At 40.8% G+C, this 211,003-nt stretch overlaps 3 protein-coding genes, 2 non-coding genes and 2 pseudogenes across 25 annotated transcripts, besides 8 other annotated features; 4 read left to right on the plus strand and 3 right to left on the minus strand.

The window, feature by feature from the left end:
- Window positions 1-14,417: 14,417 nt before the first annotated feature.
- On the plus strand, window positions 14,418-14,520 carry LOC124904828 (small nucleolar RNA U13). Its single transcript, XR_007067424.1, has one exon. It is a non-coding gene; the product is annotated as a small nucleolar RNA U13 (small nucleolar RNA).
- Window positions 17,630-17,939: an enhancer, noted in NCBI's record as "active region_2085". NCBI's record gives its function as "activates an Ori minimal core promoter by ATAC-STARR-seq in GM12878 lymphoblastoid cells {active_cell/tissue: GM12878}" and the evidence as "EXISTENCE:reporter gene assay evidence [ECO:0000049][PMID:35858748]".
- Window positions 17,630-18,594: a biological region, named in NCBI's record as "NANOG-H3K27ac-H3K4me1 hESC enhancer GRCh37_chr1:171454474-171455222".
- Window positions 17,846-18,594: an enhancer, noted in NCBI's record as "NANOG-H3K27ac-H3K4me1 hESC enhancer chr1:171454474-171455222 (GRCh37/hg19 assembly coordinates)". NCBI's record gives its function as "activates a minimal SCP1, AML or CMV promoter by ChIP-STARR-seq in naive H9 embryonic stem cells {active_cell/tissue: H9 hESC(naive)}" and the evidence as "EXISTENCE:reporter gene assay evidence [ECO:0000049][PMID:30033119]".
- Window positions 18,041-126,022, plus strand: PRRC2C (proline rich coiled-coil 2C). 18 transcript variants are annotated; one of them, XM_005245020.3, is made up of 36 exons: window positions 18,041-18,246; window positions 44,543-44,711; window positions 45,506-45,683; window positions 47,047-47,156; window positions 48,245-48,370; window positions 50,102-50,325; window positions 54,688-54,770; window positions 55,732-55,865; window positions 55,946-56,033; window positions 57,332-57,476; window positions 60,302-60,355; window positions 64,854-65,472; window positions 67,939-68,108; window positions 68,540-68,789; window positions 69,774-69,984; window positions 72,482-74,740; window positions 77,990-78,198; window positions 82,597-82,751; window positions 89,751-90,654; window positions 93,529-93,614; window positions 98,744-98,932; window positions 99,103-99,354; window positions 100,758-100,850; window positions 103,831-103,932; window positions 107,438-107,639; window positions 109,945-110,148; window positions 111,865-111,977; window positions 112,339-112,475; window positions 116,467-116,698; window positions 116,930-117,052; window positions 119,514-119,732; window positions 120,159-120,262; window positions 120,890-121,016; window positions 121,880-122,116; window positions 123,663-123,715; window positions 124,098-126,022. In XM_005245020.3, exons 2-36 carry the CDS (start codon window positions 44,600-44,602, stop codon window positions 124,168-124,170), a joined length of 8,577 nt encoding a protein of 2,858 aa, XP_005245077.1. In that variant the 5' UTR covers window positions 18,041-18,246; window positions 44,543-44,599; the 3' UTR covers window positions 124,171-126,022. The 18 variants fall into 18 exon arrangements, with proteins under 18 accessions (XP_005245077.1, XP_016856250.1, XP_005245072.1 ...); XM_017000761.2 differs by having other exon boundaries at window positions 116,930-117,037; XM_005245015.3 differs by lacking the exon at window positions 123,663-123,715.
- RN7SL425P (RNA, 7SL, cytoplasmic 425, pseudogene) lies at window positions 24,922-25,215 on the plus strand (annotated as a pseudogene).
- Window positions 39,349-39,884: an enhancer, noted in NCBI's record as "NANOG hESC enhancer chr1:171475977-171476512 (GRCh37/hg19 assembly coordinates)". NCBI's record gives its function as "activates a minimal SCP1, AML or CMV promoter by ChIP-STARR-seq in naive H9 embryonic stem cells {active_cell/tissue: H9 hESC(naive)}" and the evidence as "EXISTENCE:reporter gene assay evidence [ECO:0000049][PMID:30033119]".
- LOC124904697 (U6 spliceosomal RNA) lies at window positions 52,327-52,430 on the minus strand. Its single transcript, XR_007067239.1, has one exon. It is a non-coding gene; the product is annotated as a U6 spliceosomal RNA (small nuclear RNA).
- Window positions 52,681-52,851: a silencer, noted in NCBI's record as "fragment chr1:171489309-171489479 (GRCh37/hg19 assembly coordinates)". NCBI's record gives its function as "represses an EF-1alpha promoter that drives an FKBP-Casp9 reporter gene in an ReSE screen in K562 erythroleukemia cells {active_cell/tissue: K562}" and the evidence as "EXISTENCE:reporter gene assay evidence [ECO:0000049][PMID:32094911]".
- A 7,360-nt stretch (window positions 126,023-133,382) lies between the features above and the next one.
- MYOCOS (myocilin opposite strand) lies at window positions 133,383-159,399 on the plus strand. 4 transcript variants are annotated; one of them, XM_047442427.1, is made up of 4 exons: window positions 133,383-133,715; window positions 147,309-147,516; window positions 156,352-156,489; window positions 158,965-159,399. In XM_047442427.1, exons 3-4 carry the CDS (start codon window positions 156,395-156,397, stop codon window positions 159,110-159,112), a joined length of 243 nt encoding a protein of 80 aa, XP_047298383.1. In that variant the 5' UTR covers window positions 133,383-133,715; window positions 147,309-147,516; window positions 156,352-156,394; the 3' UTR covers window positions 159,113-159,399. The 4 variants fall into 4 exon arrangements, with proteins under 4 accessions (XP_047298383.1, XP_047298419.1, NP_001355093.1 ...); XM_047442463.1 differs by lacking the exon at window positions 133,383-133,715 and having other exon boundaries at window positions 147,308-147,516; NM_001368164.1 differs by lacking the exons at window positions 133,383-133,715; window positions 147,309-147,516 and adding an exon at window positions 152,274-152,548.
- Window positions 153,746-153,946: a silencer, noted in NCBI's record as "peak453 fragment used in MPRA reporter construct". NCBI's record gives its function as "represses an SCP1 promoter by STARR-seq MPRAs in K562 erythroleukemia cells {active_cell/tissue: K562}" and the evidence as "EXISTENCE:reporter gene assay evidence [ECO:0000049][PMID:32103011]".
- Window positions 167,928-185,199, minus strand: MYOC (myocilin). Its single transcript, NM_000261.2, has 3 exons — window positions 184,519-185,199; window positions 171,108-171,233; window positions 167,928-169,220 (listed from the first exon to the last, which is right to left on the minus strand). Exons 1-3 carry the CDS (start codon window positions 185,120-185,122, stop codon window positions 168,436-168,438), a joined length of 1,515 nt encoding a protein of 504 aa, NP_000252.1. The 5' UTR covers window positions 185,123-185,199; the 3' UTR covers window positions 167,928-168,435.
- Window positions 177,367-177,873: an enhancer, noted in NCBI's record as "H3K27ac-H3K4me1 hESC enhancer chr1:171613996-171614502 (GRCh37/hg19 assembly coordinates)". NCBI's record gives its function as "activates a minimal SCP1, AML or CMV promoter by ChIP-STARR-seq in naive H9 embryonic stem cells {active_cell/tissue: H9 hESC(naive)}" and the evidence as "EXISTENCE:reporter gene assay evidence [ECO:0000049][PMID:30033119]".
- Window positions 177,874-178,380: an enhancer, noted in NCBI's record as "H3K27ac-H3K4me1 hESC enhancer chr1:171614503-171615009 (GRCh37/hg19 assembly coordinates)". NCBI's record gives its function as "activates a minimal SCP1, AML or CMV promoter by ChIP-STARR-seq in naive H9 embryonic stem cells {active_cell/tissue: H9 hESC(naive)}" and the evidence as "EXISTENCE:reporter gene assay evidence [ECO:0000049][PMID:30033119]".
- Window positions 202,785-203,599, minus strand: PFN1P1 (profilin 1 pseudogene 1; annotated as a pseudogene).

Here is a 211,003-nt window from a genome sequence, read left to right on the forward strand (position 1 = left end):
TCTCATGCCTCAGCCTCCCAAGGAGCTGGGATTACAGGCGTGCATCACCATATGCAGCTGATTTTTATAATTTTTTTTGTAGATACAGTGTTTCACCATGTTGGCCAGGCTGGTCTTGAACTCCTGGCCTCAAGTGATCTTGAGATCTGCCTGTCTCAGCCTCCCAAAGTTCTGGGATTATAGGTGTGAGCCACCATGCCCAGCCCTTTTTTTTTTTTTTTTTTTTTTTTGAGACATGCTCTCACTGGGTTGCCCAGGCTGGAGAGCAGTCATGTGATCATGGCTCACTGCAGCCTCAACCTCCTAGGCTCAGGTGATCCTTCCACCTCAGCCACAGATAGCTGGGGCTATAGGCACACACCACCACACCTGGATAACTTTTTGTATTTTTTGTAGAGACAAGGTTTGTCATGTTGCCTGGGCTGGTCTTGAACTCCTGGGATCAGGCAATCTGCCTGCCTTGGCCTTCCAAAGTGCTAGAATTACAGGTATGAGCCACCACACCTGGCCTTTTGCATCATTTTTAACTATAAATATTTCTACAAGTATCTCTAAGAGATGAGAATTTTTTAAACAACGTAATCACAATAACTTTTTCATATCCCATAATATTAAGAAGAAATCCTTAACTAGGCTAAGATCTAGTCCAGGAGAAATTTAATTTTATCAGAGCATTCATAAATGGATCAAGTTTTCGAGTGATAGCTTTTCAATGAGACTAAGAATTTTAAAAAGAGGAAAACTTTCAAAATTAAAATTGCAATCTCATTTTTTCTCATATTGCTCTGCAAATATAAATCTGGGCACTCAAACTCCAGAAGAGGATAAAAATAGCCCTATGAATCAAAACCATTAATCATATCCTGTTATTTTTAGTTATCTGTTTCTTCCTGATGTTTTAACTCAACATCAGTTTAATATATTTAATCATATTTTTTAAAAAGAAAAATATTTTAGATCCATCATGAAAAATTTTAACCAAAAGATAAATTGAAAGCTAAAGCAGGATGGTTGTCTAAGCCTGTGTCCATAACTTTGCACGAGACACTTAGTCATTTGGAAAGTCCTGTGTTAATAGCCTGTTCTATGACTCAATTATCTCCCACATAGAGACAGTACAAAACACCCTTAAGAAAACTCACACCTAGGCTGGGCACAGTGGCTCACACCTGTAATCCCAGCCCTTTGGGAGGCTGAGGTGGGTGGATCACCTAAGACCAGGAGTTCGAGACCAGCCTGGGCAACATGGTGAAACCATGTCTCTACTAAAAATACAAAAAATTAGCCAGGCCATGGTGGCGGGCACCTGTAATCCCAGCTACTCAGGAGCCTGAGGGAGAATTGCTTGAAGCCGGGGGGCAGAGGCATCAGTGAGCCGAGATTGCGCCATTGCATTCCAGCCTGGGCAACAAGAGCGAAACCCCATCTCAAAAAAGAAAAATAATAATAATAAGGCAAAAAAAACCTCACACCTAAAAAAAATGTAAAAATCACACAACATAAATGACCACTGGGTCACAGATGAAATTACCCTCCATACTAAAAGCAGACCCTAATAATGGCAATTTTGAGATAGCCTATAAAACGTGTGGCTCGGGGCCAGGGTGCAGTGGCTCACGCCTGTAATCCCAGCACTTTGGGAGGTCGAGGTGGGTGGATCACCTGAGGTTGGGAGATCGAGACCAGCCTGACCAACATGGTGAAACCCCGTCTCTACTAAATATACAAAATTAGCCAGGCGTGGTGGCATATGCCTGTAATCCCAGCTACTCAGGAGGCTGAGGCAGGAGAATCTCTTGAACTGGGAGGCAGAGGTTGCAGTGAGCTGAGATCGCAACACTGCACTCGAGCCTGAGTGACAGAGCTAGACTCCGTCTCAAAAAAAAAAAAAAAAAAAAAACATGTGGCTCTGAGTAAACTCTAAGTACCAGTGTTTTATTTTCACTAAAATGTTTAGAAAGATTCTTTCATACATAAAAGATGCTCAACAGTATTTGTTGATTCAATTTAATATTGAAACTAAAATTTTCCAACATAGCAAGTATTGAATTTCAGAGTAGGTAAAACATAGTGGATATGCATTATCCTGCATCCTGGAACTCAGTAGGGAAAAAAGGGGCTTTTTTCTTTTCTTTTCTTTTCTTTCTTTCTTATTTATTTATTTATTTATATATTTATTTGAGACTGTGTCTTGCTTTGTTGCCCAGGCTGGAATGCAGTGGTGTGGTCATAGCTCACTGAAGCCTTGACCTCCGGGCTCAAGCTGTCCTCCCACCTCAGCCTCCTGTGCAGCCAGGACCACAGGCACACACCAACACATCTAGCTAGTTTTTAATTTCTTTTTTTTCTTTTTTTGAGACAGAGTCTCGCTCTGTCACCCAGGCTGGAGTGCAGTGGCGCGATCTCGGCTCACTGCAAGCTCCGCCTCCCGGGTTCACGCCATTCTCCTGCCTCAGCCTCCCAAGTAGCTGGGACTACAGGCACCCGCCACCATACCCGGCTAATATTTTGTACTTTTAGTAAAGATGGGGTTTCACCGTGTTAGCCAGTATGGTCTCGATCTCCTGACCTTGTGATCCGCCTGCTTCAGCCTCTCAAAGTGCTAGGATTACAGGCATGAGCCACTGCACTCGGCCTAATTTTTAATTTTTTTGTACAGACAAAGTCTCCTTATGTTGTCCAGACTGAAAAGCTTTTTCTTATACACTTTTTAATCTACATTCAGTACATTACCTGCTGTCCCAAATATGTACATTTATATATTTAAATTCAGTGTTCATGCTGAATTTGTGCTGGCAGGATGGAGACATACAGCATCCCTACATTACCCCCATTCATAACTTCCAGGACTGTTCACAGGATGAGCGATGATGGGGACATTTTCTGGATATTGATAGAAAGGCACTTATCAATACTTCCTGTTTACGTATCAGTGAAGTGCTGATTTTTTTTTTTTTGGAAGAACACCCTAGTTGGTAAGGATGTCGTACCTCTCCAGAAAATTCTACTGTTGCCCTAGACCTAAATACATAGAAAAAAAAAGAAAAAAGAAAATTCTATTGCACCCTTTTCTAGCCTGAAATTTATCAGGGCTATGTAGAATTTACTTATCACATGTGTTCTAATTACATACCAGCATATATATAAACACAAAATATCAGCCCACATATTTTTCTACCAGCACACTTTCACTCCCAACAGTCACATGAATAAAGTAACAACACATGACCCTCTCCCAAAGTTTTAGGCTATGTTTTGCAGGAAGGATAATATGGGCAAATAAATTCATGTTAACCAGAGCAAAAAACAAACCAACAAACAAAAAAAACTAATGTACCTTGATGCAGTTTTCCTTATAAGTTATGTTTATTCTTCTCCCATTCATCTTTGTGAATAGGAACAATGTCTTCATTATGTTTGCTCCCTCAGAAGAGTGCATCGGAATCACATGAAGAGTTTTTGTTAAAAAAACACCAGTTCCCAGGATTACCCTTTATCAGGAACTTCAGAGAGTAGGGCTCAAGAATCTGTTACCTTAACAGTTCCTCAGATGCTTTTTCTGTTGACCAATACCAACAGCATATGAGAATTACTGCCCAGGGTACCCAGAGCAGCTCACTACATATAGTAGTTGTATATAAATGTTCAATGAATGAGTAAATAAACAAATGAATCAAAACTGGAAATGCACTGGGCTGGGTGGCTCACACCTGTAATCCCAGCACTTTGGGAGGCCGAGACGGGCGGATCACTTGAGGTCATGAGTTTGAGACCAGCCTGGCCAACATGGTGAAACCCTGTCCCTACTAAAAATACAAAAATTAGCCGGGCATGGTGGTGGGTGCCTGCAGTCTCAGCTACTAGGGAGGCTGAGGCATGAGAATCACGTAAATCCTTGAGGTGGAGGTTGCAGTGAGACAAGATCATGCCACTGCACTCCAGCCTGGGGGACAGAGCGAGACTCTGTCTCAAAAACAAAAATAAATTAATTAATTAATTAAAATGTATTTTAAAAACTGTGGAAATGAGCAACTCTGTGAGCTCTGACCACACCCGAGGCCTATTGGTCTATGAGTCTTCTAAGTGTCTTGCATCTTACATCATTTGGCCAGATAGATGCTGGCTCAACTCTGATCTGTGTTGCCTCATTGCATTTCACTCCTGAGCAGCCAGCAGGACCCCACCTCAAAAAACAAGCTGCCTGGCATGTGGCTCATGCCTGTAATCCCAGCACTTTGGGAGGCCGAGGTGGGCAGATCACCTGAGGTTGGGAGTTTAAGACCAGTCTGACCAACATGGAGAAACCCCATCTCTACTAAAAATACAAAATTAGCCAGGTGTGGTGGTGCATGCCTGTAATCCCAGCTACTCAGGAGACTGAGGCAGGAGAATCACTTGAACCCGGGAGGCAGAAGTTGCTGTGAGCCGAGATTGTGCCGTTGCACTCCAGCCTGAGCAACAAGAGCGAAACTCTCAAAAACAAACAAACAAGCAAACAAACTAAAAAACAAAACAAAACAAAACAAAAAGAAAGCTTTGCCTTATTTATCTCCTGGCTTGTAAATTAAGGAGACTGAAATCCTAAATCCTAGTCCACAGAAATACCTACTGGCATTCAATATATTGCTAAAATAATTAATTGGGAAACCATTAGGCTGAGAAGGCTGCAGTGCCTTGGGTTCCTACATAAGCAAACCAAAAGCCCACTCAGTGTAAACAGTAAAACAAAACATAAGCTTAACCAGTCAGAAACCATAAACTGGCTGGGTGTGGTGGCTCGCTCATGCCTGTAATCTCAGTACCTTGGGAGGCCAAGGTGGGCGCATTTCCTTGAGGTCAGGAGTTTGAGACCAGCCTGGGCAACACGGTGAAACCCCATCTCACCAGGCAACGTGAGCGTGCGCCTATAGTCCCAGCTATTCAGGAGGCTAAGGTGGGAGAATCTCTTGAGCTTGGGAGGTTGAGCAGAGCACTGAGCTGTGATTGTGCCACTGCCCTTCAGCCGTGGCAACAGAGTGAGACCCTGTTTCAAAAAGAAAAGAAAAGAAACCACAAGCTAACCTTTAACTAGAGACATTAACAATCATAAACTGCCAACTCTAACCTCTAACTAGGGACTTTTCTCTTTAACCAAATATTTTATTTGTCTTGCTTGTGCGAGCACCTTATAAAAATTTCCCCCTCATGTTCCCTCAGTGGAGTCCTGAACCACTTGTGATCCAGTGCTGCTTAATTCGTGAATCACTGAATGTTTAAATAAACTCATTAAAATTTTAAGGTGCTGAGGGCCAGGCGCCCTAGCTTGTGCCTGTAATCCCAGCTACTTGAGAGGCTGAGGCAGGAGGATCATTTGAGCCCAGGCGTTGGGGCTGTAGTGAGCTACGATTGTACCACTACACTCCAGACTGGGTGACAGAGCAAGATCCTGTGTCTGAAGAAATAAATAAATAAAAATTTTATCTTGCTATGTACTGTTTACTTTGTATATGCCAGGCATAGTAGAGGATACAAAATAATTATAAAGTTTGATACCTGCATGTATTAGTCCGTTTTCACACTGTTAATAAAGACATATCTGAGACTGGGTAATTTATAAAGAAAAAGAGGTTTAATGGACTCACAGTTCCACATGACTGGAGAGGCCTCACAATCATGGCAGAAGGCAAGGAGGAGCAATGCCATGTCTTACATGGCAGCAGACAAGAGAGAGTGTGCAGGGGAACTGCGCTTTATAAAACCATCAGATTTCCTGAACTTATGCACTCACGAGAACAGCACGGGAAAAACCCACTCCCATGAATCAATTACCCCCCACCAGATCTCTCTCACAACACATGGGGATTATGGGAATTACAATTCAAGATGAGATTTGGGTGGGGACGCAGCCAAACTATATCAGTGCCCTTGGATACTTTTTACATTTAATGTTGGAAAGAGGAAAAAATGTGTCATATCCTATGCTAAGAACTTTGTTGACATCATTTAATTCATTCCTTGGAGCAATTATGTAAGAGGTGTGGTGCGGGATGTATTATTATCTCTATCTCACAGGTTAAAAAAAAGAAAAAAAAAATCCTACAAAGGCTCAAGAGGTAAAATACCAGCTAAAGGTTATATATTGGCACAGTTTGAATTTGAACTTCCCTGACTCAGAACCCAAGCTATTGTCACTAGCCTATTATACATGCAAGTGCAATGGAAGTTACTATCCATTCAATATCTACCCAAGAAATATAAAATATGCCTTTACTGTGCACTAGGCCCTGATGTAAATACAGATCACACATGGCAGACATTTAATAGTCACAGCAATGAGTATTATGAAGGAAAACTGTAGGATGTTACACAGTAGCCTGTAACCAGTAACTTATCTTGGTCTGTTAAAGAAAGAATTGTTCTAACACTCGTTAAAGACGGTAAAGCTGACTTTATTGGAGGAGGGCCATGGCAATGGGTATAGAAACAACTGTAATGAGGTCTTGCAGTGGGGGAAGGAGATTAGACTCAACTCTGACTCCAACAAAAACAAGGGAAATTTGTAACCAAGTAGCGAGATGGGAGTCAAGTCAGTGGTTGGAAAATTACTTAGAGGGAACATCAAGGATAAGGAGATTTCTGGCTAAATCAACTTCATAGTATTATTGTTAAGGTTAGCCTAGAGTGGTAAGATATGGGGGTAATGAGATAACAAGGGTGGGGAATTTTTCACTAAATCGACTTAGTGGGATTTTTGTTCAAACTGGATTCTATGAGGACAGAGAGGGAAGCCCAGAGAGGTTTATTCAAGCAGAGGACTCAGAGGAGGCTGATTAGAGTTTTGGTGAAAGGAGAGAGTCTTTGGCAGGTCTAAGGATTCAGCAAGTAGCTGAATCCTAAGTCCAGCAACTCTACTTTCTAGTTTCATGATTTGGGGGAAGGAACAGTTTATTATCTGCAAAATAAGGGATATAATGCAAATCGTAAGTTTTGTGAGACTTACCAGATAAAATGTTAAAAGCACAGAATCTAACAAAAAGTAAGCGCTCAATAAACATTACTTAGCAATTACTTTAAACATACATATTAAATAAATATTACATTTAAATATTCGTATCTTTTTATGATCAGGCCTGGAGAAAATTTAAGATGATGCAAATGCAGGGATAAAAGCAGATGAAAATGAGCAGTAGAAACAGAGGAAGGAGCACAGTCAAAGGCCCTGAGGCATGAGAAGCAAGGCATCACAGAACTCGGTTTTAAGGTCCAGTCCTGCCTGGCTGAAAAAAAGAGAACCCTGCCAGGGGAAGCTGGAAAGATGGGTAAGGGACACACCAAAATGTCAAAATTTATCAACTTACATACTTTAATTTTTTATTTATTATTATTTTTTAAATTGAGCTGAGGCTTTTGCTATGTTGTCAAGGCTGGTCTCAAACATCTGGGCTCAAATGATCCTCCCACCTTGGCCTCCTGAGTAGCTGGAACTACAAGTGTGCACTGCCACACCTGGCTGACCTGTATGCTCTAAACATACACAGCATACTGGATGTCATACATACCTCAACAAATCAATTCAGTGTAATAAAATTATAAGAAAAAATAAGTCACTTTGATAAAGACAAAGGTAAAGAGAGGAAAACAAAATAGCAGTGACCTTAATAGTTTACTTAAATGACATATGGTGGTGACTTAGATTACAATGGTGGCAACTGGAATGGGGAAAAAAAATAAGGACTTGGCGATTGATTAGATATAGTGATTTTCAGGATAAAGGAGAAAATGACATCTGGTGGATTTTCCTGATTTCTGGCTTCAGCAAACTGGATAGATGATGGTATTGCAGGCTGGCTTCTTTGGGGTAACAGTCAAATTAGCATGCAGAACACTAACTAGCATGCTTTGGGGAACACCAGGGGAAAGGAGGAGAGAGAAGCAGAATCAGACAGACTGAGAAGTTGATCTATGATAAGTCCCAATGAAGGCTTTTGCCAACAGTACATGAAGTTCTGAAACTGAAGTATCCGTTCATAATGGTCCTCAGATGAGATAAAAGGCCCAGATCTTTGTACCCTCACACCAATCAGTCATTTAGATGGTGGATGCCTCTGAAAAGAGTTGTGACCTTGGGCAAGGCAGTTCTCATTAGCTGAGGCAATCTCAAAAGAAGGTTTAGTCTCAAAGAGGGCTATTCTCACCCAGCACTCCCAAGAACTCTAAAATCAGTCATTCCTTCCCCAGGAGGGACTGGGCAGCACATCTCAGTGTCCACCACAGGTGGTGGTTCTCTCACTGAGACACAGAACCCTTACCTCAAATGGATAACAACTTTACATATTACAAAAACACAAGGGAGGCGTGGTGGCTCACGCCTGTAATCCCAGCACTTTGGGAGGCCGTGGCGGGAAGATCACTTGAGGCCAGGAGTTCAAAACAAGCCTGGCCAATATGGCAAAACCCCATCTCTACTAAAAATACAAAAATTAGCTGGGTATGGTGGTGCATTCCTGTAATCCTAGCTACTTGGGAGGCTGAGGCAGGAGAATCAATTGAGCCCAGGAAGTTGCAGTGAACCAAGATTGTGCTACTGCACTCCAGCGTGGACAACAGAGCCAGACCTTGTCTCAAAATAAAATAAAATAAAAAACTCAAACAAACAAACAAACAAAAAAACACAACCATCAGTCAAGTGCTATACTAGCTTGTTAATAAAATTTTAAATTTGCAGCTAGACATATGCCTGTAATCCCAGCACTCTGGGAGGTCAAGGCAGGAGGATCCCTTGAGCTCAGGAGTTTGAGACCAGCCTAAGCAGCATAGTGAGACCCTCATCTCTACAAAAAAAAAAAAAAAAAGAAAAGAAAAGAAGGAAAGGAAAGAAAAAGAAAGAAAGAAAGAAAGAAAAGGAAAGAAAAAGAAAGAAAGAAAGAAAGAAAGAAAGAAAGAAAGAAAGAATGAAAGAAAGAAAGAAAGAAAGATTGATTAGCTGGGCAAGGTGGTACACACCTGTAGTCCCAGCTACTTGGGAGGCTGAGGCAGGAGAATCACATGAGCCTTGGCAGTTGAAGCTGCAGTGAGCTGTGATCAGCCTCTGCACTCTAGCCTGGGTGGCAAAATAAATACATTCTGCATTTAATGGTCACAAATGGGTTTTAGAATGCTTGCCTTCTGAAATCACACCATTGCAAGAGTAACTCCCTAGTTTCTTAAGAGAATAATGATGGAGTTTCTGTGGAAGTAAAAACAATCTGAGGAAACAATCCAGCCCTGCCTACTTCTCTCAACCCCTACTGCAGGATTCAAGCCTCCTCTCACTACTCCTTGGATTATCATTACAGCCCCTGAAACAGCTGCTCTTGTGCCAGGCAAACCATTCTTCACATTTCAGCTAAAGAAAAGCTTCAGACATTAACCATTTACAGCTCCAGCAGCTAGCACAATCACTGGTACATAGTTTATACTCAATTAATACTTGTTGAAAGAAAAAGTCACTAAGGAATAAAATATATTAAGCTGTCTTTCCTATGTGATATCATAAAACTTACACATTTTATCTAGATTACGTAATATCCCAGTTTAAATCTAATCATTGGCTCCTATTGCCCTCAGTCATACAAAGTCAGTTTACATGACTTTTTGCAATCTGGTCTCTGATCATCTCTGAAGTTTTGCTTTTTTGCCCCTTTTTTCACCTTTCTCCCCCCTCCACCTCTTCCCTTTTACTTTATGAACAACAGAGCTATCAAGATGCTTTTTAAAATCCTCAAACATGCCATGCTCCATTTGGCTTTTGGGATCTTTCCATACGCTGGTCTCTCTGCCTGAAACATTCTTCACCCTTCACTATATGCAAGTTAACTGCCTCCCTTTCCCCAAAACTTGCCCCATCACTTCCTGTCATATCTGCACACACACACATACAGACACACACCCTCACTCATAACATATATTCACATGAGTATCTAATTCCTATAAACTGTTGGGGCTTAATTCTGGGCAGAAATGTAGTTATAAGCATTAATCAGGCTGCGCTATGACCCACTTCCTTGTAAGTGAAAGTCGCATAACAGTAGATACTGACCATTTGCGTCTTGATTTTCCCTATAGATAGGATTTCTAACATTAAAATCATTAGGCTTTTAAGAACCGCTTAAAGTCGGGCACGGCTGCTCATGCCTGTAATCCCAGCACTTTGGGAGGCTAAGGTGGGCAGATCACCTAAGTTCAGGAGTTCAAGACTAGCCTGGCCAACATGGTGAAACCCTGTCTCTGCTAAAAATACGAAAATTAGCCAGGTGTGGTGGTGGGCATCTGTAATCCCAGCTACTTGGGAGGCAGAGGCACAAGAATCACTTGAACCCAGGAGGCAGAGGTTGCAGTGAGCTGGGATCTCACCATTACACTCCAGCCTGGGTGACAAGAGCGAGACTCTGTCTCAAAAAACAAACAAAAAAAAACTGCTTAAACAGATCCTGAATTCCAGACAGAACAGCTGACACCAACTAGTTTAAAGATCTCCACAGAGCAGCCTAGTCAGCATGAGAATATGGTTTCTTCATCTCCTGCCCCATGACTTTACTCTGCACTCTTCAACCAATCAACTATCTCTACACTTCTGCCCACTCTGAAACCCTTAAAAACCCAAGCCCTAAACTCCTCATGGCCCAATGATTAAATCTTTCTCTGCTGCAACCCTGCATATTGACTTGCAATAGATCTATTATGGCTACATTCCCTGACCCCCACCATCCCTGCAAATGTGGGTTAGGTGCCTTCCTTTGGACTCACAAGGCACTTTTAATTCTCTCATCAGAGAATTTATCACCTGTGATGGTTATTTTTCTGTGTCAACTTGGCTGGGCTACTATGTCAATATTTGGTCAAACATTATCCTGAATGTTTCTATAAAAGAGGTGTTTTTTGTTTGTTTGTTTATTTGTTTTTTGAGACAGAGTCTCGCTTTGTTGCCCAGGGTAGAGTGTGGTGGCCCAATCTCGGCTCACTGCAACCACCACCTCCCAGGTTCGATCAATTCTCCTGCGTCAGCCTCCCAAGTAGGTGGGATTACAGGCATGCGCCATCACACCTGGCTAAGTTTTGTATTTTTAGTAGAGCTGAGGTTTCACCATGTTGGCCAGTGTGGTCTCAAACTCCTAACCTCAAGTGATCCACCTGCCTTGGCCTTCCAAAGTGCTGGGATTACAGGCATGAGCTGCTTCATCCGGCCTATAAAAGTGTTTTTGTTTTGTGGGAGGGGGTGGGGGGGTGATTATATTAACTGTAAATGGATGTATTTTGACCTTCATAATGTGAGTGGGCCTCATACAATCAAGTGAAGGCCTAATGGAAAAAAGACTGATCTCCCCCAAAGGAATTCTTAAGTGTGGCAGCCTTTTGACTTAAACTACAACTTTGTCTCTTCCCTGGGTCTCCAGCCTGTTGGTCTACGTATCCTATTGGTTCTGTTTCTCTGAAGGACCCTGACTAATATGTCACTTTTAATCATAATTACTTATAATTTCACCCCACTCTCATCCCACTTGAATAGAATCTCCTGAGAACAGGAATTTAAACTGTTTTATTCATTTTTATGTCTTCCTTAGCCTGATATATCATGACTTTTTTTTTTTTTTTTTTTTTTTTTTTTGACAGAGTTTTGCTCTGTTTTCCAGGCTGGAAAGCAGTGGCAAGATCATAGCTCACTGCAGCCTCAAACGCCTGGGGTCAAGAGATCCTCCAGCCTCAGCCTCTCAAGTAGCTGAGATTATAGGCACACACCTGGCTAATACATAGGTAATATGGAATATTGTTCTTTTGTTTTTTATGGAATATTGAAATGAAGAGTTTCATTTCACTGCAATTCCCCAAGGCTGCTAAATACTTTGAGATGCTTTCTCTCAATTCTCTTTCAATCACTATTCCCCTTTCTCTCTTCTATCAAGACCATGCCCTATGAAGTTAACAATGGTCCAACCTCTAGAGAATTGCACTAATTCCCATTTGAAGCAATTATTCACTAAGACTCTCAGCAGCTCATAGAAATATTTCTGAAACAATCATTTAATTAACCCCAGCAGAAAAAAGAATAGAGAAGAGCCTGTAGTCCCAGCTACTCTGGAGGCTGAGGCAGGAGAATGGCGTGAACCCAGGAGGTGGAGCTTGCAGTGAGCCGAGATTGCGCCACTGCACTCCAGTCTGGGTGACAGAGCGAGGGTCCATCTCAAAAAAAAAAAAAAATAGAGAAGAGAAAGAGAAACAAACCAAAAAACCAAACTAGGTACAAGCTACTGGTGGCATTGTAACATATGAAATTCTCTCTTCCACCACAAGCCTAAAAATTATTCAAAATACCTAGTCCCAATGGTAACCAAAAAAAGTACTATCAATCTTACTTCTCTTAATTACTATGAAGCAATAAAATATTTGACATCAGATAGTTTTATTTATACATATACCCAATTGGTTGGGCAGCAGATACATAAAAAGTCTCGTATACTTTAAGAAATGCTACAAGCGACAGCCAGAGTTACAATTTTAATTTATTGGGCACTGTATTCATATTCATTAGTAATATCTCACGGATCTGCTTTTTGGCCTAAAAATTTAAGAAATTACAATTTTCTGTATCTTCAGTTACCACCTGGCTATTTTCCTTTTTTAAGCTTTTCCTGTTCTGCCTTTGTTGTGGCCCCTTTCCCTTTGTGATCTTCCCCTTCAGATCAGTGCCTTTTATCGCTACTCATTTGCTGACTCAGGTGAATTTACAGCCTAAGGCAAAAATGGGAGCCAGCAAAGTTTGTTTTCTCAGTCTCTCCCCTCTTTCCCTCCCTTCTTCCTGCAGCTCTGTGAGGGACTAAATCTTCCAGATATTCTGTGCTTATTAACAACACAGCACCCTCTTGACTTGGAATCCATAGCTGTAAGAACTTAGTTTCTCCTGTCAGCTAAGAAAACTCTGGGAAAATTTTTGGTGGACAGTAAATGCCAGGTAATCCAAACTTCATTAATTTATGACATAACAAATAAATACAACTTTTAGCCAAACTGTCCCCTTTATTCAATTATAAAAAGTGTTTGCTAAGTCAATAAACAGACTGGTAATTAAAATATTTATCGGCTGGGCGCAGTGGCTCACGCCTGTAATCCTAGCACTTTGGGAGGCCGAGGCGGGTGGATCACCTGAGTTTAGGAGTTCGAGACCAGCCTGGCCAACATGATGAAACACCCTCTGTACTAAAAATGCAAAAATTAGCTGGGTGTGGTGGCGGGCGCTTGTAATCCCAGCTACTCGGGAGGCTGAAGTAGGAGAATTGCTTGAACCCAGGAGACGGAAGTTGCAGTGAGCCAAGATTGTGCCACTGCACTCCAGCCTGGGTGACAAGAACAAGACTCCATCTCAAAAAATAATAATAAAATAAAATAAAATAAAGTATTTATCCTACTTGGCCAGGCGCGGTGGCTCACGCCTGTAATCCTAGCACTTTGGGATGCTGAGGCAGGTGGATTGCCTGAGCTCAGGAGTTCGAAACCAGCCTGGGGAACACGGTAAAGCCCCATCTCTAAAAAAAAAAAAAAAAAATTACGCGGGTGTGGCAGCAGGCGCCTGTAGTCCCAGCTACTCCAGAGGCTAAGGCAGGAGAATGGCTTGAACCTGAGAGGCGGAGGTTGCAGTGAGCCAGGATCACACCACTACACTCCACACTCCAGTCTGGGTGAGAGAGTGAGACTCCGTCTCCAAAAGAATAAATAAATAAATAAATAATTTATCGTACTTTATATATAATGTAAAATTTTACATATAACATATAATATAAACATTATAATGTACTCAACAGATAGCCTCTCACAAGTTGGCCAAAGGTTTTTTTTTTGCGGGGGCGGGGAAGGAGTCTTGCTCTGTCACCCAGGCTGGAGTGCAGTGGCAGGATCTCAGCTCACTGCAACCTCGGCCTCCTGGGTTCCAGCAATTCTCCTGCCTCAGCCTCCTGAGTAGCTGGGACTACAGGCGCCCACCACCACACTCGGCTAATTTTTCGTATTTTTAGTAGAGACGGGGTTTCACTGTGTTAGCCAGGATTGTCTCGATCTCCTGACCTCAGGTGATCTGCCCGCCTCGGCCTCCCAAAGTGCTGGGATTACAGGTGTGAGCCTCCATGCTTGGCCCATTTTTTTCTTAGTTTTTGTTTTTTCTGGACCCCCCGCAAAGGTGATTTGTTGAAGAACTATCAACATTTTTCTTATCTTTATTAGCAAATGTACAACATCTGTTGATGTTTATAAACCGGGATTACATTTTCATGCAGTATTTGGGTATTCTGGTTTTCTTTACACCAGGCTTATCATGTTTCATAGTTTTTAACTAAATATGATTTGCTGGATCATTCATAAAAAGAAAACAAAATTGTCAAATGCACCTAAACACTTAAGAAACACAACTGCTGATCCTTTTGTAGTTCATAAGTGTGATGATTCAGTGTTCACATGAATCTATGAGATGCGCCAACCTCAAACCTTGTTATGACGTGGTCCATTACCCATCTGATGTGAAAATTTAAAATTTTTAAACAAAGAAGAGAGAAAAAAGGAACATTACTGCTAATAAAGTATGATACTTTCACTGATCATTTTGTTTTTAACTACTCTACCGTAAAATTTCAGTGCCTACAGGATTATGGAATCAATCACAATGAGAAGGGTAGAAACTCATTAAATCATTAGCAAATAAGGCTGGACAATCACAAAGAAAATACGTCATATTGTTTGGAGAGTGAATTTGTTTTCAGTAAGAAACTAGTTTGCCTGATTCCACACCACCCAATTGGAAATTTGATAATGTTATTCTAAAATTATTGTTTAAATAGAAGTGTTGTAAATTAAATGAAAAGTTTTCATTCAATCTGTCATGAAGACATTTTTGTTATAACAAATTTGTCTACAATGGTGGAGTGTCAGGAGAAGTGCAATCCAAGTCAAGGAGACTTCAGTCACATTTTCCCCAATAAATTGGAAACAAAGGCAGTAAGACTGCTCTCTAAAAGTTAGACTTTAAGATCACATACATAGCTAGGAGCAGAAATAAGCAAAGTCACCTTTAAAACACAAACTGGTTTGATTTAACTGTAACTTGATTTTTATTGAAATAATATTGCAAAGAGGTTTGGGTAGCCATGGAAACAGAGAAAGTAACGTACAGGGGGCACTTTAGGGTCAGTGGCCATCCAAGTGCTGCTAAGGAGACAAGGAGCACAAATCAGCAGCTCAGCAGGATGTCACCACTATATTGGAGATCAATGCGGGCAACTGCAGCCATTGGAAATTGAGAACTTCTATTTTCGGGACAAAATTCTCCTGTTGTGAAGATAGATGACTCAAGAAAAGTCTATACATATAACTCCACTTGTTCAGAATATGTGCTCATCAAGCAACCTTCTGATAATGCCTTGGTTTCCTGAGTAGGTTTGGCTACACAGAAAATGCACTCAGCGGGGCCAGGCACAGTGGCTCACACCTGTAATCCCAGCACGTTGGGAGGCTGAGGCAGGCGAATCACATGCGGTCAGGAGTTTGAGACCAGCCTGGCCAACATGGCGAAACCCCATCTCAACCAAAAATACAAAAATTAGCTGGGCGTGGTGGCGCCTTTGTGTAATCCCAACTACTCGGGAGGCTGAGGCAGGAGAACCGCTCGAACCTGGGAGGTGAAGGTTGCAGTAAGCTGAGATTACGCCACCTGGACAACAGAGTGAGACTCCATGGGGAAAAAAAAAAAGAAAGAAGGAAGGAAGGAAGGAAGAAAAGGCAGGCAGGCAAGGAAGGAAGGAAGGGAGGGAGGGAGGGGAGGGGAAGGGAGGGAGGGAGGGAGGGGAGGGGAGAAGGAGGGAGGGAGGGGAGGGGAGGGGAGGGAAATGAGAAAATGTACTCAAGAAAAGATAGCACCTTGGGTCCATGCTGGCATACCGGAGGCTTTCTGTTTCTGGCAAAAATTAAAAGAAAAAAAGAAAAAAAAAGTATTGGCTTTGCAGTTGTTGAGTGTTCAGGTGTATAAATTAAAGCTCTTAGAAATTAATAATTTAATACATGTCTTTTTTTTTTTTTTTTTTTTTTTGAGACAGAGTCTCGCTCTCTCGCTCTGTTGCCCAGGCTGGAGTGCAGTGGCAGGATCTGTGCTCACTGCAAGCTCCGCCTCCTGGGTTCACGCCATTCTCCTGCTTCAGCCTCCTGAGTAGCTGGGACTACAGGCGCCCGCCACCACGCCCGGCTAATTTTTTTTTGTATTTTTTAGTAGAGACTGGGTTTCACCGTGTTAGCCAGGATGGTCTCGATCTCCTGACCTTGTGATCCGCCCGCCTCGGCCTCCCAAAGTGCTGGGATTACAGGCGTGAGCCACCGCGCCCGGCCATACGTGTCAGTCTTATGACCTTGGTTAATGTAATTTCATCTGATTGCTGAAGTTGTTCTCCATTGCTCAAGACAGATGATTTGGCTGGGCGTGGTGGCTCATGCCGGTAATTCCGGCACTTTGGGAGGCCAATGCGGGAGGCTTGCTTGAGCTCAGGAGTTCGAAACCAGCCCAGTCAACATAGCAAGACCTCGTCTCTACTGGCAAAAAAAAAAAAAAAAAAAAAAAAAAGCCAGGTTTTGTGGCAAGCACCTGTAGTCCCACCTACCTGGGAGGCTGAGACAGGTGGATTGCTTGAGCCTGGGAGGTTGAGGCTTCAGTGACCTGTGATTATGCCACTACACTCCAGCCTGGGCAGCAAAGTGAGACCCTGCCTCCAAAAAAACAAAGAAAGATGTTTCTGTGACCAGGACACTATAGACCAGATCCTAGAAGGTTGTAGAAATTCACTAAAGTAATGCTTCCTTGTCCTCTTGTGGATGATCAGTAGGCTTTCCCCTGGCAATGACCCTATATCAATAAAAAAACTTTTTCTTTTCTTCTTTTCTATTTTTTCGAGAAAGAGTCTCGCTGCAGCCTCAACCTCCTGTGCTCAAGTGATCCTTTTGCCTCCAGCCTCCCAGGTAGCTAGGACTATAAGCATGTGCCACTATGCCTAGCTAGCTTTTTTTCTTTTTAATTTTTTTGCAGAGGTAGGGTCTCACTATGTTGCCCAGATTGGTCTTGAACTCCTGGTCTCAAGCAATCCTTTTGCCTTGACCTACCAAAGTATTAGTATTACAGGCATGAGCCACCAAGCAAGTCCAGACTTTTCTACTTCAAATTAATATTAGTGGGGAGGGAGGTGTTCATAATTTACCTCTCTTTATTATTTCATTTATTCTAACATTGCTACAGTGACAATTCCATGGACATACACCAGCTACTGGCGGGGAAGATCGTTCAGACCAGAAGTGGTAAGAAATCCTTGAATTTTAAATATGTCATAGGTAGTTCACAAAGAGGACAAAAGATACCATTTACTAAACATTCGCCATCTGTTCTGACATAATATTATCATCATTGTAGTCTCCCACTTCCAGATACACTCATCTGCCTATGTTACACTTGCCTAGTAAAAGCCAGCATGGGTGAATCTTACTATTCAACGGAGCTGAACACTGTGATGGAGAGATCATATAAATAAACTGAATGGCTTATCTCACATCCATAATTAGAAACTTAAAAAGTGCTCTCAGCAGCCCATGCTACTCTGTTCCTCACACTAGTTTTACTTTCACTCTCTGTGATAACTTTTCAATACACCAAGACTTCTCAGCTTGCCCCAAATTCACTGAGACATACTGGCGAACTGCTGGTTCAACCATTTACACATCCACCCACCAGACATAAGAGTGCTCATTTCACTGAGGCTTATTATCAACTTGTAAACGTGGTCAATTCAAGACTTCTTAGAAAGGTCTCAGGTCCAAGCTTTGTCCTGAAAAGATAATTCTGATTGCAGAAACTCCCTCCGTCCAGCAGGAAGCGCCAGCACCCTCTGTCGGGGTTGGGCCGCCACGGAGGCTTCACGTGATCCGGCCGTCTCTGCGCAGGAGTGTGGTCTTGCGGAGATTTGACCTACGTACTTAGCGTCATGACGTAGTACGTAGGGGCTGGCTAGCCGCCATCTTGCTTCTTTTTCTCGCTCGCTCGCTCCCCCTCGGAAAGCTGCGAAAGTGCTTTGGCGGTTTGTCCATCCGCAGCTTCGGCTTTTCCAGTCTGGTGGCCCTTCCGGCCACCCCTTTAACCCCAGCTTTCCCTCCCCCTTCTTTCGATCAGAGATCGGCGGAGACCCTCGAAGTGCGCAAACTTGACACTCACCCTGACCGGTAAGGAAAGCGAGGGTGTGGGGGCCGCGATCAAAGAGGGCCCCATCGGGAACGGCCAGAGTGCGGCCTGGGGCGTGGGAGCGCACCCAGACCCTGGCGCCCGGAGGCTAGGGGGCCGCGTGGAGAGGGCCTTGGGTCCGGGCATTTCCCTTCTGTTTGGTTACCATCATCTCTGTGTCTGGGGAAGTCGGCCTCCAGCTTGGGGAGCGGGAAACCGGAGTCAGACCCGCCCCATGTGGTCTGCAGCGGGAGTTCTGGACCGGTCTGTCTTGCTCCCACCTAGACCCCAGTCCTGGCCCTGCGAGGGGATTACGCATGTTGCCGGGTAAGCGAAGGGGGTTTCCGTCTTCCTGGACTGGCGGACGTGAAGTCTTTTTTTTTTTTTTTTTTTTTTAGTGTCGGGTATGCGTTTCCCCAAACAACTGAAGGACTCAGCCGGGGCTTTCACTGTCTACCTCTTCCTGTGTAGTGAGGGTGGGACTTGCAATGAGCAATGTATGGGAGGGTCTGGTTTAAAGACCTGGTTAGATGAGAGGCTCTTCGGGGAATCAAGACCAACCCTACTTCCGCTAGGGAAGTGCTGCCCAACTCCGGAGGAGGATTTGGGTAGTCTTTTCACACTCTAGGCCGCTCCATCCTCTAACTTGCGTGGTGAATCTCGGTAGCTCCCTGTCTTTGAGATAGCGTTGATATTGGTGGTGTCAGGGTAAAGGCCCCGTTTTAGGACTGAAGAAAAGGGCATGGGGCCACTATAGAGACATTGATAGAGTCTTCCTTCCTTTGCATGAGAGGAGTACCTTTAATTTAAAGGGATGTATGTGTGTTTTGACATTATTTGGGATCTTTTGAGGGTCTGACATGCCTGATGTTTGCTGGCTTATAAAGCTACCTGGATTTCCGCATTGGCTGGTTTTCAGCCTGGGTTCATAGATTCATACCTCGTTAGAGTACTTAGAATTGTACAGTAGGCGGCTCTGCTGTAAGATTTTCATTTGGAATGCACCAGAAGAATCGGAGGATTTTTTGATTGTTGAGTACTTAATAGCTTACTCCTGCAAATAAAAATAATAGGGTGATACTAAGCACCTACCAAGCCTAACCCCACCATTTTTCAAAACTAGATTTCACCTCCCATATTGGTAATTAAGATGCTGCTTTGACTGGAGCCATTTTTAGGTGTGTGTCACAGATGCACTGCAGCATCTTTTCTGGCTCACCCCAAATGCATTGATCCCCTAAAAAATTAGGAATAAATTGAACTTGAATTTTGTCTTTAGCATGTAGTCAAATAGTAATTCTCTCCTTTTCTGTAAGTGGATTTTCAGAATATAGCCTTTTTAAGTGATTGTGTTTGCTCTGCTTAGCTTATGTGTGGCTGTTCTCCATTAGGTGACCTTTTGCTATACACTGAGCACAGTAATAAGTCCTTTTCATACATTTTTTTTTTAATCTCCACAACAGACCTTTGAGAAAAGTGCTATTAAGATCATCCCCATTTTACAGATGAGGAAATGAAATCTGAGAGAGTAGTCTGACCAAGGTCACATAGCAGTTATTGGTGGTATTGTGTAGGTTCAATTCCATACTGTCTGAACCCAAAGGGGATGCTCTAAACCTTCAACCTGCTTTTTAAATTATAAACTACAGTAACTAAATAAGATAAAGCATTATTAACTAGTAGTTTTTCTTTAGCTTGACTAGTATATGAATATTGTTGCATGCTAAGGTTAAAGTTTTGAAAGTTGTAAAAATGGAATATATCCACTTTGGACTTGGGGTAGAGGCTAATTTTTTTGTGTCCTTTTCTATTTGAGTGCTTAGAGATAACTTAAAACTAACTCTACCATGTCGTAGATATAATTTTTAAATTTAGGCGTCTGATCTATATTATTGGTAGAATATTCCCTCATCTGTAAAATGGTGATGATAATAGGACTTCCCTCAGAGGCTTTTATAGGAGTAAAAAAAGATAATGGATAATGTATGTAAAGGGCTTATTACTATGCTTAGTGCATAGTAAAAGGTCAACTAATAGTGGAGGGAGAATGGTAGGATATTGGTAGAAGAAAATACTCTCTTCCAAGCAATAAATAATCTGTAAATTCTCAGGGTGATGTATATATTTCTTTAGGTACATAAGAAAATTTCACCTCCCCTTATCCCTGATATGTCTACTTATATGCAGGATTTTGCTTCTTAGCGATTTCTTTATGCTCTACAGTAAATATCCCTGGGATGAGTATCTTGTTCATAGCTGAAAATGCAGAAGTTCTGGCTCATTCCAGCCCCCTCTCTTCTTCTTACCCCCACCCCACCCTCTTTAGTGATAAAATGTCTTTGAAGATTATATTATATCCCTGTCTGCCTCCAAGTGCCACCCCTAAACACTACTTCAGTTTGTTAGTTAGGTAACTTGTGTTTTGGATGCTATTTATGTCATATTTGTAAATGACAAGAATTGATCATTGGTAAAATGTTACATAAGTTAGTACAGAATTGTATTCTTACAGTGAAGGACATACAAAAATTGTGTCTGAGTTATGACACACTTTCATTTCGGTAAATCGTGATTTTGTCACCTTATGAATAGGACAACACAATGAAAGCTTATCTCAGTCTATGTTAATTGTTGCTTACAAGTCTGAGAGTTACTGTGTTAGTTTTATGAGTAATAACATTTTAAATTCCTCGCTAATCTCATCGATGCATGAGCCAGAACACCTTTGTGGATAAAAGCGTTCTATAGAGAGGGTAACTTTAGTAAATTTTCTATTTAAGAGACAGACCTAACTCTGTTGCCCTGGCTGGCCTCCAACTCCTGGGCTCAAGAGAATCTCCTGCCTCAGCCTCCCAGGTAGCTGGGACTAGAAGTGCCTACCATTGCTCCCAGCATTGCCAGTTACATTTCTAGTCCTTATTTTCCTCCAGATTATCAGAAAGCATGTTTTGGGGCCTGTGACTACATGTATTTGCTGGCAAATCCAGTCAAACAAGGACTGTTACTTAGTTTCAACCGGAAATTTTTATCTGATTGGCAGACATGATTAACTAGACTCTTAGACTGTTAACTAAGAGTCTGAACACAAGATTGTAATGAAATTATTATGTGAATTATAGTCAGTGTGATATACTCATCCCTGTGTGGTGCTGCTATGTGCTCAACATTAAGGGAAGATGGAATATCATTTGAGGAGCACGTCTAGTATTAAAAAAACTATTGGGTATTATGTATGTAGCATACTACATAGCAATATGTACTACATACTATCTGGTAATTTTTCTGTTTTCTGTGTTCTAATACTAGTTTGTTTTCCTCTACTAGACTGTTTCCATGTCCTCATCACCTTGTATGGTGGTTGGCGTATACCTAGAGTTTATATGTTATTGAATGAATGAGGGTGAGAAACACAAAAGAATAGACCCACAAGATTAACTGATAAGTATATTATTGGAGCAAAAGAAAATGCTGTCAGGTTTTTTTTCCTTTACCTCTAAGAATAGTATCACAGGTAACCTTCGAAGAGTTTGTGTTAAATAATATGCATTGTGAGATTTATTTACATCTGATTTTTAAAATTTTTAGCTTATTCAACAAAGATTGAAGATTCTTTTAATTTTGTAAGGCCCAGTGAATCAGAGCAATATGGCATTTGGTCCACTCCCAAGGTGTTCACAGCCTTAAGGATTAATGTTAAAAGTTATCTTGTAGTCTTTGGATTCATGCCAGAAGATAAAAAGGTGTATAAGAAGGTAAGGGAAATTTGGTACAGAAAATTACAGATAGTACAGATTGAGTTCCTAGTTGATTATAAGTGAAGCTGTGATGTCTAAGAAAAATCAAGAATAATTGTGATTATTAATATTTCTTGAGCACTTACTATGCCATGTTACTAAACTAAGACTATTTTTTGAATGATCTATTTAAATCCATATTGCAGAAAGCCTAAAAGGAAGAGATTTAAGTAATTTGCTCAAAGTTACTTAGCTTTTAAGTGGTAGAAATGGCATTTGAATTATTGATCCAGAGCCTGAGTGCCTAACTCAACTACATGGGTTTCCTAGTGGCCAGTATTTTCCAAACTTAAATCATTCACAATTTCTGCTTCGTCCCAAACCATCTGCCTGTTACTTAATATTTTTCTTCAATTCAACTTGCTGTCTTTTAATTAAATGAATTTAAACGAATTTTTTTTTTCTTTTTTTAGATGGAGTCTCACTCCGTTGCCCAGGCTGGAGTGCAGTGGCGCTATCTTGGCTCACTGCAACCTCTCCCTCCCGGGTTCAAGTGATTCTCCTACCTCAGCTTCCTGAGTAGCTGGGATTACAGGTGCCTGCCATCACGCCTGGCTAATTTTTGTATTTTTAGTAGAGATGGGGTTTCACCATGTTGTCAGACTGGTCTCGAACTCCTGACCTCGTGATCCGCCCACCTTGGCCTCCCAAAGTGCTGGGATTACAGGCGTGAGCCACTGCATCCTGCCGTTTAAAAGGAAATTTTTATGATTATTTGGCATTAGCTTCCCCCCAACATGTTTTAAAATAAACATGATTTTACATAATTTTCTGTGGATCACTTAAAATCATCCAGTATACTACCAGTCTTTGTATTCCACCCTTTGGGACATTACTGCTATAAGAAATGAATACTGGATAGGATCAGGCCACAGGTACAGTTAATGAAGGTCGAAAGCCTAGAATGGAATAGATTGATAAAATAGGAAATGGCAGCATTACAGGAATAGAGATATGAATTAGTCTTAACTACATACTTGAGACAACCACTTTCATGATAAACCGCAAAGGAGTAGGTTTATTTAGATAGAGAAATGTAATAGGATGTCTAGGACAGTCTATGGCAAGGGAAGAACAAGACAAAATAAGAAGGAAGTCACTATAGAAATCAGGGCAGAAGAGGATAATCTAAAAACAGGATTATTAGAGCTAAATGTAGCAGAGTTCAGAAAAATATGTGACAAGTAGTCTTTGGATTTGGCTGTGATATCCTTGGTGACCTTAAAATAATCTAGGTCAAGTTACAAAAGTGGAAGGTTAAAGGGGGAAGAGGGAAAATCTCTTGATTTTTAGATATATTGAATACTCAAAGTGGACTCTAGACTAATTGTTTTAAAACCTAGGTTTAGTCCTTTTTGTCACTTTGTGCCAGCTGTTAATTTTGGGGCAAGTTAACCTGGCTTAAGTTTTAAATATATTGATTTGTGATACAAGGATAATATCCATTTCCCCTATCTCAGAGGACTATTGCAAAGAGTACATTTATGTATTTCTATATATCTTCTGAATTTAATATTCTTTGATATTACACAATATCAAGACATGAGTCTTGACCATATTTAAAGCAGAAAAGAGAACCACGAAAAGGGAAAATTAAAGATAAAGGGGAAGATACGTTCCCTATAAGGTTGGAAGATCCCTTCTGAATAAATCTTGAGTCTGAAGGATAAGAGATGGATACATGTATGTGGTTGGAGAATGGGTATCTAGATAAGTTAATAATTCATTTTTTCTTCCCTGTTTGCCAGTGAACAATCTGAAGGTACAGGGCTGCTATATATGGTTATGCAGCTTGTATACTGCCCAAAGATGCTGGACTGAAGGAAGCAACAAGTCAGCCTGTGTTCTGCTTACAGAGTCCTGTGCCCCAGCTTAGGCCTCGCAGAGGGAACTGTGCCTCCACTTCTCTCTCCAAGGCATCAGCTCCTTGCCAAAAGTGTCTGTATTTCCCCAGAAGGATGTATTTTTCCTAGTTACATAAAGGCCCTATGGAGAGCAATGGATGCTCTGAAAGACTCCTTAAGGAGACATATTAAGGATACATTTAGAACAACATCAAAAACAATTGGGAAATTGGAGAAATGGTCACTAAGGAACAAAAAGCTTTGAACTTTTTGCTGAGATGGGTTAGGTGGTTGGGCAAGTACAGAATTCTCATTTATCCAGTGTACTTTAAAGATCTGTATTGTAGCTTATTAAATATTTTTATTAATCAAGAAACTATATTAAATATCATAGTTTATCATATTTCAAAGAAGAGTGATAAGAGTAAAACAATACTTAACACAATTTAATCTTACCCAAAAACTTTGTAATTTTGGGGTTTAAATTAAAATTTAGATTTTTGGTCATGTGGCTGGTAGTTTTATATATAAGTAACTTTTTAATGTTAGGTTTTATAATTAAAGCTATATAAATTTTATAGCTCTTAATTGAAGAAGCACAATAGGGAAGGTACACAGTTACTTCTGAAGGTTAGGAAAATGGAACAGTGGCATTTTATTTTGAAAACAGAGGACATTGAAAACAAAGGAGGCTTTAGACAGGTGAATTTTAAGTTTATATTTGGAAATTTGATTTGTGGTGTACAGTTCTTTAAGTTTTAGTACGTATGGATTTTTGTAGCCCCCACAACTAGGATACAGAATGTAGAAAGATAAAACATCTCCCAACTGTAGAACTAGAGTCTTCTGGCATTTTGGAGACAGGGAAATTCTCTTGAAGAAATAACTATTAAAGAGGGATGGAAAAAGCCAAGAATGGCCTACCCATGCTGAATGATTTGTTTTCTGATTAGAAAGAAAAAATATTTTGATTATACTGTTATATTTATGACAAACTTGAACATAGAAAGAATGAAAGTAGGAGAAAGAAAAAGAAGGAGTTGGGTGTTGTGGCATGTGCCTGTGGTCTTAGCTACTTGGAAGGCTGAGGTGGAAGGATCTCTTGAGCCCAGGAGTTGTGGAGGGTAGCGCACTGTGTTCTACATATGGACTGAGTGTCTGCACTAAATTCAGCATCAATAGGGTGTCCTGGGAGTGGGGGACTAACAGGTTGCCTGAGGAGGGGTGAACTGGTCCAGGTTGGCAACAGAGCAGGTTAAAACTCCCATGCTGATCAGTAGTGGGATAGCCATTGCACTCCGGCCTGGACAACATTAAGGTGACCCTGTTTCTTATTAAAAGCAAGAGGGTAGGGGAATTTTTTTAATTTTATTTATTTATTTATTTATTTATTTATTTAGAGACAGAGTCTCTCTCTGTCGCCCAGGCTGGAGGCAGTGGTGCGATCTTGGCTCACTGCAACCTCTGCCTCCCAGGTTCAAGCAATTCTTCTGCCTCAGCAGCCCGAGTAGCTGGGATTACAGGTGTGTACCAGCACACCTGGCTAATCTTTGTATTTTTAGTAGAGATGGGGTTTCACCGTGTTGGCCAGGCTGGTCCTGAACTGACCTCAAATGATCCACCTGCCTCGCCCTCCCAAAGTGCTGGGATTACAAGGCGTGAGCCACTGCGCCTGGCCGGGGAATTTAAATAAAATAAAATAAAATAATAAAAGAAGAGAAGGAAGGAAATAGGTTTACATGTCTTAAGACTGGATATTTCAGTGGTAGAAGAAGAGGGCCAATGATACGGAGGGATGTTAACCAATTCTCTACACTTAATAAATTTAAAATTAATATTCTGACTTTTAAAGGCAACCCTTTGGTCCTCCAAAAGATTAACCATAATTCATAATGCTAGATGAGCATCTTGGAGCAAGTACTTCTCTTTCACTCTCATAACATTCAACATACTTTGGCCTTGCAAAAAACAAAGTTCAATTAACTGGATGGGGTGGCATGTACTTGTAGTCCTAGCTCCTCAGAAGGGTGAGGTAGGAGGATCACTTGAGCTCAAGTTCAGGGTTGCAAAGTGATGGCACTGCTGCACTCCAGCATGGGTGACAGAGTAAAACTGTTGAAAAGGAAAATAATAAATAAAGGTTGACTAAGAAATTATCTATGCTTTGGGCCTGAAGCGATGGCTCACCCTGTAATCCCAGCACTTTGGGAGGCCAAGGTGGGTGGATTACTTGAGGTCAGGAATTTGACACCAGCCTGGCCAACATGGTGAAACCCCATCTCTACTAAAAATACAAAAATTAGTCAGTTGTGGTGGCAGGCGCCTGTAACCCCAGCTACTCAGGAGGCTGAGGCTGGAGAATTGCTTGAGCCTGGGAGGCGGAGATCCTACCACTGCACTCTAGCCTGGGCAACAGAGCAAGACTCTGTCTCAAAAAAAAAGAGAAGAAATTATCTATGCTTGGGTTTTTCTTTTTAATATATTAGTTTTGCAAATATTGATTACCACTTAATAAGTTTTTGTTACAGGCTTTACACTATTCTAAGAGCTTTATACACACTTTGTTAATTAAATCTTATAATAGTATTGGAGTAGATATTATAGCCCACCCAGGTGAGGAAGTAAAAAATTTGAGATTAAGTAATTTGCCTGTGGTCACCTAGCTACTAAATATTAGAGCTAGAATTTAAACAAAAACAGTTTTAAGAGAAACAGTTGTGTAATTTTAACAATTTTAAAATACATAAGTTGTTAAAAAGAATGCCCTGGCAATCACCTCATTAAGTAATCGGTAGACAGAACAGCTGTACTTTTTAAGGACAGCAGTTTTTAGTACAGAAAATTTGATAGCTACATTTCTGTTCTGATTGTTAAGGCTTTATCCTACTCCGGAAACTTAATTCACATGTTTCAGTTTCCAGGAACAGCCTGAGCCCTTCCACTATCCTGATTAGAACTCCAGCAGATTTATTTATATTACACTTTGTTTTTTAAAAAATGACCATTTTGGATGTTTTTGCCGAACTGCTATTTGTAGTAAAAGAATTCAACATATGGTGGTATTCTTAGCTTTACTATTATAGTGGCAAATGTACTCTTAAAATATTTGACCTTAGAATTACTAGTTCATTTTAACTACTAGAAATGGAAGAGACCTTGTAAGTGGCCAATTCAACTTCTTACTCAAAGCAAGAATTATCTTTATAATATTTCTGACAGGCTTACCTTGCTTTTGCTTGGATCCATCTGATGATTAGTAGGTTACTACAGTCACCCCTTAACATTCACAAAGCATATGTCCTAAGATCTTACAAATTTCCGTATTTAGCATTCAAACCTCTTCACTTTCGCCTTCCGTGATCTACACTAGGATTTGGCCTCCTCTTCACTGCTCTTCCCCACCCTGCCCCCCTCCCTCAAGAAAGAAACAGATTTCTCTTTGTAAGAGTTATTGTATCCCCTAAAAGAAAACAAAGCTCTGGGCCTGGGGTCTCAGCATTAGGAGTGGTGAGGGATATCCAAGCTTATTTTCTAGATGCATACCTCATGGCATGTTAGTTACATTTTGTGCTTTAGCAAAATTACACGTCATTTCACAGCTCTTTGGGTTATTTGGCAAATTGTTAAAGTAATGCTATAAGTTTTAGTTTAATGTAACTTACTCACTTATGGATAAACTGAACAGTTTTTCCTTTGCATTCAGTCGTTTGTTAATGTTTGTCTTCATGAAGCCTGGAGTTGAGCATAATACTCTAAACATACTGTGACAAACATAAAATTCAGTGGAACTGTTATGACTCCAAATCTGTGCATTAGATTTCTATTAAAATTTTATAAAGCAGTATTGTCACACTACTAGCTGTCACAGCTAGAACCTTTTTCACATGACAGTCTGGGTCTGTATTCTGCATTTATGAAATCCAGTTTCTGAACTGTTAATATGACTGTATAACTAATTGTTTAATTCTGCCTAGCATTCTAAGACCTTTAAAAATCTTGGTCATGGAATACATTGGTACTCCTTCAGATGTATATATTATTTCATATGCCATGTTTACTTTCCAAGTCTTTATTCAAGTTATTGACATGGAAAAGGACAGGGTCCAACATATCCAGGCCAAATTATTTCATATTGACCACATTCTTTTAAATATAAAATGATTTTCTACTTCAAACATTGTGTGATTCTCATTTGTATTAAGTTTATTTAAGGAGAAGTATGTAAATGACTAGTACTTTCAGTAGTCTTAAAAAATCAAGTGGATTGAGGGAAGGAAGTGACTAAATTTTTTTAAGGTTTATATTTTGTGGATGCTGATTCACTTGGAACTAGGAGTGTGGTGAATATTTGGGCTTTTTTATTTTAAATGGGCAATTTAGTTAAAATTTGAGTGATAAAATTCTGGTTTTTGAAGTTAATGCATCAGTCTCCCCTCATCATAGTTCAGGCTGCCATAACAAAATAGTATAGACTGGATGGCTTAAAAAACAGAAATTTATTTCTGACAGTTTTGGAGGCTGGAAGTCTGAGATCAGGGTGCCAGCATAGTAGTTCTGGTGAGGGCTCTTCCTAGCTTGCACACAGCCACCTTCTGACTGTATTCTCTAATGGAGAAGAGAGCAAGCTCTGGTATCTCTTTTTATAAGGACACTAATCCCCTCATGGCCCGTACAACCTCATCTAAATCTAATTACCTCACCAAGGCCCCATCTCCAAATATCAGCCCAGGGGATTTAGGGATTCAACATATGAATGTCAGGGGGGCACCCATCAGTCCATCAGCACCCCTGCCCCCTTTACGATTTTTAGAGCTTTGATTTTTGTGCCTTTTTTTTTTTTTTTTTTTTTTTTGCAGGGTCTCCCCCTGTTGCCCTGGCTGGAGTACAGTGGTGCTATCTTGGCTCACTACAGCCTCTGCCTCCCGGGTGCAAGCGATTCTCTTGCCTCAGCCTCCCTAGTAGCTGAGACTACAGGTGCACGCCACCACACCCAGCTAATTTTTGTATTTTTAGTAGAGATGGTATTTTGCCATGTTGGCCAGGCTGGTCTGGAAGTCCTGACCTCAAGTGATCCACCTGCCTTGGCCTCCCAGAGTGCTAGGATTACAGATGTGAGCCACTGCGCCTGGCCTGATTCTTGTTTTTTACAAGTTACAAAAATAATACAAAGAATTACCATATTCCTTCATTCAGATTCCCCACTTGTTAATATTTTACCATATTTACTTTATTATTTTCTGTATAGTATGCACATAGGCACACACATGCACTCTGTGCTTGGTTTTTAATGGCTGCTGTCTAAACCCTGTCATCACCAGAAACTTTAAATTTATTTCACAAGCTCTTATTCCTTACTTGTATTACAAAATGACATTTCTAGCAGCAAATCGATACATTTGGGGCGTGTGTGTGTGTGTGTGTGTGTGTGTGTGTGTGTGTGTTTTGTTTTGACAAGGTCTCACTCTGTTACCCAGGCTAGAGTGCAGTGGTGCAATCATTGGCTCACTGTAGCCTCAACCTCCCAGGCTCAAGCGATCCTCCTGCTTCAATCTCCTGGTTGGGACCACACGCATGTGCCACCACACCTGGCTATTTTTTTGGTAGAGACAAGGTCTCTCCATGTTGCTCAGGCTGGTCTCAAACTCCATTGCTCAAGCTATCCTCCCACCTCTGCCTCCCAGAGTGCTGGGATTACAAGCATGAGCCACCATGCCCCACCAATACATTTGTTAATAGAGATGTTGCTATGTTTTGTTGCTATTGTGTTTTATCTTTGATATCTTATTCTATATTGTAATGCAGTATGTTTGATAATGAAAACATGAATCATTTAGGGTCTCTTAAGTGACATTTATTGTTTTATATTTCAGTTTGTTAATTTCTCAAAATGAAAGTTCAATCCTGATTTTTTAAATAATGAGATTATGTTGGGCACTGGCTTTGAAGTCAGCCTGGATTTAATCTTGACTCTACCACTTTCCAGCTCTGTGTGTTTTGAGCAAATTACTTTACTTCTCTAAGATTGCTTCTTCATTGGTAATTTTCAGTGATTTAGGCTTTAAGCCCTTCTTAGTCCTAATCTGGTTTTTATTTTTATTTTTATTTATTTATTTTGAGACAGGGTCTTACTCTGTCTATTGCCGAGGCTGTAATACAGTGGCACAGTCATGGCTCACTGTAGCCTCAACCTCCTAGGCTCAAGCGATCCTTCTGTCTCAGTCTCCTGAGCATCTGGGAGACAGGCATGTGCCACCAGGCCTGGCTAAATTTTATTTTTTGTAGAGATGAGGTCTCACCATGTTACCCAGATTGGTCTTGAACTCCTGGGCTCAAGTGGTCCTCCCACCTTCGCCTTTCAAAGTGCTGGTATTACAGGTGTAAGCCACTGCGCGTGGCCCTAATCGGGTATTTTTACGTTATACTATATCTTTGGAGCTCAGATTTTGGTGGGGCAGTGGGGGGATACAAGGTCTCCTTTTGTCCCCCAGGCTGGAGTGCAGTGGCACAATCATGGCTCACTGTAGCCTCAACCTCCTAGGCTCCAGTGAGCCTCCCATCTTGGCCTGCCAAGTAGCTGGGACTACAGGCATGAGCCACCATACCCAGCTAATTTTTTTTTTTTTTTTTTTTTTTTAAGAAAAGACAAAGTCTTGCTGTGTTGCCCAGGCTGGTCTTGAACTCCTGAGCTCAAGCCATCCTTCCGCCTCGGCTTCCGAAATTCCTGGAATTACAGGCATGAGCCACTATGCCCTGCCAATAATTACTATTTTATTGCTAGAGCTTTTAGTCAACCTTAACTGAAATCACCAGTCCTTTCTGCTCTCCTCCTCATTCTCTTCTGACTTCCTCTCTTAGTCCATTCATGCTGCTGTAACAAAATGCCTGAGACTGGGTAACTTATAAATAACAGAAATTAATTTCTGTTGGTACTGAAGGCTGGAAAGTCCAAGATCAAGTTATCGACAGGCAGGATCTCCGCCTCCAAGATGGCACCTTGTTCATGTCCTCAGATGACAGAAGTGCATAGCTAGTTCCCTCCAGCCCTTTCATAAGGCACACATCACATCTGTGAGGGCAGAGCCCACATGGCCCAATCACCTCCTAAAGACCCCACCTCTTAAAAGTGTTGCATTGGGGGTTAAGTTTCAGCATGAAATTTGGAAGAAACATAGGCATTCAAACCATTTTCTTTCACTGTCTGGATTAGACTTCAGTAAAACATTACTCCAGAAATTCTGGCAGTATCTTCATCCACCTTGCTTTTCTTTACTAGTTTACTGATTACTGGTGCAACTCTAATCTCTGATTCAGTCCATCTGCTTTTGTGCTTCCTACCACTCCCAACTCCCTGGATGTCCTACTGGACATTGAAGAGAATCGTAACTGCACAAACTTGGAAATTCTGTATACCCTTGCTCTCCAGCTTCTACTGGGCTTTCTTTTTTTTGTTTTTGGAGGGGAGACTGGGTCTTGCTTTGTTGCCCAGCAGTTGCGATCATCGCTCACTGCAGCCTGGAACTCCTGGGTTCAAATGGCCCTTCCACCTCAGCCTCCTGAGTAGCTGGGACGGGGACTATAAACATACTCTACCATACCTGGCCAATTGTTCATTTTGTTTAGAGACCAAGATCTCTCACTAAGTTGCACAGGCTGATCTGGAGCTCCTGGGCTCAAGCATTCCTCCCTCCTTGGCTTCCCAAAGTGCTGGGATTATAGGCTTGAGCCATGACACTCAGCCCTACTAAGCTTTCAGTGCTTCTTCCCAATGTCTTGGCTGTCTTTCACATTCTCCCATTTGCTTTTCAAACCTTTTCCAGCCTCCTCAAATTTCTAAATTCTGCCTCCACTCAGTGGATGAGGAAAGCACGTCTCTTGTTCATCTGTTCCTAGCAGTGCCTGGTATATGGTAGACACTGGGTAAATATTTGTACGAGTGAATAGGGGAACTAATCATTTTGAGTTTGAAGTTCCAACAGGAAATGTAAGTGATGTTTTGTAGATCATTAAAACTGTGTATCTAAAGATTGTAGCTTGAAGGAAAGTTTTGGAATTGTCCTTACTGATAATATTTGAAGCAGTGAACAGCAGATGAGATGGCCAAAGGAGAAAGCACTTATTAATAGAAAAGGGAGAGATGGGCCGGGCACGGTGGCTCACGCCTGTAATCTCAGCACTTTGGGATTACTACTCAGGAGGCCGAGGCAGGTGGATCACTTGAGGTCGGGAGTTCGAGACCAGCCTGGCCAACATGGTGAAACCCTGTCTCTACTAAAAATACAAAAATTAGCCGGGCATGGTGGCAGACACCTGTAATCCCAGCTACTCTGGAGGCTGAGGCAGGAGAATCGCTTGAACCTGGGAGGCAGAAATTTCAGTGAGCCAAGATCGTGCCACTGCACTCCAGCCTGGGCGACAAAGTGGGACTCAAAAAAAGACGAAACAGAAAAGGGAGCAATGGCAAGAAGAGACAGAAAAAAAGTAACGAGGCTGAAAGCTGTCATAGTCATGGAAACCAAAGAAAATGGTTTACACAGATGCTATTTAACTTTTATATTTATATGTGATACTTGACTATTATCAATTAGTTAATACACATTATTTCCTGATTTACAAATGTTCTGTAAAACACTTGTAGAGTATACTTCTCTGGAAATTGTTGTCGTTCATTTTTAATGTTAACTATTTAAATCTGGGGGACACTGTATTTTCCAGGGGAACTGAACTCTCATCATGAGAATAATGAGGAAAGAACGGTAAACAGAGCTTGGATATTTAGAAACCCATTGTGGCCAGAAAGAAAGTTATGTCATTCAGTTGAATTTAGCAAATTGCAATTTGCCGAAGTATGGGGGTTATTTTTCCAAATATACTAAATTTTCAGTATTGCTTAAAATAAGGTTTTCAGTATTAAAACTAGAATCTTATAGTTTTGAGTACCAAAGGAATTTGAGAGACCATAGCTAATCTCTTTAACAAATGTGGAAACCACTTAGACTTTTTTCTTCCAGATTTTCTCTTCTTTTTAATTGTAATTTTTTTCATTTTTAGAGACAATCTTGCTGTGTCACCCAGGCTTGAGTGGACTGGTGCAATCATAGCTCACTGCAGCCCTGAACTTCTGCTGAGGCTGTCCTCCTGCCTCAGCCTCTTAAGTAGCTTGAACTACCGGTACACGCCACCATGCCTGGCTACTTTTTAGTTGTTTTGTTAGAGACAGTCTCACTATGTTGCCCAGGTTGTCTCCAGAGAGTTTCAATCTAGGATAGCTATCCTTTCATGAAAAACGTCCTTTTGTTATCACTGTTCAGTGTCATTCTTTGATTTTAAAAGGTTAATGTATATATTAAACTGCTGCCTTCCAAATTTCTTTTAGACCTTTTGGAAACAATCTGCTTTAAAATCCCTGGCTTCCTTTTTTTCCTCCTAAACTTCTTCTTTCATTTCTTTTTTTCCTCCCCCCAAAAACAAAACTGTTACAAGGTAATATTTGCTGTACAAAATATGGAAAATGCAGATGCACATGTCTTGTTTTGTTTTGTTTTTTGAGACAGGGTCTTACTCTCTTGGCCTAGGGTAGAGTGCAGTGGCGCCATCATGGCTCACTGCAGCCTCGACTTCCTGTGCTCCAGCAGTCCTCCCACCTCAGCCTCCTGAGTAGCTGGGACTGCAGGCGTGTGCCACCATACCCAGCTAGTTTATTTATTTTTGTAGAGACAGGGTCTCACTACCGGTTCAGTCTGGTCTTGAACTCCTGGGCTCAAGTGATCCTCCTGACTTGGCCTCCCAAGGTGCTGGGGTTACTACTCATGAGCTACTGTGTGAACAGGGTTCACTACAGCTTTGACCTCCTGGACTCAAAGCAGTCCTCCGTGCCTCAGCCTCCTGAGTAGCTGGGACTGCAGGTGCCCGCCACAATGCCCTGTTAATTTTTGTATTTTTTGTAGAAACAGAGTTTTGTCATGTTGCCCAGGCTGGTCTCAAACTCCTGAGCTCAAGTGATCTGCATGCTTTGGCCTCCCAAAGTGCTGGCATTACAGATGTGAGCCACCACTCCCAGCTGAGGTGTACCTGTTTTGATACATCTAATTACAATGAAAAATGCTAGTTTCTTACCAGCATTGCTCAGTCAGTCATAGAACCTTGAACTTAAAATAATGATTTTCTCTTCCTTAAACAGAGAAAGAAAGGTGTGTTATTCAGAAGGTTTTGTTTTTACAGGCTGATCCTCTGCCCTTAATGATTGAGATTTTTAGATACATGGCTAGTAGGACAGTAATATAAAAAGTACTAACATTGTAAAAGTAATAAAAAAGCTTTTCAAAATTAAAATTGATATAGGTAGAGGGTATACTTATTTTGATATCCTCTATAACTGTGTGGATGGGTTTTGAAATCAGAGCTGGCAAGCTGAAGGCAAATGCTACTGAGCATGCTGTTTCAAGGGTTTTGGGATTACTAATTATGTAAATTGTACCATTTTGTTACTTAAATGTGGTTATGCTGAGTGCATCTGTGCCTACTCAGCAATTGAGATTTTTTTACTAGCTTTTTCCTCCAGTGGCTTTTCTTGCCATTAAAACCTTTTTTGTTTTTTTATTGCAAATGAGAGATGGGGGTCTTGCTGGTATTGCCCAGGCTGGGCTTGGACTCAAATAATCATCCCACCCCTGCCTTCTCAGTAGCTGGGACTCCAGGTATACACCACCACACCCAGCTTTTTTTGTGGCATTTAGAATAAACTCAAGGATAACACTTCTAATCCAAGGCTCTGCAAAATGTGACTTTTGCCTACTCTGATTTCATCTCCTGCCTGTCTCCCTGAGACATGACTTTTACACTTGAACGTTCTTAGATTGAAATTGGTTTGCTTTTCAGTGGTTCTCAACTGTGGGTACAGTTTAGAGACACTTGGGGAACTTTTCAAAAAATACTATTGCCAGGCCTGGCCCAAGAAATTCTGATTTAATTGCCTGGCATGGGGCCTTGACATACAATTTTTTTTTAAAACTTTGGATAACTGTGCAGCCTAAGTTGAAAACCACTGATTGGTTTTCCTTAACTCCTGTCCCCTTTTCAGAGAGGTCTTCTGGACCTTTGCTATCCTATCCAAAGTCCCCTTTACCTCTTTGCTGCCCCTTTTTACCCAGTTGAGTTTTTCATTTCTACATTTTTATTTACTTGTTTATTGTTTTGTTAAAAGTTCCATGAAGGCAGGGGCATCATCTGTATTTTCATAACATATCCTAATATCTGAAACACCAAAAAAGGCTTGTTTCTGTGTAACCTGTAGAGAATTGTTTTGCTAAATTATATTTTAGAGAACATACCAACTACTCTAGTAGGCCTTAAAAGGACGTTGATTGTTGTTATTGAGATGGAGTTTTGCTCCGTACACAGGCTGGAGTGCAAAGGCTCGATCTTGGCTCACTGCAACCTCCACTTCCTGGGTTCAAGCGATTCTTCTGCCTCAGCCTCCTGACTACCTGGGATTACAGGCATGCACCACACACCCGGCTAGTTTTTATACTTTTAGTAGAGATGAGGTTTCACCATGTTGGCAGAACTGGTCTCAAACTCCTGACCTCAAATGATTCGCCTGCCTTGGCCTCCCAAAGTGCTGGGATTACAGCATGAGCCACCGCGCCAAGCCGACTTTGGTTTTGTTATCTAAGGTTTTAATGTCCAATGGCAAAGGCATATAAGAGAGAAGTAAATACTTTATCCCTTGGAAACAGTGTTACAGGTGTGGGTTAGGTTCCCATGCAGGTGCACAAAAACTAGAGGCATTACCATAAACACCTTTGGTGGTAGAAGGAGGCTTATTGATAATGATAGAGTGCTCAGTGAATGTTCATATAAATGTGTTTGTAGGCCGGGTGTGGTGGCTCACACCTGTAATCTCAGCACTTTAGGAGGATGAGGCAGGTGGATCATCTGAGGTCAGGAGTTCGAGACTAGCCTAGCCAACATGACAAAACCCCATCTTTACTAAAAGTACAAAAATTAGCTGGGCGTGGTGGCACGTGCCTGTAGTCCCAGCTACTTGGGAGGCTGAGGCAGGAGAATCACTTGAACCCGGGAGGCGGAGGTTGCTGTGAGCCAGGATCGCGCCACTGCACTCCAGCTTGAGCAACAGAGTGAGACTCCATCTCAAAAAAAAAAAAAGAAACTGCCAAATTGTTTTTCAAAGTGATGGTGCTATTTTCATTTCCGGTTCTTTAATATTCTTGCCAAAACCTGATATAATCATTCTATAATTTTAGCAATTGTATTGGATGTGTGGAGGTATTTTATTTCGGTTTAAATTTGCATTTCCCAAATACAAATGATGCTGAGTGTATTAGTTTGTTCTCACATGGCTAAAGACATACCCAAGACTGGGCAATTTATAAAGTAAAGAGGTTTAATTGACTCACAGTTCCACATGGCTGGGGAGGCCTCACAATCATGGCAGAAGGCAAAGAGGAGCAAAGCTGCGTCTTACATGGCAGCAGACAAAGAGAGAGAACTTGTACAGGGAAACTTCCCTTTATAAAACCATCAGATCTCTTTAGAATTATTCACTATCACAAGAACAGCACAGGAAAAACCCGTCCCCATGATTCAGTTACCTTCCACCGAGTCCCTCCCATGACATGTGGGAATTGAGGGAGGTACAATTCAAGATGAAATTTGGTTGGGGACAGAGCCAAACCATATCACTGAGTATCTTCATATGCTTACTTACCATTTGTATATGTCTGGTGAAGTGTCTCTTCAAATCTCCTGCCGATTTTTAAAAACTGGGTTGGTTGTTATGAGAGTTTTGTATGTATTCTTGATAAAAGTTCTTTCTCAGATCTATGATTTGACAATTTTTTTTCCAGACTCTAGTTTGTCCTTTAGTTCTCAACATTATCTTTCAAAAAGCAAAAGTCCAGTTTATAAATTTCATTTTTTATAGATTGTGCTTTTGGTGTTATATCTAAGAAGTCCTTATCTAAACCCAGTGTCACAAAGATTTTCTATGTTTTCTCTGGAAGTTTTACAGTTTCAGGTTTTACATTTTGTCTATGGTTCATTTTTGAGTTGAGTTTCATATATGGTGTAAGGTATGAATCAGTGTTAAGTTTTTAATATTATGTACACATAATTGCTCCAGTATCATTTTTGGGAAGACTGTCCTTTATCCACTGAATTTCTTTGCATTTGTCAAAAATCAAATGCTTATGTGTATTTATATTTCTAGACTCTATTCTGCTCCACTGAACTATTTGTCTTATTTTTACACCAGTACCACACTGTCTTCATTGCTGTGCCTTAAGTCTTGAAAGCAAGTAGTATTCACCTTCCAATTTCATTCTTTTCAAAGCTGGCGGGGTGGAGGGTAGGGGGTGGGTGGTGCTGTTCTAGAGCCAGTCCATTTCTTTATAAATTTTAGAATCAGCTTGACAACTTTTGTCCTCCAATAAATTTCTTCTGAGGTTTTGTTGGGGATTGCTTTGAATCTGTAGATAAACTTGAAAATAATTGACATCTTAATATTGGGTCTTGTGATCCATGAACATGGCATAAGTTCTTATGCCATGTTTGTGTAGCTTTTTAAATAACGTTTTGTAGTGTTCAATGTGTAGGTCTTACGTATCTTTTGTCAGATGTATCCCTAAGTATTTCAATTTTTTTTTTTTTTTTTTGAGGCAGAGTTTCACTCTTGTTGCCCAGGCTGGAGTGCAATGGCACGATCTCTGCTCATGGCAAACTCCGCCTCCTGGGTTCAAGTGATTCTCCTGCCTCAGCCTCCCGAGTAGCTGGGATTACAGGCATGTGCCACCACACCCGGCTAATTTTTGTATTTTTAGTAGAGACAGAGTTTCTCCATGTTGGTCAGGCTAGTTTCGAACTCCCAACCTTAGGTGATCCACCTGCCTCGGCCTCCCAAAGTGCTGGGATTACAGGCATGAGCCACCGTGTCCGGCTGTATTTCATTTTTTATTGCTATTACAAATGGCACTATATGTAATTTCTGTTTCTGATTGTTTAGTGCTGTATAGAAATACAATTGAATTTTGTGTATTGATCTTATATGCTCTTGTAAACTCCCATCTAGTAGGTTTTTTAAGATATCAGATTTTCTACATATGTGATCATATAATGCTAACTATTACAGACAATTTTACTTTATCCCTTCCAATTTGAATTTTTTTTTGTTGTTTCTTTCTTATTTTGCTGGGTGGAACTTTTAGTATAGTGTTGAACAGAAAGAAGTGTTAAGAGAGAGTGGATATCCTTACCTCATTTCTCTTCATTGAAGGGAACAGAAGGGCAAGCATACAAACTTTTGACTGTTCCCTTCTATTCCTATTTATTGAGGTTTTTGTTTTGTTTCTGTTTTTCAAATCAGGAATGGGTTGATTTTTGTCAGATAGTTTTTCTGCATCCACATCATGCACTGCATAACGATGTTTCAGTCAACAGTGGGCCGCATATATGACAGTGGCCTCATAAGATTATAATACCATATTTTTACTGTACGCTTTCTATGTTTAGACATGTTTCGATATACAAATATTTCAGCTTTTGTTACCGTTGTGTACAGTATTCAGTACAGTAACATGCTGTGCAGGTTTGAAGCCTAGGAGCAATAGACTATACCATATAGCCTTGGTGTTCAGTAGGCTATGCCATCTACATTTGTAAGTACACACTATGATGACACAGTGGTGAAAAGTAGAGCCAGGGTTTCACCATTTTGGCTAGACTGGTCTCGAACTCCTGACTTTAAGTGATCTGTCCACCTTAGCCTCCCAAAGTGCTGGGAATACAGGCATGAGCCACCGTGCCCAGCCAATTTTGCCTTTATTTTTGGAAGATGTTTTGCTGCATGTAGAATTCTGTTTTTATTTTTTCTTTCAGTACTTTAAGCATGTAGCTCTACTGCTTGCAGCATTTCCCATGAGGATTCTGCTGTTATTCTGTTTCTCTGTATGTAAAGCAACATTTTCTCTTGTTACTTTTAAGATTTTCTCTTTATCATTGGTTTTAAATACTTTGATTATGATGGGCTTTGGTGTGGGTTCTTCACGTTTCTTAGACTTGGGCTTTGTTGAGTCTTTTGGATCTGGGTTTGCAGTTTTCATCAAATTTGTACCATTTTGGCCATTGTTTTTTCACTTTCTCAAGCCCCTCTATGTGTAACACCAATTACACATAGATTAGGCTGTTTGAAGTTGTCTTAAGGTTCACTTAAGGTCTTTTTTTTTTTTTTAAGCTTTTTCCACTTTATCTTTCCCATTGGATAGCTTCTATTGATGGCTTCAGATTCACTATTTTTTTTCTTTGTGTGTGTGTGTGTGTGTGTGTGTGTGTGTTTTAATTGGAAAGGGGAGTTTTCTTTTTCATAAAGGGTTGCAGCCTGCAGTATTGTTTCCTTTGGCAGTGTGTCTAAAATGCTAGTAATACCAATTGGTGTATTTTTTTCTCTATGTTTTGATGTTTTCATGTCTTTTGTGTCTCTATTTGTATTCAATCTTTAGCTTGTTGAACATATAGAATACAGTTATAAAGTAGCTTTTTCTTAGACAAGGTGACATAAGAAAAATAACTTCTAACATTTTTGTCCACTAATTCTAACATCAATAGTCAAGACTAGGTTGGTTTCACTTGCTTGATTCCCCTCCCCACCCCCCTTGATTCTGGGATTCAGTTAAGTTACTGGGAAACTGTTTGATCTTTTCAAGTGTAGCTTTAAGGTCTGTTAGACAAGCCAGATGTGGTGACACATGCCTGTAATCCCACCTACTGGGAAGAACCGAGGTGGGAGGATCACTTGAGACCAGCTTGGGCAACATAGTGAGACTCCATCTCATTTATTTAACATAAAAAGAAGAAAAGATTTGTTAGACAAGATCAGAGCAGTATTTACATTAGGGTAATTTTCACCCACTGCTGGAGGCAAGGCTTTGCTCAGTACTCTACCTGGGTTGGGTGCAGTGGCTCACGTCTGTAATCGCAGCACTTTGGGAGGCCGAGGACGGTGGATCACCTGAGATCAGGAGTTCAAGACCACCCTGACCAACATGGTGAAACCCCTTCTTTACTAAAAATACAAAAATTAGCCGGGCATGGTGGCAGACGCCCGTAGTCCCAACTACTTGGGAGGCAGAAGCAGGAGGATCACTTGAACCCAAGAGGCAGAGGTTTCAGTGAGCTGAGATTGCATTACTGTACTTAAGTAGCCTGGGCAACAGAGTTAGACTCTGTCTCAAAAAAAAAATCTCTACCTAATGCCTGGTGAAGCATGTCATGTCATCTTTTTAGTCTTGGTTGTGAAACAGGTACTATTCCCAGCCCTTTATGAACTTCAGGCACTGTTCCCCTCTGATCCTCTCAGGTCTTTCTTTGCTGGCTTGTTAACAATATTAATTCTTCCAATCTGTGAATGTGGGCTATCTTTCTATTTATTTCGATTTCTTGTATCAATATTTTATAGTTTTCAGTGTATGGGTATTTTGCTCCCTTGGTTAGATTACTCCTAAGAACTTTATTCTTTTTGATGCTCTAGTAAATGGGATTGTTTTCTTGATTTCCTTTTCATCTAGGTTGTTATTTGTGAAAAGAAATGCAACTGATTTTTTGTATGTTGATTTTGTATCCTGTTGCTTTACTGAGTTCATTTATTAGTTTCAACAGTTTTTGTGAAATTTTAGAGTTTTCTACTTAAAAGATCATGTCATCTGCAAACAGGGATAGTTTTACTTCCCTTCTGATTTGTGATACCTTTTATTCCTTTTTTTGGTCTGATTGTTGTTGCTAGTCCTTCCAGCACTGTGTTGAATAGAAATGGTAAAAGTGGACATTCTAGCTGTGTACTAGATTTCAGGAAAAAGCCTTCAGGTTTTTCCCATTGATTTTGATGTTAGCTGTGGGATTTTTGTAAATGACCTTTATTATGTTGAGGAATTTTCCTCTGTACCTGTTTTGTTGAGAGTTTTTATCATGAAAGGATGTTAAACTTTGTCACGTGGTTTTCTGCATTTATTGAGATGATCATTTGGTTTTTACTTTTCATTCTGTTAAACTGTGGTATATCACATTGATTTGCATATATTAAACCAATCTTGCATTCTAGGGATAAATCAAACTTGGTTTAATGTGTTATTGAGAAGGATTGGTATTGTCTTGATTTTAAGTAGGGAAGTTAAGGTTCATTTTATGATTCTTTTAAGCTTGAGTGTTCTGCGATGGCTAGAGTTAAATCGGATGTTCTATAACCCTGTGGTTAAATTGTGTATTACTACTTTGTGTTCCTTCATAAGAATATGGAGAAGCTGAACTTGACATTTTATTTTGATTTTTGTTTAGTTGTAACGTTGGACATTTTAATACGCTTGCTTACTAACATTTCTCTAGTGAATTGTCTGTTCAAAGCTTTACTCTTTGGGCTGCTTTGATTTGTTGAGTTCTTATAACATATTTACATTTTGTCAAGTGTTGATTATTTTCTTCACTGACCATCAATTTAATTTTTTTTTTCTTTTTCTTTTTCCTTTTTTTTGAGACAGAGTCTTGCTCTGTCGCCCAGGCTGGAGTGCAGTGGCATGATCTCTGCTCACCGCAAGCTCCGCCTTCCAGGTTGAAGCCATTCTCCTGCCTCAGCCTCCCGAGTAGCTGGGACTACAGGCACCTGCCACCATGCCTGGCTAATTTTTTGTATTTTTAGTAGAGACGGGTTTCACCGTGTTAGCCAGGATGGTCTCGATCTCCTGACCTCACGATCCACCTGCCTCAGCCCCCCAAAGTGCTGGGATTACAGGCCAAAGCCACCGTGCCCGGCCCAATTTGATTTTTTAACCATTATTTTTCTCTTATGCTGGACAGAATGTTTAGTAGGCTTGCTTCTTAAAGTTTTGCCATGAAATAGATGCCTCTGTTCTAGTTAAAAGTGAAACTTCATTCAAAACAAAGAAATGTAAACAGGCAGTGTGGGGATATATTCCTCAGGAGTACTGAGCTGAAGGTAATCAGTTAGTAGTTGAAGCCAAAGGAGCTAATGAGATTTCCTAGACAAGAGTTTAGATAAGAAGGGAAGTGGGGATAGGATGAAGAGCACTAGAGGAAAGATTGACCTTAAATGGAATGAGAAGAAAGATAAACTTTCTGTATTGCAGTGATTCTCAAACTACTTTCAGTTAGAATCACCTGAAGAATTTTTTTTTTTAAAAAAGAGTTGATGCCCAGTTTCCCCCCTGCCCCCAGATTTGTATACAGCAAGAGTTGAGAATCACTGCTTAGAATATATCTGCTTATAATAAGTCGGTAGGTCTTAACATTTTTGTAAGTCTTAGTCAATCTGGAAGACTTGCTATAGAGTGCTGGGCCCCTTCCTCAGAGTTTGATTCAGTAGGTCTGGGTTGGGACCTGAGAATTTTCATTTTTATCCTATTTCTAGAGAAACATGGTTTCTCTAGAATCACATGTCTCAGAAACATTGTTTCTTTTTTTTTTTTTTTTTTTTTTTTTGAGACGGAGTCTTGGTCTGTCACCCAGGCTGTAGTACAGTGGCATGATCTCGGCTCACTGCAACCTCCACCTTCCGGGTTCAAGTGATTCTCCTGCCTCAGCCTCCCGAGTAGCTGGGATTACAGGTGCCTGCCACCATGCCTGGCTAATTTTTGTATTTTTAGTAGAGACGGGGTTTCACCATGTTGGCCAGGCTGGTCTTGAACTCCTGACCTCAGGTGATCGCCTGCCTCAGTCTCCCAAAGTGCTGGGATTACAGGTGTGAGCCATCGTGCCCGGCCAGAAACATGGTTCTGCGAACCGCAGTAGCAGTAGGTGTAGGAAGGAAAGTTTGGATGTTAGATACAGGTTGGTTTGGAGATTTGCTCCTAGGAAGTTTAAGGAGTTCTTTTCTCATGATGTTGCTTTCTCTCTAATATACAGAAAGGGTCTTCACCAAGAGTGCTGCTTGAGTAATAATGGTGTTCAGAAAAGTCCAAGATTTCAGGATTCTTAGTTAAATAACTTAAGCAAGTTGACTGTTTTTCTTGATACATCAGTTCCTTTTTTTTTCACCTGATGAAAAAGCTCTTTGAATTTTAATTTTGTCAGGTAGTGAATATTTACTGTCCTCTTTTGTCACTGTAGATGAATATTCTTTCTATATCTTTGTACATGTTACTGGTAAATTTGCCAATAGGATAGATTTTGGTAGTACATTCTCTTTTCACAACATCATCATCATTAGCGGTCTTGGGGTAAAATTAATTGTATACATTCTTCTACATATAGTAGCAAATTGTATTAGTGTAGTCCTATTGGTTGTAGGTCAGTCTTTTTTCAGGTTGTCGGTTGTCTCAAGGAAAGATGGTTTATTGTAAACGTATACGTGAAAAGCGAAATGGTTATCTACACTGTTATGTGGGAGGAGGCAGCATAGTGTAATGGATTGAACCCGACACCCTAGTTTCAAATTCAATCTGATTTAGTCTTTATGTGTAAAAATCAAGACAGTAACTACATTGTAAAGTTGTTTGACTGAAATGAGATAATAGAGGTGAGAATGCCTGATAAATTTTATGGAACTATACAAACGTTGGGTGGCATTTTACATGCATATAAAATGACATCTCTGCTGATTCTGTAATTGACAAATATAAAACTAACGGATGAAACGAAATTTATAAAAGTAAAGTGGATATAGGCTTTACTTTGATGCTTTTTGCTTGGTATACCTATTCTATACTATCTTTGGCTCCTGTGTTTCAGTTCTCAATGTTTTCAGCTATTGATCGTTTCTATGGTAGAATTAGCCATCTTCTACCCTACTGCTACAATAACCCCTCAAAAACAAAAACAAAAACAACCGTTAGGTTGATATGTATCTACAACTTAATTAAATTGAAGGGAAATAGCATGAGACATAATTTTTCTTTTTTGCCTATCTATTAATAGACTAAGTTAGGGTGCATCACCAAGATGAGGGTACATTAGCTCTAAAGATGAGGATTCTCTTTGTATTTGAATGCTTATGAAAATGTTATTTATTTCTAACAACTTCTCATATGTAAGGGAACTTTATATATGCTTTGAAAAAAATGGATACTATTTTTTGAATATTTAGTCCTCAGTGATGAAATAGGTTATTTTTATATACCTTGTGTTTGTGAGATGTTTTACCTTTTACGAAATGAAGAGAACATAGAACGTTGTTTCTGTTCTAAACTGTTAAAGTTAATAGAGCTTTGTTGGGCACATACTGCCTGATGATGATACAGGGATGTAATATGTAGGGGAATGAAGATGTTGTCCTGTCATTTGGATTCCATGTGCATAGGTTGATGTGTCAGTCATTTCAAGCATATTAAATTGGATAATATATCTTTTTAAAATAGACAGTCTCAGTGGGTTCACTGTGTTTTAACTATTCACGACAGCATGGAATTATAACCCTTATTCTCTATGATAGAGTTAAGCAGTTATAACCATATATAACTGATATGTTTCACAAGTGCATGATAGCTTATTGTGATCAATTTTGTTGTGTATTGGTTATTGGAATTTGACAGTTAAAAAGTTCTATGAAATTATCATTGATATGGGAAGTTTTTTCAGAATTTCTGTGAACATTTGAATTTACTGAGTTTTTCATCCTTATTTTTCTTTCTTATGTACATCTTAAGGACTGGGGTTTTAAGGGGTGTGGCAGGAGGTTTTGGACTCGATGAGTTTCCACCGAAATGTCGGAGAAGTCAGGCCAGAGCACAAAAGCAAAGGATGGGAAAAAGTATGCAACACTCAGTTTATTTAATACTTACAAGGGGAAATCATTAGAAACACAGAAAACCACAGGTGAGTAAAATCAAGTGACACTTATGTTTTTCATGGTTTGTTTTGTTACTATAAGTGATACACCTGCTGCTATGAGAAGCTAGGATGTACCCAAGTTAATACAATGCTATTTACATTTGCGTTTTTATGCATGCACACATTTTTCAGAGGATATGTGATAAACATCTTATAATTGAAAATTTATACTTTCATAGAGCCCTTTAAAAATATTTTTGTTTTTCTCTGTTGTCAGCAGAAAAAAGGTAGAACTGTGTGGCTCTAAAGGGGAAACTCAGTCAATGAGATTGATAGGCACAGACCTATATATTAGTGGGAATTTAGTATCTTTTTAATTATAGACTAGAGAAAGTCTTATGTTTCGTGTGTGGGGGTGTGTGTGTGTGTGTGTTAGATACTGTGACCTAGTGAATATAGTGAAAACTGAAAATCATGCATGGCATATTAACAGTATTCTTTATGAACATACAGTCAATACATTTATTCTCTAACATTCTAAGTTTTGAGTTTGAAATAGATTCTCTGAAAAAATATCAGTATTATCAATGTTTTCTGTAGTGTGTTGAATTGCATTGTTAAATTTTTTAAGGAATCTGTTAAATGCTGTTAAATGGCTTGATTTCTACACTGAAATGTGTTGCAGGTGTGTAGCTTAGTTTTAAAATTATTATTTTAAAATACATGAATGAAAATCATTCAGGGATTGCATTAATTCCTATTGTTTTTCTATATTGTTTGAGGAATAAAATGGGTAATAAAATAGATGTTCTAAGAAAGTTGATGTTATTGATCTTTAGTTGCAGCTCGACATGGATTACAGAGTCTTGGAAAAGTCGGTATTTCACGGCGTATGCCTCCACCTGCTAACCTCCCAAGTCTTAAAGCAGAAAACAAAGGCAATGATCCTAATGTAAACATTGTACCTAAAGATGGCACAGGGTGGGCATCAAAACAAGAGCAACATGAAGAAGAAAAGTGAGTCAAAGTCTGTTAAAGAATGAAGCCCTTCCCCTTTCTTTGTAGGGAACTTATGTTTGAGTACCTGCTATTTGCTAAGTGTTATGCTGTCTGTATTACATATTACATATTTTATACTCTTTAAAGTCTTTTGACTATAGTAACTTTTGGTTAATTTTCCCTATTAAAAGTATTTCAATTTGTCAGGGTAGAACAGATGACAGAATTGGGAATCACAACCTTGCTTATGTCATAGCCTTTATTAGGCTCCCCGCTTTCATACTACCACCAACTCAGGTATTCCCTTTCCAATATGATTAAGAGTTGACTCCGATACCTAAATTCCATGATACTAAGGATGTCTGTCTGCCAATTTACTGTGTATCTCCAGCATTGAAACTGCCTGATGTTTCATAGGTGCTCAAGTAATAATTTGTATATACTGTAGCAAGAAAGTTAGGATAGAATTAATAGTGTCCATCTTAGTCATCCTTCTTTCAACAACTATTTAGACTTCTGTATGTCAAGGATTTTGCCAGACTCTTAGCTAATTGAATGACCAAGCCTAAATAGTGGTAATTTAAAAAAAATAAGACAAGCCATTGGATACTTGATGTTTTCTTGCCTATCTCTTATCAAAATTCTATACTCCTGCCTGGGGAGATTTATATAGTAAATTTGACTACTTCTGTAGTAATGTATCAAATACGTAAATGCTTGTTAGCTGTAGTAAAATTATTTTATAGTAATGAGTCAGTTATAGGTATGAGTGTCCCAGAAACACATTGCATTTTGTGAGCCTCTTAACTACTTTCTTATTTTTAAGCATTACCTCATTACAAGAATTGAATAAAACTGTACACCCTTTCAAAACACCTTTTACTCATGTGAATGCATTAGGCAGGTTGCTGTTACCTCTTTGAATAACAGTAGTAAGTACAGTGGTGATCCTGTTGACTGCCAGGTGGGGAGTTTGCTTAGCTTTAGCCCTCAACTAATTTCACCAGTCCAGACTGTATGTATGTTTATACTGCTATTTTTAATTATAAGTGTTCACTTCTTCAAAACAGATATTTGGTAACTGTGTTTAATTAAAAGTGTGTGTGTATGTGTGTGTGTGTGTGTGTGTGTGTGTGTTTTAAACAAAATGGAAAACAAGCAAAACTCATCTCATTGGGTTATTCAAAGGTAGAGATGAAAGACGATAAAAATAGCCATAATTCATTTAAAGGAATGTTGCAGAGAGAAAACATTTATTGGAGATTTACCAATGAATAAACATATAGCCAAAATAATTTGTACACAGGTTTACCTTAAATATAATATTGATTTTATTTAAACATACAGTATCTGAAATAATGGATTCATATTTTTTTTTAAGAACACCAGAAGTGCCACCAGCACAGCCAAAACCTGGGGTTGCAGCTCCCCCAGAAGTAGCACCTGCTCCCAAATCATGGGCCAGTAACAAGCAAGGTGGGCAAGGAGATGGTAAGTGGACATTAGTTGGGGAAGCTGCCTAGGCTTGATAGTTACTGAACAGCCATGCAGGAGATAAGGGGTGAACTGTGTTTTGGTAGAGCCATAAAGCATTGTTAAAGGATATACTCAAGGCTCTTAAAAAGGTTTTTTAAAAAATCTCTTGGGCTAGCTAAGTTCCAATGTCAAGAGCCATGTATGAGTCAATGATATTGGTTAAGGAAAGGAGTCTTTAAGATACCCTGTGCCCCACATCATTTTATCTTTACCTCTGCATATCCAAGCAAAGCTTGTACCTTCAAAGTATCCAGCCATCGCATAGATTGTTAGAAACCATACTCATTTTTCATCTATGTCCCCAACATCTCCTGTTTCAGACATGCTGCCACGATTCCTGAGAGGAGAAGAGCTAGAAAGTAGCCATAAAGCACCACTGCTGTAATATTCCCCTTTCCCCCAAGGAATGATGGAATCCCCAGCAGAATTTAGTTTTCCCACTTTCGAAACAGGAACTGTCTATAAAACATTCTATGGAAGAACCAATCTGGGCCCTCAAGCTAACAAAACTAGCTGTTTTAATTTATAGAAGTACAAAAAATAGGTAGATAGGAAGTTGGGTGAATAGTGAGGTGTAATAATCTTAGCTGTAAATTAAATCAAAGTAAAGTAAATGAAGCAATAAATTAAATAAAGGCATTTTAGCCTCATCTTGATCTTGGGGTCTTTATTCATCAAACACTATTTCAGTAATATGATTTGAACGAATTCTGAGAATTCTTAGCAGAGGAATTTGATGTGTATTGAAAATGTAAGGAGTCATAATGAAAGAGAAACAAGCTCTTCACTTGCATGGTCATCTTAAATGAGTCCTCTGGAATGGTACTGGTAGATTACTGTCTTAGACTTTCATCTCCTCATGGCTGATCATTAGCTTTTCAAAGGAGTCTAGGTGAATTTTAAAGTGATATGGCTATGAACAGTCATCACTGAAATGTGGAATAATTTAAGAGAAAGAGGCAGAGAGCTCTATCCTGGGAGGGTGGTTTGTATTATCTTCAGTATAAAAGTTACCTTTAATGTTTTTTTAAAAAAATCTATAGGAATCCAAGTGAATAGTCAGTTTCAGCAAGAATTTCCCAGCCTGCAGGCAGCTGGGGATCAGGAAAAAAAAGAAAAGGAAACAAATGATGACAACTATGGACCTGGACCCAGTTTACGTCCACCAAGTAAGAGTACTTTCTCTTTAATACAAAATGAGATCATATTTGTGTATTATCTTGCAATACAACCTCCTGCTTGCTGTTGCATATATTATTTGCCTACTTCGAAAAGGCAGACTTTGTACTATAGTCACTTGCTACTCAGGTATGATTTTTGCACCGACAGTATCACTGTAACTTGAGAACATGTTAGAAATGTGTCATCTTGGGCCTCGCATCCAACTTACTAAATCAAAATCTACATTTTAACAAGATGTCCAGGTGACTTTCATGTATACCAATATTTGGATTTTTTTATACTAGTTTTTGAGCAGGCTTCCCTAATGTGTAACTATTTACTTACTACTGTATTAATATTCGGTGATTCCTCACTTTCTGAGCTCAAACTGAGGAAACAAATAATTTTGGATAATGAGGGATAGTTTATGTACATTACAAAGCAAAAACTAAAAATAAAAGTGTAAAATGTTCGAGGGATTTTTAAATGTCTTCTTAATTGTGATAGCTTCATACTGTCATTACCAAGTATCTTAAAGGACCTTGTTTACATGGGGAGGTTCGTCTATGACAGAAGTGTTTACAAATTCCATATTTCTAAAAACCTGATGTATTTCACATTTTTTAGCTCTTGTCAGATGTAAATAAATCTAAATCTTATTTTTCAAGCGTCATAATGTGGTTGGTGCATTTGTATTAGAAATAGATGTGCTGACTCCTCTATTTTGTTCAGTTGAATTTTCACCAGTTGTCTATTGCTGCATAACAAATTTAGCAATGTAAAACAACAAACTGAACTATACTTATGATATCCCACTGTATCTGAAGGTCAGGAATCCAGGGTCAGCTTAGTTTGAGGTTCTGGCCAAGGGACTCTCTCTCAAAGCCGCGATGAAGCTGTCTGAAGCTGACTTGACTGGGGCTGTACTTCCAAACTGACTGGTGTAGCTCTTGGCTCTTTAGTTTCATGGTCTCTTAGTGGGGCTGCTTATGACATGGCTTCTGCAGAATAAATGATGAGAGACAGACACCCTCCACCCAAGACAGAAGCCCACAGTCTTTAATAACTTAATCTGGAGAGGGACATGCTATCACTTCTGCCATATTCTACAGGTTACACAGACCAACCCTGCTATATTGTGAGAAGGGACTACACTTAGTGTAAATACCAGAAGATAAAGATCATTTGGGCTATCCAGGAGACTGGTTACCATGCAGTGTTTCTTAGCAAAACCACCTAGCTGTTTTATTTGGTTAAGTGTAATTACACCAGATAATTTCACGCAATCTGTTCACTTGGGGGCATCTGTAACTAACAATAATATACTGGAAACAGACAAATGAGAATATCACTGTCAACCCTTCCAGATTGTAGAAGTCCCATCTTCCTTCCCTCAGGAAACCTCAGGTGTGTCACTCTGAAACATGGCCATCTGATATATGGAGAACAGTGATTTTAATTTCTATACCAAATATTGATAAAGCTTCATAGAGAAGTTCTAATATTTTCTTCTCCCACCCCAGTATTTGCTTGTGGTGACACCCTCTGAGGTACATCCTCTCCACTTTGGAAGCCACTACTACGCAAACAACTTGAAAGCATTAGTAGGACCTGGATTAGACTTTTCCTGCTCTTTCACTCTGCTTACTTGCTTTCATTTTCCTGAAATACATTTTGGTTTCACTTTGTTCCATTTTCAGATTTTTATCTTTTTCCTTTTTTCTCTGCCTTCATACTAGATGTTGCTTGTTGGAGAGATGGTGGTAAGGCTGCTGGCTCACCTTCGTCATCTGATCAAGATGAAAAGCTCCCTGGCCAGGATGAAAGCACAGCTGGAACATCAGAGCAAAATGATATCCTCAAAGTGGTGGAAAAGAGGATAGCTTGTGGTCCTCCACAGGCTAAACTGAATGGACAGCAGGCTGCTCTCGCTTCCCAGTATAGAGCTATGATGCCTCCTTATGTGAGTATTGTTAAATGAACAAGCATTCAAACAAGTGGTTTTTGATCTGGGGTCCAAGGAGCGAATTGTTATAGGGAAAAGTTTAGGTCTTTGTTTTCATTAACATCTAACTAAAAATTAGCATTCTCTTTTATTGTATGGTATATTGTGAGAAGGGACTACACATGGTGTAAACACCAGAAGATAGAGATCATTTGGGCTATCCGGGAAACGTTACCACGCAGTGTTTCTTAGCAGAAACACCTAGCTGTTTTATTTGGTTAAGTGTAGTTGTACCAGATAGGAAACAAATCAGCAGTATCTTTATTATTAACAGGGATTGCAGATATTTTCATATCACATTACATTCAACATTACTTCAAAATAATTATTAGACCCATAGATAATGATCTAATAAAGAAGCACGTACGTTACCATACCACAGATTTATTTTGTAAATACAGAGAACAATTACACTAACATTCTGTTTAATATAATTGTTCTTCTTTGCAATATTTTTGTATTTTACATTATGCATTTAAAATGTTTTCCTGAGAGGAGGTCCATAGGTCCATAGGATTCATCAGACTGCCAAAGGGGTGGTTCATGGAAAAAATGATAAAGAACACTTGCCGTAGTTTCAAAGTTTTTATTTGTGTACTTTTAATATTTTTTTCAATTTTTTTTCAATTTTTTTTCAATTTTTTTTTTTTTTTTTTTTGGAGACAGAGTCTTGCTCTTTCGCCCAGGCTGGAGTGCAGTGGCATGATCTCAGCTCACTGCACCCTCTGCCCCCTGGGTTCAAGCAATTCTTGTGCCTCCGCCTCCCGAGTAGCTGAAATTACAGGCATATGCCACCACACCTGGCTTTTTTTTTTTTTTTTTTTTTGGTAGAGATGGGGTTTTGCCATGTTGGCAAGGCTGGTTTTGAACTCCTGGCATCAAGTAGTCTGCCCACCTTGGCCCCTCAGAGTGTTGGGATTACAGACATGAGCCACCTCACTTGGCCTTTAAACTTTTTTTAATGGAAAATTTTAAACATGTACAAAAATAAAGATAACAGTGCAATGAATCTGCCTCTTTTCCTACCACTTTTTTTTTTTTTTTGAAACAGAGTCTCGCTCTGTCACCCAGGCTGGAGTGCAGTGGCATGATGTCGGCTCACTGCAACCTCTGCCTCCTAGGTTCAAGCAGTTAACCTAGCCTTAGCCTCCTGAGTAGCTGGGATTATAGCTGCCCGCCACCATACCTGGCTAATTTTTATATTTTTAGTAGAGACAGGATTTTGCCATGTTGGCAAGGTTGGTCTTGAACTCCTAACGTCAAGTGATCCACCCGCCTCAGCCTCCCAAAGTGCTGGGATTATAGGCATGAGTCACCATGCCCGCTCTTTTCCTACCACTTTGGATTACTAAAGCAAATCCAAGATATTTCATCAGTAAATATTTTAAGTTCTATTTTAAAGGATAAAGACTTGGGGAGAAGGTTTGCAATGCTGTTATACATAAAAAGAAAACTAATTCCTTGATATTCTCAAATATTATGTTAGTATTCCAGTAGTTGTCTCATAATTAGGATCCAGGCAACATCCATTCGTTGAGATTGGTTCATATTTCTTTTAAGAATCTTGTTACCTATAGATATTTCTATCTCCTGTTTCCTTTGGAGCTTATCTGTTATAATTTGTTAACCTGTGAAGTTCCTCAGATTTTGGATTTTGTTGATACTATCTTTAATTTCATTTATTATATACTCTGGCACCCACCCCTGCCCTCCCACCACATTTTCTAAATTATTAGTTAGATTTGGTGTCCTCATTCTTTGTTTACTTTCAGCCCAATGTGAAGTTGTAAAACAAGTCACATGTGCCTGGATACATCCATTTAGTTTTCCAGAAGACTCATTACTCTCATAGGAAACAAAAATCTAGGTCATATTTATTTAGTTTGTTGTTTAACTCCTAATATTTGAATCCTAAATATCCATCATACTTTCCATTCCTTCATATTGTTGATTTTATTTAAAAATATGGAATGCTTCATGAATTTGTATGTTATTTTTATGCGGGGGCTGTGCTAATCTTCTCTGTATTGTTCCAATTTTGCTGCCAAAGTGAGCATATACATTACTATTTTTTAATCATTCTAGACTAACAGAGGGAGATGAATGATTAAATACAATTACTTGTTAAATGTTTTTTGCTCTGATGCCTAGGCTGGAGTGCAGTGGCACCATCTCGGCTCACTGCAGCCTCCACCTCCCAGGTTCAAGCGATTCTCCCGCCTCAACCTTCCAAGTAGCTGGGATTACAGGGGCACGCCATCACGCCCAGCTAATTCTTGTATTTTTAGTAGAGACAGGGTTTCACCATGTTGGCTGGGCTAGTCTCGATCTCCTGACTTGAGGTGATCCTTCCTCCTCGGCCTCCCAAAGTGCTGGGATTACAGGCGTGAGCCACCGTGCCTGGCCATTAAACGTTTTCCTAAAAGAAGTTTGGGAGTATGCTGACCTGGCCTTGAAAAATGATTTATACCCAATTACTTTTTTTCTAATCATTTTCAAATTGTGCTACCAAAGACCCCTGAACTTTCATGTGAGAGGGTAGGATAGGAAAGAGGGGAAACCACGTGGGCATCATTCCCACTTTCATCAGTGATTATATTTGAATAAAGTGTTCCACTAATTAACAAAAACATTTAAATATCACTACTGTATACTGAGAATTTAAAATTTGTTTCTAAAATGAATTTTCTGGCAAATTCCTAGATTTTAAGCATTTTTTAAGACCACATGAAATTATGTCTGGAATGACCAGATGAAGGATTTAATGCAACTTTAGCTATGAACATATGCCTCCAGTAGTGTCTTTATTAACTTCAGTATAGAAGTGTGATGCAACTGAAAATTCTCCAGAGTATCCCTCAAAGTTTCCCCAGCTGAGTTTCAGCTGTTGCTTGACTTAATTAACATTGCTTCAACCTGACTTAAGAGAAATTTCTTCTCCTTTTTTTTTTTTTTTTTTTTTTAATAAAGACGGAGTTTCGCTCTGTTGCCAGGCTGGAGTGCAGTGGTGCGATCTCAGCTCACTGCAACCTCCACCTCCTGGGTTCAAGTGATTGTTGTGTCTCAGCATCCTGAGTTACTGGGATTACAGGCACGCCCACCACACCTAGCTAATTTTTTTGTATGTTTAGTAGAGACAGGGTTTCACCATGTTAGCCAGGATGGTCTCCATCTCCTGACCTCGTGATCTACCCGCTTCGGCCTCCCAAAGTGCTGGGATTGCAGGCATGAGCCACTGCACCTGGCTGAGAAATTTCTTCTTTAGACAGCATAATCATATAAACATAGCCTTACTTCAAATGTAAGAATTTTCTTATCTAACACACAGTTACTACTTACTTTTTAGAAAAACTAGTCTTCTATTTCAGGATATAAATTATGTTTTTACAGTAATATAATTTCCTATTATTTACATAATTTGACTTGGATATAAGCATATAGTCAATGACCAAGACATTCTTTGACCCTTCTTCCCTTCAAAATCATAGGATGAATCCCTTGGTGTTATTTGTTCCCAGAATCTATCTTATGTCTTCTCTTAAGTTTAGTTTCCCAGAGCCAAGTTCCTACAGAGAACAGTATCTGGACCTGTTTGGGACAGTTTATAATGATCATCTGTGCAGTAACTTGATTGAGAATTCACCTATGCCATATACATAGAAAATTTCTGGGTAGCTCTCTGTCCCCCTTTTCCAACTCACTTCCTTGGATTGTGGACTGTCTTTTAATTTTATCTGAGCTGAGTTCTTCCCCACGCCTGCCACCCCTACATTTTTCTTTTTGAGGTGCTGGGGCTGGGGACTGATGTTATCCTCCTTATCCACAAATCTGCCTCTGATTATTCTACTCCTGCTTATGGAGGAAGGCCAACAGCATTTGCTTTTCAAATATTTTCACTTTGCCGTTTGCTAGGGTGCATGTGTGTACATATCCTGTTGATACAATTACTTTAATGTAATTTATATCTTGTTGACACAGTTACTTTAATGTAATTTTACATTACATATCTCATTGATACAGTTACTTTAATGTGTACATATCTTGTTGATAGTTACTTTAATGTAATTTTATTAATATAATACAGAAGTTTTTCATATGTGCTCTAGTTATTCTATTTATAAAGAGTTGCTAGTGGCAATGGCCTTGGAAATGGGTTGCTATTGAGGATGAACAGATAACAGTCATTAATAGTTTTATTCACTTAAATCATTGTTTTATAAATTGTAACTTCAGGCCTAGGCTCAGATTTATATATATATATAATTTTTTAAAATAACTAGGTTGCTAAATTTATCACAATTTTTTGTTTCCTTCATTCAGATGTTCCAACAGTATCCGAGGATGACATATCCTCCTCTACATGGTCCCATGAGATTCCCACCTTCTTTATCTGAAACAAACAAGTAAGGCTATTAAATGATTAAAGTCTGTAAGGAATATATGCTTGTTAAGATTTCCTGAAGGTTGAGTGGATTGTGTGATTCTGAGTTGTGTAATTGATCGTTTTCCTATCCTCACAGTACAGTTGTCATTAGTAAATAATTGGCTAACTCTTATAAGACAGAACAGAAATAATTCATTCTTTTAAGCATTTAAATTAATTTACATAGGATTTTGAAAACTGAAAACCAGGCCGGGGACGGTGGCTCACCCCTGTAATCCCAGCACTTTGGAAGGCCGAGGTGGGCGATTCGCCTGAGGTCAGGAGTTCAAGGCCAGCCTGGCCAGCATGGTGAAACCCTGTTTCTATTAAAAAAGTACAAAACAATTAGTCGGACGTGGTGGCGTGCACCTGTAATCCCAGCTACTCGGGAGGCTGAGGCAGGAGAATTGCTTGAACCCAGGAGGCGGAAGTTGCAATGAGCCGAGATTGTGCCATTACACTCCAGCCTGAGCGACAGAGCAAGACTCCGTCTCAAAACAAAAAGAAAACTGAAAAACATGGCCCTAAAATTGATGACACTTGTTTTTCTCTTCTTCCTTTCATATTATGGACTCCCCATTTTCTTTCTTTTTTTTTTTTTGCTTATTATATGAGACTTGAACATCCTCTTGAATTATTTTCCTCAAAATATATATTTTGAAGTTAGTTTTATTCATATCGTTATCCTTTTAACATATTTGTTTTATCTTAAATATTTGAGAATTCTTAAAAACTTTGTCAGCTGTTACTTAAGAGTTACGTATTATCCTATCATTATGTATTAATATTAATTTTTTCATACACATGTCCATGCAGAACATATTAGGTATCTTGGTGTAGAAAACACTAATGTTGAAATGAACTAAATTCCAATCTTTTAGTATTCTCCCAGTTTAGTATCATAAACTTTTGTATCTTTTCCATGACCTGCCTTTCATTAGAGGCCTTCGAGGAAGAGGCCCACCTCCTTCATGGGCCTCTGAGCCTGAACGCCCATCCATTCTTAGTGCATCAGAACTGAAGGAGCTTGATAAATTTGATAACCTAGATGCTGAAGCTGATGAAGGTTGGGCAGGTAAGAGGCAAAATTAATTAAGTCCTTTAAATTGTTAGATGCTTTCAAGCAGCCAGTCTGAGTTTTCCTTAATTTAATAGGTGCTCAGATGGAAGTAGATTATACAGAGCAACTGAATTTCAGTGATGATGATGAACAAGGAAGTAACAGTCCTAAAGAGAATAACAGGTAAGTTGTGATATCTTTTACTAATAACAGTATGAATTTGTTGATACAATATTAGCTACTTATGCAAAGAAGCTTTGTTAATAGACAATTGTTTGTTATTTGTAGAATTTATATATTCTCAGAAGTTTTACTGAATAGAGGGTGCTTAATGAGCTAGATTAATACAGTATACAGCTAATCAAGGAATTAAAATTTGATGCGTCTCAAGAAAGTTTATTTAAAAACATTTAGGGCTGGGTGCGGTGGCTCACATCTGTAATCCCAGCACTTTGGGAGGCCGAGGCAGGCAGATCACTTGAGGTCAGGAGTTCGAGACCAGCTTGGCCAACATGGTGAAACCCCATCTCTACTAAAAATACAAAAATTATCCAGGCGTGGTGGTGCATGCCTGTAATCCCAGCTACTCAGGAGGCTAAGGCAGGAGAATCACTTGAATCCGGGAGGCGGAGGTTGCAGTGAGCCAAGATCATGCCACTGCACTCCAGTCTGGGTGACAGAGCAAGACTGTATCTCAAAAAAAAAAAAGATATTTAGATGCTTGGCACCTAGTTTGGAGATCTTTTGAGAACTGGTATTAGGAACAATTTTTTAAACTGTTACTTGCTTGACCTGATCTGTATTTACAAAATTGGAGAATAATTCCCTGGGTTACTACAGCTTTTTCAGGTCCTCGATTTCTTAAAACTTAGTAAACTGCATTAGGGCCTTGGAAAATGGGGAGCTTTTTATTTCTTTTTCCTTCATTCTGGAATATTGGAGCACCAGTCAGGAATATATGGGTTATATATCATAAAAGTTGGGCTTTTAAAATATATGGAAGTTTGGAAGCACATTTGGTATAATTTTTCAGTTATGGCATTGTGACAAACATCGTTTTATGATCGTTTAAGAGATACCTGTGGTTTGTCGTGGCTTTGAAAAAATACTGTAGTTTGATTTATCTTTTTATTAAATCAGAATAAATTAGAATGCAGTTAAATAATAATTCCAATATTACCCAGTTACATTTGGATTGTATTTCTTATGTAGAGGAGATAGGAAATGATGTGATTATATTCTTTTGCCAGGATATATGCCTGACATGTGTGTTTAGATTTGACAACTACTGTATTGCACTTTCATAGTATATATTTATTGAAAGAACAAATTAGCACTAATGGGTCACACACCCATCTCATTCCTTAATACATTTCCCCCCCCAGAAACCATACAGAAATAATTTTTTTAATTGCAAAAATAATGTGTGTACTTATGATACAGTTGGTCCACTTTATTTCTTCTGCATTTTGATTTTTCAGTGAGGATCAAGGTTCAAAAGCCTCTGAAAACAACGAAAACAAAAAAGAAACAGATGAAGTTTCCAACACTAAATCATCTTCCCAAATACCTGCCCAACCATCAGTAGCAAAAGTTCCCTATGGGAAAGGACCTTCATTTAATCAGGTTTGTTGGACTCATGGAGATCCTTGTTATTGCAAGGATCTCCTTATTGTAATTACTGTGTAATACTATGGATAATTATTCTTACCACAGAGTGGAACGGGACTTAGAAAAAGGAAACTGTGTATTTTTTTCTTGAATAGTCTTGAATCTATCATAATTTTTATTGCATTTAACCGGAATTATCAATACAGTAGCTAAAGTTATCAAGTGAAAACTAAAGCTTCACATTTTTTTTACCTTATGATATAGCTCAATCATAGCAAAGTGTAGGGATAATATTTTTCTAAAATAAAATAAACATTGCTGAAGTGCTTTATGGTTTATTGAATACTTAAATACTAGTCAGTCTTTTTGTGTGAATGGTACACTATCTGTAGGGAAATCACATAGTGAGTAGGGAGATCTAAAGTCTGAATCATTTTGAAGAACATTGTGAATGAAGGGAAATGTGTGTGCAACAGATATTTGATCCCACTTCTGAGATGGTAAATGGTTGCAAAAGCTGCATTATAAACTGGGAATAAAAAGGACTACTTTCAAGGGAGTCCACTTATCTCTTTATTAAGGAATCAGTATAGTTAGCATGTATTTGTTGGATTCATACAAAATAGATGGAGGAACTTGTCCCTTCTGAGGGCTAAAAGGAGGTAGCTAACAGTTTCCTTGACAGGAAAAAAAGTCAGTAAGCAGTTACAGTGTGCTAAGTGGCGTAATCATAGAGGGTACAAAATAAATTCTTTGAGCATTCATTTAAGGTAGAAGGCTGCAGAAGACTAAGTACTTGAGCTAATTCTTAAACAAGCATGATTTAGGCAGTATAGAAAGGGAATATAGCTGTTACAAGCAGTGGAAACACATGTAGAGAAGTATGAGAAAACATGGCACATTCAAGAAATTCTAAGTAGTTTGATATAGGAGAGAGGTAAGAGAGCTATGTAAGAACCACTTCTTTAAAATGTATGCTATATGAGGGTTTTAATCTTAAGGCATTGATGATCCATTGAATAAATTTATGAACCCTGAAAAAGAAGAATTTTTTAAATAACATTTTAATAACTTTTTTGTGTGACTTTTTACTTATTGGCATAATGGGGAATGAGAATTTTTCATGAAAGAATAGAGGAATAGATGGAATATGTCTTGATGTCTTTGACTTTTTTGTGACAGTCATGTGACAGTTTATATTAGCAAGTGAATGTTTCATGTATTTTGTTCCATTATGTTTTAGATTTTCTTTTTTTAAGATAAATCTCATATTTTTAGTTTGCCACTAGAAAAGAATTGAGCTTACATAAATAAAATTTAGTAATTAGAGGTATAGATCTCCTCAGTCAGATTTGCTGGATCAGAATTCCAGAACAGCTAGACTAAAATTCTTTTTTTCCCTCTTGAGACAGAGCCTTGCTCTTTCACCCAGGCTGGAATGGAGTTGCGCGATCTTGGCTCACTGCAACCTCCACCTCCTGGGCTCAAGAGATTCTTGTGCCTCAGCCTCCCAACTAGCTGGGACTACAGTGGTGCACCACCACACCCAGCTAATTTTTGTATTTTTAATAGGGCTGGGGTTTCCCCATGTTGGCCAGGCTGGTCTTGAACTCCTGGCCTCAAATGACCCACCCGCCTCAGCCTCCCAAAGTGCTGGGATTACAGGCGTGAGGCACCACGCCTGGCTAAAATTTTTATTGTAAAGTGCATTTAAGATTCTAACCTTACTGAAATAGCAGAGTGATTGCATAAAAGTAATCTTGTAATGAGTGATATGCTTTTATTTAAAAAGAGAGGAGAAAGATGTTTAGCAATCTTATGGTATTGAGAAAATCATTACATTCAGAAATATATCTTTTTTTTTTTTTTTTTTTTTGAGATGGAGTCTTGATCTGTCTCCCAGGCTGTAATGCAGTGGCGTGATCTCCGCTCACTGCAACCTCTGCCTCTCAGGTTCAAGCAATTCTTCTGCCTCAGCCTCCCAAGTAGCTGGGATTACAGGCTCCTGCCCCCATGCCTGGCTAATTTTTGTATCTTTAGTAGAGACAGGTTTCGCCATGTTCGCCAGGCTGGTCTCTAACTCCTGACCTTGTGATCCGCCTGCCTCGGCCTCCCGAAGTGCTAGGCTCACAGGCATGAGCCACCGTGCCCGGCTGAAATATTTCTAATAGATATATCTTTTCTTTTTCTTTCCTTTTTTGAGACAGAGTCTTGCTCTGTCACCCAGGCTGGAGTGCAGTAGCATGATCTTGGCTCACTGCAACCTCCGCCTCCCAGGTTCAAGCAGTTCTCCTGTCTCAGCCTCCAGAGTAGCTGGGATTACAGGCACCCGCCACCACGCCTGGCTAATTTTTGTATTTTTAGTAGAGACAGGGTTTTGCCATGTTGGCCAGGCTGGTCTTGAACTCCTGACCTCAGGTGATCCGCCTGCCTCGGCCTCCCAAAGTGCTGGGATTACACGTGTGAATCACCGCACCCAGCAGATATATTTTTTCTTACATGGTTCTTTTTAAGTAATTCTTTCAAGCTGGTGTGGTGGCTCACATCTGTAATCCTAGCACTTTAGGAGGCTAAGGCAGGCAGATCACTTGACATCAGGAGTTCAAGAACAGCCTGGCCAACATGGCAAAACCCTGTCTCTACTAAAAATGCAAAATTACCCAGTTGTGGTGGCAGACGCCTGTAATCCCAGGTATTTAGCAGGCTGAGGCATGAGAATTGCTTGGCCCCGGGAGACAGAGGTTGCAGTGAGCCAAGATCATGCCACTGCACTCCAGCATGGGCAACAGAGCAAGACTGTCTCCAAAATAATAAGAATAATTCTTTCTTCTTTATAATAGGAACGTGGAACATCTTCACATCTGCCACCACCTCCAAAGTTGCTTGCACAGCAGGTAAATTTTAAGTGCTTGTTTATGGATTATATATTTTATTTGACCTTTTGTTTTGGTGGAAAGACACCAAATTTTTTATTCAAAACTTTTATGAAACAGTTACTAACTTTTTACCTTGTGACTCTTACATGTCTTACTCTTCATCCTTTTCATTTTCATTCTCAGTTGATAAGCATGCTTCAAGTTTCACTAAGAAAATAAGAAGTACCTAGGAGATAACTTTTTTTTTCTCTCTCACTGCCCGTATACTTTTTCTTCCTATTGTTTTTGGTGCTAAGGACACTTTTTTACTTGGTTCCTTGTATCCTTTTCCACTTATGATAATGTTATCTCATATTTTAAGAAAAACAACTTCACAAAAACCTCTCTCTTTACATTACTCCATCCCACTTTCCATCCCATTGCAGTGTCTACCCTATTTCTCTGTTCTCCATCAGTGAAATTTTTTTTTTTTTTTTTTTTTAGACAGAGTCTAGCTCTGTCGCCCAGGCCGGAGTGCAGTGGCGTGATCTTGGCTCACTGCAACCTCTGCCTCCTGGGTTCACAGCATTCTCCTGCCTCAGCCTCCTGAGTTGCTGGCACTACAGATGCCCGCCACCACGCCCGGCTAATTTTTTGTGTTTTTTTTAGTAGAGACGGGGTTTCACCGTGTTAGCCAGGACGGTCTCGATATCCTGACCTCGTGATCCGCCCACCTTGGCCTCCCAAAGTGCTGGGATTACAGGCGTGAGCCACCGCGCCCGGCCAATGAAATTCTTTTAGTGAACTATTTATACTTACCGTCTTTTGCTGCTCATTCTCTCATTAGCCCTCTCCAGGCATGCTTTCTTTTCCCACTCTACCTTTGAAACTATTATTATCAGAGTCAGTGATGACTTCCATCTTGACAAATTCAGTTTTCTTGTCTTCATCTCATTTAAATCTCAGCTGAGTCATTGACATAGTTGATTTCTCTATCCTTCTTTTGTATATGCATATATTTTTAGAGACAGGGTCTTGCTTTGTGGCCCAGGCTGGAGTGCAGTGGTGTAATCATAGCTCACTGCCACCTGGACTCCTGGGCTCAAGGGGTCCTCTCACCTCCCCAGCAGCTGGGACTGCAGGTGCACACCACCACGCCAGGCTAATTTTTTGCAGAGACAGGGTCTCACCTTCATGCCCAGGCTGGTCTCGAACTCCTAGACAAGATACCACCTTGACCTACCAAAGTGCTGGAATTACAGACTTGAGCCACCATCCCTGGCCTATCCTTAAAACACTTTTTTATCTACTTGCATCTGAGACACCTCGCTATTTTGTTTTTCTTTGCTTTCTATTCCTTCTGGGCCTCCTACACTTCGAGTGTTGGAGCACTCAGCCTTTTTCTCAGTCCATTTTAAAAATCTGTATCCTTTTCCTTGGGTATGTCTTCTATGAGCTGATGGCATTCAAATGTACATTTAGCCTGAAAAGCTTTGCACTGACTTTTAAGAGTCATATATTCAACAATCAACTCAACATCTCCACTTGGATCTCTAGTAAACAGCTCAAATATGTCCAAACCATAACACACACCCCCACCTTTCCTGCATACCCACAGTGCTGCTTCTCCTGTCTTTCCCATTTCAGGTAATGGCATTATCATTCACATATTTGCTAAGGCTGAAACTTAGAAGTTACTCTTAACTCTTCTTTTTTTACCCTACATCTAGCTTTATCTATCAGCAGATTGTCACCTGTACCTTCAAAATGTACACTGACTACTTGCTACCACCTTTTATATTTCCTTTGAACTATTGGAGTGGGTTCTTGACAGATACTGCTTTCCTCTTATGCTGCCTGCTCACTTGCCACCTTCATCCCATATTCTTCTGTAGTAGTTGTTGTCTTTTTAAAACTATGGATTAGGTCCGTTACTCCTTGTTCAAGTCCTTCTCATGATCTTTCAGATCTCTGTCTACTTTTCTAATTTCATCTGCTGTTCTTACCACATACACATTGCTCTTCTTGACTTTTTTACTTGTTCTTCTTTCTAACTAGCAGATTTTCTTTTCCTGAAATCGTTGTTATGATCAGGGTCTCCAGACCTTCTGTAATCACCCTACTGTGATAGCTGTACATATCACAACCATCACCATCGTTTCCAGCAATCCCTCTCCTCATAACCACTGAAAGCTCTTTATAACATTTCTGCGTACACAGAAACTAAAACTAAAACATCTAGAAAAAAGTATAGAAGATCAAGTGTTCATGAACTTGGAGCTGACAAAGTTTTCTTCGATAAATAAGACCTTGGCCACGAATTAGAAAGGAAAAGCAGCTGGTCAGTTGGACTTTGGAGAACATTTCCCAAAGAATGCAAAGATATGTTACAGAAAAAAATATTCCTAATACATCTGACGAAGGACTTGTAGCTGGGCTTTTTTTTTTTTTTTTTTTTTTTTGCGCAACAGAGTCTTGCTCTGTTGCCGAGGCTGGAGCAAGATCTCAGCTCATTGCAGCCTAAACCTCCTGGGCTCAAGCGATCCTCCTGCCTCAGCCTACCAAGTAGCTGGGACCACAGGCATGTGCCTCTATGCCCGGCTAATTTTTTTGTATTTTTTGTAGAGATGGGGTTTCGCCATGTTGCCCAGGCTAGTCTTGAATTCCTGAGCTCAAGCAGTCCTCCTGCCTTGGCCTCCTAAAGTGCTGGAATTCCAGATGTGAGCCACCGTGTCTAGCCTGGGCCGTATTTTTATTTTTTTTTTAATATCTTACAACTCAATAATACGTAGTTAAACAAAAAGACTTGAACATTTGTTTCTCAAAAGAAAATGTAAGAATGGCCAGTATGCACATGAAAAGATATTCAGTGTCTTTAGTTATTAGGGAAATACAAGTTAAAACCACTGAGATTTTACTGCACTGCCAGAATTAAAGACTGATGACACCATGTGTTGGCAAGGATGTATAGAGCAGCTGGCACCCTTATACATTGGAAAACCTTATAACCACTTTGGAAAACAGTTTGGCAGTTTCTTGTAAATGAAATATCTATTTACCATATGACACAGGATTTTCACTTGTAGCTGTTTATCCAACAGCCAGGAAAACATACATTTACACAAAGACTTACGCATGAATGTTCATAGCTGTTTTATTCATAGTTTAAAAACTGGAAGCAACCCACGTGTCTATCATACATGAAACAACGTGCCCACAATGGAATACTATCCAGCAGTAAAATGGAGCAAACTACTTATACATAAAATAACCTCAATGCCATTATACTTAGCAAAAGAAGCTAGCACAAAAGAGAATATAATTTTATACATGTATATAAAATTCTAGGACAAACAGAACTATACAAGGTTAGGGTTGGGGTGCTTGGGGCCACAGGGGGAGGCAGAGGAGTGATGGAAATGTTGTGTCTGCGTTGGAGCAGTGGTTACACAGGTGTATCATTTGTCCAAACTCATCAAACTATACACTTAAAATATGTGCAGCACAGCACATTTTATGTAAATTTTACTTTTATGAAGTGAGTTGTGTAAATTAGGCACTAATATATTTGGTTTTTCAGCTTATCTCTGAGCTGTGGATGAAGAAACTCAGCACAAGAGAGATGAAGTAATTTGCATATGATGGCACTATTAGTAAATGGTAGTCTGCATTCATTTAAAAAGATAGTCAAGTGTTTTCGTTGTGTCATTGTTTAATCTTTTTATAAGCATTCCAGCTGGGTTACATATGGCTCTTAAGATTTCTTCACCCTAGTAGCTTTTAAAATCAATATGTTAAAAACATTTTTTTAATTACTTTTATTGTTTTTGCATAGTTGCAAGCAGTGATTTTAAAACCTGTCATTGTTTTATAACACATTAATGAAAATTTAGTCATTGAAACTTGGATGTTTCAGATGATCCTCCGATTCTCCACTCCGGGTTCTAGATACGCTTTTCTGGATCTTTCAGTCTAAAGATAGAACTTTTCTTCACCCAGACTAATTTGTAGGAATTTCTTCTCCTTTGGGGTATCATTACAGCACTGACTCTGTCTTTTTCACTTTGCTTCTTTGGCTCTGTGCTTTTTACCTGTAGCTGTACCTTAATTTTCTCAGGGCTCACATGCCATCATTTTGGATATTTAATACCTTCATTTCTCTCCCTTAGACATTCCAACTCTGGCAGCTGCTTCTAAAGTATCCATGCTAAATTTCCTTTGTCTCTAAATTTAGATTTTGAGATTCACTGTTGTGCTTCTAGTTTTATTCAGCAAATACTGAATGAGCAACAACGTCTGGCACAATAATAGGTACATACTCAGTAAACATTGGACCGCTGGATTAATTATTCTGGTCTTAGTTTGGTGAATTATCTAGATGTAATATATTTCCCATCTTATGTGTTTTCATTTTAATGTGTATGTTCATCAGAGAAATTTCTGATATTTTTGTGGGGTTTTTCCTTCTCCATGCCTGATACCCAGTGTTAGTCAGAAATAGAGTTGTCATAACTCATCTGATACCTTAATGTTTCAGCATCCACCTCCAGATCGACAGGCAGTACCTGGAAGACCAGGCCCCTTTCCCTCCAAGCAGCAAGTAGCTGATGAAGATGAAATATGGAAGCAAAGACGAAGACAACAATCAGAAATTTCTGCAGCAGTAGAACGTGCTCGTAAACGGCGTGAAGAGGAAGAGCGAAGAATGGAAGAACAAAGGAAGGCAGCTTGTGCGGAGAAACTGAAACGATTGGATGAGAAGCTTGGCATCCTGGAAAAACAACCATCTCCAGAGGAAATTAGGGAAAGGGAGCGAGAAAAAGAACGGGAGCGTGAGAAAGAACTTGAAAAAGAACAAGAACAGGAGCGAGAGAAGGAGAGGGAAAAAGACAGAGAGAGACAGCAGGAAAAGGAGAAAGAGCTGGAGAAGGAGCAGGAAAAACAAAGAGAAATGGAGAAAGAAAGAAAGCAAGAAAAAGAAAAAGAACTAGAACGGCAGAAAGAAAAGGAAAAAGAACTACAAAAGATGAAAGAACAAGAAAAGGAATGTGAGCTGGAGAAGGAAAGGGAAAAATTAGAGGAGAAAATTGAACCCAGAGAACCTAATTTAGAGCCCATGGTAGAAAAACAAGAAAGTGAAAACAGCTGTAATAAAGGTTTGATAGTATTCTTCATTCTCTTTTAAAAACTTTACAAAGAGCTTTATGTTGGTTACAGTTTGGGGTTTGTATATTTTAAATATATGTAATCAATATAAAAGTGATTGTTTTATGATAGCATTTGCAGTACAAAATATGGGCTAGAGCCGTGTTTTCTAATTCTGTATATGAACAGACGTCTCTGAAGTGTTTCTCAGTTATTAGATGAGCTTCATTTCTGTTTTATCTGCAGAATTGTATTGGCTTCATAGTCACATATACTGATTCTCCCCCTGCTTTTTTCTGACTCCAAGACATTTAACTAAACAAAATCTCATTTGTTCACATGCATTAATACCTCTAAAACTGAACTGGCATAGAGCTTAATGAGTATGTTGGATTATCATAATTAAATGACTGCACCTAGTTCATAATTTCAGGTTTGCTGTTTAATCAGTTTAAACATGCAAGCTTCCATGGTGTAGTTGATATGCTATTAAACTGTAATTTCCTGGAGTAATTATACTTTAAAATAAAATTCTTTTTCTAGATCTAATCAACTTTTTTGTTCTTCTCCGAGTTGGCTTGTAGACTGATTAATGGCATTCAAATATAGTATAAAGCCTTGGCAAAGTTAAAGTTCAGGGTTTTCGTTTTTTGTTTGTTGTTGTTGTGGTGGTGGTGGTTGTTGTTGTTTTTGAGACAGAGTCTCTCTCTGTCTCCAGGCTGGAGTGCAGTGGCGGAATCTCAGCTCACTGCAAACTCCACCTCCCAGGTTCAAGTGATTCTCCTGCCCCAGCCTCCCAAGTAGCTGGGGCTACAGGCGCGTGCCACCGCACCCAGCTAATTTTTGTATTTTTAGTAGAGACGGGGTTTCACTATGTTGGCTAGCATAGCCTCAATCTCTTGACCTCGTGATCTGCCTGCCTCGGCCTCCCAAAGTACTGGGATTGTAGACGTGAGCCACCGCGCCCAGCCTAAAGTTTAGTTTTAATGAACGACTTGAATTAAAATAGAAATGCAGTTTTATTTCAGTGTATTTTCTGATGTGGAAATATTGTAAGTTTTCTAACCTGACGTCTCATGCTCTTTTCTACAAGGCACTGCTGCTTAAAATAATAAGAATGTGTTTTTAAAAATAAAGTTTTTATTTATATGCAGGGTTACCTTCAAACTTGGCTCTTAATTTAACTATAAAGGAGTATGAGTATTTTATCTTTAATTTTTTTAATGAAATAAGGCCTGTATGGACCATTTGTTAAGACTCTAAGATTTCAGATTTTTTTCATATTAATCAATCTAGAGAGACTTTGCTATTGAATAGTGGGCTTATATTACATAAGTACTTATGAAGATTGCTCATAACACCAAAATAGTGAAATAAAGTGTTCACAAGAGAAAGGAAAACATTATCATAGTTTAATAAGTTTTATTTGTGCTTTTATTTTCATTCACATTTTATATATTCTCTCTCATGGCAATTTAATTTTAGCTTGTTTATCAGTGAGATGTACCCATGTGATTTTTTTTTCCCCCCTCAATTCTGATACTAGACACATACAATTTTTTTGTTTGTTTTAATGCTCTCTGAGATGTTCTCAAGACACACGTGATTTTAAAGTCAGTGCCTATGTGGCTCTTTTTCCTCCAGTATATTATTTTCCATTCTTTTTTTTTTGGCTGTGTTGCCCAGGCTGGTCTCAAACTCCCAGGCTAAAGTGATCCTCTCACCTCAGCCTCCTGAGTTACTGTTATTACAGTCATGCACCACCATGACCTGCTCACTCTTTTACAACATTCTTAATATTGAATGTAATCCAAGCAATAAAAATGTTATTTGTGATTCTTAACAGCATGCTTTTACATTGGGAGATAAACTTCCATTTTAAATTCATTACTAGTCATTTGAGAAAAGAATTTGTAACAAGCGTGGATTTGTAATTGTGACAAATGACATTCTAGAATGAATTATGTTTGAAGATAACTAGTGATCACTCTGTTGTCTTCAGACTTAAACTCATTAGTTTTCCTTACAGATAATAGTCCCTTTACCCAATAAATAACTAAATAAACCAACATGCTCTCTTTTTAAGTATTTATAGGCCATTTGTGTTTTCATGTAGATTTTAATGAACTACCAGTAAATACTGACAATTACATTGATGTTTATTGAAACAAATAAAAAATATGTGGAGTTGGAAATGTTTCATTATTTAAAAAAAAAAAACATAGATTTTATATGATGAAGCATTTGGATCTCTGCTCTCCATCTCTAAGAATGCAGCTTTTAGGAAATCTAAGGTTTTGATAATCTAATGTTACCTCATTGATAACTACCAATGTTAAAGTAGAAAATAATGTTTTAGAGTGTCGAGGATATTTTCTTCCTCATTAACTTTTATTATACCTCAGTCTTTGTAAAAATCCTGTGTTTGATAAGTGTCATAGATGAATACTATTACCTTTCACCTTTTCTTTGAGCAGAGGAGGAACCCGTTTTCACTAGACAAGACAGCAATCGCAGTGAAAAGGAAGCCACACCAGTGGTGCATGAAACAGAACCAGAATCAGGGTCTCAACCTCGGCCGGCTGTATTATCTGGCTATTTCAAACAGTTTCAGAAGTCTTTACCTCCACGATTCCAGCGGCAGCAGGTAATGATAAAAATATTTTATCATGTATGTGTGATTGAAGTGGTTTATTATGCAGTAGTCTGGGAAATTAGACATAAAACTGATAATACGTAAAGCACACAAAGTTCCCTTGAAATTATTTTTCCTTGTAAATAAAAGTTAACGTGGGTTTTACCTTGACCTTCTGTGTCATTCCTTTTGATCTTCTGCCTCATTTATAGACACCATCTTCCATTTCTAGGAGATAGATCATACAGTGCTTGAGTATAAGGTAAAATGTTATAGTTCATCTTTCAGTTTTTTGTCTTGCCAACTCTTAACTGTTAAATACCTTTTGAACTCTTACTTTTCCTTCAAGGATTCAAAACAGGCCATTATTTTGTGATATGATTGATTATGTTAATTTGTCATGTGGAACTAAACTCTCAAGATATGGGATCTTACTTTTTCAGGAACAGATGAAACAGCAGCAGTGGCAGCAGCAGCAACAGCAAGGTGTACTTCCACAGACTGTTCCTTCACAACCGTCCAGTAGTACTGTCCCTCCTCCACCACACAGACCTCTTTATCAGCCTATGCAGCCTCATCCTCAGCATTTGGCTTCTATGGGTTTTGATCCAAGGTGGCTCATGATGCAGTCCTACATGGATCCTCGAATGATGTCAGGAAGACCTGCTATGGATATTCCACCCATTCATCCTGGTCAGTTGAATTTGCATTTATAGTTTTACAGGATCAAAATTTTTTTTTCCCTGCTTTTAGTTTCAGTTCCTTTGAGAGTTGTAATCTAGGAAAAACTTAAACCTCCGATTTTTAATCAAAATGATGTAACTTTCAGCATCGAGTAATTAAATATCTGACACTCATATTACTTATGTGGCAAGAACAAAATACTAGTTCATTTCTGTTTTGTAAGTATTATTTAAAACTTCAGATGGAAATAATTATGTGTTATTAACAGTATTTGTTATTGGCTACATTGTTGTTCTTCTTTAAAGTGTTTTCAGCGTTTGAATTTTGTCCATATGTTATATATATTCCTTTTCAAGTTCTTCTTCCATCATTTACCAACCTAACACTTGAATTTCCTTTTAGGTTAGGGGGAAAAAAAGTGAATTAGCAGTCTTTTATGGAATCCATCAGAATAAATCAAGATAATCTATTACCAAAATGTTACAGAGGAAAATTTAGGGATGATAAGCTGATCACAAATCATGTTTTGATTTTTACATTTATACTGGTATTTGGAAATTTAAGTGGCATATTTTGTAGAATATTGACCAACTAAGGTAGGTTAATGGAATTTAGGAAAGAATTTTCTCTGAAAGTTATCATAGTATAATTTTCATGATGTTTGTATTGACATCCAGAGTCACAGTACTTGGTGTCTGATTTTTATATGCATAATATTTTCTTTCTTTTGAAGTAAAACAGGCTGCTATTGTGATTTTGCTTATTTTGCTTCCTCAGTTCTTAAATGCAATTTTTATTTAACAGCAGTAATAAAATTCCATTCACAGAACAACCCTTACATAATTTCCACCAATCTTTTACTCAGGAAAAAAATGCTTTTAATATGGAGAATTCCACCTAACAATTAATAACCTGTATTCTATGTCTATCATGGTTTTGTTTCGTTCATTTTTCAAAATCCTCATTTCACCTTTTTCTGAACTTTTGTTACAGGAATGATTCCTCCTAAACCATTAATGAGAAGAGACCAGATGGAAGGGTCACCGAACAGTTCTGAGTCATTTGAGCATATAGCTCGATCTGCAAGAGATCACGCAATTTCCCTTTCTGAGCCTCGTATGCTGTGGGGGTCAGATCCCTATCCTCATGCTGAGCCTCAACAAGCAACTACTCCCAAAGCAACAGAAGAGCCTGAGGATGTAAGGTAATAAATTATTTCAATTTAATAGATGATACAGAATATTTTGGTAAAAGGAAAACTGTGTAGTGTTTCTGAAGATCATTCCAATTTAGGACTGAAGCATAAATCTGGTTTCCTTCTATTTAATTTAGCATGCTACGCTTACTCTTTGGACATATTCTCTGTATTCATTAGGGCATTTTGTAACCTGGTTCTGTACTCAATTGTATGCTGTAATTTAGTATTAGATGTTGAAATTGGTAGGTTCTTTTTTGAGATAGGAACTTGCTCTGTTATTCAGGCTGGAGTGCGTTGGTATGATCTTGGCTCACTGCAGCGTTCACCTCCCAGGCTCAAGTGATCGGCTTACCTCAGCTTCCTGAGTGGCTGAGACTACATGCGTTCACCACCACACCCCGCTAATCTTTGTGGGGTTTTTTGTTTTGTTTTTGTTTTTGTTTTTGTTTTTGAGACAGAGTCTTGCTCTGTCTCCCAGGCTGGAGTGCAGTGGCGCGATCTCAGCTCACTGCAAGCTCTGCCTCCCGGGTTCACACCATTCTTCTGCCTCAGCCTCCTGAGTAGCTGGGACTACAGGCACCCGCCACCACGCCCAGCTAAATTTTTGTATTTTTAGTAGAGACGGGGTTTCACCGTGTTAGCCAGGATGGTCTCGATCTCCTGACCTTGTGATAATCTTTGTATTTTTTATAGAGATGGGGTTTTGCCGTGTTGCCCAGGCTGGTCTTGAACTCTTGGGCTCAAGCAGTCTGACTGCCTTACCTCCCAAAGTGCTGGGATTATAGACGTGAGCCATCGTGTGCAGCCACTTGGGATGTCTTTATTGTAGAGTAGGTGTGAAGAAATTTAGGTGTATCTACAATGCTTATATAATATAGCTAGATGTAATTTTTCCATTAGTGAGATGTTTCTTTTTAACAGTATTTTAGGGAACATTTTTAAGGCCAAGATAAGGAGAAATACAATAATACAAAGTTAACTTTGAAATGGCGCACAATTGGTGATGACTGTAATAATTTATAGCCATACAGTTGGAACTTCCTGCCCTTTTATGGGCTATATTTTTTTGGTAATGTTTTATAATGTTTTATAATTATTTGTAATTAACTGGGACAGATAAGCTTACTCAAGTGTACTCTTTCATTCTAGGTGGAAATTACTGGTCTTGATGGATTAGAAATTCACATCAGCATGGTCTTAACTTTGTTTTTCCTTAAGGAATAAACTTCATTTATTTATTTCTATTTTTTATTTTTATTTTTTGAGAAGGGTCTCGCTCTGTCAGCCAGGCTGGAGTGCAGTGATGCAATCACAGCTCACTGCAGCCTTGACCTCCCAGGCTCAAGTGATCCTCTCACCTCAGCCTCCTGAGTAGTTGGACTACAGGCATGCAGTACCATACCCGGCTAATTTTTGTATTTTTTGTACAGACAGGGTTTTTTCATGTTGCCCTGGCTGGTCTCAAACTCCTGGGGCCCTAGTGATCCTCCTGCCTCCCAGAGTGCAAGGATTACAGGCATGAGCCACCGCTTCAGGCCCATTTTTTTTTTTTTAATGGAGTTTTGCTCTTGTTGCCCAGGCTGGAGTGCAATGGTGCCATCTCAGCTCACCGCAACCTCCGCCTCCCGGGTTCAAGCGATTCTCCTGCCTCAGCCTCCCTAGTAGCTGGGATTACAGGCATGTGCCACCACGCCCAGCTGATTCTGTATTTTTAGTAGAGACGGGGTTTCTCCATGTTGGTCAGGCTGGTCTCGAACTCCCGACCTCAGGTGATCCGCCCTCCTCGGCCTCCCAAAGTGAGGATTGGGATTACAGGCGTGAGCCACCGCACCCGGCCCTATTTATTTTTAATTGTGGCAGAAACCACTTAGAACATTAGATATATCCTCTTAACAAAAATTTAATCATATGGTACCATGTAGTTAACTGTAAGCAGTGTTATACAGCAAATCTCCAGAACTTTTTTTTATCTTGCATGACTGAAACTTTATACCTATTTCCTATTCTTACCTTTACCTATATTTCCTATATTTACCTTTACCTATATTTCCTATATTATACCTATACCTATATTTCCTATTTCCCCCTACTCCTAGCCCCTGGCAGCCACCATTATGGTTTCTGCTTTGATGAAGTTGATTATTTCATGTTCCTCATGTAAGATATTTGTCCTGACTGACTGACTTCACTTAAGCATAATGTCCTCAGGGTTTATCCATGTTGTAGCATATGACACTATTTCCTTCTTTTTTATCCCTGAATAATATTCTATTGTATGTGTATACCACATTTTCTTTATCCATTCAGCTATTGGATATTTAGGCTGTTTCCACCTCTTGGCTATTGTGAGTAATTCTCCTCTAAACTTTTTATATAGCGAGAGAAAGATTCTCATTATGGTTAAGAGTCATTGCTTTCTGTTTTAGAGGGATTATTTTGCTATATACTTACGCATGGGAAAGATTGCTTTGTTGATTATACCTTTGAATTCTTATCATCATAGGTCTGAAGCTGCGTTGGACCAGGAACAGATTACTGCTGCTTATTCTGTAGAACATAATCAATTAGAGGCTCACCCAAAGGCAGACTTTATCAGAGAATCAAGTGAGGCACAAGTACAAAAGTTTTTAAGCAGATCTGTGGAAGATGTTAGACCTCACCATACTGATGCAAATAATCAGTCTGCTTGTTTTGAAGCACCTGATCAAAAGACCTTATCCGCTCCTCAAGAGGAGCGGATTTCAGCTGTAGAAAGTCAGCCTTCCCGGAAAAGAAGTGTTTCCCATGGATCTAACCATACGCAAAAACCAGACGAGCAGAGAAGTGAACCATCTGCAGGCATTCCTAAAGTAACCAGCAGATGCATTGATTCAAAAGAACCAATAGAAAGGCCAGAGGAGAAACCAAAAAAGGAAGGCTTTATACGATCTTCTGAAGGACCAAAACCTGAAAAAGTATATAAATCTAAATCAGAAACTCGTTGGGGCCCACGACCAAGCTCTAACAGAAGGGAAGAAGTTAATGATAGACCTGTGAGAAGATCAGGTCCCATTAAAAAACCTGTACTTAGAGATATGAAAGAGGAACGGGAACAGAGGAAGGAGAAAGAAGGAGAAAAGGCCGAAAAGGTCACTGAAAAAGTAGTTGTAAAGCCTGAAAAGACGGAAAAGAAGGATCTTCCTCCTCCCCCACCACCACCTCAGCCACCAGCACCAATTCAGCCACAGTCAGTTCCACCACCAATTCAACCAGAAGCAGAGAAATTTCCTTCAACAGAAACTGCAACTTTGGCTCAAAAACCATCTCAGGATACTGAGAAGCCTCTGGAACCTGTGAGTACTGTTCAGGTAGAGCCTGCAGTTAAGACTGTAAACCAACAGACTATGGCAGCACCAGTAGTCAAAGAAGAAAAACAACCTGAGAAAGTCATCAGCAAAGACCTTGTTATAGAGAGGCCTCGACCAGATTCAAGACCAGCAGTTAAAAAAGAATCAACTTTGCCTCCCAGGACCTATTGGAAAGAAGCTAGAGAGAGAGATTGGTTTCCAGATCAAGGATACAGAGGTCGAGGCCGAGGTGAATATTACTCCAGAGGTCGAAGCTATAGAGGTTCTTATGGAGGGCGTGGCAGGGGTGGTAGGGGACACACTCGAGATTATCCTCAGTATAGAGACAATAAGCCAAGAGCAGAGCATATACCCTCAGGGCCTCTCAGACAGCGAGAAGAAAGTGAAACACGGAGTGAGAGCTCTGATTTTGAAGTTGTCCCCAAAAGAAGACGACAGCGGGGTTCAGAGACTGACACAGACAGTGAAATTCATGAAAGTGCAAGTGACAAGGACAGTTTAAGTAAAGGCAAACTTCCCAAAAGAGAGGAACGGCCTGAAAACAAAAAACCTGTAAAGCCTCATTCTTCTTTCAAGCCTGATAATCATGTTCGAATAGATAATAGACTGCTAGAAAAGCCTTATGTAAGGGATGACGATAAAGCTAAACCAGGCTTTCTTCCTAAAGGAGAGCCTACAAGGAGAGGCAGAGGGGGAACATTCAGGCGTGGTGGAAGGGATCCTGGAGGCCGTCCATCACGCCCTTCCACTTTACGAAGACCAGCTTATCGGGACAATCAGTGGAACCCAAGGCAGTCAGAAGTTCCTAAACCAGAAGATGGAGAGCCGCCAAGAAGACATGAGCAGTTTATTCCTATAGCAGCAGATAAACGACCTCCAAAATTTGAGCGAAAATTTGACCCAGCTAGAGAAAGGCCTCGAAGGCAGCGTCCTACTCGACCACCAAGGCAAGACAAGCCACCTCGATTTAGACGGCTAAGAGAGAGGGAGGCTGCTTCAAAATCAAATGAGGTGGTAGCAGTGCCCACAAATGGCACAGTTAATAATGTGGCTCAAGAACCAGTTAATACTCTTGGGGATATTTCCGGGAATAAGACACCAGATTTATCTAATCAGAACTCTTCAGATCAGGCAAATGAAGAATGGGAAACAGCTTCTGAAAGCAGTGATTTCAATGAGAGGCGAGAGAGGGATGAAAAAAAAAATGCTGACTTGAATGCACAAACAGTTGTAAAGGTTGGAGAGAATGTTCTACCTCCAAAGAGGGAAATTGCAAAGAGAAGTTTTTCTAGTCAGAGACCAGTAGATCGTCAGAATCGACGTGGCAACAATGGTCCACCCAAATCAGGAAGGAATTTCTCAGGTCCTAGAAATGAAAGGAGAAGTGGCCCACCATCAAAAAGTGGGAAGAGAGGGTGAGTACTTTGTTTTAAATATAGTTGCTTTTGCACCTTTAAAGAAGCTAAAAGTAGAGTTCTTGGTTGAATTATGCAAAGAGCCAGTCTAGATAAAGGACCAAAAAACATTGTTCTTCCCAAATGCTTTATTCTCTGTTCTCAAAGTGTAAGGGTGCTTAAGGAAGAGAGGTTAAGGTGTCTTAGGAGTCTTTGCCTGCTACGTTACATTTTCCAGAAGAGTTCTCTTGGAAACTTGTAGCTTTGGGAAAATGTTCACATCTAAGGAGGGACATGTACTGTGTCCTTATTTGGTAAGTTATCTGATGAGTAGCCCTCCCTTCTTTCTCAGTTTCTCCTAATAAACCTCTAATGCTACACAGGTGTCCTCTGAGATTTAAATTAATGTTATAACCATATACTTTGTCACTCTAGAGAGAGGCCCAGAAAACAAATCCCTGTTCTACTACCAAGGACACCAATAACATAATTGCCATGGCAATGGATTTTTTTAAAAAAATATTTTTTCTCAAGTAAGCTAAACTTGGCCTGTTTTTTGTTGTTGTTGTTGAGATGGAGTCTCGCCTTGTCACCCAGGCTGGAGTGCAGTGGCGTGATCTCGGCTCACTGCAAGCTCCACCTCCAGGGTTCATGCCATTCTCCTGCCTCAGCCTCCCAAGTAGCTGGGACTACAGGTGCCCACCACCATGCCTGGTTAATTTTTTGTATTTTTAGTAGAGACGGGGTTTCACTGTGTTAGCCAGGATGGTCTCGATATCCTGACCTCGTGATCCACCCGCCTCGGCCTCCCAAAGTGCTGAGATTACAGGTGTGAGCCACTGCACCTGTTGCTTGGCCTGTTTTTTTAACTATTCAGATGTTGGGCCTGGTGCGGTGGCTCCTGTAATCCCAGCACTTTGGGAGGCCAAGTTGGGCGGGTCACAAGGTCAGGATATCGAGACCATCCTGGCTAACACAGTGAAACCCCGTCCTCTACTAAAAATACAAAAAATTAGCCAGGTGTGGTGGCAGGCGCCACTGGGAGTGGAGCTTGCAATGAGCCGAGATTGTGCCACTGCATTCCAGCCTGGGCCACAGAGCGAGACTCCGTCTCAAAAAAAAAAAAAAAAAAGTTGGTTATAGTAAGCTAGTATTGATTTATTTATTTAGTGTTAGCATTATAACGTAGCAGTTAAGATTCAGAATGCCTAGGTTCAAATCTCGGCTCTAGTACTTTCTAGTTGCTTCCCCTTTGCTTCCTCACCGCTAAAATGGGGAGAAAATAATAGCACTTAATGTGTGAAGATACTAAGATGATACTTGTGATGCACTTAATACCTGGTATATAGTAAGTAATCATTATTATGTGTGCCCTGCTTTTAGAGCAATTGCCAGGTTTGCAGCCTGAGCTGATAAGAATTTAAGAATTTATTTGGACTGTATGGTATTAATCTGAGTTCCTTAGTTTTACATACTTAGCACTTCAGATTACTATACCCATAAGGTATATTTGTCTATTTTCTGTTGATATAACTAAATACCTGAGATCTGGTAATTTATAAAGAAAAGAAATGTATTTCTTGCAAATCTGTTGGCTGCAAAGTCGAAGGTTGAGGGGGCGACATCTCATGAGGGCCTTCTTGTTGGTAGAGACTCTGCAGAGTCCCAAGGCAGCATGCTTATCACATGGTGAGGGGGCTCACAAGAGATGGCACAACTGGCTTTTATAACAGACCCGTTCATGGTAACTAACCAACTCCCTTGATAACCCATTCATTAACCTGTTAAGGATCAATCAATCCATTCAGAAGGGCAGAGCCCTCATGACATAATCACCTTCCAAAGTTCTCACCTCTCACCACTGCTGCATTGCCATTAGGGACCAAGTTTCCAACACATGAACTTTTTTTTTTTTATTGAGGGCGTGGGTGAGGGACGGAGTCTCACTCTGTCACCCAGGCTGGAGTGCAGTGGCGCAATCTCTGCTCACTGCAACCTCCACCCCGCTGGGTTCAAGCATTTCTCCTGGCTCAGCCTCTCTAGTAGCTGGGATTACAGGCGTACACTACCATGCCCGGCTAATTTTTGTATTTTTAGAAGAGACAGGGATTCGCCATGTTTGCCAGGCTGGTCTCGAACTCCTGACCTCAGGTGATCTGCCCACCTCGGCCTCCCAAAGTGCTGGGATTACAGGTGTGAGCCACTGCACGTGGCCCAACACATGAACTTTTGAGGGATATGTTCAAATCACAGCATTAGTTTGCTGTTCCAGATAATTTAGAAAAAGGAAATTTTTACTTGGAATTTGAACATTCCCTTAAAATTCCAAGAGAATCAGGATAACCAAAATAAACAGAATAGTTTATTTCCCGTAACCAAACTATTAGAATTTTAAGTAACAATACTCAGGGAAAATTTTGATAAGATTTTTGTGCCATGTAAATCTCAACTATGTAGCAAGATTTTTGTGCCACATAGATAGATAACAACAACTTTGAACCTGTAGAAATGGCAGTGACGATTATAATTAAATGTTTTTTATAAGAGCACCATATAGAAGAAATGAACTCATTCTTAAAATGTTTCAGGTTATGACCAGGGACCTGGTAAGCTTTTATCTTGAGTAATACTATAGGCTAAGATGCAAATGAATTAGTAAACCCATTTCCCATGATCATTTTCACTTGGAAATTTAAAAAAACAACCTGAAATTATTCTTTTAGGAAATAAGAACTATTAAGAACTGTAGGGGATACATTTGGTTTGTGAAGTGAATTATTTCCATATTAAAGTTTTTTAAATAATTATATCAATGTGTAAATCTGATTACATTTTTTTAAATGTACATAGTTGTAAATATAGAATGCTTTTTAAAAATTTTTGTTTTCATATGCTGCCCACTTTTGGAGAGCATCCATTTGTGAATACTTTGAACTTGCTTGGATCACAGAAATTTTCTGCTATAAACAGTGTTAATTAGCTCATTTATAATATGATAGACAAATAGACTCTAAGAACTTCTGGTATAACTAGAATTCTAGAATTTAATTGCTGGAAAGAACTCTAGGGAGCTAGTCTACTTTCTTGGGAAACCCGGTTTTAGTAAGGTTGTGCTGAACAAAAGTTACTAATGCTTGTTTGGTTACAGTTAAGAGTTTTCTATCCCAACAGTGTTTCATCTTAGAATGAACTTTAGAAACTGCCAATAAGAGCATTTTTCTTTTGTTTGGGTAGGTGGAAATAGTAATATCTCAAGTTATTTTTTTGTAGGCCATTTGATGACCAGCCTGCAGGCACAACTGGGGTTGACCTCATCAATGGCAGCTCTGCACACCATCAGGAAGGAGTACCTAATGGTACAGGACAAAAGAACTCCAAAGATTCTACTGGGAAAAAAAGAGAAGACCCCAAACCAGGCCCTAAAAAACCAAAAGAGAAAGTGGATGCTCTATCACAGTTTGATCTCAACAATTATGCAAGTATGTCTTAGGTTTCTTTCATTTTATTTATTTATTTATTTATTTATTTATTTATTTATTTGCTACATTTTAAAATGTAGATGCCACAATTAAAGAAGTTTTCCAAGAAGGAAAGATTTGGACATTCAAGGTATACATAGTGGCTGATTATGAAACACTAACTGATTGAACTTAAACTAAAATAACTCCAGCTTTTAGCGTAGCCTTGAATGCTTAATAAAATTTTTGTTAAAAATAATCCAACAGCATTGCACTGTTCTTCCAAAAAAGAGGAAGAAAATTCAGTAACCACTCTACTTTGCCAGATTTGAGAAAGCACAGAAATTTGATTCTTAGTTATATTGGTATAGATGTATTATTAAAAACAAAAGGAACTAAATGTTAAACTCAATAATTATGTCCTTGGTAAAATTGGTGTCTAAGATGTGGCAAATACAGAATAAATAATAGGACGAGAGGCAGTGTCACTGTGGATAAATAGGAAAGCCATGAAGTAATAGAGGATCAAATATGAAGGATAATACAAGCAACAAGAAAATATTGGATGAAGAAAAAACAGACAAGGAATATCTGTGTATAGACATTGTACATGTAAAATGTACTATTTGCCATTCATTTGGATGAAACTGGAAATACTGAATAAAATTGAGAGATTTACTAAGTTAAGACCAGATAGCTCAATAGTGGTAATAATAGTAGTAATAGGAAAGTTGGGTTAGTTGCAGTTATTCTAGTATAAGAGATATAGATGAGGTTTTTCTTTCATCTGCCTAATTGTTATTTGTACATATTAAGCTCTGATTTGAGCACAGCTCATGGACATTATTTTTTGACCAGTGGTTCTCAAAGTGTGGTCCCCACATCATCAGCATTACCTGGAAATTTGTGAGCAATGCAAATTCTTCATTTGTTTGTTTGTTTGTTTGTTTTGAGACAGAGACTTACTCTGTTGCCCAGGCTGGTGTACAGTGATGCAATCTCGGCTCACTGCAACATCTGCATCCCAGACGTCAAGCGATTCCCCAGCCTCAGCTTCCCGAGTAGCTGGGAGTACAAGCATGAGCCACCATGCCCAGCTAATTTATTATTATTATTATTATTATTTTTGTTTGTAGAAATGGGTTTTCGCCATGTTGTCCAGGTCGGTCCGGAACTCCTGAGCTTAAGCCATCCACCCACCTTGGCCTCCCAAAGTGCTGGGATTACGGGCATGAGCCACCACGCCCAGCCATAATATTGCTATATTAAGACATAATAGGCCCAGGGCAGTGGCCCAGGCCTGTCATCCCAGCACTTTGGGAGGCTGAGGTGGGCGGATCACCTGAGGTTGGGAGTTTGAGACCAGCCTGACCAACATGGAGAAACCTTGTCTCTAAAAATACAAAATTAGCCAGGCATGGTGGTGCATGCCTGTAAAAACAAAACAAAACAAAAAAGACAGTAAAAACAGATAAAAACTATATATATTTCTGAAGTGGTGATAGAAATTAAGCTATTCATTTCAACTCATTAAAGTTATCTTTAAGAGTTAGTCGTCTTTAGTTCTTTTTCCTGGTAACACTGTTTTTAAGTAATATCTCTAACCTAAAATGTTAAAAAGAAGAGGACATTGGAAACTAAAAAGTAGTGTTCGAATTTTCCATAAATGCTACATGTAGTTGGGTGAACTAAGGAAGTTGAAATAATAAGATAGGCTTTACACACACACATTTTAGTGTAAGTGAAAAACTGAGATGAAATTAGAATTATGATGAGGTCTTTCCATCAGTCTGAAGTAATGTGTGCATGACATCCTTTGAAATGTTTGACTTAGACCTTTCATGGAAATGAGAATATGCTTCATTTTACAGAGTTAATGATTTTTAAAAGGATTTTAAAAACAAGTAGAAGTGTTTTATAAATCAGAATAAACTGGGTTTTTTTCTTTTGAAATCAAGTTTCCCTTCTTTTTTTTTTTTGTTTTTTTTTTTTTTTGAGACACAGTCTTGCTCTGTCCCCCAGGCTGGAAGGCGGTGGTGTAATCTCAGCTCACTGCAACCTCTACCTCCTCGGTTCAAGTGATTCTCCTGCCTCAGCCTCCTTAATAGTTAGGATTACAGGCACATGCCACCATGCCCAGCTAATTTTTTGTATTTTTAGTAGCGACTTTAGTAGAGGGTTTCGCCATGTTGGCCAGGCAGCTCTCAAACTCCTGACTTCAAGTGATCCGCCCACCTTGGCCTCCCAAAGTGCTGGGATTAAAGGCATGAGCCACCGTGCCTGGCTGAAATCAAGTTTCTATTAGAAAAATGGAATAATGGTAATGTCTCGCCCTGTCACCCAAGCTGGAGTACAGTGGCGTGATCTCGGCTCACTGCAACCTCTGCCTCCCAGGTTCAAGCGATTCTCCTACCTCAACCTTCTGAATAGGTGGGACTACAGGCGCGCACCACTATTCCCAGCTAATTTTTTGTATTTTTAGTAGAGAGAGGGTTTTTTACCATGTTAGCCAGGCTAGTCAGGAACTCCTGACCTCATGTTATCCGCCTTCCTTGGCCTCCCAAAGTGCTGGGATTACAGGTGTGAACCACCATGCCCAGCCAGTTTCTAAGGAGTGAAAGCCAGTATTCATTTTTCATTTCATCTCTCAGAGTATGTTAATGCTAAGTTTTAACTATTTTAGAAGAAATGTTTGTAGATAGTTTCTCTGTGACCACTTCCTTGATCATACCTATGTTGCCATAGCTAACAAGTATCACCTTCCCTTGTTGCTGTACCTAACAAGTTATCACCATCCTGAATTGTATACTTATCGTTTCCAAGAAAAATATTTTTATTGTATATGTAATTTCCAATTAAAACATGGTATATTGTTTGAAAATTAAATAATTTCTTTAAATTGCTTCACTCTTTCTTGATACTTATTATTCAGACATTATACCTATAATAAAAAATTACATCACCTGAGGTAATTTAATTTTTCTTGGAAATATTATTTGATGGATTTATATTTCACATACTGACTGGGATATAGGGTAATTTTAAGATAGCCAAAATAATTGGTTAGTTGGAAAATAAGTTAAAAAATGATCTTGAGTTGTTCATCACCTAGATGATTCTGGTATGTGTTCACCTATGCCATCTTACATTCACACACAGCTTACACATTTATTTTAATTAATTAACTTATTCATTTCTTTATTTATTGAGACAGGGTCTTGCTCTCCCAGGCTGGAGTGCAGTGGCTTGATCTCAGCTCATTGCAGTCTCAACCTCCCCAACTGAAGTGATTCTCCTACCTCAGCCTGCCAAGTAGCTGGGACCACAGGCATGCGCCAGCTAATTTTTGCATTTTTTGTAGAGACAGGGTTTCACTGTGTTGCCCATAACATATATTTATTTTTAACAACTCCACACTGTAGACAAGGGTCTACATAAAACAGAGACATTAAGAGTCATAAGACCAGCTAGGCTGGTCATCTTACCTTAAACAAATCAGTTTATTTCATTTTTTAAAACATTATTTATTTATTTATGTGTTTGTTTTTAAAGTAGAGACAAGGTCTCCCCATGTTGCCCAGGCTGGTGTGAAACTGTTGGCCTGAAATGGTCCTCCCACTTTGGCCTCCCATTATGCTGATACTACAGGCATGTGCCACAGCACTAAGCCAATTTATTTCATTTTTTGAAAAGGAGAAATAATAGTAACAGCCACCTCTTAGAATGGTTAGATGCAAATGAGGTAGAATGCTTTGTAGATCTTTTAAAGCACTATACAGTCTGAGGCTAAGAGATGGAGGTTAGGTCATAGGATAATTTTGATTTTTTTTCTTTTTTAAGGCATTACTTCTATATTACTTAAGGAAAAGAAAAAAGACCTATATCATTCAAAACAGGTATTTTTAGGATTTTTTGGACAGAGTCGCACTCTGTCACCCAGGCTGGAATGCAGTGGCACGGTCTCAGCTCATTGCAACTTCCACCTCCCAGGTTCAAGTGATTCTTGTGCTTCAGCCTCCTGAGTATCTGGGACTACAGGTATATACCACCACACACATCTAATTTTTGTATTTTTAGTAGAGACAGAGTTTTGCCATGTTGGCCAGGCTGGTCTCAAACTTCCGGCCTCAAGCAGTATGCCCATCTCGGCCTCCAAAAGTGCTGGGATTACAGACGTGAGCCACTGCACCTGGCCAGTTTTAGGATTTTTATTTTCAACTTTAAGAGTATGAAATCTTTTCAGATCTTTACAATGAATGGCCATGCAATAGGGTGAGAAATAGGTTATACACTATAAGTTATAGGAACTAGGCCTTTGGCTAGTTTTTTTTTTTTTTTTAAGTACTACTGTACTAAACATTTTTATTAATTTTCATTTGAAAAACAGAAAATATCTTAAATCCTTTCCCACACCCACAGGTGTTGTTATAATTGATGATCATCCTGAAGTAACAGTAATTGAAGATCCCCAGTCAAATTTGAATGATGATGGTTTTACTGAAGTGGTATCCAAAAAACAACAAAAACGTTTACAGGATGAAGAACGCCGAAAGAAGGAAGAACAAGTCATACAGGTTTAAATCTTGTTTCAACTTGTTGCTAGTTATCTAGATTTGTTGCCCAAAGTGTATCAGCAAATGTTCAAGGTTTTTATACTTGTCAAGGCTGTTTTCATTATTCAAGTGTTAAAAGTGACATCATCTTCCCAACTTTTAATCATTTTGACCAGAATCAAAGGAAATTTTAAATAAAATATAAGGACTGTAGCTCCTTATATTTTGACTTACAGCAAAGACCATCTTTTTTTTTTTTTTTAAATACTGTAAGTTCTAGGGTACATGTGCACAACATGCAGGTTTGTTACATATGTATACATGTGCTATGTTGGTGTGCTGCACCCATTAACTCATCGTTTACACTAGGTATTTCTCCTAATGCTATCCCTCCCCCCTCCCCCCATCCCACAACAGGCCCAGGTGTGTGATGTTCCCTGCCCTGTGTGCAAGTGTTCTCGTTGTTCAGTTCCTACCTATGAGTGAGAACATGAGGTGTTTGGTTTTCTGTCCTTGCAATAGTTTGCTCAGAATGATGGTTTCCAGCTTCATCCATGTCCCTGCAAAGGACATGAACTCATCCTTTTTTATGGCTGCATAGTATTCCATGGTGTATATGTGCCACATTTTCTTAATCCAGTCTATCATTGATGGACATTTGGATTGGTTCCAAGTCTTTGCTATTGTGAATAGTGCCACGATAAATATACGTGTGCATGTGTCTTTATAGTAGCATGATTTATAATCCTTTGGGTATATACCCAGTAATGGGATCGCTGGGGCAAATGGTATGTCTAGTTCTAGATCCTTGAGGAATCACCACACTGTCTTCCACAATGGTTGAACTAGTTTACACTCCCACCAGCAGTGTAAAAGCATTCCTATTTCTCCACGTCCTCTCCAGCACCTGTTGTTTCCTGACTTTTTAATGATTGCCATTCTAACTGGTGTGAGATGGTATCTTATTGTGGTTTTGATTTGCATTTCTCTGACCAGTGATGATGATCATTTTTTCATGTGTCTGCTGGCTGCGTATATGTCTTCTTTTGAAAAGTGTCTGTTCATATCCTTTGCCCACTTTTTGATGGGGTTGTTTGATTTTTTCTTGTAAATTTAAGTTCATTGTAGATTCTGGATATTAGCCCTTTGTCAGATGAGTAGATTGCAAAAATTTTCTCCCATTCTGTAGGTTGCCTGTTCACTCTGATGGTAGTTTCTTTTGCTGTGCAGAAGCTCTTTAGTTTAATTAGATCCCTTTTGTCTGTTTTGGCTTTTGTTGCCATTGCTTTTGGTATTTTAGTCACCAAGTCCTTTCCCATGCCTATATCCTGAATGGTATGGCCTAGGTTTTCTTCTAGGGTTTTTATCGTTTTAGGTCTAACATTTAAGTCTTTAATCCATCTTGAATTAGTTTTTGTATAAGGTGTAAGGAAGGGATCCAGTTTCAGCTTTCTACATATGGCTAGCCAGTTTTCCCAGCACCATTTATTAAATAGGGAATCCTTTCTCCATTTCTTGTTTTTGTCAGGTTTGCCAAAAATCAGATGGTTGTAGATGGGTGGTGTTATTTCTGAGGCCTCTGTTCTGTTCCATTGGTCTGTATCTCTGTTTTGGTACCAGTACCATGCTGTTTTGGTTACTGTAGACTTGTAGTGTAGTTTGAAGTCAGGTAGCATGATGCCTCCAGCTTTGTTCTTTTTGTTTAGGATTATCTTGGCAATGCGGGCTCTTTTTTGGTTCCATATGAACTTTAAAGTAGTTTTTTCCAATTCTGTGAAGAAAGTCATTGGTAGCTTGATGGAGATGGCATTGAATCTGTAAATTACCTTGGGCAGTATGGCCGTTTTTACGATACTGATTCTTTCTATCCATGAGCATGGAATGTTCTTCCATTTGTTTGTGTTCTCTTTTATTTTGTTGAGCAGTGGTTTCTAGTTCTTCTTGAAGAGGTCCTTCACATCCCTTGTAAGTTGGATTCCTAGGTATTTTATTCTCTTTGAAGCAATTGTGAATGGGAGTTCACTCATGATTTGGCTCTCTGTTTGTCTGTTATTGGTGTATAGGAATACTTGTGATTTTTGCACATTGATTTTATATTCTGAGACTTTGCTGAAGTTGTTTATCAGCTTAAGGAGATTTTGGGCTGAGACGATGGGGTTTTCTAAATATACAGTCATGTCATCTGCAAACAGGGACAATTTGACTTCCTCTTTTCCTAATTGAATATCCTTTATTTATTTCTCTTCCCTGATTGCCCTAGCCAGAACTTCCAACACTATGCTGAATAGGAGTGTTAAGAGAGGGCATCCCTGTCTTGTGCCAGTTTTCAAAGAGAATGCTTCCAGTTTTTGCCCATTCAGTGTGATATTGGCTGTGGGTTTGTCATAAGTAGCTCTTATTATTTTGAGACAAGTTCCATTGATACCTAGTTTATTGAGAGTTTTTAGTATGAAGTGCTATTGAATTTTGTCGAAGGCCTTTTCTGCATCTATTGAGATAATCATGTGGTTTTTGTCTTTGGTTCTGTTTATGTGATGGATAATGTTTATTGATTTGCATATGTTGAATCAGCCTTGCATCCTAGGGATGAAGCCAAGTTGATCTTGGTGGATAAGCTTTCTGATGTGCTGCTGGATTTGGTTGACCAGTATTTTATTGAGGATTTTTGCATCAATGTTCATCAGGGATATTGGTCTAAAATTCTCTATTTTCATTGTGTCTGCCAGGTTTTGGTATCAGGATGATGCTGGCCTCATAAAATGAGTTAGGGAGGATTCCCTCTTTTTCTGTTGATTGGAACAGTTTCAGAAGGAATGGTACCGGCTCCTCTTTGTACCTCTGGTAGAATTCAGCTCTGAATCTGTCTGGCCCTGGACTTTTTTTGGTTGGTAGGCTGTTAATTATTGCCTCAATTTCAGAGCCTGTTACTGGTCTATTCAGGGATTCAACTTCTTCCTGGTTTAGTCTTGGGAGGGTGTGTGTGTCGAGGAATTTATCCATTTCTTCTAGATTTTCCAGTTTATGTGCGTAGAGGTGTTTGTAGTATTCTGTGATGGTAGTTTGTATTTCCGTGGGATTGGTGGTGATATCCCCTTTATCAATTTTTATTGCGTCTATTTGATTCTTCTCTCTTTTCTTCTTTATTAGTCTTGCTAGCGGTCTGTCAATTTTATTGATCTTTTCAAAAAACCAGCTCCTAGATTCATTGATTTTTTTTTTTGAAGGGTTTCTTTGTGTCTCTATCTCCTTCAGTTCTGCTCTGATCTTAGTTATTTCTTGCCTTCTGCTAGCTTTTGAATGTGTTTGCTCTTGCTTCTCTAGTTGTTTTAATTGTGATGTTAGGGTATCAATTTCAGATCTTTCCTGCTTTCTCTTTTGGGCACTTAGTGCTATAAATTTCCCTCTACACACTGTTTTAAGTGTGTCCCAGAGATTCTGGTATGTTGTGTCTTTGTTCTCTTTGGTTTCAATGAACATCTTTATTTCTACCTTCATTCTGTTATTTATCCAGTAGTCATTTAGGAGCAGGTTGTTCAGTTTCCATGTAGTTGTGTGGTTTTGAGTGAGTTTCTTAATCCTGAGTTCTAATTTGATTGCACTGTGGTCTGAGAGACAGTTTGTTGTGATTTCTGTTCTTTTACATTTGGTGAGGAGTGCTTACTTCCAACTATTTGGTCAGTTTTGGAATAAGTGTGATGTGATAGTGAGAAGAATGTATATTCTGTTGATTTGGGGTGGAGAGTTCTGTAGATGTCTATTAGGTCTGCTTGTTGCAGAGCTGAGTTCAAGTCCTGGATATCCTTGTTAACCTTCTGTCTCATTGATCTGTCTAATATTGACAATGGGGTGTTAAAGTCTCCCATTAGTATTGTGTGGGAGTCTAAGTCTCTTTGTAGGTCTCTAAGGAGTTGCTTAAATGAATATATATGCTCCTGTATTGGGTGCATATATATTTAGAATAGTTACCTCTTCTTGTTGAATTGATCCCTTTACCGTTATGTAATGGTCTTCTTTGTCTCTTTTGATCTTTGTTGGTTTAAAGTCTGTTTTATCAGAGACTAGGATTGCAACCCCTGCTTTTTTTGTTTTCCATTTGCTTAGTAGATCTTCCTCCATCCCTTTGTTTTGAGCCTATCTCTGTCTCTGTACGTGAGATGGGTCTCCTGAATACAGCACATTGATGAGTCTTGACTCTTTATCCAATTTGCCAGTCTGTGTCTTTTAATTGGGGCATTTAGCCCATTTACATTTAAGGTTAATATTGTTATGTGTGAATTTGATCCTGTCATTATGATGTTAGCTGGTTGTTTTGCCCGTTAATTGATGCAGTTTCTTCCTAGCATTGATGGTCTTTACAATTTGGCATGTTTTTGCAGTGACTAGTACTGGTTCTTGCTTTCCATGTTTAGTGTCAGGAGCTCTTGTAAGGCAGGCCTGGTGTTGACAAAATCTCTCAGCATTTGCTTGTCTGTAAAGGATTTTATTTCTCCTTCACTTACGAAGCTTAGTTTGGCTGCATATGAAATTCTGGGTTGAAAATTCTTTTCTTTAAGAATGTTGAATATTGGCCCCCACTCTCTTCTGGCTTATAGAGTTTCTGCCGAGAGATCAGCTGTTAGTCTGATGGGCTTCCCTTTGAGGGTAACCTGACCTTTCTCTCTGGCTGCGCTTAATATTTTTTCCTTCATTTCAACCTTGGTGAATCTGACAATTATGTGTCTTGGGGTTACTCTTCTCGAGGAGTATCTTTGTGGTGTTCTCCGTGTTTCCTGAATTTGAATGTTAGCCTGCCTTGCTAGGTTGGGGAAGTTCTCCTGGATAATATCCGGAAGAATGTTTTCCAACTTGGTTCCATTCTCCCCGTCACTTTCAGGTACACTAATCAAATGTAGATTTGGTCTTTTCACATAGTCCCATATTTCTTGGAGGCTTTGTTCGTTTCTTTTTACTCTTTTTTCTCTAAACTTCTCTTCTCGCTTCATTTCATTTATTTGATCTTCAGTCACTGATACACTTTCTTCCACTTGATCGAATCGGCTACTGAAGCTTGGGCATGTGTCACGTAGCTCTCGTGCCATGGTTTTCAGCTCCATCAGGTCATTTAAGGTCTTTTCTACACTGTTTATTCTAGTTAGCCATTCGTCTAATCTTTTTTCAAGGTTTTTAGTTTCCTTGTGATGGGTTTGAACGTCCTCCTTTAGCTCAGAGAAGTTTGTTATTACCAACCTTCTGAAGCCTACTTCTATCAACTTGTCAAAGTCATTCTCTGTCTAGCTTTGTTCCGTTGCTGGCGAGGAGCTGTGGTCATTTGGAGGAGAAGAGTTGCTCTGGTTTTTAGAATTTTCACCTTTTCTGCTCTGGTTTCTCCCCAGCTTTGTGGTTTTATTTACCTTTGGTCTTTGATGATGGTGACCTACAGATGGGGTTTTGGTGTGGATGTCCTTTTTGTTGATGTTGATGCTATTCCTTTCTGTTTGTTAGTTTTCCTTCTAACAGCCAGGTCCCTCAGCTGCAGGTCTGTTGGAATTTGCTGGAGGTCCACTGCCTGGGTATCACCAGCAGAGGCTGCAGAACAGCAAATATTGCAGAACAGCAAATATTGCTGCCTGATCCTTCCTCTGGAAGCCTCGGTCTCCCAGTTAGGCTACACAGGGCCAGGGACCCACTTGAGGAGGCAGTCTGTCTCTTCTCAGAGCTCAAACACCGTGCTGGGAGAACCACTGCCCTCTTCAGAGCAGTCAGACAGGGACTTTTAAGTTTGCAGAAGTTTCTGCTGCCTTTTGTTCAGCTATGCCCTGCCCCCAGAGCATACAGAGTCTACAGAGTCAGGCAGGCCTCATTGAACTGCGGTGGGCTCCCCGCAGTTCAAGCTTCCCAGTTGCTTTGTTTACCTACTCAAGCCTCAGCAATGGTGGACACCACTCCCCCAGCCAGGCTGCCACCTTGCAGTTTGATCTCGGACTGCTGCGCTAGCAGTGAGCAAGGCTCTATGGGCGTGGGACCTGCCGAGCCAGGCGTGGGATATAATCTCCTGGTGTGCCGTTTGCTAAGACCGTTGGAAAAGTGCAGTATTAGGGCGGGAGTCCCGATTTTCCAGGTACAGTCTGTCATGACTTCCCTTGGCTAGGAAAGAGAAATCCCCCCACCCCTTGTGCTTCCTGGGTGAGGCAATGCCCTGCCCTGCTTTGGCTCACCCTCCGTGGGCTGCACCCACTGTCCAACCAGTCCCAGTGAGATGAACCAGGTATCTCATTTGGAAGTGCAGAAATCACCCGTCTTCTGCGTCAATCACACTGGGAGCTGCAGACTGGAGCTGTTCCTATTCAGCTGTCTTGGAATGGCAACGACTACTTCCTCAAGACCATCTTTACTTTAACAACATATCGTATGCTAGGGACACCTTATTTGCCCCAAGGCAAAGTTGAGTTGATTTTAAATTATCTTGGAAAGCTAATGAACACAAATATCACGAACCAGTAGATTTTGGATTCCTGGCCTACAAAAGTATCTATTGTAATTTATATTAGTTCATTTAAATACACAGAATGAATCAAGGTAAATTATTCATTTAATTGCCTATAACCTTTGGAACCAAATTTTCAGAAGTCATTTATTTAGAAAGGTAAAATAGTTGTGCATCTACCCTATATCATAACGTACCAGCCACACTGCCCAAATTAATGCCTGTGGCAAATATATGAGTTAAGACTGTGAGTAGCATTTTGTTAGCTCAGGTAAGTTTTGCTGCCAGTGAATTTACTGCAAAATTTCTTAGTTCTTGAATTTCAGAATTATGTACCTGTATGTCAAGAATGTACAATACCTATTTGTCTTTTGTCTCAATATCATTTTGGCTTCTCATCATTCAAAATCTTATTAGCAACCCTGACATTTTGTGGTTTGAGTACCTATTTTGAAAAGTAAAGGAGCCAAGTTAGTGGGAGTTGTTAAAAGTTGCATTTATGAACTGTTGCATTCAGCTGCATTATTGACAAAAATGGTCCCCGTTAATTTTTTAAGGTCTGGAACAAAAAGAATGCAAATGAAAAAGGAAGAAGCCAGACTTCTAAGCTTCCTCCAAGATTTGCCAAAAAACAGGCTACAGGGATCCAGCAAGCACAGTCTTCAGCCTCAGTTCCACCTCTAGCTTCGGCTCCACTTCCACCTTCAACCTCAGCTTCAGTTCCAGCCTCAACCTCAGCTCCACTTCCGGCAACCTTAACTCCAGTTCCAGCCTCAACCTCAGCTCCGGTTCCAGCCTCAACTTTAGCTCCAGTTCTGGCCTCAACCTCAGCTCCAGTTCCAGCCTCACCCTTAGCTCCAGTTTCAGCCTCAGCCTCAGTCTCAGCTTCAGTTCCAGCCTCTACTTCAGCTGCAGCTATAACCTCTTCTTCAGCTCCAGCCTCAGCCCCAGCTCCAACCCCCATCCTTGCCTCAGTTTCAACCCCAGCTTCTGTCACCATTCTTGCCTCAGCCTCAATTCCCATTCTTGCTTCAGCCCTAGCATCAACTTCAGCTCCAACGCCAGCCCCAGCAGCCTCTTCCCCAGCTGCCCCAGTCATCACAGCACCAACTATCCCAGCCTCAGCCCCAACTGCCTCAGTCCCACTTGCCCCTGCCTCAGCTTCAGCCCCAGCCCCAGCCCCTACCCCAGTCTCAGCCCCAAATCCTGCCCCACCTGCCCCAGCCCAGACTCAGGCACAGACCCACAAACCAGTCCAGAATCCACTACAGACTACATCTCAGTCTTCAAAACAACCACCACCATCAATTAGGCTGCCTTCAGCTCAAACACCTAATGGCACAGATTATGTAGCCTCAGGAAAATCCATCCAGACCCCACAGTCACATGGCACTCTGACAGCTGAATTATGGGATAACAAGGTGGCCCCACCAGCTGTGCTGAATGATATCTCTAAGAAATGTAAGTTGCAAAAGAGAAGTGAGGGGTGGGGAATGGCATAGGAATACTGAGGTTTCTTTTCAATTTTATTTATATACTCTTTAAGTGTTTTCTAGCCATCTCATTTTTTATTGTAGGAAAAAGTAATAGTAATCCTCTCAACTTTCTTAAAATTTTTGTTTTAAGCATGTTTAACAAGCATATTATATTTTATGGAAATAATTTTGTGTTGATGAGAAAATAATAGGCAATGTTTGGGGGGGTCTTGTACATGCATATCTCATTTGATTACAGTTTGTGGACACTGCATTTTTAAAAATTAAAAGTTCATGGTAACTGTCAAGCAAGTCTTCTGGTGTCATTTTTCCAACAGCATGTGGTCATTTCATGTTCTGTGTCACATTTTGGTCATTCTTGCAATATGTCAAATTTTTCATCATTTATCTGTTATGGTGGTCAGTTATCTTTGATATTGTAATTGTTTCAGGGTACCATGAACACCCAAATAAGATAGTGAACTTAATTGATAAATGTTTTGTGTGTTCTGACCACTCCATTGACCAGCTGTTCCCTGATATCTACCTCTCCTGGACCTCCCTATTCTTTAAGAACACAACAATGTTGAAATTAGGCCGATTAATAACTCTCTGGTGGCTTCTAAGTGTTCAAGTGGATGGAAGAGTCACGTACGTCTCACTTTAAATCAAAAGCTGGGAACGACTAAGCTTATTGAAGAAGGCATGGTAAAAGCCAAGATAGGTCAAAAGTTAAGTGCTACTTCAGTAATCAACACTAATGATAAGAAAGTAAAACAGTCTTATTGCTGATACAAAGTTATAGTGGTCTGGATAGCAGGTCAATCCAGACACAACATTCCCTTAACCCAAAGCCTAATCCAAAGCAAGTGTTCTATCTCTATTCAATTCTGTGATGCCTGAGAGAGGTGAGGCAGCTGCCAAAGAAAAGTTTGAACCTAGCAGTGGTTGGTTCAGGAAGTTTAAGGAAAGCAACCACCTCTATCACATTAAAGTGCAAGGCAAAGCAGCAAGTTATCCAGAAGATCCAAAACTGAGATAATGGATGAAGGTGGCTACATTAAATAATAAATTTTTAACGTAGATGAAGCAGCCTTCTGTTGGAAGGAGATGCCATCTGGGCCTTTCATGGCTAGAGAGAAGTCAATGCCTGACTTAAAAGGACAGGCTAACTCTCTTGTTAGGGGCTAATGTATCTGATGACTTGAAGCTGAAGCCCCTGCTCATTTACCATGTTTGAAATCCTAGAGCCCTTAAAAATTATGCTAAATCTGTTCTGCCTGTACTCTAGAAATGGAACAACAAAGCCTAGATGACATCACATCTGTTTACAAAATGGCATACCAAGTTTGTTTTTTTTTTTTTTTTTTTTTTTTTTTTTTTGAGACAGTTTCACTCTTGTCACCTAGGCTGGAGTGCAGTGGCTCAATCTCAGCTCACTGCAACCTCCGCCTCCCGGATTCAAGCAATTCCCCTGCCTCAGCCTCCTGAGTATCTGGGACTACAGGCACACGTCACCATGCCTGGCTAATTTTGTATTTTTCATAGAGACGGGGTTTTGCCATGTTGGCCAGGCTGGTCTCGAACCCCTGACTTCAGGTGATCCACCCACCTCGGCCTCCCAAAGTGCTGGGATTACAGGTGTGAGCCACCATGCCTGGCCCATACCTATTATTTTTAAGCCCACTGTTGAGACCTACTGCTCAGGGGGAAAAATGCTCAAAAGCTTTCCTTCAAAATATAAGCTTGTTGACAGGGCACCTAGTCACCCTAGAGTTGTGATGAAGATATACAGGAAGATTTATGTTGTTTTCATGCCTTCCAACATGGCATCCATTCTGCAGCCCATGGATCAAGGAGTATTTTGACTTTCAAGACTTGTTATTTAAGAAATACATTTTCTAAGGCTGCAACCTCCATACACAGTGATTCTTCTGATGGATCTGGGCAAAGAAATTTGAAAACCATGTGGAAAGGATTTACCATTCTAGACTCCTTTAAGAACATTAGTGATTCATGGGAGGATGTCAGAATATCAACATTAACAGGGGTTTGGAAGAAGTTGATTGTAACCCTCATGGATGACTTGGAGGAATTCAAGACATCAGTGGAGGAAATAACTCTGACGCAAAGAAAGTTGTTTTTTGTGATGGAATCTCCTGGTGAAGATGCTGTGGACATTGTTGAAATGACAGCAAAGGATCTAGAATATTACATAAACTTAGTTGATTAAACAATGGGATTTGACTCCAGTTTTGAAAGAAGTTCTACCATATGGGTAAACAGTATCACATGCTACAGAGAATTCATGAAAGGAATAGTCAGTTGATGTTACAGACTTCATTGTTGTCTTATTTTAAGTAACTGCCACAGCCATGCTAGCTTTCAGCAAACACCATCCTAGTCAGTTAGCAGCCATCAACATCTCCACTGGCAAGATTCCACCAGCAAAAAAAGTACAATTCAAAGGCTAAGATGATGATTAGCTTCCTTTTTAGCGGTAGTTTTTTTAAAATTAAAAAGTATACATCTTTTTTAAGACATGATGCTATTACCTATTAGACTGTAGTATAATGTAAACATAACTTTTGATATGCACTTGGAAACCAGAAAATTAGTGTGATTTGCTTTATTGCAATACTTGCTTTATTGCAGTGGTCTGGAACTGAACCCACAATGTTTCTGGGGTATGCCTGTATGTTGATACATAATAATCTTTGTAAGTCTGATTTGAAAAGTGATTGTTTTATTCCCTGGCTAGTAATAGCTACACAGTAGGAGATTAAGGAAAGGGTTAAATGGGTTAGAGATTATTAGACTCTAAATCTTAATCATGTTTTTTATGGCTTCTTCTTTCCAGTAGGTCCCATTAGTCCACCACAGCCACCTTCAGTCAGTGCATGGAATAAGCCCTTAACATCGTTTGGATCAGCTCCTTCATCAGAGGTAAGAATAGGCTTTTAACAGCATAGGTGTGCTGGATTTTCCCTAATACTTCAGTGTGGCCGGGTGTGGTGGCTTACACCTGTAATCCTAGCGTGGTGGGAGGGTTACTTGAGTCCGGGAGTTTGAGACCAGCCTGGGCAACATAGTGAGACCCGCCTGGGCAATGTAGGAAGACCCTGTCTCTACATACAGAATAAAAAATAGCCAGTTGTGGTGGCATGTGCTTGTAGTCTCAGCTACTCTGGAGCTGAGGTTGGACTGTCACTTGAGCCTGGGAGGTCAAGGCTACAGTAAAGTCATAACTGTGCCACTGTACTCCAGCCTAGGTGATAGAGCAAGACCCCACCTGGAAAGCAAAACAATGCTTATAGCATGCCTCAGAATTAACTTGGAGGGCAATTAAAACAGATTGCTGAGCCCCATGTCCATAGTTCATGACTTATTAGGTCTGGGTTGAGGTTTGAATAAATGCTAACAATTTCCCAAGTGATACTCTTGCTGCTACATCTTTACATTTATAAGGTGTGTCTCACTTTTAGACATTAAACACTTATTTTCAATTTAGTCTCAAGAAAGATCTTAATGAAACAGAAAATAAAAGTGCAATTATTGTTTTCTGGACTTTTCTCCCATGTTTCTATCTTGAGGACTTAAGTAGTATAAGTATTTAGAAACTGTTTATAGCAGATAGTTATTCTAACATAATTTCTCAAATGTGATATTGGTAAATGACTGTTGGGGGTCAGTGATTCTTCATTCATTCATTGAATGAACATTTACTAAGCACTCACAGTATTCTAGGTAGTGTTCTAACCTGCGGGCTTACAAAACTGGGACTAAAAACAGTCAAAAAGCCCTACTGTCATGGGACTTCCATTGTCCTGTGAGGAGAAACCACTAATAAAAAAACATCGTGATCAGCACTGTGGAGAAAAACGAAGCAGGAAAGGTACATAAGGAATTTTCCAAGGTTCACAAAGACAGTTTAATATAGGGTGACCACGAAAGCCTACTTAGATAATGCTTGAGTTAAAGACTTGAAGGATATAAGAGAGTATGCTATTCAAATGTCTGAGGAAAAGAGATTCCAGGTTCAGATAATAGCAAATATGAATGCCATGAGACAGGAGCACACTTGGTTTGTTTGAGGAAGTTCAGGGAAGTCCATGTAGCTGGAATGAAGTAAGAGATGGAAAGAGAATAGATGAAGTTGGAAGTCACACCTGAGTAGCAGGTGGATCCTGTAGGGCCTATGGAAGAGGTGGGAAGACACTGAAGGGTTTTGAGCAAGGAGCAACAGGATCTGACTTTTCAAATTATTCTGGGTTGTCTGTGAAAAATAATTCATAGGTGGCAAGAGTAGAAGTTACGATATTACAATAATTGAATGATGATAGCTTAAAACCTGGGAAGTGGCATGAAAGGTCATGAGAAATAGTTGGTTTCTGAGTATTTTGAAGATTGAGCTGACAAGATTTACTAAAGTGTTAAATGGAGTATGAGAAGGGACAGAGGAGTCAAAGTTAGCTCCAAAGTTTTTGGGTTGAACAGTAGGAAATACTAGAATTTTCAGTAACTGAGATTGGACAGTTTTTGACATGTTAGATTTAAGATGCTTATTATGCCTCTGAGTGGAAATGTAGTTGGATATGAGTCTGTAGTTCAGAAGAGTTCATCTAGTTTGAAGATAATGAATTTGAAGTCATTAGCATATAGATGATGTTTAAAGTGATGGAATGGTATAAGGTTACCAAGGGAGAATGAGAGTAGTTAGGAAAGAGAATCAAAAATTAAGTCTTGGGGCTTTCTGACTCCAGGAAATGTAGGAATTAGAGAAGCTAAGTGATTAGAGAAGTATCCTAAAAGTCAAGTGAAAGATAAGTTCAAAGAAGGGATAGATTAAGTGTGTCAGATGGCTGCTGGTAGGTCAAGTAATATAGGTGTTCAATTGATAGAGTTACATGATGGTCACTGATGACTTTGATAAGAACATTATTGGTGGAGTAGTAGGGATGAAAGCCTGGATGAAAGAGTGAGTTTAAGAGGAAATGAAAGGAAAGATGAGTACCATTTTCTCTCCACATCTGTAGAGATTGGTTCTCACCACCATAGAAACCAAAACCCAGGGATGCTCAAGTCTCATATAAAATGAAGCAGTATTTGCATGTAACCTATGCATAACCTCCCTGTGTACTTTAAATCATCTCTAGATTAATTATATACCTAATACAATGTAAATGCTATGTAAATTGTTGTTATACCATATTATTTAGGGAATAATGACAAGAAAGAACAGTCTGTTCTTGTATAGCACTGACAACCATTTATAATTTTTTTCTGAATATTTTCCATCCATACTGGGTTGAATCTACAGATGTGGAACCTGCAAATAAGGAGAGCCAACTGTATAAAGAACTTGAACGTCATTTTGCTATAAAGGAGTACAGAAAAAAATGGGGCAGTAAAGAAGATATAGTTGAGATTTTAATTTTTGTATAGCCTATAGGTGCTAAAAGATTTTTTTTTCTTTAAAGAAGTCTTCCTGCTACTTCTGTCTCCACTCCAGTTTTCTGACTTAGTAGGTCTAGAGTAGGCTTCATCATCTGTTTTGATGTTACAGATTCTTCAGAGAACTCTAAAACTCAAGAGTCACTGCATTCAATATTTAAGAGTCTCAGTTTAATAATTTTTCCTTTGCCTGTTGGTATTAGCATCATGATTAGTCATAGAGAGCATTTCAGGATTTTTCATGCTGGTATGAAGGAAAGAGTGGAAGTTTGTTTCCCAACCACAAGATTTTTCTTGCAGGCATTCTACAAGTTTACAGTGATAAATGGGTGTTTACGCTTACCTTCAGTCAGTGGTGGAGCAAGATATTTTATTGGTGTCTCATTTTTCTCTCATACCTTTTTCTTCATTGTCTTTGTGTTCTTTATGTTTTCTGGATGGAAGATGATTTTTTGTGAATGTCATACATTATTTTGGAGTTTTTCCTCATGAAGAAATTTTGTATTAGCAAAGTTGACATTTCATAGGATGGAAAGAATTCCCTAATGGACTTTTTCTTAGATTATTCTAGTGAAATAGAACTCTTAATGATTATTTTACTTAAAGTTATCAACGTTAGTTACACCAACTAGCCTTACAAAGACTTGATATTATAATATTGTCTAAGCTTTTATCATTCTTTGTGTTATGTATATTTCATAAACACTTTCATTTCAAAGGATATAACATTCTCTAACAGTCATTAACTTGACAGTTATTTTTCTACTCATTTAAATATGTACAAGTTCTTAACATTTTTGTATATACAGTTAATAGCCTTCACAGTCTACTTACTGCATTATTTTCTTTTCTAATACTACTGTACACTTACATTTAACTGACTGTAGAATTTCAACATTGACTAAAGCAAAGAAATTTTTATTCTAATGTGCATCAGTATTTTCCAATACATTCATGCTTTGCTTAACAACAGAGATACGTCCTGAGAAATGGGTCATTGTGTGAACATCATAGAGTCTACTTACACAAACCTAGATGGTATAGCCTATGGCTTCTAGGCTACAAACCTATACAGCTTATTACTACACTGAATACCGTAGGCAGTTGTAACACAATGATAAGTATTTGTGTTTCTAAGCATAGAAAAGGTACAGTAAAAATACGATATTATAATTTTATGGAACCACCCTTGTATATGTGGTCCATCATTGGCTAAACATCACCATTATATGGCACATGACTGTATTTGAAGGTGACTATTTAAATATTAAAAGTAAATCTGAATTGCATGCGTTGTTCATACTCTTGACATTATATCCGGGTAGATATAACATTAACCTTATGTAGTAATTGACCATGCTAGGTTTAGGAATGCCAAAAATGACATGGAGTAGTGATTCAATTATTAAAACAAGCTTTAGTTGAATTTTGACCCTAGTTTTGCTTTTTATGTTTGTCTTTTCATGAAAAGATTAATTGTTGTAACAAAGCCCTAGGTCACCTAATCTGCTTGTCTGTTTCTACAACTGTTCCCCATACCTGCTATGCTTCAGCCTCACTGACCTTTTTTTGTTCTTGACCTTTACCCTAGGTATGTGGTCTCCCTAAACTCTTTCCACTGATCTTGTCTTCTAGATTCAATGTCAGTGTGTCCTCCTCAGGGGCTTTCTCTGTCTACCAGTCTAGTAGCTGGTCTCTTAACCCTATTTTGCTTTTGCAGATTCCTTATCTGACTTTTCAGTTCTTTATTTGCTTCACCTGCTAGAATGCAAATTGTGCAATTAGACTGATTAGCACATCTGATTAGCACAAAGAAGATGCTCAACAAATTAGCTGGGTTGGTTTGTTTGTTTTTGAGACAGGTCTCGCTTTGTCACCCAGGCTGGAGTGCAGTGGCGCAACCTAGGCTCACTGCAACGTCCACCTCCCGGGTTCAAGCGATTCTCCTGCATCAGCCTCCTGAGTAGCTGCGATTACAGGCACATGCCACCAAGCCCTGCTAGTTTTTGTATTTTTAGTAGAGACAGAGTTTCACCATGTTGGTCAGGCTGGTCTCAAACTCCTGACCTCATCATCCGCCCACCTAGGCCTCCCAGAGTGCTGGGATTACAGGCATGAGCCACCATACCCGGCCCAAATTAACTGTTTAATTGGTGGATTGATTGCTTAGATGTTTGCTCTATGTTACCAATCACAAAGTTTTTATTATATTTCTTAAATTTCATTTTCAAAGCAGACTTCTGAGAAGCAGGTGACACTTATTACTGTCTTTTATTTCCAGTGTATTCATCTGTTTGTTGGTAGTGGTGTCTTTGTGTGTTGCTTTTACGTTTGTTTTAAATGAGGAAACAACTTGAAGCTGTGCTTTGCCCATGATCACACTCATGAGAGCCAGGACTTTAAAAACTTAAGTCTTGTGCTAGTTTCATCTTATCAGTTGTTTTCTAGTACAGACAAACAACAGTTAAGAGAAAATTATCCTAAAATATAATTAATGTCGGTCTCAGTTAATATGTAGATTGTCTTAAACCTTCTATTGTACTTAAACTGTATAGTGCTTCATAAATCAGTCACATCTGAACTATACTTTGCAAGCAAGTTTTAAAATATTCTTTTACTAGGGAGCGAAGAATGGTCAAGAAAGTGGACTCGAAATTGGAACTGACACAATTCAGTTTGGTGCTCCAGCCTCAAATGGAAATGAAAATGAAGTTGTTCCTGTGCTTTCGGAAAAATCTGCTGACAAAATACCTGAACCTAAAGAACAGCGGCAGAAGCAGCCACGAGCAGGACCTATCAAAGCCCAGAAGGTAAATATACTTTATAATCCAGATAAAATTTTATGAAGGCCACTGACATGAAGAGCAAATAATACTTTTAAAAGTGAACTTAATTTTAATGAATATCTTTGATCATGGTGCAATGATGAAAGATACTCATCTATCATAAACATAGTTTTATCATAAACATTTGACTTTAGCTTCCAGATTTGAGTCCAGTAGAAAACAAAGAACACAAACCTGGTCCCATTGGAAAGGAACGTTCATTAAAAAATAGAAAAGTAAAAGATGCCCAACAGGTGGAGCCAGAAGGACAAGAGAAACCAAGCCCAGCTACAGTCAGAAGCACAGATCCTGTCACGACAAAGGAGACTAAAGCAGTCTCAGAAATGTCTACTGAAATAGGAACAATGATCTCGGTATCATCTGCAGAATATGGTACTAATGCAAAGGTAAGCCACATGTAGGGATTACCAGTTCAACAGATGCAAGCCATGTCTAAAATGAACGAGAAGAACAGCAACAGTCTGCTTTTTTTTTTCCTGCTGAGGCATATAACTCTATAGATTATTTCCGCAAAGAAGATTTTGTTTCATGATTTGCATATGTAATCTAAAGAAGTTCTTTATAGCAAATTATATTTCTTTTTGAGGAAATTTACTCTGAATTCTGGACTATTTGAGTAGCTTAAAGTGAAAAACATCTATACAAAATCTGAATACTTTGAAAGATGGCTCTATATCACTTTTAATATAAATAGAATTACAGTAGAGCTTTATCTTGCCCACTGGTGACATTCTAAAGTCAGGAAATAAGGCAGACTTTTACTAACTCCAGTATAGCCAGTTTTTTTTCATAGTTGGAACAGATTACTGTTTCTTTGGTTGAACACTGGAGGCTGTTGACTCACATTTAGGGGCCACATTGAATGAAACGTGTATCTAAAAATGCTCATTAAGACAAGATATGTTGATTGACCATGGGAACAGACACTCATGGGAATAGCAAACATATCTGCGATTTTATATTGACTCTGGGACATAAACTCTGAGAAAAAGTTACATGCAATTTTTTATATTATCTGAATATTAGTCTCTTTTTAATTGCCATACAGCTGAATTCATATAAGTAATAGCTTATGTGGTCCTACTCTGCCATATTTCAAAATGAGATTTGTGACAGGAAACAAGGAGTGTACCCTAAAACCTGAGTAATTGCAACAACTAAGATCTTGGTAATTGATAGTAAGCTAAGAATGAATGTGGGAAACACACAAAAGATTCTTTTAATAACCTACAGAAATAAATATTTGGTACTGTTGACAGTCTCCTAGTACTAAATGTACAAGAATGCAGTAGTAGTTGAAATGCTATCATTTTGATCGTGAGTCCATGTTGTATTATTCCATTGTTAGTTGATTGAGTGAGTTGAGTCTTAAAGTCTGCTCTCTTCCCCTGCTTTCTTCCAGAACAACTTTACAACTATTAGGCTATCATTAGAAAGTGAGCAATTTGGCCAGGCGTGGTGGCTCATGCCAGTAATCTCAGCACTTTGGTGGGCTGAGGCAGGCAGATCACTTAAGGCCAGGAGTTCGAGACCAGCCTGGCCAACATGGTGAAACCCCATCTCTACTAAAAATACAAAAATTAATGTCATGGTGGCGCACGCCTGTAATCCCAGCTACTTCAGTGACTCAGGCACAAGAATCACTTGAGCCTGGAAGGCAGAGGTTGCAGTGAGCTGAGATCATGCCACTGCACTCCAGCCTGCATGATAGCGAGACTCAAAAAAAAGAGGAAGAAGTGAGCAATTAATTCAGTTTAAAATGTATTTTTTTTCTATTACTACTTCACAGGAGTCTGTAACAGACTATACTACACCCTCTTCTTCTTTGCCTAACACCGTGGCTACTAATAATACAAAGATGGAGGATACTTTGGTTAATAATGTAAGTAATCAGTTTGAGATGTGGCAAGTTTGGATTGGAACCTGGCTATTATTATCAAGCACATTATTTCATGTTTTATTTACTGTAGTGATCAATATTTAACTCAGGGAAAGAGTTGATAGTAAATTTGTGTTTAGGAGTACTGTAATATAATTAGCAAAAATAGTCAAAGCTGAGTTTTTTATTTTTCCTCTGAAAGCCATCTGCTTTCCATTTAAGATGAAGGTTTGTGGTGCGTAGGCTTGGTTTCGTGTAAATACTAATCTTATTAACCTGGTATTGGTAAGAAGTTGTTTTAGCTCTCACATTTACAAATTTAACATGAACGGTTGGTGATTTTGTTCTTACATAAAACCTTTTTATAATTCAGTGAAACCCAACTTATTTAAGATAACTAAAATTAGAATTAAAAGACAACTATAGAATTCCCAAAGAATCAAGTATGTCTTTAAAAAAGAAAAAATACCAGCGTGTTAACAACATTCTTGTTGTGTAGATTGAGCTATATTGTATTGTATACATAAGTACGCCAAACACTCTGATATGCTCTAATATAAGGTGATGTTAAGTCATGTTGTAACTTAGGACCTAGTTTTCCAGAGCAACCATGTTACTAATATAATTCAAGGTTGTGTTAAAAGTCTGTACAGTTCATCATTTTGCTTAGCTCACTGTCTGATAGATGAAAAATTGTTAGCCCAGAAACATTAGGTAGCTTGCCATAGTTATACAGTGTCATTTATTTAGAAGAACATTTTAAAAGTTACTTGCATGGTCCTTATTTTGGAGAGAGGTATGATGGAAATTTGGTTAGTGCTCTCTGTTTTAAATATAGCCTTCTGTAATAAGTAAAGGCTATCAGACTAAAATGTTGATCATCCTTTTTTTAAAAAAATCCTTTACAGATAAATATTTAAAGGTCTGTCACAAAGAGCTTTAACTATCATTTTGAGTTATAAAAATCTTTATTATCTTCTTACTTTTTTTCTATGCTTTCTATTCTTCCCTCTAGCATCAAGTATATGGAATTTTAGAAAGGTGAGCTGCATTAGGGGTCACTTAATCCAATTTTTGTAGTTCAGCTGAAGGACTGTACTAAATATGTAGCTGAGAAAAGGAATAGAAAGGAGTGAGTCACATATTTTTTCTTGGTGTTGAGAGCTCTCTAGGAGCTGATTAATGTGATTTGTTCAACTTTCCTCCCACCCACCCCCCACTTTTATGAAAGTGGTTTAAATATATATATATATATATGGTTTTTTTTTTCTTTTTTTAACTCCTTATACCTCCTGTGAAAAATAATGGAAGACTTGGGAAGGAGGAAAAGACTTCCTTTCAGTTTAAGTGCTGTGATATCACTGTCTAGATTATGAAATATTCAATCAGTAAGATCTCAATAAAGTTTAATTATACTTTGTGTCTTTTCTCATTTTTAAAAAATACAGAATATTTCTACGATAGTGGTTTTTAAAGTATATGATGCTTTTTGCGAAACTACCCTCTGAAAATATGATTTATAAAATATATAAAATAAGGAAGAAAAAATTATTATTCTCAGAACCCTTAAAATTCATTGAAAATATCCAGATGAGCATTTTGATGGTTTCTGTGTGATCTGTAAGGCTAATTAATGGAGCGACTTATATACTGGTAACTACTGGAGACAACAGACCCAGCCTCATATATAGGTGAATAGTCTGCATGCAGTTGTTAGCAGTGTAGCCAGGGTATGTTTGAAAGCAGAAAGATCAGTTTGGGTTAGGGAGCATTATAAATGGTCATCAGTTTGAAAGGATTTCATGGTGTTGCTTACTTGTGCCAAGTGTGTTGGTGATTCTGAACTCAATGTAGAGTTAAAAACGAATGTCCTTCATGGGAAAAAATTTAGGACCTCTTGAGATGTCCTTTTTTCTTTCACTTGTCTGTTTGGGGGTTCCATTTTGCACATAGAACTTTTGTCTTTCTTAATTATACTTGAAAATGGCTTATTTCTCTTATTGGGGCTTAATACACTTTTTTATGGTCTTAACTGATACATGTTGGTTAGTATTACTCAGTAGTACAATCATCTTGTATCTTGAATGTCTTGAAGATTAAATGCAGGTGGCCTTTTGGATTATCATAGCACAGCTGCTTTCAACATGTATGAAAGAATCTCCATTAGGTAGTCCATAGTATCACAAAGTGATTATCTTAAAACTCTCAAGCATCCCAGTTATTTTTCCTGAACAACTGAACGAACCATCCAAAACGTAATACATAATAAAGTCCCAAGATCCAGAGATAAAGGCAGTGAGTTTCTAATATCTTAAAGTTTCTAACAATATTTGCCATAATTATTACTATAGCAGAACAGTTTTATTGTAATGAGATGGTGCTAACAGTCCATACTTTCTTCCCAAGATTACTTTTGTTCTTGAATCTTGTTATAAAAGTTAACCATATTGCAGGAAAGAGATTAATTTTTTATATTTTTGCTGTCATGTTAAATACTTCTGGTGGAACCTGTAGATATATGGTGAAGGTTTTATTCCTTAGAGCTTTGCTACACAGTATGCAGCCTGTAGACCAGCACCATCAGCATCACCTGGCAACTTGTTTGAAACCCAGCATTTCAGGCCTTAACATAGACCAATTGAATCAAAATCTGCTTTTTATCAGCATCCTCAGGTGATTTATGTACATATTAAAATATGAGAAGCACTGCCTTCTGAGTATACACCTTATATCTGGTGCAGACTCTCTTTCTGCCAACTTAACGTATAAAAAGGCAGATAATAATTTCCCTTCAGAAGTTTTATCTGAGGTATCCTTAATTACCAACTACTATAAACACAATGTGACTCTTAAGTAATCACATATTTCTGTTAGCTCTGATGAAAAATAAACACTACCCTTAGAACACCTTAGCATTGTCTTTAATGGGGCTTTCGTAGTAGACACATAGTTAGATTGTGATATGTGTTGCCTACCTTTTCAGGTGCCCCTGCCCAACACCCTTCCCCTCCCTAAGAGGGAGACTATACAACAGAGCTCCAGCCTAACTTCAGTTCCTCCCACTACTTTCAGCCTCACCTTCAAGGTATGTACAACATCCATCTCTAAGAGTCCTTAATTGTTGCATGCAAGGGGACATAAGTTAACAATATTCGTGGGGTATTTTTACTAGATTTATGTGGTAAGCAACAATACTAAGCTGAGGAAATAGAGTGCTGTCAAATTATACCTTACAGTTTTATTAGCTTCTGATACCACTAAGTGGTGACGTGATATCCTCATATTTAAAGTGAGGCCTATTATGCTTGTGAATTTTGTCTTAAAAATACAGGAGAGTATTTTTCCATGTTTGTGTTAAGTTCCTCCCAGAGATCTTAATAATTTTTGGATATATGGGTTTGTATACAAAAAATAAAATCTTAATTATTTCATGTTTTTATGATTGTTACCAAAATATTAAGTACTGATAATAGTAAGAATGTTGTTTGTCTTCCCTGTAAGTTATGTGTGAATTGAATGAACACTGTATGATTATTTTATGGGAAGATAATTGACAAGTATGCTTTATAGATGATGTCAGAAGATTTTCAGTTGATTTTTTTTGGATAATTATTTAATAAGAGGACAAAAGAGATTCAGCGCTTTTTGATGTCAAAATGTTTTGGCCTTTTTTTTTAATCTATTATAATTTTGAGCTATGTTAATGATTTTTTACAGTTGTGTTGTTTGAGAGTATTTTAAATCAGTTCGTCTTTGGAGTAGTCAGTAGTTTAAAAAAGTGCAAACATGGAATTAAAGGAGGTTTTTTTTAATTTAAAAAAAAATTTTTTTTAAATAGAGATGGGGTTTTGCCATGTTGCCCAGGTTGGTTTTGAACTCTGGGCTCCAGCGATCCACCTGCCTCAGCCTCCCAAAGTATTGGAATTACAGGTGGGAACCACCACACCTGGCCAAGGGAAGATTTTTTTTAAGTCTATTTATCTCATTGATGTTCTTTGTTCATAATCCAGGGAAGTTCTTAATCTCTAATATAGTAGGGCTTCCTGATGTTGCACTGGTTGACAATCTCTTTGATGATCTTCAGTTGGGGTCACAGGAACTTTGTTGTTCTACAGTGTGGCCAATATTCATTTTGGACTCATATTACTTTTGTCCCCTTATCTTTTCCCCTGTCTGCCCAACTTCTTTGTAAGAGGCTTAACAAATATAAGTTTGAGATCATAAAATTTTATAAGACAACAGCTTCTGCTTTGTGCCATCCCTGTCTTTGCCTAGTCTTTACTGCCAATTCCTGTTCAGCCTTTTCTGTTGTCTTTTGGCTTGAATGACTGTCTTAATCTGTGTTCCTTACTTAGTCTTACTTTTATGGTTTTTATCATTATACTAGCAAGGTAAATAATCTAATTTCACATAAGCAAATATAATGTCATCTTTAATTATTTTTAAGCCAGTATTTATTTCTTTAGAATACCTATTCAACTTTGCCTTTCACTCATGTTTTTAACATTCCAAGAAGAAATATACACATTGAGAATTAAATTTAAGTCAAATTACATTAGCTTAAAACCTCTGATTTCTTTATTTTTACTTCCTCTGCCATCTCCTTTTTGTTGGAGTAATACATAAAGCATAGAAAAGTTATATTACACAGTAAATTCTTACTTATTATCAGTGGGTTCATGAAAACTGCAACTTTAAGCAAAACTGTATGATGGATCCATAGAATAGCATCATTTGGTTCAGTGCCACTTGTTCTAAAGTGTATGAGAAAAAATATTGATTATACATTGTTGGGCTTAGTCACAGTTTCCAAGAACCTATTGACGACATTAAGTTTTTATGGACATCATTGACAAAATATGAAAAAAATGAGTATGATTAACTAATTGTACTTTTAGTTTCACTGAATTTCCGAAAATAAAAACTTCAAATTATCTTTCTGCTTAAGGAATGGAATCAAGTCAAACTTGTGGCCTGTATGTTATGTAAGTTTGATTAGCTATAACTTAATTTATATGTTCCCAGTAAAACAAAATTGGCATAAAAGACATTGTACTCTGTCAACTTGCCGTAAACCACAAAATCTCAGATGGTACAGGTAAATTATATTCTAGCTTACTTCCTAAATTCCCCCAAGACTTCTATTTTAAAATAAAACACATTTGAAATCAACCAAGTGATTTTGAGAAAAAGAAAAGATTTCAGATTTTTCTCAAATATAAAAGTTCTGTATTTTAAATATCTAATGATAACAATTAGTCTTAAGAAAAGGTTAAATTATGAATAGTGTGTTTTTAAAGGAAGGCAGGGTAAAATATGTACTATGTCTCAAAATTCTTTTTTTTTTTTTTTTTTTTTTTGAGTTGGAGCCTCGTTCTGTCGCCCAGGCTGGAGTGCAGTGGCGCTATCTCGGCTCACTGCAACCTCTGCCTCCCGGGTTCACGCAATTCTCCTGCCTCAGCCTCCCGAGTAGCTGGATTTACAGGCGCACACCACGCCCGGCTAAATTTTTTTGTATTTTTAGTAGAGACAGGGTTTCACTATGTTGGCCAGACTGGTCTCGAACTTCTGACCTCGTGATCCGCCTGCCTCAGCCTCTCAAAGTGCTGGGATTACAGGGGTGAGCCACCGCACCCGGCCTCTATTTCTCAAAATTCTTATAACCAAAATAAAATTTTAGAAATTGATACTTTAAGGACTCACAAAGTTCCTAACAGTGATATTAAATATGTTACTTGAAAAAGTTCCTCTCTCATAAGTCATTGCAGCTGGATCTTATAGATTATGTTGGATGTATACTGCATATGAAATTTTAATATTAAAAAAACTTATAAAATATCAATTTATGTTCATTAGTGTTTTAGTTATAATATTATAAATATTGGGTTGAATTAAATGTTTTCAAAATAAATATATAATCTATTTGTATTTACTTTTTAAAATGTAGCTACTAGAAAATTTAAAATTACATATTTGATTTGCATTTAGATATGTATCTGTTGAAAACTACTGAATAGTGCTGCTCTAGATTGAAATAAGGCCATTTTCTGCCATTTAAGAAACTAGGAGAAGAAAATACAGCTGAAACCAGGGGTCATAAATGCAAATGGTTACATCTGGTGGTACATGAAATGCTTGAGATCTGGATGTGAAACAAAAGCATTTCTATTGCACCCAAGCCTAAAACCTATCTTGTTACCTTGCCTTTTAAAACACTGTGAGCATGAAGCAGCCAACCAAAAGATGCCTGCCATTTGCCATTTAAGAAGCATTGGAGTAAAAAGAAAGAATGGAGAGAATGGATATTTACTGGGGGAAGGCCTTTCCTTATTCACTGGTAGGGATAAGGGCTCATGTTTAAATGATACACTCTCACACTCCCAATTTGAGTAATGGAGCAAAGATAAAGAGGCAAATGGAAAGTCTGAAATCCCTAGGGTCTTAGGGTCTTAGATTTTCTTTAAATATCTTTGTGTGTGTGTGGTTTTTGAAAGATTATATTTGGCACTTAAATACTGATACATGTATATACATACGTATATTCTGTATTAACATCATTTTTTTACTATAAAATGTCCGTTTTATTGCAGATGGAGTCTGCACGCAAAGCATGGGAGAATTCTCCAAATGTAAGGGAAAAGGGGTCTCCAGTAACTTCCACAGCACCTCCAATTGCAACTGGAGTCAGCAGTAGTGCCAGTGGACCAAGCACTGCTAATTACAATTCGTTCTCAAGTGCATCCATGCCCCAGATTCCTGTTGCTTCAGTCACTCCTACAGCATCACTATCAGGTAGAACTTTTTCGTTCTGTTTCTTTAAATATCTTACATTATTTAAAATTTTTTATGATCTCTTCTTGTTTACTATCTCTAGCCCTCCGAAAATAGTAATATTCAATCTTCCCACCTCAGCCTCCCAAAGTGCTGGGATTACAGGCATGAGCCACCACATGTGGCCAGTAATTGCTTTTTAAAATGTCATTTTCCTCTAAATTTTTCTAGGAAGTTCACCTTTTGATTGTCATTTTTTATGTATGTACAACTAACTAGATCAGCTCAAAAAGAACAGAGAATCACACCTCTTTTAAATGTTTGACAATCTGTATCTAATTTGAAGGTGCTGTTGGCCTAAACCTGTTGGGATAACGTATTTTCTGGTAAAGACTTAGGGATGGAGAATTTTCAGCCTCTGCTATTTGAGTGATGTAATTCATTGGATTTGGCTTTAGTTTGGTTTGGATTTTGTTTTATTTTGTTTTTTAGGAGAGTCCTTTGGTGCCCAAAGTTAGAAGGTGCTTTTCTTGCTCTTTTTCCTTAGATTTTCTTAAATTTTTACTAGTGTGTAATCTTTTCATTGAACTATCTCATTATTTGGAGGCCTTACGGTTCTTAAAGAAACACAGATGTTTCCAAAATGCTTGACTCTAGAAAAGTACACCCTTTTCCTTTTACCATATGTAGAACCAAGTTTCTTCTGTTGAAAAAATAAAATTTAATTTCAAGCTTTCTCAGTATTATCTGCTTCCAAAGCAGTAGGAAGCTCCTTTCCAGTGATATAAATTACTTTGTTTGACTGGTTCTCATTCAATATTGCTTTTTAGTATTCCAGCCCACCGTGCTATTTTTAGGTACCAAAAAGCTGGTCTTAGGTTTATACAAGTTATTTTGATATTGTCTGTAATCAGAAGTATATATTAACACAAACTCCCGAGATTCTACGCTGCATTAACATTTTAAATCAAACTGTGTTCCAACTATATTTCTTTTCACTTTAAAACCCTTCCTAGCATTCCTCCACCACTCATTTGCCAAGGCATCTTCACTTATGTTTACTAGACTAGCTTGAGCCCCAGTCCACTTTGGGATGGGGGGGTTAGTGAAGGTGGTGTAAAGGAAACAGGAGAGTATGGTAGGAAGATCTGGAAATAATGGTTCCTAGTTCTTTCTTTGGAACCCAACTAACCCGTTTCCCCAGGTCTAGATTTCCTCCACTGTGCTTGACTAGGATAATTTTTTTAACAAGGCCCTTATTGCCTAGTCATCCTACTGGTAGATGATTCACTAGAAGGATAGAAGCACTTGAATTTTGGTCCACTCTCAGGTGGAACATCATCTGAAGATAATGACAACTTATACATTACTTTTTAATCAAATACCAGTATTGACATTTTGGGCTAGTACTAAAGTCATAATAGCTCACTAATCAATAAAACAAATTAACCCTAACACCTAAGTTTTATAATTCTATTTACTTATTAAGTAGTTTATTTAATTTGTTTTAAAGGTATTACTATATACCAGGTGGTTTTGTTTTGTTTTTGTTTGTTTCTTGGTTAGTTGTTTTTGGAGTTGTGTGGTTTTTTTTGTTTTTTAAGAGTTGATGTCTTGCTCTGTCGCTCAGGCTGGAGTGCAGCGATGTCATCACTGTTCACTGCAGCCTCAAACTCCTGGGTTCAAGCAATCCTTCCATCTCAGCCTCCCAAGTAGCTGCGACTACAGGCACCACCATGCCCAACTAATTTTTTAATTTTGTGTAGAGACAGGATCTTACAATGTTCCCCAGGCTGGTCTTATACTCCTGGCCTCAACATGTGCCAGTTTTTGCAGGAGAGAGAAATCCAGCCTTAAGTTTATGTGACATTTTAGGACCAGTTGAGATCTTTCAAGGCCCATGTATATTCATAATTATTTCTAAGGTATAGCACTTTTCTCTTTTGTGTCCTTATATCTGTGGTCATAAGTGAATGAAGCTCTTGATTATATATCCTATTCTTTGTGATGATTAAAAAACAAATCATTTCTGGCTAAACTATAACAGTTACATAGGCTCTCAGCCTCATTTTATTAATTTTGTGTTTTGTTTCTTTCTTGTTTTGATTTTCTGTTGTTTATTGTTCCATATTTTCTAGTCATATTTACATTTGGTGATAATTACCTTTTCTTTTATAAGCTACCTCATCTACTTTTGGCCTGAAGCAGTATATAAGTACGTGATGGGTAGAAACATTAATTTTGCAGTTTCTGGTTGGTACTGTGAACAATAGCAACACTTTTAAATATGCTCTATTTTCCCCTTTATTTGCTTCCCCAAATATAGGAGCTGGTACATACACTACCTCTTCTTTGAGCACAAAATCTACAACCACATCGGACCCTCCAAATATTTGTAAAGTGAAACCTCAGCAGTTACAGACAAGCAGCCTGCCTTCTGCAAGTCATTTTTCACAGTTAAGCTGTATGCCTTCCCTTATTGCCCAGCAGCAACAGAATCCGCAAGTTTATGTGTCTCAGTCTGCAGCAGGTAATGTTTTTAGGCTTGAATATAAGGAATTTAGAAAATGAAGACTTACTAAAATGCTTATTTTTGTCTCTTCTTACCCTTTCAGCTAAGCATAAGGCTCTTAAAGTACATTGCTGTAAATATTTAAATTCGCATTTTTTTTTTTTTTTTTTTTTTTTGAGATGGTGTCTGGCTCTGTTGCCCAGGCTGGATTGCAGTGACGCGGTCTTGGCTTACTGCCACCTCCACCTCCCAGGTTCAAGTGATCCTCTCACCTCAGCCTCCCAAGTAGCTGGGGCCACAGGAGCACACCACCACACCCAGCTAATTTTTCTTTTTTTTTTTTTTTTTTGCATTTTTGGTAGAGACGGGTTTTACCGTGTTGCCCAGGCTGGCCTCGAACTCCTGAGCTCAAGTGATCCTCCTGCCTCAGCCTCCCAAAGTGCTGGAATTATAGGCATGAGCCACCTCACCCAGCCTAAATTGGCATAATTCTTTTTAAAAGTGTCTTGGAAAATATAAGTGTACATACTTACTGTAGTAACAGTTTCATAACTAGGAATCTCATATGGATACATTTAAGCTATTAGAGATTAAGTAAGGGTATTCATTGCAGTATTATTTCTAATAATGACAAGTTAAAAACAATATATAGGCTGGGTGTGGTGGCTCATACCTATAATCCCAGCACTTTGAGAGGCCAAGGCAGAAGGATTACTTGACCCTAGGAGTTCAAGACCAACCCGAGCAACATAGTGAGACCCATCTCTACAAAAAATTTTAAACATTAGCTGGATGTGGTGGCACATGCCTCTAGTTCCAGCTACTTGGGAGGCTGAGGTGAGAGAATCATTTGAACCCAGGTGATAATCATGCCACTGCACTCCAGCCTGGCGGAGTGAGGCCCTGTCTCGTCGTAATAATATGTGGAGTTCTGCAGAACATACTACTATATAAAAACAGCGAGTCAGCTAGGCACCGTGGCTCACGCCTGTAATCCCAGCACTTTGGGAGGCTGAGGCGGGCAGATCAGTTGAGGCCAGCAGTTCAAGACCCACCTGGCCAACATGGTGAAACCACGTCTCTACTAAAAATACAAAAATTGGTTGGGCGTGGTGGCGCACACTCAGCTGCTCAGGTAGCTGAGGCACAAGAATCGCTTGAACCCGGGAGGTGGAGGTTGCAGTGAGCTGGGATCAATCGTGCCACTGCACTTCAGCCTGGGTGACAAAGCGAGACTGTTTCAAAACAAAAAACAAAAACAAAAAAAAACAGCAAGTCACCAAATATTATGTATCATACATAGAAATGTGTTTAAAATTTATACCAAACTTTTAAAATTAAATGTCAATCCTCTAAATATTTTGCTAGATTCTAGTAGGTAGGTTTAAAATTGGAGTAGAATTGCTGGTTCAATGGGTAGATTCATTTTCAATTTTAGTAGATTATGTGAAATTTTACCACTGACAAAATCTGCGTATCTATACCCCATTGGCGGTATATAAATTTTTTTTTCATGCCTTCACAAGTACTAGTTATGTTTGTGTGTACCTGTCTACTAGAAGTTTTCCATCTTTTCACATTTGCATCTTGTCACGTTTTTAGTTTTTCCATGGCTGTATTTTCAGAGGGTGCACTTAATTTGGAATCTGCTACAAAACTTGGTTTTTATTTACTGTTTGGAAAATTCTGAAATTAGGACACTTACTACTGCTTGTTTATCCTGATGGTCTACAGCTCAAATCCCAGCCTTCTATATGGACACAAGTCATTTATTCAATACCCAACATGCACGATTGGCTCCGCCATCCTTGGCTCAACAACAGGGTTTCCAACCAGGTCTCTCTCAGGTAATATCAAAGACTTCTTCCATCCTGTATTTGTTCCTTCGCATTTCTGTGGTTATAATAGTTATCTTGGAACATAAATAATAGACTCTGAAATTACAAGCTACCCACGATTAGCTTGATATTCTATAAGCAAAATTTAAAATTTTTCCCAAATTTACCAAAGCTTAATAGTAATAATGTAGAATAAGTAGTGGGTTGAAAGGGAAATTTAGATGTTTACATTCAGTTTTGTTTTAAAATGGAGCTGATATATAGTATTAATTTTACTCTTTTCATGTCTCAAATTTTTATATTCCAGTGTTAATGATTTATCTGTATGATGTTGATATATATGTTTACATACTTTCTCAATGCATTGCAGCCAACTTCAGTTCAGCAGATTCCAATCCCTATTTATGCACCACTGCAAGGGCAGCATCAAGCCCAACTGAGTTTGGGGGCTGGCCCTGCTGTTTCCCAGGCTCAGGAATTGTTCAGCTCCTCACTTCAACCATATAGGTAAATGCTTTAAAAGTTATGTTTGTAATGATGTTGAAAACATTGTAACTGCTGATCCTCCTTGCCGTAATCCATACTGTTCCTTCCCAAAAAAACCTAGGATGACTCTGCTATAAACTACATTGGCTAATTGAGCATGTTGATTATATGTCATGAACCTCAGCCTCTGGTAATTTCAACCATATCTTATTAAAGAATGTCAGGTTTCAAACCCTCTTGAAGTAGTGAACAACAGCAACCCCAAAACTGTTAGAAATTATAGAAAGTAGCTGCTAAAGAACCTAAAAGTATGTGTGCCATCTGGCTACCAAAAACTATAAATCTGAATCTCCTCTATGTACGAGCTGAGGCATGGCAGTTAACTACATCATGTTAGGGGGTGCAGGGCAGGGTGGAATATAACAGAACAGAGAGGGGTAAATATCAAAGCATGGAAGTAATGATGATAAATATGCTGTGTAGTGAAGAAAGCATTTTTTCCAAAAATTCACTCAGATGCACTGTAAGTTACCTTTGCAACTAGGGAAATAATGAAAACTGATTTTTATTGAACTTTCCTTATATATGATAGATATTCAGCCTTTCACATACATTAACTAAATTTAGTCTTCACACAACCACCTAAGATAAGTCACCCTCATTTAACATGTGGATGTTAGGACTTGAAGAGGGTGAGGCTTTTTTTGTTTTGTTTTGTTTTAACCTGAGGTTATACATAAAGTGGCAGACCCTCAGTGTCTCTGGTTTCCAGTTTAATGAGGGAAGAAGAGTGAGTAAGAGTCAGATAGTAGGAGCAGTGCATCATGGCATAGCTGTCATCCATACTCATGATGGTGGCCTTAAATCATCATAAAGAAAAATAAGTTACATTCAGGACACTTAGTTTAGGAAGGCTGTGCATTTGTTTTTAGGAATTTGTTTTCAGAAGTGGGTTCAGATAGAATTTCTATACTTTATAGATTAAACCTGTCATCAGTTAATACAGTATGTTTTATATTACCATAATGATACTCCTAGAGAAGCCAGGTTCAGCTAATGAAACTTTCTTAACAGAGAGCCTAGTCATTAGTAAACCTCATAAATGTGGCTTTTATTTTTACCTTTTGATTAAAGATGCTTTAGTAAAATTTAAGACACCTGTATCATTACTTATATAGCTGTTGTAGGTCTTCCCTCCTCATTTTACTCTCATTTAATTTCGTTATTTTCTCCCGTTAGAAGCCCCAACTAGAAGCTAAAGGAAGTCTTGTATTGAATTTGGGATTATCTTGGAATTTATATTAAAAATAAAACTTGAAAATTTCTGACACAGGAATAGCAGCTAGATTTAATCTCACAAGCCAGTCTCCTTTTAAATTGTATTGGCTGCTTGAAACACTGTTGAAAAGTTTGCAACCGCTTTTCAGTACTGTGAAAAAGAGTACAGTGATTAATTAGTAATGTTTTCCACAGGCCGTGGGAGGTGGAGTAGCAATGTACTATATTTGTAATCCCCATTTCACTAATTGTCTTGGAAGATATACTTTTTAAGACCAGACGTGGTCAATAGAAATAAAATGTAAGACACATATATAATTGTGGCACTTGGCTACCACATTGGAAAGTACAGGTTTAGATTTTGAAAGCAGTTATTTTATCCCTAAACATTCCTTGCTTGTTCCTTAACCTAATCAGCATAGTGTTTATTAGGGAATCTCTGAACTGGTTTCTGCAAAGACAGGATAGTTTATAGCAGTATATTCATGTTTTCTTACCTCGTGTTTGAAACATAAATTATAAGTAGGTATTGTAAAGACTGCTATGATCCTAGACTAGCATTCTTCCTTAGTGGCTTTTGTTCCTGCCACATAGGTCAGTTTTAACAAAGCAACAAAGCATAATGTTCTTTAACCCACTACTTTTGATTTAGGTGCTTATTCTTTATCTCTGCATCTTAAAAGTGTAGACTGGAGGCATCCATCTCAGATGATAGGGAAGTCTGGGGTTAGATTCTGGCATATTGTGGTTTTGTTTTGAGGGGGTGTGTTTTGGCTTGGTTTGGTTTTGGTTTATGTTCTTGTTTGTTTGTTTGCTTGCTTAATCTTCATGGGTAACTCTGACATGAGCTACTACTGTGCTTTATTCCATGGAGATCTTGAGGCTAGGCCATTTATATTAAAAATATATGTGGGGAAGTAATGAAATACAAATAAGAAAAGTTGGGGCTATTGGGGCTATGAATTAGAATGTTGCCAAAGAGAAAAAGAGATTTTGTTCTGAACTTTGTAGTGAACACAAAAAGAGAATTATTCTCACTGTTCAAAAGGAAAGAGCAATCCACTTCTTAGGGAGAACAGGCCTTTTCACAGAACTTTTACATGTGAAGCTTCCTTGTATACAGGGCTTTAAATCTTGAAATAAGTTGCTTTAGACACAGTCTGTATTCTCTGCCTCTTTTCTTGATTTCTGAGCTAATTAGAGTGCATCCAAGTATCAGTGATGGGGAGACATTCTGAAGTATGCATCCTTTTTCAAACATCATAGAGTGTACCTACAGGAACCTAGGTGGCATAGCCTGCAGCTATACACCTAGGCTGTAGAGTACAGCCTATTGTGTCTAATTAGGCTATAAACCCGTGCAGCATTTTACTGTACTTAATACTGTAGGCAGTTGTAACACAGTGGTAAATATTTGTGTCTAAACATAGAAATCTAAACAATCTAAACAGAAAAGGTACAATAAAAATATAGCATACAAGATTAAAAATGGTACGTACCATGTATAGAGCACTTACCATGAATGGAGCTTGCAGGACTGGCAGTTGCTGTAGGTGAGTCAGTGAGTGAGTGGCGAGTGATATTACTGTACACTACTGTGGACTCTATACTACACTGTGGGTACACTAAATTTGTTAAAAAAAAAAAAACAAATTTTTCTTCAATAATAAATTAACCTCAACTTACTATAATTTTTTGACTCTTATAATAACATTTAGCTTACAACACAAACACATTGTACATCTGCACAGAAGTATTTCTTTTTTTGTTTGTTTTTTTGAGACAAGGTCTGTGTCACCCAGGCTGGAGTGCAGTGGCACATACAGCTCACTACCTCGAACTCCTGAGCTCAAGCCATTGTCCAGCCTCAGCTTCCCAAGTAGCTAGGACTACAGGCACTTGCTACCATGCCCACCTAATTTTTTATTTTTTTGTAGAGATGATGTCTTGTTCTCTTGCCCAGGCTGGTCTCAAATTCCTGGCCTCAAGCAGCCCTTTCACCTCAGCCTCCCAAAGTGCTGGGATTATGAGCATGAACACCATGTCTGGCCTTTTCTTTTGTAACGTTTTTCTGTTTTTTAATTTTTTAATTTTTTTTTAACTTTTTAAACTTTTTTGTTAAAAACTAAGATGCAAACACACACATTAGGCTAGGCTACGCAGGGCTAGGATCATCAATATACTTTCATCTACCTCCACATCCTGTCCCACTGGGAGGTCTTCAGGGGCAGTAACACATACAGAGCTGTCATGTCCTATGATAACAATGCCTTCTTCTGGAATACCCGCTAAAGGATCTACCTGAAGCTGTTTTATAAGTTTTAAGTAAAAAGAGTACACTCTAAAATAACCAGAAAATGTATAGTAAATACATAAACTAGTAACATAATTCTTTTTATCAGTATCAGATATTATGTACTGTATGTAACTGTATGTACTGAACTGTTAGGACTGTAGGTGTAGTAGGTTTGTTTATATTTAATACTAGCACCAGCAAAAACACTTGAGTCATATGTTCTATGATATTAGAACAGCTATGATGTCACTAGGTGATAGGAATTTTTCAGCTTCCTTATGATCTTATGGGACCATCAATATATATGTGGTCTGTTGTTGACTAAAATGTCATGCAGCACATGACTGTATTGGGTCATTTGGGATTTGCATTCTTAAGATTTTCAGATTCCAGATGAAATTAACTTCTAACAATATTTTCTCTTTAATCCTTATGTAGATCTCAGCCAGCTTTTATGCAAAGCAGTTTATCCCAGCCATCTGTGGTCCTTTCTGGTACTGCTATTCACAACTTTCCAACTGTCCAACACCAAGAACTTGCCAAGGCACAATCCGGTCTTGCCTTTCAGCAAACATCAAATACTCAGCCCATTCCTATATTGTATGAACATCAACTGGGGCAGGCATCAGGACTAGGAGGTTCCCAGCTGATTGACACACATCTTCTCCAGGTAAGTCAGGGGACTAGAGCAATGCACCCTCATTGTATTCCTATGCCACAGATCATTTTAAGGAAACATTTTTAAAAGAAAACATGTTAGAAGATGCAATGAAAAAAACAAAGTCCTTTCATTTATCTAATACTAAAAATTGCTAGACATTGCTTTGAAGTCATAATCTCCACCTCTGAATTTGAAATTTTTTTCAGTCTTACTCATGTTTTCTTAAAAAATTTTTTCTAGGCCAGAGCAAATCTTACCCAGGCCTCAAATCTTTATTCTGGACAAGTACAACAGCCTGGTCAGACAAATTTTTATAACACTGCCCAGTCACCAAGTGCTCTCCAGCAGGTAAACTATGGCATGGTAAATTTCCTCAATTTTCTTTATTATTATTTTTATTGCTTTTGTTATTGTTTGGGAATTTAAATTGAACCAAGATGCAAGATGGAGGATGGTTTTTAAACTGTTCACTGAGATGTCCTGAAGAATTCCACTGGGTCCACGTAGAAGGGGTTTCAGGCTCATGACACCCCCCTTCTCACCACCATCACCCCCTACTTCAGTCATTCCTGTTTTTTTATATCTTCCAGGTTTTTTGTTGGTTTAGGGGGTTTTGTTTTGTTTTTTTCTGTCACCTAGGCCAGAGTGCAGTGGTGTGATCATGGCTCATTGCAGCCCAACCTCCCAGGCTCAAGTGATCCTTGCACCGCAGCCTCCTGTGTAGCTGGGACTACAGGCTCACGCCATTATGCCTGGCTAATTTTTCTTCGTAGTTTTTGTAGAGACAGGGTTTTGCCATGTTGCCCCAGGCTGATCTTGAACTACTGGTTTCAAGCGATCTGCCTGCCTCGGCCTTCCAAAGTGTTGGGATTACAGGCTTGAGCCACCACACCTGGCTGCTTTTTGTTTTTTGTTTTTTTTTAATTAAGGGGGAAAAAACAACTTAGGTTTCCGTGTAATTATTTATTCTATTTTAACAAAGGATTCAATGAATATAAAACCTTGAAAACCATTGTCCAGAATATAGTTACATTAAGTGTGATACAGGTGGTTTACCCATTAGTGCTAGGGAGAAGCCTCCCAAAGACCATCTGGCAGGTTAGCTATACATACAACAGTGTGGCAGACTGTGATCGAGCATAAATGACAAACACTTTCTTAAGTGTATGAATGCAATAATAATTTTCAGTGAAAAGTATATGGTACGTTTAAAACTATCTCTAATAATTTCATTAGCTTATTCTTTAAAAGTGGTGGAGGGCTGGTGGGGGAACAAAGTCATTAGTCATTTTCTTATAACTGTTGTTGTTTGCTATTTTAGGGAGTGATAATTCATGAATATCTTATTGACATTCAGATTAAATATAGTGTTTATGTGAAAACTGAGAGATTCTTGTTCTTCTCATAGCTCATTTTGACCAGCCTTGAAAGTATTATGTAAAATGTCTGTTTGGAAACTTGTGAATACTGCTTATATTGTGTCCTCATTTACTTTGTGATTATTTGACATGTCCTGTGGATAAATTCAAAGATAGTCCTAATTCTTTCAGTTTCTATTCTCTTCACTACAAGTAGCATTAACTAAACTATGTTGTACCTTTAATAGAAGAATGGAGATACGGTTGAGGGTTGAGTGTCTCTTACCGAAATGCTTGGGACCAGAAATGTCTCGGATTTCAGATTGGTTTTTTTTTGTGTGTTTGCGTATACATAATGAGGTGTCTTGGGGCGAGGGGCCTGTCTAAACATGAAATTCCTTTGTTTCATACATACTTTATACATATAACCTGAAGGTAATTTTAAGCAACATTTTAAATAACTTTGTGCATGAAACAGAAGTTCTGACCTCACTTCGACTGATCCGTCGCAGGAGGTCAGGTGTTGATTTTTTTTTTTTTTTTTTTTTGAGACGGAGTCTCCCTCACCCAGGCTGGAGTGCAGTGGCATGATCTTGGCTCACTGCAACCTCCACCTCCCAGGTTCAAGTGATTCTCGTGCCTCAGCCTCCCAAGTAGCTGAGATTACAGGCACCCACCACCATGCCTGGCTAATTTTTGTATTTTATTTTATTTATTTATTTATTTTTTTTTTTAGTAGAGACGGAGTTTCCCCATGTTGGCCAGGCTGGTCTCAAACCCCTGACCTCAAGTGATCTGCCTACCTTGGCCTCCCAAAGTGCTGGGATTATAGGCGTGAGCCACCGTGCCTGGACTTGGTGTCAAATTCTCTACTTGTGGTGTCATATCAGCCTCTCAGAAAGTTTTGGAGCATTTTGGATTTTGATTTTCAGATTAGAGATACTCAACTTGTCATCACTAAGCAAAAGAAATATGTGAAATATATTAGTAGATGGATGTGTTCTATGTATTTTATTTTATTTTATTTTATTTTATTTTATTTTATTTTATTTTATTTTATTTTGAGACAGAGTCTCGCTCTGTCGCCAGGCTGGAGTGCAGTGGCAGGATCTCGGCTCACTGCAACCTCCCCCTCCTGGGTCCAAGTGATTCTCATGCCTCAGCCTCCCAAGTAGCTGAGACTACAGGCACATGCCACCACATGCAGCTAATTTTCGTATTTTTTTTTTTTAGTAGAGACAGGGTTTCACCATGTTGGCCAGGATGGTCTCGATCTCTTGACCTCGTGATCTGCCCGCCTTGGCCTTCCAAAGTGCTGGGATTACAGGCATGAGCCACTGCACCTGGCCGATGTGTTCTGTTTGAAATCTTACTCAAAAGTATTTGAAGAGTTGTGTATAGTTGTATGGATATGTCTGTAGTAAACAGAAACAAATTGCTTCAGTTTCTCTTTACTTATTTTCTAGGTTACAGTACCTTTACCAGCATCGCAGCTTTCCTTGCCTAATTTTGGATCTACAGGGCAACCTCTAATTGCTTTGCCTCAGACTCTTCAGCCCCCATTACAGCATACCACTCCCCAAGCACAGGCTCAGAGTCTGAGTCGTCCTGCACAAGTAAGCCAGCCTTTCAGAGGATTAATTCCTGCTGGAACACAGCATAGCATGATTGCAACCACAGGAAAAGTAAGTAAAGAGACATTTGCACAGGTTATTTGAGAATTTAAGGTAGTGTGTTCAGATATATGCATCTGTGTTATCTAAAAAACTAAAATGCGTCAGTTTTTACCACCCTGCAAAAATCTCAAACCCCAGTATATTTACATTTTATCTATTTACTTTTAATGTGTTTGGCCCCATCTAGTTTTTACCTAATAACAAAGAATTCACAAATTTATTGGAAGAATTGGATTTATAGTGTCTCTTGGGCTTATTTAATTATAAGTCTGTTTGGTCAGGTAATTCCATAATACTTGAAGCCTAACTATAGGAGTTTTGTACTAAGGTTCTTTGCCCTTTCCTAGATTACGTCTTCACGTATAGGACATGTAAACACAGCACTTAGCTTGTGGAATTAAAGAAATGTTAAGTTTATTTTATGCTTCTCCTCAGATGTCTGAAATGGAACTAAAAGCCTTTGGAAGTGGCATTGATATAAAACCAGGCACACCTCCAATCGCTGGTAGAAGCACCACACCAACATCTAGTCCCTTCCGGTAAAATGGGCATTTAAATTTGCTTATGAAATTCCAATTTGGTCACTATTTGTTAAATACTTATCAGTCCTGTGTGACATAATCCCTTTTCCAAGCAGAAAAGGAATTATTAAGACATTCTTTTTGATAGTTTTGTCTAAAATGTTAAGCTTTTAAATTATTTAAAATGTGTTTATTGTACTATATTTTAAGTAAATTCTTTTGTTACAGAGCAAACCTTTTTTTCTTTTATTTTTTTTGAGACAGAGTCTCACACTGTTACCCAGACTAGAGTGCAGTGCCATGATTATAGCTCACTGCAACCTCAAACACCTGGGCTCAAGCAAGCCTCCTGCCTCAGCCTCCTGAGTAGCTGGGACTACATACACGTGCCACCACACCTGGCTAATTTTTAAAAAAATATTGTCCAAGCTGGTCTCGAACCAGCCAATCTAACTGGTAACTGGTATCCTTTCTTACCTCTGCTCCTCCAATGTCTCTCTTCTACCAGAATGTTTTGGTAATCATCATAGTAAATTTTTACCAACTACCAAGTATGATGAAAATACCAAGAACGGTGTTTGCAAAAATCTAACAGCATTATTTACTTGGTATTACTATACTGACTAGTAATGGCTTCTTTCCAAGGGCTACTTCTACAAGTCCGAACAGCCAGTCCAGCAAAATGAACAGCATTGTCTACCAGAAGCAGTTCCAGTCAGCCCCTGCCACTGTGAGAATGACACAACCATTTCCTACACAGTTTGCACCCCAGGTGGGCAGACATAATTAAGAAATGAGTATTATTTACTTAAAAATAGTTGCTAATCTGATAAATTATTATCTTGCCTTATGTTAACCAGTTAAGAAGTACAGTTTTTAATAAAAAATTGTTTCTGAATTTAACAATAAATTTATTTTATAAAGATAGTCTGCGATTTATAGCCAGACATGGTAATTGTTTAGTTCTAAAGCAGACAAGAGAAATAGTTAAAAGATTCCCCACACAGCTCTGATAATGAGTCCTTTTCCTTTTAACTTTTTTTAAGGAGTTGACTTTTCAGCGAAGGGTCCCAGTGCTTGAAGTTTTCTAGGTTTAAAGTTGTTTTTTGTTGTTGTTAAGATATTTATGTGCAATTGAGATAAAATTTCCAAAAAGATGTTTTAATATATGTAAAAAATGTTGGCTTCTCTTCCCCTTGCTGATCGTATAAAAGGACTAAGAACTCTCACAAACTAGAACTGGTTCCTGAGAAATTCACATTTGTTGAATTAGTATTGATTTTATTTATCTTCAGATTACATTTGTTACAGGTGTGTGCCTTTTCTGCAACTACCTTTTGAAAAGATAGCCTAATTAAAAGTCTTTCTATCCCCCCTTCAGAATTTACAACTGAGATGCTAGGACCAACTGAAGTGCCATAGCATGCTTTGCCTAGTTTTTCTGTTAAACTCTCCAAGCATGGCCTGTTTATTCCTTGTCCTTGTTAATGGAATGGCACAATCTGTACACTTCCTTTCACTGGTAGGATGGGCACAGATTTACTCTGGGATGAGCCAACCTGGTCTAGTTGGCAGTTTTTTTTTTTTTTTTTTTTTTAACAGTTCAATGTTGTATGTTTTGTTTTTTTCACTCAGATTCTCTCCCAGCCTAACCTGGTCCCTCCATTGGTAAGAGCCCCACATACTAACACCTTCCCAGCGCCTGTTCAGAGGCCACCAATGGCACTGGCCAGTCAGATGCCTCCTCCGCTGACCACAGGCCTCATGAGCCATGCTCGTTTGCCACATGTAGCCAGGGGTCCTTGTGGATCACTATCTGGAGTCAGAGGTAATCAGGCCCAGGCTGCGTTGAAGGCTGAACAAGACATGAAGGTTAGTACAGTGTTAACAGCCAACAGATCAAGAATCTGTCTCTGAACCATGTCTTAAAATGCCTCTGGACCCATAACTGTATATCCAGGCATTCATTGTCTTAGCAGACTTAACCAAGCTAACTACTTTTATTCATTCCCCCTTTTTTTTCTTTTTTTTCCCCCATTCCCATTCCTTTCATCTTTTTTTTCTTTTTGTTTCTTTTTCTTTTTCTTTTTTTTTGCAACTGTAGTCAGGAAATGAATTAATGTCTTAAACTGTGGCCAAATGAATTGTTATCAAATAAATATTTGAGGGAGATCTGAGTTTAGATGCACACTTTTTTTTGGAATAGCAAAGAAGTAATATCAATTATTATAGACTTCCCCATTTTCTTTCTTTTTTTTTTTTTTTTTAATATATATTTTCTTCCCCCCTTTCCCCTGACTCTCCTCCTCCCAGCAGCTTAAAATGTAAATCATGGTTATATGAAAACTCTGGAATGGGTAAGATGTGTTACTATCTTAGTACTTTTTTCCATTATGAGTCATCAAAGTACAGTTTTCTTCTCAAACTGTTTTCATACCCTTATTGGCCTACCACATGAGGTGGTTGTATTCCACAGTGGATTGTGCAGTTATAGATGAAGAACTCAGAAAAGCACTTTGGGATCCTTCATGATGAAAGGCACTGATAAACATGAGGTTTGCTAATGCAGAAAGAGTGCCTTTAGGAGTCTGTGTGGGGACAGTTTTGTAGCATAAACCTTACATGTCTGCCAGTACAGCCAGTTGAATCCGTTTATTTCTATATTTACTTTAGGCTTGACTTTCAGGGATCTTAGTAATTTTTGCCTGTTTTGTCACTACATATGTCATCAGATCAGACTAGAACAAAGAAAAGCTTACTGCTTTCAAACAGGGAAATGTGCATAGTAATGCTTTACTCTGAATTAGAAACATGTTTATGATAATCCTATTAGAAAATTTGATTGATTGATTAAAGTGTCTTTTTGGGTCGACATCCCTAGTGTTTCTGATCCTGAGTAATCAAATTTAAAGACTACCCAGCAGCAAAACTTTTATTAAATAATTATCTACTTTTATTAAGGCTGTATGCCTAGGATTTCCATCTGTTTGTTATAATTAGAAATACCAGTGTGAGTAAAAATCTTAGGAAGTTATTTGGCCTTGGATTCCAGTTCTACTCCTGGCTCCTTGGCTCTTGATTTTCGCATATTCCCATGTTGGAAATAACATTAGAGCTTAATAGTAGTAATGGGGTGGGAGAGGGTACAAACTTCTTGAAAATTGCTTCAGATCTTTGGATAGTACAGGTTACCTATAGAACATAAAGCATTTTTTTAATATGCAAGAAGGATGGAAACTTAAGTTTTAATTGTGAATGTTACAGTGGTAAAATTTACAGATTTGACGTAAGTATATTTTTGGGGGCACATAGTCAAAACTAAGAAATTATTTACCAGCTCAGAATGTGGTAGGAGCTATCAGAACTTAGTGATCAAGTGAAGTCGTAGTTACTAATTTCTGATGCTCTTCCCCTGCAGAAGAGAGCTGTGGGAAGAGGACTCAGCCACAAGACATTTGGTCCTAGGTGTTGGTAATGCCACAATATAAGTGCTTCCTTTTCATTTTATTGTAGACCACATATTGATAACTAGAAGTTTTAAGTGTTACATGTATGTTTTTAGATTTGCAAGCAGGTTCCCTAAATAAAATTTAATATGAGAGGGCAGACCTTGAAAAGGTGGTGGGAGGTGGTCCTGTGGTTTTTTTTTTTTTTTTAAATCACATGAAATATTTCAAAAATAGGAAGAAATCTATTCATTAAAAGCTCAAAGATCAATGAGGTACTTTTGGCTTTGGCCAAACCAGTGTGGGGAAAACTGATTTGTGATTGGTAAAAGAATTTGAACCAAGATTGATTTGACAGGCTTTGGTAATGCTGCAGTATTTTCAGTTGTTCTTTCTCATTTTTTAAGGCAAAGCAGAGAGCAGAGGTTCTTCAGTCCACGCAACGGTTCTTCTCTGAACAGCAACAGAGCAAACAGATAGGAGGAGGCAAAGCCCAGAAAGTGGACAGTGATTCAAGTAAACCTCCTGAAACACTGACCGACCCTCCTGGGGTCTGTCAGGAAAAAGTAGAAGAAAAGCCACCCCCTGCACCCTCCATAGCCACCAAACCTGTTAGAACTGGACCAATCAAACCTCAGGCGATCAAAACCGAAGAAACAAAATCTTAAAGGCTATGGTTTATTGCAGGGGATTGGGAGGGGGGCGGGAAAACATGGAGAATTAAGTCAGATAATGCTGGCAGCCAAAGGGGCAAAATGGCCTGTGACATTATCCTGTTCAGAGCTTGGAGATGTACAAGGGACATAGGAGCAATTTACACTGACACACAGCTGCTGTACCAGTGAAAACGAGGCTTTGCAAGCTTGTACCTACTATATAACATGTGCTTGGTTGATGGCCATGCATCTTCAGTCAGAATTTATATATAAATGTATGCACCCATTTTTTTGAGTGCATATAATTTAGACCTAAAAATCCTTATGATTAGATGAAACACCAAAAATATAAGGAAAATAACACAGCAGAGGAATAGCTCAGCCTGAACAGTGTGATGGTCCCAGCTACTACATCAGATGCGGTTTTTTTGCTCCCTTATGTTCTTCGGATATGGTTATGGCATTTGTAGGCTTGGAGGTAAAGAACTGAAGATAACTGGTGCTGGATAGAGGAGCCTTATTTTTTATTATGGCAGCTTGCTATTTTTATAACATGGTGATTGAGTTGAACACAATCAAAGTACAGTAGTAACTGATGTCCCCTTCTTCCTGGATGAATGAGCAGATAAATATTGATGTCAGCATCCTTGAACCATATCAAAGTGAGCAGTGTTTGGCTACTGCTTCTATTTGAAATGGTGCTGTGTTTTGGTTGTGGTCTGAAGCTTTGAAGCGCTACTTAGCATCTCCTTTCTTCCATGGAGCTCTCACGATTCAAACATGACAGATTTGGTAAAATGCTGGTTAGGTTGAGTCTTCCTTGCCCCCACTCAGTCATCTTTGTATGAATCCCATGATTTGGGGGTTTTTTTCTTTTTTTTTTTATACCAGTTTTTAGCTGGTGTTTATGAAGAACAGTGAGTACCTAGAACTGTGCCACTAATTAAAGGAAATCCTAAGAAGGTGCATTTCTTTACAGAGCTGTGTCATGCCATCCTTTGGGCCCTCTGCTGGAAAAGTAGAATCAAGTCTCAAATAATGCCTTTTTAATTGTATCCTCTAGTATTATAGATATAGGACAGTACTGTATCATACCTCTGTGAATGTAAAATATCTTGTACCTGCTTTATGATACGTAGTAGTGACCGTGCTTTATCAGAGCTGTTTTTAATGATGTTATTCTAGAATGTTTTCTTTCCAGATGATGATTCAGAAGCTAATTTTAAAAAACGGTGCCAGGTACCACAACAGTAACAGAACTTTGCAATTTTCTGGGGTTTTGTTTTTTACCTTTTTCCCCCCTTTTTTTTAAATGGAGTGTGCTGGATGTCTCTATAATTTTATTCAGATGACTGCAGAACCTGGAAAAGCTGTTGCTGCTATTGATGCATAACATACTGCTATTGGTCTTTTTATATAAATATATATATATATATACATATATATATATAATTTGAATTTTTGGAAACTTTAGCTGTGCTGTCAACTTTGGAAAAAGTATCCCGGTTTACTGTGTTGAGTTGGCATTGTACAGAAATTAACAGCCATATTGGTCTAGAAACGTTAAACTTAATTTTTTTCCATTTGTACAGGGGTAACGCACTGTATTAAATATGTAAGGTCTTATCTACATGGGTTTGATTACAGAAACTAATAAAGTATTCTCTAAATAATGATTCTTGGAGCTTATAATCATTTCCTAAAATCTGAAGCAAGAGGGTTTGTCATGTATTAAAAATAGTGGTCAAGAGTACTGGCCAGTCGCAGTGGCTCATGCCTGTAATCCTAGCACTTTGGGAGGCCGAGGCGGGTGAATTGCCTGAGCTCAGGAGTACGAGACCAGCCTGGGCAACATGGTGAAACCCCATCTCTACTAAAAATACAAAAAAAAAGTACATTATACAGCCGGGAGCAATGGCTCATGCCTGTAATCCTAACACTTTGGGAGGCCAAGGGAGGTGGATCACCTGAGGTCAGGAGTTTGAGACCAGCCTGGCCAGCATGGCAAAACCCTGTCTCTACTAAAAATACAAAAATTAGCTGGCCTGGTGGCAGGTGCCTATAATCCCAGCTACTTGGGAAGCTGAGGCAGGAGAATTGCTTGAACCTGGGGCGGGAGTCAGAGGTTGCAATGAGCCAACATCAAGCCACTTCACTCCAGCCTGGGCAAAAGAGTGAAACTCCGTCTTAAAAAAAAAAAAAAAAAATTACATTATACTCTAGAAAAGGATTATCATCCAAAGCCTTGACTTCTCACTTTGAAGAACTCTGGAGATCATTCAACTAAAGTAACTATTGTCATGGCAGATAGTCATGGCCCCTGTTCTGAAGTAGCCAAACTCATATTGAAAACAAATCTGTCAGCCGGGCGTGGTGGCTCATGCCTATAATCCCAGCACTTTGGGAGGCTGAGGTGGGCGGATCACCTGAGGTCAGGAGTTCGAGACCAGCCTGGCCAACATGGTGAAGCCCTGTCTCTACTAAAAATACGAAAATAAGCTGTGCGTGGTGGTGCATGCCTGTAGTCCCAGCTACTTGTGAGGCCGAAGCAGGAGATGTCAAGGAGTAAAATTCTCTTGATGCACAGTGCCAGATGTAGAAGAGTTTCACCATCTTTTGGTCAGAAGCTGAAGGACCAAAAATAGATCTCAGTATTATTTATGTTTGTATTTTTCATAGCTTTGTTAGCATGTTCATGAACATCACCTGCCCTAAAAGGCTATAGGGCATTTATTCTATCATTTACTCAATTTATGAAATGAAATACTGAGGGATTGTAATTACTTAATCCCATGTTCAGAACATACGGCTTCCAGACCCAGCTTTGAGAAAACTAGTCATTTAGTCACTAATGACGCATGTGCCTTCTTAACTCATGGATACTGCGATTGTTAAACACAAGATACTCAAGTTTTGATGGTTTTGTGTTGGGTAGAGACAGGGTTTCTCCATGTTGCCCAGGCTGGTCTTGAACTCCTGAGCTCAAGCAATCCACCTGCCTCAGCCTCCCAAAGTTCTGGGATTACAGGCGTGAGCCACCGCACCAGGTCTGATACGTATTAATAGGCCCTGCCTTGATCCAAGTTTTCAGTCTAGGGTTTTTCTCAAAATATGCTCTAAATTAAAAGCTGTGGTTTATTGCAGGGGATTGGGGGAAGAGGTATGATGGATAAGAATGGGAATCAAGTACTTGCCTTACTAAGTCACTGCCATTGTCAGTATTTTTCATATTCTAGTTTTTAAGTTTAATCCTCCTAAATTTTAAGACCTAATGGGTGACCAGCTATACAGCTTGCATTACCCCCACTTGCAAACCAGCAGGCATGTGCTATTTGGTTGTATTAACTGTTAAAATACCACTAATACTTTGGGTCCTTCGCTAGAACCTACAATGGAAAAATGGCACCAAAAGCATATCGAATGAAAGTAAGATAATGTATATAAGTGTCTCTGCAGTTGGCCATGTAGTTTTGTCCATGGCTTCTCTGACATGTGACAGAATAACCCAAAAGGTTTTGCAGTTAATAGTTGACTGTAGATACTTGGTCACATAAGCTTCTGAACATTGTCCCTGAGCTGCCCTGGTAGAAGGTAAGGGGAGTCCAGGTCCTTGCCCCTAGTTAATAACAAATAGTGCTTATGATAGAAGAGTGATTGGGGGAGGAGGGTTGGGGAATGAGAGGAGGGTATAGTTTATAAAGTTCTAACAAACTCTTGGCCAGAGGCAAGATACAGAGGGCAGAATGAGTCAGAAGCTATTTAAGTGTCTTTTCTAACAAGTAACCCGTGATTTTTCATGTTACCACTGCAGCATATTTCACAGATGCTTACCATTTTCAGTACTGACTTCACATGCCCCTGCAACTTTTTTCCACCTTATGGATAAATATAAAACTATATTATAGTTTGACAGACCTAATTATTTTGTAGGTGCTTTAGAAGTAGAAGAACTAGGATTGGTGGTTGGTCAGTTAAAATGGAAAGTCACAAAGTCTAGATACTTTGATTGCTTGTATTAGATGTATGCTTATTTTCCATACAATCTTTTAATGAAGGACTACACCATTTCTTTGAGATGTCTGCTGCCTAGATTCTATTACATATGCATCATATATAGTTTTCAGTTTTGTCTTAAAGAAATCTGAATAGAGAATTCCCTTGAACTTTCACAGATACCTTCCCTCAGTTTTCCAGCTTTCTTCATACCCCTAATTTGACCACAGTTTTTACAGTAAAAATTGTAGAAATCAAGTAATATTGACAACCACCTACTAGCTAATAGTCATCAGTCAACTTATATTACCTTGGAAGTGGTTAAATAGAGTTTGGTTAAGAGCCACAAATTTACTTCATATTGTAATGTAATTATTTTTTTAAAAACTTCCCTCAACAGAAAGGAATAATGTGCTACAGGAAAAGGAAAACTTACCTGAGGTAGAGAGTTTAAGCAAGAGGTGAATCTGGTGTAATCAGGCAAGGAGTCAAGTATTAACTCTGTATGTGTCAGGTGCTGGGAATATAGAGGACAGTTTCTTAACACAGTCTGGGGTGTAGGTGGAGATACATGGGGTGGCTTTGAGGCCTTTCAGGTTTTCATCACTGATAGATACCTAGCCCTTATTTCATGGATGCCTCAAACCCCATTTTCCAGTCTAAGCTTTCGCCCCTAATCTATTTGCCTGTACTGCATAACCTTCTAAATATGATTAAAATCTTCCAGAAGTTTTTAGTCAGCCCTGATCTGGCCTTCTCACCATTTCTTCACATACTAGCTAATATTTAATAAGTAGAATTATGTGTAAATTTGGGTCTTCCTGGTATATGAGCAAAAAAAGCAATAGTTTCCTTATCTGAGCTGAAAAAGACACTAATGTTCAGTGGAGAACAGAGGAAGAGAATTCCAATAAGCAGAGCCTGTGGTTCCAGGTGAATAAGTCTTAAGTTCAAGGATGGTGTAGAGGGACAGAGATGCATTCTGGCCCTCCAGGGTTAGATTTGTCAAGAGGCGAAATAGTTAATTTCAGACAGTTCTCTGGAACTGATGTAATCTGGTTTACTTAGGGCAGTGGTTTTCAGATTGGAAGTACACACTATTAAACAGAAGCAATTCCACTTTAAAATTTTGCTTGGCTAAAGGATTCAGTGGCTATTTTTTTTTTTTTTTTAATTACCAATGTGAATAAGGTTTATTGGTTCCGGGGAGGAGACACCCTCTCTAGTATGAGAAGCTGCAAAGAAGGTTGTACTTGGAGTAAAAACCACACTCTTCACAGAAGCTGATCGTGATACCCATTGAGGAGACTGATTGGGCCTCAGCTTTCTATAACCTGGGAATATAAATGGGTGTTATAAAGTTTCGTGTTACATGACTCAGTTATCAGAATTGTATCTCCAGCTTAGAACCTTACAGGGAAAAACTGGAAATTACACATAAATATCACCCACTTGCCCCCTCCACCCCCCAACTTTATAAGGTAGGTAATATTATTTACACATGCAGAGAATGAGGTGTGGTAACCTGCCCAATGATACACAGTAAGCAGAGGAGGCAGGGTTTTTTGGTCCAGACAGTCTAATTCTTAAGTGTAAGCTCTTTACTAAGCTGCACTGTTGTGAAAGCACTGTACTTGAAGTTACAGGCATACCTTGTTTTACTGCACTTTGCAGATATTGCAAGATTTTTTCTTCAAAATAACGAAGGTTTGTGGCAACCCCATGTTGAGCAAGTTCATTAGTGCTATTTTCTAACAGTGTGTGCTCATTTCCTGTCTGTGTCACATTTGATAACTCTTAAAATTATTTCAGGCTTAAATTATCATGTTATGGTGATCCGGGATCTTGAATGTTACTAGTGTAATTTGGAGCCTCATGAACCACACCCATACGATGGTGAACATAAATGCACGTGTTCTGATTGCTCCACAAACAGGCTGTTCCCTCTCTCCGTCTCCTTAGGCCTCTGTATTCCCGGAGACACAACATTGAAATTAGGCCAATTAATAGCCCTACAGTGGCCTCTAAGTGTTCAAGTAAAAGGAAGAGTCGCACGTCTCAGTTTAAATCAAAAGCTGAAAATGATTAAGCTTAATGAGGAAGGCATGGCAAAATCTGAGATGGGCCAGAAAGATAGGCTTCTTGGGCCCATTAGACAAGTTGTGAATGCAAAAGATAAATCTTGAAGGAAATTAAAAGTGCTACTCCAGTGACTACACAATGATAAGAAAACAAAAGAACCCTATTTCTGATATAAAGTTTTAGTGGTCTGGATAAAAGATTGAAACAGGCCCAACATTCTCTTAAGCCAAAACCGTATCCAGAGCAAAGCCGTAACTCCAATTCCGTGAAGTCAGAGAGGTGAAGAAGTTGTGGAAGAAAAGTTTGAAGCTAGCAGAGGCTGGTTCATGAGATTTAAGGAAAACACCCATCTCCATAACATTAAAGTGCAAAGTGAAGCAGCAAGAGTTGATGTACGAACTGCAGCAAGTTGTCTGGAAGATCTAGCTGAGATAATTGATGAAGGGGCTATGCTAAATAGCAAGTATTTAAGGTAGACAAAATAGCCTTCTATTGGAAGCAGATGCCATCTAGGCCTTTCATAGGCTAGAGAGAAGTCAATGCCTGGCTTCAAAGCTTCAAAAAAGACTGACTTGTGAGGGGTTTATGCAGCTGGTGACTTTAAGCTGAAGCCAATACTCATTTACCATTTCGAAAATCCTAGGGCCCTTAAAAATTAAGCTAAATCTACTCTGCCTGTGCTCTAGAAATAGAACAGCAAAGCATGGATGACAGCACATCTCTATAGCATAACGCATCTAATATTTTAAACCCACTGTTGAGACCTATTGCTCAGGGACGGAAAAAACCTAAAGCTTTCAAAATATGATAAGCTCATTGACAATGCACCTAGTCACTCAAGAGTTGTGATGGAGATGTACAAGAAGATTGATGTTTTCATGCCTGCTAACATGACATCCATTCTACAACCTATGGATCAAAGAGTAATTTTGACTTTCAAGTCTTATTTAAGAAATATTAGGCCAGACGCGGTAGATCACGCTTGTAATCCCAGCACTTTGGGAGGCCGAGGCGGGCAGATCATGAGGTCAGGAGTTCGAGACCAGCCTGGCCAACATGGTGAAACCCCGTCTCTTCTAAAAGTACAAAAAAAAAAAAAATCCAGGCATGGTGGCACATGCTTGTAATCCTAGCTACTCAGGAGGCTGCGGAAGGAGAATTGCTTGAACCTGGGAGGTGGAGGTTGCAGTGAGCTGAGATTGTGCCACTGCACTCCAGCCTGGGTGACAGAGTGAGACTCTGTCTCAGAAAAGAATATATATATATTAATACGTTTTGTAAAGCTACAACTTTCGTAAATAGTGAGTCCTCTGATGAATCTGGGCAAAGAAATTGAAAGCCATATGAAAGGATTTACCATTCTAGATGCCATTAATAACATTTGTGGTTCATGGGAGGATGTCAGAATATCAACAACAAATAGGAGTTTGGAAGAAGTTTTATTCCAACCCTCATGGAGCCCTAGGGGATTCAAGACTTCAATAGAGGAAGTAAATGCAGATGTGGTGGAAATAGCAAGAGAGGTAGAGTTAGAAGTGGAGCCTGAAGGTGGGACTGAATTGCTGCAATCTCATGATCAAACTTGAACAGATGAGGAGTTGCTTCTTATGGATGAGCAAAGAAAGTGGTTTCTTGTGATGGAACCTTATCCTTGTGAAGATGCTGTGTATGTTGTTGAAATGACAAGAATTTAGAATTTTACACAAACTCAGTTAATAAAGCAGTGACAAGGTTTGAGGCGACTGACTCCAACTTTGGAAGAAGTTCTACTGTGGCTAAAATGATATCAAACAGCATCACGTGGTACAGATAACTCATTCATGAAAGGAAGAGTCAATTGATGTGGCAAACTTCATTGGCTTATTTGAAGAAATTGCCACAGCCACCCTGGTCTTCAGCAACCACCACCTTGATTAGGCAGCAGCCACCAACATCAAGGCAAGATTCTCCACCAACAAAAAGATATAACTTGGTTGGGCGCAGTGGCTCACGCCTGTAATCCCAGCACTTTGGGAGGCTGAGGCAGGCGGATCACCTGAGGTCCGGAGTTCCAGACCAGCCTGACCAACCTGGAGAAACCCCGTCTCTACTAAAAATAACAAAATTAGCCAGGCGTGGTGGTGCATGCCTGTAATCCCAGCTACTCAGGAGGCTGAGGCAGGAGAATCGCTTGAACCCAGGAGGCAGAGGTTTCCGTGAGCTGAGATCGCGCCATTTCACTCCAGCCTGGGCAACAAGAGCGAAACTCTGTCTCAGAAAAAAAAAAAAAGATATGACTCACTAGAAGCTCAGATGATCATTAGCATTTTTTTAGCAATGAAGTATTTTAAATAAAACTGCATTTTTTTAGACATAATGCTATTGAACACTTAATAGCAACCATGTAAACATAACTTTTATATGCACTGGACACCCAAAAAGTCCACGTGACTTATTTTACTGTGGTAGTCTATAAGCAAACCCACAATTTCTTCAAGGTATGCCTTGCTAGGTGAGTAACCTAAGAAAAATCACTCAGTTGGGTGCAGTGGCTCTGAGGGAAGAGAGAGACCTTCTCATATTGTTTTATATTCAGTGCCTGTTTTAAGAAAAAAAGAAAAAACAACAAGGAAGTAAAACCAAAGACAGGCAGCCCAGCGCCAGGCCTGAAACCAGGCCTGGGCCTGCCTGGCCTAAACCCAGTAGTTAAAAATCAACTCCTGACTTAGAAACCAATGTTACCCATAGATTTCAGGCATTGTATAAAAGAACATGTGGAACTCCCTGCTCTGTTCTGTTTCTCTCTGACTACCAGTGCATGAAACCCCTGTCACGTATCCCCTAGATTGCTCAATCAATCACGACCCTTTCATGTGAAATCTTTAGTGTTGTGAGCCCTTAAAAGGGACAGAAATTGTGCACTCAGGGAGCTCGGATTTTAAGGCAGTAGCTTGCCAATGCTCCCAGCTGAATAAAGCCCTTCCTTCTACAACTTGGTGTCTGAGAGGTTTTGTCTCCGGCTGGTCATGCTACATTTCTTGGTTCCCTGACCGGGAAACGAGGCAGACAAAACCTGGGTAGTTAAGGGGCTACCCGAGGCAGCCCCTTAGGCGGCTTAGGCCTGCTGTGTGGAGCATCCCTGCAGGGGACTCCAGCCAGCCTGAGTGAAGCCATCCGAAGAGCGATCCCAGGTAGAGAATTGCCCCGGTGGAACGCCTCGCCAGAGCAGTGCGTAGCAGGCCCCTGCGGAGGATTAACACAGTGGCTGAACACCAGGAAGGAACTGGCACTTGGAGTCCAGACATCTGAAATTTAGTAAGACTAGTCTTTAGAACTTGCCCCACTCCATCTGAGTGGAAGCGTGGCCTGATCACCCAGGGTGTGCCTGCATTGGCACTTTTGTTCTGGTTTTGACTTGACTTGAATTGCTGGACACTTTGGTTTTAGTTTTGACTTGGCTTGAATTTTTTGGTACACGGATTTTGAATTTCGTGATTTTGGTTTGGTATAAACAGTAAAAGTGTGGGTGTGCCCTCTTTACCCGTTCTTTGTCTTGTGGTGAGTGTGTGTAGTGTGAGCGTGGTATTTTGTCTCAAAAAAAAAAAAAATAGGTCAGGTGCAAAGTAAGCCCACCCCACTGGGAACTATGTTAAAGAATTTCAAGAAAAGATTTTAGGGAGACTATGGAGTCACTATGACTCCAGGAAAACTTAGGACTTTGTGTGACATAGACTGGCCAGCATTAGAGGTGGGTTGGCCATCAGAAGGAAGCCTAGACAGGTCCTTTGTTTCAAAAGTATGACACAAGTTAACCTGTAAGCCAAGGCACCCAGACCAATTTCCGTACATAGACAGTTACAGCTGGTTTTAGACCCCCTTCCTCCCCACAGTAGTTAAGAGAACAGCAGCATAAGCGGCTGGCAGAGGCAAGGAAAGACCAGCAGAGAGAAAAAGAGACCATCTATACCAATTCTAAGTTAATTTAGACTAAACAAGGTCTTATTAATAGCAAAAGATAATTGAAATCCCAAACTTACAAGGTTTTCAACAAAGTGAAGTTTGCTAAAAGTTAACAGTGTAACATGTATTATGGTAACTTCTAATCTTGTAGCCTTAGACAGTCTAGTCCAAAGACATAAAGAAAGTTTGCTTTAAAAAAAAAAAAGGAATAGTTATCTTCAAAAAATAAAGAGAAAAAAAAGGGGGGAGGCAGAATTTATGTAAAGAGTGTTATATGGTAAATTCTTGTCCTGAAATAAATTAACTGCTTGTTTAAAGAAAAAAATCTTTGTAATAAGTCAGAAAGTTGAGACATGTTGAAAAATTGTGTGCGAAAGTCGTGAAAGAAAAAATGTTATAAAAAATTATGCAAAAAATGTTGTATAATTTAAAAGTAATAAGGCCTCCTGAGTACTGTTTAAAAAAACAGTTTATGTGCAAAGTGTATAAGAAAAGTAAAATGTACCTTTAGTAAAAAGATTATAAAGGGGCATAAAAACGTGGATTTTTACCTACATTAAAAGGTTAAAAAAATATTGTTTTAAAAGTTTTAAAACGTTAATTGTAAAGAAAATTCTGTGTGTAAACATATTAGCTAAAGTTAAAAAGGTATCATCCAATTTTTCTGTGAACTAGACATTAAAGTAAAAATGCAACAGGTTTTTCTTAAAGCATCAACCTGCTCTTTAACAAAAATTATAAAAAGTTAAAAAGAGTCTATAAAATCTTACCTTATGGTCAAACATAAAAAATTAGATAAATATGTCTACAAGGTTTTATTAAAATTAAGTTTAACATTAATAACACCCTAATATAAAAGTAAAATTTAACTTACGTGGTATAAAAATCATACAAGAAGCATTATTAAATATAAAATAGTGTTTAACTTTCTTTGGTCTAAAAACTAATAAAAAATAGATGCTAAAAGAAACATTCATTTTACTAGAGGATCATAGAAGTTAAAGACTTAAAACAAACTTTGGCAATTAAGACGGCATACCAAGATGCAAATGCCTGGTTGAAATAGATCAAATATTCCATCTGCACGTTATAAAAAGCAATTGTTATGCTTGTGCACATGGCAGGCCAGAGGCCCCGATTGTCCCCCTTCCACTAAGGTGGTCCTCCAGTCCACCAGGCGTGGGCTGCATGGTAGCTCTTTTCCAGGATTCTACAGCCTAGAGTAATAAGTCATGCCAAGCTCTCTCTGCTATATCCCGAAGTCCCTGCAGGTCAGCCCCCAAAGGCCATCCAGCTTCCGTCTCCCAACACTAAGTTCACTTCGTGTCTCTCATGGCAGGGAGGAGACTTATTAGCATTCCTTAGAGACCTGAAGGGATGCAGTGAGCTTAAGAATTTTCAACCAGTCAGCCCTTGTTCCTCCCCGAGCAAATGTGTGGTGGTATTCTGGTGGACCTTTACTGGGCACTCTGCCGCATAACTAGAGTGGCACTTGTGCTTTAGTCCACTTGGCTATCCCTTTCACCCTGGCATTTCATCAACCAGAGGAAAAACAAAAAATAAGACATCGTAAAGTGAGAGAAGCCCTTATAGGTCTTTCAACTCTCACATCTATTTAGATGCAATTGGAGCCCCACAAGAAATACAGATCAATTTAAAGCTTGAAATCAAATAGTTACAGGATTTAAGTCAATATTTTAGTAGATGACAGTCAATAAAAATGTAAATTAGATAAACTACATCTATTACAACCAACAGCAATGAGCTTTTCATGAGTTAAAAAGAAAAACTCATGTCGGCCCCCGCCATGAGGCTACCTGACCTGAAAAAACTCTTTACACTCTATGTGTCAAAAAGAGAAAAAATGGCAGTTGGAGTTTTAACCCAGACTGTAAGGCCCTGGCCAAGGCCAGTGGCCTATCTCTCAAAACAACTAGACAGCGTTTCCAAAGGCTGGCCCCCATGTCCAATGGCCCTGGTAGCAACAGCCCTGTTAGCACAAGAAGCAGATAAGCTAACTCTTAGACAAAACCTAAACATAAAGTCCCCCCATGCTGTGGTGACTTTAATAAATACCAAAGGACACCATTAGCTAATGAATGCTAGACTAACTAGATACCAAAGCTTGCTCTGTGAAAATCCCCGCATAACCACTGAAGTTTGCAACACCCTAACCCCGCCATCTTACTCCTGGAATCAGAGAGACCAGTTAAACATAAACTGAGTAGAGGTGTTAGACTTAGTTTATTCTAGTAGGCCCAACCTCCGAGACCACTGTTTAACATCAGTAGACTAGGAGCTGTACGTGGATAGGAGCAGCTTCGCCAACCCCTGCAAAGTGACTCTGAAGAAGGTGACAAGCCCTGCTCCAGTCACACCCGGAAGGTGACTAGTCCATGCACGGCCGAAGCGTGAGGAAACTCATCACAGGACTCATTTTCCTTAAAATTTAGACTTGTACAGTAAGGACTTCAACTGACCTTCCTCAGACTGAGGGCTGTTCCCAGTATATACATCAAGTCACTGAGGTAAGACAAAAGATTGCTACAGTCCTATTATTTTATAGTTATTATAAATGCCTAGGAACTCCAAAGGAAACCTGTTTGTATAATGACACCCAGTACAAAGTATATAATCCAGGAAGTGACCAGCCCGATGTGTGCTATGACTCCTTTGAACCTCCCATGATCACAGTCTTTGAAGTAAGACTAAGAACTGGTCATTCTGTAAGTGACACAAGTAAAGTAATAGCTAGAACAGAAGAAAGAAAGGTCCCCAAAAATGTAACCTTAAAATTTGACGCCTGTGCCACTATTAATAATAAACAGCATAGGATAGGATGCGGTTCTCTAGATTAGAAACAAAGTTACACAGCAGAAAATAAGTACATCTGTCAAGAATCATATTTATGTAAGATGTGTCAATACTAGTCTTGTGTCATTTAGGCTACTTAAAAAGAAGATAAAAAAGATCCTGTTTAGCTCCAAAAAGGAAAAGGCAGCCCCTCCTGCACGAGTGGAAGCTGCAACCCTTTAGAATTAGTAATCACAAACCCCTCAGACCCAAAATGAAATAAAGAAAAATACGTATCATTAGGCATTGATGAAAAAGGACTAGATCCTAGCATAAACATCCTAATAAAAAAGGAAGTTCAAAGATGCTCTCCAGAACCAGTATTTCAGACTTTCTGTGATGAACTAAATGTGCCAGTACCTGAGATTCCAGGAAAAACTAAATTTTTTTTTTTTGCAATTAGCCGAGCATGTAGCCCAGTCTCTAAATGTCACTTCATGTTACGTTTGTGGAGAAACTGTAGTAAGAGATCAATGGCATAAGAAGCCCGAGAATTAGTGCCTACAGACCCAGTTCCTGATGAATTCCCGGCCCAAAAGAATCACCCTGATCATTTCTAGGTTCTAAAAGTCTCAATTATTAGACAATATTACATAGCTAGAAAAAGGAAAGAATTCACTCATTCTGTAGGATGACTTAGTTGCCTAAGACAAAAACCATATTAATAGTACCACACACACACACACACACACAAAAAAAAAAAAACAGTTACATGATAAAGTTCCAGTTACACAGAAAGAGATCCATTCAGTAAATTTCCAAAGTTGCAGACTGTTTAGGCCCACCCAGAATCCCACCAGGACTGGACGGCCCCCACCAGGTTATATTGGATATATAGACACAGAGCTTCTGCTAAGCTGCCTGATCAGTGGACAGGTAGCTGCGTAATTGCACCATTAAGCCATCTTTCTTCTTACTGCCCATAAATCAGGTGAACTTCTAGGCTTCCCAGTCTATGCTTCCCGCGGAAAACGAAGCATAGCCATAAGTAATTGAAAAGATGACGAATGACCTCCTTAAAAAAAAAAATTATACAATACTATAAGCCTGCCACTTAGGCACAAGATGGCTCATAAGGATATCGAACCCCCATCTACATGCTCAACCGAATCATACGGTTACAAGCTGTTTTAAAAATTATTACTAATAAAACCGGTCAAGCCTTGACTGTTCTTGCCCGGCAAGAGACTCTGAAGAGAAATGCTATCTATCAAAATAGACCAGCTCTTGACTACTTGCTAGCAGCTGAATTTAACCTTACTAATTGTTGTCTAAACATAAATAATCAAAGGCAAGTAGTTAAAGACATAGTTAAAAATATGACAAAACTGACACATGTGCCCGTAAAAGTGTAGCACGGATTCGACCCTGAAGCCATGTTTAAAAGGTATTTCCCAGCACTAAGAGGATTTAAAACTCTTATAATAGGAGTTATAATAGTAATAGAAACCTGCTTACTGCTCCCTTGTTGGCTACCTGTACTTCTTTAAATGATAAAAAAGCTTCATCGCTACCTTAGTTCACCAAAATGCTTCAGCACAAGTGTACTATATAAATCACTATCAAACTATTGCACAAAAAGACATAAGTAGCAAAAATAAAAGTGAGAACTCCCACTAATAAAAAGTAAGAGTCTCAAAAGGAGGAAATGAGGGAAGAGAGAAACCTTCTCATATTGTTTTATACTCAGTACCTGTTTTAAGAAAAAAAGAAAAAACAACAAGGAAGTAAAACCAAAGACAGGCAGCCCGGCACCAGGCCCCAGGCCTGGCCTGCCTGGCCTAAACCCAGTAGTTAAAAATCAACTCCTGACTTAGAATCCGATGTTACCCACAGATTTCAGGCATTGTATAAAAGAACATTGTGGAACTCCCTGCTCTGTTCTGTTTCATTCTGACTACCAGTGCACGAAACCCCTGTCACTTATCCCCTAGATTGCTCAATCAATCACGACCCTTTCATGTGAAATCTTCAGAGTTGTAAGCCCTTAAAAAGGACAGAAATTGTGCACTCGAGGAGCTCAGATTTTAAGGCAGTAGCTTGCCAATGCTCCCAGCTGAATAAAGCCCTTCTTTCTACAACTCGGTGTCTCAGAGGTTTTCTCTGCGGCTTGTCCTGCTACAGCTCATGCCTGTAATCTCAGCATTTTGGGAGGCGAAGGCGGGTGGATCACGAGGTCTGGAGTCTAAGACCAGCCTGACCAAGAGGGTGAAACCCCATCTCTACTAAAAATACAAAAAAATAAGCTGGGTGTGGTGGCAGGTGCCTGTAATCCCAGCTACTTGGGAGGCTGAGGCAGGAGAATTTCTTGAACCTGGGAGGCAGAGGTTGCACTGAGCAGAGATCACACCACTGCACTCCAGCCTGGGCAAGAGAGTGAGACTCTGTCTCAAAAAAAAAAAAAAAAAAAAAAGCAAGCAAAAATCATCCAACCTTCATATGTCTGTTTTTCCACCTCTAAAATGGAGATGATTCTATCTTCCTTGCAGAGTTTTGATTAAATGAAATAAAGGGTTTTTTAGAAATATACAATGCTTGTTGTTTGGTAGGTTAGTAGGTTACAATAAGATGATTACTTAATTGCCTTGTTAAATATACACATCTAAGTCTAAACCAGCATCTGTACTTATCAGAAAGCTGGATTTTTCCAGAGTGAAATAACTTCTGTAAATACAAAATTTAGGCCATTGTTTCTCTCTCCCACTTCAAATTATGCTGAGAGGTCCTAGAGTCCTCAGAGGTGTCTCAAGGTATGAGAAAACCCAAGTTGGTAAATAAATGTAAGCCCTCTCACCATTTTCATCTGTGTATTAAGGTACCATGGAAGACTGAACTTCTAAAATGTGGTTCTCTAAAAAAAACGATGCTTAAGACCATTGACATCCTTTCTTATTCTATGATTTCTATTCTCATTCTAAGATGTTGGCATGTGCCCAAAGTGAGCTCTGGATTTTTCCCTGCCATTCCAATACCTGTAGGTCTCTGGTAGTTCTTAGGCCCTTCTGTCCATATGGGTTAAGGCAGCATGATATTCCTCAACTCCAAATTGTAATCATTTATTTGTTTGTTCAGCAATTCCATATTTATCTTTGGCCAGGGTGTACAGAAAACAGTGCAGTCTGTGTTCACAAGTCTATTCTCATGCTGCTAATAAAGACATACCCAAGACTGGGTAATTTATAAAGACAAAGAGGTTTATTGGACTCGCAGTTCCATGTGGCCGGGGAAGCCTCACAATCATGGCAGAAGGCAAAAGGCACATCTTACATGGCATCAGACAAGAGAGAAATGAGAGCCAAGTGAAAGGGGAAACCCCTTATAAAATCGTCAGATCTCATGAGACTTATTCGCTACCACGACAGCAGTATGGGGGAAACTGCCCTTATGATTCAATTATCTCCCACCGGGTCCCTCCCACAACAAGTGGGAATTATGGGAGATACAATTCAAGATGAGATTTGGGTGGGGACACGGCCAAACCATATCAGTCAGGGCTTACAGGATACACTGCAAAAGAGATGTGCACAGAAAGTTTATTAGGCCTGCCCTTGAGATCAAACCATAGTGGAGTATAAAATTGGATTGGCAGAGGGAGACGTTCACCTGAGATGCTAATGCAAAAAAATGCCTTAGTAAATCTTGTGATAAGTTCTGGAAATAAGATGCTCCTTTAAAATTATCTGGCCTTGAGTCCAGGGAACCAGACTTTTTTTTTTTTTTTTTTTTTTTTTTTGAGATGGAGCCTTGCTGTGTTGCCCAGGCTGGAGTGCAGTGGCGCGATCTCGGCTCCCTGCAAGCTCCGCCTCCCGAGTTCACACCATTCTCCAGCCTCAGCCTCCCGAGTAGCTGGGACTACAGGCACCTGCTACCATGCCTCACTAGTTTTGTTTTTGTATTTTTAGTAGAGATGGGGTTTCACCGTGTTAGCCAGGATGGTCTCGATCTCCTGACCTCATGATCTGCCCGCCTCGGCCTCCCAAAGGGCTGGGATTACAGGCGTGAGCCACCACGCCCGGCTAGGGAACCAGACTTTTATACCCTCACATTGTCCAGTTATTGCCCAAGGATGGGGATGTAGGAAGGGAATGCATGATCTTGGATGAGGCATTCTCTGCCGAGGGCAATTCCCAGAAAGGATTGTGCTCAGAACCAGAGCCTACACTCCCAGCAGCTGGGGAAATGAGTCCCTGAGTCCAGAAGAGGATCTAGGTGGTGCACATAGCCTCCACTATAGTTCACCTTTCACTGCTCAGTGATAAGCTCTGGAAATATCTCCTCCAGATTAGGATTGGTCTCTTCCTGGGAAACCTGAAGAAGATTAGTGGGTTAAGTATACACCCTGCCATTACAGCTGGTCTCAGCCACAGCTGATGTCCTCCTCTCCTACCCATTCTAGATTTCCCTCACCCTCAGCTAGCACCTCTACTGCCCTTGATGGCTTACACAGGCCCTAATATCTGAGAGGGTCTAAGCCCTTGGTCACTTTGCCTTTCTATGACTGGAAGCTACACTTGTTTATTTACTGTCAAAACTGGACAAGCATGTACTAAAAGATCCATCACAAATAACCTGGGAGCCAAATGTATTCTTCCTTGGCCCTATCTCCTCCTTGAGACTAGAGTCAAGTATCCCTGCTGTATAACTTCTTTCCTTAACTACTGGTCTCTTGACAAGATAAGCTCAAAGTGACTAGGTGGAAGCTATAGTGTAAAGGTGAATGGGTCTCTTCCTGTGTCTCTGGTGGATGTATTCCCCTCCTGCAAATGGGAACCTCTAAACATCCAGGTCTCAGAGTTGGCAAGGATGAGAAACACAAATCCCCCAAGTGGGTCACTGGGAATGATGGTGAGACACTTATTTCCACACTTAGTTCCATGAAGGGCAACCTATTATTATCTATTGCTGTGTAGCATATTACCCCAAAACTTAGTAGCTTAAGACAGCATGTATTTCTTTCTTTTTTGTGTCTGTGTTTGTTTGTAGACACAGGGTATATCAATGTTGCCCAGTCTGGTCTCCAACTCTTGGCCTCAAGTGATCCTCCCTCCTCAGCCTCCCAAAGTGCTGGGATTATAGGCATGAGCCACTGCACCCGGCCAACAAGTATTTGTTATTGCACAGTTCCTATGGGTCAGGAATGCAGGTGCAGCTTAACTAGATCCCTGTGGCTCAAGATCTTTCATGAATTTGCTGTCAGGTTGTTTGACCAAGACTGCAGTCGCATTGTAAGGCTCAAATGAGAGAAAATTATTTTCCAAGATCACTCACATGGTTGTTAGTAGGCCTCAGCCCCCCTTCACATGGGTCTCTCCACAGGGATGCCTCACGTTATGACATCTGGCTTCCAAGCAAGCAAGCAAGCCAAAAGACAGTGAAAAAGAAAGCATCTAAAACAAGTCTTATAATTTAGTGTTAGAAGGGACAGCCTATCACTTCTACCATATTCTGTTTATTATAAGTCAGTCAATAAGTTCACACTCAAGGAGCAGAGATTACACAAAGATGTGAATAACAGGAGTCAGGGATCATTGAGTCTCATCTTAGAGGCTGCCTGTCCCACCATGTTTGCAGGGTATCATCTCCAAGTTGGTACCTCAATTGTATCTTCAAAGGTCATTCCATTATGCTATCAGACTGGCAGCTTCTAGATGTTACAGAGTGTGATAATACCACTAGATACCCATGCTTAGTATCTGTCTTAGTCTGTTTTATGTTGCTAAGGCAGAATACCACAGACTGGATAATTTATAAAGAAAACTTTATTTAGAGTTCCGGAGGCTGGGAAGTCCAGGAGCATGGTGCCAGCATTTGAAGAGGGCTTTCTTGCTGAGTCATAACATGGCAGAAGGACAAGTGAGCATGAGAAAGAGGAAGAGAGAGAGAGAGAGAGCTGCTTGTGTAACAAGCCCACTCTTGCGATAAGTAACCCATTTCTGCAACAATGACATTGATCCATTCACCTCTTAATCACCTCTTAAAGTCCCTACCTCTCAACACTGTTGCATTAGGGATTACATTTCCAATGCATGAATTCTGTGGGGACACATTCAAACCATAGCATTCACTCACTGCCAAATCACCTTTGATGTAATGTGGGTACCTTGGTCTAATGAGATATTATGCAGGATCCCATGAAGGTAAAACAAACACTTTAAGCCCTCTGATAGTGGTGCTAGTTTAGGTCTTGCCCTATTTTATATACAATACATGTCAATTCTAGTCATCCAGTGGTTGGGTGGTTTTCCAGTTGTTTTCCTTAGAAGCCTCTGACCAATCATCCAAGCCATTTACCATCATTCATGAGTTTGTATGTATTCTTCTCTTGGGCCACTTCTCTTTCCACACAAAGTAGATGATCAAATGCATTGCCTGAAACTGCCCACTGGGACCAATTTCCCTTGCTGCTATCATTTAGGGCCACCCTGAGAAGAGCTGCAGAGCAGCAGTTTTGCAATTCCTGCTTGCACTTACCTACTGAATTGACAAAACCAAACTTGAGGGTTTTCTTTTTTTCTCTTTAAGCTGACTATAAGAGACTCCTTGGACAAACATAGGGATAAATTCAGGGAGAGGTGCTGGTGCAATATTAGTGAATAATATGGGGGTCTGGGCTACCTGCTTGTTCCCTTAGGCCCTACTTGTGCACAATTCTCAACGTACCACTTCCATCTTGTAGATTGCTGCTGGGCCTGCTCAAACTCATGACTTTCAGGATCTAATAGAACTACTCGAAATGGGCTATTTCAAGTAGTTCTATTACTCATTTGGTCACCTCCCAGGAACTTTGTGTAAAACTTCATTGCAGATGAACTTACATTGTAATTCTCCTATTGGAGCTTGCCACAAAACATCTTTGTGAGTCACCAATACCTCTTACCAGAAGGTCTTCTGCTTAGTATCAACCAAGTGGCTGTGGGGCCACTTGCCCCACTGCCTGGACCTGCAGGGTCCTTTCCTGCTCTAATATCTGCTCAAAGTCAGCAGACTTTCATGTTAGTCAGTATATGGGTTGCAGCAGTATTCCTAAGTATGGAATATGCTACCTCAGCATCCAAAGAGGCCTACCAGGCATTGTGCTTCTTTCTTAGTGGTGGGAGGTACAAGGTGCAATATTTTGTCCTTTAATTTGCAGGGGATGGAAAATCATGCCCCAGACCTCTGGATCCCTAAAAAAAAATCTGACTGATGGGTAAACTGACATTAATCTACCCTAACAAATATATTACTTCTGTCTCAGCAATTACAATTACAGCTACAACTTGGTTGAATTCATGGTAGTCTTCAGACTGGTTTTTGTAGGGGCCAGAGAAATAAATTCAACAGGGATATTATGAGAACTGCTGGCCCTGTACCCTTTAGGTTTCTTTTCTTTTCTTTTCTTTTCTTTGAGATGGAGTCTCGTTCTATAGCCCAGGCTGGAGTGCAGTGCAGTGGTGCAATCTCGGCTCACTGCAACCTCTGTCTCCCAGATTCAAGCGATTCTCCTGCCTCACAGCCCCCTGAGTAGCTGGGGTTACAGGCATCTGCCACCATGCCTGGCTAATTTTTGTATTTTTAGTAGAGACGGGGTTTCATCATGTTGGCCCGGCTGGTCTCGAACTCCTGACCTCAGATGATCCAACTGCCTAGGACTCCCAAAGTGCTGGGATTACAGGTGTGAGCCACTGCGCCTGGCCTGTACCCTCTAGGTTTCTAAGGGTGTCACCAATCAGGGTTATTCCTACCCATCACATGACATTTTTTTTACTACATTGACTTGGGGGGAAGCAGAAAGACTTTCACTTAGTAACTTAGCATTTCCCACTACAATAATTCCTACCTCAGATCAAAAACTAATGTGTGTCCAGGCATGGTGGCTCATGCCTATAATCCCAGCACTTTGGGAGGCCGAGGTGGGTGGATCACTTGAGGTCAGGAGTTCGAGACCAGCCTGACCAACACGGTGAAACACCATCTCTACTAAAAATACAAAAAAAAATTAGCCGGCCGTGGTGGCGCATGCCTGTAATCCCAGCTACTTGGGAGGCTGAGGCAGGAGAATTGCTTGAACCTGGGAGGCGGAGGTTGCAGTGAGCCAATATCGTGCCATTGCACTCCAACCTGGGCGACAAGAGTGAAACTCCATCTCAAAAAAAACAAAACAAAACAACAACAAAAAACCTATTGTGGGAGTACTATCAATTTCCAAATATGTCCATTCCAATTATACATTCAAAGAGCAAGGAAATGACCACTTGGTAGGACATGGACCAAGTGGGCTCACTGTGAGTTAGAGCTGGGCCAGAACTCACTCTATTTATTTCTAGCCTTCATGTGTCTTTAACTCTGATGGAGGGTCCATGTTTACACTTTGAATACCAGTGTCATCTTGAATGTTGTATTCCACAATCTTCAAAATGTGTGGATATTCCTCTGTCTCCAGTGTATGGTTCCTTGACTAAATGTCCCTAGATCTCTGTGGGAAATCATTACTATACACTTGCCATGGTATTATAAGATCCTTCCTCCTGAGGACCCGATTTATCTTTTACTCAGTGGGTTCTGAGTCCAGAAACTGAACAAGGGATGGTGACCCTAGATATTCATCTGGTTGCACAAAGGGAGGTCCCAAGGAAAACATGTGTTGCCTTACAAGGTAGAAGCCTCTGCAGCATCTTCAAGCCAAGTTGAGTTCTAGTCTCCAACAGAGAGGACCAAACCATTTCTGCAGGCCTGGAGGGTTCAGGAGGATCTGGGTTTTGAGGTTTCCAAGTATGTTAGCCCATTAAAGACTTCATTTCAGTCTCAGGATCTCACTTTCTCTTGGCTTGCTGGGACTGAGAATTCAACATTCTCTGTGATGCATTTTTTTTTTGTTTTTGGCAAGACAGGGTCTTGCTCTGTCACCCAGGTTGGAGTGCAGTGGCGTGATCATAGCTTGCTGCAACCTTGAACTCCTGGGCTCAAGTGATCCTCCCACCTCAGCTTCCTGAGTAGCTGGGACTGCAGGCACATGCCATCACACCTGGCTAACTTTTTAATTTTTTGTAGCTATAGGGTCTCACTATGTTGCCCCGGTTGGTCTTGAACTCCTGAGCTCAAGCAATCCTCCCAAAGTGCTAGGATTAGAGGTGTGAGCCACCACACCTAAATCCTCAGCCTTATCCTCAGCTTTTACTGCCCTTTGGCTGTGGGAAATGAAAGCCTCTTTATATGCTGCCAAAGAGGCCTCTGACTTTATCACTTCACCTGCAATGGCTGATTGGCAGTCCAGTCTTTCATCTTCTTTCTCAAATTCATCAATAGCACCCAGGAAGAGGCATTGTCCTTATAATTAGTAGTTCCCCTGAATCTCTCAAAATCTTGAGATAATGCACCTGCCAATTTATTCCCTTCCAACAGTATCCCCTCCCAATTCAACACCAGGCAAAAATTTAACAATTGTGCCATTACAGTTTGCCAAGGGATATTAATGTTCCATTACTGCCAGTTATGAGGTCCACATTGCCTGGTAATCCAGTGCCAAAAGTCTTTTTAGAGTTTAATTCCTCTATCCCCTACTGATACAAATGGTGTTAGGTCAAGTTTCTAACAGAATACTGGGAAAAGACACTGAAATCAAGATTTATGTGCAGAAAGTTCATTGAGGGAGTGCCCTCTGCATCAATATCTGTGGGAGAATTAAGTAAGTAGGTTTGGGCAGAGGGATCAGTTGAACTGTGGCACAGTCACAATAAAGGCCTCAGCTGACCCTACTGGCACCTCTGCAGCTGGGGATGAACCTTTAGAGTCATCCCAAGTTGAAGCAAGGGGGCTGAGCCTTCATATCCCCAGTTGTGGGCAAGTCATTTGTTGCAGGCTAGCCTTTATCTCTTAGGAGAGGGGCAGAAACGTGGCTAAGGCAACTCTCTTCAGCTGAGAGCAATGCCTGGAGAGGCACTCAGCTGAGAGTCATCACCACCAACACTCCCAGCAGTGGGGGAACAACTGCCTCAGCTGGAAAGGGGATGTGGATGGGAGCACCATAGCATCCACTGCAACATGCATTATTTTAGGTGTTGAGATACGGCAGTGAACGTGGTAGACAAAAATTTGTGCTTTTTTTCTACATTTTAGACGGAGTAGTCAAGGAAGGCCTCGCTGTGCAGACAACACTGAGCAAAGACTTGAAGGAAGAAAGGGAACAAGATATCAAGATATTTGGGAAAAGCATATTCCAGGCAGAGGTCTGAGCAAATGCAAAGACCTGACCTGAAGGGAGAATATCTCTGGGTGTTCAAGGAACAGTAAGGAGGCCAGATGGTTGAAACCAGCTGAGAAAAAGGTGAGTAGTAGGAGCTGACAGATCAAAGAAATCAGGGTGGGGGGAAGAAGGCAGATTGTATCAGACCTTGAAGGCCATTGTAAGGTTTTTGGCTTTTACTCTGTGAAATAAAAAGCCATGGCGAGTTTGGAGCAGAGTGGTAACATGACATGTTTTTAAAAGAGTGCTCTGGCTGCGTGTTGCAGATAGATTGAAAGAGTGACCAGGATGAAAGCAGGGGACCAGATAGGCTTAATCTATGCCAAAGATAACGGTGAGTTGGACCAGGATGGTAACAGTGGAGGTGATAAGAAGTGGCTGGATTCTAAGTATAACTGAAGAGTAGAGCTGAAAATCCACTGCTGATGGATTGAATGTTAGTTTGAGAGAGAGTGAAAGAGATAAGACAAAGATGACTTCTAGATTTGGCGCTTGTGCTGCTGAAAGTGAGGGAAGAGAGAGTCCCTCTCATATTGTTTTATACTCAGTACCTGTTTTAAGAAAAAACAACAAGGAAGTAAAATCAAAGACAGGCAGCCCGGTGCCAGGCCTGAAACCAGGCCTGGGCCTGCCTGGCCTAAACCCAGTAGTTAAAAATCAACTCATAACTTAGAAACCGATGTTATTCATAGATTCTAGACATTGTATAGAAGAACATTGTGAAACTCCCTGCCCTGTTCTGTTTCTCTCTGACCACCGGTGCATGCAGCCCCTGTCACGTACCGCCTGCTTGCTCAAATCAATCACGACCTTTTCATGTGAAATCTTTAGTGATGTGAGCCCTTAAAAGGGACAGAAGTTGTGCATTCGGGGAGCTCGGATTTTAAGGCAGTAGCTTGCCGATGCTCCCAGCTGAATAAAGCCCTTCCTTCTACAACTCAGTGTCTGAGAGGTTTTGTCTGTGGCTCGTCCTGCTACAAAAGGATGGGGTTGCCATTAACAGAAATGAGGGGCCAGGCACAGTAGCTCATGCCTGTAATCCCAGGGCTTTGGGAGGCCGAGGCAGGTGGATCACTTGAGGTCAGGAGTTCAAGACCAGCCTGGCCAACGTGGTGAAACCTGTCTCTACTAAAAATACAAAAATTTGCCAGGCATGGTGGCACATGCTTGTAATCCCAGCTACTTGTGAAGCTGAAGCAGGAGAATCGCTTGAACCCCAGAGGCAGAGGTTGCAGTGAGCCAAGATCGTGCCACTGCACTCCAGCCTGGGTGACAAGAGCGAAACTCCATCTCAAAACAAAAAACAAACAAACAAACAAACAAAAAAACAAAGGGCTGGGCGCAGTGGCTCACGCCTGTAATCTCAGCACTTTGGGAAGCCAAGACAGGTGGATCACATGAGGTCAGGAGTTTGAGACCAGCCTGGCCAACATGGCAAAACTCTGTCTCTATTAAAAATACAAAAATTAGCCCAGTGTGGTGGTGCACACCTGTAATCCCAGCTACTGGGGAGGCTGAGGCAGGAGAATCACTTGAACCCAGGGAGGCAGGGGTTGTAGTGAGCCGAGACCATGCCATTGCACTCCAGCCTGGGTGACAGAGTGAGACTCTGTCTCAAATAAATAAATAACAACAACAACAACAAAACAGAGATGAGGGAGACAGCTGCTGGAACAGGTTTGAAGGAGGTGATCAGGAGTTCAGTCTTGGACATGTCGAGTTTACATGTTTATTGTTTATATTGAGGTGTCAAGTCAGCAGCTGATATATTGGTTGAGTTCAGGAGAGAGATCTGGGCTGGAGAGACAGATTGATGAATGTCATATCCTATAGATGGCATTGTAAGGAACATGGCTGTGCTTTGGTCAAGGATAGGCTGAGGTAAACATCCAGAGCGACTCAGTGAGTTTAGAGCACAGGCATATAACTCCACTTGTTATCACAGCCATGTAGCCATAACATGGGAAGGTTCATCATTTGGTTCTAAGCCACTGTTGTCTGTAAAAGGTATAATTGCCCTGCTGACACTGTACAGGCATGCTGGCACCTAGAGAAAGAGAACCAAAGCTGTCCATTTTGCAGACAGACAGCAGGAAGCCAGGGCACAGCATGGCTCAGCTTGTGCCCAGAGAGAGAAAGAGTTAAGCTGCTGACCCTGAGGCAGGGGAGAGCTGGCCACACAGCTGTGTGGGAGCCACTGGACTAAGCAGCTGAGACAGGGCAGACAGTGTGAGAAAGTTCTTGATGAGAGCTGCTGCTGAATAAAATCATCTTTCACCTGCCTATAGCCTCCCAAGTGTTCTTGCTGCTCATCCACCCACTCCCTTCAGACCTCAGCATGGACTGGAACCTGACCCTGAGCATGATAAGTGGTGTAGTTATGAACCTGACACGCGATTAAGTGATGAGACTAGATGCAATTAACAGGGAAATGAGTGTAGAGAATAGAAGAGATTCAAGGGCTGAGGCTTGGATGCTCTGCTGTTATGAGTATAGGAAAATAAGAGGAAACAAGCAGAGGGGTCTGAGAAAGAGTTGCCAGTGACTTTGGACCAAGCGAGAGGGTGGTGACCTGGAAATCAATGAAGACAATGCTTCAAGGAGGAGTGAGTTATTTCCTGTTTCAACTAACTGGTAGAAAACATACAACCTTGATAGCCAGTTTGGTGACTGAGTGATACGAGACATGTTTTTTAAAGTGGATTTGACAGAGAATTGAAGGAAAGGAATTGGAGGCAGTGAATATAGACAAATCTTTCACAAGCAATTTTTGTGTCTTTGTTTTGTGGTGGGGAAAAGTGGGAACAAGAGAAGGTTTTAAGATGGGAGAAATAACATGTTTGTTCACTGATGAGAAAGATCGAACAGAGAGGGATAATTTGATAATAAAGAGACGGGAGAATTGTTCAAACGAAGACCTCGAGTAGATGAGAGGGAATGGAATCTAGTGCTGGAGTGGAAGGGTTGGCCCCTGAAAAGAGTGCCAATAGTTCATCTAGAGTAAGGTGAGAGGAGACAGAGAACACGGGCACAAAGGCTGGAAGGTGGGTAGGTGTGGTGAATGTGGAATTCTCTTATGATTGCTTCCATTGTCCTCAGCTAAGAATGAGAATTGGGAAGATGTGTTGGAGGTTTGAGGACAGAAGAGAAGGTATCTAGGCCTAGGATGAGCACACACTTACAGCTGCAGTCATGAATTTAAAGGAAGACTGGCTATCAGGGTTGTATGTTTTCCATTAGCCACATACAGCTGCACAGGTGCAGGTGCTGAGTGGGTAGAGAAGTGAATGTCACCTGGGTTGGCACTCAACCAACCAAGTTCAGAGACTCAAGAGCTGGTCAAGGGAGCTGATAGTACACTTGATGGACTCATAACCCCACCTTAGTGCTGACTCTCCTTTATCTCATATATGCATATATGTCTAGAAAAAATTATATTGGCCTTAGACATTTTGCAGAGACTGAGAATAACCGAGTCACATTCGTGATAGCGAGCTAGTGCAATAGCTTTGCTGTTGTGGGGATGACAAGGTAATCTAGTTCCTACATGTGCCTTTGGGGTTCCAGTTCAATTCTTCCTGTAAGGCCCATGAGGGTCACCCATCCTATTCTTTCAAGAGGATCACTATCTCCTTTTTGTTTGTTTGTTTGTTTGTTTGTTTGTTTTTTGAGATGGTGTCTTGCTCTGTCACCCAGGCTGGAGTGCAGTGGCATGATCTCAGCTCACTGCAACCTCCGCCTCCTGGGTTCAAGCAATTCTCCTGTCTCTGCCTCCCGAGTAGCTGGGATTACAGGTGTGGGCCACCACGCCCAGATAATTTTTGTATTTTTAGTAGAGACGGGGTTTCACCATGTTGGCCAGGCTGGTCTCAAACTCCTGACCTTGGGTGATCTGCCCGCCTTGGCCTCTCAAAGTTCGGAGATTACAGGCATGAACCACCATGTCTGGACTCACTATCTCCTTTTTTGCCATGAGTATCCCCCTTTTTTGACATGAGTATCTTTTGACATGAGTATCCTCACAACCAGCCCCTATCGTTTGAGATAATTTCAAACTATTTTTCAAGTAAGAATCTAAGAGAGCTTTTGGTGCCCCCAATTTGTTTTAAAATTAGTAACGACATCTTGTAGTTGGATATTTTTCTATTGCTTCTAAAGTATGCATTTTCTTCCTTTATTTTACCCATATATGTATTTGGTGAGTGGAAAATGTGGTTGTTAAATGTATGGACTTTGGTATCAAGCAGACCTTGTTTTGAATCATAGCTCATTACATCTTATCCTCCCAAATAGCGAATTTCTTCTATTGTGGTTTCATTATCATCAATGTAAAGAAATAGACTCTTTTATTGTTCAACTGCTTTATTACTAGGACTTCTCCTTGTATGAAATGTAAGCTTCATGTTTAGAGGTCAGGATTCAGGAACATGTTTCAGCTAAGCATGACACATCCTAAAGGATGGCTAGTGTGGGAAATAGTGATTTTTCCTGGATTGTACTGTTGTCAATCACTTTCGACGTATCTGAACTACAACAGACTCCCTGAGGGTTCCTGGCTAAAGCTCAGATTTTGTTTCAAAAGCCATTGAACTAAAACAGCAACAAACAAACACACACAAAACAGATTATTTAAATAAATCAAGGCCGAGCACAGTGGTTCATGCTTGTAATCCCAACATTTTGGGAAGCTAAGATGGACAGATCACTTAAGGTCAGGAGTTCAAGACCAGCCTGGCCAATATGGTTGAACCCCATCTCTACTAAAAATACAAAAATGTGGCAGGCACCTGTGGTCCCAGCTACTCAGGAGGCTGAGGCACATAATCATTTGAACCCGGGAGGTGGAGATTGCAGTGAGCCGACACCGCTGCATTCCAGCCTAGGCAACAGAGCAAGACTCCATCTCAAAAAAAAAAAAAAGAAAAGAAAAGGAAAAGAAATCATTACAGTGGCTGTATATCTTCTGAAATTTGCATACAATAATTGCTTCTGACATATTCAAAATATGTAAGAAGCCCCTCCAACATCAGACTCCAAGTTCTTCAGTTTTGGGATTCAGACTGGCATTTCTTACTCCTCAGCTTGCAGACAGCCTGTGGGACCTTGTGATCATGTGAGTTAATATTTAATAAACTCCCCTTTACATATATATATATATATATAACCTATATATAAAATATATATATATATATCTCCTATTAGTTCTGTCTCTCTAGAGAACCCTAATACAGGAGGACAGGGCTTACCTTCATTCCATTATATGAAGGTGAGGACTGAACTCTGATTTTTATGCTGCCCAAATTCCTATCTAAGGTGTCTGGGGCATCGTGTCCTACAAATCATAAATTCTCATCAGATGGGTTTTATTTAACATTAATCGTGACTTACTCTCCAACCTGACTCTGGCATAATATTATGAGACAAGAAAGAAAATCAAAATATTTTACCCCAAAACATGTTTCTTTGCCATATTTTGAAATGGTCATGCAAAGCTGTTCTTTTTGGGGGCAAATTTGCATCTGTAAAGAATCTCAATTAACATAGCTAGATATTTTTCTTCCAGACCCTCCCAATCCTAAAGAGATTAACTGAGATCTGAATAGGAAACATTTGTCATCTATTGTCTCTAAGGGCAGCCACTATAAGACTTTGAAAGAACTTTGGCCTCCACCATCTTTTATCTTAACCTGAACATTCCCTTTCCATCAATCCCAGGTCCTTAGAAAACTCAACCAATTGTAAAAAAGAAAAATTTTAAATTCACCTGTAGCCTGGAAGCTCCCCCTCCACTGCACTTTGAGTTGTCCTGTCTTTCTGGGCAAACCAATGTATTTCTTTCTTTTTCTTTCTTTTTTTTTTTTTTTTTGAGACGGAGTCTCGTTCTGTTGCCAAGCTGGAGTGCAGTGGCGATCTTGGCTCACTGCAACCTCTGACTCCCGGGTTCAAGCGATTCTCCTGCCTCAGCCTCCCGAGTAGCTGGGATTACAGGCGAGTGCCACCACGCCGGGCTAATTTTTGTATTTTTAGTAGAGACGGGGTTTCACCTTGTTGGCCAGGATGGTCTCGATCTCCTGACCTCGTGATCTGCCCGCCTCGGCCTCCCAAAGTGCTGGGATTACAGGCACGAGCCACCGTGCCCGGCCTACCAATGTATTTCTTAAATGTATTTGACTGATGTCTCATGCCTCTCTAAAATGTATAAAACCAAGCTGCACCCCGACCAACTTGGGCACGTGTTCTCAGGACCTCCTGAGGGCTTTGTCACAGGTCATGGTCACTCATATTTGGTTCAGAATCTCTTCAAATATTTTACAGAGTTTGACTGTTTTCGTTGACAAAGGGAAATAGCTGTATTTATCTACGTATATATAGACCTTGTGTAGACCTTGTTTTTAATCCCAGCTTCATTACACCTTATCTTCCCAAGCAGCAAATTTCTTCTATGGTGGGTTTTTTTTTTTTTTTTTTTGAGACGTAGTCTCACTCTGTCAACCAGGCTAGAGTGCAGTGGCGCGATCTCGGCTCACTGCAAGCTCCGCCTCCCGGGTTCACGCCATTCTCCTGCCTCAGCCTCCTGAGTAGCTGGGACTACAGGCACCCGCCACCACGCCTGGCTAATTTTTTGTATTTTTAGTAGAGACGGGGTTTCGCCGTGTTAGCCAGGATGGTCTCAATCTCCTGACCTCGTGATCCGCCCGCCTCGGCCTCCTAAAGTGTTGGGATTGCAGGCATGAGCCACCGCGCCTGGCCTCTGTTGTGGTTTTATTATCATGTAAAGAAATAGACTGCCGCCTTGAATTCCTGGCCTCAGCCTGGTGGGAGGATCACTTGAGGCCAGGAGTTCAAGGCAGCAGTGAGCTATGATCTCACCACTGCACTTCAGCCTGGGTGACAGAGTGAGACCCTGTCTCAATAATTACAATAGTAATAATACATTTTAAAAATTAAAAAAATGCAAGAAAGGCAAAATTAAGGATTGTTTGCAAACATTTTCTCAACCCTCACAACTGCCCTAGAAGATACTATTACTCCTCTTTTACAAGTAAGAAAACCAAGGCTTCTAGAGGTTAAATTACTTGCCCGAGATCACTCAGATCAAAAGTGGGAGTTGCACAATCAACTCCTTTAATTTCAGAGCTGAAACACCTGCCAGCATAGAAGAAGTGCTGTGAATTATCAGGAAGAGGTGGGATCAGTGATTATTGATGGCACTGGGAGGAGGGGCGTACGTGAATTAGCTTTTTAAAAAGTAGTCAATAAAGAGACTAGGTCACAATGTGTTTACTAGCATCTGAGATAGCGCTTCCCCATTGCTCACATGACAGAAAGCTCTTCCCCTGCTCTGCCCCCAAGACCCATCCTCTCCCTGCGACATCTGTGGAGATTTCTCAAGGACACGGCTCCAGGGGTAATTTGTTTCAGCTGCTGCTTTCTAAGGGCGCAAATCAATCTTATTAACCCAAGTTCCTGAGAGAGACTGACTACAGGAGGTTAAAAGACTAAAGGGGAGGAAGTTGACGTTGGTGGTCCTTTTTTCGCCTTTTCTCTTTTCAAAGAGATGAAGTAGCTGGTATGTGGGTACAGAGTATGTCATAAGGATATTTCTTAGCAAATCCATGAGTTGGTGCGTAAAAGCAGTTATATGCTAAGCTGACCTGGGACTAAAAGGTAAGTCAGTTGGGCATCCTTATAAGAACAAACCTTTCCAGCCAAAAGATCAAGCTGGCGAGCTCTGGCTGTTGCAACTCATGCTCTAGAATGGCAGTCACCACGTGAGTGTGACCTGGTGTCTAGGAATGGGAATTACTCTAATTCCTCTTCTGTTTCTTGGGAGATGACTTGGCTCTGTAATGGAGATAATATAGTCTTTGAAGTCAAACAGACCTAGCTTCAAATTCTAGCTCTGTGACTCCTGAAAAGCTACCTAATTTCTCTACTGCTCAGTTTCCCCATTCGTTGAATGAGGATCATAATACTTACCATGTGGGTTTACGGTGGTTATCAAATAAGATGAAGCAAAAGGGCCAGGCATGGTGGCTCATGCCTGCAATCCCAGCACTTTGGAAGGCCAAGGAGGGCAGATTTCTTGAGCTCATGAGTTTGAGACCAACCTGAGCAACATGGTGAAACCCCATCTCTACAAAAAATACAAAAATTAGCTGGGCATGGTGGCATGCACCTGTAGTCTCAGCTACTTGGGAGGCTGAGACTGCAGTGAACCGAGACAGCTCTGCTACACTCCAGCCTTGGTGACAGAGCCAGACCCTGTTTCAAAAAGAAAAGGGGGTGGGGGGCAACAAAGTAAAAGGACATCCCAAGGTGACCGGCAGTAAATGGGTGGCCGCTATCTCTGTTATCAAAATCAACCCTCCAGTCTCTATGCCATGTGCATATCTGGACAAGTAGCATGGCTCCCAGCTGCAGCCTTATTTATGTCCCTTTCCTGTTCTTTAAGGGGTAAGTGTTCCAGGAAGAAAGCTTTGCACATGTCAGTGAGGTCAAACAGCCCTGTGAGAAAAGGGCTCCTCTGGAATGGCGCCATTAGAGAGGAACCAGCATGAGACAGGGCTGCCGTGCAACCTGGGGAGATTCAGTTCACCTATCTGTGCCTCCATTCCCTCAGTGTTATCTGGGGGTAATGATAGCTGCCCACTGCATGATTGGAATAATCACATTTGTTCTATATAAACAACCAACAAGTACTTTACTCTTAGCCGCCCACTCCTCATAATAGGTATTTGAGGAAATATCTGCCTCTTGACCTTGGGGGGAAGGGGGATGAAGGCCAGGCTGTAGGGAGGACCAACTGAGAGTAAGGCAGTGAATGTTCTCTGCAAACTGCGCCATTCTGGACCTAGCTGGAGCATTCCTGACCCCTGAAGCATGTGTGCCAGCTCTTGTGTTTTGCATTCACAGGTGCAGTAACTTTAAATTCCTCAAATCCCCTGAGTGCAAGGCCATGGCTCAGAAAAGCCTTGCAAACAACAGCATTAATCTCCCCTACAAGGACTTGACCTCCGAGGTAACCAGGCGCCGAGTCACCATGATCACAAGGTACCCAAAATCTTTCCTCTGGATCGCTTGTGGGGTTGGGACGGAGCATAACACTGAGCCCCAGCAAGTGCCTGAAACTGTAGCTGGCACTGGTTTATTTAAATGTATTTAATGCTGCTGCAAGACACATTTCACAGAAAAGGAAACTGCTTTGTCATCCATTGTGGAAAACAGACTTTTCCCACATGGCCCTTCAAGGGGTGATGACACCCATTTGTGTATGTTCACTGCGTGGGTGGTCGTGGCTCTTGATAGAGAGTGGGGAGTGGGGATCACTTTGTTTGGTTTGGTTTTGTTTTTTTGAGACAGGGTCTCGCTCTGTCACCTGGGCTGGAGTTCAGTGGTGCAATCACAGCTCACTGTAGCCTCAGCCTCAAGCTCCTGGGGCTTAAGCAATCCTCCCACCTCAGCCTCCCAAGTAGCTGGGACTACAGCCATGTGCCACCACGTCTGGTTAATTATTATTATTATTATTATTATTATATTGAGACGGAGTCTCTCTCTGTCGCCCAGGCTGGAGCAATCTTGGCTCACTGCAAGCTCCGCCTCCCGGGTTCACGGCATTCTCCCACCTCAGCCTTCTGAGTAGCTGGGACCACAGGCGCCCGCCACGACGCCCGGCTAATATTTTGTGTGTGTGTGTGTTTTTTTTTAGTAGAGACGGGGTTTCACCATTCACAGGATGGTCTAAATCTCCTGACCTTGTGATCTGCCCGCCTCGGCCTCCCAAAGTGCTGGGATTACAGGCGTGAGCGACTGTGCCCGGCCAGTTTTTTTGTATTTTTAATAGAAACAGGGTTTTGCCATGTTGCCCAGGCTGGTCTCAAACTCCTGGGCTCAAGTGGTCCACCTGCCTCAGCATCCCAAGGTGCTGGGATTACAGATGAGAGCCACTGTGCCTGGCCCAAGATGACACCTCTAGCTTGAGCTCTTTGTCGGGTATGTTATGAGATTAAAAATAATAATCTTACTAAATCTGATAAGAAGTTGGTCAAAAAAATCAAAATTATTGATTTGAAATAGAAAATACAGACTTCCATCTAATGTTGTTTACAATGCCCTTTGACCTTAGAGTTTATTGGGATGTAAGATTCCAGCAAATTGATAGGAATTAGGTGCCATTTCTTAGTTACCATATATGGGAATGTCAAATCTTTGTTGATAGTGGTGCACAGCCAATTTGATACCACGGGTTTAGACCGTGAGAGTGGGCATTGTCTGCAGGAAGTGTGGTCCCTGTGCTCTAATGTCCATCCAAGGACGAGATGGCATAATTCTGTGGCCTGTCCTAGCCACCAAACAATTCCCTTCCCATCATCCCACATCCTCTCAGCAACATTAGGGATCAGCTTTGATTGGGAGATGGGAGCAGTGAACTTGTGGCCAGATTGAAATTTAAATTTGGATTCCAGTTCTGCCTTCTACTGGTCACATGATCTGGGTAATCACCTTCTGTCTCAGCTTGCTCAGCTGAAAGATTTAATGTGGGGGCTGAGATTCTACATGTGGTTAGTTTCTAGGTAATTTCTAGTCCCTGGAACATAGTAAATGTTCAGGGAACAATTAAATCTGAACCTGTAAAAGCTTGACAGGCTAGTCCTATGCCCTTGAAGGCAAGGTTTGCCCAGCCCTGAGGAGGATGGGGAGACTCTGGTATACTCCAGCAGAAGGGGAGGCGAACCCCACAGCCTGGGGATGGGGGCAAGTTAGGCCAAAGGGAGCTGTGAAGTGAAACTGAGGCTGGACTGGCCCTGTGAATAGCTGGAATGCAAATGAAACGTTTAGACACAGCCTGTCCCAGGCTGAAATGTACAGAGAGCTGGCCAGTAGGGGATGGAGAAAGCTAATTGATGGGAAGAACTACTGCTCTAATCCTAAGATACCCTTGGAGGATGGGGATGGAGGAGTGAGGGTGCAGACTCTAACTCTGTTGGGTCCATGGCACCAACGGGGACAGCTGAGCTCACTCTGAGGAGAGCTGACTGACAATTAAAGTATATCTCATTTCTGCAAGGTGAGTATGGGTGGAGGAGCTTGGAAAGATGTCCTCTGAAATGTTAACTATTCTTTTTAGATGCTGGCATCTGGGGTATTTCTTTTGTTCCTTCTTTTTTGTTGTTTTGAGACAGGGTCTCACTCTGTCACCCAAGCTAGCGTGCAGTGGTGCAATCATAGCTCACTGTAGCCTCGATCTCCCAGGCTCAAGTGATCCTCCCACCTTGGCCTCCCAAGTAGCTGGGACCACAGGTGCATGCTACCATGCCTGGCTAATTTTTATTTTCTTGTGGAAAGGGGGTCTCCCTATGTTGTCCAGGCTGGTCTTGAACTCCTGGGCTCAAGTGATCCTTCCACCTCAGCCTCCCAAAGTGCTGGGATTACAGGCATGAACCACCATGCCCAGTCTGTTTCCTTTTCCTCTGTTTATTTAAAACCCTATCTTTATTCAAATGGCATTCAATGTGCCTTTCTTCCTAGAAAAGAGATAATTACCCAGAAAAGTGATGAAGCTAAGGAGATGCTCTCCCACTTGGATTTGGAGCAAGCCCCTCCCCCTCACAGGACCTACCTCACAGTACCTCCTGCCCCACCTCCTTCTCCAGCTGAGGATCCCACGGTCTCCTAAGATGTAAAACTTATTTTGAAGTGAATTCTTACACAGAACTCCAGAAAACAGTTTCAGTGGCATTCTTGAGGTTTGTCTTAGAAGACTCTTGAAGATCTTTGTTCTTTCCTATTTTTCTTCACCTAGAACCACCATAGAGCATGGTTTACCCTTGCTAATAGACTTAGTCATTTTTGGTTTTTTAATCCAAGTCTCTGATATGATATGCATATATTTTGATCTTTATGTTATGCTATAGAACTGTTGCTGTAGTCAGTTGTATTTAAATTAATAAACAGTTATCAGGCCTTGTTGTTTATTACTAAATCTGAATCAGTGAAAAGTCTAGGCCTTTTAAAGTCTAGAGTTTAAAGATCTCAGGTCCTGGGAACCCTGAGGTAGCTGGATTTTCAAAACGCAACCTGAGACACTACAGTTGTGTGGCCCTATATTTTGGAGCTGCATTCCCATGCCGTGTGCTGGGGCTAAGGTGGTTGAGTTTCACATTTATTGACAGTGTTTTTAAAGTTTGTTTCTGGGAGATTTGAAGTGATTTTCAAACTCTGTAACAGAAAACTCTACCCTGAAAAGCAGCCAAGTGTAGAGTGGTTCTGTTGTGGAGAAGTCCATTGCTTGAGTCCTCTCCAAGCTCCTTGACGGGCCCCAGTGCACCTCTAAGGACTTCCGGGGCTCTTCTGAATTGTTCGAAGGCATCAAAAATGTGATAATTCTGGCATACATATACATATAAAAAATATCCCCACATGTCATCCTTTATTTCGTCTGCTGCTTCTTAGAGTCCTTGTAGGTGTTCTGTCTCCAGGCCTGCCCTTGTAAATGTGCTCGGCTCCCCTATGAGAAAGGAGTCAAAGCTTCTGTACACCATTGTGGAGTCAGGGTAAACACTCTGTGATCTCCCCTGATCCCATGCATTTAATAAAACCAATGTTCCTTCTTTAAAAGTAAAAAGTGCTCCGGTTCTTCTACCCCCATAGTAGTTGGCTGTGCCATTGGTGTGGAAGTCGGACTCCTTACCTGTGGCCTTCAGCAGCATGGGGCAGGGAAGGAGCCTGCACTGAGTGTCTGCCATTGCCAGCTGGATGCTGGACATACACATCTCCCTCTCCTCAGTCTGGTGAAGAATGGGCCTGCGCTGTCCAATAGGACAACCACTGGCCACTTGTGACTATTTCAATTTAAATTCATTAAAAATGAAATAAATTCAGTTCTTCAGTCATGCTAGTCATATTTCAAGTGCTTAGTAGATTTGTGCAGCCAGTGGCTACCCTATGGGATGTTGCAGTTGTAGAATGTGACTGCCATTAAAGATAATTCTATGAGGCCGGGCATGGTGGCTCACCCCTGTAATCCCAGCACTCTGGGAGGCAGAGGTGGGTGGATCACCTGAGGTCAGGAGTTTGAGACCAGCCTGGCCAACATGGAGAAACGCTGTCTCTACTAAAAATATAAAAATTAGCTGGGTGTGGTGGTGTACACCTGTGATCCTAGCTACTTGGGAGGCTGAGGCAGGAGAATCGCTTGAACTCGGGAGGCGGAAGTTGTGGTGAACTGAGATTGCACCCTGTGCTTCAGCCTAGGCAACAGAGTGAGACTCCATCTCAAAAAAAAAAAAATAAATAAATTCCATTAAACAGTGATGGGGCAGAGGTTAAACATGTCCAAGGACACACCGCCAGTTAGAAATAGAATCAAAGAGAGGTCAGGCTGGGAAAGAATAATTCTTGTGTTTTACTTCCATTTGGTTTCTGAACACATTCTAGGATGTTCTCTCTGTTCCTTTGTTCAGCAAATGTTGAGTACCCACTATGTAAGCACGGCACTGTTCTAGGGATATATCACTGTACAAAACAATCAATCCCTACCCCATGGAGTTTACATTCCAATGGGGAAAGACTAACAAAAAACATACACAATGTAAGTCCAGGTGCAGTGGCTCACCCCTCTAGTCCCAGTGCTATGGGAGGCCAAGGTGGGCAGATCACTTCAGCTCAGGAGTTTGAGACCAGCCTGGACAATGTAGCAACCTCATATCTACAAAAACATACAAAAAAAATTTAGCTGGGCGTGGTGGTGGGCTCCTGTAGTCCCAGCTACTTGGGAGGCTGAGGTGCAAGGATCACTTGAGCCTGGGAGGTGGAGGTTGCCATAAGCTGAGATTATGCCACTGCACTTCAGCCTGGGTGACAGAGTGAGACCCTCTCTCAAAAACAAAACAAATACACAATGAAAAAACAGTGAATTATACATCAGGAGGCGATGAGTATAATGGAAAAGATGTGTTAAAGCAGTGAAACAGGGTAAGGGAGATTAGAAGTGCAGGTTGGTTGTAGTGTTAAACAGGGTGGTCTGGGTAGGTGTATGACTCCATTTTAATGCCACTGATAAAGGCATACCCGAGACTGGGAAGAATAAGAGGTTTCATTGGACTTACAGTTCTACATGATTCTGAGGGGAGTCCTCAGAATCATGGCGGAGTGTAAAAGGCACCTCTTACATGGTGGCAGCAAGAGAAAATGAGGAAGATGCAAAAGCAGAAACCCCTAATAAAACCATCAGATCTCATGAGACTTATTCACTACCATGAGAACAGTATGAGGGAAGCTGTCCCCGTGATTCAAATTATCTCTCACCAGGTTCCTCCCACAATATGTGGGAATTATGGGAATATAATTCAAGTTGAGATTTGGGTGAGGACACAACCAAAACATATCGTTCCATCCCTGGCCCCTCAAAATCTCATGTCCTCACATTTCAAAATTAATAATGCCTTCCCAGCAGTCCCCCAAAGTCTTAACTCATTTCAGCATTAACCTAAAAGTCCATGGTCCAAAGTCTCATCTGAGACAAGGCAAGTCCCTTCCACCTATGAGTCTGTAAAATCAAAAGCAAGCTAGTTACTTCCTGGATACAGGAGGGTACAGGTATTTTGTAAATACAGCCATTCCAAATAAGAGAAACTGGCCAAAACAAAGGGGTTACAGGGCCCATGCAAGTCTGAAATCCAGCTGGGCAGTTCAAATTTTAAAGCTCCAAAATGATCTCCTTTGACTCCAGGTCTGTAGGACCTCTTTAGGAAGGTGGCATTTGAGCAAAGACTTGAAGCCAGTGATGAAGTTAGGTGTGTGGACATTTGGGACAGAGGGAAGAACTAGTGCAAAGGTTCAAAGGTAGAAGTGTGCCTGGTGCATTCAAGGAGAGCGAGGAAGCTTGAGTAGAGTGGATCAGGGACATTTGTGGGATGAAGGCACAGTGGTGGAGGAAGGAGGCCGACGATGTGGGGTTTTGTAAGAACTCTGACTTTGACTTTGAATGAGATGGGAAGCAGAAGCCATAGAGGTTTTCAGAAAAAGAGGCATGATCTGGCTTGTGTTTTAATGGGATTGTTCTGGCTACAGTGTTGAGAGTAGGCTGCATGGGTAGAGGGAACAGAAGCAGGTCATCTGCTATTGTAGTAATCCAGGAACAAGACGATAGTCATTTAGACCGATTACAGTTGTAGTGATGAGAAATATGGGAAGATTCTGGATCTACGTGTTTGAAGATGAAACCTACAAAAGCTGCTGATGCATTGGATATGGGGTATGATAGACAGGCGGGTAAAGGATAACTCTAAGATTTTTGGCCCAAGCAACTAGAGGGATTGAGTTTCCTCAGCCAAAAGAAGAGCAGATTTACCTGGGTGCAATGGTTCATGCTTGTGGAGGCTGAGGCAGGAGGATTGTTTGAGGCCAGGAGTTTGAGACCAGCCTCATCAACATAGGGAGACCCTGTCTCTACAAAAAACAAAAACAAAAAAAAACCAAGCACAGTGGCTCAAACCTGTAGTCCCACCTACTTGGGAGGTTCAAGCTGCTTCTTGCTTGAGCCCAGGAGTTTGAGGCTACAGTGAGCTGTAATTTGCCACTGCCCTCCAGCCTGGGTGATAGAGTGAGACCTTGTCTCAAAAAAAATAAAAATAAAAGAGCAGATTTGGTGTGTCTGATGAAGAAAGAGAAGGTCAGATGTTCAACCTGCTAGTTTGACATGCCTAATAGACATCTAAATGGAGATGCCAAGGGGGCAGGTGATATATGAATCTGGAGTTCAGGAGTAATGACTAGGTTGGAGATATAAACATGAGGTTCATTAGCATATGTGAGTTGGAATTTAAAGCCCTGATATTAGATGAGATGCCCAAAGGAGTAAGTAGATAAGAAGAGACCCTAAACTGAGCCCTGGGGTGCTTCAATCTTAAGAGGGAGCTAGCCTGTAATCTCAGCACTTTGGGAGGCTGAGGCAGGTGGATTGCCTGAGGTCAGGAGTTCAAGACTAGCCTGACCAACCTGGTGAAACTCCGTCTCTACTAAAAATACAAAAATTAGCTGGGCATGGTGGCAGGCGCCTGTAATCCCAGCTACTCGGGAGGCTGAGGCAGGAGAATCGGTTGAAACTGGGAGGCAGAGGTTGCAGTGAGCTGAGATCATGCCATCGCATTCCAGTCCGGGCAACAAGAGCGAGACTTCATCTCAAAAAAAATAAAAAGTAAAAAGAGGTCGGGATTAAAGGGCGGAACCAGCAAAAGAAACAAAGAAGGAACAGTCAAAGATGGAGGAGGAGTCTAACATTCTGAAAGCTTCATGAAGGAAAAGTTTTTCTTCCCTTTGTTTCTTCTTCCTCCACCCTCTTCTTCCATCCCAAAGCCTGATGCAGCAGGTTATGGAGAGAAAGAACAGGAGCCATGGGGAGGGCTGCACAAACAGGATTGGCTCATCTCAGCATCTCAGTTACTTTCCACCTTCCACTTTTCATTCAAACACCTGGCAGGTAGAGGTGCTTAGTAGGATGAATGAGCTCATGCATTCCGATTTCTGGGCTTTTCAGTTTTTAAGAGTCAGCTGTCAGTGGGGGAGAGTGGTTGACACCCAGATGTTATGGGCTGAATGGTGTCCCCACCCCCAAATTCATATCTGAAAGTCCTAATCCTAATACTTTGTTTTTAACTTTTAGTTTTTTTAGACAGAGTCTTGCTCTGTTGCCCAGGCTGGAGTGTGGTGGCATGATCTCGGCTCACTGCAGCCTTCGCCTCCCAGGTTCAAGCGATTCTCCTGCCTCAGCCTGTCAAGTAGCTGGGATTACAGGTGTGCACTACCACACCCGGCTAATTTTTATATTTTTAGTAGAGACGGGGTTTCACTACGTTGCCAGGCTGGTCTTGAACCCCTGACCTCAAGTGATCCTCCTGCCTTGGCCCCCCAAAGTACTGGGACTACAGGTATGAGCCACCACACCTAGCCCTAATCCTAATACTTTAGAATGTAACTGTCTTTGGAGATAAGGCCTTCAAAGAGGTGATTAAGCTAAGCTTAGGTCATTAGGGTGAAAAAGAGGAGATCGGGACACAGACATGTACAGAGGGAAGATAATGTGAAGATGTAGAGAACAGCCATCCATCTATAAGCCAAGGAGAGAGGCCTCAGGAGAACCAACCCTGCTGACACCTTGATCTTGGACTTCCAGCCTCCAGAATTGTAAGAAAATTAATTTCTGTTGTTTAAGCTATGAAAGGAAAATAAATCTTGGGGTCCCAAAATCACTAAGCTAAAGGGAAAAGTCAAGCTGGAAACTACTTAGGGTAAACCTGCCTCCCATTCTATTCAAAGTCACCCCTCTGCTCACCGAGATAAATGCATATCTGATTGTCTCTTTTGGAGAGGCTAATCAGAAACTCAGAAGAATGCAACTGTTTGTCTCTCACCTACCCGTGACCTGGAAGCCCCCTCCCTACTTGAGTTGTCCCACCTTTTGGACAGAACCAATGTACATCTTACATATATTGATTGGTGTCTCATGTCTCCCTAAAATGTATAAAACCAAGCTGTGCCCCAACCACCTTGGACACATGTCATTAGGACCTCCTGAGGCTCTGTCACGGTGCCCTCAACCTTGGCAAAATAAACTTTCTAAATTAACTGAGACTTGTCTCAGCTCTTTGGGGTTCACAAAGCCACTCTGTCAGTGGTATTTGTTATGGGAGTTCAAGTATATTAATACACCAGTGGAGAGCCATTTTGAGATCTCATCCTCTCCCTTCTCACTCATGGCATGTGTAATCTTAATGAGAATAAACTCCCAGGGGAAAAGAAAAGTCAGGCTTGGTATGGTGGCTCACGCCTGCAATCCCAGCACTTTGGGCTGCTGAGGCCAGCAGATTACCTGAGGTCAGGAGTTTGAGACCAGCCTGGCCAACATGGTGAAACCCCTGTCTCTGCCAAAAATACGAAAATTAGTTAGGCATGGTGGCACATTCCTGTAATCCCAGCTACATGGGAGGCTGAGGCAGGAGAATCAATTGAACCCCGGAGGCGGAGGTTGCAGTGAGCCGAGATAGCACCACTGCACTCCAGCCTGGGTGACAGAGTGAGACTCTGTCTCAAAAAAAAAAAAAAAAAAAGTCAGATTTTTCGCTTTGCTTTCCAAAGTATAGTCTTTAGAACTCAGGATAGGAAGAATTGTCTTAAAGCCAAGGCTTTGACTTTTAAGAGCTGATTCTCTTGGAAATCAAAAGGCTGAGCTCTGGTCCCATGAACAACAACCTGAGAAGATAGGTGAAGAGTATTCCATCTCTACAGTCTGAATAAAGTCTGGAAGAATAAGGGAACTTCAGAGAGAGAAAGAGAGCTTAGAAATTAGCCAGGCCTGGTGGTGGGCGCCTGTAATCCCAGCTACTCGGGAGGCTGAGGCAGGAGAATCGTTTGAACCCAGGAGGCAGAGGTTGCAGTGAGCCGAGATAGCACCACTGCACTCCAGCCTGGGTGACAAAGCAAGACTCTGCCTCAGAAAAAAAAGAGAGAGAAAAAACTTAGATTCTGGAGGTTTCCTGATAGGACTTCATGTACCAGATAGGTTGGGGCAAGAGAAAGCAGAGGAGACTTGTGCTCATTTCCAGGTGAAGCCTATGGGGTGGCAGACTTCTAGGAGAAGTGGCCCTGACCCAGCAGGGGCACAGCAGGAGAGCAAAAGGGAACCTGTGTTCCTACCCTGCAGGACAGCTCCCACTGTGTCCTCATATCCTTGGTGGTACACACAACAGGCTGGAAAAAAGCTGCCTTGGCCAGGCATGGTGGCTCACGCCTGTAATCCCAGCACTTTGGGAGGCTGAGGAAGGTGGATCATGAGGTCAGGAGTTTGAGACCAGCCTGACCACCATGGTGAAACCCCTGTCTCTAGTAAAAATACAAAAATTAGCAGGGCGTGGTGGTAGGTGCCTGTAATCCCAGCTACTCAAGAGGCTGAGGCAGGAGAATCGCTTGAACCCGGGAGGCAGAGGTTGCCACAAGCTGAGATCATGCCACTGCACTCTAGCCTGGGTGACAAAGTGAGACTCCTCAAAAAAAAAAAGGCTGCCTCATGGGTCTGGCCATTGGAACTCAGAGGACCCCAAATCTGTAACTGGATACAGAGATGTGGATGCCAGCAGCAAAGCTGGAATCTGCCTGATGGCTAAAATCAGGTGTGAGACACTCTGCCTGGGTTCTTCCCCCTGAGTGCCAGTGCGCCCTCAATCTCACTTGTCTCAAGCATAGATGCCACCTCAAAGACATGGGGAGAGGAAAAGCCTGAATTGGCTGACAACACATTGATGTGATGGAATCCAAGCTGAACTGGCAAATGAAGTGTTCTACCATTAGGTACAATGGCAACTGAAGAGGGAAATTAAGTTTGTTATTAAAAAATAATGCAGCTAGGTGTGGTGGCTCATGCCTGTAATCCCAGCACTCTGGAGGCCGAGATGGGAGGATTACTTGAGGCCAGGAGTTTGAGACAAGTTGGTCAACATAGTACAATCCTGTCTCTACAAAAAAATTTAGAAAATAATAATATTGCTATAAGGGCTGAGGATAATGGAGTTATTAATGGGTGTATTAATAACCGTAAAGTCACCGCACTAGCCCTGACTTTTCTTTTCCCCTGGTACATTAATAACTTGAGTTATTAATGTTCTGGAGATGATGGTCGTGATGGTTGCCCAATAATATGAATGTGTTTAACACTACTGAACTGTGCCTTTATAAATCCTGGGATGGTAAATTTTGTTATATTTTACTGCAGTTTTAAGAGTTGGAAGAACAAAACTATGCTATAAGCTTTCTCCACCTGAGGTTGTGGCTTATAAAATTCATACCCCTGATGACAGATAAAAACTGAAGTGGAGGGGCTGGGCGTGGTGGCTCACGCCTGTAATCCCAGCACTTTGGGAGGCCAAGGTGGGTGGATGACAAGGTCAGGAGATCGAGACCATCCTGGCTAACATGGTGAAACCCCATCTTCACTGGAAAAAAAAAAAATTAGCCAGGCGTGGTGGCAGGCGCCTGTAGTCCCAGCTACTTGGGAGGCTGAGGCAGGAGAATGGTGTGAACCTGGGAGGCGGAACTTGCAGTGAGCCGAGATCGTGCCACTGCACTCCAGCCTGGGTGACAGAGCGAGACTCCATCTCAAAAAAAAAAAAAAAAAAAAAAAAAAATCAAAAGCAAACTGAAGTGGAGTTAGGGTGAATAGAGGGTGGGTTCAGGGGAGAGATGGAAAGATTGCTCCGGTAGTGCCGAGAGCACCAGGAGATGGAGGTGGGAAAGTGTGGATGCTGCTATTTGCTTGGCGTCATCCTGGGCAGCACCTCAAAACCAGGCACAAGCCTCTCAGTTACACACACACACACACACACACACACCACCTTTAACATCCTGCAATCACATCTCCCAACCTGAAGGAATTACCTGATGGTTGGAATCTATATCCTTCTCTTAAGCAAAGATTCCCACAAAGTTCAAGGAAGAGAACGTTGGGTAAGAAAATTTTATTTCACAATGTAAAGGGTTATGTGAGACCCAACTGTATTCTATCTGAAGCATTAGAAGCCAACTGTAGTAAATGCATCTTACTTATATTCGATGCTGGCCAGAGGAGCTATTCTGCTTCCTTTAGAAGTTATGCTTTTTATTGTGGCTTGTGGTAACCATGTAACATGCAAGAGCAATGGTTTTCAGGAAGAAACTATTATGCCTTACAGCTTTTGCCCCAAATCACAAGAAAACTTGAACTATGTCATTAAACATCCCATAAATGCTGACAGAAGATAAAGGATATTTATTATATGAAATTGTCTACGCCCTCAGACTACAATTCCTGAATAGTTAGATGGTGACCATGTTCATCCTTCTGGATTAATGAAAACTTGGAAAGCAGTCAAAGCTGCCTGGGCCCTGGCTGGCTGGCTCTCCCTTCAGCCTGCTCCCCCCAGGAGCCCTGAGCATCTCCTTCTGCCATTGCCTGTACAGCTTGGAGGCTTTTCACATCTTGGAGAGCTTGATGTCATAAGTGACCATGTTCAAGTTGTCCCAGGCAAAGAGCTTCTTCTCCAGGGGGTTGTAGTCAATCATGCTGCTGTACTTATAGCGGTTCTTGAATGGGATGGTCAGGGTCTTGCTGATACCTGTGCCTGTGTCATAAGCAAAGTTGACGGTAGCATCTGCTGAGGTGTAGCTGCTGACGGTGTACAAGGTGCCACAGATGATGAAGGCATTGGCGACTGACTGCTTACGGATGTTTGTCTCCCAGGTTTGTTCGAGTTCCAGATTCTCTGGGTTCAGTTTGGAGAGGACAATGGCACCTTTGGCCTCATCGGTGCTGTAAATGACCCAGAGGCCTGCTTCATCCACAGCCAAGTCAATGTCCGTGTAGCCACCCCAAGAATACGGGAACTGTCCGTGGTAGCCAGCTCCAGGGATTTCCTTCTCAGCCTTCACTGTCTCGGTATTCAGCTCATATCTTATGACAGTTCTGGACTCAGCGCCCTGGAAATAGAGGCTCCCCGAGTACACCACAGCACCCGTGCTTTCCAGTGGCCTAGGCAGTATGTGAACCTTAGAAGGGTAGCCCTGCATAAACTGGCTGATGAGGTCATACTCAAAAACCTGGCGGACATCCGTGCCAACTGTGTCGATTCTCCACGTGGTCTCCTGGGTGTAGGGGTAGGTGGGCTTGGGGTCTCGCATCCACACACCATACTTGCCAGTAATTGTTTCTGCTGTTCTCAGCGTGAGAGGCTCTCCTACCCAAACTAGTTCTCCACATCCTGGTAAATTCAGAAAAGAAAACGAAGCACCACTTAATCCATAATCTTTCCAAACACAGACAATGATCATGCGGAAGCTTGGCAGAGCCAGTAGATGTGACAGCCCTGGAGACAAATCGTCTGGGTTTAAAGCTAGGCTCTACCACCCGCTGGCTGTGTGACTTTCAGTAAGTTACTTAGCTCTCTACGCCTCAGTTATCGCATTTGTAAAAGGGGATACTAATAGTGTTTTGGGTAGTAGGGCTGTTGTAAATTTTAAATGTAATTATATATGTTAAGTGCTTGGTATAGAGTAAATATATGGTAAATGCTATATGATCAATCTGTGTTTCATGTTATTGACAATTATTGCTATCACTGAGGGGCATGCATGGGAGTGGGAGCTATAAAATATTTAAAGTACAATTCACTCAGTATCAGTTGTAAGGATGAAAGTTGCACAGAGGGCTTCAACTGCATTTGTAATATTCTACTTAAGCTGGGCAGGGACCCATGGGTGTTCATTGTATTACTTATTGTGACTTTCATGCCTGGTTTATTTCATTACTATAAGGTAGGAGAGAGAAAAATCAACTCATAAGAATAATCTCCATACAACAAAGTTTTTCAAGCCCTGATGAGTCACATATTTCATACATCATTTTAATATAATAAACATGAAAATAATTATTTTTTGAGACAGGGTCTTGCACTGTTACCTAGGCTGGAGTGCAGTGGTGCAATCACAGTGCACTGCAGCCTCGACCTTCCAGGCTCAAGCACCCCTCCCATCTCAGCCTCCTGAGTTGCTGGGACTACAGGTGCCTGCTACCACACCTGGCTAATTTGGTTTAGAAAATAATTTTTTAAATGTAGTGAAGAGACGGTTGAAAATTTAGAGTTACCAGAATCACAACAGATGTCTGTATTTTTTTTTTTTTTGAGACAGAGTCTCACTCTGTCGCCCAGGCTGGAGGGCAGTGGTGTGATCTCGGCTCACTGCAACCTCTGCCTCCTGGGTTCAAGCAATTTTCCTGCCTCAGCCTCCCAAGTAGCTGGGATTACAGATGACTGCCACCATGCCTGGCTAATTTTTGTATTTTTAGTAGAGACAGTGTTTCACCATGTTGGCCAGGCTGGTCTTGAACTCCTGACCTCAAGTGATCCGCCCGCCTCAGCCTCCCAAAGTGCTGGGATTACAGGCATGAGCCACCATGCCTGGTCCAGATTTCTCTACTTTTAATGGCACCTTCGGTTCCCTCATAGAAGGTAGAAACACTTTGCTGCTCATATCTTAGAGAACCGTGTTTTAAATATTTCATAACCCCTACTTGCATGCATGCCCTTCAGTGCTAGTAATCATTGTCAATAACATGGATAGTCAAAGTTTCTGGAAATCACAGTATTAGTCATAAAGTTGGACTTTCAGGGAACACTTTGGAGAGAGCCAAACTGTACTTTTCCTAAGTGGCCAAAGTTCAGAAAACATACTGTTAGTAACAGATTGTGGCTGAGATGGTGCTTGGTGTATACCTGTCCCTAAAATAAAGATATGAAGGCGCTACTGAAAAATGTAACTTCTCAAGTATATCTAATTCTACATGACAATCAAGTGGATGAAATCAACACATCTCTCATCTTGCCCTGTGCAGCCCAGCCCAGCCTCCCAAGTGTGGGTGATAGGATAGAGGGCTTTGTTAGGGAAAGGCTGACTCCTGCAGACCTGCTCTGACAAGGGAACAGAGAGAGAGAGAGAGTTCTGTTCCTCTTCTCCTCCCCTCCCTCTGCTCCCAGGGAAGTTAATTTCCCCCTTGGGTGGGCATTTACCCTATACTGATTCTCTGAACACAGCACTAGACATGAATAAAGACCACGTGGGCACAAAAGGGAAGAAACTTAACTTCATACCGGTGTCTCCCTCTCCACTCCTGAGATAGCCAGATGGGCTCTCCTTCAAAATTCGGGAAGCAGGAACTTCAGTTAGCTCGGACTTCAGTTCCTGGAAGGCCAAAGTGTCCAAATTCCACGTAGAAACTGCATTAAAAGAAAGAGACAAAATTTTACTGTAAGAAAAAATGGCCCAAGGATTGACTATGTTGAGGATGACATTTAAATAGGCTGCCGGCCAGGCGTGGTGGCTCATGCCTGTAATCCCAGCACTTTGGGAGGCCGAGGCAGGCGGATCACCTGAGGTCAGGAGTTCGAGACCAGCCTGGCCAACATGGTGAAACCCTGTCTTTGCTAAAAACACAAAAGAATTAGCTGGATGTGGTGGCAGGTGCCTATAATCCCAGCTTCTTGGGAGACTGAGGCAGGAGAATTGCTTGAACCAAGGAGGGGGAGATTGCTGTGAGCCGAGACTACACTATTGTACTCCAGCTTGGGCAACAAGAAAGAAACTCTGTCTGAAAACTAACTAACTAAATAAATAGGCTCCCAAAGATATGGTGTTTGAGATTTGATTTTAGATAAGGACTGGGGATGGGTTGGGGGTCAGAGAAGGGAAGATAAAACATGATTGGACTGTGCTGATAACAGTTGGGCCTGAGTGATGGCTACATTGGAGTTCATTGTAGTCTCTCTACTTTTGTGAATATTTGAACAATTCCATAATTAAAAACCTCATAAATAATAAATTGCAGGGCAATGTGCCTACCTTAGAGTAGGGTATTCAAAATCAAATAATATTTTAATTCCACTAGAAGGGCTGGTTTGTGAATAGGTGAGTCGTAATTTCAGGAATATGGAGACAGTCCTCAGCATCTTCTTAGATGTCTGAATTTCAATAATTAAAAATTCATGAAAAATTAGCTGGGCATGGTGGTAAGCATCTGCAGTCCTAGGTACTTGGGAGGCTGATGTGGGAGGATTGCTTGAGCCCAGAAGTTCAAGGCTGCAGTGAGCTATGATCCTGCCACTGCACTCCAGCTTGGGTAACAGAGCAAGGCCCGGTCTCAAGGTCTCAAAAAAAAAAAAAAAGAGACCGGGCACAGTGGCTCACACTGAAATCCCAGCACTTTGGGAGGCCGAGGCAGGCGGATCACTTAAGGCCAGGAGTTCAAGACTAGCCTGGCCAGCGTGGTGAAATTCCATCTTTACTAGAAATACAAGAATTAGCAGGGTGTGGTGGCACATGCCTGTAGTTCCAGATACTCAGGAGGTTGAGGATCACTTGAACCCAGGAGGCAAAGGTTGCAGGGAGCCGGGATTGTGCAACTGTACTCCAGTCTGGGCAACAGAGCAAGACTCTGTCTCAAGAAAAAAAAAAAAAAAAAAAAAAAAAAAGAAGTGTGGCTCATGTCTGTAATCCCAGCACTTTGGGAGGCCAAGACAGGAGGAGTACTTGAGCCCAGGTGTTCAAGACCAGCTTGGGCAACATAGGGAGACTCCTGTTAAAAAAAAAAAAAAGATAAAAGTTTACTGCATGACTTAAGGTTTTTTCCCTTGTTATATGCAAATATTCTTGTAAGAAGTAACATATTAAGCTTTATACTTTCAGTAGAAATATTCTGTCTGATTCCTTTCTGAGACCAGTTTTGCATAATGGAGAGGGAGTGTGTGCAGAGTTCCTATAGGAGTTTGGGGTGGGGGTGGTGAGCCATACAGAAGGGAAGCGGGTGGGCAGCATTGGTTAGACAGTAAGTGATCATGGTGTGCTACATGTCTCTACTCTTGCTTAGGATTATGATCTTACAGCAGTCTTGAATACAAGGATGAGGCAATAGTCACAAGGAACAGGCTTGGCTATTTTAAAATGCAGTTTGGCCAGGCCCAGTGGCTCATACCTGTAATCCCAGCACTTTGGGAAGCCAAGGTAGACAGATCACTGGAGCCCAGGAGTTCAAGACAAACCTGGGCAACATGGTGAAATCCCATCTCTACAAAAACTACAAAAAGTTAGCCTGGGTGGTGATGTGTACCTGCAGTCCCAGCTACTTGGGAGGCTGAGGTGGGAGGATCACTTGAGACCGGGAGGTCAAGGCTGTGGTGAGCAGTGATCGTACCTCTGCACTCCAGCCCTGGCGTAGAGTGAGACCCTGTCCTCCCCTCCAACCTCCCAAAAAACCCATCACATACACATAAAAACAAATAAAATGCAGGTTTGATGATTATTCAGGTGTGGCAAGGCCAACATCCCAGGAGGCAATTGTCACTGAAAAGCAAGTTAAAGCAAAATTATGGAGACAGTAAAAAGATCAGCAGTTGTTGGGTGAGGAAGGGATGACTAGGTGAGGCACAGACGATTTTTAGGGCAATGAATACTGTGTATGATACTATAATGGTGGACACATGTCACTATGCATTTGTCTAAACCCATAGAAGGCGCAACACCAAAAATGAACCCTAATTTAAACCGTGGACCTTGGGTGTTGTGCGTGCTGATGCAGGTTCATCAGTTGTAACAACTGCTGTGGCGGGAGATGATGATAATCGGGGAGGCTGTGCATGTGTGGGGGCCAGTAGTATCTGGGAACTGTTTGTACTTTTCTCTCAATTTGGCTGTGAACATAAAACTGCTCTAAAAAAAAATTATCTTTACAAGTTGTTGTACTCACAGAGCCCAAGAGGAAGGGGGCACACTAAGCCCAGGAGGCCACCTGGGGAAGCACCAGGGTTGCTCCAGAAGAGGGCACCAGGGGAAAATGTGGGAAAGCGCCTTTATTCTTTCCATGGGAAGGAAAGAAAGGGGAGGCAGGGTAAGCAGGTTTAGGATTGGGGAGTTTGAATAATTTCAGCAGGATCTGGGGTCACAGGAGTTATCTCTAATTGTCTGGTACCAGGCCCTGGGTGATTAGGTCAGGGGGACAGTGGCCTTGAGTTTGAGCCAGATGGAGGTGGTCACAGGGTGTGGGCTCTGGATTGGTTGGTTTGCATATGAAAGCTGTCCTCCCAGGTGAGTCCTTTGCTAACCGTAGGAACTGGCTACCCCTGGGAGGGGCAGTCCCTCTCACGTTTGCAAGGCCCAGACAGCAAAGCATCAGAATAAAAAGACATGCTTAATACACTGGGCTTTTCTCTTGCTGAACCTCTGAGTCACTTCTCTGCCCTTTGAGCAACTTGTTCCCCGCTCAGGATTCTCAGGTGTTCAGGACAGTGGGAGGAAAGTCAGTGCATCCCCTGAGGCCGGAGCGCCTACACAGCCGAGAGGGTCGGGAAGACATGTTCTGCCTTTGATCATTTGTTTGCTCAGCTCTCCTAAATTTAGATTTCAGGCAGAGAGGATCACCACAGAAGTCTTAATCCTCTGGTTCTACCACATTTCATCAAAGCCACACATTATTTTACATTTTCACATCTCCAGAGTCAGGGTACCTTGTTTGAGTTGCTGGGGTTCAGCTTCAACAAATTATAGTACTGGAAAAAATTTCTCCCTGGAAGGAGGTGAAGAAAACATTCAGCTAGCTCTCAGGTGCAGGCTGGGCCAGACAGCCATGCTGCCCACAGTGAGCCAGCTCAGTAGCTGCTGCAGCTGCCTGCCCCTGATCCCAGCTACCCTTCTCTCCTCTCCACCCCTGCCTCTGTGTGGCTGCAGTTGTTAGCCTCCCTAAAAGTGTTAATGCCCTGGAGGTGGGTGGGTCCTCCATCCCTGGGATATCCCTCAGTCTAGAGTGCACCATGTAAGTAGTTAAAACCCATAAGCTGGCCAGGCGCAGTGGCTCATGCCTGTAAACCCAGCACTTTGGGAGGCCGAGGTGGCAGGATTGCATGAGGCCAAGAGTTTGGGACCAGGCTGGGCAACATAGCGAGACCCCATCTTTACAAAAAATTAAAGAGTTAGCTGGGTGTGGTGGTGCAGTCTGTGGTCTCAGCTACTCGGGAGGCTGAGGCAGGAAGATGACTCTTGAGTCCAAGAGGGCAAGGCTGCAGTGAGCCATGATCATGCCACTGCACTCCAGTCTGGGTGACAGAGTGAGACCCTGTCTTAAAAAAAAAAAAAATTAAAAAAAGAAAGACTCATAAGCCAAAATGTATATGTAACTGAGGACATCCTCAATGTGCATTCCAAACTCCAGGGGCAATTGGGAGTACCCCCCGGGACATGGCAGGCCTTCATTATTCCTAGCCTCAAATCCACAGAGCTATTTATCCATCCTTTTAGTCACATCATTGGAGCACCTATTGAGTGCAAGGCTGTGCTAGGTGCTCAAGAAAAAAAGGTGTCTAAGACACAAGTTTGTCTAATAGGCTAGTCTATGTTTAAAAAAAAAAAAAAAAAGACACAATCAGTCCATGCCCTTAAGGAAATCATAATCTGGCAAAGTCCTCATACCCGAGAAGGAAAATGGGTTTATTCCAGGCTGCTGCGGAAACCAGTTTCTTGGACAATCTGAATGGCTCCTGGAGAGTCCTGGAAACTTTTATTTCATTCCCTGCGTCTCCTTCTCCCTATCTGAGGTTGTGCAGGGGTGAGGAAACCCCTTTGTTCTTCATTCTAAAGGTTGCATTGGCCTAGGAGGGTATCCAGGGCAGGGACTGATTCACTAGGTCAAATGGAGTTTCCTTAGATCGACCTGAGACCAGTACCAGCTGCTTCCCTTCTCCCCCTGTGCAGGCAACACACACCTCCGGCAGGGACTTGGTGCTGCCTATGGGGGAGAGGGACAGGGTGCCCGAGGTTCCCTGTTCTTCTGTGCTGCCAGGGAGAGGTAAGAGAGAGTGACCGCCTTCCTGTACACAGGTGGCAGAACCATCTGTAACCTTCCTCTCTGATGCTGCCTCGCCGATTGCCATGCCTTCTCTCTTAGGCCCAGAACACACACCCAGGCTGTTAGGAGCAGCCCACCGCTCCCTGGCCCTGCCAGCCTCCTGCAATGTGCAGAGGCTCATTCGATGTGGCAAAGTCTTGCCAGGACAATTTTTCAAAATCAGGGCATTAAGCAAGTTCCTTGAATTGAGCTGGTTTCCTTTCATCTGTACCTCTTCTTGGATCACTGCAGACTCTGCCTCAGGACAACTCAAATTTCTTTTCTTTCATTGTCTCAACTCTCAGAATATAAGAGTTGCTGGGCATGGTGGCTCACGCCTGTAATTCCAGCACTTTGGGAGGCTGAGGTGGGTGGATCATGAGGTCAGGAGTTCGAGACCAGCCTGACCAACATGCTGAAACCCTGTCTCTACTAAAAATACAAAAATTAGCCGGGCATAGTGGCACATGCCTGTAATCTCAGCAACTAGGGAGGCTAAGTCAGGAGAATCGTTTGAACCTGGGAGGCAAAGGTTGCAGTGAGCTGAGATTGTGCCATTGGACTCCAGCCTGGGTGACAGAGAGACTCTGTCTCAAAAAAAAAAAAAAAAAAAAAAAAAGGAGTTGGTTTCAGGCAATGTGAGGAGAGAGAAATACTGCATGCCATCTGTACACAAAGTCTGGAGGACTGCCCCAACCTTGTCCCTACACTTCAGCTATGCCATCCACAGTTGCCATGGGAGGGTCCCTTAATAAATGTGTCAATACTAAAATTTCTCTGGAATGTTTCAAAATCACTAACATTTCATTCTGAATGTGGAAGAAAACCAAAAAGAGATTATGAAAATATTAAGGGCTATATTGTGACAGATCGTTAACATTTTTAGGGCTTTTTTTTTTAGGTTTTTAAAAAAATATTAAATTCAGGCGAGCCATCCCTCCCCTGCATCTGGCCCCTTTACACATACAAAATGATGTATTTTATGCTGGTTATTTAATTTAACAACTTACCGAGAAAAGATGTATACTAAGAAAAGTAGGGGTACCTACCTACCAGTCAGTGGGGAGAAAATTAAGAAAGAAATGCCCCTTTTGCTATAGAGGGAAGGAAGAAAGTGAAACCCAAAAAAGTCAGGCATTTTCACAGATGACTTCCTTGTGGATAGCTAAAGTATGTACTGGCTTTGCAACTCTAAAAAACAGCTTTTTTTTTTTTTTTTTTTGTGAAACAAGATGGTTTGTCGGCATTTATAGCTCTTTGCCCATTTCAAGTAATTTTTATGTAATTTTTAAATGTGATCTGGTGCCTTCAAAGTTTCAGAGAAATAGAGAAAGGCTTTAGGACTGCAGATAGCGCCTGATAAAGTTGAACTATCGCTACTACTTATTAAGTGTCTCTTATGAGCCAGTACTGTGCTGGGTGCTTGCTACTCACTACTTTCAAATAATGGTCCTGAAAGTGAACATTAATATCCCCTTTTGCAAATGAGGAAACCGAGGTTCAGAGAGGTTAAGTAACATGCCCAAGGTCACACAGCTAAGTGGTATCGCTGGGACTTGAACCCATGTCTTCCGAGGCCATGGCAGCTGCGAACTCTTCCATCCTGTGCTGAGGAGGTGTGTCAGTTATAAACGCATTGCCTCTCAGAGCTGAATGCACCCTCCCATGTATGCTGTCTGAAGAACAAGAGCTTTGAAGTGAGCGCGATGTTGAACTATCTCAGTAGAGGGCGCTGGAGGGACATCGTGGGAGGAAAAAGGTCTGCAGTTTTCCTGTCCTGCGTCCATAGGTGGTATGACTGTGAGGACATTTGTTGGAGTCCTACCCCAGCCACGGACCCAGAGCGAAGTTCTTCTGTGACCTCACAGCCACAGCCTGGCCATAACCTTTCCACAGCCCTCCCAACAAGGAACCCAGAGTCCCTGCACACGGACCTCAGTGCTCTGGAGGCCTCCTGCCTGTGCCTGCCCTGACTCCCACCATGCCCTTGCCACACGTTGCAGGTTGCCCTCCTCACCTGCACTGGGAGGCGGCCTATTGCAGCTGCAGACCAGCTGAGGCCTGCACACCTTAGCCACCTTCTCTGCAAGCTGATGTGCTGAACCTCACCTTCCCCTTCCAAGCTTGTCCGGCACCCTCCCTCAGCCCTAGGTGCCTATGGAGTTCACGTCTATCTATAGTTGCTCTTTCATCACGGTTAGTAATTCTTTAAAGTAAACTTCCCCAGCTTAACCCACTGTGTGATTTCTATCTCCCGACTGGACCCAGATGGCTACTGGAGGCTTCAGAAGAGTCTCAAAGATGCTGCTCAGCACTTTGTGGGGTGACCCACTCCTGGGGCTGAGCTCAGGTCCCAGTGGGTTGCCTTGTAAACTCTCAGCTCCTGGGCTGTGCACTCAATCCTCTTATCAGTTCTTCTACCCTCACTGGCAAAGAAGAGGCAGCAAAAGTGCCTGGCTGGTGCCAAGTTCCCTGCTGAATCCCACCATGGCCCTTACGGCTCTGAGCAAGGAGCCCTTCAGATTGTGCCTTGCAGGAACCACTCCTTATGTGCATTAGCTGGAATAAACATGAACTGCAATAAAACAAAATGTCAGGGAATGGCTTCCAGGATGACGGCAAGGCCAGTTCCCATTTGGCAGGGGCGATGGTTAAGTTATGAGCCTGCTGGCTTCTTCTAGGTCATGTCAGCCAGGAGCATCTGGCAATGGTCAGACTCCAGGAATAGAGCCATCTGGCATGCGGGTGGAAGCCCAGAATAGAGGATGCAAAACCCAAAGGCAGGGAAACAATCTCGTAAAGGGGCCTGGACCTAAGCCGGAAGTCATAGCTCCTAGTTCAGCTCTGCCATGTCCCAGCTGTGTGACTTTGGGTAAATGACTCCACCTCTCTGAGCCCCAGTATGCTGAGCTGAATTGTTTGGATGATTACATAAGTAACTATAAATGAAATGGCCCTCAATAAAGATGTGTCAACACTAAAATTTCTCTGGAATGTTTTAAAATCACTAACATTTCATTGTGAATGTGGAGGAAAACCAAAAAGAGACTGTGAAAATATTAAGGGCTGTACTGTGTCAGATAGTTAGCATTTTTGGGGCTTTTATTTTTTAAGGTTTTTTTTTTTGTTTTTTTTTTTTTGAGACAGGGTCTCGCTCTGTCACCCAGGCTGGAGTACAGTGGCATGATCTCAGCTCATTGCAACCTCTGCCTCCTGGGTTCAAGTGATTCTTCTGCCTCAGCCTCCTGAGTAGCTGGGACTACAGGTGCCTGCCACCACGCCTGGCTAATTTTTGTATTTTTAGTAGAGACAGGGTTTTACCATATTGGCCAGGCTGGTCACGAACTCCTGACCTCGTGATCCGCCTGCCTCAGCCTCCCAAAGTGCTGGGATTACAGGCGTGAGCCACCACGCCCAGCTGTTTTTTTTCTAGGTTTTTTAAAATGTTAAATTCAGTCCTTCTGTGGTTTAAAGGTTCATGTCTATTACAAAATTCTGGAAATGTTCTGTGTTCTCTGCCGTCGCTTCTTTATAGACTTGGCATTTTAGAGACCTCAACCCGGAAACTGAATTTATTAACTCGTTTGCCTGTAGACATAGGCATTGTAATAATTTTCATAGATATTTTCTATCACTGGAAAGTTCAGTCCATATTACATAAATGAAAGGAATGAAGTAAAACAAGCTATGCCTAATTATCTACAGGTTGTCAGAAACATCTTAGGAAAGTGAAGACTAGCTAATAGACTATTGTCCTGAGTACTGCTCTAACTTGTACTGTCTCTAGAATCAACGCATGTTATTAAAATGTTATGCACATGTTGACATATTGATTATTGAATGATGCTTTAAAACAATAGTGGAACCCTGGCCAGGTGCAGTGGCTCATGCCTGTAATCCCAGCACTTTGGGAGGCTGAGGCGGGTGGATCACGAGGTCGGGAGTTCAAGACCAGCCTGGCCAACATGGTGAAACCCCATCTCCACTAAAAATACAAAAATTAGCCGGGCATGGTGGCGTGTGCCTGTAATCCCAGCTACTTGGGAGGCTGAGGCAGGAGAATTGCTTGAATCCAGGAGGTGGAGGTTGCAGTGAGCCAAGACCACGCCACTGCACTCCAGCCTGGTGATAGAGCGAGACTCCATCTTCAAAAAACAAAACAAAACAAAAAACAAAAACAATAGTGGAACTCAAGTAAAATAAGCCTTTCTAGTTATATTTTATTCACTGGGTGGCCACTGCTCAGCGCTGCACTGGGTGCTTCCCTGTGTGACTGCTAATTTGCATGATGACTCCCATGAGGGATTCTCATCCCCATCCTATTCTAGGTGAGGAAAGGGAATCTGCAGCACTTGTGTTGAACACCTCAGGTTTCTCCCCTCACCCTCCCCTCACATCCTGCCCACTTTTTTGCAGTCATTGCTGAGGCAACCTGCCTCTTGCAGTTATCACCTGCGGGGACCTCGCCTCAGCCACCGTGGCCCAGCTTCTCTGACTTTCTGCATAGAAAGTCTACAAGAACAGGCCAGGCGCCGTGGCTCATGCCTGTAATCCCAGCACTTTGGGAGGTCAAGATGGGTGGATACTTGAGGTCAGGAGTTCAAGACCAGCCTGGCCAACATGGTGAAACCCTGTCTGTACTGGAAAAAAAAAAAAATACAAAAGTTAGCTGGGCGTGGTAGTGTGCACCTGTAATCCCAGCTACTCGGGAGGCTGAGGCAGGAGAATTGCTTGAACCCAGGAGGCGGAGGTTGCAGTGAGCCAAGATCGTGCCACCGCACTCCAGCCTGGGGGACAGAGAAAGACTCCATCTTAAAAAAAAAAAAAAAATCAGTCTGCAAGAACAAACCTCGTCCCCACATCTGAGTATCAGGGAAGCGCAATATACTCCATGGGATAGCCCTTGGCCAAGAGGGTATCAGATCCATGCGTAAACCTCCCCTCTTCTGTTGCAGTCTACACAGCCCCTCTGAAGGGCTTGATGGGATTGAGCCTCCATTGCCCACTGTGGTGACTAGCTGGAGAAGGCCCCCATTTTGTGGCTTTCCTGCCTTCCCTGTCTCACTTTCCCCTGTCTCAACTTCTCTTCTCTAGGATCATGGTCCATATAAACCAACTGCACACAAGCCCTCTTCCAGGCTCTGTTCAACAGGAGACCAGTCCAAAGCAGGGGCTAAATAACAAACAAAGCAGTCCTTCTCTTGTGACAGTAATAACCAACTCTAATTTATCTTCTAGTAAATTATATATGTATTTTATTATATATATAATAAATTTATATATATAATTATATATATTTATATGTATTATATGTAATATATATATTTTTTTGAGATGGAGTCTCGCTCTGTCACCCAGGCTGGAGTGCAGTAGCGTGATCTTGGCTCACTGCAACGTCTGCCTCCCAGGTTCAAGCGATTCTCCTGCCTCAGCCTCTGGAGTAACTGGATTACAGGTGCCCGCCACCACACCCGGCTAATTTTTGTATTTTTAGTAGAGACAAGTTTTCACCACAGTGGCCAGGCTGGTCTTAAACTCCTGACCTCAAGTGATCTGTCCACCTCGGCCTCCCAAAGTGCTAAGGTTACAGGTGTGAGCCACCACACTTGGCTAATTGTATTTTTTTTCTACTTTTCAAAAACTATTATATATACATAAAATTTATATATGTATATATATGAAAATTTATATAAGCCCAGAGAAGAAAAAGTTATATATAACTTTGTAGTAATAGTTATGTAGTAAAATATGTCATATTATGTGTATGTATAAACAAGTGATTTCTATGATTATAAGGAATTTTTTTCTACATAACAACTATTAATACATGATCAAGAAAGTGGTGGTAACAATTTGAGTTGCAGGTGGAATACAGAAAGGCTGCCTTCTCAGGCCTTACCTTTGTCCACTCAGCCTCACTAAGCTTCTCTACCCAAACCTTCACACCTAGTTCTTGCCACTCCTGCAAAAAAGCATACCTAGACTTATATTCCAGCCTCCAGAATGCCCCCTTTTCCCTAGATCTGGCCTTGAAACAGATCTTTTGTTCCAAGCATTCCTGTACCTTTCTGTCTTTTACCTTTAGGGTCTATAAACCAGAGGTCAGCTGAAGGTCTTGAAAGTCAATGAACCTCATGGCCATGTACAGGGAGGGCTCACACCTGTAATCCCAGTGCTTTGGAAGGCCGAGGTCGGCAGATCACCTGAGGTCAGGAGTTCGAGACTAGCCTGACCAACATGGTGAAACCCTGTCTCTACTAAAAATACAAAATTAGCCGGGCATGGTGGCACATGCCTATAATCCCAGCTACTCAGGAGGCTGAGGTAGGAGAATTGCTTGAACCCGGGAGGCAGAGGTTTCAGTGAGCCAAGATCGTGCCATTACACTCTAGCCTGGGCAACAAGAGTGAAACTCTGTCTCAAAAAAAAAGAAAGAAAGTCACTGAACTTCAGAGGAAGAGGCCAGAATTCGAGCTTTGCCACTAACTGGTAGATGGCCATGGACAAGCTGAATAACCTCTCTGGGCCTCAGTTTCCATATCTGCAAAAATCAGCCAGCGGTACCGGATGCTCATTAGGTCCCTTTCCAGTTCCACATTCTTGTACTAATGTAATTTCCTGCTCATGAAAAACATCTACTACTAGAAAAGAACTTCCATGTTTGGTGTTCAATATAATGGGATGTTGCCCTTATTTCAAAAGTGGAGTAGCTGGAAAGATCAAGAAAAAATATAAAATTAGGAAACACATCTAATAAATCCCCAAAGACTTGTTAAATGACCACAAAAGAAAAAAAAAGGCAAAACATTGCCACTATTTTTGTACACACACACACACACCACCCACACCCACATACACACATGCAGGAGTTTTTATTGAGAATGTAACTTCATTCAACAGTCTGAAATAAGTAATGCCTCATCACACTTCTGGTAATGATGATTCTTTCAATTGTCTCCACAGATTCAAGTCTCAAGCTCTACCACTGACCAGCTGGGCAACCTTGGCCCCTTAGCATCTTAGGACTTCACTTTCCTTGGTTGTAAAATTCAGAATTGGATCTCTTCTAATTCTAACAATCTAAACATTTTTTAAAAATCCTTTACATCTTATAGGTATTTCATGTGAACCCCACAAAAATTATTCACAGCAGGAATTTTCTTTGTTATGTTATGGACAAGAAATGAAGATGCAGAGGGTTCAATAACTTGCCCAAGGTCATCCCCAGGCTCTGGCTCTTAGGTTTTCTAACCCCATAGCTATGAAGAGCTTGCCTTTCACGTAGAAGGCTCTTTTTAGGAAATATTTTCTCATAATTTTAAAGCTTTTCAAGCCTATAGAAAAACTGAAAGAATAGTACAATAAGCTCCCCATATACTTAGATTCACCAGTTTGTAATTCACCAGTTATTAATATTTTGCCACAGTTGTTTTACCTTTCTTTCTCTCATTATCTATATATTTGCAGTCTTTCTTCAACCATTTGAGAGCAAATTGCAGACATCCTGACGCCTCACCCTGGGTACTTAAGCATGTATCTCCATAGAACAAAGATTTTATCCTTCGCAACCACAGTATCATTATCTCACCAAGAAACTGAACATTAATACAGTAACATAATAATGAGCAGTCAAATTGCCTCAGTTATCCCAAACCTGTTCCTCATAGCCTTTTTCCCCCTTGGATGAAGACACCAATCAAGACTCATGCACTACATTTGGTTAACACATTTCTTTAGTCTCTTTAATATAGAACAAGCCCTTCCCCACCCCTTTTTTCTTTCTTCCTTGGCACTGACATCTTTGACCAGTCCAAACTAATTGTCCAACAACTGGATTTGCTTGCTTATTTCCTCATGATTAGAACACTTCCTCAACAGGGAATATTTGGGAGCCCACTTTCACAAAAAGTGACACAAATACCATCTTCCCAGCTAATAAGAAGACCTCCCCCAACACCTCACCCCCGCACCCCCCCCACACACACACAGACTCACCTTTAGGCAAGAAGGGACCAGGATGAACAGAAGAGCCTCTCAGAAAAAGCCATCTCAAGAATTTGTCTGATGACTTAAAAGCAGAGGTTCTCAGATTGGACTGAGTAAGAAAACTTTCAGAACAACATATTAAGAAAACTGACAGAGAGGTGCCATCTCTTTATTTTGCCAGGGAAGAACATTTAAAAATAAACAAAAACTTACCACTTATTATCATTTCCCAAATCTATTGTAATTTCATAAATAAAGGTCATTTTAACATCAAAAGGTACAAATAACAATCTGAGCAAAGGTTCAAAAAAGGATAGTTTTTCAAAAGGGACAATTGACAACTTTCTACTGCTCATATGCAGACACATCTCACCCGGTCCTTTTATTTCTCCTTTTGCTATGGACTGTGAAAACTGACATGGAGGGGCACAAGAACTCTGAACCACTAATCTAAATGAAGCTCTCAGGAGCTAAATTACTAGTAATACTTGAAGGTGATCGCTGTGCTTTCCTTAATTCATCTGTCTTGTGCTAGCTGTGCAGTCTCTAGGAGAAAGGGCAGGCAGGGAGGCCTGGAGCGCCTGTAGCAGGTCACTACGAGCCATATCACCTGCTGAACTCAGAGTCCCCCCACTCTGCATTCTTACCTTCTCTGGAGCCTGGTGGCACAGCCCGAGCAGTGTCTCGGGTCTGGGGACACTGGCCCCTTCTCAGCCTTGCTACCTCCTGGCTGCTGCTTTCCAACCTCCTGGCCAGATTCTCATTTTCTTGCCTTAGTCGCTTCTTCTCTTCCTCCAGAACTGACTTGTCTCGGAGGAGGTTGCTGTAGGCAGTCTCCAACTCTCTGGTTTGGGTTTCCAGCTGGTCCCGCTCCCGCCTCAGGGTGCCCAGCTCCCTCTGCAGCCCCTCCTGGGTCTCCTGGGGCCTGGCAGCCTGGTCCAAGGTCAATTGGTGGAGGAGGCTCTCCAGGGAGCTGAGTCGAGCTTTGGTGGCCTCCAGGTCTAAGCGTTGGGTGCTGCTGTCTCTCTGTAAGTTATGGATGACTGACATGGCCTGGCTCTGCTCTGGGCAGCTGGATTCATTGGGACTGGCCACACTGAAGGTATACTGGCATCGGCCACTCTGGTCATTGGCCTTCCTGAGCTGAGCTGTCCTGGCCCCCACATCCCACACCAGGCAGGCCAGAAGCAGCAGCTGGACAGCTGGCATCTCAGGCCCAAAGCTGCAGCAACGTGCACAGAAGAACCTCATTGCAGAGGCTTGGTGAGGCTTCCTCTGGAAAGCTCTGCTGTGCTGAGAGGTGCCTGGATGGGTGGCCTTGCTGGCTCATGCCCGAGCTCCAGAGAGGTTTATATATACTGGGGAGCCAGCCCTTCATGGGGGAAGACAGAGGTGGCCACGTGAGGCTGGGTGGGGCTGTGCACAGGGGGGTTGCCTTCACGCTGCCAGCAAGATTCTTAGAAAATAACCTTCCAGAAGTCTGTTTGGAGTTTCTTTTTAAAAAGAACATCCCAATTTATGCACCCATACCCCAATAATAGTTCCTATATCTCCACCTGGTTTTACACACACACACACACACACACACACGTACACACACTTACACCAGGACTACTGGTGTGCTGATTTCAACAAGGATATATTTCTAGTTTATATTTCCATTCACTCTGCAAACTCATTGAGAACCTGCACTGTGCCAGGCACTATGCTAGGAACTGGAGATCCAAACAAGTCCTTTAAGACGTAGCAGGGACAGAGAAAAATAACAGCCAGCCAGAACACAAGGACAGCACCCTACCAGGCTCCAGGGAGAGCATTCCTATAGAAGCGGCAGATTTCCCCCCTCACCCCTAGCTTTAAAACAACTGTGTATCTTTGGGAGAACTTTCTAATTTCAGTCTTGCATCTCAGGCACCAATGTCAATGTTAGCCTCTAAATCAGTTCTTACTCTGTGTGTGTGCATGCCAAGAACCTCATTGGTGAAATCTGGGGAACTCTTCTCAGAAAGATGTTTTCAAATATATAAAATATAGATTACAAAGGAAACAAATGATAATGAAATATGATTATCAAAATATCAAAATTTTAAACATGTTTTATTAATATGTTAAAAACAAGATCCAGCAGGAGGTCTAATTTCAAAGTAGTTTTGAGTATAAATATTTCACTTACAACGTATCTGCAACAACTGTAATATAGTATAAAATGTCTGTGATTTCTATTGGTAATGACAAAATCACAGGTACTGTTATTACCACTTTGAGTTTATGGCTCTATTCGCAATGGAATAAAATGTTAAATTTAGTTAGAAGGTGGTAAAAACAAAAATGTAATTTTTTCCTCATTCAAATTCACAGGCTTTCTGGACTGTAGGTTAATAATCCCTGCTTTACATTAATAAACCCAAAGAGAAAAAACAAAAAGCAAATGGCAATAGCCAATAAATATACCAAAACTGTCAGAAGTAACTTTAAGCCACTTGAAATAATGATTGCCTTTGAGCAACTTTATGTTGTTAATACCAACAACAGTGTCAATACTTGTGAAGTAAATATTTCCAAACTGCCCTGGCAGACTCACCTCCAGAGTGGAGAAACACAGTTTGCTCTAAAGATTCTATTCTTATTTGATTGGTTCTGCAGTTAAGCCTGAACTTGAGACATTTACAAATGGGTGTTTGTTTACAGCTGACCAAAGGGTACTAGTCTCATTTTCTGAATCAGATAGTAAACATCGCTGAAATGATTTTTCAAAAAACCAATCATATAGTCAGCAAGACCTAGGCTTGAATCTGTTTGGCTTTACTCTTAGGAATGTTTTCTTCCTGTTAAAAGAAACGGGATTGCCCTTGTGCTGCTAACTCCACAGAGAAAAAGAGTTCCTAATAAGGAGAAACTAAGTAATCTTACAGCCTCAGTTACTACCTTGTGACTTGCTCAGAATTACTCAGCTTGTAAAGGAAAAATATAGTATTAGAAATCAGGTCTCCCGACTTCCCTTGAACTGATTTTTTCCCCCCACAATATAGCCCTGCCTCCTAGAACCCAGGATCACGTGGACTATAATCCCTGTGGTCAATTCCCACTGCCCTTGAATGAATCTGTCTTTCTTGCTCATACACTATCCCTCTCTTTTTCTTCTCCTCCCCTGCGCTGCAGGTCACTCCGTGCTGTCAGCAGTCACTGCTGAGCTGCGTGGGGTGCTGGTCAGGGTGAAAAGTTTAACAATCTCTGGCATTTTCCACTTGCTCTGGCCCAGTTTTTGAATGCCAGGCAAAAGCTACCACCAGTTAGTCTCTGCATTCTTTTTGGTTATTGGCAAATGCCATTGTCTATGCTTAGGGAAGGAAAATGTGGCTGTTGGGTTCATTGAGCTTTCCTGAAGCATTGTGGCTCTCGGTCCTGGAGTCTGACGTGATCAGTGAGGACTGATGGAGCACCCAGCTTCTGCCTGCCTTCCTGTCCCCCTCCACCTCCCCTGTGGCTCAGCTGCTCCAGCTCTGCCTCCTTCCCCTCTCAACATCCCCCCTCACAGAGAATCACAGGGAAGTGTTCACAGAACACGAGAGCTGCAAGGGTCTTTATAGCAGAGAAGACTATGGCCCAGGGAAGGAGAGACACTTGCCCACGGTCGCACAGCCAACCAATGGCAGAACCAGAAAGAAAACCGAGTCTCCTGATTCCAAGGTTTTCGACCGTCTTGCATAAGCCAAGTCCACCACAGGGCTGAGTAGTTGCCCAGAAGACATGAAAGAAAAGACTCCAGTCACTTCTTCCGTGAATTAACGGCCTAGGAAATGAGCTCGCTTCCTATATTCCCATTAAATAAAGGCCTTCGTGAAGGAAAACCCATGCACACCCTGGAATTTTAACAGCTGACTTTATGAAACTGCATCCCTTCATGAAATAGACTTCTTCTCCTCCAAGCAGAGAAAAGATAAAAAGGCTCACAGGAAGCAACGGAAAACTCCCAGCCCCGTGAACAACACTGAACATCTGGGCAGCTTCAGCCTTGCCCTTTTCACCTTCCTGCCTTTCAGCACCCGCTCAGCCCCAGCGTCCCCACTCCCTGCAGTCCCCACCTCCTGGAATTCTCCTGGACGTGGAGGCCCCTTTCCCTCTGAGGAAACACTGTCCCCTCCAGATTCTCCGTTAGACTAGTTTCCCTCTCCATTTCCTTTCTGGAGCCTGGAGCCAAGGAGTCTCCAGCTCAGATGCACCAGGACGATTCACGGGAAGCGAGGCAGGCCAGCTGCAGCGCTGTGACTGATGGAGGAGGAGGCTTGGAAGACTCGGGCTTGGGGGCCTCCGGGCACGATGGAGGCAGCAGGGGGCGCTAGGGAGGTGGCCTTGTTAAGGGATGCTGCGCACAATTCTTCAAGATGGTGTTTATTTCCTTTCTTTCAGCACTGGGTTTAAGTTGGCTGGCTATTAATTTTCTTCTGCACGTCTTCCATGAGAAACTGTCACCTCCACGAAGGTAGGGCAGTGACTGCTTTGCTCACCATTTTGTCTCTGGTGTCTGGCAGATATAAGTACTCAATAAATTGTCAATGAATGCCTGGATGAATGAACGAGTCACACAGAAATAGAAAGCAACAGGTCCCTAGAGAGTGATAACAAAACAACCAGTGGCACGGGCTGGCAGGTTGCTCAGGACACCCAGGACCCCGGGTGCTTGCAGGGCTCCCCCAGCTGGAGAGGAAACCTCTGCCGGGGGCTTCAAGGAGTCTCTGGGGTATGCCCTCCTCCCCTATACACACACACAGATGGCCCCAAATGGAACTAGTTTATGTATACTCTTATTTCAGTAACGATGTGGAGGCTTACCACAAAAGCATGGTGAATAAAATGGTAACTTAGCCTGAAAATGAGGATGAGGGAAGAAAGTGATGAGGACCAGTGGTCTGGGACTAGGCAGGCAGCTCATGGCACCATTCCCCATCCCAAGAATCCCTGAAATTATCACAGCTTTTGTCTGTTTCCCTGTTGGTTTAGTAAACCATTCAAGTTATTCCTTATTAAACACTGACCCTTGGCCGGGCGCGGTGACTCATGCCTGTAATCCCAGCACTTTAGGAGGCTGAGGTGGGTGGATCACCTGAGGTCAGGAGTTCAAGACCAGCCGGGCTAATATGGTGAAACCCCATCTCTACTAACAATACAAAAATTAGCCGGGCGTGCGCCTGTAGTCCCAGCTACGCGGGAGGCTGAGACAGGAGAATTGCTTGAACCTGGGAGGCAGAGGTTGCAGTGAGCTCAGGTGTAGAGCATACAGGTAGGTGTAAGACACAGACCCTCACCCTCACGGAGCTTCTGGCTGTAACATCGTGATGCAGAAGTCTAGAGTGGGGAGACTTCCTGTGGAGCGGGATGGGCTGCACAGGGGAGGTGGCATTTGTAATGGGACCTACTGAGATGACACGTTAACAATGGTTGAGGCACTTGGGTTGTAGATGTGGTTGTAGGTCAGACACATCGGGCCTGTGTGTGAGGGCTATGACAGATCATTCTGAAAAAGTTAGGATGGGGACACAGTGATTTCTAATGATTTCTGACCTATCCGGAGCTGGGACACGTTATCCTTGTATGCCTGACTTTATAAAATTGGGACCCATGTCTAAACTGATTATGCATCGCATATTTGTTTTATACTTAAAATGGTTAAAATTCATGATCTTTCAAGAGTTTCTTAAGATTCCTTAAGAAAACTGGCCTTCCTAAAGGCAAATGCCTCAGGGTCCCTGCTGAGGGGCACTGCTGCTTTGAAGGCTCACAATGTTCTGGTTGCCTTTTAACCATGTCTTTTGTTTTGCTCTCAGTTTTTCATATTTCCCTTGAAAGTCCAGGCTTAGCCCAGTCAATTTTTGTGTTCCCTGGTATAGACGGGGAGGTGTTGCGAACATGGTCAACTGCCTAATCACTGTTATGAAAGCTTTCCCAGTCCCCATTTTCCTCCTGCATTTGCGGAATTTTGATTTTGCTGTTATTGTTATGTCCTTTGCTAACATGACCTTCCTGAACTTGCCTCCCCAGAGTGATGCCATCTGGTTTTTAAAATAATAATCCACTTTGGGATCTGATCAGATCATGCTTTTGACGTTTTTCCCATTTTCCCATCAAGCTCACATGGAGGTCTCTTCCCAAGGAACAAATACTTAATTACCAATTTGGAAACATCTTTTTTCTGAGCTGTTTTCCTTATTCATTGATTTTGGTCCTCATCATTTTTTCCTGAAATTAAAAACAAAGGGAAAAGTTTATTTTTCATCATTATTTGCTCTCCTGGCATTTTTCCTTGGGCAAGTGCCCATCTCATTCCTGTTTCTTAGCTCCTGTTTGATGGATTTACCATATTGGATGTGATGTTTCCTGAAGAATAGCTTCTGTCAGGAGCAACATCTGTCACTAAAATAAGAGCAGACACAGCCTGGACACTTGGCTAACGTGGATACTCCTTCTTCCTGATTCTTTATCATCCTGCCAAAGACATACATCCGAATGGAGGCTATACAGTTTATAGGACTTTCACATTGGTTATCTCATTTCATTTCATAATAGCCCTGAGGTAAACTGAACAAAGATCAGAATTCTTCCTTTACAAGTGGAGAAACTGTGGATCAGAATAATTAACTGATTTATTTAAGGTCACATAGATAGTCCATATAGCTATGTGTATGTGTGTGTGTGTGTGTGTGTGTGTGTGTGTGTGTGTGTATAGATATATACACAAACTATATATCTCTCTCTATATACATACGCACATATATACTATATATATGAATATACATATATATATATATATATATATATATATAGAGAGAGAGAGAGAGAGAGAGAGAGAGAGAGAGAGAGAGACAGAGACAGAGACAGAGAGTCAGTCAACCTAAAATGAGCTACAGAGTGACCAACTCCCCAAAACAAAGAGTTTATTCAGGAATAGCAAGGGATTGCGATTCAGGATATGTGTGCTGTGGCAAACCCCAGGTGCATCTGAGGGGTTTGGGCAAGGGCAAGATTTTAAAGGCAAAAAGGAGAAGTCCACATAAACTGTTTTGAAACAAATACTATTGGTTACAGGGACTTATTGCAGGTGGTGACGTTTGTTCATTGGTGGTACTGGCTATGGCTACGAAAGGGTCTTCATAGAAGTGGCTTAACAGGAAAGTTCAGTTGGAAAAGTCTTTTGTCACAGTTCCTGTTATAGGGTATATATGTGTGAGGGCCTTTTGACTCTATTTTCTTGGCCTGTTGACTCTATTTTGTTTTTTGGTTGTTTGTTTGTTTTTTTGAGACGGAGTCTTGCTCTTTCGCCCAGGCTGGAGTGCAGTGGTGCGATCTCAGCTCACTGCAAGCCGCCTCCCAGGTTCACACCATTCTCCTGCCTCAGCCTCCCAAGTAGCTGGGACTACAGGTGCCCGCCAGCATGCCTGGCTAATTTTTTGTATTTTTAGTAGAGACGGGGTTTCATCGTGTTAGCCAGGATGGTCTCGATCTCCTGACCTCGTGATCCACCTGCCTCAGCCTCCCAAAGTGCTGGGATTACAGGCGTGAGCCACCGCGCCAGGCCTCTTGACTCTATTTTGTTAGGATTTGATATAGGTGACTCCATTTTGGTACTGACAATTTTCCCAGTAACTATATATATAGCCGATCATATAGCTGAAATACAGCCTTCTAATGCCATCTAATTTCTAAATATTATGCTGTTGTAGGAAAGCCCTCAAGTATGAACTTTAGGCCGGGCGTGGTGGCTCACGCCTGTAATCCCAGCACTTTGGGAGGCCAAGGTGAGTGGATCACCTGAGGTCAGGAGTTTGAGACCAGCCTGACCAACATGGTGAAACCCTGTCTTTAGTAAAAATACAAAAATTAGCTGGGCGTGGTGACGTGCACCTATAATGCCAGCTACTTGGGAGGCTGAGGCAGGAGAATCATTTGAACCTGGGAGGCGGAGGTTGCAGTGAGCCAAGATTGTGCCACTGTACTCCAGCCTTGGTGGCAGAGCAAGACTCCCATCTAAAAAAAAAAAAAAAAAAAAATAGAATGAACTTTAGACCGGGCGTGGTGGCTCATGCCTGTGATCCTAGCACTCTGGGAGGTCAAGGCAGGCAGATCACCTGAAGTCAGGAGTTTGAGAGCAGCCTGGCCAACATGGCAAAACCCCAACTCTACTAAAAATACAAAAATTAGCCAGACATGGTGGCGGGTGCCTGTAATCCCAACTACTCAGGAGGCTGAGGCAGGAGAATCATTTGAACCCAGGAGGTGGAGGTTGCAGAGAGCCAAGATGGCACCACTGCACTCCAGCCTGGGCGACAGAATGAGACTCCGTCTCAAAAAAAAAAAAAAAAAATTTATGGAGGCTCTTCAGATATTTTTCTTTCACCCAATCTATTTACTAGCAACTTGAGGACTAGATTTGCCCAAACATATGCAGGACATCTGCCTTGGGCTTGCCCTGTGGTGTGGGATTATGTGTCCTATGCTGTACAGGACCAGAGTGGAAACCATGAGCAGCTGTGGGGAGACCCGGTGCTAGTGGAGTCTTGGGCCAACCTGAGGGCAGCTACAGACTCATTCTGAGTCTTTGTGAAGGCTGCTGGCAGTAATCTCCTTTAGGTGCAGCACAGAGCTTCTCCCACCTTACTTCCAAGGTACAGAGTTTCTTTAGGGAAATGTTTCAAGTTTCTTTAGAGAAATGGGAAAGAGTGTGACGGGGGAGGGGGCTTTAGTCCACTGTTGCATTACTATAAAGAAATGCCTGAGGCTGGATAATTTATAAAGAAAAGAGGTTTAATTGGCTCACAGTTCTGTAGGCTGCACAGGAAGCACAGCGCCAGCCTCTGCTTCTGGGGAGGCCTCAGGAGGCTTACACTCATGGCAGAAGGCAAAGAGGGAGCAGGAATCTCACATGGCAGGAGCAGGAGTGAGAGAGAGAGTGGGTTGGGGGGAGGTGCCACACACTTTAAATGACCAGATCATGTGAGAACTCACTATCCCTAAGAGCACCAAGCCATGAGGGATCCACACCCATGACCCAAACACCTCCTTGTGTAATATAGTAAGTATTCTCCAAAACCAAAACAGAAACTGGCCTTTCAAAAAAGGTCAAGTCCACTATTTTCCCTGTCTCTTAGGAGCTGCAGAGTCTCACTCATCATGGTTCTTGTTGACAAGAAAATCCATACTCTATAAAATATTTGAAGAGATTTATTCTGAGCCAAATGTGAGTACCATGACCCATGACACGGCCTCAAGAGGTCCTGAGAACATTTGCCCAAGGTAGTTGGGTAACAGATTGGTTTTATACATTTTAGGGAGATAGAAGACATCAATCTATACGTGTGAGGTACACACTGGGTTGGCTTTCAGGTCGTAGGTAGAGTTAAAAGATTTCCTGATTGGCAATTAGTTAAAAGAGTTAAGCTTTCCCTAAAGTTGAAGTCAGCAGAAAGAAATACTTGGGGTTAAGATAAGGGGGGTTGTGGAAGCCAAGGTTCTTGTTATAGATGAAGCCTCCAGGTAGCAGGCTTAAGAGATAATGGATAATAAATATCTCTTTTCAGACCTTAAATGGTGCCAGATTTAGTTAATCTCTTTGGGGTTGAGAGGGCCTGGAAGGGCAAATACCTAGTTACATTAATTGAGATTCTTTACAGATGCAAATAGTCATTTCAAAATATGGGAAAGAAACATATTTTGGGGTAAAATATTTTGATTTCCTTCTTTATTGGTCATGTGATGCTATACTAGAGTCAGGTTGGATTTTGGTATCTTATTGTTAAAGAAAGAGTTCATTTGGTCGGTCTTAAGATCTGTTTTAATGTTGGTCAATTGTGTCTAAATTCTAAAGGGAGGAGGGTATAATAAAGCATGTCTGACTCTCCTTCCTGTGGTCTGAACTAGTTTTTCAGGTTTCTTTGGAATCCGCGTGGTCCCATTCAGCCAGTTGTGGGGCTTAGAATTTTATTTTTGGTTTACAGAATGTTTCTCGGCATCAACTTCATTCTCCTCTTCACCAATATCTAGCTGCTGACTTCAGCTGTAGTCCCTGATGGCTGCCCCAGCCCTGAGCCTACCTCCCCGCATGTGACCTTTCAGCTCATTTCCTCTGTTAACTGACCCAGCCTCTGTGTTTCCCAAACCCCTTCTTAGAAGAGAGCTGATTGGCTGAGCTCCTTCTTTCAAGTGACCATACCAGCAGGAAGTTGTCCAGTAGGCAACTGAAGCACTGGCCTGGGACAGAAACTCAACTTTGATGCATGAAATTATGTTTTATGGAGGGGGATGAGGGCCTGTTTAGAGCAGAAAGATCTATGGGCAAAGAAGAATCCCTTAGAAGGAGATGTGGGTAGGCAAAGGATAATCAGCAATTGTAGTTCAGTGCCTAAAAGTAATCTGTTCCTCACTATGTTTAGTCGGTATGTTTCTTACCATGGAGGTAAAAAGTGTGGGACATTCAATAACATGCTTGGGCCTTCTGTGTGCCTGACACTGTGCTAGGCATGGAAAAGATATTTCCAAGGTCGTTGGTAAAGGTTGTGGGGTGAAAAGAGCTAAAGGGAAGATGGAGACAACTTCCTGATGACTTGGGCTTCGCTTCTCACTCACATATAGGAAAAATAATAGTGTACATGGTGACCATATAGCAATAGCATAGGTAAAATAGGCTTTTATGGGTTTTTTTTCTGGGATTCTCCTTACCATTTACACTTTTCTATGAGAAAATAGTTCTCATGGCTTGTGTCAAAAAAGAAAAATATACTTCTTTCTTAAATGCACTCAAAGACTATATTTGCAGGGGCCGATGGGAGAAGAAAAGATGAACAGTCGTTCCGTTTGGGCAGGTGTTAGAGCCTGGAGCCTTTATTGCCCAGGTCATGCGTGAATATACATTTTTTTCTTTTTCTTTTCTTTTTTTTTTTTTTTTGAGACAGACTTTCACTCGTGTTGCCCAGGCTGGAGTACAATGGTGCTATTTCGGCTCACTGCAACCTCTGCCTCCCAAGTTCAAGTGATTATCCTGCCTCAGCCTCCCAAGTAGCTGGGATTACAGGCATACACCACTATGTCTGGCTAGTTTTGTATTTTTAGTAGAGATAGGGTTTCTCCGGCTGGTTTTGAACCCCTGACCTCGGGTAATCCACCCACCTCGGCCTCCCAAAGTGCTGGGATTACAGGCATGAGCCACCATGTCCGGCCGTAAATTTTTTCAATTGATACATATTAAAAGCCTAACAGGTACTCCAGAGGGGTTCTGTAAAATATTTTGATGTTTACAATAGCTTCTCATACATTAAAAGTTTATAAATTACTGACCAAGCATAATCCACTTGCTATCTTTGGTATGGAATCAAGACTATTTTCAATCTATCATTATTTAAGTGGTCAGTACTCAGTGGAGGGGTAGTCAGAGGCTCAGAGAGTGCCATGTCGAAGAGTAATATGTTGGAAAGTGTCCCTAGCCAGAAATGTGGACTGGTTTTGGGAGTGTGAAGACATACAAGCAAAACCTTTTGGCTTTTGGAAAAGTTCACAAATAGATAAAATATTGCTTTACCTTATTGAATAGTCTTTTGTTCCTAAAACATATGTTCACATGTGAAGACACATATAATATCCATCATTCTTTCAACCACCCAACTATATGGTTCATATTTTTCTCCACGTTACTGTTAAGGAAATTCAGTTTCTCCATCTCAAAGAAAAATGTTGGTAACTATAGGAGCTGGGTATGAACCCAACTTTTTCCCAGGGCCTGGGATCTCTGAGCAATTGGTTACTTCTTCTGATTTGACTGAAGTTAAGTAAACTTACCAGTAGATAATACTTCATTGTGACACGTATTATTAAAGGGAGGGATTTCATGACTGGAACATTTTCATCTATTCATTTCCTTTCTGAGTTCTTTAATTCCACAGAGAACAGAAAATCTCTTCCCTGCAGATCAGTTAAATCCATGTAACAGATTTCAGTAAGCATGACTCAAAGGATTTTTAATTAAGAAAGCATTACAATATAATTTGTTTTTGAAGATGGAACTGTGATCTCCCACTAGCAAAATTAAATGATGAGAGACAGCCAAGGAGGCAAGCACACACACTCACTCAAAGTCAGCAATTTGGCTTTACGTGAGAACAGTGTGTCCTTTAAAAAATCCAGTTCGGGTAGGTTAGATCCAATTCTCAGGGCAGGGGAGGGGATCATCTCAACAGAAAGAGCTATCTTCTCTGTGGCTCTTTGGCCTACGTAAAAGTGAAATAACATCCGATGTGGAAAATCAGGAGATGTCTTCATGTCAGTGGCCCCTGAGCATCCTCCTGGGAACTGTGTGCATTGCAGATTATCTGTGGTTATAGTTCTGGTCCAGCTAGCTCCCTACCGAGCTCCTCGTCTCCCAGAATCTAGCCAGCCTGTGCTCAGGAAATTCAGAATAATTTTTGCTATTAGCACCAGCAAGACTGAATTGAAAAGGTAAATCTGCTAAAAACAAAAACAAACAAATAAACGAAGAACATAATGTGATCCAAGTTAAATATAACTTTGGATTAAATTTTTAAAAATAGTTTATATGCTTTTCTCTCACTGCAGCATTTAGTGTTGATTCCACACTCTTTCAGGAATCTTGCTTCCCTCTTGTTGTGGCAACACTGTCATTCCTGGGTTTCCAGTCACTCCTCTGATTGCTCGTCCTCTGTCTTAGCTGACTTCTTTTCTTCTTTCTAATCCACATCTGTGGGTGCCCTAGTGCTCTTTCTACAGATCCCTCCTTTTCTCACAATGTATGCAATTTCTTGAGAGCTCATCTGTGGTATACAGCCTCCAAGTTGGCTCTCAGAGATCCCACACCCTGGCACTCACACTCTTCTGTGAGTCTCTTCCCACATCACACCAGGGTTGGTCTGTATTACCAATGGCATTGGCAGAAGTGACAGCTTGCCACTTCTGGGATTAGATTAAAAGACTGTGGCTTCCTTCTTGGGCTGCGCAGGCTTTTCTCCCTATGATGGATCACTGACTGGAGGGGAAGCCACATTGTAAACAGCCCATGGAAAGGCCCTCCTGATAAGGAACCAAGGCCTCCTGCCAACATTAGCATGAGTGGGCTCGGAAGTGGCCCCTGCAGCCCAGGTACCTTGACTGTAACCTCATGAGAGACCCTGGGCCACAACCACCCAGCTATGCTGCTGCAGGACTCCTGGCCTATAGACATTGTGAGGTAGTGAATGCTTGTTGTTTTAATCTGCTAAGTTTGGGGTGTAATCTGTTATATAGGAATAGATAAAACACATCACCTATTCTCATGTCATCCACTACAACCTCCAAATTTAATTTTCTGGCTTTGGATTCTTCACTTGCATTCCAATTCAGGATTCAACACCGTCTGAATGTCCTGCTCAACACAAAGCCAGTATCTTCTTCTCAGATCATCTCCCATCCCCAACGGCTCTATTTACATCCTTTCCAAACCTACTTCTCCTCTCAGGTACCCTACCTCCTTTAATGGCATTATCTTACCCCTGGTCATAGAGCCAGTGTCGTTGACTTGCCTCTCCTTTGCCCTCATGTATAAGCAGCTGCTGAGTTTGGATGTTTTTGCCTTCAGAATGTCTCCCAGCATTTCCTACCTCAAGCACATTTCTCCCCCAGCCTCCCAGAGGCTCTCCTCAGTTCTGCTCTCTGCTGCCAGGCTAATCTTCTCCATGCCCTGCTTTCCCTCTCAGTTGTCTGCTTAAAAAACCCAATAGGGTGGATCCCTATTGTTTAGAGAATGGAATCCTAACCCTGGTTCATTGAAAGGCATCTGGCCTCAAAGTCAGAAGACCTAGCTGTGAGTCACAGCTCTGCCACTTGGGTAAGCTGGAGAACCTTAATCTATTTACCCTTTCTGAATCTCATTTTTTTCTGTCTGTGAGAGGGGTCATAATCACCTCACTGTTTACCACATAGGGTTGTTAGAGGGTTCAAATGAGAGAATGAATGCAAAATCACTACTCCAATTGCTACTTGAGGCACTTATCACCATCACCACCTCCACCCCCACCATATAATTAGAAGCCTGGAAAGGTAATAAGATTCCCTGAAACAATAGCCTTGACTCCAAACAAGCCCATCTTCCTCATGCTGCTCTCCAGCTTCTCACTTTCCTCCCACTTCTGGTGCCTACTTACTCTTCAGAGTTCAGCTCAGTCTTTTTTCAATGCATCCAAAGTTATTTTATTTTTTTTGAGACTGAGTCTTGCTCTGTTGCCAAGGCTGGAGTGCAGTGGCACGATCTCTGCTCACTACAACCTCTGCCTCCCAGGTTCAAGTGATTCTCCTGCCTCAGCCTCCCAAGTAGCTGGGACTACAGGCATGTGCCAGCACACCTGGCTAATTTTTGTATTTTTAATAGAGGTGGGTTTTTACCATGTTGGCCAGGCTGGTCTTGAACTCCCGACCTCAGGTGATCTGCCCCGCCTTGCCCTCCCAAACTGCTGGGAGACCCTGGGCATAAGCCACCACGCCCGGCCCAAAGTTGTTTTTTTAATGACTTATTTTTTTGAGTGAAGTCAAAGGCTTCAACACACACTCTGTCTTTGTTCTTAAAGACGGTGGCAGACACCTCTCAACTTGCTCTTGAATCATTTTTCATGCATCAGTCTTTTCACCTCAACAGGATTGCAAGTTGCAATGAACTTTATATTTTGGGTGATAATTATTTCTTACCGTGCCTTTCATTGCGCTGTGTACTTTATGTGCATTATGCGTTTTAACCTCACTGCAGTCCTGCAAGGCAGATGTTTTTATCTCTAGCTTATTGGTGAGAAAGCTGAGTTTCAGAGATGACAAGAAATTTGCCCAAGGTCACACACCTAGAAAGTTGCGGAGCCAAGATTTAAACAGATGACACCCTGGCTCATGACCTCATGCGCCTCTTCTATGCCACATGCTTTCCTTGCTCCTGCACCTTGGTCAGGTGTATATTACAGACTCCTTAGTCATTGACATTGGCTATGTGTATGTGGCCAAAGCCAAAATGGAGGATATGACCAGAGAAAAATAAATCAAAGGAGAAAAAATAAAAGGTAATATCTAAGGGATATTATTTATTTTAGATGGAAAAAACTTAAGGTGTTTATATGCTAGAGGGAAAGAGCCAACAGAGCAGAAGAGGTGCAAGTTATGATGCTAATAATAGCTGACATTTATTAGGCACATCCCTGTGCCAGGAGCCATGCTGAGCACTTTACCAGGATTACTTCACTAATCTTTCATAACACTCTTATAAAGTAGGTACTATTATTATCATAATATTTTACAGATGAGAAAGTGAGCTTTATCCAAGCTCATGCAATGGGTGGTAATTTAAAAATGGGGCGTCTGAACTGCTGTGCCTAGCAATGAAGAGGTAGACGCCTTTCTGGTGTGGAAGCCAGGCTTCTGTGTGACCAGCACCCAGTAAATACAACACCCAAGTGCTTTATTGACATTAATTAATGATGTTTATAGTATCCTTTCGGGTAAGTCTGTATACATCCCCTTTTTAAAAGTAAGAAAACCAAGATTCAGGGGCTAGTTACTTGCTCCAAGTCTTTTTCATGTTTAACATGAATTATAATATATGTGGGGGTCTGTATCCTGAAAACATTATCAACCTTTGTTTCTAACACTTCTCATCTAGTGAATTGGAATGAGAATTCCTAGCTCAGGAAAATGATGCACTTGGAAGCAGTCACTTGGGATATTTGACTCTTCTGAAGAGGCTTGACTTTACTCTTGTGGATCTGGCAACTGTACCTTTGCTTCCGACAGTGTAACGTTTAGTCCCACTTTATGATAAAGGTATGGTACCGTTTTACAACACATCTCACTGAATAAGACAACTAATTTGCTTCCGACAGTGTAACGCTTACTCCCACTTTAATGATAAAGGCATGGTACCGTTTTACAAAACATCTCACTGAATAAGACAACTAAATTTTTGTATTTTTTAAAACTATTATGACCGAATATTCTGGTTTAATTATATGCATTTAAAAAATAATCACTCAGTATTATACAATTGAAAATAATGTTGAAAGAGTATAGGAAATGTAATATAAGCTAGATGAATGAGAAGCTTGGAGAGAAAAAACAGATCACAAGTAGAAAGACAGCATTTTTAAAAAATTATTATTTTTTTTAAATTTATAGAGATGGAGTTTCACTCTGTTGCCTAGGCTGGTCTCAAATTCCTGGGCTCAAGTGACCTTCCTGCCTCAGCCTCCCAAAGTGCTGGGATTATAGGTGTGAGCCACTGTGCCCAGCCAGTCAGCATGCTATTAATTTTATATTTAGTTGATCAGCAATGTACATGTTGGTTCCCATTTTATAAAGCACTGTCCTCTATATACTTCATTTGCCTTCACAACAATTGGTATATTAGCTGGAAATGCTTTCATCTACAAGTAACAGAAAACCTGATTTAAACAGATGGAGGTTGTTTTCCTCATTCAAAAGAGGCCTGGAGGTGGCATTCTGGGACTGGTGTGGGAGGACCAACAGTGTCTTCAAGGATCCAGGCCTCTTAGACCTTCCACGTCACCACTCTTACCACGTTAGCCACTTACCCTCATGAATGTCACCTCATGGTTGCAGGACAGCTGCTCCAGATGTTACACTTGTGTTCACGACTGGAAGAAGGAGGAAGGGAAGGAGCAGGCACCAGGACATCTTTGCTTTTATTAGAAGGCAAAAGCTTTCCCAACAGACTTTCTTTTTTTAATATTTTTTTTTAGAGACAGGGCTTCACTCTGTCACCCAGGCTGGTGTGGAGTGGTGTGATCATAGCTCACTGCAGCCTCGGACTCCTGAGCTCAAGTGATCCTCCCGCCTCAGCCTCCTGAGTATCTGGGACTTTAGAAACATGCCACCATGCCCAGCTAAATTTAAAAAAATTTTTTTGTAGAGATGGGGTCTTGCTATATTGCCAAGGCTGGTCTCAAACTACTGGGTTCACGCAATCCTACTGCCTTGGCTTCCCAAAGTGCTGGGACTACAGGCGTGAGCCACCACACCTGGCCCTCTCAACAGACCTTTCATTGGCCAGAACTGTGTTACCTGGCCATCCTTACTTTAAAGGAGAATGATAAAGCAGTTATTCAGCATTTACAGCCTGTCTGTAGTGGAGATAGGCAAGAGAGAAGCTCACATATTTACAGATGAGACAGCTAGTGTGCTTTCTCATTACTCAGCACAAACCCAAGTCCTAGGATTCCCGCACCTGTGTTATTTCACTATACTACTCAGCCTCTCTAAATTCTGCCACAGGAAAGTATATGTCAAAAGGAGGACAACTCTCAAAAATATATAGTAATGGGGGCCGGGGGCAGTGGTTCATGCGCCTGTAGTTCCAGCTACATGGGAGGCTGAGGCAGGAGGATCGTTTGAGCCCAGGAGTTCAAGTTTGATGCTGCAGTGAGCTATGATCCGGCCACTGCACTCTAACTTGGGTTACAAATTAAGACCCTGTCTCTGAAAAAAAAAAAAAAAAGTATAGCAATGGGATACATTCTATTAAGAAATGGATCACTTTTTAAATTAATAATTTTATATTAATGTATGATATCTCTATTGTTGTTTAACAAAAATAATGATTCCATTTTTATAGATTAACACCTAAGCTTTAAAGAGATTGATTGAAGCATTATTATTGCAAAACACTGCAGGGAAACCCACAGGTGTTTGTTTGTTTGTTTGTTTGTTTGTTTGTTTGAGACAGAGTCTCACTCTGTCGCCTAGGCTGGAGTGCAGTGGTGGGATCATGGCTCATTGCAGCCTCGACATCCTGAGCTCAAGTGATCCTCCCACTTTAGCATCCCAAGTAGTTGGGACTACAGGTGTGTGCCACCATACCTGGCTGATTTTGTTTTTTAAAGTTTTAGTAGGGACAAGGTCTCTCTCTGTTGCCCAAGCTGGTCTTGAACTCCTGAGCTCAAGCAATTCTTCCGCCTTTGCTTCCCAAAGTGCTGGGATTACAGATGTGACCCACTGAACCTAGCAACCCACAGTTTTCAACAACAGGGTATTGGTTGAAGAAACTGTAGCATACCCATATCCTATGAAATAAATAGACGTAAAATTTCAGAATAATATTGTTATTTACAATATTTTGTTAAATGAAATAAGTAAATTATAAAACTAGATATGCAATGCCACCCTACACTTTTAAATATATATTATCTATATAAAAGCTAGATATAAATATAGCAAAATGTTCATAGTGATTATATTTAGATAATGAGAATATATGATATTTTGGCTTCCATCTTTGTATTTTTTGTAATATAATTTTTAGGAGTCAGGTTTATTGAAGGGTTATTTACATGTAGTAAAATTCACCCGTTTTAGGTGTATGTGTTTTGACTAATATGTACAATAATGTATCCACTACCGTAATCAAAATACAGAATATTTCCTTTGTCCCTAAAAGTTCCTTTGTGCCTTTTTGTAGCCAATTCCTTCTCCCTAGTCACCGGCCCTTGGCAACCACTGATCTTATTTTAGTCTTGACAGTTTTGCCTTTTCTGGAATGTCATATAAATAAAAACATATAGACTGTAGCCTTTTGTTTTTGGCTTATATCAGTTGGCATGAGTGCTTTTGAGAGTCAGCCATGTTGTTGTATTTACAAGTAGTTCGTTTCTTTGTATTAATGAGCCGTATTTCACAGCATGGATGTACCATAATATGTTATCCTTATCCTTTCATGGGTTAGTGGACATTGGGTTGTCTTCAATTTTGGACTACTTACATCAGCTTGCTAGTGCTGCCATAACTAAGTACCACAAACTGGGTAGCTTAAACAACAGAAATATACTGTCCAACAGTTCCAAAGGCTACAAATCCAAAATCAAGGTTCCAGCAAGGTTTGTTCCCTTTTTTTTTTTTTTTTGTAGAATCTTTTTTATTCAGAAAAAATAAAACAATCCTCCCAAAAAAGTTTTACAACCACACAGAGGAGGGGTATGGGTAGGGGAAGGTGTCTGGCCATCAGCCCTGTACCCCAGCCCATGTGGTTTTGGCAGCAATAAGGGGTGTGGGGTAATGGCCCCCAAAATAAAATGGTGTATGGGGAGGGAAGGGATACAAAGCTGTGGGGAGCGGTGAAGGGCAAGGGACAGACGAGGTCAGTACTGGGAACGCCGAAGGTGGGAGGCCATTTCATAACATTTCTTGTTGATCAAACCACCGTGGACACCTTCTTTGCCCATCAGCAGGACTAGCGTCTTGTCAGTCTTGGTGACAGTGACATTGAAGGTGGGGGCTCCACCGGTACTCTTGGTATACGAAGATCCATGCAAAATTCCCCATCCTGCAGCAGTGAGTCCCGGATCACCGAACATTTCTGGCCCCCAAGTGTCAGCCCATTCACAAAAAAACTTGACCTGTCTTTGCCAGCCAGGACACCAACCTCAGCTGGCGCGATGTTGGCGAAGGTTTTCCCGGGGACGGCGGCCCAGATGGAGGGCGAGTCCTTGTAGCCCACGATGGCCACGTCCTGACAGGTCCCGTCCGCCATAAGGTTGTCGATGTCGGTGTCCACCCGGCCATGGTCATGATGTTGTCAATGTAGGCGTCCACCCGGCCATGGCGCTGCTGCTGGGGCAGCGGGCTGGGCTCGGGCTGCCTGGGCTGGCGGGCGGTGGGAAGCGGAGAGCTCGGGGCACGCGCTGCCGTCTGGACCGTGGCTCTGCTCGCTGTGCAGCAGCCTTGTACCACTACCTGTTTGTTCCTTCTGAGGGTCATGAGGGAAGGATCTCTTCCCGTTCTGTCTCTTTGGCTATCTTTATGTTTACATAGCATGCTCCCTGTATCTGCGCCTGTGTTCACATTTCTCCTTTTAAAAAGACTCCAGTTGCCGAGCTCAGTGGCTCACGCCTGTAATCCCAGCACTTTGGGAGGCCGAGATGGGCGGATTATGAGGTCAGGAGATCGAGCCCATCCTGGCTAACGCGGTGAAATCCCGTCTCTACTAAAAATACAAAAAATTAGCCGAGCGTGGTGGCGGGCGCCTGTAGTCCCAGCTACTCGGGAGGCTGAGGCAGGGGAATGGCGTGAACCCGGGAGGCGGAGCTTGCAGTGAGCCGAGATGGCACCACTGCACTCCAGGCTGGGGGACAGAGCGAGACTCCATCTCAAAAAAAAAAAAAAAAAAAAAAGACTCCGGTCATACTGGATTAAAGTCCCACTCTACTCCAATATGGTTTCATGTTAATTAATTATATCCGTAACCACCCTATTTCCAAATAAGGTCACATTCTGAGGTACTGGGGTTAGGACTTCAACATATTAATTGGGGGACAGGGGGCAATTCAACCCATAACAAATAGTAAAGCTGCTGTAAGCGTTTGTGTATAAGTCTTTGTATAGTCATATATTTTCATTTCTCTTGGGTAAATACATAGGAATAGAATTGCTGGATCATATGGTAATTGTATGTTTAACTTTATAAGAAACTGCCAAACTGTTTTCCAGGATGGCTGTACTATTTCATATTCCTACCAGCAGTGTATAAAAGTTCCTGTTGCTCTACATCTTTGTCAACATTTGGTATTGTCAGGTTTTAAAAATTGTAGTCATTCTGACAAGTGGGTGGTAGTATCTCCCTGAGGCTTTAATTTCACATCCCTGAAGACTAATGATGTTATTTATCATCTGTATATTTTCACTGACAAAGTGAAACTTTCAACAAAGTGATACTGTACACATCTTTTGCCCATTTTAAAAATTAGATTACTTTCTTTTTACTGAGTCATGAGACTCACTACATATATATGTCTTATATATATTGTATATTCTGGATACGAGTCCTTTGGCAAACATGTGATTTGTAAATATTTTCACTCAGTCTGTAGCTTGTCTTTTCATTTCCTTTTTTTTTTCCTTTCTAAGAAAAATAGAGAATCTTTTCATTTTCTTAAGAATGTCTTGAAAAGCAGAAAATTTTCATTTTGATAAAGTCAATTTTATCTTCTTTTAAAATTTTTGTTCATGCTTTTTGTGTCTTATCTAAGAAATTTGCCTAAGTCAACATCACAGAGATTTTTCTCTTGTCTTCTTCTAAACATTTTATGATTTTACGTTTCACATTTAGACCTATGGTTCATTTTGTGTTGTTTTATATGTGGTATGGAGTATTTTTTCTTAAAATTTCAACAATATAACATTTTTGGTTCTGGAAAGATGACATGATGTGATTTATCATCTGTATCTTTCCTTTCATAAAGTGTCTGTACACATCTTTTGTATGTGTAGCACCAGATATACTAGATAAAATAAAACAAAAACTACTTTTAATGCAAAGCTTGGTTTATAAAAAAAAACAAGGAAATTTCATGTGCAAAAAATGAGAAGGGATCTGAAAGCAGTATTGAGTATATGGACCAATACAGGTAGCTGCCTGTATTTTTTCGTGCGGGCAAGGATCGGGGTATAAAGTTTCTACTGACCTAAGGACTTGGAGTAAACAACATTGTGAGCACAGGAGAGGAGTCTTGGGTTCACTTAATGGTTGCTGATTGTGGCTGAGACTCAATATAAAGTAGGAACCCCTGAGGGGGTACGCTTTCAGTGAAAGAATGGCAGAAGGAACACAACCATTTACCAACTTAAGAAAATGAAAAGGAAGCTTGAGTCTCTCCTGAGAGGTCTCTTGAAAAACTGAAACTGCCTTGCTCCTTGCACAGATTTGAGGATTGAATTGATAACACCTGAGGGGTCCAGAAACCTCCATTGTTTAAAAGAAATAATCATTTAAAAATTGATACCTGGCCCAGGCATGGTCACTCATACCTGTAATCCCAGCCCTTTGGGAGGCCAAGGTGGGTGGATCACCCGATGTCAGGAGTTCGAGACCAGCCTGGCCAACATGGTGAAACCCCATCTCTACTAAAAATACAAAATTAGCAGGGTGTGGTGGCAGATGCCTGTGGTCCCAGTTACTCAGGAGGCTGAGACAGGAGAATCACTTGAACCCCGGAGGCGGAAACTGCAGTGAGCTGAGATTTGCACCACTGCACTCCAGCCTGGGCCAGACAGACTGAGACTCTATCTCAAAAAAAAAAATAAAAAAATAAAAAAAATTGATACCTGATAATCCCCTTTGAATGCTTGGCAGAATTTATGTAAAACAGGGGAGCAATTTCTATTGAGATTCCCACAGGAAAAAATACCCCTATTAAAGAAAAATTACTGATAAAAATGTATAAAACAAGGCAGAATCCATTAGGCACACCATAGATGTCTTCTTAGCTTGTGTGTTTCACACAGCAAGGGCACATGCAGGATGATGATAACAGAGCCCTTGCAGTGTATATATGTTGTGGTGGCCCCAGAAACCATTTACCACCAGCAAGAACCAGCAGGCATTGCAACAGGGGGATTAGAACCCAAGAACTTCATAATATTGCTGCAACAATAATATCAAAGAGAACTCAAAACAGACATGGAAAAATAATTGAAGACTTGACATAAATACTTAAAATCCTAAGAAAATAATATGACATTATGAAAAAAAAAGAACAGGCAGATTTGAAATTTTTGAAAAAGATAAAATATGTTGTCAAGATTGCACCACAGAGAACTAAAGAGAGAAAATATGACAGAAAAGAAGGTGCTTGGGGGATGATTGACATGCTCTTTTAAGATGTGGCTCTTCAGCAGTTTTTTTGATAGAAAGAGGCTATTACAGGGCAAGAAGTTCTTTAGCTTTCTCCATTTTCTGAGCTGATAAAGAAAATTACACAAAGAAAAATCTTAAGGAATCTGAACTTTAGATATTATATATCAAGATAAAACCTCAAGAAAGGGTATTTTATTAGAGAATTAGAATTAATAGCAAGATGACAAACTGCAGAATATAATTGTTATGAAGGCAGATATGGTTGGAACAGACAGAACTGTTTAGGCATCTGATAAACTCCAAGTGGAAGAAGTTTTTAAACATCTTTATGGAAAAATTGGAGAAATAAGAATTAAATGGTGATACTTAATGCTTGAGTTTCATGGAAAAAGAGAGCCTAGATTGTATCTGGGGTGAATGTATTTCTTTAAGTCTTTCTAAAAGTATTTATTTATATTAAGCAAAGTCGTTGTGGGGAAAGTTACATTCATATTTAAACTTCATTGTTAGATCATACTTCGGATTATTTCAATCACATCTGGAGTAAGTTTACAACTGGGGGCTGTGGCCAAATGCAGGGATCCAATATTTACTTGGTAATATCATCTGCAATCAAAAAGCAGAATGCCAAGAAGGAAATCATCAGTCTCTTCAGAGCTGACTTATACTTCCAATTAATACAGTACAGCAAGTATCTCATCAAAATTTCCTTTCAAATATAATATGAACTACTGGTGAATGGACAAAAGCAGGAAGCACTGAAGACTAGAGAGAGGAGAATGCCTTCAGCAAGAGACAATGTGTTTACAAAAACAGGCCTGGACTGCTTTAGAAAGTCATCACCAATGGCCTTCAGCCTTTCTTATAATAAAATAAGGAAGGAAGAAATCACTTCAAATTTTAAAAGTAGATTAGTTAGAATTTTAGCTGCATACTTCTGGGAAAGTGATTTTTCTCTCCTTCTACCCTCTTCCATTAAGTAGGGCATACTGTTCAGAATTCAAAACCTGCTGGCCAAGTTTCTAGGGTAAACAAGACTTTGTGGCTCTAGAATGAGCCCTGTTTTGAAAGCTGAATGATTTTTTGGGAGAAGAGAGAGGAAGAGGAGTTCTTAAATAAAAGGAATATGGACTTTAAAAATAAACAGTGAAGTTTGAAATGCCTGAAGTTTGTTCCTGGCACCAGTATGTCTCCAGGCAACTTTAGGCACATATAATACTGAGCCAACTTGGCTGAGCCTAGAACTGGTGGTGGACCTGAAAACAGCTCAGTGTGAAAGCCATCAAGAACTGGGATTTGGGCTGTGTTTACAGAGATTGGTCTTAGAAGACAATGTAAGCTTTTGGGGAAAGCAGCATAACATAAACTTTTGGGGACAACAAGCTTTTTAGGAACGCTAGGAAACAATGGACACTACTTGAAGGAAAGACATAGTATGGGGAAAATGCTCCATTGAATAAATTAGATAGAAGAATATAAGGTTAAGTATCAGAAATGAAACAAAACTAAGTAAATGGTTGGCTTTTCATTGTTGTTGGCTGATCTTTGTCTGAAATAGAGGATTTTAAACTTTTGTTTTAAATCTACCTTGACAATGTTGAAGAAACCTCTTGACTCAAGATGGGAAATAAAAGTTTCACCTTACAGGATAATAAACAGGTTTAGTTTAAGGATCGCCAGAAAGATTGAAAGTTAAAGGGAAAAAGTTGGAAAACAATGATATTTTCCCAGTTTCCTTATAAAAGAAGCCATTGTTCACTGAGCTAGTAACATTTTTTTCATTAAGAAAATTATATTTTTATAAGGCTAACAGCCCTACTTTTTTGCTCTTCCCTTTGTGGAGATAAAAAGTGCTTTGACTTGTAGTTGTTTTATGTTTTTTGTTTGTTTGTTTGTTTTTTGAGACAGAGTTTCATTCTTTTGCCCAGGCTGGATTGAAGTGGCGCCATATCAGCTCACTGCAACCTCTGTCCCCTGGGTTCAAGCGATTCTCCTGCCTTAGCCTCCTGAGTAGCTGGGATTAGAGGTGTGAGCTACCATGCCTAGCCAGTAGGCATGGTGGCAGTGTCTATAATCCCAGCACTTTGGGAGGCCAAGGTGGGCAGATCACCTGAGGTCAGGAGTTCAAGACCAGCCTGGCCAACATGGTGAAACACTGTCTCTACTAAAAATATAAAGATTAGCCAGGTGTAGTGGTGCATGCCTGTGATCCCAGTTACTCAGGAGGCTGAGACAGCAGAATTGTTTGAACTTGGGAGGCGGAGGCTACAGTGAGTTGAGATTATGCCACTTCACCCCAGCCTGGGCAACAGAGTGAGACTTCTAATCAAAAAAAAAAAAAAAAAGAAAGAAAAAAAAGAAATATAGTTCTCATGACTGCAGCAAGGTGTGAAAATTGTATTAAAAACTGTATGATTTGATGTAAAAGAGTTAATGGCAATCTAAATTTTTCTTAGTGGTGCATTTTTTTCTAATCCCTATAAAAATTAGCTTATCTCAGGGTTTATCACCCTCAGCACTCTTAACATTTTGGGCCAGATATTTCTTTGAAGTCGGGGGCTGTTCTGTGCATTGAAGGATGTTTAGGGCCTCCCCTAACTAGAGCATCCCCTCTAGCTATGAGAACCAAAAATGTTTCCAGATAATGACAGATGTTCTCTAAAGGGCAAAATCATCTCCGGTTGTGAACCACTGGTTTATTTTAATAGTGTTAAGATACGCTACTTAGGATTCACTTTCTAATGACAGTAGCAATAAAGTAAGCTTGTTTAGTTAATATCCTCAACAATAGTGTGCTTGTGACAAAGTAATTGGAGTTGAGATAATGCATATAAAGAACCTAGACTGTGCCTGGCACCACTCCAGTACTTAAAAATATTAGTGATGATAATGATGGCTCTGAAGGTGATGGAAAGGGGGAAGGAAGGAGAGGAGGGACAGAGAAGAGGAGGAGAAAGGAAATGAGTGAGAGGATGAGCACAGGCATATATTATACTCTCTTTGCTTGGAAATGTGTAGTCAGCTAATTCTGATTCTCACTTGGCACCAGATCAGAGCTGGTGAGCAGAGAGGAGGCAGAGGAGAGGGGAACAGTCAGGTGGGGGGTAAAAGAATTGGATGGGTTTGGCCGGGCGCAGTGGCTCACTCCTGTAATTCCAGTACTTTGGGAGGCTGAGGCAGGTGGATCACCTGAGGTCAGGAGTTCAAGACCAGTCTGGCCAACATGGTGAAACTCCGTCTCTACTAAAAATACAAAAATTAGCCAGGCATGGTGGCACACGCCTGTAATCCCAGCTACTTGGGAGGCTGAGGCAGGAGAATTGCTTGAACCTGGGAGGCGGAGGTTGCAGTGAGCCAAGATCACACCACTGCAGTCCAGCCTGGGTGACAGAGCAAGATTCTGTCTCAGAAAAAAAAAAAAAAAAAGAATTGGATGGGTTTTTCATTCAAAATATTGTGTTTTCTTGTTACAATTATCTCTAGGACTTAACTTCCTTACACGCAAGGCATTTTCTGGTACAAATTAATATCGACTTGGCTTTAGAAAAATACACACCCATTGGCCGGACGCAGTGGCTCATACCTGTAATCCCAGCACTTTGGGAGGCCAAGACAAGTGGATCACGAGGTCAGGAGATCGAGACCATTCTGGCTAATATGGTGAAACCCCGTCTCTACTAAAAATACAAAAAATTAGCCAGGTGTGGTGGCGGGCGCCTGTAGTCCCAGCTACTCAGGAGGCTGAAGCAGGAGAATGGCGTGAACCCGGGAGGCGGAGCTTGCAGTGAGCCGAGATCGCACCACTGCACTCCAGCCTGGGCGACAGAGCAAGACTCTGTCTCAAAAAAAAGAAAAGAAAAATACACACCCATCAAACAAGTAGGATTTATTTCCAGGGCAGATTAGAGAAAGTAGATGTTACATTACTTGATTCATTAAGGCATTAAACTTCCTCATATTACATTTATATTTACTTAAGTTCACACTCATTTTGTGTATAGATCCCATAAATGTTTAATGCATGTGACGCACTAATAAATGCTAATTGCATGCACTGGTATTAACTTTACTGCAGTGAATACTAGCAAGGGTCTTGGGAGGTAAATGTTCTACACATTTAAGGGGAGGATACGAGACTCAGAAAGATAAGCAGTTGCCCAGGATAACTCTCAAGTTATTCTGACACGTGAGCACAGGTCTTTCTTCCCTCAGGCTGTGGCCCTTTCTGCCACCCCACGGCTGCTCTTCATAAACTCATATGCCTACAGCTGAACGTGGGCAAACCATGATGCTCCTGAGAAATGGCAGATGGCTTATTTTCTTCTCCGCATACCTTTTTTCTCTTTCTTGTCTCTTTTCCTCCATCTCCCTCTTCCATTCCTTAGGCCTGTCAGTAACACCCTGCTGCTCGCTTATGCTGCTGAAGGGAGCCAGAGTTAAAGACGTTGTTGTGGATGGCATTCCACCACCATTCAGGTAGTTTG

Source organism: Homo sapiens, chromosome 1, assembly GCF_000001405.40.
Source record: "Homo sapiens chromosome 1, GRCh38.p14 Primary Assembly".
NCBI classification, from domain to species: domain Eukaryota; kingdom Metazoa; phylum Chordata; class Mammalia; order Primates; family Hominidae; genus Homo; species Homo sapiens.

Bases quoted from the DNA above. Each gene is read 5' to 3' on its own strand.
- PRRC2C (XM_005245015.3), top strand. From the start codon at position 44,600: ATGTCGGAGAAGTCAGGCCAGAGCACAAAAGCAAAGGATGGGAAAAAG. The intron at 78,199-82,596 runs GTATGTCTTAGG...CCACACCCACAG, and splicing joins TGATCTCAACAATTATGCAA to GTGTTGTTATAATTGATGAT. The intron at 117,053-119,513 runs GTAAATTTCCTC...CTTATTTTCTAG, and splicing joins AGCAGGTAAACTATGGCATG to GTTACAGTACCTTTACCAGC.
- MYOCOS (XM_047442427.1), top strand. From the start codon at position 156,395: ATGGCTCAGAAAAGCCTTGCAAACAACAGCATTAATCTCCCCTACAAG. The intron at 156,490-158,964 runs GTACCCAAAATC...CTTTCTTCCTAG, and splicing joins CGAGTCACCATGATCACAAG to AAAAGAGATAATTACCCAGA.
- MYOC (NM_000261.2), bottom strand. From the start codon at position 185,122: ATGAGGTTCTTCTGTGCACGTTGCTGCAGCTTTGGGCCTGAGATGCCA. The intron at 171,234-184,518 runs GTAAGAATGCAG...CTTTTAATGCAG, and splicing joins GCCACCAGGCTCCAGAGAAG to TTTCTACGTGGAATTTGGAC. The intron at 169,221-171,107 runs GTATGAAGTTAA...TGAATTTACCAG, and splicing joins GAGTGGAGAGGGAGACACCG to GATGTGGAGAACTAGTTTGG.